Source organism: Mauremys mutica, chromosome 2 (assembly GCF_020497125.1).
Source record: "Mauremys mutica isolate MM-2020 ecotype Southern chromosome 2, ASM2049712v1, whole genome shotgun sequence".
NCBI lineage: Eukaryota > Metazoa > Chordata > Testudines > Geoemydidae > Mauremys > Mauremys mutica.
This window is the reverse complement of record NC_059073.1, coordinates 23,968,666-24,257,023: the sequence shown is the minus strand read 5'-3', so window position 1 is coordinate 24,257,023 and position 288,358 is coordinate 23,968,666. Positions and strand designations below refer to the sequence as shown.

The window sequence follows — 288,358 nt, the reverse complement described above, 5'->3', positions numbered from 1 at the left end:
TCTGCATCATTCCAATGAATAGGGCTCTCTGAGGCATGGTATCTAATTTGAATTTATATATTTCCTTTCCAAAGCATAAAAGGCAGGCATTTTGCAAAATTATTCTCTCTCTAGAATATTAAATGGTGATTCACCTACCACTGAAATGCAGCCAGCTCTGAGGTGAAATGTGGATGGTGAGTAAAAATGCACAGCCAAATTTAGGGTACTTTTTGTCATTAAGAAGTTGATCCTACCATGTAACAATATTTATGAACTGGACATAGAAATCTCAGTCTCTAAGTATTTATTTCATATATATCACTATGGATATAAATCTGAATAGCTATGGAACAATTATTTAGTACTGGAAAATAGCATTCAATATACTAGACTTAACTTTGTATAAATGTTGAAATGCTAAGAGTATCAAATGTTTATATGAAATTAATTTGCTCCAAATTCAAATAAAAGTATTAAACTTAAAAAAGAGAGGGAAAGAATACACACTGGCCATATGCTAAATATAGCACCTAAGAATCTTGTAAAAACAAAAGATAAAATCCTGGCTCCATTGAAGTCACTGGGAATTTTGCCATTACTTGAATGAAGTTAGGGTAAAAATGAGAGATGGAGAAAACTAATAATTATTAGGCCAATCTAGTTTAACCCCTGGAGTCCAGTGCAGGAACATTCTTTACAAATTATTCTCTGGTACTTTCTTCACTCCAGGTATAAAATGACCTATTGCTTCCCTATTCCACCAACTGTTAGAACAGTTAGACTGATCACCATTTGTGTGCATATAACTTTATGGTCAAATAAAATGACCGGTCCATTCCCCAAGGAGTTTGCCATCTAAATTAAAAATAACACAATAAGGAATGGCAATAACCAAAGAGTGTGGGAAAGAGGATAGAATTATGAGGATAACACCAACAACATGATTATTGCTACATATAGGTCTGTTGGTTCCCTTATTTATAAAAGATGTTAGGGTTTGGTACAGTGTCTGGAGTAAGGGCCCAGGTCAGTGATGGAAGGTTAACTGAAATAAGTGATGTTTGATGAGAGCTTGAACAGGTAGATTGGTCAGAAAACTGGAGAGTCATCTTCAAACAATTACATTTCTAGCAACCACAGAAAGACATGAAGGCTCAGAATAACCACAGCTGACGAAATCAGCATACATTAAACAAATATATACATGTATATCTAGCTTAAGTATTTCTAGACTGCTTGTCACTGTCTTATCTAAACTCCATAGAAATAGAAGGCCTGCATTACATGTTAGTCCCAATGAAATCAATGGCAAAACTTCCATGAATGAAGCCTGGGTTTCACCCAAGGTGAAAATACCTAGTAATAGCTTGTATTTGAAATTATTTGAATACTCACTGTTTATCATAGGTCAGACAGCGTGCTCCACATTATTAGCAAAATGGAATTTCAACTCTTTAATGATTCAAGTTACTGTGAATTCTTAGTGCTCTTTGCAAGCTGCAATGCACACTTCTGCAGCAGAAGAAAGCCTATTAAGTAAGGGCTGTTTTCTAAATCTTCCCTTGGTGGTTGAAAATTTTAAGCTAAGAAGAGATTCTGGCAATTTTGAGAATGTTGTGACTTCATTTTGTCACATTGAAACACAAATATTTAAATTTTGTATCAACATTTGCCAAAAGTAGAAAGCCATCCATGTGTCATGACTAAACAGAAAGTATTAGTACAAAATAAATAAAGTCAGATCCTTAGCTAGTGTGTAGTTCTGCTGAAATCAAAAGCATGACAACATTTTATACTAGCTGAGGATCTGGCCCAAAGTAGCTACAATACATTAATCCAGTGCACAGTACCTGATGCAGGAAGAGTTAAGATTTGGTGCATTGTGCTAATTACAGTATTCAAAAACAAAAACAAAAAATGTGACTCCCAGAACTAGAGTTAATTAAATTTAGGCATTCTAGCTTGTCAGTTAGAGGGATGGCCACACTTTAATTATTCCAGAAATATAGTGCAAGGATGAAATACTCTATCTGAAATGGAGATAGTCCTCCTGTACGAAAGGCTTTGGGGATTAGCTATTTTTATTTTGTGTGTTCCAGGAAACTAATCTGTCATTTAGAGTTGCAATATTTTTGACATGCATGCGTGCACAGACACACACAAATCTATGAATCATTTCTTGATTAGTGCATTCATAATTCCTACAGATGTTACTTACTGAGGCAAGAAGAAAATTATTCCATTTGAGATGCTTTCTATTTTTAAACTATGTTTTGCAAAACCAAAGTGCTACAATGATGAAATGCTCTCAGAAAAGCAACAGCAGGTGGATAGAATAAATATGGGATGGGCCAATTAATCATAATAACCATGCAAATTTTTCTAAGGTCAGGTACCCCAAAGAATGTCCATGCCACAGGGTATCCAAACTATAGCCCTGTTTTCTACTACCTATCTTATTCCCACAATCACTACCAGCTTCCCTTTCAGGATTTTTTAAATTATGAGCTCTTTGGGGTAGGGACTGTGATGATTTGACAATATCCCGAACAAACCTCATGGACTTAAGATAATTTTATAAAGTTTAAGTTAAACCTTATTGAATTAGAGGTTATTATTGAAATTAAACCTAATTGAATGGCTTTGGGGTACCGTACTAAAAATGCAATTGTGTATGTGGCATTGTATGTCCCTTCACTAGTAGAGAGGGGTGATGCTAATGCATTTCCTCCTGTATTAACCCTATGAAGTCACTCCCTGGGGATATAGGCATATACTAGATCAAACTGGATTCTCCAGAGATCAACAGACAAAGAAAGGACTTTTGGATAAAAAGCCTGTTTTTAAGCTGGCTCAGGGCCTTCTTCCTGATCCAGCAAATGGGCAGGACCCCTGGTCCACAGAGGGCCCCAATCCTTAGGGGAAGATTGGCAAGACTTGGGTGCTTGTTATGAACTGAAGCTGTGATGAACTTGTAACCACAAGGAATCCCTTTGTGGGGGAGAGGGAGGGGGGTGTTAAAGGACATCTCCTGCCAGAACTCCTGTTAGAGTTGGGATGGGCTCTGGTGAACTTATTAGCATGTGTGTAGGTTCTTTTCTTTTTTTCTATGTTTTCTCTGTAATGCTTTTTACCTAAAGAGTAAAGGAGGCTTGCTTAGAAAGCGCTGTGTGGTACCTGTAGCAATCAGTCTGTGATCAGTATCTGAAGAGAAAGCAAGCAGGTCTGTTTAGGCCGACTGTCTTTGTGGGAGATAACACAGTGAAGGGAGGGATCGGTGCAGCCTGGAAATATCCCAGTCAGTAAGAACAGAGACAGATGCATGTCTCTACCCAAGACAGCCAACAGCTGGGGAGCTAGAAGACTGATGTGGGAGCCTTTGTTAAACCACTGAGAGGAACTAAAGGTGCCGTTGCCCTGAACTGTGACATGGGCCATGTCTTCTTCTGCCTTTGTAAAGTGCGTAACTTTTGATGAATGTTTGGTTGCAAATTCTAATTTCAACCACCACCCCCAAAAAATCTTTTTCCCATTGAAGAGCTCTTCATAGAGAAATTGTCATTTTAAACCAGTTTGATTGCTGAGTTGATACATTTTTTTAAAATCAAATATTGAAAATCCAATCTTTTTTTTTAAGTCAAGAATTTTTTTACTTGTTTTTCATCCGCCTCTGTCACATATTATGAGTGCTACTAGGAAAAAAACCCTATCATGAGGCTTACTGAAGCTATTGCAGCATCAGTTATAGGTTGACATAGATCTTGTAATACTACAGGTGTCTGACAGGCCACATTTAATTAAAAGAAACAGTACCATCTAGTTTTCAGAGGATCAGGGTAGGCATGTGTGTATGGTTTAGGGCCTGATTGAACTGCCACTGAAGTCAATGGGTATCTCGCCATCGGCATCAATGGATTTTGGATCAGGCCCTTAGTGATGAATTCATGTTATGTACCAGCATAATGTAAATTATATTTTCTTCACTTACTACAACATCAAACTAGATAATATGTGAGGAGATATTATGCCCCACCCCCTTCTGTAGAGGGAAGGGCCCTAATGCACCAAAACTGCCATGGTTCTGCTGCCCAAGTTGTGGGCAGCACATAGGGAGACTCCACCAACCACCGCAGTAAAGCAGTGCACCATGGTGACTTTCCTCAGGGCCAATGCAGAGGGGTTCGGGGATGGGTGATTGGAGACGGTCAACAACTATGTAGATCCTCTGGCCAAAATCACTACGGTGGGGGAAATTCTGGGCAGGGGCGGCTCTAGACATTTCGCTGCCTCAAGCACGGCGGCATGCCGTGGGGGGCGCTCTGCCGGTCGCCGGTCCCACGGCTCCGGGGCATGCCTACGAGAGGTCCACCGGAGCTGCAGGACCAGCGGACCCTCCACAGGCATGCCACCGAAGGCTGCCTGCCTGCCACCCTCGCGGCGCCAGCAGAGCGCCCCCCGCGGCACGCCGCCCCAAGCATGCGGGAGCTGCCCCTGATTCTGGGGCCAGAGATGCTGGTGCAGTCCTGAGGCTTCCATGACAACTGTAGAGAGGCTCTGCACAGTGCTCCACAGCTGGCAGCATGGGAAGGAATCCTATTTATTAGGGTTCTGGCCAGGGGTTAAGTATTTGGCCCTTAAAAAGAGAATGGGCAATTTTTTTTCACCGAATGGGAATAATTAATTGAAACTCTTCTGAGAGTACAGGGACAGCAACATTTTTCCATAAACAACATCCTCAGATCCCTTCCTCTCATAATGGCTAATGCAGGATACTTTGAGGATGGCATCAAATCTCTGTAATATACCTAACCATTCAGTTCTGTACCCAAAGGGAAATCTGTCACAGCCTCCAGCTGATCAACTTATGCCCGGATTCATGAAGGCTAAAGATTAATCGCTTCTCTTCATGAGGGAAAGCTTGTAAATAAGAGTACAGAGCACTGAAACATATTGTGTGTGAAGAGTGGAATGAGAGTGTCTGGGCTTGTGGTTTCTCCACCTACGATTGTGAAACAATTACAGAATTAAGATTCAGTTACAGGTTGTCAGACCTGCTGATGTGTACAACATTTCCTCAGATCTGCCTATATTGCAGTGTGTTATAACATAATGCACCATAATGGGGCAACCTGAATGGTAAAGCAGGATACACACCATTAGTTTGGATATAGTATTAATAATGAAATGTAGTCAATACGCTGAAACAGGATCCTGGGATAAGTGGCTGTAGCATCTGCACGCTAATTGATCATCATCCACTCTTCCCAGAAACAGCAATATGCCAAGCTTCCTAAACTGAACACTTCGAATGAAATAAAGCACATTAGCTATACAGCAATTCTGAAGCCTTATGCAACTTTGTGTTTCTATTTCCATGATCACTGTCTTGCCATTTCCCCCCATGTTGTGTTCTTCACTCCTTCTTGCATCTTGTACATGACCTATTTAAGCTAGGGTTGCAACCCTCCAAGATTGTCCCGAAGCTTCCAGGAATTAAAGATTAATCTTTAATTAAAGATTATGTCATGTGATAAAACTTCCAGAAATATGCCCAACCAAAACTGGCAACCCTAATTTAAACCCTGATCTTGCAATGAGATCTGAGCAGGCCCAGGGATCTGCCATTGAGAAGTGAATTGCAGAATCAGGACATCAAACTGTAAGCAAATTGATACATGCAAATTGGTACTGCATATTTGTCCAGTGCCCAGCACAAAAAGGCCTTGATCGTAATTGGAGCCTTTGGGTGCTATACACAATAATAAATAATAATAATAGTGAAAACAGCAATAAAGATGAATAGGACAGTTGTTACATAGAGCATTGTGTGCAAGAAGATGAACAATAACCAAGAGTTAGTCACCTGATTATTAGGGGCTGTTTGTTTTTATTTATTTTTAGGTTAAAGTATCTAGCAGCAATTTCTGCATGTTTAGATTTAAAGTATTGGGCCAGATCCTCACCTTATGTAAACTGACTTGGATCCACAGAAGTAAATGGAGCTATATTGATTTATGCCAGCTGAGAATCTGGTCCACTATTTTTATTTATAGAAATAAAATTTTCAGCATTTTTTGTTTTTTCAGTATTTATGAAAAAATTGTTCATTTTTAGACCTGGATAATTGCTAACCATCAAATGATTTTAACAGAAAACACAGTTTCAGCCAAAACAAATTTTTATTTTGCTGAAATTTGTTTATTTTCTGTCAGGAAAATCTAATGAAATATTTTATTTTCGTGAGGTTTCACCCCAATCAAAACATTTCAGTTTGTTGAATTGCATTTTGTTTCAAGTCAGGTCAACATTAAACTGCATCTGTGAAGGTTGCTGCAGTGCCTCATGGGAGTTGTAGTTTGGGTTCTTTATGTCCCCCCTTCTGTTTCATGGGATGGACTCCTTGGCTAGACTACATCTCATCAAGACTGACTTCAATGGTAAAGTCAGGGGAGGGGAGAGACAATAAGAAATTAGAGCTGAGGTACAGGCCAGAGCATAGTTATTTAGGGCCTTGAGAAGAGAATGACAAGTTTAAATTTAGTATAGTGGGCATGGGGGAGCAAGTGGAGGGAGTGCTGAGAGTATTGAAATATGAACCACTAGCTTTGATTGTGATGATGTGCCACTGACCAATCAGCCTAGATAAGGTGGAAGTTCACTTCTCGGGACGTTTTCTAATGACTGGGTTTTCTTCTTGATTCGAGGCTAATTTAGTCATTTGGATTGCAATCTCTTCTTTTGGAAGTACTTTCAAGACTTTAACTTTCACATACAGCGCTATCCCCCTCAGAGTCCTTTTCAAAGGCTGTACGTATGATTTACCACACATCTGTGTACATCTAAATTTTTCACAATCCTCTGAAGTTGTACCCAGCCTTATTATTTAGGCTTTTTGGACATGTTTAGAGCAACTACATAAAAGTACCATTTGGCCTTTGGATTTAATAATGGAATTTATGGTTAAATTGGTGTTTGGTAATTTCCCATATTAATAATTTCAAACATTATTAATAATTCCGACAGCTTTGCTCTATAGTCATACATTTTGCCAACTCAGAAACAATGTTTATAAACTTTAGAAGTCACATCCAGTCACTACCAGCTGGGAGGATAATCAGGCAGTGCTTCTAAAGTAGTAAAGGGAGTGTCCTGGTGGTTGTTGCAAGGGCATAGGTGCTGGAACTAGGGGTGCTGCAGGTGCTGCCGCACCACCTGGCTTGGAGTAGTTTCCATCACATACAGGGTTTACAGTTTGGTTCAATGGTTCTCAGCACAAGTTGTCCCAGTACCCTGTGCTAGAGGAAGAGTTCACTGCTTCTCTCTCCTCCCTTCCATCCCTGGGTAAATTATAAAAAGGTAAAGAAAATAGAAATAACATGAACCAAAGAATTTGCACTGGGTGATAATTCCTCTGTTTTTTTCTAAGGCAGAAAATTATAATCTCCTTCCAATTGTGAAAGTGGATACAGACTCAAGAAGCTAAGAGGGGCTCAGATTTAGAAGGGAGAATATAGTAACTTTAATATCAGCGGAGTAATTATGGACATCTTTATTCTTCTGAGTTCAGTGGCGTGATTTACAGTCAAAACGTCTTACTTTTGCACAACTTTATTCTTAAAACTAAAACACAAGCCTGCTTGGAAATCTTTCCAAAACTATAAACTGAAAAACTTTGTCGAGGCTATTCTAATTCTTCATACAAAACATGCCTGCCATCTTGTGGTCAAACCAAGGTATACACTGGTTTAATGGCTGGATTACTGGAAATAATCTCACATGAAAGTTTCTATACTGAGAGTTCCTGACACAAGGAAATCGGGGACCAAATTAAGACTGGGTACCCTTGATGTTAACAGAGATTCCCCCAATTACATCAGAGACAAATTTGGACCTAGAGTTATGCAAAACTTCTCTCTTTTGGTTCACAAGCCTTCATGTTAATCTTTTCTTTGGTTTCTCTCTGCAGTGTTTACGTTCCCTGAACATTCCTTTAGGTTTGCATTTACCCAACAGTCTAAGAGTCACGCATAGTTGAAACAACCAAAATTAATCTAGTTTTGCATTAAAACCTCACATCTTAATGGCTTCAGCATCAAACCAAGATTGTCCACAAAAGGGGCCCAAGGTTCACAAACTATTATAGAAAATTTGGATGAACCTTTGTTCAGTTTCGAGGTTGAAGTAGAACTTGTAGTAGCGTTTGTACGGTGCCAGGTTCCACTGAAAATATTTCACACTGTTCTAATAAAAGCCAAAACACAGTAACCTTCTGACTCACTTGAATTTGACCCCACTCAAGAAAACTTTATGAAGTATTTTTAACTGGGGATGAAGAACTTGCTTGCTTGCTCAGAGGTAACACAAGTTCTCCAACATAAATCCTCCATGACTTGAGGTCTTCAAAACATGACTGGATGTCTTGCTAAGAGATATGCTTTACTGCAACCAGAAGTTATTGAATTTGATGCAGGAATTACTTGATTAAATTCTATGGCCCGTGTTATGCAGGCAACATAACTAGATAATGATCTCTTCTGGCTTTAAAATCTATGAATCACCCAACAAGCCAGACAGATCATGCTGGTCATTTTCAGGAATGTCAGTGTCTGTATTTGATCCATCCACCTTAAGTATCTATAAGGGGAAGAGCAGACCACAAAATACAGATAGTCCCTGGGCCAAAAAGCTTATGGTATAAACAAGACAGATATACACAAGATGCACTAGGAAGCCTGCAGGAGGAAATAACTAGTATTTTTAGAAACAAAAATATCATTGTCTTTTTGTGAGCATCACAGAAGAAGTGAGACCAGGTGGGTGAAGTAATATCTTTTCTTGGACCAACTTCTGTTGGTGAGAGAGACAAGATTTCGCGAGGGATATTAATGGACAGGGTAATAGATTGATGGACCAGAATTGTGAAGGTATTCAATACGTAAGGGGGACTCTGGAAAAAAACATAGAAGGGAATGGACAAATGGAGCACTGAGGCTGGCATTGTTGGTGGGCACAGGTGACATACTAAGAGACTAACTGGATGTGTAGGGCAGTGCAGAGTTTTGTATGACCTTGAGCTATCTGAGATCCCCAAAATCTTCAAGTTTACAACTAAATACATATCTGAAAGTTAGTTCCTCCTTCACTTATCTGCATCTGAACTCAGGTCTAGGAAATCTGTTTTATGTATTTCTGAAATCATCAGTTGTTGCAGGGAAACATGAAATTCTGAACTCAGGACTTAGCCAAAGTCAAAACTAATTTTCAGATATCATCTATTAAAATATAAACATATAAAATAGGGCTACATGCTGGTGAATGCAGCAAGGGTGGCATAACCCCATCAAATGACATGTATGTACACTACAAACATTGTTGACATGCAGTTTATTCTGCTCGAGACCCACCACGCATACAGCCCCAGCATTTGTTCAGGAGTAGCAATAATCCAGGATAAAGCTGGTCAGAAACCTTTTAATAGAAGCATTCTTCTTCAGAAACTCATTGCACTGAAACAGAAATGCTTCACATAATTATGTCAATTTTGCCAAAATTTAAATTTGGAGAAAAAATGGAGTGGGGGGGGGGAGTTCCAGAAATGTTGAAACCTCCTGGTTTGCTATTTTCTAAAGGAAACATTTTGATTTCTCATTTTGAAATGACTTGTTTTGATGTCTTTATTTAGGAAATAAAAAAGTCCAAATAGAAATGAAACAATTCAGTTTTGTCAAAACAAAATGTTTCAATCGATCCACAATAAATATTTGGGGGAGGAGTTGCTGAGCCATGTAGGCATCTAAGCTCACTCAGTACCTACATTTTTGCAGTAAAAGCTCCCTAGACGCCTATGTGTCGGTCTCTGCACATGTATGCTGCTGCTCCACTCTTGTGTGCAGACTCTCCAGTGAATACATGAACTGGTGGCATCACCTGACTTGCCTGCAGGGACCAGTCTGGTAAGTGGGCTCAGAGCTCCCTCAGGCTCTGCTGTTGAAGTTGCTCCACTGTAGATAAATAACATAAAAAAGTAATTGGAGCAGGAGGACTGGATCCTGGGTCTCCTACTCCCAGGTGACTGCTCCAACCACAAGTGATGTCTGGCCTGCAATAAAACACCTGCGGCGCTGAGTCTTAGAGCTTGGGTCAATGGACTAAGGCTCAAGGGGCTCAGGGTGCGGTGCTAAAAATAGCAGGATAGACATTCAGGATTGGGGTGAAGCCCTGGCTCTGAAACCCGTCAAGAGGGGAGAGTCTCAAAGACCGGGCTCCAGCCCAATCCAAAACATCTACACTGCTATTTTTAGCCCCGCAGCCCAAGCCTCATGAGCCTGAGTCAATTGACCTGGCCTCTGAAGGTATGTGTACACTGCAACATAAATCCATACTTAAGCTCAGGCTCAAGTCTAGCCCTTGCCCCATTGCATCTACACTGCAATTGTGCTAACCCAGGACTCAAACCTAGGGCCCCAGGACCCTGCAGGGCTGCAGAGTCTGAGCACAAGTCCGGCTGGGACCCAGGGTCCGAGCCCTATTGCTTTGCAGTGGAGACGCAGCGCCTCTTGACTCGTGTCCTGGGAGACCACCAGAAGTATCCCACAATTCCAGGGGCCAATTCTCTTAGTCCTTTCTATCCAAACAATCTCCAATTGACTCTGTTGAAAATGGAAGCCACCCTCATCTTGGCATAGGGCAGCAGCTCAGGTCAGCGCTAACCGGTTCTCTTCTACTCACCGAGTTGCAAGCACACTTTTGCAGAGCCTCCTGAGTTTGCAATGGAAACTGAGCAGAGCATGCCTTTTACAAAACACGCTGCTTCATGGTCACGGGAGCACAGTCAAATTCTGGTGACTCTCTGGTATGAGGTCAGTAAAACTGTGGACTTTAGCAAACGCACCACAAATGATGACGTGTACCACCAGATAGCTAAAAAGCTGGCAGCTTTGCAGATTTTCCAGACAGGTGATCAGTGTACAGGACCGGCTCTAGGCACCAGCAAACCAAGCACGTGCTTGGGGCCGCACTGTTCCAGGGGCAGCACTTTGGGTGGGGTTTTTTTTCCTTTCGTCAGTTGTGCTCTCGGAGGGTTTCTTTTTTTTTAATTTATTTATTTTACTTGCGGTAGCAAAAAGCCTAGAGCCAGCCCTGTCAGTGCAGGGAGCATAGTAAGAGGCTGAAGATTGAGTACCAGAAGATGAGGGACAAGAACCACACAACAGACAACTCACCAATGACATGCCTGTTTTATGAGCAGTTTGACCGGGTGCAGGGCTCTGCACTCAGCACTGAGTCAATTGCACTTCCTGACGACCTGGTGAACTGGGTTGGAGCAACCCTACTCAGAAGAGCTGTTTGATTTCCCCACCACCACCGGGAACAGCCCACTGCTGAGCCTGTAGCAAACTCAGTGGAGACAGAAGCTGCTCCAGAGCTCAGAAAATTTATGACTCCAATTAATAGTTTGTTATTACAGGAATGGGAGGGATTTCTGCTCTAAGCAGCAATGCAAAAGTTATGAGAAGCCCCGGCTAGCAGCGTGTGCCCGCCAATGGCGGTTTTTCCTCAGGTTTTTCTTTTTCCTCTCATCCCCCGCAACGTGAAGTTCAAAATGGTGACTGGGAATTTCAAACAGCTCAAAAGGATATTTTCGCTGTAAAGTCACAGATGTTTGCTAGGGTCACTCATGTTTTCCTTTCAGTAGGAAGGGCTTGAAAGTTGCTGCTCTGTAATCGCCCCTCCTCGGTCCACAAAGCTGCCTGGAAACAGTGAACTCAGTGTGTGTGTTTGGGAAACAGTGTTCTATTTCCAAGTCTAGTCCATTTCATCTAGAGGTAATCCATGGTGTCTGTGGGTCACCAAATCATTTCTCCCAAGTACAAGTGGGGTGTCCATTTTTGCCCCAAACTGTGCCAGGTGCGGGCAGGAGGAAACCTGTAGAGTTCTGCGTGTTTGCATGCAGCAATAGCCCGATAAGCCACGTGTGCGTTAACACAGCAACCTGTTAATTCTGTCATGGATTCTGACCCAATCTGCTGCAAGGTGAGAGGGTCCCAGAGATTGAGTACCAGCCGGAGCCCAGAAGTCTACAAAGCAATGAAACAACCCCGCAGCCTGTTGTGTATTTGGTTGTCATGGTTTTGTTGCTATGGCAACTGAGTTAGATTATTATGGGTTAGCTCAACCGGTTTCAACCGGCTGAGGAGCTCTCTGTATATATGTAAATAAAATGGAGGTTTTGGTTAGCTGCCTGCTCTCTGGCCTCAAGTGATTGCTTCCTACACCGGCTGCCCCAAGGATATAACACTGGCGACGAGGATGGGATTCCGGTGCTGCTCCAGTAACAGAAGGAAGTAGAAGTTAAGGTAAAGAACAAACAAACAAAAAAGCTGCTTGTTTGCACTGACTGTGAAAGTGAAACTAAAAATCATGGCTACTCTGACCAGGCCCCTGGAGCCTTTTGATGAGAATACAGAGCAGTGGCATGTGTATACTGAGTGTTTTGAGCTTTTTTTTATTGCAAATGACATTACAGAAGCGAAGAAGGTGCCAATATTCTTAACTGTTGTAGGGGCTAAAACCTACTCTCTGCTACGCAGCTTACTACACCCTGTTAAGCCTGAGACTAAATCTTACAGTGACATTGTGGAAATCCTGGGGTCTCATTTCTCCCCAAAACCACTGGTAATTGCTGAAAGATATAGGTTCCACAAAAGAGACCAAAAGGAAGATGAAACAGTTGTACAATTTGTAGCCATTTTAAAAAAGCTAGCAGAACACTGTGAATTTAAAGAAATGTTACATGATGCCCTGCGTGACAGGTTAGTGTGTGGCCTGTACAGTGAAGCTATACGGAAGCGCCTACTGACAGAGGCTCAGCTTACCTTACAGAAGGCTGTTGATATTGCTGTCTCCATGGAACTGGCTACAAGGGAGGCACAATACATCGGTGCACCCCCTAGGGTGCAAAAAGTGTCACAAGAACCGACCCACAAAACTGTGCAGAGTCAAGAATGTTACCACTGTGGTAAGCCGGGTCACCAGGCATCAGAATGCTGGTGTAAGGACCTGGTGTGTCGACACTGTGGCAAAAAGGGACACATTGAGTGTGCCTGTAAACAAAAGAAAAAGAGGCCTGTGGTCTGGCCGACAAAAAGAGGAACCCTGCATACCCTAGAGCAGACCCAGGATGATCAAGGTGACACCTCATCGCAAGAGGAAGTGCCACTGCATGTTTTGTCTTTGGCAATGGGCTCACATGAATACTGGGTAACCCCGTTATTGGATGGCAAACGTATACGCATGGAACTGGACACCGGTGCAGCCGTCTCACTGATCTCCGAGACTGTGTTTAAAGAAAAGCTACAGCATCTTCCGCTTAAGGCAACAAAAACTGTTCTGAAGACGTATACGGGAGAAGCTGTGCCTATGCTGGGCACTATTGATGTTAAGGTGGAGCTCAATGGACAGGTGGCTAAATTGCCACTGTTTGTGGTGAGAGGTAACTACCCAGCCTTAATGGGTAGGTCTTGGCTTGGGAAGATTCAACTGAACTGGGCAGAAGTGCACCGGATGACTAAAGAAGAAACCAGTCTAACCCCTATACTAAGGAAACATGCTGCTGTTTTTGGAGATGATTTGGGAAGTATGAAGGGAATCACTGTGACATTGAACATTAAACCTGGCAGTCCACCAAAATATCTGAAAGCCCGAACTGTGCCATATGCCATCAGGCCAAAAGTTGAAGCAGACCTGGAGCGCCTGGTCACCAATGGAGTCCTAATACCAGTTACCCATAGCTCATGGGCCACTCCTATCGTTCCAATCGTGAAGAAAGATGGCTCTCTCCGGATTTGCGGTGATTTTAAAGTCATTGTCAACCCAGTGTTGTGTGCAGAGCAATACCCGCTTCCCCGCATCGATGACCTCTTCGCAGGCCTGGCTGGGGGACAAAAGTTCAGTAAGATTGATCTGAGTCAAGCATATTTACAGATGCACGTCGATGAAAAGTCCCAAGAGCTGTTGACTATTGTGACTCATAAGGGGCTTTATCGATACTGTCGTCTACCCTTCGGAATAACATCTGCTCCCGCCCTGTTCCAGAGGGCTATGGACCAGATCTTGTGTGGCTTGTCAGGAGTTCAGTGCTATCTGGATGATATCCTGGTCACTGGAAGAAATGAAGAGGATCACTTAAAGAATTTAGAGGCTACCCTACAAAGACTGGAAGAGTATGGCCTACGAGTTCGCAAAGACAAGTGTGAATTCTTCAAGCCCTCTGTTGAATATTTGGGACACATCATTGATTCTGCAGGTCTTCATAAGGCCCCTGCAAAAGTTAAAGCTATTGTGGAGGCTCCCCCACCTCGAAATGTAAGCCAGCTGCGCTCGTTTCTAGGACTCCTGAACTATTATGGAAAGTTCATCTCACAGTTAGCCACACTGCTAAAACCACTTCATGAGCTCCTTGGGCAGAACAAGGCCTGGAAGTGGACTGAAGCCTGTGATGTTGCGTTTAACAAAGCTAAGGATGCATTGCTAAATTCTGAAGTTCTAACGCACTTTGATCCATCCTTACCACTGCAATTGGCCTGCGATGCCTCCCCTTATGGAGTGGGAGCAGTCGTGTCACATATTATGCCTTCAGGAGAAGAGAGACCTATTGCTTTTGCTTCACGCACTCTAAGCAAAGCAGAAACTAACTACGCCCAAATCGAACGTGAGGCATTAGGAATTGTTTTTGGAATTCGGAAGTTTCATCAGTACCTGTTTGGGCGAAAATTTACTCTTCTCACAGACCATCGACCTCTGACATCAATTTTTGGACCTTACACAGGCATTCCCCCATTAGCTGCTAGTCGTATGCAACGTTGGGCATTGTTACTTTCAGCACACACATATGAAATCAAATATCGGAAATCCACTCTACACGGCAATGCAGATGGCCTCTCAAGGTTGCCTTTGCCGGTCAAACACCAAGATAGTGCCCAAAAGGAAATCTTCTACTTTGAACAGGTAGAGAATACACCCATCACTGCTACTCAGATAAAGAAGGCAACTCGCGTTGACCCAGTATTGTCCCACGTTATGGACCTGGTGATGCATGGAACATCTCGACAAACCTCTCCGGTCCCATCCGACCTTGTTCCCTACATGTCCAAGCGGACGGAGTTATCGGTCCAATCTGGTTGTTTGTTGTGGGGGAGACGTGTCATTATTCCACCACCACTGAGATCACAGATGTTAGAACAGCTACATTCTGGTCACTGTGGAATAGTGCGCATGAAGGAAATTCCACGAAGCTATTTTTGGTGGCCTGGACTGGACAGCGCTATTGAAGAGAAGGCAAAAGCTTGTATGTCATGTCAGGGTGTGAGGAATGCACCCCAGTTGGCACCCCTACGCCCATGGGACTGGCCTGAAAACCCGTGGCAACGTATTCACGTTGACTTTGCTGGCCCCCTTGAAGGAAGCATGTTCTTGGTGGCAATAGATGCCCATTCTAAATGGCCAGAAGTCTCTATAATGCAGTCCACTTCTGCAGAGAGTACTATCCAAAAACTACGAGGACTCTTTAGTCGTTTTGGTCTGCCAGAACAACTTGTGAGCGATAACGGACCGCAGTTCGTTTCTCAGGAGTTTCAAAATTTTATGAAAGCAAATGGGATACACCACATCACGTCAGCACCATATCATCCGTCCACCAACGGATTAGCTGAAAGATTTGTGCAGACAATGAAAAACGCTTTGAAATCAGCAAGGGGACAACACTCCATTCAAAAGCGTCTGGATACCTTTTTACTTTCCTACAGAAACACACCTCATGCTACGACCCACGCATCTCCGGCCTTTCTAATGATGGGACGACAGCTGCGCACTTGCTTTGATCTGCTGAAACCTTCTGAACCCCGACAAATTGTGCAACATCAGCAGCAATATCAAGTCATCAGACGGGCACCCAGAGCAAAAGACCGAACCTTTAGCCCGGGACAGCCAGTTTTGGCTCGGAATTATACTTCCAGAGCTAAATGGGTTCCGGCCACAGTCATCACTCAAACAGGACCTGTTTCCTACACAGTCCGGACTGCAGAGAATCTTACCTGGCGGCGACATGTAGATCAGCTGTTGCCAGGTCATGCCAGTCCTCAGGACCCATCTGCAGTTGAGGGGTCTGACTTCACCTCTTCTGGTGAGGGATCGAATCACGAGTCACCTGTTTCTGACTGTTCTCCTCCATTACTGCCGGCGGCTGAGATACCCCTTTGCCCAGCACGAGCTGATACCACCTCCTCACCTGTTCGTGCTGCGGACCCTGAGCCCCTAGTGCTTTCGGGTGCAATAACACCAGTAGTTCGCCGTAATCCACCTAGAGACAGAAGGCCTCCTCATCGGCTGGATCTTTAGCTAGGGCGAACCCACGGTTATGGGGCAAAATAATCCCCAGGGTTTAGCCGGGAATGGAGGCAGTCTACCCTCCTTCTCTAGTCTAGTGTGTGTTTTATTTAGGGGATGTTCTTATTAGGGGGGGAGGAATATGTTGTGTATTTGGTTGTCATGGTTTTGTTGCTATGGCAACTGAGTTAGATTATTATGGGTTAGCTCAACCGGTTTCAACCGGCTGAGGAGCTCTCTGTATATATGTAAATAAAATGGAGGTTTTGGTTAGCTGCCTGCTCTCTGGCCTCAAGTGATTGCTTCCTACACCGGCTGCCCCAAGGATATAACACGCCCGAGCCCGTGAGCCCGAGTCAGCTGGCACAGGCCAGCCCTGGGTTTTTCTTTGTGTCTTCACAGCACTTTGAGGTGCCTCTCTCCCCCTATCTATTGTAGAGGGAGTCTAGGCACCTAATTCAGGCTTTGTGAATCACAGGGATTTTCTAAGTGCCTAAATGTTAGGCGGGGTGACACTCAGCATTGCCACACCTAGGCTCCTTTGTGAACCTAGCCCTACGTAACTTTCTGGAGGTTATGGAATCAAGGAGAACAACTTCCACGGAGCTCTTCCCCTGCCACCCGTAATTTTGTGATCCGCATATACATGCTGCCAATCAGAATTTGGCCTATTATTTTAGGTGAAATTCTTCCCTGTACAGAGGGCCATCAAATCTGTGCATCACTTAAATCCCTCCTAAGCCTTAATTCTAGCGTAAGACTTGTGCTGCCCTCTGCACACGAGTGAGCTACACCCTTAATCATGTAGCATCATAATATGTTTTCCACAAACCTCTATTGAAACTGGTGTGATGCTGCAGTCCTGAGATCATTTTATTTGTGGAATTCCCATTGAAGACAGCTGGTATTAATGATCAGTGCAGAACAATTGTTCTAACAGGATCTGCGATGCTACCACCAACCTACAACTATTTACACTCATCCCCTCCACCTCCCCAGCCAAACTCTTATCTTGCCATCTAGATGCAAAATTTCACAGACAAATAATTCCGATGCCAAGTGACAAGCTCCTCTCTTGACACTCAGGAAAGGGCTGAAAACAGATACCTTTAAGGCTAGCTAGACCAGAGATGGGAATCTTCCCAGGAAGCAGATAATTTTTAATTGAAAAATGTCCTGTTTATTAATCAAACAAACTGTTACGTTACAGAGCAGTTGCCAGTTTCAACTGGTTCTATAAATAGAAGCTAGTATTAATGAGCTGATTAATTGCTGGTGTCATCTGGAGCTGGTTAGCTCCCTGACAAAAAAATCTAAAAGCTGATGATATATGCGTGTTCAGAATATAAGTAGCTCTGACCTTCTCAGATCTCATAAATCTGATCCTCATACAGGTTCTGTATCAGGCTCTTCCTACAGCTGAGAAAGATTACAGTTGAAAGGCTTTGACATATGGGGGTTATTTATCAAAATCCACAAGGAAGATACACCCTGGGAAGCTCTATAATATTTGAAGACTTTGTGCCAATTTGTAAATGCTATGTGAACGCAGAGAGACAAGGTGGGGGAGGTAATATCTTTTATTGGACCCAGGCCCGGCTCCAGTTTTTTTGCTGCCCCAAGCGGCGAAGCAGGGGGGGAAGGTGATCGGCAGCACTTCAGCGGCAGCTCAATCGCGCCACTTCATTCTTCTGTGGCAATTCGGCGGTGGGTCCTTCGCTCCCTCTCTTCCTCTTTGGGGGCACTTTGGCGGCAGCTCAAAGAGGAAGAGAGGGACTGAGGTACCCACCGCCAAATTGCCAATGAAGACCCAGACATGTCGCCCCTTTCCATTGGCTGCCCCAAGCACCTGCTTCCTTCGCTGGTGCCTGGAGCCAGCCCTGATTGGACCTACTTCTCTTGGTGAGAGAGACAAGATTTTGAGTCCTTAGTAAGGGTTTTGAGTTCATTTTAAGTTGCCTTATCCTGGGCTTATGAGATTTCAGTGGCCCTTGAGTTATGGAGAAAAGCATAGACTCTGTCTTCCTGAATGTAATCAGGCCTTCTTTATAAATAAATTATCATTAAAATCAGTCATTAAAAATATAAAACATAGGGACATGGGCAACACAATAACAGATCAGACCAGTGGTTTATCTAGTCCACCGTCCTGTCTCTGACAATGACCACTACCTCTCAAAGGAAGCTGCAAGAAATCCTGGAGCAGACAATTTTGGAATAGTCTGCCTGTAAGAGAGGTCTCCTCCAACCCCCCATCAGTTAGTGGCAGGTTTAAGCATGAGTGTTTTAATCCCTTCTTTTAAAAAATGTATCCTACTTAATATAGCTATGGATGTTCTGATTATCTATATGCCTACTTCCTTTCTGAATCCAGCTAAGCTCTTGGCTTCAATAGCATCCTCTGGCAATGAGTTCCAAAGGCTAATTATGCCTTTTGTAAAAGGTATTTAGAATCATAGAATATCGGGGTTGGAAGGGACATCAGGAGGTCATCTAGTCCAACCCCTGCTCAAAGCAGGACCAACCCCCAACTATTTTTTTTTTGCCCCAGATCCCTAAATGGCCCCCTCAAGGATTGAACTAACAACCCGGGTTTAGCAGGCCAAAGTTCAAACCACTATTTCCTTTTATCCACTTTAAATTTATACTTTTCAATTTCCTTAACTATTTGCTTGTTCTTTTATTATGAAAAAGGGTAAACAGGAATTCTTGGTTTACTGTTTCTTCTCCTCTCATCTCTAGATCCTCCCTGCATCCTGTAGATGCTCCATGCAGCCATAAACCAGAGCCTGACAGAAGTCAATGAGATCCCACATGAGTGTAGGGCTCCATCCACATGAAGCAGCTTGCAGAACAGTGGCCTGAACACAATATTTCTGGTATTTCCAATCTCTCCTCAGACAAAAATCTCTTCATGCTTCTAATCATCTTCCTCACCTTGACGTGTCTATCAATGCAACATTTAAGGTGAGAATGAATCACTGACCTATAAGTAGGGCCCTACCAAATTCAGTCCATTTTGGTCAATTTCACAGTCATAAGTTTTTAAAAATAATAAATTTCATGATTTCAAATATTTAAATCTGAAATTTCATAGTGTTGTAACTGTGAGGGTCCTGACCCAAAAGGTTATTGTAGGGGGGTCATGATATTGCCACCCTTACTTCTGCGCTGATGCTGGCAGCGATGCGGTCTTCGGAGCTGGGTGGCCAGAGAGTGGCGGCTATTGACTGGGAACTCATCTCTGAATGCAGTGCCACCGCCAGCAGCAATGCAGAAGTAAGGATGGCCTGGTACGGTATTGCCACCCTTACTTCTGCGCTGCTGCCTTCAGAGGAGGGCCTTTGGCCAGCAGCCACCGCTCTCAGGCTACCCAGCTCTAAAGGCAGTGCAGAAGTAAGGGTTGCAATACTGCGACCCCCCTACAATAACCTTGCAACCCCCCTTACAGCCCTCTTTTGGGTTGGAATCCCCAGTCTGAGAAACTCTGGTCTTCCCCGTGAAACCTGTATAATATATGGTAAAAGTACACAAAAGACCAGATTGCACAGGGGAGACCAGATTGCATGGTCTGTGATGCGTTTTTCATGGCTATGAATTTGGTAGGGTACCTATAAGAACATCACAATTCTTCTCATATTTATTTCTATCCTGTTGTTGGTATTTATTTGTTTGTTTTACTGCTACTACACAATGAACAGAAGTTTCACCTGAGCTGCCTACAAATGACACTTGGCCCTTTTAACCCAAGTGGTTATAGATAAATGAAAACTCAGCTATGTACATGGATAGCTCAAATGATTCTTTCCCATGTGCATTACCTTGGATTTGTCAATAATGAATTTAATTTGGCATTGTGCTGCATATGCATGCAGGCTCAGGTAGGGCCTTGTCATTCCCTCCGTTCAGTATGTGTAAGAGACTACTTGGGGAGATAGTGTGGGCTTTGGTGCATTCAGTAGGCAAGAGACAACCAGCTCTGTGTCAGCAATGTTGATTGGCTTTCTCAGTGTAGTCAGATTGGGACCCACAGGAAAACAGAGCTGGGTCACATTCAGCCAAGGAAAGACAGAGATGATATTAGACTGAGGGAAACCAGTAGAGAGCTTTGGGAATATCTGCCTGCTTTTTGTTAGAGAGACAGACAAGGGGGGGGCATGATCTTGTAATTATATCCCAAATGGCTGCTGAATATCTGACAACAGCAGTTGCCAAGATGGCTTTATTGTGTGTATGCAGGACCGGTGCAACCATTTAGGCGACCTAGGCGGTCGCCTAGGGCACTGGGATTTGGGGGGCGCCATTTTCTTCGGCAGCAACCGTGGTGGCCGGATCTTCGGCCGCCCCAGTCGCCGCCAGCATTTAGGCGGAGGGAGCTGGGGCAGGGGAGTGCGGGGAGGGCCGCCTGCAGCAAGTAAGGAGAGGGTGGCATGCAGGAGAACTCCCCCCCCAGCTCACCCCTGCCCCGCCTCCTCCCCGAGCATGCCGTGGCTGCTTCACTTCTCCTGCCTCCCAGGCTTGCGGCGCCTAAGCTGATTGGTGCCGCAAGCCTGGAAGACGGGAGAAGTGAAGCAGCCACGGCGTGCTTGGGGAGGAGGTGGGGCAGGGGTGAGCTGGGGCGGGGGGGGTGCCTCAGGGCGGAGGGTGGGGAGCTGCCGCAAGGGCGGGGGGGAGGACGCAAGGTGGAAGTTTCGCCTAGGGCGCGAAACATCCTTGCACCGGCCCTGTGTGTGTGCTTAGCTAGAACGTTATGATCTTGTCTTTCAGATGCAGATCTCACCAGTTACCTGTGCTTCCCCCTCCCCCACCCAGATTAGGTTATAAAACAAACCCTACAAGGAGTGATACTTGAAGACCCCTTAGAAACTTCAACTGGTGTAGAATGTTGCCGCTCACTTATTTAGCAGTGTTTCCCACAGGGAGCAAATTAAAGATGTGCTCATAGTCAGCATCAGATTCCAGTTTGTTTCTAAGCACACTTGAAGGTGTTGTTTCAGCCTGTCACTCCAAGTGGCTTGGTAAATTCAAGCTAACAGCCCCTAGCTTGTCAGTTCTAGATCTCTGTGCACCGACACATCATTCTTTCTTGATGCACTTTATCATAACCAAGAGACAAATAAATAATCATTCTTACTGAGCTGCATGTACAAAACTTTTGTAAGATCAAATCCATTCGGTATTTTCCTGCTTCTTCTATGTAAAATGTATTACAAATACACTTGTAAGAAACAATTCTACTTGAGAGCGGGGGTCAGGGTTTTCAGATACAGTTGTTGGAAGCTGCCAATAGATTAATATTTGCATTCCAACATTTTACTGGTTAAAAAGATGATCAATATCAATCATTTGGTAGCACTCACTCATTATGGGCTAAAACATCACGAGAACCAGAACTCCTAATGACCTCTTCCACTGTGGTGTCTCTGTCCAGGTGCCAATGAAAGACAAAGGGGACTTTGGTGTCTTTCCCCACATTTTCTCTCAAAGCAAAACAGGTTCCAGTGTTCAAGATTTATCAGAAACTAAGTAAATGGGGTATGAACCTGCCTCACCAGAGTCACTGGGGAGCAGGATCAGGTCCTTAAGTTCTTTACCTACATAATCAGTGCACTACATGCATCTAGAGTGTAAAATACCTTCATTTTCCTTAGCTATGGAAAACAATATATAAAATAGAATCATCAGGAATGTTACTATTTAGGATTTTTTTTAAATGATGTTACAATGCACTAGCAGGTCTAGTATTTTATTTACTACAAACTTCTAAAGAGCAACAAGAACCATAACAAATCCAGAAACACTGACTGTGTCGGCCCAGGATAAACTAACATTTTTATAGCTACTGCTATACTACTTTGCTATATTTTACTTGACATATACTTTACGATTTTGTATGCTTGCCCCTGGAGATCATTATTACTGGATCCTTAAAGCACTTTGCAGTGTCTTTTTTTGCATTGTATAGTGTTTCCTCTGTACAAGGTAAATTCTCCTGAATCTGTTCCCTTTTTAAGTGAGCATGTTTTCCCAGACAATGGGTAAGAGATCTTCATCTCCCTTTTGAGAGAATTGTTATATAATGGGTACCTAGATGCTCTGGTGATGTCTCTTTGAAATGTGAAATAAAAATAGTTTTTTTACACAGAAATAAATTATTACCATGTGACTTGTCAGTATTTAATAGGAGTAAATTACTTTGCACACACTTTTTACTTGGTTTCAAAAGTGAAAACTAAACTCTTGGCTTGTAGTGCAGAGAAGAAGAAGATCAAAGAGTAAACACAGTTTTCTGAGGTTTGTGTTTGCTAGCTGAATCTTGGATACCTGTTTTTTTCTGGACAGGGGAAAAGGGAAGAGAGACGATTATTAAAATATCAAAAAGATGTCCCTAAGGCATCAGCAAACATTTACCACTACTGTTATAGTCAGTTGCTCTTCTTTTTCAAAGGAGCTTCTAGTTTGCTGTGTTTTCATTATTTTGCTCATAAGTAGCGGATGCAGATATAAACTGTTTGTTCTTGGCAAAGACTTTACCTGTGTCTTTAATTATAATGTGAAAAATAGATACTGTAATTGTAATTTTCTTACATTAAGCCCCAAGCAGCAACTGCTCTGGTCTTTAAGTATCATTCATGCTTCTAGTATAGTGCAAAAGTCCATCTATATCGAATTGCAAAACAACAGGTGCAGGTTCAGGATATTTGAAGTCTTTACGTGCAGTACCCACTAAATGTATTTTATTGACCTTGTAGTCAGTACACGTTACAAACCTATTAACATTTTACACAGCATAACTGAGGACAGAATTTGTCCCTCTATAACAGGCTGGATGTCATCTGCATACTCAGTATATCAAAGCCCATACTAATAAACAGTAATACTTAGATTAATGTTTGTACATTCCTTTTTAATTACTATCTAATGCTAGAAAATCATTCAGTGAGGGGAATAAAAAAAAAACCCTTGCCCTCAACTCCAATTTCCTTTCACAGTTCTCATTCATACCAGTCCAGTGAACAAAAATCCTCACTCTTACTAATGTGAAAAACCCAGTGATAAAATAGTGAGCTATTGCACAGAGCTTTTCAATGAGAAGTGTTAAATCATTTTCAAATCATTGGTTCCAAAAGATTTAAGCCTTTAGAAGGGGGAAAAAAAGCTCTTTTTGAAATACAGTAAGACATCTAGTTATTACATTATTTTCAGGCTGTGTACAAACTTTGATTTTTCAGTACCCATATTTTGAGTTGAGTCTCTTAACAAATAGCAGGTGTTTATAATTCTTACATAACTTTTGTTTTTTGGATCTGGCCACACAGGGAAAAGGGTCCCTAAATACATTTACATGCTTCTCAGGAATTTGTAGCTAGAAACAGGAATACAACCACAAAGTTTCCCCCCCATTTTTCTTTTTCTTTACCTTTAAGAATGTGGATTTGGCAGAATCCTGTCATTTTATAATGTGTAATCTGAGTGCTGACCTTTCGGCAACTCTGTTGCTCTTTGGGTGTAGGGCCCATTATAGCACCTGAGCAATAGAAGTAGTCATCATGAGTCATCTGTTTCCCCCCAACAGCTGATGTAGATGTGGCAGTTTCATAAGGCCCACAAATCTGACTTCAGTAGGTGACAAGGTGTAGAGGGCCTGGTTTGAGAAGTGTGTGGTTGTACCAGGGCATTCTTTAATATGCAAATTTGAGTGTTTTGAGTTCCAGCAAATGTTTCTTGTTTATGTCCAGTTTATTTGTGTTCATTTTGTTAAGCCAGCTGCAGCTCAAGCAAACCGTTGCAGTCCATACTTGATGCTTTTCATTTATACAAGACCTCTCACCGACAAGCTCAAACCCTGCTGGTTGAAAAATGTAGAAAAAGTGTAGTGAACAATTTTTGAAAATGTTCATGTATTCTGACCAATTGATGAGCTGGCTATAAAACAGTAAAAATCATTTGTAAAAAAATTTACAACATTTTTGCACAATTCATTTAGTCAACATTTTAAAAATCCTCAGCTGGCTCTAATCTCAAAGTACTTTTTCAAACACTAATTAATTTTCAGAATGCAATTTGGCAGGTAATTATTATATCCAATTTATATAGCAAGAAACTAAGGCTCAGATTCACAAGGGAATTGAGGTGCTTAAAGTCCAGTCTTCAGCCCTAAATCCCAGGATTAGCCCCACTCCTTCTGAATACAGTAGGCACCTAAACTCAGTTTAGCACCTAAGATTTCAGGGAAAAGTTCCCCAGGTGCCTGTGTTTCTGCCTCTGAGCATGTGCACTGCGGCCTCCCTCAAGGTCTATCTCCCATGTAAGTGCCAGAGCTAGTCATGAATCAGGGGAAGATAGGTATTCAACTGCCAAAGTATTCTGCAGGGTCTGATCCAATAGGTATGCTCAGCTAGTGGATCGGGTCCAGTTCAGAATCTAGCCAAAAATAGAAACCAGCTTATAACTTTAGCCAGATAGCTAGAACATTTGCCTGAGATGTGGGAGACCTAGGTTCAATTCTCCCCCTCCCCTGCCAGAGAGGAAGAAAGGATTTGAAGAGGGATCTCTCCCCTACTAGGTGGGTGTACTGAGCCATGGGATATTCTGATATGGGGGTTCCCTCAACCTCTCCTGTTCAAGCTCTTGAATAAATAATGAAAGAGTGATTGGAACAGAGAGAGTGGTCCCAGGGTCTCCTACTGCCGGGTAGGTGCCTTTATCGCTGAACTACAGTCATTCTCATGTTTCAGAGTGGTAGCTGTGTTCGTCTGTATCAGCAAAAACAATGAGGGGTTCTTGTGGCACCTTAGAGACTAACACATTTATTTGGGCATAAGCTTTTGTGGGCTAAAACCCACTTCATCAGATGCATGGAGTGAAAAATACAGAAAGTGGTGCTCACACTCCTTTTCACCCAATGACTAGTAAGTATTTATCCACAGTGGAACAGTCACTTCATGTATACAACCCCATTGACTTCAGTGAGGTTCCAAACCAGAGTAACTGAGCGGAATTTGGTTCATTATTCCAAATGATCATCACTACATTTGGGAGCACAAAGTGTAAATATACAATAGCTGGTATCTTTACTCATATTATATGCTTGCTAATAATCAAGCTTAGAAAGTTTTTAAAAATAACAGCAGCAATGTTAAACACTGGGCCAGATTTTCAGAAGCGTATGTACAAAAATTTGTATACTCATTTGCTCTGACCCACTTTAGATCTTACACCTGATGGATACACACAAGTTGGAGTTGCTTTACACACAAGACCCAACACACATATACGCACATGCACCTGATGGTACTTGTGTGCCTAAATTAGTTTGTGTAAATGTCTGTAAACATGCATATGTATTTCAAACAAGAATTATTTGGAGTAAGTTCTCTGGCCTCTGTTTCTCAGCAGGTCAGACTAGATGATCACAGTGGTCCCTTCTGGCCTTGAGTCTATGAATCACTGCGAATCTAGTCCACTGTGTTTAACGCTTAACTCAGTGGTCCCCAAACTTTTTATGTCACAGCTCCCCGCTTATTCGTAATGTAATCTGTCTGTCCCCAACCCCCGGGGGACTGACGCTGGAGCTGCGGCTGGGGCCGGGAGCTGCAGCTGAGAGCAGGAGCTGCAGTCAGGAGCGGAGCCAAAGCCGGGGCCTCGGCTGGGGGCAGGGCCTGAGCTGGAGTGGAGCTGGGGGCAGAGAGGGGCTGGGTGGTGCTCCCTTCCCACCCATCCCCTTGGGGGCTGGCCCAGGCCCCACAACCGAGCATTCCTCCGCATGCACCCCCCTAAGGGGGTATGTGCCACAGTTTGGGGACCGTTGGCTTAACTCCTTTAAAGCAACATGAAATAGCAATATAAACTCCTCTCAAGCAAGCTGTTCTGCTAAGGTGTACCTTATATCAGTGAGGAACCCAACTGTAGTTAATGGGGCCCCATGCAGGCCAAAGGGTCCTTCTGCGTGGAAGACTTTGCAGCTGAAAGTTAATTTAAATTATACCCCATACGGATAAACATTTTCAATATATCTAATTCAGAATGATCAGGTATATACACGTTGCTCTCCTCCTCAAAAATGATTAGTGTTGATTTATTTCAAATATTTCATCTCAAGCCTGTATTGCTCTCTATTTTTATTTCAAATTGAACAATATTATCAATATTATTATAGGCATCAGCCATTTTCAAGAATGAGGACATTAAAAAGTACACATTTCTCATTATAAAACAAAACCTACAACTTAATTTGGCATGGAAATAGTTCCAGGGTTGCAGATATGCCTATCAGTATCTAGTGGAAATTAGTTGTGAATTGTCAAAGATAAGTTTTGTCCATTTTATTAATTGTTCTTTCTGAACGTTTATTGGATTTGTAATGCAATCCTTTAGCAATCTGCCAATGTTCTATTGGTTCTGTTAATGTGGACATAGCTTAGGCATAGGCAAGTTTGTATGCAATACTGTAGGGCCTGACCTGTCTCCTAGCCCTGGTCTACTCTATGAGTTTAGGTCGAATTTAGCAGCGTTACATCAATTTAACCCTGCACCCATCCACACGACAAAGCCGTTTTTTTCTACTTAAAGGGCTCTTAAAATCGATTTCTGTACTCCTCCCACGATGAGGGGATTAGTGGTAAAATCGACCTTGCCTGGTTGAATTTGGGGTAGTGTGGTTGCAATTCGACGGTATTGGCCTCTGGGAGATATCCCAGAGTGCTCCATTGTGACTGCTCTGGACAGCGCTCTCAACTCAGATGCACTGGCCAGGTAGACAGGAAAAGGCCCGCGAATTTTTGAACCTCATTTCCTGTTTGGCCAGTGTGGCAATCTGCAGATGAGTGCAGATCTCATCAGCAGAGGTGACCATGATGGAGTTCCAGAATCTCAAAAGAGCTCCAGCATGGACCAAACAGGAGGTATGGGATCTGATTGCTGTATGGGGAGATGAATCCGTGCTATCAGAACTCCGTTCCAAAAGATGAAATGCCCAAACATTTGAAAAAATCTCCAAGGGCATGAAGGACAGAGGCTATAACAGGGACTCGCAGCAGTGCCGTGTGAAACTTAAGGAGCTGAGGCAAGCCTACCAAAAAAACAGAGAGGCAAATGCCCGCTCTGGGTCAGAGCCCCAGACACGCTGCTTCTATGATGAGCTGCATGCCATTCTAGGAGGTGCAGCCACCACTACCCCAACCCTGTACTTTGACTCTGTCAATGGAGTAGCACACAACAGGGATGCGGGTTTTGGAGACGAGGAAGATGAGGAGAAGGAGGTTGAAGATAGCTCACAGCAAGCAAGCAGAGAAACCGTTTTCCCCGACAGCCAGGAACTGTTTCTCACCCTGGACCTGGAGCCATTACCCCCTGAACCCACCCAAAGCTGACTCCTGGACCTGCCAGGTGGAGAAGGGACCTCTGGTGAGTGTACCTGTGTAAATATTATACATGGTTTAAAACCAAGCGTGTTTAATGATTAATTTGCCCTGGCATTGCGAAAAGGCAATGAGCTGCTGCTGTGTAGCAATTGCAGTACCATGTCTGCCAGCATCCAGGAGACATATGGTGACGGTGAGCTGAGCGGGCTCCATGCTTGCTGTGGTATGGCATCTGCATGGCTAACCCAGGAAAAAAGGTGAGAAACGATTGTCTGCTGTTGCTTTTTGGGGGGCGGGGGCTGATGACATGTATCCAGAACCACCCGCGACAATGTTTTTGACCCATCTGGCATTGGGATCTCAAACCAGAATTCCAATGGGCGGCAGAGACTGCGTGAACTGTGGGATAGCTACCCACAGTGCAATGCTCCGGAAGTCGACGCTAGCCTCAGTACTATGGACGCACTCTGCTGAATTAATGGTCTTAATGGTCTTAAGTGGGGACACATATAATCAAGTGTATAAAATCGATTTCTAAAAAATTGACTTCTATAAATTCCACCTAATTTCGTAGTGTAGACATACCTTTAGAAAAGATGTATGGGGAACGGAGACATGGTTCCAAAGGAGTACTGCCTTCTTCCATGTGATATAGAAAGGTGTGCAGAGAATAAGACAAGAGCTTCTGCATTATTGATTACACATAAAAATAGGAAATTCCATGCAACACCTGCCCCACCCCCAACATTAAAAGAACATTGACACTTGAAGGTGAATGACTCACTCATAAGTCAGGAAATGACAACGCTAAATTTGCCTGTATCTAAGCGAGGTTAGACAATATAGGGGTAAAAATGCTGGCACCTATGAGAAATTTTATTAAAAAGGACAGTGCAGAGACAGCCTGAAGTGCAAACTACATACAATTTCTTGTGAGCAAATAAGATAGCTGAGCTAGTAAAAACAGAAAAACATCAACACTGGTGTGCTGGGAGAGATGGCAGTCTTTATAACTGTGTGTTGAAACAAACTGAAACCATCCCTGCCTTAGATTCAGTTTCAGGATTGTTCGAGATCCATTGCTATTAAAATCAAACACACACATTTCGTTTGTTTAAAAATGGATTCCTTACTTTTAAAAAGACGCTTTGTGGGTTGGGGAGTTTTTCTATATGTAACTTCTGAATAATGGCATATGAGTTTCATATACATATATAGTATGTCAAATTTTTGATATGTGCTATCTGTGTGGAGTGTATTATGTGAAATGGGTCATACTGCCATATTAATTTTAGTAATGAATGGGGATTTGTGTAACTTTAGTATATGTGGATGAATTGTGGAATGAGGAGATGTTCTGTTTAACTTCAGTACTAGTGGTTAGTGCTGGGTGTATGTGAGAGAGGGTGGCTACGGGATGTGGTGGATTTTCTGAGGGGGTGTTTGCTGTGTACGTGAGTGAGTATGCAAGGGTGCAATGGGGTTGGTGTGTGTGTAGAGGCACTGTGATCATTGTTAGGGATATATGTGAGTGGGATTGTGGTGGGTTTGGGTTGTGTCAGGGGCCCAGTGGGCATTTGGGGCAAGGGTGTGGGCATGAGAGCATTCTAGGGCCTTGTCTACACTATAGAGTTTTGTTGGCAAAAGGCAGCTTTTGTTGCCAAAACAGTGGATGTGTACACACTACAATGCGACTTTTGGTTGCAAAAATGCCCTGTTTTGGCAACAAAATAAAACCACCCCGACGAGAGACATAAGGCTTTGTGCACAAAAGTTATGTCGACAAAGTGCCAGTGTAGACACCACGCTTGATTTTATTGCTTTAATTCGCCTCCAGGAGGTATCCCACAATGCCCATCCTGACCGCTCTTGTCAGCAATTTAAACTCTGCTGCCCTGCAATCAGGTAAACAACCATCTGCCTCTTGCCCTTTAAAGCCCTGGGAATTTTTGAAATTCCATTTCCTGTTTGCTCGTCATGGAGAGGTCTCATCGCATCTTCCCAGGTGACCATGGTGGCTTCATGCAGCAAACGTTCTCCCGCTTGGACCACTGCGGAGCTGCTGTATCTGCTCAGTATTTGGGGAGAAGAGTCTGTGCAATCCCAGCTGTGCTTCAGCCATAGGAATTTTGATACTTGTGCGAGGCTTGTGCGAAAAGGGCTATGATCAGGACAATCTACAGTGCAAGGGAGGCAAACCTGCACTCTGGTGCTGCACCCAAGACCTGCCAGTTCTACAAGGAGCGGGATGCGATTCTTGGTGGTGTATTTTGCTGAAATGTTTCAATGCTGTGCGTGAACTTAACAATCATGTTTCTGTGCATTGTTTCTTGTGCTTCTGCAGATGTGGTCTTGAGGGACACCCCACACACACCAGCAAAGTGTCTCCGCCAGATAAGAAAGCGCCCAAGACAGAGCAAAGAAGACATGTTCTGGGAGCAAGGCCAGATTAACTCTCCTGTAGGCCCAGGGCTATTAGATTTTGTGGGGTCCCGGTATACAAGTATTTTTCCTGGGAGGGAGTTTGGTGCAGGAAGGGGATGGGGCAGGGGACTGGGGTGCAGGAAGGGGTGCGGGGTCTGGGAGGGAGTTTGGGTGCAGGAGGGCATTCTGATCTGTGACAGGGGGTTGGTGTGGAGGAGGGGGTGCGAGGTGCAGGCTCCGGCTGGGAGGCACTTACCACAAGCAGCTCCTGGCTGGCGGCGCAGCAGGGCTCAGGTTACCTTCCTGTCTGCCATAGCCCCACACCACTCCTGGAAGCAACCGGCTGCTAGCACATCTCTGCGCGCCCCTTGGGAGGAGGGGGGCAGCAGGTCTCCATACACTGCCCGCGCCCGCAAGCGCTGCTCCCAGCCAATGCTGGGGGTGGGAGCAGCGTGCGGCGCCACCTCCCCCCCCACCCCATCACGGGCTGCAGAGATGTGCCAGCAGCGACCTGCTTCCGGGAGCAGCGTGGAGCTATGTCAGGCAGGCAGCCTGCCTGAGAGCCCCTTTTAGCGGCCTGGAGATCACTGCCTGTGATTTATTTTTGCAGAGCCCTGAGCTGCAACCCCTAAAGCCCCTGCCTTAATCCAGCCCTCTCTGGGAGGTAATGCAGTTCTCCAGTGCAGAGAAACGGGAAAGCAGGGAGTGGAGGGAAGCCAAAAGGCAGGACAGAAAAGAAAATCAGGAGTTGGTTAAGAATGCTCCTGTGTGGATGATTAAAATCATGGAGGAGCAAACACAGATGCTGAAGTCCTTAATAATGCTGCGGACTGAGCAGATGTGTGCACGGCCTCCCCTGCAGCTTTCAGAACTCTTTTCCGTGCCCTCCCATCCCCGCCCCAACTCTACCTGCACATTCCTTTCTGCTTTCTGGAAGTTCTCAGTTTCCTGTTCACTCCACCCCCTCGGACAGCTTTCAAAATGATAGCTGGACGTACACACAGCTCTGAAAATCTGCTCTTCCCTGGTACTACATTTCCCACCAACTCTGTGTATGTGTGTGTGTGTGTGTGTGTGTGTGTGTTGTTTTTTCTGAAATAATAGCAACATTTTTGAACAATAACTAATCTTTATTTGTGTCTTACAAATTGAGATAGCAGGCACTACCAAGACATACACAGGCAGTTTAATCAGTTGCTGACTTGACTTAAGGCCCAAAATTTCACAATTTCTTCCTTGAATTACCCTGCTCCGGGCCCCTCTGATAGCCCTGGTATCTGGCTGCTCAAAATCAGCAGCCAGGCGGTCTGCCTCAGCACTCCACCCCTGAGCAAACCTTTCACCCTTAGCTTCACAAATATTATGCAACATACAACATGCGACTATGACCATGGGTATATTATCCTCATTGAAGTCTAACCTGCCATAAAGACATTGCCAGCACACCTTTAATCTGCCAAAGGCACATTCCACAGTCATCCGGCACCTACTCAGCCTGTTATTGAACCACTTCTTACTGCTATCCAATTTTCCTGTGTATTTCAATTTTCATGAGCCATGGTTGTTAGAGGTACGCCGTGTCTCACAGGATCACTGTGGGCATTTCAACATTCCCAACTATAATCTTCTTGTCTGGAAAGAAAGTCCCCGCTTGCAGCTTTCTATACAAGCCTTCATGCACCTTCCTGGACCACCCCAAATTGATGTCAGTGAATTGCCCATGGTGATCCAGAAGCGCCTGCAACACCATGCAGAAGTACCTCATCCTATTGATGTACTCTGTTGCAAGGTCGTCTGGTGCCAAAAGCCATCCACTATTTCATGCACATTTCCCAGAGTCACGGTATTTCATGTCAGGATGCGATTAAGTGCCCCGAACACTTGCATTAACGCAGACTCAATGGTCAACTTCCCAACTCCAAACTGATTTGCGACCGACCGGTAGCAGTGTGGAGTCACAAGCTTCCACACTGCAATTGCCACACGCTTCTCTACCGATAGGACAGCTCTCATTCTAGTGTCCTTGTGCCGCAGTGCTGGGGTGAGCTCCGCACACAGTTCCAGGAAGGTGGCTTTCCACATCCAAAAGCTCTGTAGCCACTGCTTGTCATCCCAGACCTGCATGACAGTACGATTCCACCATTCAGTGCTCATTTCCTAAGCCCAAAAGCGATGGTCCGCTGTGTGCAGCTGTTCTGAGAATGCCAAAAGAAATCTAAAGTTGCTCCTATCCATATCACACACCATGTCAGGCAACTGCGAGTCTTGTTCAGTTAGGAACTTCATGATTAACTGCACTGCCATCCATGATGTGTTAATGACAATTATCAGAGCATAGGAGAGCCTTGCCAGCGTTCCATGGGCTTCTGGCCTTCTTTCACGGCATTTTTCAACGACCCTTGTTTGCTGTGCACCCTGGCATCTTTGTGTGAAGGGATGGATCCATCCGGGATCCATCCCTTCACACAAAGATGCCAGGGTGCACAGCAAACAAGGGTCGTTGAAAAATGCCGTGAAAGAAGGCCAGAAGCCCATGGAACGCTGGCAAGGAACACGATGCATCATGGGACATTGAACCTGATCCCAAGATGCGCGCTGATCTGCTCCGCCTTCCCACTAGACCTAGCGGCAGGTGTCAAGCTGCACTGTGGGATAGGTACTCACAGTGCATTGCTCACACTGTGGATGATAGTGCCCCAACCATGGATGCACTCTGCCAATAGAGGGAGCAAGTGCGAACTTGCAATACCAATTTTTATTATAGCGCTTTTTGAGTGTCAACATAACTTTTGTCAACAAAACTCTACAGTGTAGACAAGGCCTAGATGCACAAGTTTGGCTGCAGTGGGGTTTCAACATGTGTGTTTGTGTATAGGTGAGGTTTGGGGGGCATATGAGGGAGTTGCAAAGGGGGCTTAAAGTGTGTGTGTGAGGGAGACTGTAACTGGGTTTGTGGAGATTTTAGAGGGGCTGCACCGGGATTTTGAGATGTGTGAGAGGGAGGTTGCAATGAGGTTTGTGGGGATTATGGAGGAGGCTGCAGGGGGGATTTGAGGTATGTGATGGGTGCAGTAGGTAGGTGTGACAGGGGGTTGCAGTGAGGTTTGCTGTGGGGATATGGAGCAGCAGTGGCATCTGAGAGGTCTGAGGGGCATTAGGAGGTGCGAGGGGGCAGCAGTGGGGTTTGTGGGTGTTATGAGGGTTGCAGCAGGGTTTGGGGCAATTTAAAGTTTAAAGTGTGTGAGGAGGAGCAGTAGGTAGAGTAGCAGTAGGATATGTTGGTGGCTATAGGACAGCAGTGGGGCTTATTGGGGGCCATGGGGTGGCAATGGGGTTTGCAAGGGACTATGGGGCGACAATGCAGTGTGAGAGGGGTTGCAGTGATGGACTATGGGTGGCAGTAGGGTGTGAGGGGGATTACAGTGACAAGCTATGGGCAGTAGTAGGGTGTGAGGGGGTTACAGTGATGGGCTATGGGTCGGCAATGTGCTGTGGGTTGTGTGTGAAGGGGCAGCAGTAGGGTGTGATGGGGAGTTATGGGGCAGCAGTGCAGTATGTGAGGAGGTGAGGTGGCAGTAGGGTGTGAAGGGGGCTATGGAGCAGCAGTGCAGTGTGAAGGGGGGTGAGGTGGCAGTAGGGTGTGGGGGGCTATGGGGCAGCAGTGTAATGTGGGGGTGGGGACAGCAGTAGTGTGCAAGGAAGGCTATGGGGCAGCAGTGCAGTGTGAAGGGGATGGGGGCAGCAGTATGGTGTGAAGAGGTTCTATGGAGCACAGTGCAGTGAGGGGTGGGGGCGGCAGTGGGGTGTGAGGAGGGCTATAGGGCAGCAGTGTAGTGTGAAGGGGTGGGGGCGGCAGTGAGGGGTGAGGAGGGCTATAGGGCAGCAGTGCAGAGTGAAGGGGTGGGGGCGGCAATGGGGGGTGAGGAGGGCTATAGGGCAGCAGTGCAGAGTGAAGGGATGGGGGTGGCAGTGGGGGGTGAGGAGGGCTATAGGGCAGCAGTGCAGAGTGAAGGGGTGGGAGCGGCAGTGGGGTGGGAGGAGGGCTATAGGGCAGCAGTGCAGAGTGAAGGGGTGGGGGTGGCAGTGGGGGGTGAGGAGGGCTATAGGGCAGCAGTGCAGAGTGAAGGGGTGGGGGCGGCAATGGGGTGTGAGGAGGGCTATAGGGCAGCAGTGCAGAGTGAAGGGGTGTGGGTGGCAGTGGGGGGTGAGGAGGGCTATAGGGCAGCAGTGCAGAGTGAAGGGGTGGGGGCGGCAGAGGTGGGGGAGAAGGGCTATAGGGCAGCAGTGCAGAGTGAAGGGGTGGGGGCGGCAGTGGGGGGTGAGGAGGGCTATAGGGCAGCAGTGCAGAGTGAAGGGGTGGGGGCGGCAGTGGGGGGTGAGGAGGGCTATAGGGCAGCAGTGCAGAGTGAAGGGGTGGGGGCGGCAGTGGGGGGTGAGGAGGGCTATAGGGCAGCAGTGCAGAGTGAAGGGGTGGGGGCGGCAGTGGGGGGTGAGGAGGGCTATAGGGCAGCAGTGCAGTGTCTGAGGGGGAGCTATAGAGGCAGTGCAGTGTGAGGGGTGGGGGCAGCAATGGGGGGACTATGGGGTGGCAGTGTAGTGTGAAAGGGATGGGGGCGGCAGTGAGGGGTGAGGAGGGCTATAGGGCAGCAGTGCAGAGTGAAGGGGTGGGGGCGGCAATGGGGTGTGAGGAGGGCTATAGGGCAGCAGTGCGGAGTGAAGGGGTGGGGGCGGCAGTGGGGGGTGAGGAGGGCTATAGGGCAGCAGTGCAGAGTGAAGGGATGGGGGTGGCAGAGGGCGGGGAGGAGGGCTATAGGGCAGCAGTGCAGAGTGAAGGGGTGGGGGCGGCAGTGGGGTGGGAGGAGGGCTATAGGGCAGCAGTGCAGAGTGAAGGGGTGGGGGCGGCAGTGGGGTGTGAGGAGGGCTATAGGGCAGCAGTGCAGAGTGAAGGGGTGGGGGCGGCAATGGGGTGTGAGGAGGGCTATAGGGCAGCAGTGCAGAGTAAAGGGTGGGGGTGGCAGTGGGGGGTGAGGAGGGCTATAGGGCAGCAGTGCAGAGTGAAGGGGTGGGGGCGGCAGTGGGGGGTGAGGAGGGCTATAGGGCAGCAGTGCAGAGTGAAGGGGTGGGGGCGGCAGTGGGGGGTGAGGAGGGCGATAGGGCAGCAGTGCAGAGTGAAGGGGTGGGGGCGGCAGTGGGGGGTGAGGAGGGCTATAGGGCAGCAGTGCAGAGTGAAGGGGTGGGGGCGGCAGTGGGGGGTGAGGAGGGCTATAGGGCAGCAGTGCAGAATGAAGGGGTGGGGGCGGCAGTGGGGGGTGAGGAGGGCTATAGGGCAGCAGTGCAGTGTCTGAGGGGGAGCTATAGAGGCAGTGCAGTGTGAGGGGTGGGGGCAGCAATGGGGGGGCTATGGGGTGGCAGTGTAGTGTGAAAGGGATGGGCGCAGCACTGGGGGCTGAGGAGGGCAGCAGTGCAGAGTGAAGGGGGTGGGGGCGGCAGTGGGGGGTGAGGAGGGCTATAGGGCAGCAGTGCAGAGTGAAGGGGGTGGGGGCGGCAGTGGGGGGTGAGGAGGGCTATAGGGCAGCAGTGCAGAGTGAAGGGGTGGGGGCGGCAATGGGGGGGCTATGGGGTGGCAGTGTTGTGTGAAAGGGATGGGGGCAGCACTGGGGGCTGAGGAGGGCAGCAGTGCAGAGTGAAGGGGTGGGGGCGGCAGTGGGGTGGGAGGAGGGCTATAGGGCAGCAGTGCAGAGTGAAGGGGGTGGGGGCGGCACTCGGGGGACAGGAGGGCTATAGGGCAGCAGTGCAGAGTGAAGGGGTGGGGGCGGCAGTGGGGTGGGAGGAGGGCTATAGGGCAGCAGTGCAGAGTGAAGGGGTGGGGGCGGCAGTGGGGGGTGAGGAGGGCTATAGGGCAGCAGTGCAGAGTGAGGGGGTGGGGGCGGCAGTGGGGGCTGAGGAGGGCTATAGGGCAGCAGTGCAGAGTGAGGGGGTGGGGGCGGCAGTGGGGGGTGAGGAGGGCTATAGGGCAGCAGTGCAGAGTGAAGGGGGGGGGGCCGCAGTGGGGTGGGAGGAGGGCTATAGGGCAGCAGTGCAGAGTGAAGGGGGTGGGGGCGGCAGTGGGAGGTGAGGAGGGCTATAGGGCAGCAGTGCAGTGTCTGAGGGGGAGCTATAGAGGCAGTGCAGTGTGAGGTGTGGGGGCAGCAATGGGGGGGCTATGGGGTGGCAGTGTTGTGTGAAAGGGATGGGGGCAGCAGTGCAGAGTGAGGGCCGGGTTCATGTTACGGCAGGAAGAGGGGCAGCCGTGCGGCGGCCGGGGGCAGCGGGGCTCCTGGCGGGAACACTCCCGGACCCACCGGCAGCAGCAGCCCGCCCGGTGTGGAAGCCGGGGGCGGGGCCGCGCATTGTGACGGCGCCGTGTCCCCGCCTCCCCCTAGGGTGGTGCGGGCGGCCGCAGGCCGAGGCCCGAGCGCGAAAGGAACATGGAGGCGGCCGCACTGCGGGGGGCCTGGCCCGTCCGGGAGGCGGGAGCCGGACTATAGCGAGGTCCCTGGGCCAGAGACCGGTACGAGGCGGCGGGTCCCGGGGGATGGCGGCCCCTGGCCCCCCGCAGCTGCCGGGGCTGCGGCTGGGCCCGCGGCTCCGAACCGGGCTGGAAGTTGCGCTGCGGGTGCCCAGCCTCTTCCTCATCGACGCCATCTTCAACTCGTACCCCCTGCCGGGGGGCTCCCTGTCCGCCGGGCTCCTGGGCGTGCTGCTGCGGCTGCTGGGTGAGAGACCCCTCCCCCCCCGTGCGCCGGGCTCCTGGGGGTGCTGCTGGGGGAGAGACCCCCCACCCTCGCCGGGCTCCTGGGGGTGCTGCTGGGGGAGAGACCCCCCTCCCCCCCGTGCGCCGGGCTCCTGGGGGTGCTGCTGGGGGAGAGACCCCCCACCCTCCCCGTGCGCCGGGCTCCTGGGGGTGCTGCTGGGGGAGAGACCCCCCACCCTCCCCGTGCGCCGGGCTCCTGGGGGTGCTGCTGGGGGAGAGACCCCCCACCCTCCCCGTGCGCCGGGCTCCTGGGGGTGCTGCTGGGGGAGAGACCCCCCACCCTCCCCGTGCGCCGGGCTCCTGGGGGTGCTGCTGGGGGAGAGACCCCCCACCCTCCCCGTGCGCCGGGCTCCTGGGGGTGCTGCTGGGGGAGAGACCCCCCACCCTCCCCGTGCGCCGGGCTCCTGGGGGTGCTGCTGGGGGAGAGACCCCCCCACCCTCGCCGGGCTCCTGGGGGTGCTGCTGGGGGAGATCTCTTCCTCTCTACATCTTCTTTCCTATCCCACCCCGGCTCCTGGAGGCATTGCCGCGGCGGGCTGGGTATCCCCTGGGCCCCGAGATACCTGCATTTCTCATTCCCTTCCCAGTTATCCGCCACCCTCCTTGCTGGAGGCTGCCTTCCTCCCCACTCCCAGGTCAGCCCAATTACCCTCCTGCCCCTGTCTCCTTGTGGCTGCTGCTCTCCCCATAACTCTTCTCGGTGTCTCATGCCCCTTCCCTGCTGCCTTCTGTCTCCTCCTAACCCCTCTATATCTAGGGCCCCTTCCCCTGAGCGCCTCCTGCCTCCCCATTTCTTCTTTCTATCTCACTACCTGCTGATCTTGAGTTCTCCAGTCTCTAGTTTCTGTTCTGTTTCTCTACCGCTCCTTTTTACCTGCACTGAGCAGAGATGTCTGCACTTCCCTCCTCTCCTGCTGCTGGTCTCACTTCATTGAGCTCATAGTGCTTCACTCTGTTTTTTTATTCTCCACTCACCCTTTTCTTCCTTCTGCTTCAGCATCTCTCCTCCTAACAGCAGCAGGTTGAGAGCTCATCCCTTCTGCTACATATTTCCTAACTGAATTAAACTGAAGGGCTCTCTTCTCCTCTTTCCTCATTCTCTGGCTTTCTGCGCGTGGCTCCTAACCTGCCCTCAAATGAGATATTTTTGCCCCTCAGTAACAATTTGAGAACTCTAGAAAATTTTAAAATTCCATGTAAGTGTTAGGAATTATGATTGTAACTTTATCTGGCTAACAAGGCCTGCTAGTGATGCTGAAGATAATACCTTCAGTGTCTCTAAAATAGATTACACAATGGGAATGGGTCTTCTGCCATGTGACCATTTTGCATTACTATCTATTTCTCTTTCGAGTTTTTCTTTTTCTCCACATTTGACATTGTGTAATGTTCTGTGTAGTCTGGAGATTTTCCACAGTCCTTTGCTTGGTGTCCTTACACCTATACACCTAAAAAAAACAAGAGTCAGAAGTGTGATATGCTTTGTTGAAACATACTGCAAAGTCTTTGAGTGTAATAGAATCATAGAAGTGTGGGACTGGAAGGGACCTCAAGAGGTCATCTAGTGCAGTCCCCTGCACTCAAAGCAGGACTACATAACTAGACCATTCCTGACAGGTGTTCCTAACCTGCTCTTAAAAACCTTCAATGACATTGATTCCACAGCTTCCCTAGGAAATTTGTTGCAGGGCTTAACCACCCTGACAGGAAATTTTTCCTAATGTCAAACCTAAACCTCCCTTGCTGCAATTTAAGCCCATTACTTCTTTTCTTATCTTCAAAAGTTAACTAGAACAATTTTTCACCCTCATCCTTGTAACAACCTTTTATGTACTTGAAAACTGTTATCATGTCTCCCCTCAGTCTTCTCTTCTTCAGACTAAACAGTTTTTTCAATCTTATAGCTTATAAAGTGCATGAAAAAGAATCCCCAGATGGGAGGGTTACCCTCATAAGAGTGAAACTTGATAGGAGTCATGGTTGATATTGGGTAATTTTTCATTGTTTTCCTGGGTGTGACGGTTAGGCACTATAATATATTTATATTACAGTAGTGTCCCTGTGTCCCGTAAACAGGACTAGGGTACTATTGTAGTAAGCATGGTACAAATGCAGTTCCCACCTGTATAGAGTTTGCGATCCCAAAAGACAGGCGAGAGGCAGAAGGTGGGGAAAGGGAACACAAAATACAGTGAGAAGGAGAATGAGGTTGAGTAGCTGAGGAATTGTGGTGTTAAAGGGGTGGAAGAGAGATAAAAGTCAACCAACAGCAATACAGCAGATAAAAGGGGAGAGTGTAAATTTTAGTGATAAAATAGAAATTTTTTTACAACTACAAATCTTTTCAGAGTTGAGTAAATGATGCTGTCCAGAGGCTGCAAAGGCCTCTCCTGGCTGCTGCTGCTCATGTGAAGAATTGGGTAGGCTACGTGGCTCAGTGCCTAGGTGGGTTCTTTGGATTGTAGTATGCAGGCTAGAAAGCCTTCACTTGCCCACTGTACACCACCACTTGCCCACCAGTTGCAGCTGGTGTTGGTGGTTTTGGAGAAGGAGCCCTTCTTGTTCCTGCTTTTCTGTATGTCGGGAGAAAGGGAGGGGGATAAATGGTCCCTGTGCTTTAGAAAGATCTCTCTTATTCTTGCGGGACTGGAAGGCCCTGACTTACTCCCTCTGTTCCCTGAGCTGGTGTGGGTACTACCTCAAACTGATAAATTAATTTGTTTTTTAAAGTGATACTTCTAAATGTCTCATTGAAACACCTTTCAAAGTCCTGCATCATATGAGGCAGATGCTTTAGAAAGTGCTTTGAAATTAATCCCACATAAATGAGACGTGGTGTGTTTGTTATTGGATGATCTCTGTTAAGTGTGTAATGATATGATTAAGGCAGTCTTCAGAATGGTGTGTGTATGATAGATTTTTGGAGAAGGAGAGGGTAATCATTTTTTTTTCTCTCCATGGAAAGTTTTGGAAGTTTCATTGCTTGAGGCACTTAAAAATTAAACTGGTTGCAGCACTTGATATACTGTAGGAACAATCCTGCATTGATATAAACACATTTCCTACCCAAAAGTGATGTTGACCATTTTTAATTGGAGAACCTCCTTAAGATATTGATATCTTTCATATTGATCATTAATGAAGTGACTGTTTCTCCCTATATTTTTTCTCTTCCCTACCCCCAAATAAGAAAAAATAGCTGTTACAGTCTACATTCGCAATCAGAAACAGCTTTATTAAAACATACTTGAGACAGTATTTTGTCAACTAGCTATATTCTGAATACTTGAAGACTGTTCATTTTGCAGCTGACAGATGTGTTACTGAGATCAACATAAACAGAAATATTATTTGACTCTGAAATACCATAGATTATGCCATATTGAAATAATGGAAGAATTTTGTTGGTAAAACTCCAACATGTAGGCAGTGATTGTCTGGACTGATTCTACTTTTAACTAGTTGACTTTTTAAAAAATAGCTAAGTTAGGGTATTTATCCTATGGATCGGAGGAAAGGTTGTCTCTCAATGAAATTTCATTGATACTTTTTGAGAGTGCTGTTGAATAGTTTTGAAACACTATTTCAGATAGTATACCTTGTTTTGAGAAGAATGAATGGAATACTGTACAACAGGGGTAGGCAACCTATGGCATGGGTGCCGAAGGCGGCACGCGAGCTGATTTTCAGTGGTACTCACACTGCCCAGGTCCTGGCCACCAGTCTGGGAGGCTCTGCATTTTAATTTAATTTTAAATGAAGCTTCTTAAACATTTAAAAACCCTTATTTACTTTACATACAACAATAGTTTAGTTATATATTATAGACTTGTAGAAAGAGACCTTCTAAAAACATTAAAATGTATTACTGGCATGCAAAACCTTAAATTAGAGTGAATAAATGAAGACTCGGCATACCACTTCTGAAAGGTTGCCGACCCCTGCTGTACAATTATGGTACATTATGGAATCCTGTTGCTTCCATTTAAATTTTTGTATTCAGTTCTGCCCTGATTTACTTCCTATGTAAGTAACCACATTGGCTTCAACTGGGATTAGGTGAATAGGAAGTCAGGGCAGAATGGAGTCCTAAAACAATTTGCAATCTTTTTCTAACCTTTCTGCTTAACCTCTCACTTTATGTCTCTAGTTACACACTCTCCTTTCACCATCTCCTTTGGCTCCCAGTTTTCTTTAAGCATTAAAATCACTTCTGGGGTCATGTGTGTCTAATGCATTTAATTGTCACTTCAGAAAGCAATATCTCCTCTTTGGGGTGTGCTGATTTGACAGGTTCACTGGTGATGTTGCTTTCTAAGTGCAGATTGAGCTTGAGGTGGATAGAGTTGGGGGTGGAAAGACAGTTCAGTGGCTGATTAAAGAGTTAGAAAATAAATAGTATGTGGAGAAGTAATAGTTCCTTCTAATATAGCTCTTATATTACTGAAGTTTGAATACTCTGTTGAATTCTGGGTACCACATTACCAGAAAGATATTGACAAATTGCAGGGAGTGCAGTTGAGAATAGAAACAAGGGAATTAGAGGTATTGATTACAATATAAGGGAAGATACAAATGACACTATTAGTAATGTCATCCTAATGTTGAGATAATTGTTTGTTTTTTACTATTTGTAAGTCTTTGTTCTCAGAGGATTTAGAGCATTGTGCAACAATCAATTTAAAATATTATTTTCAGAAAGCAACTGGGTTCTGTCCTTATATAAAACACATGAACCAGATATGATATATTTGGATTTTCCAAATGAAGTTGCTAGCAACTCACAATATTAGTCAAAATTTATCCAAACTGGTTAGGATGTGAAGACTGTCGCATGGATAGAAGGGCCATGAACTAGTGAGTTATCACAGAGACTAGTGAGATATCCCATTGTATATAACATTTTCATTAATGACTTGGAGGTGGTGGTTGAGGTGATAAATGGCACACTAATAAAATTCATAGATAATACTAAAGAAGGAGGCATTGGAAGGACAGAGACTACAAATATGTGTTATAGACATTAGAACCATGGCCCAAGAAAAACACGAGATTAAACATGGAAAAATGCAAGTTTTTAAATCTGGGGCAAAAGAAATCACAAATTCTGTATGAGGGGAAAAGGTGGCAAACAGATATGCTGAGACCTGAAACTGACAGACAACCATTTCAGTATGAGTTTGCACTGTGATATGGCAGGCAAAGACCAATACGATTTTGTGATGCATGTACAAAAGCGTCATGTTACAAAACAAGGAGGTAGTAGTTCCTCTCTGTATGACTTTGTTCAGTTCTGGACACTTTATTACAAGAGAGAGAGAGAAATTAGTGGGAGTTCAAAGAAAATCAATAAAAGTAAATCTGTACACTTATTAAAAAAAAGATTAAATGACATAGGATGAGACATAACAATTCAAAAATATCTGAATAGTATAAACATCAAATTATTTAGGGTAGTACAAGGATGTATATGTAGGAGTTACAAGATGAAATTAATAAACATTTTATCTGAAAACTTCCTGACAATCTACTAAGCTGTGGAACCGAATCCTAAAATTCCCTCCGTAATGCAGGAAAACTAAATCTATCTAAACTGAGAAAACAAACTTTAAAATGTGCTATGGGGAATGGCCTACAGTGACTAGTATCCATTCTATTTCCCAATTAGGTCTAATTTCTGAGATTGTCTCCCGGCTTGTAAGGGCAGTCAGTACGTTTTTGGTTTCTCTAGACCAGTGTTGCTCAGCCAGTGGGTTGTAACCCCCAGCAGGGTCATGAAAGGAAATGGGTTGGGGAGGTGGGGGTGTCACAGTCTAAAACAAAGAAAATCTTGCTGCCCTATTCCCTGCAGACCCTTACCCTTCAAATCAAGTATTCCCTACCAATCTCTCAACACACACAAAAATATGTTTATCATTGTTAATACATTTACTATAAGAGTAAAAACGTTAGATTGCAAAATTTGACTTTGAATAAGTGGTCACCAACCTCAAAAGGTTGAAACATGCTGCCTCAAGCAAATTGGAGCAGATTGTTTTGTCATTTGAGTCAAAATTAGCAATTAGAAATATGTAAAAAAAATTTTAGGTTTTACCCTAGGTTTTCAGCAACTTGCTACAGATCTGGATAGGAATATGATATCCTGTATGAAAATGAATGTGCACAGTTGTATTCTTGGTTTTCTCTTAATATCACACTTCTTATATTACAAAAATAATTGGTTTCCTATTGTCAAACTAAAAAGTTAAATGAATTGGACACTAGATTATTTTAGGAGGTTGTAATAGCTTGACTTTTTAGAACGATGATTGAAGTGAACACCTCAAAACAGCAGCAATTTAAGAATGTCTGAAGGTTTCAAAATATATCCTGATAGCAACACTTTACTTATACTCTCTAAGTTTTAAAAATAATTGGAAAAAAAAAAGTTAGTGGAAGGCTCTGGATTAATTGTCCTAGAGACTAAAGTCCTCTATAGATTCACAGTACTTGAAGAGTTCAGGCATTGGCAATTCAGTGCTTTAGTCAAAAATAAGTTATTTGACTCAATATGGGTGTAGCTGACTGGAAATTTAGTGGTGTGTGATATAGAGAAAGTCAGACTACATGAACTAATGTCCCTTCAGGTCTTCAAATCTATGAATCTCCCTGCATTGTGCCTCAACACTGATCTGGAAGGAGCCCACTCTACCGAGATGGGGAAAGTAGTTAAGTCTTCATATTGAAATTGCAAAAAAAGACAGACAGTTGTGGTGGTGTCTTACTGTTTTTGCTTAATTGGTCTGGGATGCTCACGTTTTGTGTGTATTAAAGGCAAGTTAAGTAGACATGTACCCTGGTGCCTCTTGCACAGAAAAAGCTAAAGTTTAACAGCAGCTCTGTTCACAAATGTTTTTTATAGAAAAGTTTAAAGGTAAATAAAAGCGTTGAAGCTAAAAACTCTGAACTGTGTATCATGAGAGTTAATAGGTAAAATGTGTATGTCTAATTTCTGCTGAAAACTAAATGATTTTGTTCTGTTTTTTAGGGGTCTTTGTATCCAGTGTTGTTCTGGTCTTGCAACAGCGAGCACTTTTCAAGTTTTATATGATCAGCTCGGCATTTCTGCTAGCTGCAACCTCAGTGTTGGTGAATTATTATGCTTCTTTGCACATAAACTTCTACAGTGCCTACTACACAGCAGCTTTTGGAATTCAGTTCCTCCCTCATAAAGGACCTTCACTATGGATGGCACTTTCTATCCTTCAGCTTACCTTTGGGATTGGATATGTTACATTGTTAAACGTGCGGTCCATATACTCCCAACTAATCATACTGGATATACTGATTCCTATAATAGGCTTGATCATTGAATTACCTTTAAATGTCAGACAGATTTTAGTTTTTATTTCAGGCCTAATTCTGACATTATATACCACAATCAATTTAGTTATGAAAATTAAATGGTTCTATTATTCCACACGATACGTTTATCTCCTTTTAAGGCATATGTATCGCATTTATGGATTACAGCTATTGATGGAAGATACGTGGAAAAGGATTCGTTTTCCAGCTGTACTGCGTGTGTTCTGGCTAACGAGACTTACAGCACAAGCAGTTGTGTTAACTTATGTTGTCAAGATGGCAGAAACTAATACAGAAGAGAAGTTCTACTTGATTTCTTGGGAAAATTGTTGGGAACTAGTTTGCAGTCTTATAATAAGTGGGTGTGATTCTACTTTAACTGTCTTAGGCATGAGTGCTGTAATTTCTTCAATTGCCCATTATTTGGGACTGGGTATTTTGGCTTTTATTGGATCAACTGATGAAGATGACAAGAGGCTTGGTTTTGTAGCACCTGTTTTATTTTTTATTTTGGCTCTGCAGACTGGCTTAAGTGGTCTAAAGCCAGAAGAGAGACTAGTTCGCCTAAGTCGAAACATGTGCCTTTTGTTGACTGCAGTCCTGCATTTTATCCATGGAATGACAGACCCTGTACTAATGTCTCTCAGTGCCTCCCATGTGTCGTCATTTCGCAGACACTTCCCTGTACTTCTTGTTTCAGCTTGCCTTTTTATTCTTCCAGTTCTGCTCAGTTATATCCTTTGGCACCACTATGCATTAAACACATGGCTTTTTGCAGTTACAGCATTTTGTGTGGAACTTTGCCTAAAAGTAATTGTTTCTATCACTGTTTATGTACTATTCATGATTGATGGCTACTATAATGTCCTATGGGAAAAGCTTGATGATTATGTCTACTATGTTCGTTCAACAGGCAATATTATTGAGTTTATATTTGGTGTAATCATGTTTGGAAATGGAGCTTATACCATGGTATTTGAATCAGGAAGTAAGATTCGGGCTTGCATGATGTGTCTACATGCTTATTTCAACATCTACTTGCAAGCCAAGAATGGCTGGAAAACTTTTATAAATCGCAGGACAGCTGTTAAGAAAATAAACTCACTTCCTGAAGTAAAAGGAAGTCGGTTATATGAAATAGATGATGTATGTGCAATCTGCTACCATGAGTTTACTGCATCTGCTCGTATTACTCCATGCAATCATTACTTTCATGCACTTTGCCTTCGGAAATGGCTCTATATTCAAGACACTTGTCCAATGTGCCATCAAAAAGTATATATTGAAGAAAAGGAAAATGCCAATATCTCTAACAATGGGTTTGTTGCACCTAATGAAAATCCTGTAGAAGTTGCAGAAGAAGCTGCTGAAGCTGCACATGAAATAAATGAAGATAATGACAGTACTGATAGTGATGATGATGACGATGACTGTGTGGCAGATCACCACAATGAGACTCTTAATGTTGATTCTGACTCCCTGGGTGACTAAAATCACTGAGGTATTTGTTTAAAATGGAGTTCAGCAACAGAATAAAAGTTTCACTTCATCATTGTATACTTAAGCACAACAGTGGTATCTAAGTGTTGTCTGTGAATGGTTGTCATTTACTCTGGTGTGCTACTGTAAATATACCACTAATTATTTCTGGTCTCTTTCATGACTACCTTAAACTTGTGTACATTATTGTACATGGAATAAAATGTTTTCACATGTTTTTAAGACAAAGTTGGACAAACACTTAATTGACATAGTGACACGTAATCCATCTGCTGTGCCAAAGACTGCATACTAATAATTCTAGAACAAGGGTTTTGGGGTGAGAGTTAACCTGTTGGAGAAATGAGACCGTCAGTATGCCTAGAAGACACAATTAGAGATGAAGAGTTTTGAACAGGAACTGGTCTACCTATAAATTTAAAAACATTAGCAGAACATTATAGCTATAAAACTTTTGAGCTATTTCAAAATAAAGTTCAGGTTTGTAGAAAGCTTAAATACTTGTGTGGAATATAAGAATGAAATTGCTATGTTTTCTGGAAAACTCTCAGAACCAAGATATTCTAATATTAATGAAGTTCAGCTGTCCACCATACAAGACAGTGCCATGCAAAATAGGAATTTTGCTTTTTATTTTAATCTGATACAAAGTCAGAGTACTCAAAGATGAATCAGTAAACAAGCTGCTACGGACTACCCTTAAAATTGATCCTAGAATGTTATGAGGGAAGTAGAGCTGCAAAACTGACTGTACAAAAAGCAGACCACATTTGTTGAGGCATTAGGTCAGCAGCCACAGCCTCCTGGGCAGTGATGGGGGGCAAAGCACTGGACCCTACCCCCTTGGGCACCACAAACACCAGAGGTGGCAGGCAGCAGCTCCAGGCTTGCAGCAGTGGGTTCTATTCCCTGGAAATGGTGCTTTGGGCTCCAGGCCTAGGTTCCACCAACATCACTCCTGGCCCCCATTATGGCCTCTTACCCCTGTCATATAGCTGCAGGGTTCCGCTCCTTAGGCTTACCCTGACTGCAGCTGCTTTCCTACCCACCTCCCTATCCAGGGCTTAATTTGTCCTCTAGCTTGCCAGAACTGAGTGAGTCTGTTGTGAAAAGTGATATTTGTACGTTAATACACCTCTACCCTGATATAACACAAATTCGGATATAGGAGCAGCTGTGCTCTACAGTGGATCAAAGCAAGTTCAATATAACAGTTTCACCTATAACACGGTAAGATTTTTTGGCTCCCGAGGACAGCATTATATCGGGGTAGAGGTGTATCACTTTTCACTGTCTTCCAGCTAGCTAACAAGCCTGCTGCTGTGAAAAGTGAAAAACATTCAAATATCACTTTTCACAGAAACAGACTTACAAGCTAGCAAATATTTAAAAAAACAAATCCCAAAACAGTGCAAACCCCCCCCTCCCCCCCAAAGCCAACCACCAAACCATGCAAAGTACTTTGTTTCTATTCTGTTTAGGGCCAGTAAAGAATAGAGACAATTGTATTTTTTTTAATTGTTTTTGAAAAAAAACCCCATCAAATAAATTACAGTGATTTGGACATGTATATGTCTATATTTGTTTTTCCTAAAGTTAATTAAATATTAAGAAAAATGATCAGAGCAGCCACCAGAAAGAGTAGGTAGCCACACTCTGAGGCCACCAAAGATTTGTTGCAAGAACCCTTGCTTTAGATGTTCAGTATTTGAGGTTTACAAAGACAGGTTTAATCTTGTCATACCTCAAAATATAATAGTACTTTTGTTATTGCAGGAGGGTTTTTCTTTTTTAAAGTTTTATAGTAAGGTTAACAGACTTTGCATACTTTTATACAAAATAAAGGTAAGAAACATAGCATTACATATCTGAAAAGAAGACTTTAATAGTATTGTTGTAAAGAGTGTTGGCCAGTTCAAGTGGATCTTCCTCTCTTACTGTCGTCATTATCTCCAGCACCTGACTAAAAAGAAAAAAAAAGTTAATTTTACTCAGTTATGTGTAATGGTAAATATACTAATGTCAGTTTAGTTCACGTGTACACTACTTGTGAGGGGACCAAGATGGTTGGGACTTACTGCTGCAAGTATACTTTAGTTTCATTTGCACACAGTAACTAGCTTCTGCCATTTAAAACATCAACCACTGTGGTAGTCTCCTAATCTTTGATCCTTTGACAACTTTCGCATGGCCTACATAGGTAGTTAAACAACCTTACATTCCAGTGAAAGTGATTCTGCTGTAGGGGTGAAATTTCTGCTATTTTGGATAAAGTGCAGAATAAATCTGTCACCTAGGCCATCAGAAGTTCAAAGGGTGACATTCATTAACCATGTAGTCACTTAAGTACCCTATACTCTTGCTTCCTATCCACATTTTTTATTTCTAATGAACAACTTCTTAGGTGTTTAACACTTCAAGAATATGGTATTCTAACAAATCTGGTTGTTAAAAGGGATGGGGAAGAAGCCACAGGATAAGACTAATTTAATAGTTGCACTTTTAAAAAACTGTTACCCTGAAAGCCTTGACAGGTGGAGCAATGCACTGCCACTTATTTGTATTTAGAAAATACAGGTTTTCAATTAGTAGCTGAGAGACAAGAATGGAATAGTTATTCTTTCCACTACTGTGATATCCCTGGTGGCCCGTAGGACTACCTTCTGACTATTAATGCAATATTGCACTTCTTTAGAGGCAGCTGAATTAGTGGATACACTTCTGCTTAACATCTCAGGAAAAAACTCAGCTAAGTTCTTTAAAGATCTTTATTTCCACTAAAGCTTCAGTTTACAAGAAAATTTTCTGCACAGGTTGTTTGTTGTAGGCACAAGACATTAACAGTAAGTGGAAAGTGATAATTAAGGGACAGAGTCTCAGCTGGTTGTAGATACATTAGCTTCAGTAGAGCTACACCAATTTACCCCAGCTGAGGATTGGCCTCAGGAGGTCTCACTAAGAAATCTTAAGCTGAAGTCCATATTTAGGCCAATAAATAAGTGGCCTGTTTTTCCTAAAGTTCTGTGCACCCAGCAGCTCCCCTTAATTTCAGTAGAAGTGCAGCACTTCTGAAAAACCAGCCACCTATTTAGGTTCCTGAATAGAAAATCTCAACCTGAAGTCCATAAAATCAGACATTTAGCTAGTGTAAATTGGCATAGCTCTACAGAAGCTTATGTAGCTACCCCAACTAACACTAGGTGAGAATCTCTGTAGCTCTGACAATGACAACGGAATTTTCTCCTCATGGAGAACAGACCATCACCAGATGGCCTATGACAAAGGCCTGATGTAGTTTTATTTTTATAGTACTTTCCACCTTACCCTCCTCCTTTAATAGCCACATCTTTTTGTTGTTAAAGATGAAGGGCTTGATCCATAAAGGGGATGTAGGGTCAGCCTTGTAATGTCTACATTTAGGTGCTCTGACACCCAGAGGACACCTTAGCCCCAAGTCAGGCTCCCATGCTCTCTGCACTGTGCATGATGGTTAGGTGCCTAAAAAAGGGATTCACAAAAGGCACCATAGGCTGAGCAGGAAGCTGCCTAAACTAACCAGCAGATAATGCCAAAGGGAGGTTTTGCCTAAGCCTCACCCCCTCAAAGGGAATTAGATGCCTGTTTCCACCACTGTGAATCATTTCCTAATTAGACCCCTAAATCAGCTCAGCCCTTTTTCAAGTAAAACTGTGGAGGAGGGTACTGCCCTTAACCTCAGTAGCCAAGTAGTTAGCGTACTCTGCCAGAATGTGGGGGAAAGAGGTTTGGATGTCCACTTTGCCTGATTAAGAACAGGGACTTGAACACAGGTCTTCTACCTCTCAAGTCAGTACCCAAACCGTTAGGCTAACAGGGTATTCTGAGATGAGCGTCTCAATCTCTCCTGCTGAAGCTGTTTTACTTTGTCACATACTTAATCATCAACCTAGAGAGAACAACACTATAGCCTAGGGGTTAGCATACTATCCTGGGAGACTCAGGTCTCTGCTCCAGTGACAAAGTATTCCACCTCACTTTCAGGCGGTGTTTTTCTAGGGTCCATTCCAGTAGACATGCTCTTAAGTGACCCCTGAGAATGCCTACCAAATTGGAACCTGCAGGCAAGATAGATGAAAGTCTAGTTTGTGAATCCCACTGGGGTTTAGGCATGAAATAGGTGCTGAGCATCAGAACATGGTCAGCTTTGCATGTGCCCACCATCAGGAATTTAGGCAGCAGCAGAGCAAGAGTTGAATGTAGGCATATAAAGTGGTAGTTAGGTACCAAAATCTCTGGTGATCTAACTTAAGATGGCCTCCAGTGTCACTTACCACACTTCATTTTAGCTGAGACTAAAGTCGTTTTTTTAAAGTAACCAACTAAAGATTTTGTTTTGTCCAATTTACATTTGACAGTTGATATTCAGGGTTGAAGTTGGCTGCATGCTATTTGTGATCATTTTAAAAAGGGTGACTGACTTTAGTCACATTTTGACCTAAACATTTTATACCTAATGTTACAAGTCGCTGACTGTCACTGAAATTAGAAAATCCTTCCCCCACCCCCCCAGTAAAATAATTACTAAATAAAATTTTATCCATAGTTAGTTGCACTTCATATCTCATGTACTGCTTGGGGGGCGGGACGGGGAACTCCCATGCATGTTTTCCCCCACTCTCTGTAACAAGGTGTTGACTGCTACCAGCTAAATTGAAACAGAAGCAGCTGACAAGCATGTGTGTAGAGAAGGGGATGAATAGACTCAACATAATTTGAGGTTCATCCAGATAACCTATCTAAAACAGCAGCAGTGAGCAGATCAACTTTACAAGTTGGGGACATATACAAGTTTGTCAAAATATTGTTAGAAATTGTTAAATCAAACTACGTCCCTATAAGGTCTGATAATGTATTGAAAAGTATGGAAAGTACACACGTTATTCAAAGGCTCCTACAAATTGTTACGCACAAAGAGCTTCTGAACACTTTTATAATAGATGACATATCAAAGTAAGATCAATCAACTATCTTGTGGATTACTTGCCAAATTTATTTGGACTCTTTAGTAGCTGTATCCAAAGACCTTTTTTTAGACACTAGCTTTTAAAAACTAACTTTTTTTTTTTTTTGCTCAAAATGACAACATTTCTATGATTAGTAAACTAGTTTCAGATTTTGATTACTACAAATGTATTTACAGTCTTGCTGACGGACACTCTTGCAAACTGTTACTGGGCCAAAAGTGAATTAAAGTCACAACTAGGCGTGGGAGAATTCGATTTTTAGGTAAATGTCAATTTCACCATATACAAACTGATGAAATTTTTTTCCATTGATAATTGAAATTTACAGATAGAGAAAAATGCTGCTTGAGAACTTATTAGAGTTTGATTAAAGGATATTTAGATGTGATATTGACCATTTCTGTTTTTACAATTATACAGCTTTAACTTTTTGACTCTCAACATCCACTGTCATTAAATAATTGCCTCACCTCCCCCATAATTTCCCACAACTGTGAAATGTAAATTGATAAAAACAGGAAAAAAATAATTCTCTGACATTATAAAATAATAAAAATCAAACTCTTTTAAGCCTACTTATAATCAGGGCATTTCACTTAATCTTTTGTGGTGGTGGGTAGAAACGGGAGAAAGCAGATCTAACCCCAAAACCTGGCTGAAACAATAAAGGATCAGCATTTGATAAGATTTGAGTATTTCAGCCACCAATCTCATTTAAATTTTATTAACTAGAATCACTAAATCAAAAGCAGTACATTTACCCTCTTCTGTTTGTTTTTTCTAGACATTTAGATTCTAGAGCAACGGGGTCCATAGGCACCTGAAGAGTTTCCCTCTCCAAACTCCCTTTTCGGGCATTCTTGTTTATCTCCAAACCTCAAACTGGTGTTTTTACTGGCTGTACAGCAGAACAAAACTGATGTGATCTTAATCAGTTTCATTTTGCTACTGATCCTCAGGTTACAGCTACACCAACACTAGCTTCCTCATCAGCTGGAAGTACGCTTAAACCAGTGGTAATTTGTCTCTATGTCCTGCTACACCCTCCCACTTTAAAAGATCACACAGTTGGCTCTTCTGGTGTTGCATGTACTCTAACAGCTACATCTGGAGGAGCAACACAGTGACACTAATTAGAATCTGGGTATTTGGACTCTATTTTGGTAGTGCTAAGGGGAGAATTAACCTTTTGTTACACAAGGGAACTACAAAATAGAGGGAAGGAATACATGGGATATCAAATGAAAAGACATCACTAAGGACTTGATTTTAAGATTTGCTGAGCTTCCTGATTTTGCTGAAATCAATGGAGATGCAAGAACCTCTGAAAAGTTAGTCACAAAACATATATGTATTTTGTAAAACATATCTTAGAGTACACTACCTTGCTCCTGATTCAATAACTGTCATTGGTTTAAGCCTAAATTTTGTATGTACTTGTGTATGTTTCCAAACCTTTGTTTAAAATATAAAAATTACATACTTACATTATATGGCAAGGTTCATTTCTATCCTTCAAGCAGTGCTCTACTTCCCATTTCTTTTTTGTGGGAAATGTTGTTTTTATACACTTTGACCCAGCATGAGTATTTTTCACACCACACCAGGGAGCATCTAGCATGATTCAAACAAGAGTTAAATGTATACAACTGTTTAGTAATTTCATATAATTGTTTGCTCTTCTGTCAATTTATGTCCTCCCCACCTTCCACAGACCAAAGCCCATTTTAGAAATCATTCCTCTTAAGCACAGTTTCTCTCCCAAATGATAAAGGAATGATTATGAGATTAGTTAATTTAACATCCATGATGATGAATAAATAACTTCAAATTACTATTCCATTATATTAAATTCTGTAAGATTTTTACATATTATAAAATTAGCCACTTTATTCAGCAATAATGCAGTACAATAAAAGAAGCCAGGAGAGAAATGCTATCATGACAAGGGCTGCTAGCCAGTGAACCACTGTGTAACCCACAGAAAGTTTATATACACCAGTGATCCTCAGACTGAGGCTCGTGAGTCGCAAGTGGCTTTTTAATGCATCTCCTGCGGCTCTTTTCAGCACATATTAAAACACTGATTTAATTATTAACTAATCAGGATGATTTTACTATATTAACCAATTGTAGTTGATAAAACAATAATACTTGGTCAGTCATTTTGCTGTGAGAATAATATATATGAACTAATATTTCCTGGTCATACTGTTTAAATATGAATATATAGTACTATAGTAAATAAAATAATGAATTCACACTACTATGGCTCTTTTGGGTAATGTTGATTGCCAGTTTGGCTCCTGAATCACTGAAGTCTGATATCAGGGGGTAGCCGTGTTAGTCTGTATTCACAAAAACAACAAGGAGTCCAGTGGCACCTTAAAGAATCTGAAGCATCTGAAGAAGTGAGGTTTTTTACCCACGAACGCTTATGCCCAAATAAATCTGTTAGTCTTTAAGGTGCCACCGGACTCCTTGTTTTTACTGAAGTCTGAGTATCACTGATATACACCCTGATGTGCCTCTGTTTAAGACACAAATGAAATGCAGGGATTTAACCAGAGTTTTTAAAAACAGCCTTTTTCAGATATTCCAAATTACATAACTGTTGACTAAATCTCCTAATCTATTTTTAACTGTCCTACTACTGATGTCTGAAATAAATGTGAGTAGAACCGATATCCACTAATGGATCAGTTCAGTCATAACTAATTATTCCAGGAGGTATTTTCAGGCCCTCTTTCATATTGTTTTGCTTCATGAATTGGAATTTCCTGCTATGCACCCAGGTGCCATTACTGCTGATAAGGGAGTGGCCTTTATCATGTTCTTTACCATAATGTTTGGCATATCTACACTCTGCTTAGTGTCTCCCCTTTTATTCATTCATGCCCTCAGTCTCTGTCAAGGTCATCTATGTTCTTTTCTAGCAGAAGAGGGCTGAATATAATTACTGCTGGAGCCTGTGAACTCTGCTCACTGAGTCTGGCAGAGGGTTTTTTACGGTATGTCTACACTGCAGTGTAAGCCCAGGGTTAACAGAACTCAATTTAGCAGACACTGGGTTTATTATAACCTAGGCTTGAGCATCTACACTCATTTGTAATCCCATGTTAGGAATTGTTGAACCCTGGATCCCAACCTGGGGCTCCAGCATCTACACTGGATTATGTGGGGCTGAATCCAACCACCCATATCCCAGATTTCTTAACACCCTCCCAAAATGTGGCCGCTCTCGCCCTTTGATTATGGTGCAGTGTGGAAAAACTTGACTGTCCCTCAAATGTGACTGTCTAGAGGACAAAAAGTTGGCCTGTGGGATTGTGGAATACTTTTGGCAGTCTCCCAGACCACAAGTCCAGTGGGGCTATGTCTATGCTGCAGAGCAACAGGGTTTGAACTGTGGGTCCTGGCTTAACTCAGGCTCAGGCCCTCCACCCCTTTGGGGTCCTGGGTCTGAGACGTGGGTTAGAGAGATCTGTGTGTTAGAAGGAAGGCGGGGCTAGGCTTGAGCCTGAATTCGAACCCTGGGCTTACACTGCAGTGTAGACATACCCATAGAGAACAAGGTAATCCTCTCCCTATTCCTGACCCGTTACTGTGACGGTAAGTTTGTGTCTGTAGACTGCCCTTTATATTCATTGCCATACAAGCATAACTCCACTTCTAATAAAGTTTTCAAAACATTAAAAAAAATTCAGTATGGTCCATCAGAACAACAACTTACCAGTTTCTATCATTAATCTTTCACCAGGAATTGACTTCAGTGTTTCTAAGTTGGCTTCTGTTTTCAGTGAGCTAGAAATCATAAAAATAGGGAGTGAATTTGGACTTAAGTTGATGTTTTGTTAAAGGACTGTGGCTTTGTGTTCAAACCACATTTAAGCCGTGTGTGACTGGAATCATCTTCTCAGAGCCCTATGAAGCTCATAACTTTTAGAAACTAATTACAGTGTTGTCTGGCTGCTATTTAAATTACCTTGCTTACAAAATGGTTTCTTAGCAAAAGTGGTTTCTTAAAGAGTTAATTTCTAAATAATGCTTAAGTATTTACTTCAACTTATATTAAAATAAGTTCCCAGCTGTGATTCCAAGCCACGGCTAAAAATGACAACCTTGGGAGGTGGCCCAGGAAAGAGATCTTGGAGTCGTCATGGATAGTTCTCTGAAGACGTCCAAGCAGTGTGCAGCGGCAGTCAAAAAAGCAAACAGGATGTTAGGAATCATTAAAAAAGGGATAGAGAATAAGACGGAGAATATCTTATTGCCCTTATATAAATCCATGGTACGCCCACATCTTGAATACTGTGTACAGATGTGGTCTTCTCATCTCAAAAAAGATATACTGGCATTAGAAAAAGTTCATAAAAGGAGAACTAAAATGATATGAGGTTTGGAACAGGTCCCATATGAGGAGAGATTAAAGAGTTTTCATCTTGGAAAAGAAGAGACTAGGGGGGATATGATAGAGGTATATAAAATCATGAGTGGTGTGGAGAAAGTAAATAAGGAAGTGTTATTTACTCCTTCTCCTAACACAAGAACTAGGGACCACCAAATGAAATTAATGGGCAGCAGGTTAAAACAAATAAAAGGAAGTTCTTCACACAGCGCACAGTCAACCTGTGGAACTCCTTGCCTGAGGAGGTTGTGAAGGCTAGGACTATAACAGGGTTTAAAAGAGAACTAGATAAATTCATGGAGGTTAAGTCCATTAATGGCTATTAGCCAGGATGGGTAAGGAATGGTGTCCCTAGCCTCTGTTTGTCAGAGGGTGGAGATGGATGGCAGGAGAGAGATCACTCGATCATTACCTGTTCACTCCCTCTGGGGCACCTGGCATTGGCCACTGTCAGTAGACAGGATACTGGGCTGGATGGACCTTTGGTCTGACCCAGTAAGGCCGTTCTTATGTTAGTCCTAGTTCATTCCACAAATTAGTTTCTACAGCCACACTGACCTGGTAAAACCTGTGGAAGCTTCTGCTGGGTCTCTATGTTCACCTGGATAATTTAAAGGCTCCTGCCAAAGGGTGTAGCAGTCTGAGCTCATGTAAATCAAACAGTTACATCTCAGTATAATTAATAGTGTTATTTCAGCCCAGTCCATTGGTAGATCAGGCTGGTCACATTAATTCTTGGTTACTTTTGGACTAGACAATATAGTTTACTTTTTTATAGTCTGTCCAAAAATACAGCTGCCTCTACACTCCACCACCTCATTTATTTACAAACAAGAATTGGCATGGAGAGTCTCAGAAAGGGCCCAAGACTAGATTATCTCAGTGAGTAAAGGGGAATGTATTTGACCTGTGAATTAAGAACTTTTTGCAGTTAACAGATTAATAAGTGCAAATCTAAATCTGTCTACAAATGATCACTTAGTCTAATGAGCTTTGAAGACTTAACCTCATTTTAAAAAGTAATTTCATTTCAAGTTATGAAACTATTTTAAAATATTTGTTGAAAAGAACTTACCAACCATTTATTCCTATATAGAGATCCAAATCTATTATAGCAGCTGCTTCTTCCTTTGTGCCATCAAATGAATGTACCTAGAAAAGATGTTTTTATTACATGATAAAGTATATAACCTGTAACCCAAAATTAATATTTGTGTAAATATTTATAGTTCTTAATTATAAAGTAAAAACCAGAGGTAATACACAAGATATATTTATATAGAATTCAGTGAATTATAGAGTCAGTAAGGCTCATCCGATAGCAATTTTGCTTTTGGGCAAGAGGGTAACAGGCTGAATTCTGCAACCGAATATTGACAAAAGAATGCAGCCCCTTGACAAGTAGTGTTGGCTTTGAAAGCATTTCAGAAGGATGGCCTGCCCTTCTCTCTTAGCCACAGATGATGATTATATCTTAAAGTAACCTGCAAGAGTTCTTTTAAAAATTGTCCTTTGTTTGCAGTTATATTTTTAACATTAAAATATAAAACCTTAATTTCTGCAGATATATACTGGTTGAAAGTTACATCTGGACATGGTTTTGACAAAGTGTTTTGATATAAAAAAGCGAATGTTTGTGGCTACAGTTCATGCTGGAGCATGCAACAGACAAGAAATTAAAAATGCAGTGGTACAAAGTTAGTTGCACCAGAAAAACTGCAGTTTGTCAATCACAGAAAAGGCATCCTAGACATTAGTGGTAGTAGGACCAACGATGGAGAGGGCTTCATCACTAAAACAGACTCATTTGGAGTGATGTAAGCATGACCCTTATGTTAAAAGTATGACCTATTTTTTTACTCTTGGTGATACGGTATCCTACCAATCAATATCTAAACTGAACCTTGCCCATTTCCATGTACAAAGCCCACCATTTGATATTGGGTTTCAATTTCTAGACAGGATTAGTACTCCTTACAACTAACTGCAACTGTAGATGCTTCAGAATTGGGAAGGGGCCAGTTTAAGCAAAAAGTGCTTAAAGCTGCACTTCTGGCAAGCCAATAAAAACTGCTGATGTCAGCTGCAAAGTCTCTCTCTCTCCTTGACCAATCCTCACACCTTGCAAGAAACTCTTGGAAAAGCAACAATGGGAAGGATAAAAGTAGTGAAAGGGATTGTAAAGCTACTATGGATTTGGAGTGGTTTATATGGTTTAACCGAAAATCTACTGAGATTATATTACAAACAGAAGGATAGTACTCAAAACAATGAAATAAGTGCTAGATTGAATATAATTTATTATAACGTGGTTCATACTTACCACTCCTCCCACACATCTATCTCTATTCCTTCTCATTATCTCTGCCAATTAAAAGAAAGAACAATATAAGCAAAACTAACTGTTTGCTAAAGGGCAAAAGCAAACTATTAAAAACTTTTGTCACATTCAGTCTTGAGCAAAACCCACCTAAAAATTCAGTGTGTGCATTTCTACAATGGAGAAACATTGGCAATTTTGTTTGCTCTGACAGGTCAAATTGCTTTTCAAAGTATCTGTAAGAAAAAAAAAATGTTTTTAAGATAGAAATTCAGTGCAAGATTGAATAAAAATGGTGTAAAGGATGCCATGAGGCAAAATTGGCTTTTTAAAAAAACAACAACAACAAAAAAAAACAACTGTGCATTTTTTTCCACAAGATTTAAGACACTAAAGCGGTGATATTCAGACTGAGGCTCAGGAGCCACAAGAGGCTCTTTAATGGGTCTCCTGTGGCTCTTTGCAGTACGTGATATTAAAACACTGTGATTTAATTATTAATCAAGCTAAGTCAATCACGATGCTTTTACAATGTTATTAGCCAATTGTAGAATACCTGCTCAGTCATTTTGGTGTGATCATTTATATATAAATAAAATACATAAATAGTATAGATCAGAGGTTCTCAAACTGTGGTCTGTGGACCACCAGTGGTCCGCGAGCTCCAATCAGGTGGTCTGTGGATAGTTCCCTCTAAGGTGCATGCCTGGGCGGTCACACATGAGAGAATGAAGGGCCACCCACCTAATTAGTGGAGCCTCAGGTGTGGCTCCACTAATTACGAGCCTGGACCCTGGAGAAGACACACATGTAAGGTGAAGTGGTGGCCTTGGAGAGGCAATAGAGGGTGGGTGAGAAGGGCGGAGGGGGGAGGAATTTGGGACGTGCAGGCCTGTGGCGGCCAGAGAAAGAGGTGACTTCCTCCAGCTCCCGGGCTGCAACTGCTGGGGAGAGATGGCAGCTCTGTGGCTGCTGTGGGACGGGAGAGAACCCCCTTCTTCTCAGCCCCAGCTTGGGGGCTGCCACGGCAGGGGAGAGAGGGCACATCAACACATTCGAAAGTGAAGACTATGGATATTAAAATATGAGTTGTGCGCTTTATTTGTAGAACAAAAAAATGTTTATTATTAAGGTTTTTTTTAATATAACTTTTTTATCCAAAGCGCTTTTCAATAGTTAGCTAATGGTACAAACAACATTTGGAAAGGCCATTAAGTGGTCTTCTGAAACCCTCAGCAATTTTCAAGTGGTCTGTGAAAAAAAGTTTGAGAACCACTGGTATGTATAGTAAATGGAACAATGAATTCGCACTACCGTGGCTCTTTTAGATAATGTTGATGGCTAGTTTGGCTCCTGAACCACTGAAGTCTGGGTATCACTGCACTAATGGTTCCACTGAATGGGAGTTTTTGCCTGTGAAATGGCTAAAGGATAGATCTTTAAAGGGAAGTCTTCCCCTGGGCACCTTACTATATTAAGTGATATATTTTGGAAGTCAGTTAATAACAGGGCCACTCAGAGGATTCAGGGGACCTGGGGCAAAGCAATTTTGGGGGCCCCGTCCATAAAAAAAAGTTGCAATATTATAGAATACTATATTCTTGTGGGGGTCTGTCATAAATAAACAGATCAGGGTTAAGGTCTCTTTTCCCTGGAAAGGGTTAACAAGCTCAGTAACCTGAGAAACACCTGACCAGAGGACCAATCAAGGGACAGGGGAATTTCAAATCTCTGTGGAGGGAAGCCTTTGTCTGTGTTTCCTGTTTTGCTCAGAGAGCTCTTTTTGGATCTAAGAGAGGTAAGTCATGTCTCCAAGTTCTCCTGGAGTAGTTTCTACTATTTAATAGTGAGTATTAATTAGAAAGGCGAATTAGTCTTTTGAGTTGCTTTCTATATTTGCAATTGTGTGTTTGCTAAAGGAAATGCTTTATTCCTGTTTGCTGATATTGCTTTTACTGAGAAAGGAAGGAGAGAGGATTCTCTCCAGAACTTAGCAAGGTTACACCCTATGAGTGTCCAGCTTGGACTCATAGAGATTCTGTATTTTCTACAGAAGAGACCTTAACCCTGATCAGTTTATTTATGACAGGGTCCCTGTGGGGCCCAGGGCAAATTGCCCCACTTGTCCTCCTCCCCCCCCCAGGCAGCCCTGGTTAATAAGAGGTCAGGAATGGCAACATTGGGGGAATGCAAAGGGGTTTATGCTGGGCAGACACTGAATCAGAAGTGTGACCTCCCTCTTTCCCCTCCACATTTTTTTTTTTTTTTTAAGAACTGAATTATCTCCAGGAAGCTTTAAAAATTGAGGAACTTTAGGTTTAAATTTCGCACAGTTGCAGCACTTCTCCCAAAAAAATTAGGAAACAGGAGGGGGTTAAGGTCATCTGGATATCAACAGCACAAAGACCAATCAAATTGTGTATCTGTGGGTTGGAGAAAACAGGGGAGCATTCCCCTGGCCTTTATATCCTCAAACTGCTATAATTAGGTAGCAGGCTGCCAGTTATTTTACTTGTATGGTAGGCTACCAAGAAAGACTTTAAATTTTGGTGTGTCATTTCTCAATGGAAGATTGAGGTACCAACATTAGGATCACTACTATTATTTCTGCCCCACTTCTCCTATCTTAACCCTCTTCAGGTCTTCTGTTATCTATCTCCCCTCCTCCTTCCTTTTTTCTGCATTTGGTTTGCCTAATTCTCTCTTATCTGTCTCCCTCTCCCTGCCTTTTCTACCCCTTGCTATTCTCTTCTTTGATGGATGAAGGGTCAGTAGTAGTCATGTAGGAGCTCTATAAAGACATATGGAAAGGTGGGTGGAGGCAAACCATCTAGGTTGCCAGTTTTCCCAACACACTTACCAAAGCAAACCAATTAGTATTTCCACACCATGTCAATTTCCATTTGTAGCTAGTTCTGTCTCTAGATTGCTACATTGATCATTTCTGGTTGGTTGGCTGCCAAGCTGTCACCAGACTGGCAAATTACAACTGATCAGGAAATGTGAGGGGGCACTTATGCATGTCATATGGTCAAGAATGAATAGCAGACTCACTGTGAGTAAACACTTTGGAGGATAACATTAATTGGACAAGGCAAGAGGACACTGCTGCCTGCCCAACAAAATGATACTTACTGCATTTGTCAAGTTTCTTTATATTGTGTTGCTTAAACTAATAAGCACAGAGTATTCCTATCCTTATACCTAAAAAACCCTTTAAAGGGAAGATCCAGGCCACATGCAGGTATGTATGATGCACAGCACGAGTGTGGACTGGACATATATTAATAAATACATAATATGATAACCATACATACAGAACAAGGGGAAAGAAAAACTTGACAAATGCAAAAAAAGAGTGAGTGGTAGCACCAGAGAACTAGCATCAATCAAGGGACAGTCACACAAAGCCTACTCTTCCCAAGGGAGAGGGGAGAAAAAACAACAATAGCTATTTAAAAAAAAAAAAAAAAGCCAGCTGTCAAACCACCTCAATTATTTAACCACAAAAGCTATAATAGCTAGCAACCAAATATTATTTAACCAAAGAATCCAAATTAATATAACCACAGTATCCAGACAACACACTAAAGGAATTCCATCAACTTGAAAGTTATTCATGTTACATTAATACATATCCCTGAATCTCCAATTTTTATGATTTCTACACCGCAACAGGTGAGAAAGAGGAAGGAGGAAAACTTGATATAAACTGCTCTTGGGGCAGCTTTACCAAAGGACTTTGTCACCTGTCTTGCACAGCCATTCATGATGAGATATCCTCTAATCTTCATAGAAAATTGTCCCCAAGGAAACAAAGTTACACTACAACAGAAATAACGTTTAAGCATGAAATGGAACTTAGAAGCCATACTCAGGTATAACTGGGAAACAGTGTCACTTTTCTTCTCTTACAGGATAACATCTGGCTGACTGCTAGCAATCTTAATAACTAGTATAACAGTTTGACTCCCTCTAAGACGACAACTGGAAAATTGGCTACCCTCACTCCACCCTTTTGTTTTTTTCTTTCCGCGTCCTTATGATGTTTTTAAAATTATTAATTGTAAAACTTTCCCTAACACTATGGCATGCAATTTTAAAACTCTCTTAACAGTAATTTTCCCAGACATATGTGGGACAGCTGGCAGCAAAATGCAAAAATATCTAGGAAAATAATAAAATTAAATTTACAAATCTAAAAGTGGCATGTGTCTTTCCCCATTTTACATTTCTTTGTTGCCTGCTCTCATTCCCCTCCCCTCACCCCCCATCTATCTTTTCTCTGTGGTGATTTCCAGCAAGGATGCTAAGTGGAGCCATCAGGAACTGAACTGACAAAACCAATTTATTTCACACAATCCACTGAACAATCCAATGGTAGAGACTTTCTGCCTCTGCAACTCACAGATGATCTCCCTGTTCTATTTTCACTCTTCTACCCTCCCACTCCAATTTAAGTATGGCTGATTAGAGGTTTTCCTCTAGCCTACTAAAACTATAAGTCAAGCACTTGCATCACTGACCATGCTGATTCAGAGAGCTGTCTGTTAGCTTGTATAGTGGAAAGGAACAATTAGACTCTAAAGATTTATTTCAGTAGCTCTGTTTAGGGAAACAGAAGAATCTTCAAAGTGACATCATCTACTCCTGCTCACTATTCCAGTGTTTCATTTCATAGCAATGGTTGAACAATCTTCACCAGGCTGCGCTTCATTGAATTCAGCACATTTTGGTTGCTACTGGAAACTAATAATAAGAACAAGAAAAAATATGCTGGCCACTTGGCTAATCCTCTTACTACAAGAGGCAAGAGCAGTAGCATGGTAATAATGTAGCTTTTAGCCTATTTACAAGCCACTATACCTTCTGTAGCAAAAGCTACACCTTCATACTGCAGGTGCAAAGTGTAAAAAGTCCTAGGTAACCTCTCCACTTCTGTGAATGACATTAGTCCTCTCCCTGCTCGGACAGCAATGTGCAAGCATCATCCACAAGTCCAAAGGTCATTTTGTTGAAATGTATCATCTGCTGTCAAAAATGTATTTCTCAACTGCTTCCCTAGACAGCCTCACTCATTTCTGCAGGGTTTCCTCCCCAACACCACAACCCAACTCTGGGTGCAGTGCCAGCATGCCTCCATCAGAACAACTCAGCCCCTTCCCTGCTCCTTAATGCATGCTTTGTCCTTTGACAAACCAGCCCGCTCCTCACCAGCTTTCCTAGATTGCCCTGCTCCTAAGGCCTCCCTTGCCAATATTTTGCCCCCTTGTCCGCTGCAGGCTTTATCCTCTCTGACAGTTCCACTCCCTTCTACAAGCCTTCCTTCCCCACAGCTCAGCTTCTATGCCACTGCCTACTGTATGGTGTCAAGTATCAGGCGGTAGTTGTGTTAGTCTGTATCCACAAAAACGACGAGTCCAGTGACACCTTAAAGACTAACAGATTTATTTGGGCATAAGCTTTCCTTGGTAAAAAACCTCACTTCTTCAGATGCATGGAGTAAAACCATGCATGCATCTGAAGAAGTGAGGTTTTTTACCAAGGAAAGCTTATGCCCAAATAAATCTGTTAGTCTTTAAGGTGCCACTGGACTCCTTGTTGTTTTTGCCTATTGTAGGCTTCCCTCCAGACTGGAGCTCCTGACAGTTCTTGAATAGCAAAGTCAGTGAATGCCTCTCCTACCCAGAAACTCACAAATTCTCACTGATTTTACAGCAAGGGAAGTATCGATTTAATGTCAGGTATAAGAGTGGTTTTACAATATTAAGAGTGGAATAGAATCATAGGACTGGAAAGGACATCAAGAGGTCATCTAGTCCAGTCCCCTGCACTCATGGCAGGACTAAGTATTATCTAGACCAGGGCGGGCAAACTTTTTGGATCTGAGGGCCGCGTCAGTTTTCCAAAATTGTATGGAGGGCCGGTTAGGGGAGGCTGCGCCTCTCCAAACAGCCAGGCATGGCCCGTCCCCCACCCCCTATCGACCCCCCCGCCCCGCTTCTCACCCCCTGATGGCCCCTCCAGGACCCCTGCCCCATTTCCCCCCCTGCCCCGTTCCCTGTCCCCTGACCTCCCCTGGACCCCCTGCCCCTGACTTCCCCGCGCCACCTCATCCAACCCCTCCTCTCATTCCTGACTGCCCTCCCAGGACCCCTGCCCCATCCAACCACCCCTTCTCCCTGTCCCCTTACTGCCCCCAAACCCCTGCCTCTGACTCCCTCCCGCTGCCCCATCCAACCCACCTCTTCCTTCCTGACTGCCCCCTGGGACCTCCTACCCCCATTCAACCCCCCTGTTCCCCACCCTCTGACCATCCCAACCCCTATCCACACCCCGACTACCACCCCCGAACTCCCCTGCCTTCTACCCACCCCACCGCCTGCTCCCAGACCCCTTAGCCACCGGTGCTCCAGGCAGCGCGGTGGCAGTGCTACAGCCGCGCCGCCTGGCTGGAGTCAGCCACGCCACTGCACATTACAGAGTACCGGGTCAGGATGCGGCTCTGCAGCTGTGCTGCCCGGCAAAATTTCGCCACCCAGAGCATTGTGCCGGTGGCACAGTGAGCTGAGGCTGTGGGGGAGAGGGAACAGCGGGGAAGGGGCTGGGGGCTAGCTCAGGGACTGGGCAGGAGGGTCCTGCGGGCCGTAGTTTGCCCACCTCTGATCTAGACCATCCCTGACAGGTATTTGTCTAACCTGTTCTTAAAAATCTCCAAATGACAGAGTTCCACAAACTCTCTAGGAAATTTACTCCAGTGCTTAACTATCCTGACAGGAAGTTTTTCCTAATGTCCAACCTAACCCGCCCTTGCTGCAATTTAAGCCTATTGCTTCTTGTCCTATCCTCAGAGCTTAAAGAGAACAATTTACCTCCCTTCTCCTTGTAACAACCTTTTATGTATTTGAAAACTTGTCTTCTCTTCTCCAGACTAAACAAAACCAATTTTTTCAATCTTCCCTCATAGGTCGTGATTTCTAGACTTTTAATAATTTTTGTTGCTCTTCTCTGGACTTTCTCCAACTCATCCACATCTTTCCTGAAATGTGGCACCCTGAACTGGACACAACACTCCATAAAGGAACTTAGCATTGCAGCACTGAGCATCACAGTGCCTTTTAGGTGCCTAGAAAAATCACAGGAACAACACTGCAATCTGCAAAAGCCAGCACATTAGGTGGGAGCCAATCCCCTTGCTCCAATCACTCTTTCATTATTTATCCACAGTGGAACAGTTTCAACAGGAGAGACTGAGGGAGCTCCACATCAGAATATCCTATGGATTAGACCACCAGAATATCCCACGGTTAGACCACCCTCCTGAGAGGTGGGAGAGACCCCTGTTCAAATCCTTTCTACAACTCTGGCAGAGAGGGAAAAATTGAATCTGGGTCTCCCACATCCCAGGTGAGTGCGCTAAACACAGGGATAAAAGTTGTAAGATGGGCACCACAACCTCCTCCAGCCGGATTCTGAATGGAACCCAATCTGTTTGGTGTGCTCAGAGGTTGCTTACCACAGAAGGCCCTGCATGCAACTTAGGCGGCCAAATGCCTATCGTCCCCCAGTTCACAGATTGCTCTGGGGTTCTGGTGAGAGACAGGTGTCTGGAAGCCTAGAGGGAGGCATCAGTGCACATGTCCCAGGGTCTACAATTTAAGCAACTATGGAACTTTTACAGCAAAAAGTTAGGTGCTGAGAGAGTTTAGGCATCTAGAGGGTTAGGCGGCAGCCAAGGAGTTTCATGGATTGCAGTGAGGTTATACACATTTAGGTGTCTAACTATGGAATTTAACCACCTAAATTGCTTTGTGAATTGCACCATAAGTACCTGATTTTTCTTGAATGTAGGTCTCTTTCCTATAAAATCATTATTGCTGGTCAAAAACTAATAGCTTATCAGACTTCAAGTTAGAATAAGTGTATTTTACAGATAGAATAAGGTCCGCATGCCAACAAAATGCCAGTTGCTAAAATGCAAAATGAAAAATGTTGTAAATCGCTGTAAAGATTTATACATCAATCTCTGTAGTTATCAAATCTTTCTTACTTGAGTTGGGTGTCTTTAGGGCAAAATTCTAATCTATCAAAATCTACAAAAGAAAAAAAGAACAATCAATTCCTTGTTTTTTTAAGAATATAACAAAATAGAATAATCTTGAGCTATCCTACAATACTTACCCAGGCCACATTCCCCAATTGCTCTGATCTTCCCCTTATTTTTTTCAGCTAGATTTTGCAATTCAGCTAAATATTGGTCAGGGTCATTCTGCTCAAATTCTCCACAGCGGGTGGGATGACAGCCAACCGTACTGTAAAACATGTCTAGTGCATAACAGTATTAGAATTTTATTTCCAGGAATACAATAAGTTTATATCAAATTCACAGCAACTCATACTGAATTTATTTTCTCCTTGGGGCAAACCCTGGGCAGAAACTGGGCTGGTTCAAGCAAACCAGGTGACCTTCAGCTCTGAGGCTCATGATTTAACATGTGACTTTCTTACTCCCACTGGCTCCAATCTCCTATGCAATCCTTGTTGGGGTAGGAGAGATTCAGTCCGGCTAGGTAAGGGGGTAATTTGTCGAGAAGCTTTGACACTTTGATACCACAGGTTACATTAACAGAATTTGTGGGCATGTTTGTGAAAGAAATTAATGCCACAACTCAACAAAACACTTAAGCACATGAATAATCCCAGCCTTATTCAACAGAGCATTTAAGCATATACTGAATTTTAAGCACAGGCTTAACTGCTTTGCTGAACAGGGATGGGATCATTCACATGCTTAAATGATCTGCTAAATAGGGATCTAAGTGAACAGTGGATGGAGGTTGCTTTCAAACAGAAAGAGAAAGGGGAACCTGCAAACACTGCAATAAAAAGAAAGATATCCCCATTCCACATGGTAGTCATATTACTACAAACAGCACAAACTCCACAGTGTGTGGCACTGCAGGCCTGAGCAGTAAATACTATACTAGCATTTCAGCTGGCTCCAGAAGGGCAGAGGCCAGAGAAGTATTATTATTACATCCTTCTCGCACCAGAGTTGTGAGTCTCTTCCATCGCCTTCTGTCATTAGCTGCTGCTTCCATCTGCTCTATGGTGTTCAGACCAACTGTTCTGCCCTCCATACTAAGGCTTCTTAAGATTTTTCTTGGGCACCCTTGTTTCCTCACACCAGTTGGTTTCCACTTGACAGGTTCATGTGAAAGTCTGGGGGTTGGCATCCAGAGTATATGCCCCAAATACATCAAGCACTTCCTTCTGATTCTGGTAGAGACAAGTTGCTGGTTCGTAATTTCTTGGCTCTCTTCACTGGTGATGAAATCTTTCCATCCAAGGCCTAGGATCTTTCAAAGGCACTTATTTTCAAAGGCACGTGGTTTTTTGTTTAATTGTTTGGTAGAGCTCCAGCTCTATTAGCACTGAGATTACGTTTGAGTTGACAATTCTCAGTTTTGTTTGGGCTCTCTATATCTTTGATTTCCATACGTTGTTGAGTTTAGTGAATGCTGTGGATGCCTTTCCTATCCTTGTTGTCATTTCTTTCCTGAGGTCTCCATTGGCTAGTCTGGTGCTAACCATGTAAATGAACTTCTATTCTACTTTCTTGACGGTTTTACCTTCCAGTAGGATGCCACAGCTTAACATTCGGGTTTCAAGGATGTTTGTATTAGCGTAACTGATTTAGAGCCTTGCTTGGCTTCCTGTTTTTGCCAAGGTGTCTGTCTTCGATGGTAGCTTTTGGGGGTGTCGTTCAACAGCACGATATCACCAGAAGTCTAGGCCTTCTAGGCATTTGGCAACTACCCATGCTATGCCAGTGTTTGTGTTGGTAATATGCTTCATTATCAGATACACAATGCAGCCCTGTTTCACACCACTGTCCATGCTGAACCACGCTGTTGTCTGGTAGTTCACTCCTACAGTACACTTTGCATTGCTGTATACAGCATTGACGACGCTGATAACTTTAGCTGGAATTCCGTAAGACTGAAGAATATTCTACAATGTTTGCCTCTGCAGACTGTCAAATGCCTTTTGAAAATCCCTGAAATAGATAATAAGGGGAGCTGGCTATTCTGTACATTCTTCTATGATAGAGAAGTACTCCTCCTCCAAAAAACACTCTTCATTTGTTTTATCTAGAAATACAGAAACAGAAGATAGGAAGGACTGATATCCACCAATACCTCAAGCCCTCTGTAATAACAAGAAATAAATCATGTAGAATATATCCATCTGACCCGGATATATTTTTTCTTTTCTTTATTCTGAATCATGTGGATTCTGCCAATAGCTCCAGGAATAACTAATTTTAAATATTAATTACCATGGGGAAGAGGGAAATCTACAGCTCCGGAGATTAAATATATATCATGTATTTTAAAGTAAGGATACCGTTTGTCTGTGCCAGCTGCAATGCATCTTTACTATCTTGTAGATTTCCGCCTGTAATCATAAACTAAAACGAAGAAAAATATTGTTAGTAAATGTGTGTTCAACTTTGAATTAACAGCAAACAACCAGGAAATGCTTCAAAAGGCACTCAGATACCAGTGACAGAAATCATAGAAGAACCTAGACAGAGAAAAGCCAAGCAGCTATTTGTATTATGAATATATTAGTATTCTGATAAACCATGCATTCATTAAGACTCAGGAGACATACTAGTGAATGTACTATAGGCCAAATTGTGGCTTTTGTTCAGTAGTACATAAATTAGTCTCCCACCTTAATGACGAAGCAGCAAAGAATCCTGTGGCACCTTATAGACTAACAGACGTTTTGCAGCATGAGCTTTCGTGGGTGAATACCCACTTGCATCTGAAGAAGTGGGTATTCACCCATGAAAGCTCATGCTGCAAAACGTCTGTTAGTCTATAAGGTGCCACAGGATTCTTTGCTGCTTCTACAGAACCAGACTAACACGGCTACCCCTCTGATACTTGACACCTTAATGACGGTCACAGTCCATTCAATTACTGCAATACCACTATTAATAACAATATTGACCTTTTTGATTTTCATCTTCAAGGCACTTTACTTGGTACTGCGAGGATTAATTCATTTGTAAAGTATAATCCCCATTTTACGGTTGGGGAAATCAAAGTAGAAGTATTATGTGATTTTTAAAAAGCCATTCAGGGAATCGGTATTAGAACCCCAGGATTATAAATTCAGGAGTTTCTGTCCCTCAGTATCATGCTCTAACCATAGCATCAGAGCTTGTTACATTAACACTGTAGTTTTAAGTGTCTTCTTAACCTTTCATATGTTGGATGTACATCCAGTGTTTTATTGTCTCTGCAATAAAGCCATGTCTCATTCTCCCAAGGGAGAACAAAGGCAATTTAAATGTAAGATTGTTCTGCTCTTATTTGTTTTTCTTCAAACCAGGTAATGCTTTCGCTATAGAACATTTTCTATTGTATGTTTTTGGAAACACAGGACTGGATTTTAAATTACTTGTGCAAAATGAACAGTTGATAGCTCTGACAGCATGTGCAAATAGGTTAATATATGTGCAAATGCCAAGATTTGGCCATTTGACTACATAATTATTTAATCGGGATATGCAATCACATCAATTGCACATACAAGTTAAGGTGTGCAATTATTAGTCCTAAGGGAATTGTGCTCCAAAAAATTTTAAAAAATCTGCACACAATATTTTAAAATTCTGCAAAATTCTGCATATTTTATTTGTCAAAATAACACAACATAATCACACAATTTTCAATTATTTTGGTAATTTATTTCAAAATACCGGTCAGCAAGTATGTCTGTAACAATACAGACTACAAAAAAGATTCAGGAAATGTTTTTTGACAAATAGATTATATACTAGGCATATTAGTACATCTATATGGCTCCACAGTGAGCACGGAGGACAGAGTCTCGCACACCTGCACGCCCAGCCCTGTCCCCCTGACTCAAGTGTGGGGCAAGCAGGCTCAGGATCCAAGTATGGAGGGGCTTAGTGTGGGGGGATCCAGGTCAGTGTTCTGTGTGGGGCAGTCTGGGTGCAGGTGGCTTGGTGGCAGGTCTGGGTGCACGCGGGATCTGGATGCAGAGGGGCTTGTTGGGGGATTCTGGGTGCAGGGATGGAGGTCCAGATACAGAGGGGTTGGGTGGGTGGGGAAGGTTCTGGGTGGGTGGGGGTTGGTCAGACTGGGGGGTAGTGCCTCATACAGTGACCACTTCCCCTACAGCCAAGGAGCAATGTGGGCAGGAAGCGGGGGGGGGGGTGGCGGGGGAAGGGGTGGAGCTTTTTTCAGAATCAGGGCCAACAATGCTCATGACAGCTAAATAATTTAAAATTTTCTCACATACTCTGGACGTAACTTGGGTTTATTGTCTACTTGATATATGTCCATAATTCCCATGAATGTTACTGGTCACTGTGCTCTGTTGAGGAGAACAAGCCCCTTACTGTGAAAGATGTAAGCTTCTCTAGGACTAATCGGGAGAGCAACAAAACAGCAACACAATGATTGTGACACTGCATGTCAATTTAAAATGTATCTACAGATCTCATTCCTATAAATGAGGAAATAGTTTTTGGGAAATACCTAGAAGTAACATACTTATCTGTCCTTTGGGAGTTTATGTGGGGTCATTACTACCACAGTTTAAAAAACTAATCAATAGTCAGTCTTAAATGGGCATCAGAGGAGTGAATTAAACCCAAACCAGCTCATTGCAGCTGAGGTTTAGGGATAAATGTTCACAGCATACATCTTAAGCACACATTAAGGCACAACTAACTCACACAAATAGAAATATTTTCAAAAGAACAATTCAAGTGTCTAAGCCTTAGACTCTAAGGCAACTGGAAACAGAGACAGAAGAGACCTCTAAATCTATGCAAGCTGGAAACAACTGAGCACATGGCTAAGAGTAAGAAATTCCTGAATTCTAATCTGGGCTCTGCTATGTGCTCTTGGGCAAATTACTTAATCTACACTTATCAGTTTCTCTATGCGCAAAATAGGAATATTACTAATTGTTTACATCACAGGAGTGTTGTGAGGATTGAATAATGTTTGTACAGCACTTACATAAGTGCTAAGTATTACTGATTCTACATTAGTTACTTTGAGAACTTTTCCCTTGCTCTCCAAATTTTAACTCCTTTCAGATTAAAATACTTGTTCCTGTGAAAGAGATAGGGGTTTTTCTTTTTAAAACAAACTAAAATGTATGCGTTATTAACAGAGTAAAATACCTTTATAATATCATGAAACTGCCGATTCATATTTTTGTTTGTAATAACAATTTCCTTAATTTTACAGAGGTCCAATAAAAAGGAGTGGGACTAGATATTTGTTTCTTGAATATTCACTGGTCACTGGAGTTGGGAAGGAGCCTTTGGACAATTTATGAAAACAATTATTTTAGTCAAAGAGTTCCAAATTTTCACATAATTATGTAAATTTAAATACATGCAAGTACTCTACTAACAGTACATTTACATCTACTAACAGAGAGTCAGCTAATGGCCTGAACCTGCAAACATCTATGGACATGCTTAACTTTACACAGGTGAAAAGCATATAAAGATGACTGAACTAAAGCCGGCTTCTAATTTTCCTTGGGGGTGCTCAACCTCAACCCTATTCCCACTCCACCCCATCCTCAAGTCCCCACCACTTCCCGTCCCCGCTCCACCCTGACCCCATCTCTTTCCTGCCTCTTTCTGACCCCTCCCCTGAACGTGCCCTGTCCCTGCTCCTCCCCCTCCCAGCACCTCCTGCATGCTGCTGAACAGTTATTCCAAGGCATGCAGGAGCCACTGGGAGGGGGAGGAGTTGATCAGTGGTGCCTGTGGCCCCAGACATGACTCACAGATCCCAGTTTGAGAACCGTTGAACTAAAGTGTTTACAGAATCAAGGCCACATGAATATTTGGTGTAGGCTGATAGAGGTAATCACAAAGTGAGAGAGTTACATAGACAACAGAAGTCAATACTGGCCTCCTGCAATACAACACACCCAGAAAACTTCCCCCTCCCTCCCTGCTTGCATAGCCTTACATTGTAAAACAGGCCATGACGAGTCCTATACACAAGTTTTTTGAAAAAAGGATGCCCTTGCACGTATTTTTGTGACCAGCTAATCATTGTGCACAGGAGGACATAATACCAGGTACAAAGAATTTTGATTTTGCAGAGAACTCTGCAATGCTAAAGAAAGTTTCCGGCATTTTTATTGTTGCTAATTTCAGTAGAAAATTATTTTTGTTACAACTTCAGTATTCCTAAAACCCCTGGCTGTTAAAATCAATTTTTAAAAATTAAGAACATCATAACAAAATCACATATACATGATCTATAAGAGAAGTTACCTTTTTAACACCAGTTTTGACTGCTCTCTCTATTACATCCAAAAAGTCATCTGCAAAAGTAAAAATCTGGTAAATTAAGGTCCAGATCTTAAAACATAATTTAACTTGCACATTCCTTTGCAATAAAGCCATTTATGTATAGTTAATATTATGCTTAACATGGTATGAATAATCTTTGGATACACACAATTATTTAATCTTTAGGAAGGGAAATAGGAAGATGATGCAAATGACTAAGAACCTGATCTAAAACCTATTTAAGTTAACAGGATGTTTTCCATACACTTCAATGGGCTTTGGATCAGGACCTGGTTACATAAACGCCGTCTTGAGCTCTATGTCTGAAAAATGTGTTTGCTGAAAGTAGTAGTTTATAGTGGGCCACTGTGCCCTAGCACACCAACAGTGACAGCTCACTCCGCCCGAATGGACCCCCATCTGCTGAGTTGTCTCTATGGGTAGAGAATGTGTTGCTTAACGTGTCTGTAGGTGACTGTAGGCCAACTAACCCCACCAATTTTCTGTTCCTCCCTCAAGAGCTGAGCTGCCTGCATGGTCACTCAATACTTGTTCTCCAATATTGAAATCAAATCCAAATGAAAGGCTGCAGTTAAACCAAATGCTGTTTATTTAAGGAACTGAGAAGAATGAAAATGAATTACAAGTTCTTTGGTAAGTGGAGAAATTCTCTAATTTCCCTTTACCTTCTCTAAATAACTCTGCTTTAGAGCTGGTTGGAAAAAGGGTCAGCATATTTCATGAACATTTTCAAAAGAAACTAAAGGTTATTTTTCAATTAAAAAAATAGTTTTGTTTCAGTGGGGGAAAAAAAAACCACTCATGTTTTCTTTAAACTTTCTCCCACTGTTTTCCACTAGAAAATGGATAAGAGAGAATAAAAAAAGTGAAAGAAAGTAGAATTTTCGCCACCAAACAAAACTGAAAAAATAGAGAATTTTTTAATTTACAATTTTTTAATGAAAATGGAAATGTTCTCAAAAAAATTTCCATTTAGCCAAAAAGCCATTTATAAAAAAAAATTATCTGGCTCTACTCTATCTTTTACTACAATGTTATTTTATAACTTTGTGTATTTCTTACAGCCATACTCCTTAGCTACTTTATCCTTCCACATCATAAAACAGCAACAGACTGAGGGAAACTATCTTCAGGAATCTAAACAAACTAATACTTATTTGTATTTTGAATATGCTCCTATCATTTGCCCATGTACTGTAAGAACAATTATCAGCTTTACAAAATAGACCAATTAAATATTTAAAATACTGACATAAATGCAACTCCTGCTGATATGACAAAGTTGATTCTGTGAATTTGTAGCATAAAGAAATGCACTCTAAAAACCTGTGTGAATTGCATATGCATTGCTGTTTAACTTTGATGTATTATGATTAATATGGTATGAATAGTCCTTGGACATAAATAATTGGATAGCTATAACAAAGTGAAGCCAACTATCTTGTCTTCAGCAGAAGAGATGGACTGGATTAGGGCTGAAGTTCCCACAAACTAAAAAAAAAAAAGTAGATAGTAGGAAAGCACTGGAGTTAAGATATGCAGGATAATAATATGCTACACTGTAAGTGTCTTCCTTTTAGAAGAAGTGACCAGCTGAAAGATTTATTTTGTATGAATATAAGAAAAAACATCAAAATTATACCATACAATACAATTTACTTTATCTGGTTTCTTTAATTATGCCTGGGGAAAATTTGCACCACTGTGCGCGTGCAGAATTTATGTCCCCCACAGATTTATTTGATTCCCTGCAGAAAAATGACTTTCTGACAGAGAAACGAAGGGAAGGTGCAAAAGCAGTCACACTCTGCTCCCTAGCTGTGCAGGTACATTGTTTAAGGCACTCGGAGTAGCTGGTGGAGAGGTAAATCACTGCAGGGCTGGGGACACCCCAGTCAGTGGCTCCTACCCTGAGCTGGGCTGGAGGCAGGAGAGGATGGGGCTTCCTCTTCCCCTGAAAGATGGACCAATAAAAAGGAGGTGAACAAAAATGTATAGGAAGAAAACCCCAGAGAAAAGAAAAATAGAAGAAAATTTGCTCAGTGTTAGGACTGAAATAATAATAATAATCTAGAATTCATGTCACTACATTGTATAAAACCTCACACCTAAGATTTTTGAATCTCCCTTTTTTTTTTGAAAGAAGAGAGTGGAAAAGAAAAGGAACGTGTAGGAGAGAATTCTCTGACAAATATGAAATTAATGTCCTGTAATACAATGTATCACAAAATAATTCACATGGAAACTAAAGAGAAAAAGAAGCTTGAAGATTTACAGAAAGAAATCTTGACTGTCATTACTAATAAATATTTCCTGAGAGACAGTGGGTACAGCTCTGTACATACACAACAGAAGTCATGGACCTTGTCACATAAAACTTACAATCTAAACCAGACAGACACTACAGTCTAAAAATATAGGACAGGAGCCTCAGCTGGTGCAAATCAGAGTAGCTCCACTGATTACAATGGAGTTACAGCAAAGTATACCAGCTGATGATCTGGCCCACAAAATACTAAGGCTGGAGGTCTAAACTCAGATCTGTCTGCATAACCTTGTAAAACCACTGCGGAAAGACTTTACCAAAATGTTCAGCTACTTAGACTAGTATCTGTATGGAAGTTACATTGCAAAATAAATAAATATATATATATATATACACACACACACACACACTACTTAGAAGGTATAAACATTTATTTTTAAAGCACCAATGTCACCTTGTATGGGTGTAAGTTAGTAAGTGTAAAAAAGTAGAAAATGTCTGAGAACTTGAAAACTGGACATTAACAGACCACAAATTCCAGTGATGATTGAACCTGGTGGTATACTAAACAAAAAGAGCTCTCAACTATGCTTGTAGTTGTTCCCATCATTTCACGCTACCTTAAAACAGACATTCTAAGATTAGAATCATAGGGTTAGAAGGGACTGCAAGGGTCTAGCAGTCTGACCCCATGCCAATAACCCTGTTACTTCCCTCTGAAGCACCTGGCATTGGCCACTGTCAGAAGACAGGACACTGGGCAAGATGGACCATTAGTCTGATCCAGTATGGCTGTTCTTATGCCAAGATGCAGGATTTATTGTGTCTAAGCCATCCAAGACAGATGGCAATCCAGCCTCCTTTTGAAAACCTCCAGTGAAGGAGCTTCCACAACCTCCAGAGACAGGCTGTTCCATTGTCTTACTGTTCTTACAGTTAGGAAGTTTTTCCTGAGATTTAATCTAAGCTTCAGAATGACAACCCTGGAATCTCATAATATAGATAATGTTGCTTAGATACTATACACAACTGCTGAGAAAAAAAGATGACTATTTCATATTTACTGTTCAGGTAAGAAATATGATAAAAAAACTCCTTGAATTTGTCAAAAGTTACAAACATTTACCTTGATGTTTCTGTGTACCTCTGTAAATGCCTCTGAACATAGGATCTGTCAAGTTAATACCGATATCTGCAGTGAGAAAAACAATGCAGGCTGAATTAACTGTTATAGTCTTTCTTTTTCACATGTAGATCAACAGGGTCGGTGCTGGAAGTAAGACATGGAGAAACAGATACGTCTTCGTGTACATGATGGTTCTGAGGGGCACCCGATACCACAGAGCTAGATGAGTAGTTTAAAGCGTAACCATGTCTTTTCTTCAACAAGCCTGAAGTTTAACTAATTCTTCTTAGACTTGCTAGAGTGACAAATTCTGGCTTGTTTTGGAATAAGCATCAGACTCATTCTACCTTATAAAATGTGTAAAACCCGACTCCACCTCCAGCAAAGCTAACGCCTCAGTAATAAGCCCACTATGTAACAGTGTGTGTTGGCACATCGCCAGCTGTGCTCCCTAGTGCCAGTCCCGGGCAGGGCAGCGGCACAGGGAAAGACGCAGCGTCTCCCGCACCTGCTGGGTCAGTGGCAGGCAGCTTCTCAAAACCGACCGGCCTCCCCCCGGGACAACCCACCGGCAGAAAGCCAGGGCGGGGGAGGAAACATCTTTCAGCGGACCAGCTTCTGCCCGTGAACGAGACAAGCTCCTGAGCTTACACAGGCCAGCCCCGGGGGGTGGGGGGGGGGGGAAGCGTCCTTCACCTCTCCCGCGCCCCATGCGGGGGGGGAGGGAGCCACACCAGAGCCCTCTGCCCGGGCTCCGCACGCCCCACAGCCCGCCCCCGCGCCCGCCCCCTCACCGATGAATTTAAAGCGGCTCATGGCTACAGCAGCTCCGCAGTCTCCGTGTTCCGGGCCGCCAGAAGGAAGGAAACATCCAGCCTGGGCGCCGCGGGCTCCTCCCCCTTCCCGTCGGCCCGCGCGCGCCTCCTTGGCGAAGGCGAGGGGTGGGCCGAAGCCCGAGATGGCGGCCTACCTCACGCACCAGCAGAAGGTGATGCGGCTCTACAAGCGGGCGATGCGCCAGCTCGAGTCCTGGTGCATCCACCGGTGAGAGCGGGTCGCGGAGGGATCTCGGCCCCCTACGAGCTACTCCCGCCCTCAGCGCCGCGCACGGTCCCCTCGCCGAAGCGCCCTGTGAGCGCCGGGGTGGGGGCCCCCCCTGAGCCGTCTCCATGGGGGCTGGGCGCCAGGCAGGGCGCCTCAGGCTGCTGCCTTCCCCATTCCCCGCCCCCCCCCCCCCGGGCTCTCATCCCTCCGCAGCGCGAGCTCCGGGCAGCGCAGGCCCCTTGGCCTCAGCGCTGAAACCTCGGGCCCCTTCCCCTGCCCGGGGGCGGGCGGGCGGGAGGTGAGCTCGGGGGATGGGGCTGCTGCGCGCGGAGGTCGCTGTCTGTGGTGTCTGCGCCCACCGGTGATATTCTGATGCCAGTAACGGTCAGTAATCAACGAGCGGGTCGGTGCGATCACGCTGGGGCCTGAAGGGAAAGAAAAGGGCATTGAAAGGAGACTGGTCAGTTTAGGCGTCAGCCCATCTCCTCTGCCTGAAAGATCTCCGGCATTGGTGCTGCTGTACTAAAGTCTCTTATGTTCAGTCTCATTTGAACTTCTCCTTGACTTTAAAGTTTTCAGTTATACAGTATCAGAGGGGTAGCCGTGTTAGTCTGGATCTGTAAAAAGCAATAACAGAGCCCTGTAAAAGCAGCAAAGAGTCCTGTGGCACCGTATAGACCAACACACGTTTTGGAGCATGAGCTTTTGTGTGCGAATACCCTCTTCGTCGGATGCATATACTGGAAATTTCCAGGGGCAGGTATATAAAGAGTCCTGTGGCACCTTATAGACCAACAAATGTATCGGAGCATAAGCTTTCGTGGGTGAATACCCACTTCATCAGACCCATCATGCGTCTGATGAAGTGGGTATTCACCCACGAAAGCTTATGCTCCGATACATTTGTTAGTGTATAAGGTGCCACAGGACTCTTTGTTGCAGTTAAACAGTAGTCCATTGTATTAATACCTAGCTCTAAACTAGCCTTTTCTATCCAGAGTCTTCAAACAGCTTTGTGAAGGCAATTGGTATCATCATCTCCATTTAACAGATGGGGAAACCTGAGGCCCAGAGACTTGACAGGATTTTCCCCAGGTCACCCAACAGAATAGCAACAGAGCCAGGAATAGAACCTAGGCCTCCTGAATTCCACTCCAGTGCTCTATCTGATACATCACAGAATATCCATCAATTGTGGACTTCAAATCAGGACCCAATATTCTTTTCAAAGATATGCTATAGCTCAAACAGAAGTTACAGGCTTGATGCAGCAATTACTGGGTGAGGCTCTATGGCATTGATGGGCAACCTGCGGCCCATCAGGATAATCAACTGGTGGGCTGCGAGACAGTGTTTATGTTGACCTTCCACAGGCACAGCCGCCTGCAGCTCCCGGGGCTGCGGTTTGCCGTTCCCGGACAATGGGTGCTGTGGGAAGCAGTGCGGGCTACAGGGACATGCTGGCCACCACTGCTCTATGGTCTGTGTTATGCAGAAGATCAGATTAGATTAACATAATGGTCCCTTCTGGCCTTAATCTATTTGTATTACAGTAGTGTCCAGTGGCCTTAGTCAGGATAGGATCATCAGGGCTCTGCTGTGCTGGTTGACGTACAAATACTTAGATGTTCTCTGCCCAAAAGGGTTTACCACTTTTTTTGGGTAGGTTGCTTATTACTAACAAATTTTTGCATTCCAGTAGGCCAAAAGGCTCCTGTCAAAATCCTGGCCCCATTGTGCCATCTGCATTACAAACATGGATAAAGAAACAGCCCCTGCCCAGGAAGGCATGAGTCTTAAAAAATACAGGAGTAGACAAAGGATTAGGGATGGGGATAGAACATAAAAATAACTGAAATAGCCACAGTTTTGTTACTTGCTTAAGGGGCAGCATGGGCAAGTGCAGAAAATTTAAGGGAGAAGCTTATCTGTGGGCAGTGTCTCAAGTGCTAGAACAGGGCAAATTGTGAAGGCCTTAAAGATAGTCAAGAAGTACTGTTTGATACAAGAATGAAGAAGGAACCAGTGCAGGGATTAGGTTAGTGCAATGATGTGATAAGTGGTGTGAGCCAGGAAAACTATCATAGCATCAGTATTTCAAATTAACTTGAGAAGGTCGGTTTGCAGTCAAGCCCAGGGAGGTTGCAGTAGTCAGGGTGCAATATTATGGTAGTTCTGGTGATGTGGACCGAGAGGACAAACAGGATTGTGGAGATGTTATGAAGGAATTGTCTAGACAGTGCCTGGATGGGTAGAACTGCAGAAAGGGCTTAACTTCTTTATAACTAGATAAAGAGTTTGACTCATTTCAGACTAGACAGTATACAAGGAGAACCTACTGTAGACATCCAGTGACTAGATGACCCAAGGAGGCTCTTCTATCCCTGATTTCCATGAAGAATGGTGATAATGATGTGAATTCTCTAAAGGTCAAGGGCAAGTCTTTTAGTCTGTGGTGAGGAAACTTCTAATATTCCCATATTAGAAAACAACCCTGATATTTTTACCACTAGAAATGTTGCACATTATTTGTATCTATAGGGACAAGTATCGATTCTTTGCCTGCGTGCTGAGAGAACGGTTCGAAGAACACAAAAATGAGAAGGATATGGTGAAAGCAGTAAAACTGCTGAGAGCTGCTGAGGAAGAACTTTGGGCAATGCAGCATCCTCAACCTTACATCTTCCCTGATTCTCCTGGAGGCACATCTTATGAGAGATATGAATGTTACAAGGTAGGTAGTATCAGTGGAATGTTTGACCTATGTTGTTCTCTCCTGTCTTAATAAGTTGTCTCGTTCTGTTGGGAGTGGAAGATGGGAATTTCAAGCACTGTTTATAGTGTTTTGCTCTTTTGCTGGTCTGTCAGGACTCTAGTTTTAGTTTGGTCTATTGAAAGACCTCTGCTACTTCAATCCCCCATTGCCTTACTCCACTAATATTACAAACTAGGTTTGTAGATGTTCAGAAGGTGCTTTGTGGATCTTAATTATATGTTTGGTACTTGAATACTACAGTATGATGGGCACTAAGAAAAAACAAGAGACTTACTTCAGTGTTCTTAGAATGGTAAAGTTAATAAAAATTTAAAAATAAAGAAACTCCTAGTTAAAGTTCTTATGTGAACTCTAAGTCTGATCTCTTCCTGTTTCTTATATGCATTACATTAAGACTATAGTTCTGTATGGTACAACTAGGGTGACCAGATGTCCAGATTTTATATTTGAGGCTTATATAGAAGCCTATTAAGCCCCACCCCCATCCCGATTTTTCACATGTGCAGTCCGGTCACCTTAGGTACAACCGAGATACATCCTTTCCTACATCTGTAAATAGGATTTGACAGAGAGGATAATGACCTTCCAGATAAATCCAGCAGGATGTTCCATGCATAAAGGGTAGCAAGAAAGAAACAAATGGAAAGCAAGGCTGACAATAGCAGTGGGAATTGAATGGCAACTTGATAAACAAGCAAATACAGAAAGGGAAGAGCTGTGAAAGATCTTGAAAGCAAGAACAAGAAAGAAGCTTGAATTTGCTGTGATGGAAGGATTCAAAGCGGGGTGGACTTACATGATCAGTGCAAAAGACAAGAAAGATCACCTTAGCTGTACTTGAACAGACTTGGGAGGGACATGGGTTGTGGGAGGCTAGAGAGGAGGTTGCAGTAATCAAGGTGAGGGATGAATGAGTCTTAACAATATGCACAGAAGACAGTGAGTTTGGGAAATGATATGGAGGGAGAAGCAACATGATTTATACATGGCCTGGATGTGAGGGAGAAGGAATCAATGATTCCCAGGTCATGGGTCTGAGTGATAGGGAGGATGATAGTGGTGTCAACAGTTACAGAATTAAATCAATGGGAATTGTATATAATGAAAGAAAAATGGACAAGATTCATCTCAACATAATTTTTTTTTTTTAAATATCTCTTCTCCTTTTCTCTTCCTGTTTGGCCAAATCCCAAGTAGAACCATAATTGCTGGGGATGAGGCTAGATGGACAGCACTGGCTGTCCGAAAAGTATACAGCTACTTCAAAAAGTAGTTGCCCTAAGAGCCCAGGAAAGGGGAGACATGCCTATGTCTTCCTCACCTCCCAAGACATGGCAGAGTTTCCTGGGTGGGGCACTGCTGCAGTGATTTTACTAGATCAGTATTGATGCCACAGGGGATTCCTGGGCTGGGAAGGGACTTTATTTATTTATTTATTTATTTATTTATTTATTTATTCCTCATAAAAATGCCAGAACTGGGTGGGAGTGGGAGTTTATAACCCTCTGATTAAGTGCAGGTTTTTTTTGTTTTTCAAAGGGTCAGTAACAGGCTCACTTCATCTTTCATTGTTCTTCGCTTGCTGTACTATCACTTTGCTGCAGGGGTCTGTCTCCTGATTGTGGGTTAAGGGATTTCGCAAGAGCGGAAAATCCAGTGTAAGTTTATGCTCCAGTGTTGTAAGGAAGATAGACCCCAGAGTAGGAATATTAACACGAGAACTTTTTAACAATGTTCACGTGTGGTGCCTGTTCGTTCAGAATTTATAAATAATTGAAGACCCCCCCCAACAAAGTAAAGCTAGGTCTATATTCTACTTTTAATTAAGGATAAATGTGTACAAGGTGTCTGAATTCTTTGTGCCTAGAGACTTAAACAAAAATGCGCACTCCCCATGTTCTCAGTTGTAAGAACTACAACTTAAATAGCTTATCCACTTTTCCTAAAATTCTGATTTGATTTAAGATGAAGCATGCAAGGCTTCAAGCTGAACACTTTTGCTTGCATGTGCAAAAAAAACCTATTGAGTCTAGAATGGGTTCACTAATGACTCCATCATGGTTGAACAGTGTAAATGTAGCTAACTGGCTGGTCTGATGCATTTTACAGATTTTCAAATCCCATTTTCTTAAAGTGTATTTCAGGGAGAAGATTAAATTGTCACTGTTGAGATTAAAGCACTTTGTATAGTAACTGATTTGAAACAAGTAGCAGCAAAAATGCTGTTTAAGGGGACACCATCAATTTAGAAGTGACACTTGTGGCTGAGAGCTTATGTGGGGATAAGTAACACCTAAGATGACAAACTGAAAGGGGTTAGAAATGTTTCTCTTCTCTTTTTTGTTTTTACTTTGTGCACTTGATAGCACTAGTCAGTTTAATTGTTTCCTCTGTATAGTCCCTTTTCTCCTCTTGATGATATGCATCTTTCACCCTACAACAGAGAAGGAAAATATTTACAACAGGAACTTGTACCACATAAAAAAATTCATGAGGTCTTGGACAGGGGTAGTACTTGGAACTACGATTTTATCTTTCTCTACTGGGGGATTGTGTGTCTTACTTGGAGCCCAGAAGATGCATCCACCTTTAATCCAGATATACCACCTTGTCTCGACTAGACATCACTTCAGGGTTCAGATTGTACCATAATCTTCTGGATATGTGACTGCTGAGCTACACCCTTGCAGACAAGGAGAAGTAAACTCTGAAAGTTGGATCACTGTGGTGTTATAATTATATTTTGCCATCATCATTTCATCTGGTTTGCACCACAAATGCTGGCAACTAAACCCCAAATTTAGGAGGACATGAGTTTTTAAATTACCCCTCTTCGGTAACTTAACTAATAGTATAAGCAATTGGCATTCTTTCAAGGGCAAAAATGAAAGTAATTGGCCTAGTGAACAGAACACTGGACTGGAACTCAGGAGGCCTGAGTTCAGTTTCCATCTCTGCCACCTAAGGGTGACCTTAGGCAAGCCACTTCACCTCACTGTGCCTCCATTTCCTTTTTCTGTGAAATGGAGTTTAAAAATACTGACATCCTTTGTAAAACATTTTGAGATCTACTACTGAAGAGTACTATATAAGAGGTAGTATTATGTAATGCTTTGCTTTATGGACCACTTACCTATGTTGTATTAATGTGATTGTCTAAGCTGTGTTGCTGTATATTCTGTAGTTTCTCATATCTAGTGCCTGGATTTTTGACAGGCTCCTGAGTGGGTCTTGGATTTCTGGCATCCTTCTGAGAAGGCAATGTATCCTGATTATTTCGCCAAAAGAGAGCAATGGAAGAAGCTGCAGTTAGAAAGCTGGGAAAAAGAGGTCAGTGCTACTTCAATGCGGAGTGAAGCTTTGGTATATGACTCTGTGCTTTCAAAGAAGTAAACCTAACATATTCCAGACTCCAACTGGGTGACAAGAAACACTTAAATTTCCCTACTGAAGTCTTAATTAGAATACTCCAGTAAAGTTGTTAGCACTGTGATACTGACAGCTTTCTTAATGACACACCTTCATAAGGACTCAAAGATCATTTCAGAGTTAAAGCTGCAATTATATCCTTGTCTCATCCTGTTGTGGTTAAGTATTGCATCAGGTACACTGAAAGTTAAGTGTTACACTAGGACAAATAGGACTAACTCTATTATTCTTCTGCTTATTATTATTACTGTAATATACCTTTTGCAGGTAGCTCTGAAGAAATAGATATATGCTTTTGAAAAGCTCATTTTGTCAACGTGCTTTAAAGAATTCAGAACAATCTTGGCCTATTTTCCATTTAGTTTTCAGGAGAAAAAAAGTTGCTAATTATGTTGGAATCTTGAACTTTTTCCAAACGTTAATATTTAGGTAAATGGAGGGGATTTGTGACTGTGCAATTACATAGTGGTGGTGAAGCTGACCTTAACACTAGTTGTCACATTCTTAACTTCAGAAACAATCAACTCAAAATAACAGCAAATGGGAGCTGAGGCTCTTCGCTTCATATAGAACTTATTTCATGTTTAAAAAGGCTTTATCCTGCAAGAACATTAGAGCAAGTCCATTAAAATCAATGAAAAGGCACTTATTGACTCCAGTGGTGCTGGCTTGCGGTCGAGAGTATCTGATAGGCTTCCAAAGCAGAGGGAGGATACTCGTTAACTGTAATAAATAATGGAATAATCACAAGCTTCTGTTTAAAATATTGCTTTGTCATTAACAAGTTTTAACTTAAACTATTGTAGGGGCAGAAGATCTGTAACTGAAATTGCAAATGAGCACTTGATAGTGCAGTCAACCTAAATGAGGGAATTTTATTGGTATTGGCTCTATCCTGTTCATGAAGTCAGTTCTTCATCTGGTTATAGTTGTGACATAAGGAACTGTTCTGGGCCTATATTTGAAACCAAAGCAAAATACCAAAAGAAACACATCAAGATTCAAGACTTAAGTATGCTAGGTGAAGTTGTTTTCTTGTATGTTTTAGGTTAAGCAACTAGAGGCTGAAACTCCACCTGGTGGTCCTGTGAATGAAGCCTTGCCCCCAGCTCGCAAAGAAGGGCATCTGCCACCTCTGTGGTGGCATTATGTAACCAGACCCCGAGAACGGCCAATGTAAAAGAATCTGTGCATGAACAAGCAAATTACACTTGAGTGGTTTGTTCTCCATAACCAGTAGGAATTCCAGTTAACATTCTCTACTGTACTTAATGCACAACAAAACTAAAATAAACGTGAAATGTTCATCACTCTGAACAAAATGTTATGGTTCTTTCAAAAGTTTACAGCTGAACCTTGACTTAATATAACTTTGAAACTTTACTATGCAGAAGAAATATGCTATTTTCCCTTTATTTTTTAGTAGTTTAACAGTACTATATGATATTTGCTTCCCCCCCCCGTTTCGCCTGATCGTGTACTTCTGGTTCCAAATGAGGTGTGTGGTTGACTGTCAGTTTGTAAGTCTGGTGTTTGTATCTGTGAGGTTCTACTGTAGTGTGTAGGCATCTGTATCTTCACAAATCATTTGGGGCCTGTAGGTCAGATGGCTGGAAAAAAAAAGTACACATCATTTTAGTAGGGTGCTGTGCATCCCTCTGCACTGACCTCTTCCAGTAAAACGTTAATTCTGCTTCTGAAATGTTAATTTCTGGCCTTTCCTAGTTTGATAGGAGGAGGATTGAGGCTTTTATTGAAGTTAAACAGGTGCCAAGTTCTTAACAGTGATGAGAAGTCTCTAATCCTCTTAACTGAACTTTCACTCATGCCTTGTGGTATCATTCACACTAGTTCTTCCATTAGTCTTTCCTCCTAGACAGGATATGAATTTCAAAGGTGAAAGACAAGCAGAAAAAGATGGGCAGGCTGCCTCTATACAGTGAAGCAGAAGAAAAGGTCAAAAGTCCTACTTGCTTCTCTTTGCTGTTTTGCTTTAAGACACTGCACTTCGCAACTACTACATGGCAAGACAGAATAAGCTAAAATGTAAGCACTTGTCCAAAAATGCATTTGGATATCAGACATTTTAAGTAGTACTATAAACTATGGATGCATCTCTAGTAAACTAGTTGCATTATTTTGTTTCACATTAGAGTGCTTGTGAGCCTTCTACTGATTTGGCTAAATGGACTAAAAGTGATTTGATTTAAAAAAACCAACCAACCCGTAAAGAACCATTTTAATGGTATTTGGCTTGATGCAGCAGTCTCCTGCAGCAGTCTCCTGCTGGAAGAAAAAGTCCTAGTTTCAAGCACTGGGAATAAATGACTTGTTTATCTTAAACTGTGTAAATGTGTTAGTCAGCAGGGAAATCTGGATGCTCATGCATTCATTAAGTTAAATGTTCCTTAATGAAACTAAGGTAATGCAAATGCTAGATGCAAGTTTGTTTATGCAGCGGTACCAACATTATTTATGCAAGGCATCACTTTTCCTTCTCTGAAGCTGGCCCATAGTGCTCTTTGAGATAAACTTAAGATGTTTTAAAAAAAGTGACTAGTACAGAGTTTAAGCATAGAAGTTTCTGGTTATCAGGGAATAACCTACCAATTATCAAGGGGTGTGAAGTTCAGTTTAAGATTGGGTGGTGTAAGGAATACATCATCTGCAATACCCTCGATTGAGGGTAAAAGGTTGATGGGTCAAAGTACCACTTTTCCTTCTCTGAAGTTGGCTTATGGTGCTCTTTGATATAGTACAATTGAGCAATTCCTCATCTGCCAAGCACAAAGCCTTTTTTCCCTTAATCCCCTCTAGCATTACCATGTAGTACCAGCAGGTGGACATGTTTAGAAAACTGATTGCCTCATTAACTCTAGAAAACTGCTGAAGTGGAGAAAACAAACTATCAATTTTGATTACTCCTTTCTAAGGATAGCCTCCTCCATGCAGTATACTATCTTAGCTACTCTTTCATTAATACATAACAAATGGAAAAGACTTACAGCAAGGAAGAGTCCCTTGTGAGAATTCTAAGAATCTCCATCTTTCTGCAGGAAGCTTTGTAAGGGAAAAAGGAAAGCGTTCCCTCTAATAGGAATTTAATGCCAATTAGGTGATGTCCTGGGTGGGGTTCTCAGAGCACTAGTTGGGCACTTCAAAGAAAGAAAAATGCTGGGTAGGTAATTTGTACTTGTTTAGTGTAGAATCATAGCCATTCCAATTGTGTATTGGAGTCCTCATGCAATTAAACAGCTGGGAGTGTTGCTTGAATGAAAGCCTCTGCTGGGCTGAATGAAATGGTAGGCAAGTCTGTTGGCACCTATGAAAGAGAAAAGCTTTCACACTTGTGTATTCCAGAAATGTGAGTGATCCCTTGGGCCATGTAGGTTGACATAATGAGCTAGGTTGCTCTGCTGCACTGGTAAGAAAAGATAGGGGTGGGGGGCAGGAGTATGGGTTAGAATGCACTATTCTGCAGTGGGGGAAAGAAAAATCGGGGAGGGATATGAATTCGGCATGTGCACAGTACAGTATTCCCCCAGGAGTAATAATATGGGGTGGGGGACAGCTGTGGTAAAATGACACTGGCCTAGGTCATGTGCGAGGGGTATAGAGGGTTCACCACCAGCAGGCTGGCAGTATGGCAGGAGAGTGGCAGGCAGGGCCATGGTACAGTAATGCAGATATGAAGGAATTGAGAGAACAGGCTTACTGGATAGAACTCTCAGGCTATCCTAATGGGATAGCAACAACTAGTACTATCAAATATGAGGCATCTGAGCTAGGTGAGCGATGTAATGTGGCATTGGTGTTGGAGCCTCTAGGCATCAGGACTGCCCAGCAGAGGGGGAAGAGTGAGGGTTCAAGATACTGACCATACAAAGAACTCACTAAAGCTCTTCCTGAAGCAATTACAGGCTTGTGTAGCAGTCTGAAAGGGACAGGGAATCTTGCTCAGTGGATTTTTCCAGCATCTTGAAGCTGCTCCTATACTATATTTCACATCCTTTAACTTGTTGATTCCAAAATGCCAGGTACTACTGAATTTCCATTCTGAGCTGCTTAAGGCTTGCCTGCCAAGCTGCTGCTGTTGGTGTCGGCCTTTGCTACCATGTTGCACCTTGTCGGGAGTGTTGTCAGAGTTGTACCGGTATGGTGCTCTGCTCTCTCCAATGTTGATATCACTCGTCTGCGTGCGTGAGTTCCCTCTGTGTGCTGCCCCAGCTCTGCGCAGATAGCTGACACAGCAGACCCGACGAGAACCCCCAATAACCACAGAGTCCAGTAAGATGCAAAGCCACGTCGGCTAGGTTTATTGCGACCTCGGACACCCATGCAGGGTCCCCGTAGATTACTTAGTCTACCGGGCGTACTGCGAGAGAGTGCCTCTTGGCAATGGACCCGGCTCAGTCAGTGGCGGGAATTTCCACTGCACCCTAGACCGGACAAAGACACCGCCCCAAGGATGCATTCTTATACACAGATACAAACAAGTTACACATCACACCTGACGTATTGAGGTGCAACCTTTCTACGTAGCACGGTACAACCCCTCTACGTATTAAGGTGCCGCCTCTCACCTTGTACATGTTGGTTCGATCAAAACAACTCTATCCATCATATTACCCTTTTGCCCGTCATTGGGATTGGCCAGCCTGTTCTTTGTTATCTGTGTGGAATGTGCAAGTATGTGAATGTTCTGATATCTAGTGTTCAGTACCTTTTAGGTACGTATCTTCTTGCAACATCAGCCCTTTCCTTGCCAGCTTCTGTGAGCAGGGCCTGCCTCTGGCTCACAGCTTAACTTTGCTTTATGTTAGCAAAGTCTTGACCATTACTTTAGTTTAGGCCTCAGGCCTCATACCGGGCCTCTGATACCAAGGTTTATATCTTAGGGCCTCCTCTTACTACAGGGAGCACCAAGTATGCAAGGCCTACTGGGTTTGGAGACTCTACAAAGCCAGTTCTTGTAGCTGACTTTCTTCCCCAAATAGTTTTAGTTCTACCTTGGTGCCATAATATGCAGCTGGGCTGGGAGCAGAAGCCCTGTTGATCTTATGTGGACTTGCTACTGTGCTTTCTCCTAAATACCAGTTTCACGCAGACTCCTGTCATCAAAAAGCCTCTCTCTACAGCAGGGCACAGAAGATAGAGAGCCAACTCAATGGAAAACATGCCTGCCTGGAGACAGAGCCTTAGGGTACGTCTTCACTACCGGCCGGATCGGCGGGTAGCAATCGATTTCTTGGGGATCGATATCACGTCTAGATGAGACACGATATCGATCCCCGAACACGCTCCTGTCGACTCCGGAACTCCACCAACGCGAACGGCGGTAGCGGAGTCGACATGGGGAGCCGCGGACGTCGATCCCGCGCCGTGAGGACGGTAAATAATTCAGTCTAAGGTACTTCGACTTCAGCTATGCTATTCACGTAGCTGAAGTTGCATATCTTGCTCCTTGGAGCAGAGAGTGGCACTACATTTTCTGAATAGCTCCACCCGCTGGCACTATTTGTGAAACTAGAGAAGAGGTTAAAAGAATGTGTTAGGACTCTGAAGAAAACCCAGTTGCAAGAGATTATGGAGCATCAGGTGCCCAGAAGGCAGAAGTGTCTCTCTCTATAAAACTAGCTCCTGGCAACTTAATGGGAGAAATTTAAAATGTTCATGTGCATGTTGTCTTAGCTTCTAGATAGTGAATGCAATCGAATCCAAAAACTCTCAGCTGGTGTTTTGCAACATGTGATCATGTTAGTGGGTTGTAGCTGGAGCTGGTTGGAGAATTTGGACATGTTTGAAGTAGACATCGCAGAAAGCGGATACTGTTTTAGCCTGCTCAAAAAGCATTGTGTCTTCCAGGGCACAGTCTGTACAGCCACCAGAAACAACAGGCATCACCGTTGCAGCCTGGAACATAATTCCAGTGCTCTGTGGCTGTAAAAGATTGTGGGATGTGGGTGGGTCATAGACCAAAATTGTTGAATCACTACTTACATCCTTTACCACTGTTTGCTGCAATCATGGTAAAGGACAGAAGGTTGGTCCAGCTCTGTATCAGGTACTGAAGGTATTCTAACCAAACTGGTCTAGGAAGATGGAGGTAAGTCAGTATCCAACAGTGCCACCTTTAGAGAACAGCAGCTTCTATTATAGCCACGCTTGTTCTCAGCTAGACTGATGTTGCAGGGGAGAAGTGAGGGGTGTGAGTTCTAACCAGGGTGCACAAGATTGGAGAGTGGAGAATAAAGCTGATTGCTACTTTATTCTCTTTTTACATTGCAGGCTAGTCACCCCATCATAGTTCTATCAAAGCTCACAAAAATGGAGCTTGTAAGAGCAACAAACTCATGTGGGGAAATGAGTTAAATCACTTGGACTATTTAATACTTTACAAATGAACTGAAATGTCATCTCCAGTGTCTTTGCATGCAATATAATTGTATGCCTCAAGATATTACCCTATTTTGTCTTTCTAATCTCCAGAGTCAGACATTCATAGATTTAAGGCCAGACAGGACATTCTTGTCCAACCTCTTCTAAATCACAGGCCACAGAATTTCCTCCAGTTATCCCAGTATTGAGTCCTATACTTGTTTGACTAAAGCATTTTCCAGAAAGGCCTCCAGTCTTGACAATTTCAAGAAGCAGAGGATCCACTACTTGCTTTAGTAGTTTGTTCCAATGGTTAATCACCCTCATTGATTAAAAAGTGGCATTTATAATATAAATGTACATGGCTTTAACTTCCAGCTGTTGACTGGGTTATGCCTTTCTCCAGAAGCTGGGTCTCCTGACTACAGCACCAGGCTTTATCCATTGGGCCACAGTGCCTCCCTTAGACTTAAATACACTGGCACTGCTTAACTAAGATTGACTTATCTGCCTTTTGAAATTCATATACATTTTAGCTTTTCTGTGGCACATCCTCCTGAAGATTATTGAACAGGGCCTTCTCCCTCCAGCAGGTGGTCTGTGCCACATTCGAGCACTCCTCTCCAACATGAGCATGACTCTCTTACATATGACCCCTGATCTTTAGCACAAAACTGTTCTGCACAGACACAGGATGTTCCTCTTCCTCCTTTAGCTCCCTGCTATGTCTTGGGCTGAGGGAGGAGGTGGCTGTCACTGACAGGGCTGTTGTAGAGATGACTTGTTTGTATCAGGAGTCCCATCTAAGCCTCCTTTACGCATGCATTTGTAAACCACTCTCTGCCAGAGCTAGGTTCTTTATAGCACAGCAGCGCTAATAATTGCAGCAACATTTTGGAAGTTAGCCAGTCCAAAATCATACATTCCAGGGTCAGAAGAGACCATTGTGATTATCTAATCTGATTCCTGCATAACACAGGCCATAGGACTTACACAAATTTATTCCTGTTTGAATTAGAACAGATATTTTAGAAAAAATATCCAATCCTTATTTTAAAATGTCCAGTGATGGAGACTCCACCATGACCCTTGGTAAGTTGTTTCAATGATTTATTACCCTAATTATTAAATGTTCTTTGTTACTAGTCTGAATTTGTTTAGATTCAATTACTACCCATTGGATCATGTTACGCCTTTTTCTGATAAACTCAAGAGCCTTCTATTACCAAATTTCTGTTCCCCATGTATTTACATAATTAAGTCACACCTGAATCTGGTAAACTACATAGATTGCACTCCTGGAAGCTATCACCATATGGTATGTTTTCCAGTCCTTTGATTATTCTCATGGCTTTCTCTGAATTCCAGTTTATCAACATCCCTTTTGAATTGTGGACACCACAACTGGGTATAGTATTGCAGTAGCAGTTCCACTAGTGCTAACTACAGAGGTAATATAACCTCCCTCTTCAAGCTACTTGAGATGCCGGGTTTATACATCCAAGGATTGTATTAGCCCTTTTGGCCACCAGGTTTGCACTGGGAACTAATGTTCACCTGATTAGCCACCAGAAGCACAAAGTCCTTTCAAGAGTCCCCCATCCTATAAGAATGGCCTATATTCTTTGATTCTAGACATATACATTTACATTAGGTGGTATTAAACTCATTTGCTTGTGCCTAGCTTATCAAACATTCCAAATCACTTCTTCATCTTAATTATTTACCACCACCAATCTGTGTCATCCACATACTTCATCAGTGATGACTGTTTTCCAGATCATTGATAAAAATGTTGAATAACATAGGTTCAGGAACCAATCCCTGCACGACCCCACTAAAAACATACCTGCTCGATGATTCCCCATTTATAGTTACATTTTAAGACCTGTTTTTAAGCCATTTAATATGTACCATGTTGATTTTGCATTATTTCAACTTCCTAATCAGTGTCATGTGGTACCAAGTCAAATGTCTTACAGAAGTCTTAAATATATTACGTCAGCACTATTGCCTTTATCAAATAAACTTGCAATCTAAAAACGCCACCCAAAAATCAGGATAATTTGAGATGTTTTCCATAAACTAGTTCTAACAGCTCCTTTGTTTTAGCAACTAATTACATAGAACTGTGGGATTCTTTTTCTTTAAAATGGACATAAGCCACTTTTTTTAAACCTCCCGTGATTCTTGTGCTGTTTGTCGACTCAACTCCTACCTCCAGTGTAAACACTAAACAGATCCAAGTTGTTGCCTTATTGTGACCTTTTGGGGACAAATAAATCAAAATACCCTTTTTGTTCCACTTGTCTGAAGTCTCCATGTTTACAACTAACAAAGAAACCAGTGAGAATCTTTCCATTGACTTCAGCGGCCATCAGATCTGATGGCCCTATGTCTGATGTTCTCTAGAATACTGCTTTCAAATGTTTGCACACAGGGTCAAAGCTGACAGACACACTGGAGAACCATTAGGAAAGTGCTTCAAGGTTATATAGGTTTGCCTAGCAGCACTGTGCACGTATGAAATAAATTATGGCAGTAGAAAGTGCAATGGGTATGCAAATATACTGCTTTTAAAGGCATAACATATATTTAGTTCAACCACCTTGAGTTTCCCTTTCATGTCTTAATGAAAATTCATGTCCTAAAGTTTTCACTTGTCTGTTTCAGCAGTAAGTAAATTAGGACACTGCATGGTCATTTTAAAACAATTCTTTCCCGTTCCTACCTTTGTCTTTAGGACAGGCACCAGAACTGAGAGCAGACACCAGTCAGATATATGGAAGATGCACTTAGTTATGCTTGATACTGACTAATATATTTATTAGAACACAAGCAGCATCAACAGCAGAAATCTTTGTCCTAAGGCAAAAGACTATCCAGTCCACCAGGAAAACAGATATACTGAAAGCACAGTGTTGGCCAGGAAACAAAGAACTCTACAAATAATAGTGCGGGCCGGGACAGGGAAATATAATTGTTTGGCATTAAGGACATTTTATCTTTAGAGTGCTGTACAATGTATCTTTCTCCTCTAACCTCAGGCCACCTCTCCAAACACCCCAGGAAAAAACAACTGAATAAAAATATAATCTTCAAGAATGCTTCTCTAAGCTTCTGTTTACTTACATGCATGATTCAGATGCTTGAAGTTGAGGTATGATTTGCATGTTCTGTGTTTTATATATATATTTTTTTAAAGGAATTAGACAAAAGAAATCTACATCCAAAGCTCTGAAAGGACGAAGTCTTTTTTAAGAATGGAAAAACACGCATTTTCCATCAGTTCTTTATTTATAATGTAGGCGGAAGCAATCATTACAACGTAGAAGGGAGACCCACAGTTACAGCAATTATTTATACCAGTTTAGAACAAAAAAACTGCACAAGGAGAGGTCAACTCTCAGTACAAACTAGCAACTAAACCACAATAATTTACCATTAGAAACTTTATTTTTTAGCTGTGACACTGCTTTTACAATATGCAAAAACACAAACAACAGAACTATCCAAAGTGTTTTGTCACATTCTTTCTACATTGAATTTGGCAACATTTTATATTACATTTACCGAGATTATACTTACGTTTAAGAACTAAACAAGTGAAAAGCTGTACTTCGGTACAGTTACATCCATTTATTTCAAAGGTTTAAATAACACTTTTAACTATTGAGATTATTTTCTAACAGTTTTTGTTTAAGCAAAAACCATCTCAAAGCATCATTTGCACAATGCATCAGCTACTTTATCAAGATTGGTGGGCTCCACCACAGGCACTACTGTTTATAATATTCAGTAATAAGGAGCTTGTTTTTCAAAGAAAGGAAAATTTCATATATTCTAAGAATCATGCCTTTTTGCTTTAAAGCCATAATATAAAAATGTTAAGCAACCACAGCAGTGTAAATATTATATAGAACAGAGTGACTATTCAGTTACAAGAAGTCTCACGTCCAATGCAGTTATGTATTAAAGCATAAGAGGTTATGTAGGCAAGACAAAAGCCAACAGAAATCTGCAGTGTTTTGTGGAAACTAGCCCCTTACATTTTTTTTTTGGTGTATTTTAACAGTCTCAAATGTACAAGCCTGGTACCTATCTCACTTTTGGGGTTGATGAAGGTAGGCAGGTTGTGCCCTTTTGGACTGTTTGAACAGAACACTTGCGGCACTCCAAGTTCTGCACATTTCTATTGGCTTCAGGAGATGGGTACTGCAGTCATAACTTAATTTTACTTTGAGGAAAAAATCCATCTCATCTATAATTCTATCAGTAACATTCCAAAAATACATTACCTAGAATACAAAAAAGGGAACAGAGTGGTCGGTCTCGGAGAAGCGATATTAAATACAAATCTTTCACCCATCCCCCTATTTTTCAGTATTTAGTAAAAGCCAATCAACTGCCATTTAAAAGACGGTAAGAAAAACAAGCCCCTGAACTGGAAATGAAATATATTTGCAATTTACTAGATCTTAAGCTGGTGACTGCGGTCAAATCATTAAGTGTTTTCTCAAAATATTTGGGCTTTTCAGGGTGCCCAGCCTGCTGGGCTCAGTCAGTAAAAGGCATTTTGATATATCTAAGAACTCCCTGCTATCATTTTTAAAACGTTTTCACATTTGTAACTGCCTTAAGCCTCTTGAACTTGTTTGAATTCGATGAAAGGGTGAGCGGAATGGAAAGTAATGGAGGACATCGAAGCCTACACAGTTCCGGTGGCATGCATATGACTGAAAGTTGTTGCTGTGCAGTCTAGAAGAAATGGCGGGGGGACCTAAAGTCTTTAAACACGCTACAGAAACAAACACCGCAATCCAATATGGCTTATTCGGATGCACTTACTGTGAAGCTACTAGCACTTAATCCTACTAGGCTACTCTTGTGCAACAGCATCGGCTATTTTGATGGCATTTCCCTCCCCCAATTATCCCCCAATACTCTACCAATTGCAGGTTTCTTTCTTGCATTATATTGCTTTTATCATCAATTGTTATTCCTGCTTTTCAAACAAACAAACAAAATCATTATACTTAAATGAGTATCTATTCCTTACTGGTTCATTTATACACAGACGTATCATTTCTTTTAAACCTCACGATTACAAGGTGCTCTACAAAAACCTGCAAAAAAGCCAAATGCCGTAAATCTCCTTGCCAAAGTTAACTACATAACTTTTTTTTTCCTTATGCGTATTTAAAACTTTACAAAGAGTTATACAAAAGTTAAATGGGATTTGGCACCTTCAGAAAAAATTAAAAGGGGGTCTTAGATCAAAAATGTGCAGAAACAAAATCATTGATATTTACAAATTAAAACAGTAGTGAAAATGTCTGTTACTATGCGCTTTCATCTTGTTTTCCCCTTTATAGTACCTTCAAAACGGTCTATTACTGAGTTTCCTACAAAAGCTTTTGATTATAGATTGGAATGGATAGAGACAAATAAGGTTCCATCACAGTTCATTCTCAGTGACTAGAACTCTGGCAGCACTCTCCTGTCTACAAAATACGAGGCGCCGAGCGATCATTTGTCGTAGTTTTCTTCAGTCTGACACCACGGCGAATGGCGTTCAGCATATCTTCGCCTTGCGGGGCATCTGCAGGGCTCAGGGCTCCTGGGTCACATTTTGGCTGGCATGGGGGTGCAAGGGTGCTTGCGTTATCCCTTTCGCTTTCTTCTCCCTCGCTTTCAGGGAGTGCTTGTCTCTGCTCATCTGGGGTATTCAGCTTCTGGCTTGGTGGTGGAGGGTTGACAGATGCTTGCCCGCTCCACAAGGAAGAGGGCATACTGGTGACTCCTTGCCCGCCGTCGCCTGCTGATTCAGACTCAGGACTCTGCTCAGCACATTCTTCTCCCCCACCCAGGATGCCCGGCAGTCCCCCTAGTACATCTGGTACAGTTGGTGTTTTGACAGGAATTACTGGAGTTTTGATTGGAATAGGGCCCCCTCCTATGGTACCTCGTCTGACTGAAGGTTTGGTGGAAGGGGTCCGTCTGATGGTTGCTACACCGGGTGTAACTATTACAGGTCCAAGCGTCGTTGGCAGGCCTGCAGTAGAAGCAGGACGCTTGGCCTGAAACATTCTGCGGTAGGACTGGGTGATGTCACTGTTTCTTGGAATGGTCGAGGATTTGTCAAATTCTTGTTGCTCTGTCTCCTGATCAGCATTCACAGAGAAATAATCATAATCTGAAACTGATGCCAAAGGATACTGTTAGAAACAAGCTGGATAAAACAGCTGTATCAGGTAAGTGAGTCTAAAGTAAGTGTATAACAGTACTAAGTTTGAAGTCAATATCTATTAATATTTGCAAAAGAGACACTTTAACAGCATGTGCATACACCCAAAAGATGAACAAGCCTAAGATACCACGGCCACAATTTTCAAAGCTAGGTGTCTAAAGTTAAGCGCCTAAGTAGCCTGATTTTAGAGGTGATAAGCACTTACATCTCTCACTGAAGTTAATGAGAATTGTGGGTGCTCAGATCACTTACTCAGGTGTCTAACAAATTTGGGTGCCAGCCGTAAAGAACCCGACTTTTAAAACCACTGACTACTCTGTCCTGTTAGCCACGTCCCAATATTTTGAATTCGTCAATGATGATGGAAGTGCAGCCCTGGTCTAAAAGGCAGTTCTAAAAATTGCATTGGGGAGGTGCACATTTGCTGTGTCTCAGTGATTTCTGCATCAGATATGCTCGACTTACGGGAAAAGTATTTTCTAATGGCCAGTCCTCCAAACTCAGCCTGAGCTCTGAGCGTTACGCCTCCTTCTTACACACTAGAAGTCAGAGGTTATGCCAAATTAGACCTTCAGTTATAACTACCCAACTCTTATTACCTTTAATGGACTTACACAGGTGTAACGGATTCAAAATTAGTAAACAATTTTAGTGGTGCACAAAAAATAGAATCCAGCTCACACCCTCTTAGCTGGGTTGCCTCTTCTGAAGCTGAATTAAAAATAAATCCTGAGTGCAATTTGTCATGTATCCCCATTCAGCAAATCTATTTTTCAGTTAAAGTTACTACAATTCCCACCTATGTTCAAAAAAGCTCACAGAATGAAGAAACCAGAACTAGACAGCTATTGAGCAAAGTTCATGGATTTGCCATTGGACAATACAGGACCACCCAAAAGGCTACACAGTCAGCGAGAAAAATCATGCAGGACATTATTAAATAAAACCCATAAAAGATCAATCAGCTTTACTATAAAACTGGTACGATGCTTAAGGTGAAATTCTCCCCTACACACTTCCTCCAACCTTTGATAAGTCTTTAGTGCAGGCACCACTCCACCGGAGTGAATTTTGCCCTTATTTGCGGTTTAAGGGAGAACAGGCTCAGAAGCTTACAAGATGAAATCTGTTAATATACTGCTCACACTTAAGCCTGAACAAGCCATCAACATGGTAATATTAGCTTCGCTCTTCTCCCATCACTAACCAGAAGAGAGCAACATTCCCTGACTTCAAATCCATTAGCAGTGAGAAGTTAGGAGCTGTGATGGCCTTCGTTTGGAATGGTTAAGAAGTGCAGCAGCTTAGATCTGCATACCTTGTGACGGGATAGTGTCCTCCGAACAGCATGGTGTGGTAGTCTGAGTGCTGTAGCCACTGGAGCACTGCAAGGAATCTCTGCTGCTTCTCTGGGTGTCCAGCTGCAGACCTCTTGTCAGAGCTAGAGCTAGCTCCTCGCATGCTTCTATCTCCTCTCCCTGCTAGTTACACACAGGAAAGCAGCTCATTACATTTATGTCTGATTCCATTGGGACAATACTTCCGAGACCGCACCAAGTTTGGTCCTGTCACTCTTGTATCCTTTCCCACCTCAACCTGAGTCACCCACAACCCAACAGGATTATTTCTAAATATTCACCATTTAAAAAAAAAAATAAAAAAAGAAATAGGTGTTTCTTCTTACATCAAAGTTCCACAAGTGCCATACTGAACAGTGTATCCTCCGTTGAGGCATATTTATGAATTCCAAAGATTATGCCCATGCCTTAACCATTCTGCCTTTATAAAAAGGGTTGTGCCCACAGAAGGCACTTGTATTTGTTAGCTCTTGCAAACATTTTAGTTCATCCCCTCTGCACTGAGCTCCTTAGTAAGAATTAGAGCATCACCCTTGTGGTAGCTGACACGGTCATACTCCGAGGTCTCTGGGCCTCCTCAGCGGGCACAGATGGTCCACTTGGGGCTCCTCCATTAGGGTCTGGTTCACGTTTCTCTTTGCGGCGTTGCAAGGTGTTCACCATAGGCTGATCATATGGACCTGGTTTAGCCCAATCCTAAGGAAACATTTCCATTAGTAAACATACGGTCTGTGGAAATACAACCATTCCTATTATAGAACAATACCAACATAGCAGCAGATTAGGTATCAAATGTGGATGCAATATTGAAAAAAGTGAAATAAAATACTTAATTCTCATGATGTTTATAAAAAAGTTCATGATAGAAACCCATCTCTTCTAATCTTCCTTTAAACAAGGTACCTAAAATACCTTAATTCTCTCCAGGTAAAACTCAGTTGCATTTAAAGCCTAAATTTTCAGAAGTACAGAGGCAAAATTTATGTCATTACCACAAATGAGCAATTGCAATGCATGTGCAAATGGCCAGTTAGCCATCTAAAAATTCACCTGCATGTGCAATAGCAGAAACTGCACATATCACATTATGGCTGCAGTGTTCTGAAAATCTGGTCTTAAACAGATCTAAATATCCCATTAAAAGCGTACATTTATTCTGAGTATTTTCTTTTAAAGCTACTTATTAGCGGAAATCTAGGTTTTAGTTAAGAGCTATATTGAGGAGGGCTAACTTCACTTTGCATACTGATGATGCTGAATCCACTAAAGAGGCAACTTTTCAAGCTATTGGGAATATATGCACTTATGGCTCTATTAAGCAGTGAAAATTCTGTGGATACATAGAAACTATACAGCATGCACTAGGAAAAGTGTTCAGCAGAGAAATTTGGTGGGACTACAAATTCACTGATGATCAGATCCAGAGGTGCTACTTACCAAATGATAATGCTCAATTAATTGTAAAGAGTTCTTCTCTAATTGGTACATGAAATCCTTTCTCTATTCTTTTCCATAAGCGAACTGCCAGAACTTTAAGACTACATGGCCTATTTCTTGTAGCAGCCTGGCTGCTAATCAGCCTCTTCTCTACCCTCTTCATGTCAACGGAGGACTCACAGAAGATACCGAAGCCCAGAGGTGGTCATTACCGTCCTCCATATAGGGCTTTCAGAGGGTGGGGTAGAACTGGAAGCCTGTATGTAGCATTCTACAGCTGCAGTAAGTATCCCAAGTCTCGATTTAATTTATAAAAAGTCCCATTTAAAAAAGCTGCAAGCTTGTAACAAATCCATAGCCACCCAAGAACTTCACAGCTGTCTGCATGATGCACACCATGGCTCCTTGGAGCTTCAAGGGGACAGAACTCAGATTCTCCTTGTCCAAGAACACAGGCCTACTCCTCCCATTGAGCTAAATGAGAATCTCTGAAAGCTCTGGGCAGTATTGGGCCTATGACACAATGGAACAGTTCTGATTCCATCCACTAAAAGACAGGGGTATTCTCTAGTAGTTCATTACAATAGCTAAAGCAACACATGCACATTGTTAATCAATTTAAAAAACATCCACTAAGTGAACTAGATGCCAACCCTACATTTGCCTCTTCGGGCATAAGTTTGGTGGGGTGCTAAGCAACTTGTGGAAGTCCTACTACCTGCTGAACAGAACCCAGAATGCCCACAAAGGAACAACCCCCTCTCTTTTTAAGGCCAACCCTGTCTATTTTTAAAGGTAACTATTTTACAAACGTTAGACTGTTCATGGTCATGCGGAAATACTGATTTAGTTCTTTGTACATTTATAATTGGACTGTGGTAAATATTCGGCATGTAAAGTCCACTTTAGAATGGTACTAAATAGAGCAAATCAACTGGTAATTAAGTGGGATTTGAAAGGCAAGGACTGCAGTGAGTATCGAAAGGCATGGAGAGGAGAGCATTGCTGCAAAAAAAGAAACACAAACCTTCCAGCTAGGGATCTTAGATGATGATGATAACATGCTTGGCCCAATGGTGTAATAATGACCGCGGTCTGGAAGGAGGGTTGAGGAAGCCCGAGTCCATGTGCGGGAGACAGGCGGGAAATGAGGGAAAGGACCTGCACCAACTGAAGCTAGGTAGGGGTCACTTGATAAACTACAGTGATAAAACCCATTAGACAACTGGAAACAAAACAAAACAAAAACAAACAAAAAAATAAATTAATATAAACAAGATGAGTATGGAAATATACGGTGACTGATGTGCTCTGGGAAGAAAGTATCTTAATTTTAAAGCAAAAAAACTGAGAACTGCTACAAATTAACAACTAATTAAAAAACAGATCTAATATTTGCTCCTGAAGTGTGCCTGCTTGAAAATTGTTATTTGAATTAACAAATTTCAGAGGACAATCCAGAAATCATTTTCTTTGGGCTGAGTAGCTTTGCCTGGTCTCTCCTGGAGATCGTATTTTAAAAAAAGAGACTCAACAATTAATTGATGATGCAGCCAGCTCTGGACATGGAAACTAAACATTTCCAAAGCTGAAAATGTTCATGTCAGCTTTATCATATGCAATAAAATGGAGAGAGGAAAGTGTGCAGCCTCTGAAAATGACATGTAACAGCAGCATAATGACCAGGGAAGGAAGAAAAAAATGGCTGGATGAGAATGGATACTGATATCACTGGCTCCCCTAGATTTAGGGTTTATCCAAAATTTATTCTACTGTGGTGTGGTTTTTTTGCATACCTGGGTTTCTCAGAGCTTAATGCATAATACATAATTTGGAGAAAAAACATGGACAGTGAAACCTGAACAAAAGGCCACTCATATTAGGCAACTACTCTCTGTAGACAACTTCCCACAGTGCCCCCAAGCACAGAGTGTACAGATTGGCTGCACCTTTGTTAGAAAACCACCTCTTAAAACACCAATTTGTAGGTCCCCCAACTGGCAGTTCAGACAAGTGTCACTGTAGTTTATTCATGTATTCATTTGTTAAGGGAGTGTGTAACAGTTCCTTTTCTCATCTTCACAGGGAAGGGTCTTAGCTCCATGTCCCATGCATGCTGTTATTCAACGTCTGGGCTTGGCTAATGAGCCAGAAGATTTGTATGTCTGAGATGAAATTTTTCACCTTATCTGTGGAGGCCCAAGCCCCCATGGTGGAGCCTGAGCTGACTGAGGTGGGGGAACTGCACTCGCTCACTGACTGGCAGGTTTCAGAAGCTTCTGAAGAGGCAGAGCTGGACGAATTCTGCAGCGTGAACAGCACCACAACGTAAGGAAAGGAAAAAACAAGCCACCAACAAAGGAAAACAAAAAGCACGCACATACAGACGGACACACACAGGAGAAGGGGAAGGATGAGAAAAGCAGAGGGTTAGGGATTAAATCAATCATTAAATACTGCTCAAATCCACCACTAGTGATCAGTAAAGGTACAGAAGAAACAAAAGAAACTAATTCCTTAATGCAAGGACTAGCTTCACAGACTGATGGACCTCTTGGTTCTCTCACCCCCACTGCTTTCTGTGCCACTGCACCTCAGGGGCCAGATGCCCTCAGGTGCTGAGGGCCCTCCTGTATAGTCAATGGAAGTTGAGGGAACTCAGCTCATCAAATGTCTGGGCCCTATATGAATTTAACTATTTAATATCAAAGGCAGATTATATCATGAGCTCCGTTTCCTAGTGGAAGCTGTCTAGACGCAGCATGTGTCTGCAAAACAGCAAACACCCCTTGTGCACACAAGTTCTGTTTTTTGCAGATGCAAATGTGCGTGTGCAAAGCTTGATTGAGTTTGGACATTAGGGAACAGCGTACAGTCCACCTTTCCCTCTTTGGAACCCTTCCCTGTGACACCAGTTTGACTATGAAATCCCTTCACAATTATGAACATACCTATTGGGTGACCTTAAAGCTCAATTCACCCCTTTAACTATTTCATCACAGTAAGTTTTTTTTTTTTAAAGCCTGGAATGACTGGTTACCCTTCAGAGAGTGCACTCACTACAGATCTAACAATCACCTCTTCTACGAAAGAGATTAAAGCTAACACAACACTAACATAGCAATCTAAACAGTGCTTTGCACAGCAACAAATGCCATTTCTCAGGGTTATATTGTATTCTATGTAGCCTACTACCTTGTCTGTTAGATGTTGACTCTTGGTGTCAGAGATTGTTCTTCAATAACCTTTCAATGCTTATGGGCATTCCATCGAAAATATACAATATTTTGTATTTTGAGCCATTGTACCATGTTTTTAGATTAGATGGAACTTTCCACCTTTCGACCTATACAAGACTATGTCTTCCATATCCATTTCAATCTGCCTGTACCCTTATTTTGCTATATTTTCAATTCATGTACTGTGTTGCTGCTTAAAAACAAATAAAAAACTTTTCTTAGGACACCATACCAAGGAAGACGAAATCCTACTGATGGGCCTGATCCAGAACCTACTGAAACCAATGGGAGTCTTTCCACTGACTTCAATAACTCAATTGGGTCACACTCAGAGTGACTGGAAATCACTCACTTGGATTTTTCCACTGGCAGCAGAAAGTCTATGCAGTGACTTCTGATGGTCTGTTAATAACACAACCCAACTGGATTTTTTAAATTTGAAGAAACTCAGGAGAAGCTAATACTTGATGGTGGTTCACAGAGATTTATAATTCCTGTGGGACCCCTACTAAATCTTACACTTGGTCCGTGGGGTGATTGTGTCAATTTTGAAGTGACAAACTGATATTTTATGAACCATTAAGAAAGGAAGAGCTCCTGGCATGACCAAAATGATGCTTGGTCCAGTCAGTTAATGTCTTCCAAGCCAGTTTCTTATCCAAGGAAAGTTAGTTTATCCACATACCAGAACTTTCTGCTAGTCAATTAGTGTAGTACTTTATTGAATGCTTTTTGAATATCTAGGCATCAAAGTATATCCTGCATTTTAGCTGTATGATCTTTGAGACAGAGGCTGCATCTTTCTCTGTATTTGGAAAGCACTTAACACACTTGGGGTGCTATTAGTCATAATCATTTGTGCAGTCTGCCATATAAACAACAACTGATGAACTCCAACAATTAATTAAGCATAACAGACCTCCAGGCCCTTTACACCCAGATGTTCCTACTAGTTTCTCTAACAGATGTAGTAAAGTTTCCTAATCCATATATTTTAACTTGGTATTAAAAACAAACACACATCGACTGTCAGTTAGTGAAACTGTTACTAATTTCAGTCAGAGTTTTATATATTTTTTTAAAGATTTGTAGAAGTTACCTGCACTTCATAATTTATGTAGAAAAAAAAGATTTTTTTCAAAAATATTTCCACTGTGAACTGTACTAACTTCTTCCCTCCTATCTGATGCAACAGGATCTCCTCATCAGTGGACTCCCATCAGCTTCCTGATTTGTACATGCAGAAGCGAGTTAAAACAAACCTGCCACATATTTCTGACCTAGTTTCCCTTTTTAGAGATTACCCATTTTTCTTTATTGTCTCTGGAAAGATATTTTAAGAATCCTTCATTGTTAGTCAAACTGTCTTTTGCAATTTGAGATCAGAATTTATCTTGCTCTAATTGTCCTTTCAACTTAGTCTATTTACTTTTCTAATACCATTCCCTAGTTTTCATCCTCATCAGGTTGTTTTAAAAGCCTTTTTCATTGTGTCTTGTGCCTTTACAATGGCTTTTGCTGTCCTTTTGTCATGATTAGAGTTAAAACAGAATTTATTCCATGTGCAGTCTCTCCAACTGGGTAATTACTGTCCACTTTCCTGCAGTACATTTCTTACATTATAATAAACAAGGCATTTACATGTTCACTCAAAGTCAAAGGCATCATTTTATTATTATCCTGATAACTCAAATATAATTACTAGGGCTGTCAAGCGATTAAACAAATTAATCATGATTAATCGCGCTGTTAACAACAATAGAATACCATTGATTTTAAATATTTTTGGATGTTTTCTACATTTTCAAATATATTGATTTCAATTATAAACACAGAATACAAAGTGTACAGTGTTCACTCTATATTTATTTTTTATTACAAATATGCAAAAAAATTGTATTTTTCAATTCACCTCATATAAGTACCGTAGTGCAATCTCTTTACCATGAAAGTTGAACTTACAAATGTAGAATTATGTACAAAAAAAACCTTCATTCAAAAATAAAACAATGTAAAACTTTAGCGCCTACAAGTCCACGCAGTCCTACTTCTTGGTCAGCCAATCACTCAGACAAACAAGTTTGTTTACATTTACAGGAGATAATCCTGCCTGCGTCTTGTTTACAATGTCACCTGAAAGTGAGAACAGGGATTTGCATGGCACTGTTGTAGTTGGCATTGCAAGATATTTACTTGCCAGATGCGCTAAAGATTCGTATGTCCTTTCATGTTGCAATCACAGAGGACGTGTCCAGGCTGATGATGGGTTCTGCTTGATAATGATCCAAAGCAATGTAGACTGATGCATTTTCATTTTCATCATTTGAGTCAGATAACCCCAGTAGAAGGCTGATTTTCCTTTTTTGGTGGTTTGGGTTCTGTAGTTTCCGAATCAGAGTGTTGCTCTTTTAAGACTTCTAAAAGCATGCTCCACACCTCATCCCTCTCAGATTTTGGAAAACACTTTAGATTCTTAAACCTCTAGTGCTGTAGCTATTTTAAAAAATCTCACATAGGTACCTTCTTTGCGTTTTGTCAAATCCGCTGTAAAAGTGTTCTTAAAACGAACATGTGCTGGGTCATCATCCGAGACTGCTATACCATGAAATATATGCAGAATGCAGGTAAAACTGAGCAGGAGACATACAATTCTCCCCCAAAGGAGTACAGTCACAAATTTAATTGATGCATTATTTTTTTAATGAGCATCATCAGCATAGAAGCATGTCCTCTGGAATGGTGGCCGAAGCATGAAGGAGCATACAAATGTTTAGCATATCTGGCATGTAAATACCTTGCAACGCTGGCTACAAAAGTGCCATGTGAATGTCTGTTCTCACTTTCAGGTGACACTGTAAATTAGAAACAAGCAGCAGTATCACCTGTCAATGTAAACAAACTTGTTTGTCTTAGTGATTGGCTGAACGAGAAGTAGCGCTGAGTGGACTTGTAGGCTCTAAAGTTTTACACAGTTTTGTTTTTGAGTGCAGTTATGTAACCACAAAAAATCTGCATTTGTAAGTTACACTTCCATGATAAAGAGATTGCACTTCCCTACTTGTATGAGGTGAACAGAAAAATACTATTTCTTTTGTTTATCATTTTTACAGTGCATTTATTTGTAATAAAAATAATAATATAAAGTGAGCATTGTGCACTTTTTATTCTGTGTTGTAACTGAAATCAATATTGAAAATGGAGAAAAACATCCAAAAATATTTAATACATTTCATTTGATATTCTATTGTTATAAGTGCGACTAATCATGATTAATTTTTTTTTGAGTTAACCACGAGTTAACTGTGATTAATTGACAGCCCTAATAATTACCACATCAGTTGATCCTAGATACTCCCAAACCTGGGCCTCTCTATTGTACTAGGCTATGGTTAGCTTCAACAGGACCTCTGTCATGTAAAGTGTGCACCAAAGAGATGGTATGTGCTGTCTCTACCAGCATATTCCCCTCCTTAGTTTTACGGAGTCCCTCAAAACAAGACTAAGGCAATTCCAACCCAACTTGATCTAAGTCTGGCCTTTTAAATAACTATCAACTGCAAAAGACAGACCTGATCTGTGTTCTTCAATTGCTCAGTAATATCCAACTATCACTTCAATATACTGAAAAGCAGTCGTCACTTTGCTAGATGTTCACTGATAGATTAGTAAAGTCTGTATCCTTGTTTAAAACCCTAGGTATCCCTCATTTTCAGCTAACTTAGTAAAAAAAAAACAACAACCCTGATTTATTGTTAAACCACTAGTTATATACTTTTCTAAAACTTTGGTTTACACTTCTACTCTTCTCCTACAGCCCTCGTGGAAGATACATGACCATGGAATTTATGCACGGTCCCTTTCTATACTCTTTTCACCCATCCCCAAAACAAAAAAGATGTTTTGCTGCCTTACACAACATGGTGTTAATACATGGGGCTAACAGAAATCACCAGAGCAGGTCAATCAATGCTGCATGTACAGCTTTTGTCATTCTAAAACTCCCTTTTCTGCTTCCCAAAATGTTACTGTTGGAAATGACATCTGGGTTTCAAAACCAACATTTAGCAAACAGTACCTGTGCTTTCTTCTCATATGAACATGGAAGCACAATACAAGAATGAAAGTCTGGCCATTAGTTGGAGACACACAACATGAAATATCCTGTATGTTAAACAGCCATTTAATAAATTTATTGTCACAAATTTGTCAGCACAACATGCACATTTTAATTAGTGCTGCACATACAAAGCAAGCCACTTAAGCAAAAAATGACGCTGCCAGGCAATGATCTGTTACCTTTCCCTCAAGGTAAAGGTAGACAGAACTTGGGACATGTTGAGGACATACCTATGCATTGTACCAAGATACTACAGTTGGCAAGTCAACTCTTTTGTTCAAGAGCAAGGAAGGGATAGCTCAGTGGTTTGAGCACTGGCCTGCTAAACCCAGGGTTGTGAGTTCAATCCTTGAGGGGGCCATTTGGGGAACTGGGGTAAAAATCTGGGGATTGGTCCTGCTTTGAGCAGGGTGTTGGACTAGATGACCTCCTGAGATCTCTTCCAACCCTAATATTCTATGATTCTAATGTAAAATAGCTGAATTCCCAGTTACTAATTTACTACCGCTATTCAGGAGCTACAGTGGTATTAAGGTTGCTTTGTGATTTCATATGTAGCTTCAGAAATTAACTAAAATAATACTTGGGCCAGATCCTCAACTGGTTTAAATCGGCATAACTCCATTGGCTTCAATGAAGCTACATCGACTTACACAGTGAGGGTCTGTCCCCTGATTTAAGAAGATGCAAAGAGAATTCGTATGAGATGGTGCTGATGCTTCCCGTACTCAAATGACCTTAACAGGAAAAATCTTTGCCTGCAAAAATACTCGCCAGTACCATACTGCAACTCACCACACTTTTACCCAAACGTGCTGGATGTTATGGAAAGGTAAGGGGATACCAACAGGTTAAATCCATATATTTTAAAGTTAACTTTCTTACCTTTTTACTAATCCAGTTTTCATTTTTGATCATTCATGTTGCATTTACTTTTTTGCATTTCACTTGGCTTAGCCTTAGATCATCAAAATAGAGCAGTCAATTAACTTGTCTATATGCAGTTCTAATCAATTTCACTTCCAGGATCTCATCCATATGAAAAATGCTGCAATGTCTGAGCTTCAACACTGCAGAGGATATACTTATTTGAAAACCAAATGTTTTCATTAAAATAAAAATATGGAAATATTTGTGTTTATGGTCCATTTATGAGACTATATTCTGGACCTAAATTAACCTGAGAGCGTTCTATTACATATCCTACAGTTTTATTTCTAATGCTACTTATCAAATACTCAGCAAGAAACAAGGGACCTGATGCACCAGGTGTATTGATGACAGATGTGTCTCCACTGATTGGTTTCAAACTCTCCATTTCCTACTTTAGCTGGAAGTCATAGTTTTAGTGCATACAAACTCACCTAGCTTTACCGTATATACTCGTTCATTAGCCTGTTCATTTATAAGCCGACCCCGCAAGATGGTTGGGTAAAAATAGCAAAAACTTTATGACCCTTTCATAAGCCAACTCTATATTTCAGGGGTTGGCAAACTTTGGCTCCTGGCCGTCAGGGTAAGCCACTGGTGGGTCGGGATGTTTTGTTTACCTGGAGCGTCTGAAGGCATGGAGCCCCTCAGTTCCCTGTGGGTGCGGTTCGCAGTTCCCAGCAAATGGGAGTTGACTAGGAACGGTGACCTGCGGCCACAGGGAACTGAGGGGCTCCATGTCTTCAGACGCTCCACATAAAGAAAATGACAATGTATTAGATATTCAATTCAATGATTCCATACAGTTTAAAATCATCAAATTTTGGTGTAGACCCGTTTATAAGCCGACCCCCGCTCTTTGATGCATCACTTTTTTACCAAAAATATTCGGCTTATGAATGAGTATATACGGTAAGTTTGTATTTATTAAACTAAAAACCTTCATTAAAGAGGCACTAAGGGCATCTCTTCTTCCAGTGACCTGTGGGCTACTAAGCAACAAACACAAATCTTAACAAAAGATGACAAAGGCCTACTCAGTGGGTATGTCTACACTTGAGTTGGGGATATAATTCCCAGCTCGAGGAGACACGCTCATGCCAGAGCTACACCCCCAGCTTGAAGTACAGACATACCCCCAGTGTTGTGATGTTGAGTTTTGGGGAGGGACTGAGTATGTAAAATGGCAAAAAGCCTTAATGAGAGCACAGAAAAAACCCCTGCCCTTAAAGGGTGATTTGAAGAAACTATGCAAAATTCAGCTGCTGAAAACGAGATGCCAGTCAGCCACAGAAACCCCATCTGCATATTTCACCAAGGATGCTTGATTTGACCATAAACAGAACACAACTCAGTTTGACACAGACATGTATAGAATGTGCTGTCTGATTTAAAAAGACCAGGAAAAAGCAAGAGGTGAACTTCTGACCCCACTGATGTCAACAGCAAAACTCCCATTGGCTTAGTGGACTGGGATTTCACCCAACATCTTTAGGTTAATAGGCATGTCTTAGAAGTAGTATATATATTTTTTAAAGTTTATATTATTTTAGTACTTCTGCAGGGTGCTGGATTGGCAGCCCTAGCGAATGAGGTTATCCATGGAGAAGGTTACCACCACAAAAGGTAGAGCAACTAAGTTTCCCATGCTGCCAGCCAATGCTACTTAACACTGCCCTGGAAGTGGGCCATTTCTCAGAGGTCAAAGGGGAATGTAGTCTTATGTGTATTTAGTCCTTGGCCTCTTTGCCTAAACTACCAGCAAGCGCACCAGGGTTAATACGAATTATAAGGTTACTGTGGCATGGATGTCTGATCACTGGGAAACTGAACTGAGATGTCTTAATGCAACAGCCATTAGATGTTAACTTGCAGTCACTGCTGACCTAGATAGGATATGAACAAGTGATCTGGATGAGTGAAGTTCAAGTGGAAATTAATTCCCTCATTTAAAAGTGTTCAACTTGATGCCCATGATACCCAATAACCACGTACTCTTTCCTCTTGACTCCAAAGATTGTGTGTGCATTACCGTACACTACTCACTCAGATTTCTGTTTTTTCACTTGCACATACCTGGTTAGGGGCTTCGGGTGGCATAGGGGATGGCGATTTGGACTGGAAAGCATCCTGGGACATGAATCCAGAATCATGGGATGACACGCTGGACAGTCTCATGGGCGCCTGCTGAGGCAGATTGGAGCTGCGATAGCGATAGTGTGAGCTAGGTGAGTGAGAGTGTGAGCCACTCGACCGGGAATCACTACTGTTAACGCTGTTCAGACTGCTGTGAGAGACAAAAGGAAAAGAGAAAGGAAAGGGGAGAGGGAAAGACAAGAGGGAGGAATGGGAAGAGACCAATACAGTACAATTAACACTCTACAAGTCTAGCAACAGGCAGCATAAACCAGAAAAGAAATGTGGATAAACAATTGGTAAAAATCATAAGAAGCTGCAAATATCCTTAGTGATCAGAGAGGGAAAATGGCATTCTGCATTACTGTGTGTTCTGCGCTCATTAGGGGCCGGAGTCTGACACACTTACACTGCATAGTAAGGGTAGCACAATCTGGCCCTAAGGAATTTATTTTCTCAGTTTGGGGAGACAGTAGAACACTCTCTCTCTCACTCACTTTCTCTCTCTGGGCTTTTACAGGGCACCAGTCACCACAGTCACTAAGCATGAACAGTCCATTACTGTTCCTATCTGATGATCAGCAGAGGGAGTCTAGTTTAATATTACCGGCTCAGATATGTTAAATTCAATGTAATGGGCCACATTGTTAAGGTAGTGTCGAGTAACACGTCTGCAAAGTTTAAACGCACATCCAACAGCCTGCATCTGACTGGACAAAGAGGGTAAGTGGACAGACAAACAGGTGCAGTTTTTGGAAGTGGCTTTGAAAAATGCAAACTTATCTTGAGTTCTCTAGATCTTCTATAGCAGATTTCACTGTATATAAAAAATTTCTGCTGATAAACTGCAAACTGAAAGCACGTCAGTTAAAGCTATACTGAGGGTATTTATCAAATGTTAGTGAGCACAGAGAGGAAAGAGAATTAAAGATCCCGGCTAATAATTGTGAAAAAGGCATAAATATTACTGACTTCTGAATAACCCAAAAGAGACTGTTTTCAAAAAATGCCAATAAATCTATGTTGCATCGATTATTTACCAGCCACACAGGGATATTTTTCAAGAGTTTCCTTTTGCCTCATAAGATAACGTACTAATGGCACTAGTAGCACTCCCCCATGTAAGTACAGGGAATAACTGCTCAGACTGGTAAGCTCTCCCCTAATGGTTATAAAGGAAACAGAAAAGGTACCCATCCAGCTGTATGCTGATTCGACGTGTATAACATCATTTTCTATTTAAAAATTGCATGTTAAAGTGTGTGCTTGAGACAAAGGGGGGAAGGGCCATGTTGCTTGAACCAGACACACAAAAGTCTGCTGCTACACGATCTTATCACTTGAGAAAATAAAAAGCTGGCTAGGAATAGACAATGTATTTTCAGCCATTTTCTTTTACAGTTTCAGGATATTGCATCTTTAAGCCTGTGCTCACTGCTGTAAATATTATATATATTATATATAATTTTATATATACATATATACAATATATATGCATGCAGAGACAGCTAGATACATACATGAAGAAGTGCAATTTTGCTAGATCTGCCATGCTATAGGCTAAATTCAGCTCACACAAAGGAGCTTACGATCCATTTGATTCGTAAGGTAAACCAAAAAGGTAAGAGTATTAAAGGCTACAAAGGTATTAGAACAGAAAACACAATAGTTATTCATCCTTAAAAAAAAAAGGGTTGGGGGGGTAGTTAATTATTTAGACACCAAGGCACAGGGGCAACATGCTGATAAACTGTTTTACTGAAAGAAAACAGTTTTACAGAGAAAGTAAGGACAGGATCCAACTATTCCAAAATACACTTTAGGACAGAATTAGACAGCATTAAACAGTCTTGTATTTCACAGCAAATCATCTCCATTTAACAGACTGAAAAAGTAATTGACTAGTATATTCTTCACTTTCATATAATTTAACCTAGTAGTGAATTACAGCTACTGCATGATCATTTCTTTATCTAAATCATCATAATATGAAGTAAGCATGATCAAAAAGGTCAACTATGAGTGAACAATTCAGAGCTAAATTGGTTAGTAGGGTTTGTTCTTTCATCGGCAATGCACTAAGCGTATCTTCAGCTGTCAGTCTCCTTGCAGTCTGTTATTTAATAGTGACCCTTATTTTTCATGTTCTGTCACATACTTAAGTGGATAGTGACTAGTAGGGATTGATATCTCATTATTAAAACAAAATACAGACACACATTTGCAAAAGAGCATGGGCAGTATTTTCCCAACAATAGATTAAAATGACATTTCACCAATCTGCTTACCTGCAAACGCTAGATTTTCTGGACATGGTGGTACTGGGGGAGGATGGAGGAGTTTGATATGACCAGCTGTAATCAGAACCTTTCAAATCTAGAATCACCTGGTGAAACAGAATTGATCATGTAAAATGATGTTAAAAAAGCCATTTTCCCTCTCAAGAAAATACCCCAAACTTGCAAAAAGTTGTTCATTGTTAGAGGAATTTTCACTACAAATCTAGTGATATTCTTCTATTGATTTACACTTTCTGATCACCAAATTCATGCTTTCTATTTTTTTCATATTTAGCTCTGGATGGATGATGAGCACAGACTAGTCAGCTTCATTTTTGGGTTCTGGCACACTAAAGCAATGTCCCAGTATTTGAGTTACTAACATGAAAGGGAAAGTTTAGATTTATATAAAAATGTTTTTAAAAAAAGATTTCACTTATTTACATGTAGTAATTAAAAAAAATATATCAACCCTCAGGCCATGATCCTGCAAACAGGATATATGAGAACAGACTCATTAAATTAAATGGATCCAATTCTCACTTACACTGCTGGATCAGTGTAAAGGAGTCAGAGTGAATAAGAACTGGACTCAATAAGACTACGCAAGTGTTTGTGGGATAAAGGCCTAAATTCTAGAACTAGGTTAGTTGATAGTATACCTTAAAGGAAAGTCATGAACTCAAATAACAGAATGCCAGGAATTATCTATCCAGAGCAGTGCTGCTGTTGTCCAAGATGTTCAAAGGTACCTTACGGGAGTCAAGCACCCAAATCCATTGAGTTTCCATGGGAGCTGGGCACCTAACTCCCTTAGCCTCTTTTGAAATGTCCAGCCTAAAATGTTACCATAACTACCTTAAGATTTGTTCCTGCATTTGTTTTTACAATTCTATACATGCATTTAACAGATACTTTTAAAGGTTCAAAAGAACATTTATACCAGTTTTTAGTTTGTAATTGCCAAACAAAGGTGGTAAAGGGTGGTGGAAACTTCTCCCTGAGCAGCCTAATTCTAATTGTAGCCAGCAGCAAATTTACAGTGGGGCCCCATGACAGAAAAAAAAGCCATTTCCCTTTGAAAGAGTCCCCTAACTCTGCAGCTGCACTATGTTATTTTCCAGCACCAAATGGTGAAACTGATTTATAAACAGCGTTTTCCACTCAGTCCTTTTGGGAGCACAGTTGGTTGTTTCTTAGCTACATTCAAAATGACATTTTGTGTTGGTCTGCCCAAGATTTCAGGAGACAGTTGATTTACCTGCTTTATCAAGTTGGAAACACTGTATATATTAAAAAGTTATCTTCCTGCACCTAGGCACCTACAAAAATATACTCAAGTATTTTTTACCACTTGGAGTTAGTAAAAATTTCTAATAAGCAGCCCCCCGGCATCCGTGTAACACTGCCTTCTCTAGGGAATAAGAACTAACCTGTTCACTTGATGATGGCAATTTGTGAGGATCCATAGTGAGGTTTTTCAGGTCATCTGATATGGTTTGTAGATGTGTTATTTCTCCTAGCATTGATATTTCTTCTTCCTGAAGAGATTAAAAACGTAACAGTAAGTCTCACCATCCTCTTGGATTTTAAAAATTGCCATATATAGACCATGATGTGTAACCTTTATCATTCCTCCTCCTGGATACAACTATGTCAAACAATCAGTTACGTGCTCATGTCTTTGTCCATGAGATTATTATTTCCCATGGAAAAGGGCTGGAAAGTTCAAGCTATAGTGCTTAAGAACTAGAATCACACTGCAGCAAATCTGTGCCTCAAAACTCATACTCAGTAAGCCATCTGTCTCACCCAGGAGATGCAGAAATCTAAGCAAACTTTTAGAAAGACCTGTGCAAACAGAAGTTCAATCCCTCTATGCATTTGGAATGGGAATCAGAACTCCTAAGTGCACTCAATGTTTGCCCTCAGGGATCTTATCTTTGAAACTCAGACATAGTGGTTGAACTTATAGTTTGCTGGTTTTGTGTGCACTTCATTTAGATAAAGTCATTACATAAATCTGAGATTCAGACTGGAACGTAATTATGCAAAGGGCTGTTTTTGACCCAACAGGGTTTTAGGAACATGGCAAATTACCACAGCAATTGCTTCAGCTACCATGGCAATTTTATCCAGAACTTCAGTGTCTGCTATTCACTTCTTATTGCTTAGGCACCCTCCTACCTAACTTTTAACGGTGGTTCTACTTAGGGACTGATGCCTTTCATAAGAAAGCATCAAGAACATATTGCATATGCAACTATCCACAAATACACAAGTCTTATACAATGACATAAAATTCCATCCCTGGGCTTCAGGCAAATTGAGCTTAAGAAAATATGCTTAAGCCTCTAAAATGGACTGAAAAGGGCCTTGTGTAGGCGGTCGATGCTATCAGAAAACTGTGTCGGAGCAAACTGGAATCTATCAGATAATCATTTCTGTATATGGGGGGTCATGGAATGTACACAAGTCCTAGCATTCCATGGGGATTGAGGGAGGAAGGGTTTTTTTAATATCCCATTTTAAAGAGAGGGAGGCAGAATATGAATTAGTAACATCTAAGAGTTCATTCAAAACTTTTATTACTAATTACACTATCTCAAAGTTACATTTACCTGTCAGGGTTCTGAATTTTAAGAACTTGAAACAAAAGACTTACTATCACAGGCCGCAGCATCGAGATAAAAGTACAGAAGCGACTGCGTTCTTCAATGAGGGCCTTTCTAACAGCCTGCTTCTCAGTTTCTTCAAGCAGCAGGTACTTATCATTGACATCTTGTAATGCACTGTCCAACTGGGGCTGGATGTCTCCTCTCCCTGTACATGGGAAAGAATAAGTAGGTTTTGTCTGAATTATGGGCTTACATCGATGGAACTCCCTATTTTCAGTCAATATCACTGCCTCATTGCCTAATGAAGCTATTCAAAATGGGAGGCTAATCAGCATTTTCTATAATTAAAATATATTTTCTTAATCAAGTATTTATCATCATTTCTTTTTCACCTAGAAGCAGCAATACAACCCTCTCAATTCAAAAGAGGTTCCTTCAAGTTAGAAAAAGCAGATTCTGGTTTGTATTTCACTTGGAAAGTGTAAGATGGCTGTATAAAGCAAATCTTATTAAAAACCCTCAGCCATTCTTATTAATGACTGTTGCCTGCAGAAGTTGTGAAGGTGCCAATCACTGACCACTGACATCTCTCTTCCTCCCCATCTCTTTCCCCCACTCTTTGAGTCTAGTTCCTAGTTACTTTTGGTTTTGGTAGGACCACAAAAGATTCATGCACTAGTGATGTTCCTTAGGATCAAATGAAAACAGGTGCTAATTACTAATGATTAGAACACTGGGTTCTCTTGTATTTCTAGAAGTAACTGGTAATATGCAAAGCACAGTACTCATCATTCTACTAAGGTCAAAACCCTTTTATAAGTTATACATAAGTCCAGTAGCTTTTACATTTTTATTTTTTTTAACCTACAACCAATCTACTAAAAGTAAAAGGAACAGACTTTTGTCAGAGATCTATCTAGATAGTTGCAACAAACTCATTATGCTGAAGCTTGCTGCCACAGTAAGTATACATCAAGTCTCATCCTAAAACAAGTTACACCCTTGCGTACTGTCCACCACTCCAAAAATACGGGTTTGTAATAAAAAGCAGCCTTAGCTAAAGCATTACTGATGCACTGTTATAGGTACAAGACTTTTTAATACAACTTATTAGGTTCTGTAATATTTTAGACTCAGACACATACATTTACCCTAAGCATTAAATAATGTGATGTCTTTTCTGAAAACTTTATGTACTTTGTATATTTCCATTTCCATCAGTGTGGAATACCAATAACTGCTTTTATATTATATTTATGTTTGTTCGTAACAGTGAAGCTCCTCCTCCCAGATTCACTGCAGTGATATTGCCTGTTACTAATGTTTGCATCCCTCTGAAATGGGAAGACCATTTCCAGACAAGACAATGGTTGTTTAGCGTGTTTGGGTACATAGTTGCTATGTAGAGGCTTCCCCGCAACCCAAGCTGAGTTACTGAACTCCAAGAGAGGGGCAGGGCTTAGGACATACCCCTCTTCTCAGCATCTCCCATTGGCTGCTTAGGCATCTCCCTGCCTAGCATGTTGGCTTTTGTGTATCCTACTCTTAGGCACCTCTTTCTCCCCATTCACCATATAGGGCGTAGGCACCTAATTCAGATTTTCTGGATTCCCAATGTTCCAGTATTTTTTAGGCACCTGTCAGGCACTGCAACACCTATGGCCTTTGTGAAGCTGGCCCAGCATTTACATTTCACCCTCTATAGAAAGCTTTTTGTCTCCATCTACACCAGAGCATGCTGCATAACATTTTGTAATGTTTGGCTCAAGGATGGGGTTTATGAAATGGAGGCAGCTGAAGAAACTAACTTGCCTTTTCTGGTGCAGCAAAACTTCAGTGGTCTGAAAGTTGGCAGAACTGCAATTCCTGGAAGCTGAAATCCTATTAGGGAGCAGACCTGACAGAACATAGGATTTTTCCTTACTGTTTTGCAGGCCAACTTCAGAAGCTATACCTACATAGTCCTCTATAAAACAAAGACTACGCAATGTACCAGGTGCAAATGTACAACGCAGCCTAGACAGACCAAAGACCATATGCTCATTTCATCTTGGACTCTGTACCAGGGATCGGCAACCTTTCAGAAGTGCTGTGCTGAGTCTTCATTTATTCACTCTAATTTAAGGTTTCGCATACCAGTAATACATTTTAACGTTTTTAGAAGGTCTCTTTCTATAAGTCTATAATATATAACTAAACTATTGTTGTATGTAAAGTAAATACGTTTTTTAAAATGTTTAAGAAGCTTCATTTAAAATTAAATTAAAATGCAGAGCCCCCCAGACCTCCAGTGGCCAGGACCCAGGCAGTGTGAGTGCCACTGAAAATCAGCTCGTGTGCTGTCTTCGGCATACGTGCCATAGGTTGCCTACCCCTGCTCTATACACTGGATAAGAATAGTTACTGCCAACCTTAAGAGTAGAATTTGATATCTTGGTACAACATTGTTTTAGAGAGAAAGCAAAAGGCGAGGTAAGATTGGGTTAGCCTGATAGTAACACATTACCATGCATATGATGAAAGTACATCATCTAAGATGTATTGTCTCCTTTGGAGGCAGCATATTCCTTTCCTAGGAGGGATATTTGTACAAAGGAGCATTTTGCATCACCTTTTAGTGATTCCTGGGGCCATTTTGGGAGCGTGACTAACTGGACCCTACAGGCACCATGACCAGCTTCACCCCTCAGCAAGGTCATTCACTGAGACCTGAGGGCTTTTAGGGTAAAGGTCAGCAAAGAAAATTCAGGTGAATGTCTTTTCTCTAGTTGGTGCTGAGCAGGGCTTAAATTCAGCCAGAGCTGTCCAGAGCCAGGTTCCAGTAAACGTCTTCATCCCCCCTGGAGATTTTATAGCATGTTGAGGGGAATGGGGCTCCTCTGGGAAATACTCTGTAAGAATTTAACCCATGGTGCTGAGACTTGGGATTTATTAAAGCACAACGTGTGTGCTGAGCTCAGGGCTCCTGTTGCTTAGGGGCTGAAAAACTAGAGTTTAAAATGGGTTGAAAAAATATGTATAATTCAATTTCACTTGTTTTAGACTCAAGCCGAAGAGAAAACATTTAACAGATCTCTAGCTAACTGCACCTTCTATGTTTCAAACAACGAGCACTAAAGTAGTTGACCTAAAAGCACAGCCAGTATAAACTGGTGTAGAGATCTCTTAAGATGCATGTTTGTCAGTAAAGATTTATATAGAGATAAGTACAATATGAGTTAGTTACTTCTGTGGGCTAGCCGAAGCTGGCACTGAATTACCTGCCAGTCTCTAGGTTCTGTGGCTTTAATGATGTAGGGCAGCAGAGAAGCGATGATGCCAGCACATTTAGAGACAGCAGAGTACATATGACATCTTGAATGATCAAGTACGTTGAGGAGCGTGTAAAATTAAACGGAGAGTTTGCAGAATGAATCCTTCGTCTACAATATATATGCTCTGTCAAACTGGTTTGTAACAACGATAAGCTACCAAAAATATAATTACCTGATGCAAAGCCAATCAAAGCGATCGGCGCAGAGCTGGTTTAATATTCATTGGGGCCCTGGGCACAAAGAATATTTGAGTCTCCCCATCCCCCTCACCACCACCCTGGGGCCCTGCCTCCTGCTCTTCCCCTTCCCACCACGGCCCAGCCCCCAGCTCAGGCCAGAAGCAGAGCTGGGCCGTGGTACGAACTTCCCAGGGAGCCTGGGCTGCTGTGGAGGGCCCTGGCACCTGCCCTAGACACTGTGCTCTGAGGAGCAAAGACAAGGCTGCTCTTGGGCCCCCCACCCAGGGCAGGTGGAGGGGCCGAGGCTCCCCACAGTGGCTTGGGCCCTCTGGGCAGCTCTTACCACAGCCTAGGGTGCCTATATGTCCTGTTTTGGCCAGGACAGTCCCCTTTTTAAGCCCTACCCTGGACGTCCCAACTTTTTAGGCAAAACTGGGCCTTTGTCCTGTTGCACTTGCCAGCTGATCATCAGGCTCAAGCCAGCTCCAACGATGTATGTTAAGGCTTAAACTTATTATACGCTATTAAAATAAATTACATTTTAAAAAAAAATTAGGCAACACGTGTCTGCTGCTAAAGTTTTGAAGAAAGTCAAGCCACTGAACTGGTAGAAATCAGTGGATAAGCAGCTGGAACTAGAATTTTCTGAAGTGCTAAACCAGGTTCGACAGCAGTGGCTGCTGCTTCAGGTGCAAAGAGAATATCTTCTTCATTTCAGTTGATTCACTTCAGTGACTAGTTGCTTCAAAGTTCAGAAACCAATGGGAGCTGAAAAAGCAGGGCTGGGGATGGGTTTGGGGAATCACAAGTGCAGGGCCGGCATCAGGGGGTGGCAAGCAGGACAACTGCCCTGGGGCACCATGAAGCTCAGTTACATGCTTCAGCCCCACTGCCTTGGGCTTGGGTTTCAGACAAGTGAAAACAGGCTCAAGTACTGCACTGAAATACAAGTTCAATATTTATACTCCAATCAATTTACTTTATAATTATATGGCAAAAACAAGAAAGTAAGCTTGTGTGCTGTGACACTTTTGTATTTTTATGTCTGATTTTGCAAGCAAGTAGTTTTTAAGTGAGGTAAAACTTCGGGTACGCAAGACAAATCAGACTCCTGAAAGGGGTACAATAGTCTAGAAAGGTTGAGAACAACTGTGTTGGAGGATGAGATCCGCATCCACAGGTTCGGCTGATCGTGGCTCCCACTGGCCACAGTTCGCCGCTCCAGGCCAATGGGAGCAGCGGGAAGGGCGGCCAGCACATCCCTTGGCCCGCGCTGCTTCCCGCAGCCTGCATTGGCCTGGAGCGGCGAACCGCGGCCAGTGGGAGCCGCAATCGGCCGAACCTGAGGACGCGGCAGGTAAATAAACTGGCCTGGCCCACCAGGGGCTTTCGCTGAACAAGCGGCAGACCGGCTTTGAGAACCACTGGCATAAGTGACTTGGCTTATACCAGTGCAACTCCACTGACTTCAACGGAGTAACTTGTGTAAGTCAGGAGTAACCAGAATCAGACTCAGTGTATTTTAGCCCAATTCCCTTCAACATAAAGTTTCTTTAACCTCATACATCTCTGGCACCACCTATGCCTTTACAAAGCTCTTGTATTGCTCCTTTATGTAACCTGACAAACCTATGTGGGCAGGATGCCTCCTAATGACTGCTCCTTGGACAGGAAAACTGTATTGAAGACCCTCTGTACTCCACAATGCAGAACCTAACAAGCCAGCAGATAGGGCTTGTGAGCTATGTATGGCCTACCCTCTCTGCTTCCTGAAGAAAAGGTTACTCACTTTGTGTAAGTGGTAACTTCAAGATGTGGTTCTTCAAGGTAGGTGGTTCTTCAAGATGTGTGTCCCTATGGGTACTCCACTTCAGGGGCACATGTGCCTTTTGAGCCCTTAATCAGAGATTTTTTTCCATTCACAGTTTCTGTTTGGCTCATGAATGCCGTGCTCCAAATGTAAACTAAACAACAACTACAGAAAACATTGAGGCACACCTGAGGCAGACATGCTAAAGCCCCGTCTCAGGCCAAGGCGGTAGAGAAGGAACAGTTCACCCACGTAGCCCTATGCATGCTCAGAGAGTGGAATGAAGTTGTATAGAGCGCACAAGGGGTAAACAAACACTGCTAACAGAAAAGCTCTGATCAAGGGCTCGAGAGGCACATGCGCACCTGAAGTGGAGCACCCATAGGGCCACTACTCGAAAAAGCAGTGGCAGTTGCCAACTGCAGCACTCCCAGGCCTTACCAGTATGGGAATCGGGTCTGAACCCCAGGCGAAATGGCACACAGTGCTACCTCTAGGCTGCACTCCTGATACACTGCGGTACACGTTTTGAAAAACTCTGAGGTTGTAATATTAGACTGCAGATCACCAGGCATGTCCCATCTATTGCCTTCATCAACCTGACTCCACTGTGTTACTCATGAGAAGGAGCTGTCAGCTCCGGCTGCTGTCAGAGATGAGAGGTGACCAACTGTGCACATGCATCTGCACTGGCACTGAATTAACAACTTCAGTCGACTGAGGCTTTCCCCCCTGAATTACCAGGGAAACCTCAATTGCCTCCATGACCATTGAAAGTATTTTTCCTCATGGACACATGGACACCGCAATCAACAGGGAACATTAACAATGGATTAATCTCTTTATCATAGACAAGGCCTTAGGCTAACTATTTATAGAATGTCAAGTATCAGAGGGGTAGCCATGTTAGTCTGGATCTGTAAAAGCAGCAAAGAGTCCTGTGGCACCTTATAGACTAACAGACGTTTTGGAGCATGAGCTTTTGTGGGTGAATACTCACTTCGTTGGATGCATGCCCCTGGAAATTTCCACTACATGCATCCGACGAAGGGGGCATTCACCCACGAAAGCTCATGCTCCAAAACGTCTGTTAGTCTATAAGGTGCCACAGGACTCTTTGCTGCTATTCATAGAATAAAATTATTGAATTATAGAAAAAATGTCCAGAGAAGCTTCATCATTTAATACCGGATTATACACGGCAGTGAAAAACATACTATGGGGGACACTCCTGCCCCAGCTAGGTATTGAATTGCAGGACCTGACAGAATAGAAATTAGAGATAGACAGAAAGGTCTGATTTGGAGTTCTCCCAATCAACAATGAGAGCAAAGATCATCAACATGGTAGTTCTCCAGAACACTAAGGTACGCGCTCAGAAAGGGACCAATCATTTGCTTGATTACCCTGAGGAAAGATTTCTTAAGGCAAAAGGCTTCTTATTGTCCATTCACTCTTCTCTCAATCTTTATTTTTGCTGACAGGGTGCAGAGGTACTGGGTGAATGGTTGTGGCTTGACTCCACTCTGCTGGTAGCGAAAGCAGAAGCTTCAGGCAGTTGTGGGACTAAGAGGTTGACACAGGCAGGTACAAGTCTAATGAACTGTACAGAGAGCTCACCACAGCTACTGGGTTGCTTCTCATCGATATTAACAAGAATCCATGGTTACCCACAGGACAGTCTTAATATGCTACTTTCAGAGCAGCTGCTTCAGTCATGCATGATCAGTAGCATGGCATGCAAGAGCTTTCAAGGGCTAACATGCATTAAAACCACAGGTTTTCACAGTAGTCTGAGAGAGCTGCAGCTGGATGTGCTCGTGAGCCTGAATCCTAAATAATCATCTATTAAAACAAAAGTTTAATAAAAGGAACATACTAAAAACTAATAATTCTAATTTCCAACTTGTTTTCATGACTGAGGTTTGTGCTACAACTTAAATAAAAGGTAGCTTCAACTGCAGAACTGATGATGGATTATTTTATAAGTTACTCCCTGAGGGAATTCTGCACCAAAAAATTAAAAATTCTGTGCACAATATTTTAAAATTCTGCAACATTCTGCAAATTGTATCTGTCAATAAATGAATGTGGAGGCTCCAGCATAGCAGTGGGGAGCACAGGGCACTGGGTGCACGGAGACGGGAGATCACTCTGCAGCTCCAAACCCCCTCGGGACACAGACTCGGCAGTGAGGCGGCATCCAACCCTGACACAGTGCAAGGGCGGGGCCTGCCCCAGGAACACCCCAGGGCCCTGCCCCTTTGCACCAGGTGAGCCAAGTATGGGCAGGCTCAGCCCAGCAGGATCTAAGCATAGAGGGGCTAAGTGTGGGGGATCAGGTGTGGGGTTAGAGGGTTCTGTGTGGGGCAACCTGGGTGTGGGTGGCTCAGTGGGGGCATCTGGATGCACAGTGGCTCACTGCGGGGTTCTGGGTGCAGGGACAATGGGACTCTGCAGTGGGGGCCAGGTGAAGGCGGGTGGGGCTCAGCAGGGATGCTCTGGTTATGGAGGACTTGGTGGGGGGATCTGGGTGCTGCGGGAGTGGGGTTTGATGAGGTGCCGGTCTGGGTGCAGCTGGTTGGGGCTCAGTGGGATGGGGGTCTGGGTGCAGGGGGCTTGTCAGAGTGTCCAGGTGCAAGGGGGTGGGCTCTTTAGGGTGGGGGTTTGATGGGCCTGCTTAACAGAAGAGCCCCAGCTGCTGAGGGGACGCCGCATGCCAGGCACCTGCTTCGCCCCCCGCCCCTGATTCCTCTATTCTCTTCTCTTCCCCCTTCCTGTCCCCACTGTCCTCTGCCCCATCCCCCTCACCTAAACTCCCATATTCCCTTGCCCTATCCCACCCCTGTTCCTTCCCCACTGCCTCTTCCCACCACCCCATCCCCCTTCCCTCATGTCCCTCACCCACTTTACTCTGCCCCACCACAGGCACTCACAGTTGTACACAAGCCAGGCGCTAGGACCCAGGAGGCAGACTGCTTCAGAGTCAGAGAGCAGAGCACCAGCCTCCTTCAGCCAGGCAGCTTTGTGCTCGCAGAAATGGGAGGGGCAGTGGTACATGACCCTGCATGCCCCCCCCACCTCACCTCAGCTTGGGGGGAGGCAATGTCCCCCCCAAACGACACCCATGGGCATACCCAGTCCCTTCCCTCACGCGGCATCCCTTTGCTTCCCCATCATTTTCTGTGGGGATGCAACGAAATTTACAAGGGGGACATGAATTCTGCGCATGTGCAGCGGAGCAGAATTCCCCCAGGAGTATAAAATGCACCCACTATTTAGGTTTGGACACTACAGGTATTGCTAGTGTAGACAAGATAGATACCACCATATATGCTGGTCCAATTAAAACTACTTCTCATTGCACACTTTTTGGCTCACCGATTGCTTCCCTACTCCTTCCAGGTGTCTGCACTGAATTAATAATTTGGACTCTACACAAAATGACAATTTACGCTACACATTTACAAGCTGAGCACATAAACAATAACACCAAAAAAACAATTGCTGCAGCCACTCAACCCTTAGTCTTCTCCTATGGCAATTGTGTGCACTTTGACCTTCCAATATAATTAACTACTGTCAATACTGCACAGTGAATCAACAAACAAACAACTACGGTGTAGTCCAAGAACAAAAGAACCACGGAACTGCTTTCAGACTGGTGGGAAGAAACTATACAATAGTATCTGCAATTTGTCAGAATAGCCTGTTAAAAAATGGTTTCTGTTGGATTAATCTGACTATCTTCAAAAGAGGAAAAAAGCAAATGTGTTATATTGGCCTGCAAATAACCTTCTCCAAAATCTCTAAGGAATGCCTGAGGTACCTTATAGAACAGAATCCTTAGAAGCCCAGTAATTGATCCAGTCCCCAACCCCGTTCCAGCAAACATCAAGAAAAAACGGTTACCTGTCTATAACCGTTGTTTTTTGAGAGGTGATGCAGCTGTGTATTCTACTTATGTGAGTGCGTGCCCAGGTTACCAGAGCTGGAGAACTTTGCCTAGCAGTATCCATAGGAGCAGTGCTCATGTCCTGCAGCCCTACCCCCTCCTCTGGCCATATAAGGGTAGCCAGAGGACTGCAGGATTGCCTTCCCATAGTTTACATCTGATCTGGATGCAGCAGTATGGCATAGTGGCGTATAAAAGTATGCACAGAAGACCCAAGTGGCAGCCCGGCAAATGTCCAATATAGGAATGTCACTTAGAAATGCATTCAATGTTGCGTGGGTGCTTGTGGAATGAGCTCGCAGCACCCTTTGAGAAGGCATAATCTGGGCTAATTTGTAGGCTGTCACGATACAGGAAGTTATTCACCCGGAGATCAGCTGTGAAGAGACTGCCTGACCCTTCATTCAGTCTGCATATGAAACAGACAAATGAGATGAAGAATGCAAGGTTTCATCCTCTAGATAAAAACCTAAAAATTTCTTGACATCCAATATGTGAAGACATTGTTCCTCTGGTGTTGAATGCAGCTTAGGAAAGAATACTGGTAAATATATCGCTTGATTCACGTGAAACTGGGTAATCACTTTGGATAAAAACTTAGGGTGCTGCTGCAGGGTTATTTTGTCTTTAGAAAACTCCTCCTAAGGGGTCTCCACCATCAGAGCCAACAACTCACCCAACCTCCTTGCAGATGTTAATGACATAAAGAAAGCAGTTTTTGACAGACTGGAGAAAAGAAGAAGTGGCCAGAGGCTCGAATGGAGGCCCCACAAGAGCTGCTGAGATAGTCTTAAGGTCTCAAAAAGAAATTGGCTCTTTAAGTGGCAGGTGGGGATGAGCGACTCCTTTCAAGAACCTTGCTGACATGGGGTTTGAAAACACCAATCTTCCATCGATGGGCAGATGAAATGCCAAAATCGTTCCCATGTGCACTCTCAATGAACTAAGCACAAGACCAGAAGACTGAAGGTGTAACAGGTATTCCAAGATATCCTAGATACAAGCCAGCTTCAGATTAACTTCTGGGCTAGCGACCATATTGAGAACCACTTCCACTTGACCAAAGAAGTAGCTCAGTGGAGGGCTTCCTACTATTGAGTAAGACTTGCTGGACCGCCACCGAACACTGTTCCTCCTCCTCTTCATGTAACCGTGCAACATCCATGCTGAGAGATGCAGGAAGTTGAGTGTGGGATGCAAAACCTGACCATGGTGCTGAATAAGGAGGTCAGAATGAAGAACATGAGATGTGGAAAGCCGAACTGATAATGCAAGGAGGCTGGAGAACCAACACTGTCTTGGCTATCCTGGAGCAATGAGAATGAGCTTGACACTGTCCAATTTCAGCTTTAGAATGACCTACAGGATGACTGGAATCGGAGGAAAGGCATACAGGAGTGCTGATTGCAGCTCAGATGAAAATCATTGGTCAAGGAGCCTGGACTGAGACCCCCTCAAGAGCAAAACAGCCGGTGAACAGGCAGATTGTTGGGATGCGCTGAACTGCAAAAGTAGACTGCAGGGCATTGGGGTCCAGAGACCACTCATGATTAAAGGAGAAATTCCTGCTGGAGTGATCCACCAGGTGATTTTGGATCCCAGTAAGTGATCAGCCATGGGGGTAACGTTTTTGCCAGTGCAAAACTGTCAGAGCCTGATCACCACCACGCTGGAGTTTGCTTCCTCCTGTCTGTTCATGTAATACACTGTGGTGGCATTGTTGGTAAGAATGTGCAATGCCGAGTCCCTGATGTGATCTCAAAGGGCCTGACAGTCATTGTAGATGGCACAAAGCTCCAGGACATAGATATGCAGAGAAGCTTCCCGTTTTGACTATAGGTCTTGAACTTTCAGCAACACCCCCTCCCCCGTGTTCCACAACCTATTAAGAATGCAACAACGACAATCGTCCTGGTCGGTTGGGACTGAGTGAAAGGAACGCCATGGAACACATTGCCCTGAACCATCCACCATTGTAAGGAGTCTAGGATTGGTGGAGGAAGTCGGATCAGTCTGCCCAAAGGGATGACGGCTCAGATGATAGACCAACTTCAGCCACATCTGGAAAGACACAGGTGCAGCCTGGCATACTGATCTACCTGCGTGCATGCAGGCATATGGCCTAGCAACCTCAGAGGCACTCAGGCTGTGGTTGAGGGTTGAGTCTGCAGCTCTAGACAGGTGATGAATCACCGAGAATTGCTTGGTTGGCAGAAAAGCTCTCTAATTCATCATCTATCGGGGCCCCATTGAGCATAATTCTTTGAGTTGGAACCAACGTTGACTTCCACTGTTTAGGATGAGACCTAGGAGGCGTAGTATGATGTGTGTGATGTGGACAGGACAGAGGATTTCCGCTCTGGACTTGACCCTCAGTAAACAATTGTCCAAATACAGGAAGACATGGATACCCCTCTTACACCGTCTTCCACTTGTGTTCCCCTTGTTATACACAGCTTATTGCTACTGCTGACTTCAGAAACTAATTCCAAATCCAACTCCCACTGAAATCAATCGGAGTCTTTTTAGTGACTACAAGATGACATTGGATCAGTCCCTAATGCTGCAAAAATTGTTAGTTGTCCCTATAGGGCCAGCTCTAAGTAATGCAAACTTATGGATTTAGATAAGCCCAAGAAAAATGCAAAGTATAATTTCAAAAAGGAGAAAAATACTGAAAGACTCTTAGCAAGACAACCGTTTTCAATTTCCAGTATCATGGTTGAAGATCACCCTCTGATTCAATAGATTTAAGACTTAGTCAAGCAGCAGAAAAGAAGAATCCAATTTCCACCCATTTGAAAGATCAATATAATTTGTTATTAATCAATCATAAAAGTACATGCAATGTGTTTGAAAGGGATTCAGGTAACAGGTTTACAAAAAAACAACACGAAGGATTTTTAGCTCTAGACTTTAAAAATTACACTGGCAATAAGAACAAATAATTATTTGGGCGTCACCCTGACGACAGATTGTGTGTTTAATGTAACTTCTCTCACAAGCATGGCATGATTTAACCAGTGCATATTAATCCCTTTCTAAAATAAACCTACAATTTAGCTACTACAAAAGAGATTTTTTTTTCCTTTTACAGTGTTCCAAGTCGATGCAAAGAAAAGGAAAATTAAAAGAATGATTGTGGAGTTTCAAGATCACTGAGAATAGGTAGTATTTTAATTTTATTATTTTAATTAGAAATTAAAGTCTAGGCAGCTAGTGGAGACTAGACAACCATGAGGAGGCCACAGAAAGGACTACAACCAACCAGCCACCAGGGATACAGCACAGCACAGACTTACCCAGAGCCTCAGCTGGCGGGAAGGTGCGCATGATGAGAAATTGCAGGATACAAAATTGATACAAAAAGGAAAATAAAAAAGAAGTCAAACTGGTATTCCAGCATTCCTAGTGTTTATACATCAATATCAGCTCCAGGACAAGAGAGTGAGTCACTTCAGATTACACTACTTTCACTTCTTCATGTGCTGGTATCAAGGAAAAACTGCTAGCTTTGATTTACAACAGCTCATCAATAAACAAACCTCCCATTACATGCCAAGCAGTTACGTTTTAAAGGGAGTTTAACTTTAAATCCATTTAGTAATTTTTAAAATCAACATTGTTTAACTTACTGCAAGAACATAGTAGCTGATCCTAAAGAAAGCACACGCTATATATAGTTAATTCTCAGACTCATTAAGTTAATAAACAAGAATGAAGTGAATATCCTTTTGTCTAACTTTCCCTGTCCCTCTATTTAAAGCAACAGTGATACATATAACAGTAGTTCAAGTCCTTGCAATGCTGACATTCTGCACTGATTGCTGCAGCACGCTCCAGGATACTTTCTGCTGCTGTTTTATAAGCTAAAGGTTGATGCAGTAAACAATAATGCCAGAAGGCTGCTACTGCGAAGGGGAAACAATCCCTCTGCAAGTTGGGATTTTAAACAAGATAAAAGGAAGGAGTATCAAAACAAGATTTCTGGTCAATGATTTCCCTAACACCTTTATTTTCATTTTGTCCCCAGCAGAGCTTACATGATAGAGGTGTGAGAAATAACATGTTCCTAGGTGTTTTGATTACAATTTTCTCCTAAAGTTTCTAAAAGTTGTTACTTCCAGTTTAGCAATAATCACAGTTCCAAGCCTGGTTGTACTGCAGTCAGCTCTATCTAAATTCCCACTGCTGGAGCCATAGGCACCGACTCTGTGGGTGTTCCGGGGCTGGAGCACCCACGGGGAAAAATTAGCGGGTGCTTAGCACCCACCAGCAGCCAAACTCCCCCCACCTTCTCCTCTTCCTCCTTCTCCTCCGAGCACATCGTGTCCCCGCTCCTCCGCCTACCTCCCAGTGCTTCCTGCCCGGCCACCGCCAGACAGCTGTTTGGCGGCACTTTGGACTTTCCAAGAGGGAGGGGGGAGGAGCGGGGATGCGGCATGCTCAGGGGAGGGGGCAGAGAAGAGGTGGGACAGGGGCTGGGACTTGGGGGAAGGGGTGGAATGAGGGTGGGGCAAGGGCAGTGCAGGGGCGGGAAGAGGCAGGGCAGGGTCGAGCACCCACCGGGCAAAGGGGCAGTTGGTGTCTATGGTTGGAGCTGCATGCAATGCGGTAGCACATGTGCTTACTTTAAAGGGGAAAATCCTAGTATAGATACATTCTAAAACTGGACCTGGTCAGAGGTCCTTTACCTGCACGCAACTCCAGCGAGAGCTGACGAGAGCTTTCCGCACTAAGGACTGCAAAATTGAGCTAAGAGATTTTAAACAAAATGCTAATCTATTTAAGTATTTATATGGCTGCCATCACTATAATATTGGCATGCAATTATTTATTTTCTCCCTCAGAAATGGTGCCAGGTACACAATAATCCTTAATATTCTATAGCTGTGATAAAAATTCAGAAATTAAAATGTCAAAATCAACTGACAAAAGGAATCCTAAAAATGGGAGCATTTTATCTTGTCTAACAAAAAATCCAAAGAATTTAAAGGGCTCCTAAAGCGACTTAATAAAAAGCAAATCTCAAATATATACACTAAAATTCTGAAGAGCAAGTTCTCAAGAACTGCTGAGTAACTCAAAAGTACAGAGAATCAGTATCTAAAGTAAATGCATTAGATTTGCTTTACCATTAGCCCTACATGTCATGAACTTGGACACTGGCTACTGATGGGATGAGAGATGTCCCCATTCAGGTATATTAAGTGTAAGTCGTGCTCTAAAGGGACTTTATTGCGTAGTTTAGATCCAAAATGCAGGTTCTGTATAAGTTTTATAAAATTTATTTGGGGGGAGAGGGATTTTTGACTATTAATTGCTTCCGCTCCCCAAAAAGATTTATCTAACTGAAAACGCTTCAGATGTAATCATTTTCCCTTGCAGTGTTTGCAGCCCTTGGACTAACACAATACAATGCTCCACAAAGACCCTGAAAGCAAAACCGACCAAACACAAATTAAGCAATAGTGAAATCTGAGTAGTCTAGCTAGATGTAATTAGATTTTATATATTTTTTTCAATTATAACCTATGATTTTAGTAAAAAAAAAATTTAAAATATGATTTTTAGTTAAAATGTGCCTAACAATGTTAACTCACCCCAGCCCCCACCCCCTCAAATGTTTACACCTACAAAAATAGCTACGACAATTTACGCCAGCTGGGGACCTGGTCCCAATTCATCACAACACTTAAAGTAGACACCTCGTTTTAAGCACATGCTTATGTGCTTTACTCCATCAGTTCCTATGCACACGGAGTACACAAAAGTGGGAAGGGCTGATTTTTTTGGTGCCAAAGAGATCAATGTGAAAAAGGAGAGCAATTTAAAGATGGAACATATAATTACATCCATTGGAAACAAACGAAAAATGTAGATCAATTAAAACATGCTTTTCCTATAGTCTTAATAAGTTTGTCATAAAGCAGACACAAGAAATGACTGCAATGTACAAAAACAAAAAGATTCCCAAGAAAGTTGTAAAATCTCCATTTCCCTTTCCATAAAAGTCCTACCATTTTGCCAAATACCTTTTTGCAAACTCGGAAAAAGAAATCCTAAAATCATTCGTTTAGTTTGGCATTCTAGTGCTTCCCATTCATCTTAAAAGGAAACACATTTATCCCAATTAACACCACTGATTCCATAGGTATAATTTCTAATTACTGATCTCAAGAAAGTCCAAAAGTAGAGTTTCCACATAGTCACATGGGACTGGAATATAGTCTACACAAAACAAAAAAAAGATGGACCAAATACATTTAACTCTCTTTGAATTCTAAAGGACGGAGATGAAGGATGCATTGTGTTGAGGCGGAAGATTATACTCAAATCTGTGGATCCAATGCTACCCATATAGTTTGTATCCAAAGCCAAGAGGGGTCTACTTTCCAATTCAGTTGTGGCAGAAATCTTGCTATGCAAAGCTTGCAAAATTCTGGCACCAAATCTTACCTTAAATTTAATCTAGATTCAGATCTCAGCACTGCCCCATTGACACATCTTGGACCATAAGGTTTGTTTAAAATATATTTGAGGAGTGGAAGGTGAAAGATTATCTTATTTGTTGTTTTATAGTTCTCAAAAGTGTGCTAGGAACATCACAGAAAACAAAACGGATAAGTTCCTGCTTAGAAAGGACTCAATTTTAATGAGGGATGTAACAGACAAATGAGTTTATGATTAGCAGGAAGTGGGAGGGGGGGAAGAAACAGGTGATGGACACACTGGTATGAGTACATGGATATTCATTTGAAACTTACATGTGTCATGATGTCAAGATTTTTGGATTTTAAAGTTAATACATTTACTTGTTAGTTCCCCAGCCCTCTAGAGATTGTGGTTCAAATCCTGCTTCTATCTAGAATGGAATTAGCTTAGTGTTGTCAATGTAGCGCCTGGTAGAAGGTTTGACACTTAATTACCAAGCCCTACTTCAGTTTGTCACCACTAGAAGTTTCTGCTTATAAGACACTGCAGATTGATAGCAAGAATAATGCAGTCAGGACTGAGGCACAATATTTAGAAGGAAGCATAAAAACAGTTTTGCCTTCATGATGCCTGCTTTTAGCTAGACATGTATTTTAAGGACAACATCTTGATGCTTCAAGTCTGGGGATCAGAAGGCAGGGGATAGGGAGAAAAGAAAGCACATGACACATTTTCTTCTATGCTTCATTGTTTTTTCAAATGTTAGAGGAAGTAGCTACTCTCCTCTCCCTTGTGTGTGTGATCCACTGGGCTGACAGACTCAGGAATTCATTTTTTTCACTTCCACTTAAGCTTTAGTTTATAGCTAGGTAGCTGTGTATCCATACTCAGGGTAGAGAGAGAGAAGGGACAAAGGTTTCCTAAGAAACATGGTGGACCCTGATTTCACTGTGTATTGGGTTGGCTATCTGGCTGGCTTCCTTTGCTCTTCTCATTTCCAACCTCCCTTGCTGCTCCCTTTGCCACTCATTTTGTCCTCAATTCCTACCTTAAAGAAATTTTGGATCCAAGTGATTCTTCAAGACAGAGACAACTCAGGGAACTGAAGTGTCCCAATAATGCAATGCACACCAGCATGGGCGACTCAGTAAGGATTCTGACAGCATATCCCAAGGTGTCAACATTTAGAAAGGGTGACTGGATTTTTAAACCAGTACCAATTCACAGTATTACCACCATGGAATCTGTGTCACGAGAGAGACACTAATGCAAAAGGCCTTTTACTTTTCCCCTTTTAATCCTTTCACAAAATAAAATAAGACACCATATTGAGCTGATGATCTCTTGGCCAGCTCTAGTTCCTTTAAAAAAAATAAAATAAAAATAAAGGCAATACCCTCCACTGCACATCCTCCTGTACCTGGAGACAGAATAAGAGAACACACACATTAGTCACCTTGCTTAATGCATTTCTGGAAGATGCTCAGATACTACGGTGATGAGCCTGGTATAAGAAACTAGATAGAACAGCACTGAACATATCTCCATGCTCCAGCAGAGAAGGCATTAAGTGTTCCTTCTCTCCAGGTAGGGTGACCAGACAGCAAGTGTGAAAAATCAGGACGCGGGAGGGCGGGGGGTAATAGGAGCCTATATAAGAAAAAGACCCCAAAATCAGGACTGTCCATATAAAATCAGGACATCTGGTCACCCTAACTCCAGGGAGTCTCTGCACCACTGAGTGTGCCGGCTGGCCTGGGAGAGAGCAAGGGATAACCCGCTAGGGGATAACCTCTGAGACAAAACTCATGTAAAGACAGTTCCATGGTCCCACACCGGACACGTTCTCTGTAACTCTCCATCTGAAGGATGCCATGCACTGCAGCGTTGCTCATGGTATCCAATGAAGAAGAAAGTGGGACTGCAGGTGGTTGGGAGGGAAATAGCATACACTAGTTCGATAAAATTAAGACTGAAATCAGCCAAATTCTCAAACAAAGAGTAAGCAAAGCTAAGAACCTAAACCGAGATTATGATTTGATATTGGATTCTTCCCCAGAAGAACTCCTGATACCGGCAAAGACTGTTGGCCCCACTGTGCTAATCCCCTATTTTGCAGTCTTTTGCTGTTTTTTTTCCTTCCCCTCCATTCTTCCTTTAAATAGCTAGAGAAGCTTCAAGAGCAATTTATTTACTATGAAATAATTTTGTCATATGATCATCCATTAGAATACTCGTTCATAATCTCTGCTAACTCAGTGGTCAGAAAGGGAAGGTAGGGATGCCTTGGATAAAACATGAATTCATCTGAATCTCCGAGATGTAGAAAGTTAAGGAAACTCCACATCCCACCACTCACTTGGCTTGGCTCTACACTTCCAGGTTTCAGCCAGCATGGGAAGCATAAGTTCCAACAGGGGACCTGTCCAAAGTGTATTTCCGACCCAGCTGATATCAGAGAGCACAGGACCAGGAAGTAAGGAGAGCCTGGTCCTGCAAGGTTTCCAGTCCAGTTTTGCAAGCGTACGGAGGCAGTAGTAAGAATATGAAACTTACGGGCTGGTGAGGTTTGTGCATCACTCAGCAGAGCTCGGGACCTCACGTTGTGTTACCACCACAGCCCTCTGACTTCAAGAAGGTGCGAATTTAAAATAAATCACTGACAAATCACCAATGGGGAACAAACCACTGTGAAACAACGCAGATTCTGCTACTAAACATTGTATCACTGGATTATGAGAGAAAGAGCTTGGGAATTTTGTTGGGGAGGAGGAAACTATTGTACTGCCTTTCTTTACCTCATCTTCTGGCTTTTTACTATTGCTAAGTGCACTCTCTGACAGTGACCAATACCTGCTTCCTACAGCTGTCGTTTTATGAATCTTGTAACAAACAATGGGAAGTTTAGGAGACTATAAATTGTAAAAGATGGGGGTGGAAAAAAGAGAACAGCATAATTTCCTGCTATAACTACTACAGAGTATTTGCATAATGGCTTTTCTATACTATTCCAAAACTTCCAGGAAATTTTGCATGTATAACACAGCACAAGTCATACAACATTATCAGTTCCTTACCATGAAAAAAACCACAAAAATATTCCATTTTAAAAACTCTCTCTGCTGATCAATTTTGTATACAGAGATTTTTCACACTCTTTTAAGGCATTTTAAAACAGACAGCAGCTTTTATGCTTTCTACTAGAACACCATGACAGGAGATGTGACACTATATGGAATGATGGTTTCCACAGAACATCCTATAGCTAGGCAATTTTTGCCAATTAATCCTTCACAAAAGTATCTCAATGATAAAAGTATGGAGAAAGTTACCTTTCTTTGCTTTCTTCTGCAGTTTCAGCGTGTCCGATGACTTCTTTTTTATCTCTTGGCGGGCTTTTTTGTACTCTAAAAAACACAGTCTGTATATCAACACGTTTGATACTTGGTTCAGTCTTTGTTTTACAAAAAAGACTCTGTTTTAAGACACTATAAATGTTCCCTAGACTAGAAATTTTAGCACAGCACACAGGGATATTCACTTTTAATCAGAACAGCTTAAAAATTAGATTGACATTTTGTAGTGTCTGTAGCTTTGGTTTTGGGTGAAATAGTGCTCACAGGGTACACCTACACGCAATAAAACACACATAGCACTGAATCTGAGAGCCTGGGTCAGCTGATTCAGGCTCGTGGAGCTTGTGCGGTGGGGCTAAAATCGCAGTGGAGACGTTTAGGCTTGGGCTGGCTCCCGGGCTTTCAGACACTTCCCCCTGGCAGAGTCTCAGAGCCCAGGCTCTAGCCTGAGCCCAAATGTCTACACTGGAGTTTTATAGCCCAGCAGTCTGCACCCCATCAGCCCGAGTCAGCTAACGCCAGCCAACTGCTCCTGTGCCATGCAGTGTAGACGTATCCTCAATGGCCTTTTTTCCAAATAAACTAGGTCTTTACAGAAATATCAGTGAACACAACACAAAATGAGAGAACTAGCTTGATTCATGACTTATCCACTAATAGCAATGGAACACAGGAGGATTTTGACAGGCCTCTCAGAACATGTGTGTTCAAAAATTAGTATCCACTAACTGTAAAATAGAGAACACTATATTTACCATCTCCTTTGAAAGTCAGGGAAGGGATGTCATATCTAGAGCTAGGCAAAAAAATTTGGCTGAAACTTTTTGCAAAAAAATAAATAAATAAATAAATTTTTTTTAAATGCAGGTTCTGGTTGACCGACACATTTCGTGAATGTGTGTCAATTTCGGCAAATTGTTTTGGTCCCAGGTATGCAATCTCTCATCTGTTTTAACAGCAATACCACCTTGCTCTTATATACTATTTTCCATCAGTAGATCTCAAAGGGGTTTAATAGTGGAGGTCGGTATCATAATCCCAATTTTACAGATGGAAAAACTGAGGCATAGAAAAGGAAGTGACTTGCCCAACATCACCCAGCAGGACAGTGGCAGGGCCAGCAACTGAACCCAAGTCTCCTGTGCCCCATTCCACTGCTCTATTCACTTGGCTGCACTGATCCCCAGCCTCCACTCTTCAGAGAACCCCACATTTAGGAGCCCAACTGATCCCTCCGGCCCACTGCTTCTCTCTGCTTAAATCTCCCCCAGGCATCTCTGTAGTTGCAAGAGTGAAGGACAGGATGGAAATTCCTTCTGAGACTGTTGATGCTTCTATTAGGCCACAACATCAACTGGGTGCTAAGAGGCACTTCCTCCCACAGGGACCACTGTGCAGCCTCCACAGGAGTCTCAACTGCTCTCAGTCCAACAAGCCCGGGTCACTGCACATCCATGATCTGAATGCTCAGAGCATTACTAGATCAGCAAGCATGACTCTGCTTTGTTCACGCAGACCCAAGGACTTGAATTTTAAAGGCTAACAGTATAACAAACAAGTTCAAACGGCTGTGTCAGAGGTCAACTGCACCCAATGCAACGCCTCATATGTCTGAAATTGTTTCCTGGCAACAGCCAGGGCTCCAGCTGTGTGCAACTATCCCTCTCTCCCCACACTGTGCATTCTACGGGAGAGATCACCCCACCACGGAACAGCACTGCCACTCTCGCTCTGCTGAGTGGGAAGATGGCTTCTCCTGCCCTCTAACAGATGGTTTTCCAAGTTCTCTTTGAATATTTATCTCTCATATCCTATTGGATATAAACCAAAAAAGACTGAATGCTTTACAAGACTACATGATATCTGGAGGGCTAAGGCTTTTCTTAACATTACAGGTAGTCTGCAAATCCCCAGGCTGTCGAGTGGTGGGTGCCATATCCCCAGCAGAGTGCATGGCAAGGCATCACGCAGCAAGAGTTTGCTGAGAAAAACACCGTGCCAGACTTAAATTTACAAGAGAAGATTCACCTAGGTTTAGTGATATGCTGAAAACAGCCCATTACAGAGTTCATTTAGACCCTTCAGCACCTAGCTTCAAAATTAAGCCTGTAAAGCTTGAAGAATTAGCTAACTATATTTGCTAAGTAGTTTTTTCAAAAACTAATGAGGAAAATTAGTATTGATCTTAAGCAAGTGTAATATGGTTTCCCCAATACCCAGTAAAAGGGGAAGTGCCGTGTTAGGAAGAAATCTTGTATTACAACCTTGTCCTATAATACTACAGTGTTCTTCCTCTATAACTACCTTTTGCATGGTCTTTATCCAGTTGATTGGCCACTTTCTTCCACTCTTCCATCTGTTCTTGAAGTGGGTTTATCAGACAGTCAATTAAAGCACTAATTTTGTTGAAAAAACACAAAGAGCAATCAAATCCTGCAGATGCCCTTATTTCTATATCCAGAGCCAAGGTCAATATTGGAGTATTTTACTCTGCTGCAACAGTTAATAGTGCCATGCAGTGCAAATATCTAAACTTGAAAGTGTTTAAGTGCCTGCTATACAATCAGGTGGTTAAATAGTTGTGACCCAAATTTCTCTGGTTGGATGAAAGCCAAAGATGAGACACTCAAAAAACCCGCATAACAGGAGAACAAGAATTAGTGTGTAGAAGTTCAGGGGAGGTGTGGAATAGATTATAAACCAGAGGAGTGACCTGAAACAGGGCCAATGTAAACAATTAGATTTTTCATTTGTCACATGCTTGCCGAAGTCAGTGTTTGCAGAATGCTCTAGATTGATGTCCTGAAGACTATTTATCCAAAAAGATTGTACAAAGCCGTAATGCACAGGCAGAGCACAAACAGCAGCAGTGTAAGCGTCTGTATTCTGCCCCATCCATGTGCCCCAATCCTCATCAGTGGGGACCATGGTGCTGGGGTAATTCAGTCTCTATGCCCACTGAATTCCTGGCATCTCTGCTGAGAATGCTAAATAGGAGTTCCAATTGTGGTTGTGGATTCTGTTCACTAGGGACCTGGATTGAGACCAAACTCATTTAAAATAGGCTACTGACCAGCCAATTTTTGGTCACAGCTGACATGAACAGAATTCAAACCAGTAATTGAGAGATGACAGGACTACCCCCTTTTACCAATCTTCAGTCCCTCAAATTTACCCCGTTAAAAAAAATGTATCTAGGTCAAAGAAATGGCAGGTCACGGTTTCCTCTTACAGAGTATGCATTTTACTTCTGTGATAAAAGGTGTTGGAGTAAGCATATTGGCAGCTTTCTTCCTAACACACAACAAGATTGTGTTATCCTCCCCCACCTCACTATTTTTATGTTCTGTAGAAATCTACTGAAATGGGGTGCAGTGGAGGAGTTCAGTTCATGTCAGTTTGCTCCCAAACTTTCTTGGCTGCAAGTTATTCGGATTCCCATGCATTTGAAAAGACGGGGTGAAGTACTTGCTTTTACTTTAACTCGGTGACAACACAGAAATTCTAAGCCCAGTTCCCAACACCATGAATTGACTGAGCACTGCTGAGCTACACTAACTTTGATGATAGGAATTTCCAGCATTTAAAGCAGCTTGAGCTGGCAAGACCAATTCTCAGAATGAGCAGCTAAATCCCTGTTCCTCTCTATTTCTATGAAGTCCAATTTGTTGGGGGAGAGAAAAGAAAGCCTGTTCTTACTGACTTTAAGTCAGAGGTCAGCTGGAAGCCAACACTGGTAAACAGCTTAACGTGCTCCTGAATGAAAGGGGCTGTGTAACAATTATGTTTTGACTGTAGTCCAGTAGCCAGTGAAGAGTGATTCCCAAGCTTTGGGCCAGGCTGCGTAATTGCTCACCTTGAAAACTGCCTGAGTTTGGACTCTATACTTCTGTGTCTCATGCACATTCTCGTCAGGGCGGACCCAATTTCTCTGGTACCACCTGAAAACGAAATACAAAAGAGTTAAGGAACAGGGATCTCTCGGATGTGAAACTCTCACTGTGATGTTGATGGAAGCTGAATTAAATATCACATTGTAAAATTAAGTCCCTAGTGTACTATTAACAGTAGAACTACTAAACAATATTTGACATTTAGGAAAAGAGATTTATTGCTGATCACCAGAAGCCCAGAACTGGATTAACAAAAGGACAAAATAGTTTTCTCTCTAGAGGGCTTAGAGTGCCAAGAATGTGTAGAGGATCAACATACTCTCAACATTTAACTTGGAAGGGATCCAAACGGAGCACGAGAGCTGGGAGATCAGAGCTGGGTGTGTAGGAGGAAGAAGCAGGGTAGAGAGAGAAGAGAGAGAGTTGGGAGCAGTAACATAAACACTGATCAGGTCAGTGTCTAGAGAGACACCGTAATCCAAAGTCTTAAAACAATATACCCAGGACTTTTGACTAATTTCCTTTTGCCAGATTCTTCACAGCCAATATTGCAAAGTTTTTGGTATTTAAAACACCCATTTCAGCACAGATTACGCTCTCTCTTCCCAAACCCAATCCTGGATATAGAACACACATCGGTAGTCGTCATAGACCATGCATCTATCACTTCACAATATTGCCAGAAGATGGCACTGTTTATGTGCGCTACACTCCCCAGTCACTCATTTCAGTGCCTCCAAATGATAACTTCTCTTGACAGCAAATGATTAATTTTTAGGACTTTTTCTCCCCAAAGTACATTTTCTTTTAAAGGAAGCATTTGCCTGCTCTATAATTTAATTAAACAATCATCTTGGCCTTTTCTGTATTCAGTTAGCTCTTGTTTTGATAGCCATATGGTTCTAGCTATATGTAAGCTAAGCGGTAGCATCTCAGCAAACTTCTACACAAAGTCCTAACTAATTTGTTAAAAATATTCACTAGGGTTGTGTGAAACACCCATAACAGGTTTAAAACCTCAAAATGTAAAGTTGTTCATTTTGATTGTGATATTGATCTGATTTTGCAATATACTTTGAAATTTTGCGAATTTTCCTAAAAACTAGACTGTTTAAGCAGAAAGTGTTTATTTTCAAGTGAAAAGCTCAATATTGTCAATATTTCAATTTGAAAATCAATTTTTACATTTAAAAAAATTGCCAAATTACACATTATGATGTTAAAATTATTTTCACAAATAGCAAAATTTTGGGCCCACCAAATGACCCAGAATGAAATTGCAAATATTTTGCACAAAATGCTGTGGGTTATTTTTTTTTGGTCTCTTATTATGGCAGAAGCCTTTTATTTACCCTTTTGAACATGTTCAGAATTAAATTCCTTTAAAGAATTAATTTAATAATGAACATACAGAAGTTTAAAGTTTTACTAACATTTATAAGAATGAAGGTGCTGTAGTATAACTAACAATTGTGCAAAAACAATGACTGAAGAAAGCTTGCAGACTTGAATGGGTCTTTATAGTTGAGGCAGTTCAGTGTTCTCTCGTTAGTACTGCAGTTCATACAAAAGTTGTTACTGCACATATAGCTGGGTACCAAAAAGTGGAAAAGTCAGACCCCTTATCTCCCACAGTGAAAAATTATGTCTGCTACTGACAGCATCTTTCTTGTCCCACATGCTCAGTATGGTCTTATTCTTCATTCCCCCTAACAGAGAACTACCAGGCCATTAAAAAACAAGCAAAGAACAGAACATCTTGTCCTAATGGAGGCAGAGCTCCTACTGGGGATTTCAAGGAAGGTCTCTTAAGAAATGAGTGCTAAAACTTTCTCCACTGTCGTTAGTGGAGTAACTCACCATTCAAGATACAGTGAAATGCTGCATTATGCAAGAACTGGGGAAACTTGAATAGGAACACAAGTATTCTAGGGTTTGTATAGGTTAATATTTATGCTTCCCTAACCCCACACCATGAGAAAAAGGAAGAGCCATTTAAGAACAGAAAATGGGAAATGGGGAACGTGTTTTGTAAAACGGGGAATAAGGGTCAGCTAAAATGAATAAGGGCACTAATAAAAACTGCCAGGAAGTACTATTATAACCCAAGTAGCAGTAACCAACCAACATAAATATGCACATTCAGCACACAAGGATTATATATATATACACACACACACACACGACAAAACTGCATGAAACAAGGTCTACATATTATTTCTGTTTATTAATAACAATAAAGCACATTTGCAGATTTTCAAAGTATTTACTATTAATTGCAACAAGCTCTTTCAGAGGTGTGAAAAAACTGGGTTTTTCCAGAAAACAACACGAGTTTTGGGATGGAGGGAATTTTTTTTTTTTTTTTAAACAATAGCCCCTACTCCCCCATCTTTTGAATTTCCATGTTCTTTGGAAGTATTTCTAGAATCGCAGTATATATTTAAAAGGTTTTTTTTAATACCATAAACATTAGGTGTAAATTTCGATCTATGAATGAAAATTATCGTAAAAAGTTAAAACACAGGGAAGTGATGAGCAGATCCAAGTTTTTGTATGCCTGTTAGGAAACAAAGTCTAGAACTGTTATAGAAGCCTAGAAGGGAAGAAGAATAGGTAGAGTCAAAGGTGACAAGGAGAAGCCGGACCAGCACATGAAATTAAATGTCAGTGAATATTAAAGAGAAGAGACTGGGAGAAGTTGTCAATGGTTAGCATGAGGCTTAGTTTGTTAAAATCTTGCTGTGAGTGGGTAGGGAATCTGATAATATGATTGTGACGGGGTGGACCTGGCTCTTAGGGTCCCTGCAGGAGGCCTCGCAGCCCTGCCACACCCCAGCCCAGAAAAGGGCAGTGGAGAGGGTCCTCCAAGCTGCCTAGAGTGGCTGTACGGGAGACAGTCAATCAGAAAGGGGCTGCAGGGAGCAGCCAGTCAGGACCCAGCAGGCTAGTATAAGAAATGTTGCAGGGCCAGAGTGAGATCAGTTCCTTGCTAGAGCTGGAGGAGAATGGACCATGTGCTTGGTTAGCTGAGGGAGCTACAGGACCTAGGACAGAGCAGTGCTGGGAGAGGCTGGGGGGAACATGAAGGAACCAGGCTGGCTGCTGGGACTCAACCAGGACAAGGCCCTGAGATAAGGGTGAAGAATGTTCTGGGGCCATGGGCAAGTGGCCCAGGGAACTGTAGCACTGACAGCTTACTTAAAAGCGGATGGCTGCTATCTACAGGGTCCCTGGACTGGGACCCAGAATAGAGGGCGGGGCCGGGTCAGCCCCACCAGCCACTGGGAAAGTGGCCTGGACTTTGATACACACCAGGAGAGGAACTGAACTCTTTTAGTGGCCCAGATGAAGAGCTGAGGCCAGAAAGGCCCAGAGGGAGCAAAGACACATTGCCTCCAGGGAGGGAGCTCTGGGGCACTGCTCCATACCGGACAGGGGACAATTTGAGAGAGGCCAGAAGGGGCTGAAAGGCAGTTTGAACCAGGGTACTACAATAGGCCCTGCTGGACTGATTGAGGAGTGAGCCCAGAGATAGGGCTGCAGATAAAGGGACCTGAGATGGGCCCCCTGTTGGACTTCTATCCAGGATGGGGTTTGACTGAACTCACATACAGACTGTGTGTGACTTGGCCGGAGGGCTGGATCGCTGCAGACTCACCACAGAGCAGAGAGAAAGTGCAGGCGCGCACACTGCCAGGAGAGCGCTCGTGAAAGGTGAGTGCACCCCATTACAATGATGCTGTATAATGTCAGTTAGCTTAATCTTATTTTTCTCTGTTCACAGTGTTGAATTCACCAAGCAATTTCTCACTCTAAGTGGTAAATGTGAAATTTGCTGATCAGTACCGCAAAATGAGTGATTAATGTTTAAGTCATTTCCAAACAGCACACAAATGTATCTGACTCAGCTCGTCTAAAACCAAAGGAAGTGTTAGGAAACAAGTGACTGCCAAAAGTTGCTAAGTAACAAAAGAGAAAGGATTCATGCTCATATAATAAAGCACAAAAAATTGGTTTCTTCAGAACCTTCAAGATCAAATGTGCTACTGAATGAAAATGTATGCATAAATGGAAGCACAGAGGGACACCGAGTCTGATGATCCCAGAAACGAGACATTTGCAGTGGCACAGTCAGTATCAAAATATAGCTGCAAAGATTATTTAAGTCGCAGATCCAGACCTTCCAGCAGCTCATCATCTTCATTCCAGGGTAACAATGCTATGGGACCATTAAAAAAACCCCAACAGTTGCATATAGCAACTTGCCATAAACAATTACAGTGCTGTTTGATGCAGACCATGGTGATCTTTGTTGTATTCCTCAAAGCCTTCTCATTTGCAGGCTGCTGCCATCTCAACACAGCAGGCAGCTAATGGATACACAGTCAATCAGTCCATAGAGGGGTGCAGGTGGCAAGCATGCACTGAAAAAGCTGTTCTGTATGAGCAGGCTTCTGCTGCAGCAAAAAACAAAAACAAACCTGGGGTTCATTCAAAGCATACTGCGACAACAAAGTCACTCTGCATTTCAAATTCCCATTTAAAAGCTAATGGTGTTGAAGTATAATTAAGTGTATGAGACTGAACTGCTGGAAGAGACAATTGGATTTTTAATCTTGACACGCTTTTGATCAGAAAAGCCAGAAAACCACCTAAATATGTCTGTAAATACCTATCCAAGTGAGAAGGCACGCTGTGTTTATAGGTTTCAGAGTGGTAGCCGTGTTAGTCTGTATCAGCAAAAAGAACAAGGAGTACTTGTGGCACCTTAGAAACTAACACATTTATTTGGACATAAGCTTTCGTGGGCTAAAATCCACTTCATCAGATGCATGGAGTAGAAAATACAATATATACACAGGGAACATGAAAAGATGGGGGTTGCCATACCAAATCTAACGAAACTAATCAATTAAGGTGGGCTATTATCAGCAGGAGAAAAAAAACTTTTGTAGTGATAATCAGGATGGCCGATTTCAAACAGTTTTCAAGAAGATGTGAGTAACAGCAGGGGGGGAAATTAGCATGGGGAAATAGTTTTTAGTTTGTGTAATGACCCATCCACTTCGTCTTTATTCAAGCCTAATTTAATTCCAGTTCTGCAGTTTCTCATTGGAGTCTGTTTTTGACATTTTTTTGTTGAAGAATTGTGACTTTTAGGTCTGTAATTGAGTGTCCAGGGAGGTTGAAGTGTTCTCCAACTGGTTTTTGAATGTTACAATTCTTGACATCTGATTTGTGTCCATTTATTCTTTTGTGTAGAGACTGTCCAGTTTGGCCAATGTACATGGCAGAGGGGCATTGCTGGCACATGATGGCATATATCACATTGGTAGATGTGCAGGTGAACGAGCCCCTGATGGCGTGGCTGATGTGATTAGGTCCTATGATCATGCCCCTTGAATAAATACGTGGCCAGAGTTGGCAATGGGCTTTGCTGCAAGGATAGGTTCCTGGGTTAGTGTTTTTGTTGTGTGATTGCTGGTGAGTATTTGCTTCAGGTTGGGGGGTTGTCTGTAAGCGAGGACTGGCCTGTCTCCCAAGATCTGTGAGAGTGAGGGATCGTCCTTCAGGATAGGTTGTAGATCCTTGATGATGCGCTGGAGAGGTTTTAGTTGGGGGCTGAAGGTGACGGCTAGTGGCATTGTGTTACTTTCTTTGTTGGGCCTGTCTTGTAGTAGGTGACTTCTGGGTACTCTTCTGGCTCTGTCACTCTGTTTCTTCACTTCACCAGGTGGGTATTGTAGTTTTAAGAACCTCAGCCGTGCAGAACACAATGCCATCCACAGCCTCAGGAACTCTGACATCATAATAAAAAAGGCTGACAAAGGAAGTGCTGTCGTCATCATGAATAGGTCGGAATATGAACAAGCGGCTGCTAGGCAGTTCTCTAACACCACATTCTACAGGCCATTACCCTCTGATCCCACTGAGGGTTACCAAAAGAAACTACACCATCTGCTCAAGATGCTTAAAGATACTGGAATCGGCTGGTGGGACACTGCCCACGTAGACTAGCACCAGGCAGAAGAAGGTCTCTTCAAGTCATAGGATCTTAGTAGAGCTGTTCCAAAATTTTTGAATCTTCAGAATTGCTGAAGCTTGCTGTTGGTTTTGTTTTTAAATTAGCATTAATTTTTAGCTTCCTCCAGAGGGTCATCACAGATGGGAAGGCAGTCCCGTACTTTGGTTCAGCATTACAGTAACTTAGTGATGTTAACGAACCATTTGGTTTGTTACAGAATTATGAAAGTTCACATGGCAGTAAGTACTTCAGCCACTAACTAATCCACCAGGCAAACCCTCAGCATTATACATGGGAGTTTAGCCTCACAACAACATGAATGGAATGTGGGAGAAAGTTTGTGTATTAAATATGCAGTACAATTGGTGCAGTCTAGTGCTTAAGAGCACAAAGCAGGATTTTAAAATCCATAGGGGAAAGTAGTTTCATATTTAAAATAAAGAAGTTTTAATGCAAGTATGCATAAACCCTGAAAAGTGAAGTCTACCTACAGTCAAGCACAGGCAGCTGCAGTGAAAGCTTTCCAGCACTAACCCAACCATGACCCAGAGCAGTGGTCCCCAATGTGGTGCCCGTGGGCATCATGGCGCCCGCCAGGGCATTTGTGTGTGCCCGCCTAGTGCCCAGCAGGGGACCTGCCAGAGACAGAGAACTCAGGCTGCAGACGCGGTGTTCTCTGTCCCCAGCAGGTGCAGGGCCTGCCTAGTTCCCAGCAGGGGAGAGAAGCCGCGGCCCCACGCCTGCCTGGGACAGAGAACTCTGGGGCTGTAGGCGCTGGTGTTCTCGGTCCCTGGCAGGTGCAGGGCCCACCTACTGCCCAGCAGAGAAGAGAATATGGGGCCCCGCGCCTGCTGGGGACAGAGTACTCCAGGGCTGCGGGCACCAGTGTTCTCTGTCCTCGCAGCTTTTCTCTGGCTTCTCTCTGGGTTCATATATTATGTGATATTAAATATGTTTTTTTTGTATTATTTAAATGTACAAATACAAAATAAGCCTTGTAAAATTGTTGGCGCCCGCCACGCTCTTCTGAAAACATGAATGTGCTACTGCTCACAAAAAGGTTGGGGACCCACCTCTAAAAAGTGGGATGATAGTCTAATCTCCGTGCCTGTTCACTTCTTACCCACCAAGACTCTCTAGGAGTGGCCAATTGCAAAGGGAAAACCTGTTCACTGAAGAACAGAATGCTGTCAGTTTGTTTCCCAGAAGCAAACAGAGCACCAGGGTTCAGCTGTTACCAAACCCAACTGGATACAGCCAGACAAAAGGCTTTGCACTGCAATACCATCCACTCCCATGCATTCCTGTAGCTTAGAAATTGTTGAACCAATATAAACTCCATTTTGTTTAAAAGCTGACATTTTGCCTAAAGTCCCAGCACGCTTCTATGACACTTACAATCCCCTGAAGAGAAGAGATTATAACGGCATATTTGGCAGTCTCCTAGTAAAAGAAATGGTAAAGTGTTGGAAGACCTGAGTTCCACTCCCTGCTCTATGACTCCTTGGGCAAGTTCCCCAACTACCATGTCTCAGTTCCTCCACCTATAAAATGTGGGTAAAATGTATGTACCGTACAGGGTGCATTACAATGATTCATTAACATCCCTAAAATTCTCTGACACTGTCTAAAGCAATGTTCTACAAGTGGAGAATGGCATTACTGCTATACAATGGAACCTTTCATCAGTATTTAAAAAAAAAACACAACCTGTCAAATTTTATCAACTTTAAAAAAGGGGTAAAAAAACAAATCAAAGATTCTGTGTTCGCAGAAATAAAATACATTATTCACCACACACACACGTCCCTCAACCAAGCCTAAGAAGACCAAAAACCTCTTCATTATAAACTAATTAAATGAAATGCTGTGTAATACTGCTACAAGGAGGCCACTGTAAAGGCTTAAATGGTTCTATTTCCGTGCTCATTTGTTATTCAACACCACAGAGGAATAAAAAGGAGTAGGGGGGGAGGGAGGAGAGAGAGACTAAATTGCTTTATTAGAATCATTCTGTTCTACTTAATGATCATGTATCAATGAAATGATTATTTGATGAAATGTGCAGCTGTATAACTACAAGGCCTTTTGTATACTCAAAGCAGTTGGCTACAATCAGCCTCTTATCTCTTTTAGCCTTTAACTTCATTGTTGAGCAGGGTACAGAAGGTTAGCATGACAACTGTCTTTCAGGAAGTGACTTTAAGACTCCACTTAAGTGATTCCTTTTTATCTTCAAGGGCGAAGCCCAATTATGTCAGACACCCTTCTCCTTCCAAAAGGGAAGGGAGACCATGAAAAGGGGACATAACATTTTGCAGTTTCAAAGTTATCAAGATGCTTCCATCTCAGAGCATAGATTAAAGAAGCAGCTGACTATAGGCTTGATTATTAAATACATTAAATACCAAGGCTGTGACAAGCTGACAAGCAGTTGGACTTCTCAGTTTATCACTCAACCCTTATTTAAACTCAAGCTGTTAAAATAATAGGTAGTTTCCTTTATGGGTTACAAGCATAGGCCCTGATTCCGCAAGCTGTTCATGGGGGGGGAGGGGACGACACTTGTGCCCACATGCGGTCCCATGAAAGTAAAGGATGGATTGATGGATCAATCAGTGCCTCAGAGACTTCCCCTGTTGGGATTCCTTGGGCTATATGGAGCCTAGCATGGCTGCAACCCTGTTTGCATGCAAACCAAACACTGTTACACTATTACAAACTTGTTTAAAACCATGCTATAAACTACCTTTTGGGGGAGGAAGGAGCTTTTGTTTATAGCATTATTTAGGTTAGCACAGGTCTCCCCCTCCACCCCCCGAAAAGAATTGTTGGCAAAACAACTGAGTGTTGGGAAACTTCTAGCTGAACTGCACTTGGCAAACATTTCTAAATACTGTTTGCTCACGGTGATTAAAAAAAAAGAAGCAATTTTCTGAAGTACTTAATTTGTAAAGTTTTCATTAACTTTTTTAACAATTAGACCACTTTGAAACAAGTGTGATTTTGCAATTGTTACTCGGTCTAAACTCCCTCTTAACTATTTTCATTTAAATCAGAAAAAAACCCACAATTATGACAAGCCACAGTCATGCACTGCATAGCCATGCAATTGTCAACACAGAATAGATGGAGTGTAATATTCAGTACTACAGCCTATTTGAAAAAGTACTGGATAATGTATTTAAATGGGCTTGGATATGCACATGACTGAAAATTTGCCCAGGCTATGGGATTCTGTTCCCAGCTTGGCTGAGAAAGAAGTATGCTAAATAGCTATCTTCTCTGTAACTAAGGATGCCAAAGTCTTTGCAGATACAAATCAGAGGAAAACTGCCTCAGAGATGCAGATTCTTGTTGAAGGAGCAGCTGTATCTATGCTATTTGTGTCAATGGTACTAAGGCTTTGTTTAAAATAGAAAGGGTCTAGCTATACATGTATAGTTATACGAGCAAACCCCCTAGTGGCAATGCAGCTTATATTAGCAAAAGGGTTTCTTTTGACAGTATAGCTTATATCAGTTCCCCTGAATAAAATAATCTATACTGATATAAGTGCTTGCACCATATGGCTTTTGCCAATAAAGTTATGTCAGTCAGGGTTCTGATATTTCATACTCCTTACCAACGTATCTGTGCTGGCAAAACTTTTAAGATGTGGACCAGACCTGGTAATTAATTAACGTAAATGATGGAGCTCAGTAAGATACAGAGGATTATTCCTGAAGAGTAACAAAACTCTGCCCTCTGAGGACCTCCAAACAAGGTTTGGGAATTTAAAAACAAACCCCACAAAAACAAAATAAAACCCCTCAATCTGAGAAAACACGTAAATGGTTTCAGTCCAAATTCATTAGTTAATATCTGTATTCAAAATGTTCCATTTGGAATAGAATGTTTGGTTAAGTCTTCTACGTCCATATACAGTGGGTGCACTTCGTGCAATACTTGGTTGAGTTTAGGAAATGGGAAGAGCATGCAAATACACAAGTGTTCACTGGCCTAGGCCAGAATGCACCAGGATTCTCTGTGACACCCTATATGTATTAAGGGTTAGATGAAACTGATGGCATATGCAGGACATCACTGCTACTGGAATTCTGTTTGATATTCATATGGAAGGGTGAGTTGGAACCAAAGTCTAACAGGTGCAAAAGGCAGAACAAAGAATTTGTCACTAATGGCAGCAGATACAACTGAGAGAACACACAGTGAGCAGTTCTGCAGAGTATGGCAGTCCTATTTTTATACGGTCACTTTTCCGAGCAGAACAACTCTAGAGCATTTTCCATGGCGGGGTACAAGGGAGGATGGTGGGGTAACAAAAGGAGGAAATTCACTAAATGCTATATTAAAGTTAACATAACACACTTTCCATGAAATTTCATAGGTCTTCATTCAACATATAGGAATACAGTACAAATGTTTAAATTAAAATGGCAACACCAACCAAGAAGAACAATTAAATGCACAATTAAGCAGAACAGCCCAACAGGGCCCAATAAAGCATGTAGAGGAATGCTATGCTCCATTTCCAGGTATTCCATAATGTGCTTCATTTCCCACTTGTGACTGTCTTTCCTTTTGCATTAGTGTTAACATTCTTTCACTGGGTTTAGTGTGGTATGACTGTCGGAACAAGTTTTCATTGCACTCCTAAATGCACACACTCCAAAGGCAGCTGCTGTCCATTCTGTGAAGCCAATTTTAAAAATCTGATCTCAACTGTATTTTGAAATACCTGTGAACTCTATCTCCCGGGAATAATTCATTGTTGAAATTAGTTTTAACATGGATTGGTACAAAGAACGGAGCTTTAAAATTAACTGTCTTTTTCCACCACTTCTCTAGACAGCAATTTCTTAGGCAAAATTTGGAGACTTTCTGAACTCCTTCAACCAAAAGACAACTAACACGAGTATTAAGTTTAAGTTGGATAACTGTGCCACTAAAATGGTTACCTAGATTCCATGAAACCTGCTAAGCTATTTTATCCAGTACTATGTTCAAAGACCCATGCTGTGCTGTTCAGCAGGTCAGTATCCAAACATTTGGTCTGGCACTAATATTTTGCATTACTGCAACTACTTTCATCTCTAGCTTTCCTACATTTGTTACATATGGTAGTTATGCTTTTCCACAAATGGAGGGAGACCAGCACCACACAGCCTAACACCAGCTGGCTGTTTAAACCCAGTAGGCACAGGAATTTAGTACACAGCACTTGACACCAATGGAAAAAAGCAATACTCCACCTGTTATGAAAAACAATGTGGACAATAATCTGAACACCCAGAAGTCAAGTGTTTTTACTCTTCTGGCCACATAACTGCACTAAATGCTACAAACTCTGAAATAAACTAAATCTAATTACAAAATTTGTCAATTTTGAATTTTAAAATGGTACTGTAGCATCTTTTCCCCCTCTGCGTATACACACCAGTAGAGGAGTACGCTTTTTACATTAATAAGCTTGCATACCCATTAACAGATTAATTTAGAGGTGGGAAATCTGATGAGGCCAGCCCTTGTTCTCCAAATAAATTCTTTGCAGGCTTGAGTTAACAGCTCAGCTGGCAAATATACTGCTTACCCCAAAATTCTTTACAACAATCTAAACTGGCATGCTGAATTTAAAGCACCCCCGTTCAAAGCATGGAGCATAAAAGTGGGAATAGCTTCCTGAGATTTTCTTACTTTGCAAATCTTACAAAAGACATCCTTCATTTAAAAAAGCTATGCATTGTTGTAGTACAATTCTAGAGCAAAACAAGATATTTAGGGTGTTCATTTACATGCAAATACCAAGCACAGCATATGCTCATGTCCCACTGCAGCAGAGCCATCAGTGAAGGCAGGCAAAAGGGAAGTAAAATGCATGGACAAGACGGGAAATTCCAATGCAGGATTTAGCACCATCCCACAAAATACAGCGAAATGTCTTTTTGATTCCTTCTTTCAGAAGATCCCCACAACTATGATGGAAACTTAAGAGCTCAGATTGTTAGACTGCACACGAATAACTTTGCTGTTCAGTTGCTACTATGATGTACACAAATTAAGCACAAACAAGTTTAAGATTTTGGATAAGAAAGCTTAAAGACACTTTGTGCATTTCCTCACTGAAACTAATTGTAAAAAGCTCCAAGAAACCCCCCTTAGAGGTGACAGTTTTTCCCCTACCCACGGACACCAAGACAAGAAGGAAAGTGCGCTGAGAGAAAAAAAAAAGATGAATAGAGACTTAGCATGCCCTGCAATTCAAGACTTGAAAAGAAAGACAAATTCCTCTGCACCCTATAAAGGACAGTGCCATCACCCCGTCTACTTTACAACTTTTAACAGTTTGTAATCAATCAAGCTCCTCTGGCTCTACACAAGGGTTCTGTCCGCACACAATGCTGCTGCTGCTGCTTTCTTAGTAACGATGGCAGCTAGCAACATTCCTTTCCCTGCCAGCATATGCGGCTGGCACATGGCTGTCTTCTGGCAACTCATTTGGCCCACTTCTTCTGCTGTGCAGATGGAACTACCTCTCCGCTCCCTTCACAAAGAGCGCTTGTGTAACCGGCTTGGCTGGTTGTCCTCACTCCCAGCATGTTGTGCAGTGGAACATCTCAGAGTGCATTGCCCACTGCTGCTGTGTGCATGACTTCTAGTTGCTCGGTTCCCACCTCAGGCATTAGCTGCCTAAATTTATCGAGAATGACCTGAAAGATGACATGGTAAAGCAGCCTGGTAGGTGTGGACAGAAACACAGTGGACACTTGTTTGTATTGGGGAAAATGTTTTTATGTCAACACAACTCAACCACGTGTGTTAAACGGGTCAAATACCAGTGTCACAACCTAGTTACAGAGATTCTCTGGTGTACTTGAGAGGCTAAGCTCTTGGATAACACCAACATATCTGGACACAGATATTTTCTCCGAATTTCCTAAAGCACATCAAAATGCATTTTGCCCTGTTTTTCAAGGTTAAGTTGACTTATGCCTAATGATACCGAGATCGGCATCTGGTCATCTGACTTTTTGGTACTGAGGTAAGTTCATGCAAACCTCACATCTTCTCAACCCTCATTGCCACTCCTTTGTTCAACTTTGTTCCTCAGCCTTTGTTTAGGAAGGCATGGCTGGTTTATAAAATTGTCAGTTAATGATAGGAAATGTCAGAGCAGGCAAAGGGGCTTTTGACCTAGGCTCTAAGTGCTCTGGTGCACATAATGCCAGCACCTAAATTGCAGGTTTCCAGGAAACTACTTGGAAAGATTCGCCTGCTATTTAGAATTTATTAACTATTCCCAGAGGAAGCACTTTGATTTAGTGCCATGTTCCCACATTAGTAGTGATGCTCTTGCATTACAGACTTCCCTTCCCCCTCACCATTCTCTCGCTCTCTCAACCATGAAGCAGGACTCGGTTCATTTCATCCAGCTGTTCCTCTGAAGACGGTCAACATGAGAACCAGGTTACTCTCAGACAAAGAGCATGACCCAATTACAGACCATTTTGTAAGTCTAACATTTGTAATGCTCTAATGGGGTATTAGGGAACAGTAACTCCTCCTGCAATGTCTTTTAGAGTGCATTTGTAATTTCCTGACTTTATGGGAGACATGCCCTCTAATGGATGGACCACAGAGAGGTTAAGAGATCTACTACTATTGTGATCTCAAGTGGTGAAGACCTGTGTTTTGGAAGCTGAAGGATCTGGGTTCTAGTCTCAGATCCCCAGATCAAAGTATGATTCATTTAAAACTGTGTTTGTATGCAGCACATGAATGAGTTACAAATTATGGCCACGGGTGGGACAGAGGAGCCCCAGATGGAAGGTGTGGTCTTGAAGATCAGGAAAACCAGTCCATAGGACAAGAATGCAGCATCTCTGAAAGGGTGTGAGACGGAGGGAGACCAACCATAGCTACTGTGTATGCAGTTACTTTCTCTCTACACTGTACGATTGCTGGTAATGCTTTAAGGCAGGAGTAATCTATTTTTTTGTCAAGGATCAAATTTCTCGGTCAAGGTATAGTCCAGGTCCAGACTTCAGAGAAAATAATAATAATGATAATAAGTAAATAAAAGCATTTTGCAGTCTGTTCATTTTGCGGTCTGTTCAAATACAAACATTTTGCGTCCGGTGATCCAAATTTGGCCTACAGTCCACTTACTGACTACCCTTTCTTTAAGGGGACCATGCGTCCCAATTAACACTATGCCCAAAATACCTGCATATGGACACATCAATAAATGTGTCTTATACTTGACAGTAAATGTCAATGAAAAACAATATAAGAGATCAATTGAAATTTCTCACAAAAAAATCAAAACTATACTAAGATCAGTGATCAAAGTTATTTTGGATCACATAAATTCAACTACAGGGAGCATGTTTGTTTCGTTTCTTTCTGTGTGGTCTGTCTCACAGTTTTCCTACTAGATCTTAGGTTTTGGTTGATTTTTTAAATAGGAAATTATGAATATGAATGGCAAAATATTAGCTTCTTTATACCTCAATTTCTCCAACTGTAAAATGGGAATAATGGAACTTAACCATCTTTGTGAAACGCTTTGCTTTCTAAGCATGAATATTGCCACAAGTGCTAAAATGAATACAGCACGTTTAACATTCAAAAGCTCTTTCCCTTGCTTCAGCAAAATTTGTATCAGTTATCCATTAACTACAGGGCTGTTCTGCTGTAATTGCAGAGTTGTATCAATGATTTTCATCAAGTTTTGATACTTGTGAGCCTTAAGTAGCATCCAGTTATTGAACTAGAATAAATATTTTGTAATATTTAGTACCGGAAATGAGATATTGCGTATTGGAAGGGTCAGAAAGTGTGGTGAACCTTAGAAATGTATGCTATATGCAAAATATTCAAGTTGGTTATGCTCTGGTATGTATTACATCTTATCAGTCTTAAGAGACATCCAATGGAATAGAAGTTTCACTACTTTACTTCCTTCCACCCCACAAACCTCTTCACCACAATCAGTTTCCATCTGAAGCAACAATATCCAACAGCCAATCTCACCATCTGCAGCTTGCAATGCCATTTATGTATGGAAAAATAGATATCACTACTTGTAAAAGAGCAAAATAGTAGACAACAGAACTGTGATCAAATCTGTACTTCCCTCCTGTAAATAAAGGATCACTAGCTACTGCATTAAAGTACTGTAGCTAGGTCCCAGTTCTTCTGGTTAATTCTCTTACGTACTATATGTGTATATTTCCGAATACAGAGAGCGATGAGGCTCAAAATCTCTCACTGCATATGCACTTTCAGCTTTGTACATAGTATTAGAGAGGAGGGGGGCTGAGATCAAGTGAGTATCATGCAGAAAAAGCCTTTAAAACATCAAAAACCTTAGAAAGCCGATACATTGTAAGATCTCTTCCCACTCTACAGAACTAAAGCCACACCTTCCTAGGCTCCTGATGAACACTTCAACAGCCCAAATTTCTGGTTGTGATGTAGGCTCACAGTAACTGCAATGCAGCCCTTGTGTGGTCTTTGATTATCTCAGAATTTGTCTTCTGAAGCAGCAACATTGCCACTCAATCTGAGAAACTCAAGGGCAAATCCTTAACAAAATAATTGGTGCATTCAATCTGTCCAGCTGCAATCCATTCTAGATAAAACTGCCTGCAACAGCATTAGCCTAGATTTCATAACAATACGTTTAAAGTAGGTAAAATAAATTATATAAAGAACTACTTCTTGATATAAGAATAGGGACAGAGTAATTAGATCCTGACCTAAGCAGTCACTCTATGGTTATGACAAACCGTTCCAAGGCACTCCTTTAGTCTCATTAATCTGCCATTTCCAAAAGGATCAGGAAAACCGTGAAAAACTGCTTGCAGGAAAGATTGCGATAAAATGAGAGCAATGTTGGTAATTCAAAGAGAGAACAGGGATGCATGTGGGATAAATTCCATGTAATGCACTATTTTATTATCCAATAGCTATGGCAGAATCCTACACCGACAGAAATGAAAGCATAGAAAATTCTTAGGAGACTGATAAATTTCAGCACACCAATGAACAACAGAACCAGACTCAAGGAACAGTGATCTACCTATTACTCTACTTCATTTGTTTCAAGCAGGCAAGCTAAATGGCACAGACACCACATGAAATTAAAGAGCGTGCCAAGTTCCAAACAGGAGCTGGGAGATAGGAGATTCCCCCACTACCCCCCTTTACAGTGTTGGTGGTTGGGGTGGGTGCGTGCACATTAAACGCCTAAAGAGGTGCCAGATTTGCAGCCATAAAATAAGTACTAAGCAAGAAACAGCAGTCTCAGCTTCTCTTTCAATATAACCCCTCTCGAAGTTTACCTATAACAACAGTAGTGACAGCAATTTAAAGCACTGGGAAGCCCCCTCCAGGACATTCTGTTCATCACAAGCAATGAATGAGAAGAATCTGATTTGAATGTAAAGCGCATGCACGAGGCGGTAGGATGTGGCTTCCTTTGAAGTTTCTCTGCCTTTTGCAAAAGGAAGAGCAAAACAAATCAATTTGCAAAAGCAGCAGAGGGGTCCCATTAGGAGAAATGGCTTCCCCTTTACAAGATTCCATTTGACTTAGTCTAAATATGTCAAAGAACTCTCATTTTTGTAAATGATGTGGGGTAAGATGAAAATATCAAAAAGGGATAAGACCTATCAGGCCATCGAGTTCATCTCGCTGACAACACAGGGCTACTCCAGACTTTTAAGTGTCCCAAACACAGTGCTTTGCACCAACTGCAGACTAATCTACAGCCTAACACATCTCATCCTGATATTCATCCTAAAATTTTCCCCTCTTCATGTTGCACAGTCATCCCCGTGTACCACTAGGTAATTCCTCTCCCTCCTTCGTGTTTACACCCTTCAAAGAGGGTTTCTATATTTGGATCCATGGCTACTATCATTGTTCTACTAAATCCCAGAAACACAATAGGAGAAAATGTAGAGGAAGTTGGCAAAGTTTCCTTCTGAGGGTGGAGGGGGAAGTGTGAGAAATCAAAATGTGCCATCATCCACCAAGTCAGCCGCAAGCTGCTGATCGCTGGTCCGCCTGCATCCTGTGTTAGAGTATAAAGCTTAGCTGTCTGCAAGCTATGGACGTTTTGTTCTAGTTTCATGAGATCACTGTACAACAACAGAGGTCACAGCAGCAAAGGAAGAAACCCATTGTTTACATGCCAAACTGTCTCCAAAGCTTTGATTTCAAATCATAGAAAAAAAATTATTAAGGAAGCCACCAAGCTTGAAACATGCCCCAGTGCTCTCCTAGCCAGCTCAGGGTAGCCAAGATTACTTCAAAAGAAAAGTCATGCCCAGTCACTGACCCAGACTTTAAAATAGCCTAATTTGTGTACCGTGGGAAACATTTCCTGCCACAGAACACCTCTGTATGGAAAACGCACAGTAACTTCCCTCAGAAGTCTTATTTGAATTGGGGCCACACACCAATGCCAACGTTAAAAAATAATGACCTAATAACTGGATTTCTCAGCTGAAGATTTTGATGCTTTGCCACATGCTAAAAGAGTGAATTTTCTGTCCTTTTAGCTTTGGATTTTCCACCATGAGAAGTCTACTCCAGACTATTAGCCAAGTATGACTCCACTAGTTTTGATGGCAGGATCGTTACTGTATTAGCAAACACTCATGAGTCAGACCACTTATCCCAAAGAAAAGAAGCAATTAACAAATGCAGCAACTTGACAGTAAAGTACCACACAGAACGATATTGGGTAGCCTTGATGGATCATCCACAGAGGCGAGTACACAATTCCACTCTACAGAAGATATGCAAGATACGATTTGACTCCCTGAGTTCTTCCCCCTCCAAATCCTTTAGGCAATCGATTAGAGGCATATAGCAATGTAAGTTATATTCCAATCTCCCTCCCTCCCTCTCTCTCTCACACACACACACCTCTGTGAAAAACATCATTAAAAAGCTGTCAAGAAGCTCCTGGTGGAAACAGAAAACCCTGTCCCCTAAGATATTTTTAGCTTGATGAGCATGAAAGCTCTGCTAAATCCATTAGCCCGGACCCAGATCAGCTGCGGGGGCTGGGAATCTGGCTCTGCTTTCACTGAGATCCACAGGAATAAACTCAGAGCTATAACTAAGCATTTTAGCACCCAGGGTGAGCAAGCACATTTGTGCCCACTAGAGGTGATGGCATGGGGGAGCATGAAGGGTCACATTCCTCCTTCCCAGATTTCTGCCTTCCATTTAGTACAGAGGTTTTCAAACTGTGGGGTGCGCCACCCGAGGGAGCCATGCCCCCCAGTTTGAAAACCGTCACCTCCTGCCAGAAGCCAAGGTACCATGTCAAAAACTGCTACTGACAGATTTCTCTACCAGCAGCAGTTACTGACACCTATGGATGTTCTCTTTGTTTGCCCTGTCACAATTTGCTACTCTCACCTTTCCCATCCTCTGGTCCAGGAATAGCAAATTGAGACAGGGTGTCAACCATCCATCACAATTTGCTATCCCTAGACTAGAGAATGACAAATGTGAGTAGTAGCAAATTGTGATGGGTGGTTGATACATACCCCTGGTGCACCCACACTAACTCAGTACAAGCACTCCTGGTGAGTACACTCATCCTGACACAAGGAGCCAAGTAGGCACACGCATAAGTGATGTACTCCCTGCAGCAACTCTATGCTGACATAACTTGAGTGAACCTAAATGTGTAGTGTAGATATGGCCTTACATATATGAACTGTTTGGAAGAGGTAACAGCAAAAGTATGACCAACCACACCGGCTGGGGCAGTCTCGGGCTACCACGCCTCCCTCCCACAGCAGCAGCAGGAGTTCGGGGGGGGGGGGCGGGCAGCTCAGGGCTGGGGGTGAGGACTCTGGGCGGCACTCACTTCAGGGGAGCTCCCCAGAAATGGTGATATCCCTCGGCTCCTAGGTGGAGGCATGGCCAGGGGGCTCTCTGCGCTGCCACTGCCTGTAGGCACCATCCCTGCAGTTCCCATTGGCCACGGTTCCCAGCCAATGGGAGCTGCGGAGTCAGCTCTTGGGGCAGAGACAGCACACACAGCTGCTTGGCTGCACCTCCAAGCCTGCCTAGGAGCTGAGGGATGTTGCCGCTTTTGAGGCGGCGCAGAGCCGGGCAGGGAGCCTGCCAGCCCCCCCGGAAGCACCTCTGGCGCCCCCGGTCAGGGGTATATAGTACAAGTCATGGAGAGGTCATGGGCCGTGAATTTTTGTTTACTGCCCATGACCTGTCCATGACTTTTACTAAAAATACCCATGACTAAAACAGTCTTATTCATGACTTTGGGGTGTATAGCTCATGATTTTTGAATTCTTGTGATTGTCAAACAATCTTGGGATTGTAGATGTGTGTTCATTATGTTGTTAAGGCCAAAACTATAACTGGGTTAAAAAAAAGAATTAGATAAGGTCAGGGATGAAACCCCATACTCTGGGTGTCCATATTCCTAGCCTCTGCCTACCTGAAGCTGCGAGTGGATGAGAGGATCACTTGACTTCATTTCCCCTGAAGCACCTGGCACTGTCCACTGTCGGAAGACAAGATACTGGGCTTGATGGACCATTACTGACTCAGTCTGGCTGTTCTTATGCTCAGTAAAAATTACAACAGATGTTTGAGAGGATTTAATATGAGATAGTATACGGCCGTTAGTGAATGTCTGGGAACCAAGTTCTGCTCACAAGCAGTGACATGCAAAAAAGCATGAAGGGCTGGATTGAGAGGCAAAATAACCGTTGAGAAAGGCAATCCCCACTGGTGGATCAAATGAAAATGAAGTTTTGACACCAGGCTAGGAAATCAGTCAGACTGGAAGTCACATGATCCAACAAAATAAACTTGTGCTATAGTAAAAACATAGGAAGTGCTGTGCTAGAAACACAGATGTCATTGCTAAAACTACTAACAACTATTTACTTACAAACATTTTCAATGATTATTTGCTATTAAAATATAAATTAAAGCGCACAATGACATCCATCTGCTTAGTGTTGACAAAGGCAAATGATGAAGTGCTAAGAGTAATAAAACATTTAAAAAACTAAACAATTAGAAGGAGCAAAACTCTATTTAAAATGGAATACCAGAAAGGGAAAGCAATTCAGGGAATCACAGCAGCAGATGAGACAACTCTGTGAACTGCTATGAGACTTTATGCAGACATAGATACACTAGTAAAGGATTCTTTTAGGTACTCAGAATGTGTGACACACAGTTTTGGGGGGTGTATGTATGTCACTGAATCAAGTCTCCTATACCATCTCAGTACTTTATAGGAGACAGAGAACAGCTGCCTTGTGCTGGCATTGGGATGCCTGTGCCTTTAAGAACAGAGCCCTGGGAAGCGGGTACTGAGCCATACTGTTCTGAGGAAGAGAAATAAAGCTCTTCCCCTTCCCCCCATTTTTGTAAACGCTGCAGATGACTCACCCCATCACAATAACTGGTAGCCCTCTGCACTTTCCTGTGCCAGGGTTTTCCCCTCTGCCACCATCCATCAGCCCCTCACCCCTGGCTCCTACCCCCCTTCCCATCCTTGATTTTGCCCCTCAGCTTCTCTCCTGCCCCTGCCTCCAGCTGTTTGACACCCCCGCACACTCAATTTGCATCCCTGCTCAGACCCAGCCCATCCCACACCACTGATTGGCTCCCTTTAACCCCTCTGAACAGCAGCAGATTTTAATCCCCAGCGAGGGCAGCAGCTTCAGCAAATGTTACTGAGCGTGCTCAGTCCATGAGAGCATGTTTAGCACGAGCCAAGCAGCTCACTCGGCGCCATGCCCACCTGCCGCCCTGGTCCTAGCGCCACAGGGAGAGCCTGCTCCAGCCGGGGTTACTGGGCCCGTGATCCTGCAGGGTGGGGGGCACCGAGCACACTGGGCTCCAGCAGATGCCCCACCCCAGTTACAGCCCTGAATAAAGTATTCCAAGGATTGGAGAGCTGTGTTTTATGTGGACTTAAAGTAAACCTCCACAGAAGAATGTCTCTAAAGTGGTTAGGGGCTGGGGAAATGTGTTAAGATCCTAGGTGTCAGTTTCACATACTCAAACACTGTCCCTTGTATAAACAAGATCACTGGCTCCCAGGGGCGGCTCTAGATATTTCGCTGCCCCAAGCACGGCGGCATGCTGCGGGGGGCGCTCTGCCGGTCGCCGGTCCCGCGGCTCCGGTGGACCTCCCGCAGGCGTGCCTGCGGAGGGTCTGCTGGTCCCGTGGCTCCACCGAAGCCGCAGGATCAGCGGACCCTCCGCAGGCACACCTGCGGGAGGTCCACCGGAGCTCTGCCTGCCGCCCTCCCGGTGACCGGCAGAGCACCCCCCGCAGCATGCCATCCCAAGCACGCGCTTGGTGTGCTGGGGCCTGGAGCCGCCCCTGCTGGCTCCGCAGCATGAGATGGAAGTAGTGATCAACTGGAATCCTTCCTCTTTAAAGTGCTACTTCTCTAAAGCACCTCTCCTCACTTACTGCAGGATGCCTTCAGACACACAGTAGAAAAACAATAAGACTATCCCAATTACCATGACCGTGACCTTTCAGTGTTTAACTACTGATCTATTCTTTGTGGCCAAGAAAAAAACAGCAGGTGATTAGCTTCAATATGAGTCACTGTGTCCCTGTCGTGCAATAATTCAATTAGACACTGAACTTGTGAGGTTGAATGAAACCACAGCCAGGGGGACAGTGAGGCTGCAGTAGACAGATCCCGAACCAGATTGAAGGTTGTTAAGTAGGGTCAGGCCAGGTCAAAACTCAGGTACCATAGGCAACAGTGCAGACGGTTTAGTGAAGTCAGTGGCACTCAATCAGGGATGGCACTTGGAGTCACTGTGAGCAGTGAGGTAATGCTTAGTTTTATAGTGCTGAAGCCCTCTCCCAACCTACCCTTTCCCACCTTACACCTGCCCCTTCCGTCCAATGCCTGCCCCCCACGCTCTGCTCAAGTCGCCTCTCAGCATAGGCGGCTGGTGAAAATATTCTTAGGGGAGTCGGGTGCATCTGTTGGGCTGGGCTCTGCTCTTTGGCGCATGCAAGGGTGGCTGTCTCTAGCCCAGCCTGGTGTGAAAGAGAGGACTGAGGGACTGGAGAGCATGCCCGCCCCAAACTCACCCCACAGTAGCAGCTCCTGTCCCACAGAAATGGGCCCAGCTGCCTGCTCTGGCCTGTTGGCTCTCACCACTCAGAGACCTGCTGTGGCAGAATCCTCTGAATAAGGGTCGGGGGGAGGGAAAGAAGACAGCCATCTGACCACCCCGAGATGAGAGGGAAAAAGGTCACCTGTCCTGCTTCAAACTGAATACGGGATGCAGATGCCAGGGCTAAAGGGCCCTGCAGGGTGTTCATGGGTGAGCCTCAGGGGACTGGAGCACTTGGGAAAGGGAGAGGAGAGCTGGTGCAGCCAGGAGTTGGGGGCAGTTGGGCTGATCTGTCCGGTAGATGGACTTGCAGCAGAAGAGTGCTGCGGGAAGGAAGTGATGGTGGAATAGTGGGGGAGGCGGGGTGAAGAGGGAGGAAGGGGGAAGGAAGTGTTTTAGAGATTGGTGGATGGGTAAGTACAAGGGGTTTAAGAGGTGGGTTTATTGGGGAAGGGGGCTGGAGAATGGTGAGCAGTAGTGGTGGAGGGTTTGGGGGTGGAGATGTGGGGCGGGTTTGGCAGGATGATGTTTATGGGAGTGTTTGGGGGGGGCTGGGTGACGGGGTAGCTTTACTTGAAGAGATGAGAGTTGGTGTGGCTGGGTGAGGAGTTGAGGTTGTGGGACGTTTAGGGGAGGAGGAGTAGGAAGGAGTTGGGGTGTGTTTATTTGGGGGTGGGGCATTAGGGGCCCAGATGGGTTTAAGCAGGGGCTGAGGGGAGGTGGGTGGGAGCAGGGTTATTTGGAAGTCTGTGGCGGGGGTGGCGGGAGGGTTGGGAGATCATTGTGCGGCGGTGCCAATGGCCAGAGCTGGCTGTGGCTGGCTCCCTCTGCAGCCCCTTCCCCACCCCACTCTCTGTCCACTCTATCCCTCACGGGCATCAGCCCCAGCTCCACTCAAAAGCATGGGGGGAGGAGGGGAATGGACTTGCTGCCGCACCTGGGATGGGGTTGGCTCGCTGGCCACACCCATGCCCCTGCAGCCTTGCGCACTCACCTCACTGCCTGCTGCCAGGCTCTGGGAGCTCTCCCGGCTCATTCTGATGCCTGGCAACCAGGCAGCTCAGGGCCAAGCTGGCCCTAGCATTGCTGGAGGCAGGGCTTTGCCTGCCAAGCTGGGATGTGTACACAGGCAGCAGGGGTGCTCAGATCTGGGCAGGCGAGGCTCCCTTTAGCCCTAGCCACCTGCACCCCTTGGCCCTATCCCACAGTAGTGTCTCCTGGGGCAACTGAGCAACACGCATTTCAGAGAGGAGCACAAGCCTCTGAGGGAGTCAGTGGGCGTGGGGCAGAGGGAGGGGTAGATTCTGAAGCATCGGAGCTTTGCTCTAGCCTAGATTTCAGGTGCCGGAGCAATGCACCGGACCACTTTGGCAGCACCACTCCCATGATTTTGCAACTGCAGGTGGTGGGTTTTTCAATGACATAAAATTGAGATGCTGACCTCCTCAGGTCACTGGTCTCATGGTGCTTTCTGCAAGGCCTAAGGCCTTGGTATCCTGGCGAACTCCAACTTGGGCAGTATATTCTGCCAGCCTAAACTGCTAGCCTTCTGCAGTTTCAGTTTGCTACGTTATTCTTCATTTCCTGGCCTAAGCTGCTGCCCTCACCCCCAGAAATGGCTGTAATGCAGTGATGAATGAATCTACACATCCCTTCGCTCCCTTCCACTGAATCTATTTTCCAGTTGGCTTGAGAGTGCACCAGGAAGCAGCTTGGGACTTGTTCCCCGGTATGGCAAGTAAGTGAAACCTTCAGCACAATACGCAATACACGACCTCATTTATGTTCAAACACTCTGAAATTTCAGAAGCTATGAGGGGAGGGAAGGTTCTGTGAGGACGTGGCAATGGACAGTGGCAATGGACCTAAACTCAGGAGACCTGGATTCTATTACAGGTTCTGTCACAGACTTTCTACATGACTTTGTGAAAAATCACTTCACTTCATCTCTGTGCTTCAGTTTCTTATCTGTAAAATGAGGATAATAATGCTACCTCTGCCCCACGCTTTGTCTATTTAGGTTGTAAATTCTTTGGGGCACCGACCATCTCTTACTATGTATTTATTCAGCACAAGGAGACTCAATATTGTAATACAAACTAAACTGCAGAGATGTTCATCCCATTTAAATATGCAGCTGGAGTTCCGATTCCCCCTCCACTCTGACAGTTTAGTTACTGAAGACTTTGAATTGATGGCAAATGGCTAAAATTTCTAGCCAACAGATCTAGTGGTTTTGCAGATCAACACTGAATCCAAATGCCCAGCTTTTCCATCACAAAACCACTGAAGTAGCACGGTGCAGACCACCACGTCTGCCTGAAATCACAGACTTTAATCTAAATCAATAGGAATCACCACTGGCCAGTGTCAAAGTCATGAAAGCACGCCACAATTATACTGATATAGTAAAAAGGATACAACCTTTCCAGAGTAGACAAGCCCTCAGAATTTTGTAACAGAGGTTTTCCAAAGTTCAGAGGGGAAACACAGCTGTAACAGCTGCAAGAGAAAGGCTTGTGTGATGGATATCAAAACATCCAGTGAGAGGAAATGAAGATGGAGGACTCTCCCCCTCCTTTAAAAAAAAACAAAAACAAAAAACAAAACCCTCATGTATACACAAACTGGAAAACTGGGGGGGGGGGGGGGGAATCGATCCATTCCACAAAGCAAGCAGACAGCTGACAGAAGAAAATGGGGTGAACAGTAATCCCAGCACATCACCCATGTGACTAGAAAGCAGAAATCTGAGAGTCTGAAATAGCTCACCTTTGTTTTACGGAAAAGCCTTAAATAGATTCTCTTTTCTACTGAGATAGTCTTACTCTTGAGTGTATACAGCAATACACACTCACTCTCCGAGTACTATAATCATCATCATCATCTCTATCAGTCCTTTTAAGTTTATAAAATCACAATTTTCAAACCTCTCACTGTTCCTACAAATAAATCCTAGCAACTCCAATTACAAGCAGATCTACAGGCCCGGGTCCTTCAAGGTGACCCAGAAAAGGTCAGGGGAAACTTTTTCTTCCTTGTAGGATTCCAGTTCCCACAAACACTTTGGCAAAGTTTGAGACAACAATTATAGCTGCTTCAGAGCCTAAAGAATCTGAGTGACAGACTTTTAGAGTCTTGTGCCAGAATAAGGCACCCCACAGCCACCATAGATGGAGGTTTGGAAAAGAATCCAAAGAAAATATGTGCTAAGCAGCTGGTTTAGCAGAGGGAGGAAGAGACTGAACTGCTTTGCAGAGGGAAAGTTCACAATCTTCAACCACAACCCACTTCACAGAAGCATGGGAGAAGGGAACATCCCTCGCACCAGAATCTGGACTGATTACCTTTGAATTTAGGGAACACAACATTCTCAGTGGATAGTCTTCAGCTGCGGCAGTCAATTCTCCCAATGGTCTATCAGAGGCAAAAGTGCTAACCTGGAAGGCATAGTATATGGCCCCCCTTTTAGCCATAAAGTTTTGCAAAGCAGAGGGTAGTCAAGTTTATTCTAAGGAGTTGAGCCTGACCGACATTTAGCAGTGCTTCTCGAAGTTGGGCTGCTGCTCATTCAAGGAAAGCCCCTGGCACTCCAGGCCAGTTTGTTTACCTGCTGTGTCCGCAGGTTTGGCTGATCGCGGCTCCCACTGGCCACGGTTCGCTGCTCCAGGCCAATGGGGGCTGCGGGAAGCGACGCGGGCCGAGGGATGTGCTGGCCGCCCTTCCCGCAGCCCCCATTGGCCTGGAGTGGCAAACCGCGGCCAGTGGGAGCCACGATCAGCCAAACCTGCAGACGCGGCAGGTAAACAAACTGGCCTGGAGTGCCAGGGGCTTTCCCTGAACGAGCGGCGGCCCGACTTTAAGAAGCACTGATTTAGTCAATTAGTTCTGCATCGACTTTAACATGAAACCTGGTAGTGAGTACGTTTTATCAAACCAGAAATAACCCCCGCCCCCAAATCCACAGTGACTCTTGTTTTAACTCAACAACTCGGAGGGACTGGCAAAACCAGCTGCTTAACAGACATAGTCTTCTAATAAATGTTTAATTCTGCTATGAGAACTTTAGAGCTCCTTTACTACTGACTAGCCGTATCACGCTTACATAGCATTCCCTCATAGCTGCCCAATCTCCTGGCTGCATTTGGAAATTAGACCAGAGAGCTGATTTCCCAACCAAGAATTAGCACAGGAGGTGGCAGGGGAGCACTGAATAGGGCATATCAGCATACTGACAAGACCAGGGGTAGACTAATAAAATAACTAAGTTCTTCCTCTCTAGCTGGGACATCTGGGTTATGTCTACACCACAATAAAAATCCCATGGCTGGCCTGTGCCAGCTTACTCAGGTTCACAGGGCTAAAACAATAGCAGTGTAGATGTTCAGGCTCTGGGCTGGAGCCCAAACATCTACACTGCAATTTTGTACCCCCCACAGCCGGAGCCCAAGTCATAGAATCAAAGAATATTAGGTTTGGAAGAGACCTCAGGAGGTCACCTAGTCCAACCCCCTGCTCAAAGCAGGACCCACACCAACTAACTCAGCTGACATGGGCCAGCCGCGGGTGTTTTATTGCAGTGTAGACACGATCGCTTCATGGAGGCTGGAAAGAAGAAGAAATCATAGAATTAAGAGGGATACGCGTTTTGAAATCCCAACTACTCCAGAGACGGGCTTGGGCATGTTCATTAGTTTTGATATTTTTCTTCCTCTCCATTTCAGGACTTTATGTTGCCAAAAGGGTAGGTGGCGGACAGACCATGACAGGATGTTCCAACGTGTTGCTATGGTTACTGTATCAGTACATGACATACTGGCAGACAAAGTACTCCCCCCATCGGTACCTTTTTGCCTCCCCACTGCTCATGAGTCAAGAAATATGTTCCTGTCTTCAATAACGCACGACAACACATTCAGCCACAAAAGTCATCACCATGCAACTCTCTCTCATTTCAGGACAGATGGAATGACACCTGTAGCAGCACTAGCTAAATTCAAAACCAACTGTCTTCACTGCACCTTTCATCCCAGCATCTCAGAATAGCATTAAACATTACACCTCATAACAGCCCTGTGAAGTAGGGAAATCTTCCCATTTTACAGATGGAGGGACAGACTCGGAGGTTAAGTCTGTGCTGCAATCACAGGGTGTGACCGCAGCTCGAGCAGACACACCTGAGTCAGCTTTGCTCTATCTAGATTGGGTCCTGGAACAGCGTAGCAGCTGCATGGGCAGGCCACATGAGTAATTCCCCCTGGGTTCGGAGCTGGGCTGTACAGCCGCGCAGCTGCAGCTAGGAGGGATAGCTCAGTGGTTTGAGCATTGGCCTGCTAAACCCAGGGTTGCGAGTTCAATCCTTGAGGGGGCCATTTAGGGATTTGGGGATTGGTCCTGCTTTGAGCAGGGGGTTGGACTAGATGATCTACTGAGGTCCCTTCCAACCCTGATAATCTATGATTCTATGCTCTGTTACCCGTGTTAGCTAGGGAACGTGTCCTCAGATTGCAGTCACACCCAGAGACTGAAGTACAGACATACCCCAAAGAGGCTGATTTGTTCATATCAATGCGACAGCCCAGAGATCCTTACTCCTAGTCTGGGCTCCAACCCTGCACCACCTCTTTAGGAACTGCCTGCAAAATGACAAAGGTCAGTGGTGTTCCCTTTGATATGACCATGATTAAAATGGACTGTTTGATCATTTAAAAACTGAAGTTTATTTGATAAGCAGCCTATAATCTGTGCCGCAGATGGACAAGACACTAGCATATATCTGGTTCAATTAAGTGTAGTACTTAAGCGCCACATTTATTTAACCCCAGACTGTAGTTATTTGCATAGTATTTATTATTTGTAGGACCTGTCCACCCTCACACCTACAGAACTCCCTTTTCTTCCTCGTGCTACATTATGCAACAGGTACCAGAACTGGCAGGCAATATGATTCTCTCTTGATTTTCCCAAGGCAAATGGAGCTGCAGCACCACATGCAAGTGAGAATTTCCTGATTAAAAACAACCTGATAATGTATTAAACAAATCACGGGTGGGGTTTTTAAATAACCAAGTTGCTTCTTGTTCTTCAGCAGCCAATAAAAATACACTGTTACCACTTCAGTAATAAACAACAGAAAGAGGTCCCAGCAGTGCCATTTCTGCTCATCCCCTCAACCGCATGTCTACGTCCATTAGTGCGGATGGGAGTTACGTACATATATCCAAAGGAGACCAAACTTCAAAGTATGCTACACATGCACATCAAAGCAGTACCTGCCTTTCAAAAGCCTTATATTATAACTGCCATAACTACGCCATCAAGAGCCATAGACTCATCTCGGGCCTAGACGTATAGCCATCAGTCACACAAGTAGTCCATATGGGACTCCTCTTCTAAGTAACTGCTCACCAACATGAATAAGTGTTGCACAATGGGGTCAAATAGTGAGGCCGATGTTGTAGTACTGTGCATGACAAGGGGCTAGCTGCATTGCTGTATGCTGGTCGTGCAGGAGGTGCATGCACCGATAGTCCTTTACAGAACGTTTACTGGTATTCTGGTGGAAGGTGTATTCAGAAAGCTAGCAGCAGTTTTAGAAGAGCTGTGAGACATAATCAGAACTGGTCTCCTCCTGAAAGTTAATCAGGAAGGCCTGACCCATCCCCACTTTCATCCAGAACTAGGACAGGTTCTGTAGTATTCCTAACTGCCCCAATTTTGTTACCACAGATCTGACTTGGGTGGGGCACATCTGGCAGAGACTCTCCTGGGTGAGCCATGGTGGTTTTGGAAACAACCAAAGCCAAGAGTAAACCCAAGTGGCTTTAAAATACATATAAGCTAGTCATAAGTAGCACCTGCACTGTGAAGATATCCTGTGTCACAATCACACTATCAGATATACACTTCCAAACTGAAATGCTCAGCTCTGAACATTCACTTTTGGCTGGAGTACAGCATGCAAGTGCTTGGCTATGGAGTCTTATTTCTGGCCTTTCCCTACAGTTGCTTTCACCCAGAGCAGCCAATTTTAAGTAAATGGTGAGTAACAGCAAATGAGAAGTCCTGAATGCCAAGTTAATGGGCATGTGCAAAGGCCAGGTTGACAAGATGACAACAGGCTGGAACCACTCCACAGTGTCAGTCCACTAGGCCTTAACGCCCATGAGTCATGTCAGTGATCCAAGGATTATGGTAGTGATGAGTGGGTAATCTTACTGCCTAGCGCTCTTTTTAATTAGAAACAAAGGGTCCTAACTCACACGGTCAAGGCAAGCAAGGTAGGAGCTGGTGCTAATGCTACTGTTTATCCTTTGGTGTTATAATATGACACTGGACTGCAAACATCACAGGATCTTGTGTACTTAAACCGACACCATACACCGAAATAAATCACCTTTACGTGTTTATTAGAACTAAAAGGGCAGAGAAAGAAAATGTATTCTCCCTCCTCCACAACTCCATTTACTTTGTCCAGCTGACGCCATTTGACCAGTCTTGATGGACAAAAAGGGTATGTTTTTTGGATCATGTGAGCGCATTCATATTAACTTAACTGAGGTAACACAATTGACGCACACACTCTCTCTCTTTATAAAGACATGACCTTTGTATGGTCGGTTTCACCACTTGGTCTGTGTAGTCAAAGTCCTCCTCATTCCAGAAAACACTAGTGTTAATTATAAACAACACAGAGAAAGATTAGGGTTACAAAGAGAACATATATAAAAATAAAGGAGGGGTTTAAAATACTTAAAAAAATTAGGCAAGTATTTAGGAGAATGCTTACAAGAGGCTGGTACTAACATGATGTGCACCTATCACCAACTTGATTTCTCTATGTTATATCCTATCCCACCCGCCACCCCCATTCTCCCTCCTCCCTTTGTCTCTTTAGACTGTAAGCTCTGAGGCAAGAAGATATCCTATGTCCTCATATGGCACCTCGCATGAGGCCTCTGACTGGGACCTTTGGGCACCATCGCGATAAAGATTTGAAGGGTGGATACATTTGGAGGCTACTTTTTGAAATACTGGTGATTGAAGTGCTCCCGAAAGGTGCCAGATTGGCACCTCTGCAGAATTAAATCCTTTATTTAGCCACAAATAACAGTGGCAGTGCACGCTTTCCCAAATCGCTTTACAATATGCCTTATTCTTCATAAAGGTGGACTCAGAGCGTCATTTTATCTGCCTAACCAAATCTCTAGCCTGGGAATATATTAGCACACATTGGGTGTTGTCCTTTGCGCGTCACCAATGGTAACTCATTTCACAGTTGGCACTCCTGTTTGTGGAACTAAGATAGGGTGACCAGACAGCAAGTGTGAAAAATCGGGACGGGGATGGAGCGTAATAGACACCTATACAAGACAAAGCCCCAAATATCAGGACTGTCTCTATAAAATCAGGACATCTGGTCACCCTAAACTAAGATACAATGCATGTTTGCAAAGAACAAAGATGGCACAATTGCTCCCAACAAACTACAGAGTAACTTTGCCTTGATTTTTCCAGACAAACCGAAGCACATCTTGTAAGAGAGGCCCAGAGCGGAAGGACTGCAGTCAGCACAGCCACTCTGCATTAGGTGGCAAGGGGAAAAGAGTCATGTGGTACATTATCCTCATCACCTCCATTATGACAAAGGTTGAGAGAGTAGCCCAGCAGTTTCTGAGGCGATTATCATCTCTCAAAATCTCCACGTCAGCAGCAACAAACAGTTCAGGACTTTGGATGGAGTATGGGTAAAAAACAATAACCGGAATGAAAAAGCAAACAAACCCCACTAACAAAGCTCTGCATGCTCCCATTTCTAATATACAATGTGAGCAAGGAGAATGAAGAATCCTATGGCCGAGGTGCCCAGGGGAAAAATATATATATATATGTATGTAAAGTCATTAATCGCAATGCAAATCTGAGCGCGTCAGTCTCTTCTTTGTTTTCAGGGGCACTCAGACAGCTGCATATTGAAAATGAAAGTTCCAACAAAACAAAAATGCAAATTTCAATAAATCATTAAGCTAAAGCTCTAAATGTTTATCTACAAAAACACGTGCTTTTTTATCAACTGTTAAAATGTCTTGTAGATATTATGAAGATTAAAACTGATCACTGCAGAGAGAGGTTTCTTTTTACTTCATATAAGAGGAGTAATTTGTTCTTCTGTATCAAACAGAATTTTTTTGGGGGGGGAATATATGGAAAGTCATAAAGAAGAGACTGTAAACATAACCCTTAGCTACTGCCATTGTGTTGACAGCCAAATAGGCCCAGAACAAGTGAAGCTTTAAGTAGTGTTCATTAATAAGGCAGCTATGGGGAACCAATCTTATTGGCTTCGCTCCACTTCCTCCATTGATTCCTCCTACCCCCATGTTTGCAACTGTAACATAGTGGCAATTCTTATGTACAGGTTTATTGAAAGTCCAATGTCTGCATAACCCTGGTTAGAGTCTGCCAAATACATGTAGTACCTTGTACAAGGAAATAAGTCGGCTAATACATGCAGCCAGGACATTGCTCATAATGAAAATTCTTGACTTTGTCAGAGTAGCTTGGAAAGAATACGTCTGCATTGCTGAAGGTCTACACTTCAGTCTACAGGTGGCAAAGAAAGGAAAAAAAGCCATGTTTATTCTATTCACAACATTCATGGTGCAGTGCTGCTACACAATACCTCCTTGAAAGCCCATTGACTGGGTGAAAGCACCAGGACTCATTCCTGAGAGTGACCCCAGAAACTGCTGACATTTTCCCACAGTGCTATACAATACAGACACAGACCTTTACCTCACTTCTCAGCACCTCAGCCCCATTCATAAGGATACAGGGGACCCCTGCAGCAACATGCATCACAGGTATTCTACCCATTTTTTTTCCCTAAATCGCATTAAATACTCTGCTTTAGAACCACATTTCAGTGTATAAATATTGAGTGTGGCAGAAAATTATCTCCCCACAGTGTCTGATAACCAAACAGCACTTATTTTATGGCAGAGGAATATCTCTATCCCGTTCAGACTCAATACACTTATCTAAAAAGAAAGTAAATATTAAAATAAAGGGTGGAGGGGGAATGGTAGGACAAGTTGCACCTGATTGCAATATTTATACACTGAAATCTATCAGAGTCCTGTACTAATACAATTGCTGCATTTCCAGATGGTATGGATGAGGAGGATTCAAGAATCACCTGGGACTTTCCAGTAGCTTGCTTTGTCTACAGAGTATGAGGCAGAATGTAAATGGATGTTGAATACAGCCTGGGAGGCTGGCTCTTTAAGACATAATTCGAAGCACACTCTTCTCTACTGAAGACTTTTGAATATATTAAACTACAAACAAATCTCTCTGCTTCTTTGTGCAGGTAACTCAAACATCTCTGAAATGTCGAAGTCCTTGAAGTACTGTACTGTTTACCCATTAAGGTCTGAAATTAGGCTGCAGCACATGACTAAGATTCACTGAAGTTCAACCCTAGCTTATGTAAGAAGAGATGGAACTGGTGATTTAAAAAAAAATTAGACAAAGACTTGGGTCAGCAAACATGCGGCCTGATATTTAACGACAGTAAACTGGAACGTTAACAGGGTATGCAGCCTTAAAACTGCTCCTTAAGGCAACATATGTGACATGATCCTTCTGACAGCTGTGACAAATTCAGTTTCATCTGCTTGAGAGCCAGCCATGTTCATTTAACTACAATTACTGGCGCACCATGATCCCCACCCCTAGAGAATCCATCCAGTCATCCATCCAGGCAGTGAAATAAAGCATCTTGTACAGATCAACATGTTTAAATCATTCCTCTGTAACCACAGCAAAATACTCAAATCTTCAAGACAACCAAGTGGGTATGCACGTCTGCAGATTCCAGAGTTGTTTAGCAGATCCTCTATTTTTCAGCAAATAGGGAACAGTAAGACCCATTTGTAATGCTTTGAAATATTCACTCGTCCACTATGCATCTGGCTACTGAACACTGCATAAAAACCCAACAGTCCATACTCTCCTGTAGGATATAGTCTGGTTTCTGACCTTGTATAATAACTAGAGTTCTTTGAGATGTTCGGTCCCTATGTGTATTCCACTAGAGGTGCTCCATGAGACTAAAACCAGAAAATTTGTAATGAGCAGTGTCCGTTGTTCTGCACCTGCCCTCCTCTCCTCCTCATGCTCTGAGCTGAGGATGTTAGGAGCAGTGCAGACCAACCACCTCTCCAGTTCCTTCTGAACCCTGAATAACCACAGGATAAGGATCCACTGCAGAAGGGAAGGAGGGCAGGTGGTGGAGTGTACATGGGAGACCACACATCTTGAAGAACTCCAGTTACTGTACAAGCTAAGTAACCAGTCGTTGTTCTTCACGTAATGGTCCTTAGGTTTATTCCACTCGAGTTGACTCTCAATTAGTATTCATTGAAGAGGAAGGTGTGAGGAATCTCGCTGTACCACACATTGGAGGACTGCTATGCCAAAGGAGACATCTGTAGAAGGTTGCACCAGGGCATAATGTCTTGCAAATTTATGCACAGAGCCTCACTTTGCTGCATTACAGAAGAGGAGCATCTCAAAGGGAAGTGTCCAATGCAGCCTGAGCTCTAGTCAAGTAGGCTCTTGTACTGTGTGCAGGAGGGGCCACTACCAACTCACAGCAAAGCAGGCTGCATCCTGAAATCCATTTAGAAAGTCTCTATGGTGACTGCCACCAGGAAGGCAACCTTCATAGATAGATGAATGAAGGAACACGAGGCTAAAGGCTCAAATGGGAAATCTGTACAGATAGGACTAGATTAAGGTCCCATATCAGGGCAGATTTCCGCACTGGAAGAAAGATTTACAAGACCCTTCAGAAACCTTACACTGTAGTCAGGCAGGCGAAGACAAAATGGTTGTCCACCAGAAGGTGAAATGCGCTAATGGCTGCCATGTGCAAGGAGCTGAGACACAACCCCGACATTTTCACAGAAAGGAGATAGTCCAGAATGGCAGAGATCTTGGGACCCTCTGGAGGTATCTGATGCCATATAGAGAATCTCTTCCATTTTTCTGAATAGCATTTTCTCATTGAGTTTTTACTGCTATTGCGAAGGATGGAATATACAGGCACTGAGCACAATCGCTCTAAGTTCGTCAGCCATCCAAATACCAAGCTGCCAGACGGACAGAGATTGGATCTTGCCTCTGTCCTGGGTCAATAGATCTGGAAAGAGCTGAATATGGACGAATGGATGCAAGCCCACCTGGAAGATACAAGTGAGCCAGGACTGCCTTAGGCTAGGTCTACACTGAGGGTGGTGTCGACCTAAGATCGCAACTGCAGCAACACGAATAGCGTTGCTGAAGTTGGCGTATCTTAGGCCGATGTACCTGGCCATGAGGACGGCGGCGAGTCGACTGCTGCTGCTCCCCTGTCGACTCCACTTCCGCCTCTCGCCGTGGTGGAGTTCCGGAGTTGATGGCAGAGTGATCGGGGATCGATTTTATTGCGTCAATCGATCCCCAATAGATCGATCACTACCCGCCGATCCGGCGGGTAGCGTAGACGTACCTTCAGACACCTGGGAGCCATGAGGGTTACCATCATTTTGTCTGGTCTGATCCTCCTCGGGACTGGTGGTAAGAGAGGGATAGGCAGAAATCCGTACATTAGGGGTTATGACCATTGTATTCAAAGTGTGTCCCCTCTGAAGTTGTGGCCCTGGAGCAGTAGGCTGGGCATTTTTTGTTTTCTTGAGACGTGAAGAGATCCCCTGATGGGAATCCCCACTGCTAAAAGATGCTCTGCACCACTGAGTCATGGTCTCTGGAGAAGCATTTGCTGGGGCTGCCTGCTGGCGTGTTCTGCACTCATGGAAAATGCTCTGCCAAGAGGTAATCTGGTGGCAGATGCATCAGTTCCAGACACTGACAGCCTCTATGCAAAGGATGGACCTTGCCCCTCAGTTTGTTGATATAACAAACTACTGTCATGTTGTCCAATGTGACTTGAAATTGCTGGGTCCAGATCAGCAGCAGAAACCATCTGCAGGCTTCATGGACTGCACCCAGTTCCTAGTAGGTTTATGTGTAAACTGGAATCCTGTTATGTTGAAGTACCTTGTGCTAGATGTACATTCAACCTAGCAGAGAGGCATCTGTGATCAGTCTTTTTGTCGGAAGATGGAGTGGAAACAAAGGGAACTCCTATACACACTACCTTCATGTTTTCCCATCAGGTGAGTGACGTTAGAACTCTGTGGGAGACCTTGTCCAAACTGTGCTCATTTGTGCATAGAGTATCCACAACTAAGCCTGTGCACATTGAGATGAAGTCTTGCAAAAGGTGCAACATGTACATGATCCCATGTGGCCCAGTAGCACAAAACAGGATCTTACTGTTGTCCAAGGACTCACACAGAGCTGAATAATGAGATCCTTCATAGCTTGGAACCTGTTTCTGAAATAGGTAGGCTTTGGCCCTGACCAAATTCAGGCTCACTCCAATAAAGTCTATGGTCTGTGTGGGAGCTAAAGTGGACTTTTCTGCATTTACTCAGAGTCCTAATGATTATAGGAGTTGGAGCAGGGTCCAGCTCCCACTTGCACTTCTTGGTATGACTTTCCTGTGTGTGGCTGTCAAGGTAGGGGAATGCTCACATACCCTGACAATGCAGACGTGCTGCCACCGCTGAAAAACATCTTCGCGGACACTCGTGGCACGGCTGAGAGGCCAAAGGGGAGCAAGCTGTACTGGGAATGGTCTAGGCCTACAGCAAACTGCAGGAATCTCCTGTGTGCAGGGTGGATATTTACGTTAAAATAGTGCCCTTCAAGTCAAGAACTGCAAACCAATCACCTTCGTTTAGCAGTGGGGCTATAGCTGCCAGGGTGATCATTCTGAAGTCACGTGGCAGATGAAAGGGTTTTTTGGGGGGGGGAGGGAAGATGGACAAGAACTTTATCATACAGTAATGATTCCCAGAACCCATGTCTGATGTTATATGGCGCCACACAGAGGAAAGGCCATCAAAAGTTCCACGTGTATTCGGTCTGGGTAGGTCCATCTCAGACTGTGGGCAGTAGAAAGGAAGCAGTCAGTCCACACCACCTCTAATATCCACAAGTTCAGAGCACAAGGAGGAGAAGGGTGCATGAGTGGAATACACAGAGGGACAATCACTCAAAGAAGAATCTTACTCTCTGATCAAACCCAAACCAGAGTACTCAATTTGGATGCTAAATAACTTCCATATATACCGTTATGGAATGGAAAAGTCTGCTGGAATTTAATCTATAGGATTTTAGAGTAATTTCTATCTTGTTTCATCCCTACTAAATTCGCTAAAACATATCCATAACGTCATTCTGAGATCTTTAAGGCCAACTTCTGCCCTTGAACGTATGCCAACAGCTCCCACTGACTTCAGTGGGCACTGAGCATAGTTGATGAACGAGAGTTAAACTTCACCTCAAAGAGGGAATGACCTTATTTTCCAGATTCACGGAAGGATTAGGTGCTTTAGTGTCCTCATCATTATCCTCCCTAAACTACAGCCTCAAAACAGAAGAAAGTTTCATTCAATTGTAAATACAGCAGTGAAACAATTTTTCTTGAGAGAGAGTCTGAAAAAAATAAAAATGCACTCACTGCTGATTGGCTTTAACGCTCCCAGATGCACCTGTCTTGGTTTTAAATAATCAATTTAGAAACGTCACAAAATGTTTCCAAATATCAACATTATCTGTGTTCAAAAACAAATTTATATAAATTCCAAAGCGTGACATGTAACAAACACATGCAATTCGTAGGCAAGAATTTGTCCTCTTAAATGCTGTTGTTCAGGCACCAGCTGTTCTTTCAAGCTACGGCCTGTAGTAACAGGTGGCTTATGTTTTTCTTTTCAGAAGAACATCCTAGTCCACCACTTCAATGGAACGCAAGAAACACACTGGCATTTGTGTATTCCAAGGCAGAATTTGCTCTTTAGTAGGAGTCAGTCTCCCATCAACACATGGGGAGACTTACTGTTCAATACATATATAACGCCAGCTAGCACATGGGATGCCATAAGTATGCCAAAAGAAGGCAGGAATCCTTACATGGCATTAGCTAATGGCTCAAACTTCCTGTTCATTCAGGACCACGAGAAAGATACTTTACTGGGCAGATATGTTCCTGAAAATAGTTGCCCTGATGAATAATGCACTGAAACAACTTAAAACTTTGAGAACAGCAAGATGTTAAAAGAAAATGAAACCAGAAAGATAAGGAAAGCAAGTGACAGGGAAGGGAAAAACACACAGATGAACTTTTGATAAAGATTATAAGCTAAACAGCAATCAAAGGGCAAAAGACCCTGAGCTAGTCAACTAAAACACTTTAGCTAATAATCAAAAATGGGTAAAAAGTAGGCAATGGCAAGGAATTCAACACATTTAAAAAATTAAATATTTTACAAGTGGAACTAAGTAGGTCCCTGGCCTTACAGACTTACACACATGCTTAACTGTATGAGCGGAGAGTAGTCCCATCGACATTAACAGGGATACTGACAGTGCATGAAGATAAACCATGTGCTTAAATCATTGTAGGGTTCCAGGTTAGACCTGAGCCAGTCACAACCCTTTATGCCCATTTCCCAGGTTCTTTGTATGCCTCCTAGCTTAGACTGCAAGCTCCTCCAGAGGCCGTTTCTGTTCACCTTCACAGTGCCTAGTACACTCTGGATGCGAGTGCAATACAAACAAATGAAGTTACTACCCCAAACCAATTCATACTGTCCATGTTCATTCCAAAACCAACAGCTTTTGAAAAGGTTATTCCCCTGCCCTTCTGCAGACGGAAAGGTTAAACTCAACATCCATTGCATACATGTTTGCAACAACCGTACAAAAGACGGAGCTATAAAGTCCACAGCACTAAATACCTCTAGACTAAAGACAGCTTGTCACTGAGAATGCCACATTGAGAACGAACATACAGCAAAACTTCCTGAACCCAACCCAGCTAACGCCCTACCACAGCTTGCTTACTCATCTGAATAAAGGCTCCACCAAAAACAATCCTCCAAAATGTGTTTACAAACAAAGCCTTGAACAGTAAATGTAAATTAAAAAGTAATTTCTTCCTGTATTTTTATTGCGGGCATTAAAAAAAAAAAGGACTACAGACATCACCAATGGGTAAGCAGAGGCACAAATGTTAACTGACTTGCTCAAAGGCATAGTTAATTATTGAGATGGGAACAGAACCCAGGAGCCTTAATTCCAGCTCCCTATTTTGACAAAAAGATCTTTCAACGTCCTAAGAAAATAGCTCTTTCCACACTAGTGGGATGGACATGATCTGATTTGTTTTATTTACAATTATTTGTGAAGCAGTTGAGTTTTACTGGAAAATAACCTGGAGACTATAAAGCACAAATAAACTCAACAGCTCTGCAAGCATTTGTTGGCCTGATTTTCTGCCTGCTCCTCCCTCCTACCTTTAAATCATGATGTCTCTCTTGCTGGAGTCTATTTGCAGACATTACTTTTCATGGCCAATACCTTTTCTCAGCAGCCAGCCAGCCATGCAACACATCTTAGTGCAGGGCTGCACAGACAGCATTTTCTAAATCCATTAATTAATGGGACGTTATTGTAAAGTTTAAGGTATTCAGCCTATTTACTTGTCAACTAAGTCTACCTTGTTCTTAAACAGAAGAGGAAAATTTGTTATTAGGTTTTCCAAATTAAAATAAATAGAATTCTGTTTATTTTTCAATGGAGACCGAGAGAGAGAGAAAAAATCTACTTCCTACACCAAAAGCACTCTAACTCTTTGGGCATTTTTGAAGAAGATATTCAGAGGGCGAAACAAATGCATCTTCTGTCCTTGGTATTTCTAATGAGGCTCCATCATCCCCAAGAGCCACGGCAGAAGGAAAATGGGTCACATATCTAATTACCACTGTTGAAGCGTGAAACCAAAACATCCCTGAAATGTAATAGATTTTTAATAACTCCAGCTTCATTAGAATAGCCCAGTCACCTATGTATTGCCAGCAGCTTAAACTGAGTACTATAAAGCAAGAACATATCAGACACCATGCTGTTTCACCATCGAGACAGGCAACACACTTGACAACGTCTAACCTGCTATTAATTGAGTAGTAAAATGAGTATGAAAATCAACCTCATACAGACTGTTCTTTAATTTAATCAAAAACATCCTCCCCCACAAAAACAACCAACCTAGACATATCCAGGCACTAACCAAATCCAAAGAATTCTGTTTCTAAGCAAACAGCTGGACCGAACCCACTACGGACTCCAACTTGTTTCACAGAATTTTTTTTTTAAACTTGCATTTCTCATCAAGTTTATTACTTCCCTGTAACACAGTAAGGATTCCACAGCAAGTTCTTTGCCCAGCTGTTCGTTTAATTCTGCCCTCATTCCCTCCCACACACAGATACCGCACCCTCATACACAAACTATTAGAGACAGCCACGCATTTAGGCTTTGTCATAGGCAGATTATGTTTTTAAATGACAGGTGCATACACTGGCTGTACTGAACAGTAAACCTGTGATCAAGCTTATTAGGTAGAAGACAAAATCAGGAAGTCACATGGGGAAAAAAAATCTCACTATCAGGCATGTTCATAGGACGCTGAGCTCGTAACAGGATGCAAGACCAGCAGCATGTCAGTTGGCCACACTTTCCACACCAATTTAATAGTCTGTTGTTTGTTCTTGCCTCCTAAACCTTGTTTTCATTTGGACCAGTGTGACCCCACCACACACACACTCCCAAGTCAAACTCAATTTCACGGATAGGTTCACATTACCTCTTGATGTGTAGCAGCAGCATACCATTTGCTTTGGATGATATCAGGGACAGTGAAGCCCTGGTGGGGTGTTTAAGAAAGCACCAACAAGGAGGTCAGTCTCTCCAGCCAAAGAGCATGGGACTATAACAGATTTCCACCACTCACCAAGTGACTGGATAACAGTTAGAACTCTGCACATTAATTCAGTGCATCACAGCTACAGACAAGATGCAATACAAGCAAGTCACCACAATGTTTTAGAAATCAAACATCTTGCAGAGGAGACCTCCTATTTGATAGATCTGCAGATTTCTTTCTGTACATGTCAAACAGCACAGTTCTCATGCTACTGCACCAGCTTTTATATGAGAGAAGAGCAACGATGCTAGGCACGGGGAGCACAAAACCAGAGTGAGATATTCATTCTGAATGGTACATCCGTGACTACATTCCTGCCCTGCAGGCTAGCATGCCTTTTTGTGGGTTTCGCACGCCAGCACAGCTGCATTCACTGCACTGATTTCACATTTCTGTTATTAAATAGTGAGCTCTCCTTTTACAAAGTCCTCATGCGCTACAGTGAGGACAAAGACACAAATCACATTTGAGTAAAACCCACAAAATTCCATTTACAGATAAGTCCCTTGATTAATCTAAGTAAAACATTAACATTAATACTTCATATAAAAAGATATATATATATATAATGTCTTTTCTCCACTTAATATAGGAAAAGACAAAAACACAGTGGCAACAGGGTCTAATGCAGTGGTTCTCAAACTTTTGTACTGGTGACCCTTTCACATAGCAAACTTCTGAGAGCGACTCACATTATAAATTAAAAACACTTTTTAATATATTTAACACCATTAATAATGCTGGAGGCAAAGCGGGATTTGGGGTAGCAGCTGACAACTCATGACCCCCCATGTAATAACTTTGCGACCCCCTAAGGGGTCCCAACCCCCAGTTTGAGAACCCCCGGTCTAATGGGTTAAGCACAGTTTTGGCACCCAGGAATATATGGATCTAAGGACTGGTCTACACGCAAAAGTTTTACTGGCACAACTATTTTAGTTAGGGGTGCGGGGTTTTTTGTTTGTTTTACCGAAATAGTTATACTACTACTGTATCCCCTACTGTGGATGCAGTAATATAGGTACCCTTATATGGGCATAGCTTATAGATTCCTACACAAGAAGGGACAACTGTGATCATCTAGTCTGACCTCCTGTATAACACAGGCCATAGAACTTCCCCAAAATAATTTCGTTTGAACTAGAACATATCTTTCAAAAAAATGTCTTGATTTTGAAATTCCAAGAGATGGAGAATCCACCACAACCGCTGGTAAATGTTCCAAGGATTAACTACCCCCACCTTTAAAAACGTACACCTTATTTCCAGTCTGAATTTGTTTAGCTTCAACTTCTAGCCATTGATTGTGTCACATCTTTTTTTGCTAGACTGAAGAGCCTATTATCAAATATTTGTTACCCATGTAGGCACTTGTAGACTGTAATCAAGTCACCCCTTAACCATTTGTTAAACTAAACAGATTGAGCTGCTTGAGACTATCACTACAAGGCATGTTTTTTAAACACTGAATCATTCTCATGGCTCTTCTCTGAACCCTCTCCAACATCCTTCTTGAACTGTGGACACCAGAACTGGACACAATATTTCAGTAGTTGTCACACCAGTGCCAAATACAGAGGTAATATAACCTCACTTCTCCTATTCAATATTCCCCTATTTATGAATTCAAAGATTGCATTAGCCCTTTTGGCCAAAGCATCACACTGTGAACTCATGTTCAGCTGATTATAAAAGATTTGGAGGTCATGGCTTATAGAATATCTGCTTCCCAGGACTGAGTCCCCCATTGTGTAAGGATGGCCTACATTCTTTGTTCTTTAGCAATATTAAAAACACATTGTTTGTGTCCAGCTTACCGAGCAATCCAGAATGCTCTGCATCAGTGACCTGTCCTCTTCATTATTTACCATTCTCCCAATCTTAGTCTCAGCTGCAAACCTCATCAGCGATGATTTTATATTCTCATTTCAGGTCAAAGTGTTAAATAGTGTAAGGCCAAGAACCGACCCTTGTGAAACACACCCACACAATGATGATTCCCCATTTACAATTACATTTTGGGACTTATCAGCCAGTTTTTAATCCACTGAATGTGCGCCATGTTTATTTTGTATCATTCTAGTTTCTAGCTTATTCCCTTTCCTATACAGGAATAGCTATACAGATAAAACTGCATTCACACTAGGGTTTTTACCACTTTAAGTATGCTGGTATAGTTAAAACAATACAACTTTCTGCTGTAGACAAGGCAAAAGCATAAGCAGCAGCAAAGTAGTTAGCTAACTTGCTTTAGCGGACCTGTGGCCAGATTTTCTGAAGAGCTCTGCTCCCAGACACCAAAATATAGCTGAGATTTTCATAAATACTCAGCATGTTGTGTAGTAAGCACTTATGAAAATCTGGACACTTATCTAAGTACCTAAATGGGAGCAGAGTTCTTCTGAAAATCAGATTCCTACAAAGCATCCGACAAAGTGGGTATTCACCCACGAAAGCTCATGCTCCAATACGTCTGTTAGTCTATAAGGTGCCACAGGACTCTTTGCTGCTTTTACAGATTCCTACAGCGCACTTCCACAGCACTTTCTATGCAAGGATCTACAAGTGTTAACCCTCTGAGCAGGGTATTACCCCATATTATAGCTGGGAGCTGTGGCACACATTTTAAGGGTCGAACCCCATTCTTATCGATATCGTCAGAAATATTCCCACTGACTTCAGTGGGCTCTGAATCAGGCCCTAAATGCCTTGCCCATGATCATACAGCAGTCGTGGCTGAACCAGAAACCAGATCTATCTCCTAGTCCAGTGCCTTAACCACATCATCATCTCATTTACTGTGAAACAAAACTAGGGTAAAGGAGGCTTTCAATGGAAAATGCAATGTGAATGGAAAGCAAGAGTAAAAACCCCGTCAGCACATTTCATAGACTTTGTCTCTGTTTAATGAGGAGATAAACAGATAAAGCTTTCAACCTACATATGGAGTATTTTTATTTAAAAAGAAACTACCCAAGCGTACGGAACTCAATGACAAACAAAGGCAGAACAGAATGCATTTTCTGACATCGGCCTACATGTTAAGTGAAAAACGTCACAATTTTCATACAACAGGAAGAGGAAGTAGAGGGTTTACCCATCTTCTCTACCTGGCCAGATTTGTGTGTCTCTGTCTGCCATGCTGTCTCCCCTCCCTCCATTTGTGCTGCCTTGTAGAACGTGAGGCTACATTAAAAACAATATGTTAACCTTTGAGGGCTCAGCCGAGTGCTAGTTCATCATTTAGCACTAAGGAATTCCCTGGGAAATATCCCACCCTCTGACTCCACTACCTCAACCAAGTTTCACAATCATCATTGCTGTGTACAGTATTAAATTGTTTAAAACTTATACATATATATATATATATATATATAGTCTTTTGTCTGGTGAAAGAATTTCCCTGGAACCTAACCCCTCCCCCCCCCCCCATTTACATTAATTCTTATGGGGAAATTGGATTTGCTTAACATTGTTTCACTTAAAATCGCATTTTTCAGGAACATAACGACAACATTAAGTGAGGCGTTACTGTACTAACTTCTGTGCACTAGGAACCTGACTGACATCAAACTCATTCTCACACAGCTCAAAGAGCCACCAGATAAGTAACCTTCTGTCTCTACTGACCAGGGAGAGATTAAGGAGCAGACAGTGCTTAAGAACCTGCAGCCTCCAATGAAAGGCTTATATCCTCTGCTATCCAGCCCTCCTGGATTTCTTTTTAAAATCTAAAGACACACTTTTAGGACAAGACCAAGCATGAAAAACTTCAAAGAGACTTTTTTTGGAGGATTTTCTAAACCCTAAAAAGTCAGGGTTTAGCTGGAAGTACCATCTCAACCTTAAATGTATAGCATTGTTACCACAATACCATAAGAGGCTGTTCACTTAACTATGCAAGTCTCAGATGCTGATTTACATGCATGTGAAATACAAGGATGGGTTCTTGTAACCATAATTACAGGAACCTTTACAAATATGGAAGATCTTGTTATTGAACGGGAAACGCTGAATAACAGCTGTTATGTTAAAAAAACAACAACACAAAAACAAAAGACATAGAGCCAGCCACAGGATGCACCAGGCTTGTTGTCCTAAGTAGAGATTCCCAAGCACTTCAAACAAAATACACTGGTTTAACTAAAACAATAAAACAAGTTTATTAACTAGAGAAAGATAGATTTAAATGATTACAAGTATAGATGCATATAAGACAGGATTGGTTACAAAAGAAAGATGGTTTCTTATCATCAGAGGAGTGATGTTCTGAAACAGGCTTCCAAGCAGAACAGTCCGGGCGAAAAACCTAACTGGCTTCAACACTGAGTTCATGAAGGAGATGGTATGATGGGACTGCCTGTGATGGCATGTGGCCCATCGGCAACTGCCAATCGCAAAAAGTCCCCAACTGCTGGAGACCGGACACAAGATGGGGAGGGTTATAGAGAGTTACTATAGAGAATTCTTTCCCAGGTATCTGACTGGTCGGTCTTGCCCACATGCTCAGGGTTTAACTGATCACCTTGCAGGTTTAAACTAGTGTAAATGGTGAATTCTCTGTAACGAAGTACTGAAAGCATAATTTGAGGACTTCAGTAACTCAGCCAGCAGTTAGGGGGCTATTTCAGGAGTGGGTGAAGTTCTGTGGCCTGCAACGTGCAGGAGGTCAGACTAGATGATCACAATAGTCCCTTCTGACCTTAAATTCTAAGTCTAAATAAAAGGAAAAACACACAAGCTAATTCCTAAACTTTACCAAGGCTAATAGACTTAAACGCAAAAGGTTTATCTCACCACAAGCTGCAATACATTTACAGGCTGTGCCCCTTTCCAGTCTGGGATCACTATTCCCCTTTATTCAGTTCTTTGAGAGTCGTTCTTATGAGCAGACAGAACAGGAGTACTTGTGGCACCTTAGAGACTAACAAATTTATTTCAGCATAAGCTTTCGTGGGCTACAGCTCATTTCTTCGGATGCACAGAATTGAACACACAGACAGAAGATATTTATACATACAGAGAACATGAAAAGGTGGAAGTACGCATAGAGAAATGGAAATAGGAGAGAGGTGAGGTGAAGGTCGCTGTCTCTTATTTTTATACCCTCCTCCTCTTTAAGGATTACCACCACCACCTCCCGCCATGGTGTAGAAAAACAGTTCCTTGTGTACATGAGATTTGAAACATTCCTGCGATGCAATGAAAATTTCTTGTTTATACCTTCAAGGCCGCTAGGAATAGCCAGTTAAGTCAGTAAGGGCCCTTTAGCACTTGGCTGGTATGCCAACATCTCTTTGTCTCTGAAAAGTTGGTCTGTAGGCATTTCCCAGAACTACAATGTATTTCACTAACAATCCTACAATAAAATCTTATAGCTTTACACACAGTGTTGTTATGCAATCATAACAGGACAATGATGTTCAGCAGTTTATGAGTTTTCAAATGACACCTCACAAGACATACTTTGTACAAAATGTATCATGACCTTATAAAACTGGTGAACATTGGGTACAGGTTGCCACAGTAACTGTCATTTTGAAAGAAGCATATTTCTGGAATGCATTACTCAGGTTGCATCCAGTGTATAACTCAAAACATGTAGGTTTTTATTTTAGTGGAAACAGTATGGTGGCACTAGAAACTGCCTCCCCTATTTGGTTATAATGCAAAAAAAAAAATAGAACTTAACTGCTGCATATTGAAGCTACAATCAACTTGGAATACTTATTAATGCAATTTATGGATAAAAGCCAGCCCAAAGTAAAAGAGGTTGTCATACAGAAAACTCTCTTATCTCATCAAGGTTTATTTTATTGTTAGCCCCTCTCTTTTGTCACACTTTAATTTCTTAATACGTATTACCACTCAGAGATTTTATATTTTTCATATTTTTTTTCAGCCTCTACTCTACAGTTTGGTTAGATTAACAAGAAAGAGTTTGCCAAGGGAAGTGGTAAATTCATCCTCACGCAAAGTCATTCTAAAATATTCGATCTAATTTAAGCAGTTATCTAGTTGTTGGGCCCAACAGTATTCATTTACAGAGAAATTCTGGGTCTGCATTATGCGGAAGATCAGACTACATTACAGTAATCCTTTATGGCCTTAAAAATCTATGCAACTGAGGTCTCTATCAGTGCATCAGCCAAACTGATGCAAGAGTCCATTGCAACCAGGTGCTCAATTTATATTGTTGATCATTCCTGAGTTCATGGCATAATCCCAATTAAACAGAAAACTATTAGTGTAATTCCCGGAATATGACGAAATCTCAGTAAACACCAGGAAGTAGAGGTAATGGTATTAGGCCTACCTTTTCCAAAGATCAGAGACTATTGCTCAATCATTTTAATCAATTCTCATCAACCAAGCCTCATCGGGCTAGGTTCCCAGCTGTAAATTCCATTTATCGTTAAGCAACAAGGTAAGTGCTTTATGGTAAGCAATCCCCAGATAATCATAATAAAATACTAGGTTCTTTTTTAAAAAGTAAGCTCATCTCTATAGTTACACTTCCATGTGAACAGCAGTTTCAGACACAGTAACTCCTCACTTAATGTTGTAGTTATGTTCCTGAAAAATGTGACTTTAAGCGAAACGATGTTAAGTGAATCCAATTTCCCCCATAAGAATTAATGTAAATGAGGGGGTTAGGATCCAGGGAAAAAATTTTCACCAGACAAAAAACTTTATATATTACAGATACACATACACAGTATAAGTTTTAAACAAACAATTTAATATTGTATACAGCAATGATGATTGTGAAGCTTGGTTGAGGTGGTGAAATTATAGGGTGGAAGAGGGTGGGTGAAATTATAGGGTGGAAGAAAATGGGATATGTCCCAGGGAATGCCTTAGTGCTAAATGATGAACTAGCACTCGGCTGAGCCCTCAAGGGTTAACATATTGTTGTTAATGTAGCCTCACTCTACAGGGCAGTATGAATGGAGGGAGGGGAGACAGCATGGCAGACAGAGACACAGTGTGTGTGTGTGTGTGTGTGTGTGTGTGTGTGTGTGTGTGTGTGTGTGTGTGTGTGTGTGTGTGTGTGTGTGTGTGTGTGTGTGTGTGTGTGTGTGTGTGTGTGTGTGTGTGTGTGTGTGTGAGAGAGAGAGATGCGCATTGCCCCTTTAACTATGCTGACACCATTCTAAGTACATTGCCTTTAAAAAGATCAGGAAGCTGCGGCCAGCAAGCTCTCGTCCTGAGCCCTGTCCTGTCCCCACCCTGCTCTATATGGAGAAGGGGTAAGCGGGGGGCAGGAGTAGGGGGGAGGGGAACCCCCTGACATTAGCTCCCTTCTTCCCCCCTCCCCTGCACAGCAAGCAGGAGGCTCCTGGGAGCAGCTCCAAGGCGGAGGGCAGGAGCCGCATATAGCAGTGGGGGGAGGGACACCTGAGCTGTCAGCAACTGATAGCCTGCTGGGCGGCTGCTGCACAGGGAACTTAGGGTAGCGGGGAGCTGATAAGGGAGTTGATGGGGGGCTGCTGGTCCACCCTGGTTCCAAGCCCCCACCAGCTAGCTGCAACGGGCTGCTCTTCCTGCAAGCAGTGGACAAAGCAGGAGGCTGCCAAACAACATTATAAGGGAGCATTGCACAACTTTAAACGAGCATGTTCCTTAATTGATCAGCAACGAAACAACGTTAAGCAGGACGACTTTAGCTGAGGAGTTACTGTACATTCATTTAGTTCACATTTTTGGTAGTGTTTACCAGGTTATTGTTTCAGTCATCATAGAAACTGAGAAAGGCAGACAGACTAGTAAGCCCTCTGTCCATTCCTGACCAACTCGGAAGGTCCCTATAGTGTATTCAAATATTTTGTCCAGGGTAGTCATGAATGATTCAAGTGACAAGATTGCTACCATTTCCTTTGACAGACTATTACACCAAAGAGAAGGGTAAAGGAATTCCCCTAAACTCTATTTCATGCAATTCCTCTCCCTCCCTTTATATTTTGAATAGATTAATATCCCAGTTTACTGAAACCGTTGACTGATCAAACTCTGATCTAGAGCTTGTCTACTCAGGGAGCTAATGAGCTGTACAGGGGGGTGTTTTCCAGTGTGCACCAAAGGTTCCTTAGCGTGCTTTAGATATCACACCCCCCCAGTGTGCATTACCCTACTGTGTAGGCAAGCCCCTAGATCAGTGATGAGCAACCTGCAGCCCGTCAGGGTAATCTGCTGATGGGCCATGAGACAGTTTGTTTACATTGACCGTCCGCAGGCAAAGCCGCCCGCAGCTCCCAGTGGCCGCATTTCACCGTTCCCAGCCACTTCCCACAGCTCCCATTGGCCTGGAACGGCGAACCGCAGCCACTGAAGTTGCGGATGGCCATGCCTGCAGACGATCAATGTAAACAAACTGTCTCGTGGCCCACCAGCGGATTACTCTGATGGGCCACGTGCTGCCTACCACCTCCCTAGATTGCTTACTTTTCTTGTTAAATCTTTTAAGAAAAATTCAATACTTTAACTATTTTAGAATAATTTTTATCTTCTTAACAGGCTATTTCCTCTCTAGTCCATAATATTCACTCTACACTCCCCAATAAAGGGATTTGTAAATGTTCTAAAAGTGGGATTGGAGCAAAGAAGAATCCATGAGACATATCCTACAACGCAAAATATCTACACGGATGGATGGTAAATTGCCAGCATTTGTTTCCAAGCAGATTGTTTTCTTAGCCTATTGCTTTGACCATGTCACCCCTCTCTTTTCATCCCTCCACTGCTTCCCCCTTCTCTATCAAATCAAACATAAGCTACGAGTCTTCACTTTCAAGGCCCTTCACTGCCCATTCTGTGCTACTTATCTCATACACTACAGCAGTGTTTCTCAACCTTTTTGATACCAAATACCAGAGACCAGCTTGCTGCCTTCCCATGCTGTGTCAGGGAGATCTCAAAGCGAGCGGTGCCGGTCCACGGACTAGCAGCTGAGAAACACTGCACTACAGACATGTCGACTCCCGCCTTCGATCAGCCCATGATGCCAGCCTCCATCAGCCACTTATTAAACCTCCGTGCTTTCTCCCATGCTGTCCCTTCACTTCATTATCCTCCTTCAAACTCTTTGCCAGGATGCCTACAAAAAACATTAACAGGAAACTGGTGTACTGAGACCACTGCCTATCAGGCTGACCAGCACTGTCTCATTGTTTCCTTGTGCTTTCCTGTCTGTCTCCATCTGTCATAAGCTCTTTGGGATGGGGGCAGTGTTTTTGTTCTGTGTTTGTACAGCACCTAGCACGAGGGCCTGGCTCATAACCAGGGCTCCTAGGTGCTATCACAATACAAATAATAAATAAAATCAGAGTAAGCTCACATTTCCTTACACACAAGTCGTTATCATCAAGTATCTTAAAAACATTCCTAAAAATTACACTACCAAAAACATTCAAAGCCATCTTACTGTCCTGAAACTCTGATTTCTGTCTTTTTTAAAAAAATTAGTGTGTCCTACTGATTGTAGCCTTCTACAATGGTACGTAAATGGCCCTCATCACCATAGTATCTGAGCACCTCACCATCTTTTGTGTATCTATCCTCACAACACTGCTGCAAGGTAGGGCACTGCCATTACCCTCACCAAACAGGTGGGGAATTGAGGCACAGAAAGTGAACTGATCTGAACCCAAGTCTCCTAGGCGAGTCCTTTAACCACTGAAGGATGCTCTCTTTATCAGTACTGTACCGCAGGGTGGACTGCAACATTTTAAAAGTGCAACCAATTTTAAATAAGCAAACAACTTCAGAATGAAGGATTAAAGGAAAAGGTCTTCCCATATATGTCAACCCTGGCCCTGGATACAAAATACGAAAGAATTAAGCCAACACAAACATTATACGAGACAAAACAGATCTAGGCAAGACCACCATTGTTTCTATTTGGCATAACTTTCGGGACACTAAGCAGTGATTTCAGTTCTGAAGTTAGGATTCACTCACTGCATATCTGGCAGTACACAAAGCTGGGACAGTGAAGCACCTTTACATGAATGTAAAGGAATTTTCTTCTCCTTGTCTAGTGACTCTCCAGTTAGAAACTTTCCACAGCACTGTTTGAAACAATTAATGTCTTCATTTCCCCCCTACAATTTCCTATGATACCCCTTCTGGAAATATGACAGACTAAATTACAGATTCTACCAGTGGAAAACTCCTCAAGGAAAAAAAAATACAATGTGCAACTTCAGTGATATGGACTGGTTTTGACATGACCTATAGGATTATCTATAATCCTGGTGTGACTAAACATGGTATTTCCAATGTTTGCTGTCTGGGAAGGAGAATTTAATGACACCCCCACTTTACACATTCCCAAGGGGTGGGGAGAAGATTGGGGAAGGGATGATGTGTAAATATATTCAGTACCTATAACCTCCAGTGAGCTGGTTACATGTTTTTCTAGTTTACTTCAGAGGTAGCATAAAAAGTTTTCATTAATAAGAAAAGAACAGGAGAATAATCCGGGAATCCTTGCCAATGTTTCCTCTCAATAAAACAAGTTTCAGCATTCACAATTTCACAGGGGCTATTTCCAAGCACTTAAAAATAGCTGGTCTATTTGTCCCCCCGCCTCTACCCACTCCATCCCACCCCACACAGAGTCAGGATTCAACTCTTTACTTCATAAAGCACTAAAATATCTCAAGTTAAAATGGTGCCATATCAAATCAAAATTATGTTCTAAACAGAGTCTTGCAAAGTTGCCATGAAAATTTAATGACCCAGACAAAAATCTATTCACCTGTCCTATATTATGATTGACAATCAAAAAAACCGAACTATATTCGACATGCTAAAAAAATTACCCATCCTGGGCAAGTAGCATTTTGCAAGGCTGTTCTACTGTTATGTAGGGCTGAAAGTCAAACACTAAACTCAGCCCCTACAAAAGAAAGGGGGGGGGAGAGTAATAAATAAGGCTGTGAATAGCCAAATCTTACAACTTTTTCAGAGGCCAAATGAGAATTTCCATTTTCAATGGTGGAACCTCAGAGTAACCAAGATTGCTCCATGTGACGGCTCACATCCTTCCTACACAGTCCAGTCTAATAATACATCAGCAAGTTAAATGAGGACAACTTTTTCGAAAAATACCACCTCTAGGACTGCCTAAGGGATGAGACGGGTAGACCAGTTTCCTAGGACTTGATACACTTACTTTTCTGGCTGAAAGGGACTGTCACGTTTGAATTTAAACATCTGTTGTGTCTATCAAGCCCTAAATGACTTGGAACCAAGTTATCTAAGAGACATACACTTGCTTCCTTAGCATCCTCCTAAGCCACCACCTGAACTCAAGGACTAGAATCTGGACGTTCTCAGTGAGGGAGACCTGGCTGGAGGGCTCCACATCTGTTGGCAGAGCAAAGACATAGGTGCTAGAACTAGGAGTGCTGGGGCTGCTGCGGCACACCCTGGATTGAAGTGATTTCCATCATATAAAGGGTTACAGATCGGTTCAATGGCTCTCAGTACCTCCACTATGCAAATTGTTCTAGCTCCTCTGACCAGAGACAGAGTTTGCTGACCACCATCACACAGTGAAAGGCCCCTCTGTAAACCCTAGCATTTCCCTGATTTGGGGGTTAGAAGTGGTGAAGTTTAAGCCATAGGTAGGCAACTACAGGGGTAGGTGGCTGTGATGGCTGCCCACCCAAGACAGGATCATTCACTGTATTGTTTAACATTCTATAAACGTGAAACGTGACTGGAGGACACTGCAAGAGGTGGATATGGAACTGACACACAAACAAACAGCCTTTAATCCAGGAATCCTTGAGAACGTGCAAGATCCAGAACGTGAACAAGACATTTTTGGACATAACTGTTTTCCAGGTTCTGCAAATGGTTCCGAAGCCATCTGTGCTGGACTGCCCATCCTTAGCTGCCTCCCTGTCAGTTCCACACTATCTTCTTACGTGGCTGTTCTTGGTCACCGCTCTGGTTTCCTAAGATCTACTGAGACTCATTCTAATTTAGTCTGTAGAGAGGCAAGAAATACAATGGCCCATGCTGGAGCTCATTCGTTTTACCATTTCTTGACTTTGTATTCACAGTTGAAAGCAAAACGAGTCAGACATCTTCAGAAGTCACAAGACAGCTTGGCCTCAGGAGCAGAAGCACGTGGTTAGGCCAGTTGAGGCAACCACTCTGCATCGGAAGTTCCGATAGACTCATAGCGTTTGCAGCCTCAAGGTCTCAGCCTTATAGTTCAGTGTAGTTGTTAGACTAATATAAACCTTAATGCCAGCTGTCCATCTATAAAAGAGTAAGATGCAAAAGGACGATAAAATCCATGTCTTGTGGGTAAAATCAGTGATACCCCAGAAGTAACTATTACAAGGGAATTGATGCTTCAAGTATGAACAATTAAAAACCAAATAACTTCTGAAAAGTTTAGCTATGTTGCTGTTGGAGGTTATAATATTTCCTAAATACACATTAAGCTGTATCATTAATATGCAACTTAGTGCTGATCTTATGGGACTCAAGCATGTTGCATAGCAGGGGGCTTTCTAATGTTTCCAGCAGACCAAAAAAAATTATAGAATACAAGCTCCTACCTATTTCATCTCTGATGAGATACCCAAGATACTAGAAAACCTCAGCATTCAAATCTTTGTACTTCCGCTGCACGACTTGAAGTAGTGTATACATGCATACGAACATACTTGAGATGTGCACAAAGAATTACTGGCAATATAAGCAGAAACAATTTTGAAGTCGCCCCAGATTGGTGTTTCCACCACCAAATTCCTGAATATTTTAAAACCCCATTGGAATGGAGCCAAGTTTCAGTTTTCACTCATCTCGCTGCTGCTGAACATGACACGTCTCACCCACCACCAGATACAGAAGCTTTACCTCCTGTAGCAAACGCCTTGCACCTTTGTTCCATTTCAGAAGTACTCCATTGGCAGATAAGCTACACAAGGAGTGCCAAAGTGTGAAGGAAGGAAAACGTTGGTATCTGTCACAAAACAGATCAATACATCAGGCAGCTTCCCAGGACTGATTTTCTCAGTAGTGTTTGGGATTTAATCCCCTGTGCCTACTCACCATTGCCCATTTTTTATTCCATTGCAGCCTATTATTCCTACTGTCTTTCTTTATCCTAAGGTCATGCACAGTTTTTCATCATGTCCTGCTGTGAGCAGGGGGTTGGACTAGATGACCTCCTAAGGTCCCTTCCAACCCTGATATTCTATGATTCTATGACTTCCTAATGGGAAGTCTCAATTTCTGATAATCTGAGGAAACTTTTCTTCTTTGTCATATTGACTGCACCGTTGTTTCTTTGGATTTCTGCTTTGCATTGTCTCCTCCTGTTTCCACCTCTATTTCTAGTTACCAGTTCTGTTTTTTTTTAACCCCATAGTATTGTGCAAACAATGTTTTAACCAATCCAGTTAAAGGGTCAACAAAACAGTTTTTTTCCCCTGGAGATAGCACCCTACTTGCTCCTGCAAACAACTGTCACACCAACTACCTAACCCATTAATACTAACTAAACAAGGAGATCGATTCCCATAAATTAAGACTTACTGGTGTTTCAGTGCCTGGTGGAAGCTTTATTGCCCCAGTTTACTGCCCTTTGACCACCAAAGTTTGAACAGATTGTTAATTGCACCTTTGCTGGAGTGCTGCGGTTCCTGTGGTTTAGCATCTGTCTTCTCTCTGCGTGTAAATATTGCCCTTTACTGATCTGCCCATAGAATGCAACTCAGAATTTTACCATCTCAAGAAACAAGCTGCCCTGAACACTGAGGTCCCATTTCAAATTAAAAGGCAGGTACTAGGGTAGCACTAAGTGAACATACAAATACACAATATATATTCATGATTGTAACAAATTACAGGTAAGTGCACTACTAGTAAAATGCATTAAATACAAGAAATAAATGAAACAAATAATAATCCAAACAATAATTATGTCACAGATTTGACTTATTTAAAAAGGAACACAACATAACTTTAAAAAAATCCATAACTTTTTGTTACCAGTAACTTAGATCGGGGTTCTCTCTTAGATCAGGGGTTTTCTTTCTGAGGCCCCCACAACATGCTATGAAAGCTTGACAGCATGCCTGTGCCACAACTGTTGTTCTGCATATAAAAGCATAGGTGCTGGAACTAGGAGAGCTGGGAGTACAGCTGCACCCCCTGGCTTGAAGTGGTTTCCATCATACACAGGGTTTACAGTTTGGTTCAATGGCTCTCAGCACCCCCCACTATACAAATTGTTCCAGCTCCCCTGCATAAAAATCAGGGACGGCATTGGGGGTAGCAAGCAGGGCAATTGCCCAGGGCCTCAAGCTACAGGGGTTGCCACGAACTTAAGTTGCTCAGGATTCGGTTTCAGCCCCAGGTGGCAGAGCTCGGGGCAGTGGGGCTTCAGCTTTCTGCCCTAGGCTCTAGTGAGTCTAATGCCAGCTCTGACTGGCGGCCCCCCTGAAACCTGCTCGGGGCCCCCGTGGGGGCCTCAGACCTCTGATTGAGAACTGCTTACTTAGATGACCACAATTAAAAATGTTTTAAAGCCCTAACTGAACTTTTACCTTTTATGTTTTGAATTATTCTCAGCTTAGACAATGAAAGAATAAATGATTTTATGAAAACTGACTATAATTTCATCTTCTGGTTCAAATGCACTATAACAGTGGTTCTCAAACTATTGTACTGGTGACCTTTTTCACACAGCAAGCCTCTGAGTGCGACCCCCCCTTATAAATTAAAAACACTTGTTTATATCTTTAACACCATTATAAACGTTGGCGGCAAAGAGCTTGTGACCCCCCCCAATGTAGTAACCTCATGATCCCCCAAGGGGCCCTGACCCCCCGACTGACAACCCCTGCACTATAATCTTTGGTTTAAAACGTGTAGAGAAATGTTTAGGTTAAAAACCCTTCATTGAAAATTAAGAAGCATCATTAAATATTTGCAATACCAGATTTTAGAAAATAAATGCTCTTTAAAAAAAAAATCCAAACTTTGTGCTTAAAAGTTGTGTACAATATACCTTTCAGTAACGTTCTTTTGAACACAATGGAAACAAGCAACTACAGAGCTCCCCTATGCACAGCATAGCTACTGCATTACAAATGTTTTGTAAATGTGTATTCTCTTTATGTAATTTCACTTTAAAATGGGGGCCAAATCTGACCCTACATTTTAAATAATCGGCAACTTTTTAATTTATGGGGAGGCAAATATTAATCTCTCAGCATCCTGCTAGTAAGGTGTTAGATGGTAGCTGGCTACCATTTGAAGAAAATATCTGGTCCTGACTGATAACGTACAGTGAAAAAACTGATTTACAGATTAAATGTTTGGAAGCTTCATAGGAGAACCTGATCATTGCAAAGCCAACTGTTAAATCTCCTCTTTAAAAAAACCACACAAAGCCAGGATTAGGTAGCATTGCTCTGCTAGAAGCTACTGAATGTAGTATTCATGCAGCTTCTGTGAGCAAAGTGGTCTACACAGCATAGCAAGGTCTTTCACAGAGGGCCGAACACTTTGCTGCTCAGGTAGGCCGAGTGCTGTGTGTGAGCCAACTTTAAGTTCAAATGGCATTTTGGGTTTAAGGACCACCTGAGAAGGTAATCAGCAGGCAGAATCTCAGCTTGGCTGCTGCCAGAAACTGAGAAGTAGCTGTGGAAGCTAAGGCTGGACACAACTGCCACAATGAAATCAGGCAGGGAGAGAAAAACTCTCAGAGATTTGTATGAGTGAAAGATTGATGCAAAAGAGTGATGCAAAAGTGTCCTGACAGAAAATCGCACACACTTCACAGATTCTGTAAGCCATACTCACTCCACACAAGGAACACCTTGCATGCCTCCATTCCCACCCTCCCCCAGCTCCCTGTGAGACACCTTCTCCTGCCGCTCTCCACCCCCACCCCGGGCCAGCTTTAGGAAGTGCGGGACCCAATTCGAACATTTTCGGCGGGGCCCCAGCAGGGATGACTAACAAAAAAACATGTAAAAAAAAAAAAAAGCCTTTCGTTTCTTCCATGTACTATTTACGTTCCATAACTATGTAAATAATAAAATGATATATTATGTACATGGCATCATATATGCTGTTGATTGGTTATTAATGAGCTTTGTTTCACATGTGTGGGTCCCCACCACTCCCTGGGGGTGTGCTAGGGTGACCAGATGTCTTGATTTTATAGGGACAGTCCCGATTTTTGGGTCTTTTTCTTATATAGGATCCTATTACCCCCCACCCCCAATCCCGATTTTTCACACTTGCTGTCTGGTCACCCTACAGTGTGCACATGTGTCGGTCCCAGCTGCTCCCTGCCCCCCTCATTGAAGCAGGTGGGCAGGGTTACTGCCCTGGGAACTGCAGGGCACCAGTGGACATAGGGCTGGCTGGAGGCAGAGCAGGGGCTGACTGGAGGTAGGGTCTGGCTGCAGGCAGGGCAAGGGGTGCGGGGCTGGCTGGAGACAGGGGTGTGTGGGGTGGGCTGGCTGGCTTCAGGCAGGGCTGCAGGGGTGTGTGGCAGAGGTTGGCAGGCTGGAGACAGGAGTGCGGGACTGGCTGGCTTCAGGCAGGGGGATTCGGCAGGGGTTGGCTGCAGGCAGGGCAGGGGGTGTGGGGCTGGCTGCAGGCAGGGCCGCAGCGGGGTGCGGCAGGGGTTGGCTGGAGACAGGGCAGAAAGTGCGGCAGGGTTGGCTGTGGGCATGTGGTCCGGCAGGGGCTGGCTGCAGGCAGAGCCGGGGTTGATGCGGGGCTGATGCAGGCAGGACAGGGGGTGCAGGGCTCGTGCGGGCAAGGGGTGCAGCAGGGGCTGGCTGCGGGCAGGGGGTGCAGGGCTGGCTGGAGACAGGGGCTGGCTGCGGGCAGGGCAGGAGGTGCAGGCAGGGGGTGCAGCAGAGGCAGCTGGAGCCCCGGCCCTTTAAACAGCCGAGGGAGCCCTGGGGAAGCAGTGGGGCTCTGGTGGCAATTTAAAGGGCCTGGGGCTCCAGCCCCTGCTGGGAGCCCCAGGCCCTTTAAATTGCCCCCTGGGGAAGCCGGGCCACCCCGGTACGGCGCACCAGCTCTTGCCGGTACGCTGTACCGGGGCTTGGGCGTGGGGCCCAATTCAGGGGAATTGGTTGAATTGGCCTAAAGCCGGCCCTGCCCGCACCCTGCCCATTTCAGGGACTTGCTTCAACAACTCTCATTGCAGAGGCTCTGTGTCTCCCCTATTCCTCATGTCAGGGACTCTGCGTGCCCATGTCTCCCTCCCCCTCATATCATTGCCCCTATTCTCCCCACCTATTCCAGGGACTCTCTGTGCCCCCCTTTACCCTTTTCGCCCATACCAGGCTCCCCCATTCTCCCACCATGCCAGGTGCCCCCGTGTCTCCCACCAGTCTCATCTGCCTTTCTTTCTATGCGGGAGGGAATTCATTCAGGGGGTCACACTGAATTGGGATGATGGACAGAGCTGAGATGGGGTGTATTATTATGCAGGAAGGTGTTAATAGTGGCCATCAACCTTTTTTTTGACCTATAGATAATTATAGAGACTAATGAAGCTGCCAGTTCTGCTAACGGGACGACAGCGGCTCCGTCTAGCCCCAAGAGCCCCAAAAATCCATAGATTTCCACCCACAGCTGCTTAGAACACTCCCTGAATTTTGGAATGGAGGGTATGTGGCATTCAAATATTATGGTGTTGCATCCAAACAGATATGAAGAAATGCCATCAAGTTGAATGTAAATCCACATCATACGTGGAGCGCCATACTGGTGTAGGGATATCGGTATACTGTACTAGCAAAGCCCTCCTCGTTACATAGCACTCCTAGTCATATCCTGGCAAAGCTGTGCTGAGTGCCAGTACAGAAAAACCATCCCCCAGGAGCGAAAGAAGTTACCTGGTTAAAAGCACAGCTTTGCTGCTTTAACTGCATCTACACTAGGGACTTCTGCCAGCACAGCTATGTTGGTCAGGGAGTACATACACCTCTTCTCTTCACAGGCCTGACCGACACAGACTCTACCGTCAGAATCTATACTGTAGACTTGGCCTAAAACCTCGCTTCACTCAGCCAGGTACACAGAGGTGATCTAGGCCTTGTCTACACTACACACTTTTGTCGACAAAAGTCAGCTTTTGGCCTCAAAACAACAAAGGTGTATGCACACTGAAATGCTGCTCCCACCGATGTCCCACCTTGCTAGGCTGACTTAATAAAACCCCCTCAACAAGAAGCGTAGGGCCTATGTCGAGATACTTAGGGTGACGCAGTATCTGTGTAGACACTAGGTTCCTTACATGGGCTGTTGGCTGTCATTCTTGTCAATTTCATGGCTCCTAAGCTGCCCAGCTCCCAGCAGATGGGGCCAAGAAGCCGGGGCAGCTGGACCCTGCTCCCTGGGGGCAAGAAGCCCTGAGCGGCATCCCCATTGCTCCTGGCAAGGGACGGGAGGTAAAAAGCCCCAGGCAGCTTACCCCCACTGCCAGCAGGGAACAGGGAGCCGAGGAGGGGGCCCACTGCGAGTCTGTGGGGCAGCTGCCAAGGAGCTGAGACCAGGCTCTCAGCTCCCCACACTGCCCCTCCCAGGTCGGTGGGAAGCACTCCCGGAGACAACGCGCACCACTGACCCCAGGAGACATGCACCACCACAGTAATGAATTAACAACTTTATCTTTGTAGTGTAGACATAGCCTTAGTATGGATTGAAGTGGAGCAAGATGCTCATATCTGCACTGTCAACCCTAAGTATTCAAAAATCATGTAATTTCTGAAATATAATAAATTGAGGGTATTTTTATTTTCCTTCAAATCTGATTTATTATGGTGGCACTAGGAACACATTTTCAAGCTTTTATCTGCAACTATGAGGGCTCGAATAATATTTTTTTATTAAAATAAAAGCAGAGATACTCTCTTGTAATCACATGAATCCAGCAGTTGAGGATTTAAGGTCACCATCATATATGACAAGGCATGTGATAAATTTGTTAAAGTTGGCAACAATGTATCTGGATACTCACACTAATAAATGGTGCACTATCTCTGCAGCTTGCTAGAGAGCAGCCCTGAAAAACTATTCCTACAATAATAAACAGACATTTCTTTTTTCAAAGTTAGGTTTATTTTTGGGTTCAGATGTTTGGACTAACTGAGCCAGTTTGCAGAACTTTAGCTGCTGTGCTCTGCAGGCTGGATTGCCCTAGAGGAACATAATTAATGTGGAGTTAAAACCCTGTGCCTCCAGCACCCAGGAAATAATTGAAATCCTTGCAGTCCCAAGACTTCCCTGAAATTGGGGAGCTGCTAAACCAAAATGTAGAGTTGTGGCAAGATGTTTCTATGAACACACACACACACACACACACAAATTATATCAATCATCAAGGGGCTCCTATTTGAGGGCACTTTTCATGTTTAAATTATTAGCGTAAAATGCGTCATAACCAAATAATGCAACAAAGCTGTTCCAGCTAAGGGTGTGTGGTGACTTCTCAACTCCCAGGGAACTAGTCACTCAACCATTAGCTTGTAACGATCCCTACATGATTTAGTTTCCATGAAAATACATCCCATAGTGGCTTGGAAGCATCAATCCCTGATAAGAGTTAGTTTAACAAGTGAACCTGAGTTTCATATAATTTACTCTAATTAAACAAAGTGTGCATATTGTTGTATGTATGACATATTTAACAACAACTGTTTGTTTAGCGTTTGTATTTTACAACACTAATTTCTGGGGTGTCTTCAGACTTTTCCCTTGAGATCTCTATCGACAAAATCTTGAGACCAATTTGGATAAAGTCTAAGTAAAGATGAAATCCAATGCTAAAAATAAATAAGCATCCCATACATGAGAAAATTAGGTTGTCTACCTCGTCCACTAATCAATTTGATTAACAGATGACCTATTAAAAAAAAGAAAGAGGGCAAAAGAATCTGTGGCATTTTCAAGACAGCATGCAACATCATCTAACCATAATAAGAATCCAGGCAGTTTAGTCAACTCAGCAGACTGAAGACTAAAGGCATGCAAGGTGATGACTGAAATGCAGCCTCCCCAGAACGAGTGGGTCAAAGGCTTCCATTTTATGCGGAAGAAGTTATGTCACTTCAGTGGTCTTGTAAAGCCAGGTTTTTTATGATACAAAAGTGTGTGCAGAATGATTCCCATAGTGCAGTGTAATCAGAGTAGGTAATAGCTCTATGCACATGCCGCTTCTCCAGCCTGGAGAAATCGGTCCATCAGAACTTCTCCATCTGAAGTTTAAAGTTTGATTGTTTTGTTTGTCCACTTAGAAGCACAAATACCCCCGTCACGGATCCACAGATCAGGCACTCTTGAACAGCTCTGGATCAGTCCTTAGGAGGACTCCTTCAGTGATGTCAGCCCCCTTAGGGTCACACTCTTTCATTAGGGGAAGCCTCCTGGGACCACCCCTCACAGCACCTTTTTCTGTTTGCCCTCAAACTTGCTCTGAAAAATGGATCGAGTGCACAAGTATGCATATTTTACACAGTTTCATCTGTATTCTTGGAATATTTAACAGTAGACTAGGGCAGAAAACATTAAAAGGAGCTTATCAACTGCCGTCAGCAGTAACCTAAGCACATAGTACTTACTGCACAGAGTTTTGGCTTTTGTCTAGGAATCAATGTATTGGACATTTAATTTTCTAACCTACTTCTCTCTCTCCAGCCAACAGTGATGTGATGCCATACTGTAAATGTTAAGAATCGACTCACTGTCACTCTAAAGTAATTTTTGGTTTGTTATTTTGGAAAAAACAAACAAACCTGAATTGGTAGAAAACTTGCCTACGTAAGGTCCTGGGTTCGGGTGTCACACCAGGACTAGGGACAATACTCAGCATTCTTCTTGGTGCCTCACCTTCCCCACTCTATAAGAAGTGCAAAGCACTATTTCCAAAGCCACCTGCTCTTTTGTGGTTAGTGGGATCCAGAGCTAAAACAATCCTAAGGAGTAATGTCCTTTCACATATTCAGCATACATCTGACAGATTCAACACAGGTGCATTTACTGAGGGCAGCATGCCTTCTCACCCGTAAAGCACCTCTTTTGGTGGGGTCAATCTATGACCGACATTAGCTCTGGTCCATATCAAAGCAGGTGTACAGTCATTGATGACTAACGTGTGAACAACAGTAGCAGGTACAGGGGAATTCTACTTACAAGACAACAGAGCAAATGAGGTCAGATTTTATAAAAATAAAACTTATGCCAGAGGCAATGTATCAAACAGCTAAGATATATTAAATCTTCCCAAAAAGAAAGGCTCCCTGGCTCCCTCCTAATTCACTGATTTGATATTTTAGGACTGTCAGTGCTGAAAAATCTGTGATATGATTAGCTAACCAGTTGTCCTGGCTTTAGGGGAAACACCATTACTGTAATGGAAAGAGATTTAAGTCTTATTTGCAGTCAGTCTGGGCCTGTACGGAACAGCTGTTTAAAATTCTATGTAACCACTAAAGACTTGTGCTGCCAAAGTAATTTCTCAGGAAGCCACAAATTGAATTGTAACTTGAAGGCTGGTAAGTTTCTAAAAATGAAAAACATTTCTCTTCTTTCAGCAAAGGAATGTGGCTAAACTGATAGGCAGGGAATTGGGAGGAATAAGTAGAGTTAATAATGTAAACAAAAACTATTGAAGGGAGCTGCTAAAGAAAGTATATACTAAGACACATCACACACTTACAAAAGGGGATTTGTGTTGCTTTATGGATCCATGTAAATCATGACAGTTAGCACATGGTTCCTCCAAAGATTTAGGCTGAAGCCACTCCAGCATGTCGTATCCAATATTTGGTACATATGGTACAAAATTAAAAACACACTTCACATTTTTATCCCTATCCATTTGCTTCCTTTAATCTCCCCATCCCCACACTTCTACAGAAGGGAAAGCAAAAGCCAATGACTCATGTTGGCTGCAACGTATTTTATTCTTTTTCCAAGTTTCTCCCATTCTGGGGGAGCTCACTGAGAGGATCTCTAAAATCTGGGTTAGGTGGTCGAGAGGCAGCACCGCCAAAATGCAGCAGAAATTCGGTGGCATTTCGGCGGATTTTCCACCATCGCCACGGTCCTTCGTCTGGTACCTGCCAGACGAAAAGGTTGGGGACCACTGCTTTAGAAGAAATAGATTAAAGGGGACCCCAAATATTAATATGAATAAAATCTTCAATTAGTGCATCCCATTTATATACATATGTTAGTGTGACTGTCTTCCCACCATATGCAAGCACTGTGCGCCACCCTCTACTGGATGGGAGGTGTCACAGCAAGACCCAGACACCCTCTAGCACAGAGGTGGGCAAACTACAGCCCGCGGGACTGTCCTGCTCAGCCCCCGAGCTCCTGGCCCGGGAGGCGAGCTCCCAGCCCCTCCCCTGCTGTTCCCCCTCCCCCGCAGCCTCAGCTCACTCGCTCCACCTCCAGCGCAATGCTCTGGGCGGCAGGGCTGTGAGCTCCTGGGGCAGGGCAGCTGCAGAGCCCAGCCTGACCCAGTGCTCTGTGCTGGGCAGTGGTGGCAGCGAGGTGGCCTGGCTCCAGCCGGGTGGCGCAGCTGTAGCACCACTAGCACTCCAGGCAACGTGGTAAGGGGGCACCGAGCAGGGGGGGTTGGATAAAGGGCAGGAGAGTTCCGGGGGAGGGGGGGCAGTCAGGAAGGAGGGAGGGTTGGAGGGGGTGGCAGGGGGTAGTCAGGGGCAGGGGTTCCGGGGGCAGTCATGGGACAGGGAGAAGGGGTGGTTGGATGGGGCAGGGGTCGGGGAGGGGGCATCAGGAATGAGAGGAGGGGTTGGATGGCATGGCGCGGGTCCGGGGCAGTCAGAGGACAGGGAGTGTGGGGGGGGGGGATGGGGCAGTGGTCCTGGGGTGCAGATAGGAGATGTGGGCCGGGCCACGACCCCCTCCCAAACCTGCCCTCCATACAATTTATGAAACCCCGATGCAGCCCTCAGGCCAAAAAGTTTGCCCGTCCCTGCTCTAGTGATTGTAGTTCAAAGAATATGCACTACAGAGTCATAGATTCCAAGGCCAAAAGGGACCACTGTGATCATGTAGTCTGACCTCATGCCATAAAAACTTAATTACTCTCACAGTTAAAAATTTATGCCTTATTTCCAGTCTGAATTTGGCTAGTTTAACTTCTAGCCACTGGATCGTGTTCTACCATGCTCTTCTAAATTGAAGAGCCCCTTATTATATATTTGTTCCCCATGTAGATACTTACAGATGGTGATCAAGTCACCCTTTAACCTTCTTTTTGTTAAGCTAAATAGATTGAGCTCCTCGAGTCATCACTTAAAGGGATGTTTTCTAATCCTTTAATCATTCTTGTAGCTCTTCTCTGAACCCTCTCTAATTTATCAATGTCCTTCTTGAAATGTGGACACCAGAAGTGGACACAGTATTCCAGCAGTGGTCACACCACTGACAAATACAGAGGTAAAATATCCTCTCTACTCCTACTTGAAATTCCCCTGTTTATACATCCAAGGATCACATTAGCCCTTTTGGCCACTGAGTTTGCAATGGGAACTAACTTGACTATTCATCCTGACCACGAAGTGCTTTTCAGCATCACTGATTTCCAGGATGAAGTCCCCATCCCGCCCAAAAAAAAAAAAAAGTCACATAAGTATGGCCTAAATTCTTTGTCCCTAGATGTAGTCATTTTACATTTAGCCATTTAAAAACCCATACTGTTTATGTGTGCCCAATTTATCTAGCTAGCACTACTCAATCTGACAATTCATGGGTTTGGTAGTGTTCTTGAAATTTGCATGTGTGATGCCACTACCCCCACCTCATGAATACCTGCTCCTAGTTCATCGGCATGGGAAGAGTCACTCCACCATAATTACTATGATAATTTTCAGAGTGGTAGCCGTGTTAGTCTGTATCAGCAAAAAGAACAAGGAGTACTTGTGGCACCTTAGAGACTAACAAATGTATATGGGCATAAGCTTTCGTGGGCTAAAACCCACTTCATTGGCTGCATGCAGTGGAAAATACTGTAGGAAGATGTATACAGAGAGAACATGAAAAAATGGCTGTTGCCATACCAATAATTGATTAGTCTCATTATAGTTGGGATGGCAACACCCATTTTTTCATGTCCTCTGTGTATATATATCTTCTTACTGCATTTTCCACTGAACGCATTCGATTAAGTGGGTTTTAGCCCACAAAAGCTTATGATAATTTTGAGTAGTAAGAGTGCTATACGTCCATATTCCTCTTCTGATCCTTTCCCTCGCCTTCCAGATCACAGAAGCAGCAGCATAGCTGGTTGAATGCCATCCTAACCAGCTGGCTCTCTCAGCAGCCCATACAACTGACCAATAATGACCTTCAAAATGCTAACCAAGGATAATATCCAAGAGAAGGCAAAATATAAAATCCAGGAGAGGACATTAATCTGAGTTTGGAATAGGTTTAGTCACAGGACTACGTCCCCCTTAAACACGAACACAGATATGTATGTATTCTGCGTTCTTCAACAGTGCGTTTGACAGTTTGAGTTAGGAAAAGATATTACCATATTGAACAGCATGAGAAATGTATTTTGGTCTCCAATATGGTTGGGCAGGCTCCAGAGACCTACTCCTGTCCTAGGTCACATGACTAAACGACAACATTACTTCGATACATACTCACTGATCCAATCGGAGATGGCATCCTGACAATGATCCTGACACCTGCATCATGCCAATGGAATGCTACAGCAAAGCTCGATCACAGAAAGTATCTCATGCTGTGGTTTACTTAACACAGGTTTCTTTGAAGCCCTAACCCAGCATAGCACTTGCTCAAACTTATAACACACCCACACAGTCTCCCACCCAACCACCCTATTAGGCAGAGACAAAGACCCTAAAATTTCAACACAGAAGGTTTGGAATGTTTATGAGCAATTGGAAACAGGGTTAGAATGGAAGCAATTGTATAACCATAGCAACAGCTGTCTCACTCCTATCATCTTGAGATCAGTTAATGGCATTTGGGGGTGGGATAGAAGATGAATGGGATTTCAGATAAGGGAATACATGAAGGACAGGATGAGAAATGACACTGGAACCCCCACCTTTCAGCAGCTTTTCTATGGTAAAGTGGGGAAGAAAAAAATGCAAAATAGAGAAGAGCAGGCAGACAGACGTCACGCACAGAGCATACAAGCAAGCTCGCTCGTTAATATGGACATTCTATTTAAACACACTTCATAGTAGACAAGATGCTCTATATAAAGAGGCCCCACTTTACACAGAAAAGCTAGTAACAAAAAGCAATTCCTATTTCTTTCAGCTTTACAATAGCATTCAGAGAAGGGCCTGCACATTGCTAAATAGACTGGGCACTTAGCTTTGGTATGCCTACAACAGCCTGAGAAGAGGACTTCAAATCAGTCCAGTAAATTAAAAGATACGTGAGCAGCCAGGCAGTTGAGAGAGAGACAGGGTCCACTTGGGTGCCTGGGCATCACTGCTGATGAAGTACCCATCTTTTCTTAGCACTCTCTGGACAGTTGGTGCTGTACAGTAGAACACTGAGGCTAGAGGCCTGCCAGCCCTTGTGGCTAGCTACAGCCGCAGTTTCACCTAACTATGCAACAACTGTCTGGCCACATCAACAGGCTCTAAACAGATAAATTCAGATTCCACGTCTATTATCACTATAAACCTCTGGCACCAGGGGGCTGCCTCGCCCGAACACAACATTCACACTTCCATTTACGTTATCATTCTCAACGTTTAAAGCTTTTTTATTTAAAAAAGGTCAGCGAAAGCAGGGAAAGCCTCGGATGCAAGTTGATGCCCCATTCAAACAAGAAGTATTTAATTTCAGTCCAAATCACAACCATTTCTTTGTATTCCTGTGCCGTAAGTGCAGTAATGAAACATTTTACAAGCATATGTCATTTACTAACCTTGTCAATCAGAACACATTTCTATACTCAAAGAATTTAACAGTACTGTTACTTAAACGAGATTTCCTCATCACTGTTACTACAAACCAGTGCGTGGTTTCAAACCCCATACCCATACCCTTTAGGGAAACAGGGTACTGAAGTCTCTCAAACCTAGTAAAGGTACCTTTGATTTGGCTACGGTACTTCACCTTTCAACAGCCACCTAAAAATGATTATGAATGTACATACAGTATTATCATCATAAACACCAGTAGGTACCTGGAAGCAAAACTGAGAACCGTGGAAAAAAGCTTCGATTGGTGGATCATCTGTTTCCCATTTAATACAAAATCGGGTTCAAGTTTTTGGTCCTCACCTTTCAGAGCCCTCCAGAGGGCTGGCCAGGCTCCCCTTCCTCCCTCTGCAGGATCACAGCCCTCCCATGACAAGCATATTCCTCTGGAAACCATCAAAAACATTACACATGTGGCACATGGGCTTTCCTGACAACTGGCCCCTGATGGTGAAACACTCTTCAGGGACCAACCTCAGCAGTTTCAGAATGAGATGTAAAACCCAGTTTCAATCTCGCCTTCCCACCAACTCTAATAAATAAACTGAGCATTGGGGGGAGGTGGGGGGATCCTTTCAGCCAGAAGAGTTAGATGAGACAGGCCAATCGACCTATATGGACAAACCAATACATCGGTAAGGCACTCAGATACTACAGTTCTGAGTGCAGGCATTAATAACTCCCCAATGAAGAGTTAAACAAGCTTAGATATTTTAAACACTACAGGGGAGATTTTCAAAGAAGCAAAGAGCAGTCAAAACACCTTACTCGCACTGACTTTCAGTGAGAGTTTGGTGCTTAAAAGCCATTGGTGCCAATGATGATCATCTTCTAAATCCAATCACATTCAAGATAATCCACCTCATTCACACCAGTGTGACTGTACATAATTGTTTATCCAAAGAGTATATTTTTTGGGCTAACATGACACTCAAAACACACATTACGCCTTAAGGTGGGGTCATATATAGTAAACATAGTATTTGTAGGAACCAAAACATAGTATTATAGAAAGTAGCTAGTTATACAACCAGTAACTCATTTTGACACAAATATTTATACACTGCTCGCTAGGTTAGCAAAGAAGCTACAAGCGCAAGTCACCGTTACAATAGCAGTCACCGTTGCTATTTATAGAGGTTTGCTTTCTATTTGAAAATGCTCAGGAAGAAATGCATCCCTCTCATCCATTCAATATTTAACCCTAAAATATGTAAGTGGTTTTAAACCCACCTTTTCTGAGTTTATTTTCCATTTGCCAATTAAACCATTAATAAAAAGACGTGCATGAGACATTATCTAGATGTTACTAACTGTTTCCATACTACAGCTGAGACCATGGCTAATTATGTTAGTGATTATCAAGGTAACAGCATTATCTCCAATATTTTTCCAATGAGCCTGTGAAGGCAACACCATCCCTTCAAAATCAATGTAATGTTTTTGACCATCAGTACATTTCAAGAACTTGAACTAGAGAATACAAGCATTCCAAGTGAAACTACGCTTAAAATTTGAACAAACACATATTTATTAAAAAGCTGCTTTGATTTAACATCATCTCTTTCACTCCTTTGAAACCCCCATATCCCCTTTCAGTGGGAAAGACACAGTACGCTCTAAGCCCTTGGTAGAAAATTTTCTGACCATGAGCCATATCTTCAACTTCAAGATGCAGTATTTCAAACCAGGGGTGGGGAGGGGGTCTAATAATTGAAGCAGCAGAAGCCAATTTACTTTTTGGCGGAATAAGTCATAAGGCATTATCTTAACTGGATAAACGGGAGGTTTTTTTAGCCACCTCTTAAAACATAAGCAAAAGGGAAAATTGAACCATGGCATAACCACCTACTCTTGCACTGTTAACTCAGCACCAGTATATAGATTCATCAGCATTTCAGCACTTCAAATAAAATCACTAGGATAGATTGAACAGTTCTGCTATTCTTAGTGCAAACGATACACAGAAGTCCATCACTCACATCCCAAAATGGTTTTCCCTTTTAATTTTCAGAAGGATTGCAGGCACATAAGAAAAATGCCAAAAACAGAGTTACAATTCCATGAAAACTTGGAAGTTTACCAAATTTCTATCCAATTTAAGCACTAGGTCCCGTTTCCACATTCCCCAGATGAAAGGGTCCTGCCACTTTGGCTCCTAGATTCATACTAAACACGATTTGTCCAACATAGGAGAGCATGAGCTGTTCATTTCAGCTAAGGTTTTCAAAAGTGACTAGTGATTTTAGATCTCATTTTCCTGAAGACCAAACTGAGACATCTTAAAGGACTGGTTTTAAGGAAGGGCTGAGCTCTCCCCACTGACAATCAGGCTCCTGTGCAAATAAGGCCTCCGACTTGCTTATTCGTGCATGCAAATATAATAAATGCACACTTTTGGTGTGGACCTGCCTCCTTTGGAAATTTAGCCTAAAAATGCCTATTCTTGGCTACACCATTAAACAATCTGAAATGCCACATGTGCCGCTGTAATTAACTTCCTTCTGCAATGATTTGTTAATTTCACATAACCTAGCTAACCAAATCATTAAATAACCCTACCATTAAATGCATACATCTCTTTGGTCAACATCTATTTTTCCTCACATACAATAGGTTACGTGGAATTTCTTATCCTCCATTTCTGTTTCTATGGTTACATCCTTATTTTAAAAAAGTGAACACCGATTACTTAAACCATGTTGTGTGGACAGTTATTATTGGATGGATGTAGAGGATCAGAAGAAGCCAAAACAATGTGTATTCTCAATCATACAGTAACAGATTTATATTTTGTTTCCAAAATGACTAAATTATAGCATTTCCCCCAATGCTAAAGATACTAGGCTGCAGTTTCAGCACTACTGCTCTTCTGTGAACTTTCAATTATCTCTAAAAATGGCACCAGCGACTTAGGGTGTGGTAAGCACAACAGCAACACAACATGCTTTCAAAAGGCTACTCATCAAAGCCACCTTTCGGGGCAGAACGGTACAAATTCCATAATTAAGGTGATGCTCAACCCAGGAAAATTATTATTCCTGCACTCGGTAACTTCTTTTCACCAATTAATCATCATCATGCACAGGTCTTTTTTTGCATTTTGTTCTTTTTAAAAGTACGTGAGGAGTAATTAAAAGAGATCTGCTTTCAAAACCATATTAAATTCTACTTTAACCAGTCCTGATGCAATTTGTGAATTTGCTGTTGAACTAATTTGTTTCCCGTTAAGAATAGTTGACTGCATGAAGAAAAACATTTCACATATAGTCTGAGTCAATATATCTCTTCTTCCTCGTCTGCCTTCCAAATATTATATTGTATATTAGAATAATATTCTAATTAAAACTGTTTGAAAAACAAACCATGGGCAAGTTCTTCCCTGGTGTAATGCAACGGAGTGACACCAGAGATAAATTTGGCTGCAAGTCTAGTTGCTCCACATTTCATGTGCAAGTTTGTTTTGAACAGATTAGGAATCAGTTTCATTATGACAAATTTTAAGTTCCTGTTTACCTCCCCTGACTCTCAATTTACTGTGCACAGACTGCAGTTGTATTAGCTTTAATTCAGAGGCGTTAAAGCCATTTCTTGGAGCAAACGCCAGGTCAACTCTGCGCTGCGTGCACTGCAGCTTCCTCTTAAAAGAATGAGGAAACTGCACCAGGCTACTTTTTCTCCTCCTTTTTTTTTTTTAAAGTTATTCTTGGTTCACCGTTTAACACAACCCTGTGGAAGTTAAAGTAATGCAGTGTCACTCAAAGTAATTACTAACAGTTAGATGTACTCTACAAAGAGTTAAGAAAAAGGATAGATATAGGCTTTACCAGGCATTAAGAAATGCTGAGAAGTAACTCTTACACTGAAAAATTACCCCATTTGCCCAGAGATCAAAAGCCAAAGAGTGAGCCATCACCACTAAAACATCCTAATGGTTTGTTATAGGACAGGGAAGAGAATCACTCTTCTATATAAAACAAAATATTGTAATAACTGATTCTCTAGCTAATAGTTTTTAAATAGTTAAGACTTGAAAAAAATGGCAACATGGCAGTGTAGATTATCTGAGAGAGCATGCAGATACAGTGGAGCAGAAGGAAAGTTCTAATTTAACACCTGAAAAGATGCAGAAGTAGGCAATGAAAGTGCCAGTTTACCTTTTGCAGACTAGAAAAACAGACAAAGCTCGGTGGACTCTGACAGCTGGCAGCATTTTAAGGTTACTTAGATCCTATCTGCTCTCGTTTTTTGTTTGTTTGGAAATCTGGGCTGGTTTGGAGACCACACACATTTCTTATATTAAGTGTATTTCTTTACAAAAATTATTAGAGAGACTGATCTAAAGCAGATCTGTTCCCAACTAGAGCCCAGATGTTGATAGTGGGATCATTCTTCATGCAGAGTCAAAGCCAAGATTCCAGACTCCTGTACATGAGGATCGACAGGAGATTAAATAAAAGCTGTCTTCAGCATTTTCATCCTATGTGCTATTTCGAGAAATATGACTTCATACTTGTTTGTTCTCGAGTTGCACAGATGTACTGTATCAATTCGCATTACTGGAAGAAGATAAGTAGAACCAGTTTTAAAACCACTCTTGACTCCATAGTTTGAGAAGCACGAATTTGGACCGTCAGCATGTTTTGCTGCATAAGCATGGGGGTTAAAATACTGATAAAATTAAGTTTAATCAAACCATGATCAGATCTGAAAAGAGATGTTTTGAATTCAAAAACAACCACCACCAAAAAGCTATGACGAGCTACTGAAAAAGCAGTTGCACTTATTTCCATGTTCTCTAGCTACCTTTTAAGTCGCCGGGCATTCCAAACTCTTGCAAACAATACATCTTGCTTTCAAAACCATAACAGAGAATCACAGAACAGTTGAAATGAATGCCAGCTAGACTACTTTTCACCACTTCCAATGTAGGTGATCCCAGGATGTCTAAAGGGTTGATTCGCTATGCTGAAGTCCTGCTTTGTCTCTAATGAAGAATGAGCTTTTAAAAGGGAGAGCGCTCCTTGCTTTAAAACGTATTTTCCCCTACTGCTGTCTCTTAAAAACTATTGGGGACTGTCCCTGGTTCCCACAATGTATCCTTATAGCTTCCCTCACTTACACTCACCTTGCACATACACAAATTCCATTTACCACTAACTCGAACACAGCCAAATGATCAGAACTTATGCCAAATTCAGTAATTACTTTTGGAACTCCATGAACATCTTTTACAGTAAAACCTCATTAATCAACGCTTCAACAATCTGCATGCAAAAATAGCAGCCTCTCTCACCTTCTCTAAATTTTAAAAGCCCAAAATGGTAGTGATACATTTCTAAGACTTTACTAAATATGTCATAACGTATCATGAACTATTAAGGAATTAAAACTAGAACTGTCAAAATAAATTGGGTAGATTCTGATACACTGTCCTTGCGTCATTTGTTTTCATTATACCTTACAGATTGCAAAAATGCAGTAAATTACTGAAAGTCTCCAGTCATTAGTACAAATGAGTGAGGTTCTTTGTTATGAAATGCCAAATTCACCTAAGACTGAAACTTATTATGCATTTGTCTTTTAAAGTCATGTTTTGTTCTTATTCCACTAGCTGCTTAAGCTGACATTGTAGAAGGACAACTATGTTATTTGCCATGAACTACATGCCATAACATCTCACTTATAAAAAACATTTGGATTCACAAGTGCTCACAAGCGCAAACAATCCCTCCCTCACACCACCCTCCCCCCCCCCCAAATAAAAATGTAGTGCTAGGCTACCTAGGACTTTCAGAATTAGACACTAAACAAAAACTTTTGCAATCAGCCAGAAGCTTCAGTTATAGTGCCTTTCCTGTAAGTCTGTGCTGGAGGTCTAGAAACAGGCCCACTATATTTTATAATCAGGATGGAGCTTGTCTGAACTACTAATCAAAGATGCATGTTTCATTAAAGGCTTACAAGAGAACTGCAAAGAGTTGTGTTTCACATTAGCTTACTCCAAATAAAATTATTGTTAAATTTAAAAAATCTTCAGACCTGCAAATGCAAAGCAAGCAGGTCTCTGTACACAAATGTACACCACAGTGTACAATGCAGAAATAATTGCCCCAAGATTTAGATGACCTTTAATTTCCATGGGTATAATCCCTTTCAGCCAAGCATCTCGCTCCTGTGAGATGAGGAAGCTGAGGTAACGTTAAATCAGTTTTTCAAATGATGCTGAGCGTGCAGAGATAAACTGGGCATCAAAAGGTTTTGCAATCAGAAAAGCAGGAGTTCTTACAAAAAATATACAAATATACTAGAATAACTATTAGCCCCCACTATCACAACTGCAGTTCAAGAAGCATAAACATTTTCTGTCCTCCTCATCCTGCTACAAGAACACTTTTTGATGTAACCTAGGTTTTCATTACTACATCTTTTATGTAACTTTACACACACCAAATGTAGATAAGACTGCAGTAAAACAAGCAGCAACATTTTTATATGTACTCTAATCCTCTCTAATATATACAAAATATTGTTTTATAAATCTGTTGCTGCTTGTTTTACAGTTATATTAAGGTAAGTAATATTTGTGGAGTCAGAGCGGAACTGAGCCTGCATGTATGATTACGTAGAGGTAGGGCTCCACCAACTGAAATCATCCTCTCACAGGTCTTTTGATACCTCTGCCATTGTGGGTTTACTGCAATTCTGATGGGACAATCACAGAAGACTTGATCAGGTATTCCTCAAGTTCTCATTCTCTGGAGAAAGAGCATTCTCTAACTGTGCTTGGCCTCACTGCCATATTGTTCCTACACACGTGACAGTCCAGATATTATTTTCGCTGAGGCCAACCGTCTGTCCCTCAACAAGGGAAGAACTTTGGAATGGCTACAGCCAGATTTTGTTGGGTGCTTCTCCCTAGTTGACTGCCCCCTTTCATCTATCCTCTACTGCCCCTGAATTGACTGGCAAACTACCAGAAAGACCCATGTGACCAAAAAAAGCAGTAATGCACAAGCTCAGTATTAATCATCCGTTCTTAACCACCCTCAAAGCACTTCAAAAAGATAACCCTCACAATTCTAGAAGACAGACCGCCAACCTTATTTGTCAGCTCCTCTCTCCAACCAGCCACGGTGTAGGAGGTACCCGACTGTAGTTAGGGTAACTGCTATTTACTGGCAAAGAAAGGAGGATTCAGCATGCACGGTGGGAGAGAAAAGACTCATTCGCAAACTTTCTGACTTCTTATTTAGCTCCCCAACCTTGTCCATGGAGAAAAAAAAAAAAGTGTTCCAAATTCTTCCATGCAGATCAGTTTTTCCTCCAAATAGACCACCCTCCTATAGAACAAGGATCCAGAAGCTTTGCGTACCTTGTTTGGCCAGGGATTTTCTACTGGATTAAGAACAAGTAATGCAAAGCAAGATCTACTAAGCTGCCTTGCCAATACCTTCCATCTTGTAAAGTGCAAGACTTGATTGAAGGAGTCCAGCATAGCTAATTTATCCCCTTTTTAAACCAAGACCTAGACAAAACCATAGGGGGAGGGCGCAATATGTATGTGTGCTACAATAGTGCAAGGTTCATGGTCCTCAGTGCGATTAGACAAACATACAAACCATACTGCCAGAGAACATAAACCAGGCACCTAGCCATTAAAGGTATTACTGTTTAGAAAACCAAGGGCATAGTTACTCTAGAGCTGGAGTTCTCAAACTGGAGGTCGGGACCCCTCAGGGGTTCCCAAAGTTATTACATGGGGCGGGGGGGGGGGGTCGCGAGCTGTCAACCACCCTAAACCTCACTTTGCCTCCCTCATTTATAATGGTGTTAAAATTAAAACACTTTTTTATACATTTATAAAGGGGGTTTCACTCAGAGGTTTGCTATGTGAAAGGGGTCACAAAAAGTTTGAGAACCACTGCTCTAGAGGATGGGGCTCGAATTTGGAGAAATGGCCCAGCTGCTTAAATATGTGCCAGAAGAAAATCATCTTTAAAGGTATTATTTCAAAGGTATTTTTATATATATTGCCATCTCAATCTGTCAGTCTGCATAGAAGTGCTGGAGAAATTGTGAAGTGAGAGGCAATTTTATCCACATATGGTGGACATATCCAATTAAAGATTTCTGGGATGATTCAAAACCACATATTACAAGCTGTTGGACAATTTGTTTTCAGCTAGAGCAAAAATGTGGCAGTTAGTTGGCAATTTTCCAGGGTAATTCCAAGTTGCAGGACACTACACTCCGCACAACCTATACCTAAAGGAGCTAATAAAAAATTAAGGTAATTCGTTCTTCACCCAAATTATCAAATTAAAATAAATCTGCCAGGCTTACTGTTTAAAATACATCACAGAATACACCTTGACTTATTTTTAATTATTCCAGCTTTAAAGCGGCAACGTACAGGTTTTGAAAATGGGACTGTTACTCAGATATAGCTGTGCTTGCTTAGAAGGAAACAAGCCTCCCTATAGTCCAGTCCCTTCCTGCAGTGTCAATGGTGGGAAGAGGGGTAGAAGAGCATATTGAGGTTCAAAGGTAGCCCTGTTACAGTATTTCAAAAAGCTGCTTGGGTGACAATCCTACCAAGTAATATACCTCAAGGCACTCTAAACTGTCATAATTATCATCGTTACAGGCAACCTTGTCTCAAATCGAAATGCAGCATCTCTACATGTGTTCAAGCCTCTTAATGGGCTCCATTGATGCTACAGGAAAACTCTTATCCAGGGCACTGGCCAAAGTACAACAGACCTCTGAGGTCTCTGATAAGAAGTAGGAGAATCAGTTTGTTTCAGTGCATCTTATTGTACGAAAGTAAACCAGTGAGGAATCCGCAGATGCATCTACACGTTGGGCAGACGTGGCCTCATGTTTTCACCACAGTCTGCTTTCTTCACTCACACTTCTCTTTGGCATTTTCTGTTCTGCTATTCTCGATGGCTTTAACCACAGACCAACAGGCCTGACGCCATCCTGATCTATTGGCAGCAGCAGCTTCCCATGTGTTCGGGTCAACTTTGTCAGCTTTTAGGTGATCTTTGAGAGTGTCCTTATATTGTTTTCATTGGCTTCCCAGGGTATGTGCTCCCATTTTCAACTGCCCATAAAATATGGCTTTGAGAGTCACATATCAGTTTTCTTGCGGCTGACAGAGTCCAAATCACTTTGCCGATCCAGAAAAGAAGTCGATTTGATGCTGCACGTCTTCAATGGTATGCGCTACAAGTGCACACTCATCAGCAAAGAGGAACTCTCCACAAAACAAGCCCCGGCCAAAGTACAGCAGTGCTATCTGTGTCGTTACAAACCACTTCGCAAAATAGGCACTGTTCTTAGGCATTTTACAAGCCATTAGAGGTCTGAAGCACACCAGCCAGAGAAACTGCCAGCACCTTTCTAGGAAGGAGAGTTTAAAAGAATATAAAAAATGTTTTATTGTTATTTGTAACACAACCTGCTAATGCAGGGCCTCAGGCACTGGCATACCTTGATCCCTCCTTTGGGCAGACGTGGCATATAATAGTCTAGTCTGCTGTGAGCTGTAATACTTTGGTCTAATTTCAGTTGTGGGGCTTAGTGTGTGGGTGCTGGTGGTCTCTGACATACAGGAGGTCAGACTCGGTGATCTGGTGGTCCCTTCTAGCCTTAAACTCTATGACTGAAGATTACTGTACTATTTAGTGCTTTTTGTTTGGTTTCAATTTTATGTCAAAGATGCTTAGAGGCTGAGATAGGCACCCTTTTGTATGTAAATCAAAATAAATACAGCTGAAAGATGATTCAGCTGAAAGATGCATTCAACAGTTTGTCTAGTCTGTTGATCTGTAATCTCTTTCCTCTGATTCTATGGGTTTTTCACACAACAACAGAGGATAGAAACATAGGAATGTGTAGCTGTAAAGCCATAAACTCTGGCAGGGGACTTGAGGCAAACACAGTACCCTAAAATAATTGCATTTTTTTTATTATTGAAAATGACTAGATTTCTATTTCTACATGTCCTTTTTAAAAAGTCTTTTGGTTAACAGTGATTAAAAGTTGGCCTGTTGTGTAGAAACAAAATAAAACTATCTCCAGAATAACAGGTACACAATATTATTCTGTACTATCTTGCTCATTTCTGCGTAAGACTGACGTCACCAGTAGGGAAGCTATTTTGTGTTTCCAAACCAATCCATGTCCACTACATGGCATTGTTCGTAGATCTCCAGCAACTGCACTGCCACCAGTTACAACAAGAAAGAAAGTGTGAATATAGAAAAGCCACTACCTACTTCACCACCATGGTGTCAGCTAACCCCGCTCACAGCAGCTCTAGACAATATAATTGCATGAACGCTGACTGCCAGCACCATTACTACCAGCAATGAAGCTGCAGCAATACTAGAGCAACAGTGAGAGACTAAGAGAAATGCCAGTAAGTCCCATGTGCTGCTGGAGTTTCTAAAATCCCAAAATACACTACAATTTGGCGAAGGAAGAAATGAAATTAGAAAGTAAGACGGGTGGCCATGTCAGCACTGCTAATGCTAAAGCAAGTGAGCTCAAACTACTGCCCACTGCTAAACAGAACCTGTTGGTGCCTGTTGAATAAAAACCTACAGATCACCTTTTATCCTAAGTTTATACTAGTGATTAAAGCAGGGGAACAAGATTCATGGGTTCCGTTCCCACCTCCGTCAAGGTGCTGTTTGTTCCTGTGCAAGCCATTTAATCTGTGCGCCTCAGTGCGACACCACTCTTTATGTGCCATGTCTGTATGAGGTTCAAGTATAAAGGGGGGGATGTGCGCCTCATAGGTGTATGTGAGAATCAGTCCCTTAGTTCCAATAACTGCTGAAAGGTCCTCACATGGAAGGAGTCATACACAGCATTTTTTTTTTCCATTTTAAAAGTCTCTTTCTGTTATCAACAAGGACAAGTCTCAACAAATCCGCTTGTACTTGTTTGGTCAAATCACGTCAATTTTATTCAAAGGAGAGGCAGCTCAGGGACTAGCACATTTCCCATCAGGGTCTTCAGTCTCATGAAGTCTGCACACTCCTGTGCCTAGCTCTGCTGTAGGACAGCAATAGTTTGCTTGATTCTGTGGAAAGCCATCAGTGTCCTCGGCATTTAAAAATCTATGAATCACCGCTGTGCTTCAGAGCCCTTGCACAGTTCCTCCCACAGGCTCTCACCAGCAACTGCAAACTGCAACTTGCTTAAATCATGGCCCAGTTTTATTTGAGGTGCAGAATGAGATGAAACAGGTAATTAGCCAGGGGAGAGGAGCACAGCTAGAAGGGCTACTCTGGGCCTGTTAGGAATGTAGGCCATATTTACAGGATGGGGAACTCTTATCCTAGGAGCTGGTGACTCTGAAAAAGATTTGGAGGGGTGCGGTGGAGAATCTGCTGAGCACGAACTCCCAGTGCAAAGCTGTGGCCAAAAGGGCTGATGCAATCCTTGGATGTATAAACAGGGAATCTCAAGAAGTAGTAGAGAGGTTATTTTACCTCTGTATTTGGCAGTGGTGCAACTGCTGCTGGAATATTGTGTCCACATTTCAATGGTGTCCATAATTCAGGAAAGATGCTGGTAAATTGGAGAGGGTTCAGAGAAGAGCCATGAGAGTGATTAAAGGATTAGAAAACATGCCTTATAGTGATAGACTCAAGGAGCTCAATCTATTTAGCTTAACAAAGAGAAGGTTAAGGGGTGAGTTGATTACAGCCCATCAGTTTCTACACAGGGAACAAATATTTAATAATGGGCTCTTCAGTGTAGCAGAGAAAATTATAACATGATCCAATGGCTGGAAGCTGAAGCTAGACAAATTCAAACTGGAAATAAGGCGTACCTTTTTAACAGTGAGAGTAATTAACCATTGGATCAATTTACCAAGGACATAGTGACTTCCCCATCTGTGGCTATTTTTAAATCAAGATAGAAAAAACATCCAACCTAAAAGATCTGCTCTAAGAATTATTTTGGGGGAGTTCTATGGCCTGTGTTATTCAGGAGGTCCGACTAGATCAGGAGTAGGCAACCTATGGCACGCGTGCCGAAGGCGGCACACGAGCTGATTTTCAGTGGCACTCGCACTGCCCGGGTCCTGGCCACCATTCCAGGGGGCTCTGCATTTTAATTTAATTTTAAAGGAAGCTTCTTAAACATTTTTAAAACCTTATTTACTTTACATACAACAATAGTTTAGTTATATATTATAGACTTATAGAAAGAGACCTTCTAAAAACATTAAAATGTATTACTGGCACGTGAAACCTTAAATTAGAGTGAATAAATGAAGACTCGGCACCCCACTTCTGAAAGGTTGCTGACCCCTGGACTAGATGATCGTAGTGGTCCCCTCTGGCCTTTTAATCTATCAATCTAGGAAAGATACAACGGGTATTACATTTTCAAACAAGCAAGAGGAGTTAAAAAAAGATGATTATTTCAACAGTATGGAGCAGGAAGGTTCAGGAGAAAGGGGAAATAATATTTTGTATATTGAAGGTTCTAACATGGCAGTCACCTGTCCTTCCTAGTCAACATGGAATTCCCTATCCCACCCAGGCATCTCAATCCTTCTCGAGTAAAGCAAGACCTATCCTCCTCACTCTGGGCCGATCACTGGGAAATGTACAAGCACGTTTCCCACTTAGCACCGCAAAGAGTTCATCCACATGTTACTACAGATGGATATACAATGCAATGCCCCAAAAGGCATTCTACATTCCATGAAGTCGAAAGACAGCAGTCCTTTTGATCCCAGATCCACCCATCTGAGTCACACAGGAATTAACTGACAATCATTAATATTTGTGTCATACTGGGCCTTCTTTATGTCATCACTGTTTAGCACTCTCACTGAAGCCTGCCAAAGTAGAGGCCTAATTAATTGATAAGCCACGTCTAGAAAGCTCTCATTCAAACTAGAGATGCAGTCCCTTATGTTCCTGCCAAAACAATTCTACTCCCACTCTCCTGTCAGCATGATCAGGTCTAAAACTTATAAATAAAAAACAACATTAAAAGGTTTTCATCTGAGTTAAAAGTAATTTGAGATTTCTCAAAAAAAAAATCCCAAGAAACCAGACTCCCTGTAGACTGGTTTTTTTTTAAATGTCATTAATTAGAGATAACATCTTTAGTTGCTGAAATGAAATCTAAAAGAGTAAACGGAAGTACTAAACAGGAGGTAAGTTAGAGAACTGAAGTGTTCTCTACATTTATTGCATGGAAGTTTCAGTGTCTAAACATATTGTTTTCATTAGTATCTTGTAATAAAAACCTGGAGTGAAGGGAACTAAGATAGGGCAGTGGAACATTGACAAGCCTTTCAAAGTTGTCTAGTTTTACACCTGCTTTACACAGCCAAATCTAGTATGAAATCTATCAGAAAGGTCTGCCTCCACTAGGCAAAACACCTGGGCTTGTTAGCGCTCACGACTGTGGTGCACTTATTTGTGGCTAGCCCTAACCCCATTACCCAGAGCTAGAACAATCAGGGTCCAAAACACCTTGCTTTTCGCAAACGTGACCAGTAACAACCAGATTATTTTTCAGGTTGTATATTTATGGGTCATCTAGTTTAATGCAAATATATGGACGATGTTGCTTCTCACCACAGGGCGTTTGTGCTTCCAAAACAAGGAAGATACCCACAGATGCAGGTAAAGGACAGAAAAGCAGCACATAAAGCCTTGCTGAATAAAATGTGAGCTCTACCATTTGCTCAGTAGAGCTACATGAACCAGGCATTAGAAATCTGGCCAGAAATGGGGAACAATTACCAGTGTTTACCACCCACCCCACCCTCAAAAAATCATATGTTCTCGTTGTGTTCTCAGGAGTGGTGAAATTTACAAATAATTTAAAAGAAGCAAAAGAAAGTGGGGAGAGCTTTAAAGATAAAGCAGAGCATGGTTGCCAGCCTTGTGGGGCATTGATGGAAAAACTCCCAGTCCGACATACATCAACCACTGCATCCTACAGGTGACTATGGGGAAGACACTGAGCGTTTATTTAAAAAAAAAATACTCTTATCCATTTCATGAATTAATCCACAACACTAAGTAAGAAAATACTCACCCTTTTAACAGATGGAGGAAAATAAACTAAGTGACTTGCCCAGAGTTAATAGATTTTTAAGGCCAGGAGGACCCACTCTAATCAGCTAGGTCACAGAGAGAAAGAAAAATGTCAAAGATGGGATTAGAATTTAGAATTTCCTGGCACCCAGCCTTTTGTTTAAACCAATCCGTTCACTCCTCTATCCAAGAGGAACCAGAGACAGTTTTAGCTTGCCGAGCGTTGAGTCATTTGGTTAGGCTGTTTCCCCTTTTGAGAGAGACCTGAAATACCCTTAACTAGAAATTACTGTGATTATATAAACGGATGTTCCACTGTCAGATACTGTTGGCATGCAATTTAAAAATAAAAATTTACACACAACCTAAACTCAACATATCTCCTTAGCTAGGTTGCTGTCTGGCACACAGCACGCCATTATGTGAAACAGCTAAAGAAAAGGTTCGTATATTCCTCGTGTCCTTTCAACCTTTTCTCTTTGCAGCTCCTGGAAGCAATGAATCAAAGGTAAACTGAACTGACTTGCCCCATTTCATTTCCATGCAACTTAAAACCACAGCGTTAATATTTAATGTTTACTCCCATTGGTCATGGGAAAGCTTTTTACATGGGGAATGCACTTCATTTAAAAAGGGAAACATTTACATATTAGAGGAAATAATTGTAAAGAATGATGCTAATAGCACCTCCTTGCCTTATTTTCCACAACAGATTTCTTAAAGTTTGATGACATTCTTTAAACAATAAAGCTGCACTACCTAGGATACCGGGAGAACCCACTTTGCAAGCCAGGCTTCCTATTTTTGCAAGTGCAATTTATCTGCCAAGACTTTAACTCCTGGTGAATTACTAGAGAAAGTATGAATTAGACATGAACAAAAACAATTCTGGGTATCATTTATTGTATGTGCAAAACGGTGTACATAAAAATGGAAGTCGATTTTGAAAGTCGGGCTTGAATATTTCCCATACAAAAGGTGGCATTAAAATTTAGGTTTTGAAGCACTGGGTTTTTTTTGGTAGTACACTCTGATCTGAATGCAGTAATGTATCAAACAGTCCACGTATTGAAGTGAAAGGAGCAGTGAGGTCTTCCTACTTTAGTCTTAATGAATCAGTCCTTCCACAAGCAAGGGGAATGCTAGATCTTCCTGCCAGCTCTGTCCAATATCCACCAGCAGCACTCAAGACAGGCAGATAAATATTCTTAAAACACACACCCATTCAAGTTCTACTGCAAGGAAGTTTATGTACTCTAGTACCATGCTTCAACAGGCAGGCTTTGTTCTGACCAAGCAACAATTGCTTCGAAACATAACTCTTCTCTCAATTTCCAGAGCAGGTTACTGTTCACTTATACGGTGCATGAAATTTCAAGTCATATTACAGTACCATCAACATTTTTCTTCTCCACTTTAATCATTTATTCACAAAAACCACCCTGCTTATTTAAAAAACCCTTCCCTCGCCTCCCCACTCCCATTTTGAAAACTACGTTGCACTCACAAGCCGGCTGCCTCCCAGGTGCCCACTTGTGGCTCTGGGTTGCTTTGCAGGCAGCCTGCCTCAGTTTCCCCCATTCGAGAAGCTTCTTGAACTCCACACAGACCTTTCTTGTCCATTCACCACCCCTTTTCAGGAATGCGAGTTGATTCACATAAACAAAGCTCCAAAACACAATCCATCGGTTTTACACTCTTGACAGGTCAATCCCAGGCTTTTCCTGTCTGTAGTCTCAGGAGGGAAACCCCATGCTCCAGGTGTTTCTGCTGGAGCCAATTCACCCTACTTCTGAGCCTTCCTACCTGAGGTCTTCCCTGCTTTGGCAGGTCATTTCCAGACCCTAACTGGCTCTAGCTTCCAAACCCCCTGGGTATGAGGGTCTTTCCTGCAGAAGTCTCTCTTACTTCCTGCAGTTTCCTAAGCTTCTGCCTTAACTGTAGCCAGCTGGTGCCCTTTATAGGGAAGTACCTAAACTAACCCAGATGTGCCTCTTTAGTAACCAGGGTTGGCTAGACCCAGGCCCTCCAGCCATTAGGGGCAAGCCACCCTGTTACAGGCTTTATCAATTAACCACCACAAATCTGTACGGTGCCCTTCTATCAAGTGGTCTGGAATGGGCAGAGTATTACGCTGTCCCTTCAAAGATAGCTTTCATTTCCCCAACTGCAGGCTAAACGTCCGTTTGCTTAATCACGCACGCCATTCCCGATTACACTTCTCACTTGGGCTCCTCGTTGCACAGCCATGAAGTACAACATGTGAACGCTTTACCTCCGAACCAGCATGTCTGAAGCCCCCCCCACACACACACACACCACACATCACACACACAGAGTACATATACCGCCACCCAGCTCTGACAGCAGTGCTGCACCAGCAGCAGCACAGAAGTAAGGGTGGTAATGTGAAAAGTGTTATTCATCAATATCACTTTTCCCAGCAGACTTAGCACCCCACTGCCACCCATTCTTCTGCTCTGCTGCTGCTACCCTGGACCTGACAGCTGGAGCCCTGCGCCTCCGGGTGAAGGATTGGGGAGGAGGGAAGGAGAGCCCAAATCTATGCTGCCTCCCAGTGAGGGAATGGAGGGGGAAGAAAGGAGATCCCAAGCGGCGGGACTCCCGCTGTCCCCAATATCCCCGCCTCCCAGGTGTGCATGGCCCTTCTGCACAAGTCCCAGCCACCCGAGGCTGACAGCCAGAGCTCTTACCAAAAAAATAAAAAGCACACATCTCACACACATCTCACACACACACACACACCCTTCACACATTCCTGTGCCTCCTCTGGGCATCACAGTTAGAGAACCGCTGGTTCTCAACAGTGATAATCCACCATAACATGCTTTATTCGCCTGTTTATCAAGTGATCTTTAGCTTTAACACATGAATTATTATAAATAATCTACTAGACTTGTAGGGAGTGTGTTATGTAAAAATAATGAAGTCTTACAGCACTCGGCTTAGCACCCATTTGCTGGGAAGCAGAGAAGAGACTATCTCTGCACTACTATAAGGCATGCAGATTCATAGAATCATAGAAGATTAGGGTTGGAAGAGACCTCAGGAGGTCATCTAGTCTAACCCCAACTAAATCATCCCAGTCAGGGCTTTATCAACCCAGGCCTTAAAAGCCTCTAAGGATGGAAATTCCGCCACCTCTCTAGGTAGCCCATTCCACCACCCTGCTTCACCACCTTCCTAGTGAAATAGTGTTTCCTAATATCCAACCTAAACCTCCCCCACTGCAACTTGAGACCATTGCTCCTTGTTCTGTCATCTGCCACCACTGAGAACAGCCGAGCTCCATCCTCTTTGGAACCCCCCTTCAGGTAGTTGAAGGCTGCTATCAAATCCCGCCTCGCTCGTCTCTTCTGCAGACTAAAGAAACCCAGTTCCCTCAGCTTCTCCTCCTAAATCACGTGCTCCAGCCCCCTAATCATTTTCATTGCCCTCCACTGGAGACTCTACAATTTGTCCACATCCTTTCTGTAGTGGGGGGACCCAAACTGGACGCAATACTCCAGATGTGGCCTGACCAGTGCCGAACAGAGGAGAATGATCACTTCTCTCGATCTGCTGGCAATGGTTCCACTAATGCAGCCCAATATGTCGTTAGCCTTCTTGGCAACAAGGGCACACTGTTGACTCATATCCAGCTTCTCGTCCACTATAATCCCCAGGTCATTTTCTGTAGAACTGCCGCTTAGTCAGTCAGTCAGTCCCCAGCCTGTAACGGTGCATGGGATTCTTCCGTCTTAAGTGCAGGACTCTGCACTTGTCCTTCTAGAACGTCATCAGATTTCTTTTGGCCCAATCCTCCAATTTGTCTAGGTCACTCTGGACACTATCCCTACTCTCCACTGTATCTACCTCTTCCCCGAGCTTAGTGTCATCTGCAAACTTGCTGAGGGTGCAATTCATCTCATCACCCAGATCATTAATGAAGATGTTGAACAAAACCAGCCCCAGGACTGACCCCTTGATTAACAAGCTCTCTCAGCAATATCAACCAACACATGCTGTTCAGTTCTGACACTACCCCCTTCTGAGAGATGGCATTAACAAGTTACCTGGAAACATTTTATTGTTGTCCAAAAATACTCAAAATCATGACTGCACTAAACTAATGGCATCACGTGAACAGGCAAGTTAATATTTTGTATTATGGATAACATAAGGTCAATTAAACAAAAAAAAACAATAGGAGTATTTTTTCACACAATGCAGTCACTGTGGAACTCCTGGACAGAGGATGTTGTGAAGGCCAAGACTATAACAGGGTTCAAAAAAGAATTAGATAAGTTCATGGAGGATAGGTCCATCAATGGCTATTAGCCAGGAAGGACAGGGATGGTGTCCCTAGCCTCTGTTTGCCAGAAGCTGGGAATGGGAGACAGGGAATGGATCACTGATGATTACCTGTTCTGTTCATTCCCTCTGGGGCACCTGCCATTGGCCACTGTCGGAAGACAGGATACTGGGCTAGATGGATCTTTGGTCTTACCCAGTAGTGCCATTATTATGTACTTTAAATAAAGGGCAAGCAACCTCAATTCTAACTTTGGCTAGATGGCCGTTCTTATGAAATCTTATTCTAAAAAGCGTGATTATCCATATTTTTATACTCAAATATGTTCAACTAGCTTTCAATTATAGATTAGAATACATGTTCACACCTCAGACTATGTTGCTGATGCTACAAACTTGGCTGGCAATAAGACTGCCCTTGACTTTAATTCACAATATCTGGGGAACTGTTCACATCCAGGTACCATTCTGCATTGGGTATGCCCACTTCTTTGAGCCATTCTTCTGACTGTATGAAATATTCTCTGCTCAGGGATTGTTACTCTACTGCAGGAGACTATTTCTATGTTGTATTCCTCTTCTCACAAAAATGGAGTTCTACTCTATTAAGATAGAGTACCTCTATTAAGGTACTCTTAAAAGATACAAACATATTATGGGATTCCATCTTCATCCCTCAGACCACAACATAATAATTGTTCAAGAAGAACCAGGATATTTTCCAGACTGCCAGCACCACAAACCCTGGATTGTGAAAGTCACCTCTGTTCTTGTCTCTTTTCATTCTGCTATGCAACCCCATTACAACTTAAAACTGCACATTTGGAAATGAGAGCAGAATCTGGCCCTGCAAACGTAACTTTGTTAACAATGCTGTTCACTATACACGGCAAAATAGACTCCAGCTCAGTATCAGTATGTGACAGCTGTTATCCTGTGGAGAAACAGCACCCATTCCTAGCCTTACATTTCACTTTGAGATGGGTTGAAGTGATGCCCAGAATATAAGAATATTCTGCCATCAATTCTCACTGTATTCTTCAATCCTTCAAATCTATGGCTCTTTTGGCAACATCAGAAACATACACGCTGTCAACCTCTGATGCAGGCATTCTTCAGAATGCCCATTTTCAGATTGCAGTACCCATCTGAGGTGCATGCACTTCAGTTGTAGCAAGGAGAGCCCATTCCCTATCTTCTTGGCTGTAATCAAACATTTGCACAGGATTGCATGGAACTGTGAAATACGCTCTTATACAACTCAGAAGAAAAGCACCAGCCAGCTCCTTGATATTAGTTTCTATAGTAACCAGTCCCTAGGCCCAGGCGCTCACAGCGGGGGATAATGCAGATTTCAATTTTACATAGCAGTAAATGCTTCAAAAAGACAGAGTTGCATAGTAATTGTAAGCACTGGCATAGCAAACAGAACCACCCCATACAATTATCCCATGATTCTGCTACACTGCAATCCAACAGAACGTTCCCCCACTCCCTATTATTTTTCACATGGTTATCTACAACCTTTGCTAGGGCCGCTGCTGCAAAATGGCAGCATTTCTCACCAAGGTCTTTATGAGAATAAGAAACGTGCTCCCTCTCGTGTATCAAACAGTGCCAAATGCAATGAGATTTAACTGAGTGTAACCCAATCATTCACGGAGATTGGGTCATTTTTGAACCAGAACTCGCCTGCTAAAGGCCAAATGAAACAATCGGAATGGGGGGCAGGGGGAAATCATTCACTACAGAAGTTTGCCCTTTTACACCCGCTCTTCCTAGAAAAGAAGATAAGAGAGGTTCTAACACTGAATTGAAACAGCAGGACGATCACATTATTTTAACTTTCATGCGGTTTTACAGGTTGGACTTCATTAAGTAAGGGAGTGGAGCGGGAGGGAAGGGCACAGAACAATAAGTCACTTGTCCTAGGCTGATACTAGTTTTCTAGTACAATTTGACAACCGAAAGGGCTCCCCTCTCGAGGGGCTCAGAATTCTGCATCCAAAAGGTATTTCTACCCCAGTATTGGCCAAACAAGACCAGAAAACCGCGTAGGCTCTAGCTCCAGGAGACGCCTCATTTTAAAACAAACTGACACTTGCACATAGCAACAGGGGCAAATAATTGAGCTAGCAACACCCAACAGCTCACAGCAAACAGAAGGACAAGAAAATACAGGAAGTTGATCTATTTTAAGCAAGACCTCAGTATTACCATACAAATGTATAACCTTCCTCCGAGCAGCAGGCATACAAATGTGGGACGAATCATATCAGTAAGCAAACTGCCTGGCGATGAGAACGAACACGAACACCCACCCACACCTCCCCACACACACACAAAATTGCAACACCTCTGCAGGAAGGGTGCATAAAAAGAATTGACATGGCAGAGTTTAGCCTCTAGGGAATAATTAAAACAACATCAGAAACAGTAGCTCAAGCATCCTTCTGAGAGACAGACAGTATATCACAGAGGGGGAAAGCCTGTTAGACCATGCAAATGCCACGGGGTCTTTTGTTCAAGGATTAAACAGAGCCCCATTGTTCTGGATGTGCAATTCTCAATTCTAGACTTCCAAGGCTTGTAATCTCACATTTGTTTGTGTCCTTTATGTTGTCAGAAACAGAATTCTGTCTGAGGGGAAAACCTAAGAACAAACCTGTATTCCAGTCCAAAGGGTGTATCTTTATAATGTGCCACAAATACGCTGCCTTGCATCACTCAGGACTGATGTAAAGGAATGAAGAGAGGGACAAATGGCTTGAAGACGTGATAAAAGGACATACTCCTATGTCAGTGGTCTGAATCTTGCCTGGGTTGATACAACAGCTAAATGAAGTTGCCAGCACAAAGCTGTGCTGTGACTTGCAGGAAGCAAGTTGACTTTGCTAATCCGACTTCCGGTGGGCACATTCTACTGTTCACTAAAGCTACCATCACAACTGTCACCCTCAATCTCAGCAGAGGGTATGTCTACACTGCAATTAGACAGCCGCGGCTCGCCGGTGCCAGCTGACTCGAGCTCGCAGGGCTCGGGCTAAGGAGCTGTTTAATTGCAGTGTAGGGGTTCAGGCTAGGGCCACAGCCTGGGCTTTCAGATCCTCCCACCTCTCAAGGTCCTAGAGCCTGGGCTGTGGCCCAAGCCCAAACCTCTACACTGCAATTAAACAGCCCCTTTAGCCCGAGCCCTGAGAGCCCAAGTCACCTGGCACGGGCCAGCCACAGGTGTTTAACTGCCGTGTAGACATACCCAGAGAGGCCAAGGAGTGAACTGCCATGTAGAGACTCAGCTGCCTTTCGTCTCGAGAGGTGGCCTAAGCAGGCTTTGGGTGGGACATGGAAAGGCAGTTTGGGCAAGCATCGCCAGCTGCCTATACAGTACTTTTATTTGGGCAACATCTCCTGGGCCACCAGTATAAGTCTACCTAGATAAATTCATGGAGGATAGGTCCATCAATGGCTTTTAGCCAGGATGGGCAGGGATGGTGTCCCTACACTCTGTTTGCCAGAAGCTGGGAATGGGAGACAGGGGATGGATCACTGATGATTACCTGTTCTGTTCGTTCCCTCTGGGGCACCTGGCATTGGCCACTGTCGGAAGACAGGATACTGGGCTAGATGGATCTTTGGTCTTACCCAGTAGTGCCATTATTATGTACTTTAAATAAAGGGCAAGCAACCTCAATTCTAACTTAATGGCCTTAAACTTATTTTTCCTATAGATGCCTTATGACAAATAGATTAAAATAAAACAAATACTGGTAAACTACAATGGAAACATCTCTTTAGCAACTGTTGCTAACCAACAGATTCACAGAGGGGAAAAAAGCTCTTTTGTTGTGGTTACTACAGAAGTAGGGTTATGCACCAATTACAGTATCAGTTTAGCACATCATGACTGAATTAGACTGAAAGGGGATCTCCAACCATAGGAAGATGGGCTGTATTGACAAGTAACCACCAACCAACACCTCAGCCACCACTGTTTTAAAAGTCATTCTCTCTCCCTCCCTCCAGTAAATTAGTGAAATGAGTGTAAACCACAAGCTGTTTAAAGATTATTTCATCTTCACAGTTCCCCAAGAAATTGGATTTTTAAAGGTTTTAAAATTCCAATCCCATCCCTTTAACACTTGTAACTCAAGAACAATTCCAAAAACCAGGCATTTCATTCCCAGTCCTGCAAGGAACAACATGTGGGCAGATACCTACACCTACAGGGAGTCCAATAAAGGGCACCGCATGGACACAGGGGTCGGTCCATAGGGCCTTAGATACTACAGTGCTAAGAAATACGAAAGTCAGAAAAAAAGCTGCTGTTATTGATTAAATAGCAATGCATATCTAATGCTCACTCTTCCCTTATCCCCCACTACCTCCCCCAACAAGGTTTCTGACTCAATATTTCTGAATACATTTGCATTTTTAATCAGGAAAGGGGTGTCAACCTCTTCCTTACTGTACACCTGCCATTTCTTACTTGCACTCCCTCCCAAACATTGGTGTGGTGGTTGCGGGTGGGTTTTTTCTTGTGTTTGTTGTTTGTTTTTTAAAGAAACCTTTGCAATTAAATTTGTTAATTTCTGCTGCCTGAATACCAATAGTTGCAGCAGCCTAATCCATCTCCTAACTGCATTTCAATCTCTTTACAAAAGACAGACGGCTTCATAAAAAAACGCTTTGATTTAGGGAAAGAGACATCATCGTCTATTTATACACCATATTGCGCAAAGCACTGTGGACTAGGTGGCCATGTAGGTTGCCATAGTGACTATTTTATCTATCAAACTGGAAATTTCCCCTCAGTGTGAAGTAGCAAGGCAGCACTAATTTTGATTACGTGAATCCTGAGCTAGCTTTAGACTTGACCTTAAGAGGGGGGGGGGGTCAGGGGAGCGCACAAAAATCTATCTAGAAACAACAACAAAAAATTCTTAGAACATAGCTTTAAATCTCTTGCATTTAAGATTAAACTACATCTAAAAAAGACAAGACTCAGGTCTCATTCCATTCTGACCCCATTCTACTGAGTACCACAGAACTCTCAAGGTATGTATGCAGCTCAGTGATTTTAACACTGTGCTCTATCTATGCACAAGAAGATAGAGATGAGAAGACATGGATAATACTACCTGCCTTCAACTACATACTGTCGCAATCCGATTCATAGTTATGGCTATGTATGGCCACTTGTCGGTCCATGGCCATCTTGTCCTGTTAAAAGGACAAGGCAGCCTCCATTTTGGACCAGGTTCCTGTTGTATAAGAGAGGGCAGAGACTCAATCCTGCCCAGCAACACTAGCTGTGTATGTTTTTGTTTTTTTTCTCTCCTGCTGGGCCATCTAAAGGTCAGGCTAGTTCTGTGTGTGGAGGCCTGATTCTGCCCAGCAACCTGTTTTTTTTGGGTCGGTCGTCTGGAGGTCAGGTTAATTCTGCCCAGAGACTCATTTTCCTGCTCTTTTTTGGACCCAGTCATCTAAGGGTCAGGTTTGTTTACTCGTCAACTCCAGTGTGCCGTGTGCAAAGCCTTCCGACGTGGGGTGGCAACAGCTCGAAACCTGAAGGGAGGAGGGACCAGGGAGCCAATCAGATGCTGACACGAGGGAGTGAGACCCTTCTATAAAACTAGGTTTCCCCCCAAAATTTGTGTGAAGCATCCGCGTGTTAGCTGAAGGACCTGATCACTCTTTCGGCCAGGGTCTCCTCCCGGTAAAGTGCACTCGTGTCGTATCGTTTGGATTCGTTGTCGTTTGGACCCGATCCCTGTCTGCTCGTCATGCTTCTGGTGTCTGTTCTGCTGGTCAGCTGCGCCTGGAGTGCGGTATTTGCTTTTTGATATCTGACAGTTAGCTTATCTAGCCTTTTATTTGTTCCCCTCCCTAACTTGGTACCAAATATCTACTCAGGATATCAGGATTGTATTAGTGAGCTCAGAATTGCACAATTGCTTAGCTAGCTTGTATAATAGTTCTAGCTGTTATTAAATTGTTAATTGCCAACTGCTTTATGTGTTTGAATCACTGCTCTGTCTGTGTCCAGTGTGTGTGTGTGTTTAACTTGGGAGCTGCCTCTACTTAGAGGGTAGCTGACCAAGGGGGTCCAGTCCCCGCGGTCTGAGTGAGTGGAATCTGCCCAGCTGCAGCCGCACCACACTCTGGGTTTACCCTCTGTGTGAAAGCAAGGGTGGCCGAGGCAGTGGCCCGTGGGTCTCTTTTCTGTGTTTGCACCGGGCATCGCCCTGACGAACCCGATTCCTATCTGTGTGATTGGTGTGTCTGCCTATTTGGTGTGGTGTGGTGAGCAGTATAAAGTGTATTATTACTGTGTTTTGGGGTGTGTTTGTACTTTTGATACCATCCCAGCCAAAGTTGCCTACTCCCCCAGCCCAAGTTGTAATTATCCCCTAAATAAACGCAGCCACTTGGCTTTTTAGTGTTACCCTGGTCCTGCCTGTCTTTTCCTCACTCAATACCAAGCTTGACGAACCCCCAGCTAATTCAGACATGGCGTCACGAACAGGATTGAGTGAGGAAAATCCTTCCCGGTTGTCTGTACAGTTTGCTTGTCCGTGGCGAACCAGGGTCACCGACAAAACCCCAGAGGACGAACTTAATCATTTTCAACACCATGTTTTACTTGATCGGGGGGAGGCAGAGGCCATTGGCTGGAATTGTATTATTGGGGAGGGCCACCTGAGCCGAACCTATGCTGCTAGCTTGACTGTTGGTGCTGCAGGCTGTCTCCTGACATGCCACATTGGTCTGCGGTTAACCCCCACGGAGGCCAGTGACCGGCCAACGTGCATTAAGGCAGGGGAAGCCGGCGCTGGGACTGATCCAGTCCAGCTGTGGAAAGGTGCCCGAAGGATTTTAAAAGCAGCCGGGGGCACTTGTCCATCAACTGTTACTCCCCCGAGACTCCCAAGTGGGGGCCCTGCACATGAATTGGTAGTCCAGCTAGTGCAGGAGTTAGAGGAAGGGAAAAAGTCCAGAAAGCTCCTCCCTGACCAGTACAAATCTAAGATCGTTGCCAGTACCTATCACAAGATTTTAGGTCTGGCTCTGGACAAATTGACCGTTGTTATGGGGGCTCTGGCGTCCACTGCTCGGGAGATGGCTGATACCCCTGAGGATCCCGGTACAACCCAATCCCTACCTGCTACCCCATCTCCTCCCTCTCTGCCAACTCCTAAAACCCCCGAACCCTTCCCTCCACCATATCCAACAGCGCCTAGTTTGTACCCGACCCTGCCATCATTGACCCCCGAAAAGGTAGCTCTTAATCCTGCCGAAGCTATGCCAGTACAAATCACTCGGACTAAGGTGGACCCCACAGGGGCACAGAATGTCGTTTTTGAGTGGCGTACACGCAGCAAGGCTGAGATGAAGGAGTTTATCAAGGACACAGGGCGGGGACCAAACGAACCTGTATTCACCTGGTTAGGACGGCTTATTTTAGAATATAGTCAGGAACTTATTGATCAGGAGGAGGCAACCCTTATTTCCCGGAGTGCTGCCTGGTCAAGGGGAACGGGCCGAGGGGTACTGTTAGCTGCTCCTGTCTGGCCAATCTCCGTGCCAGCAGCTGCTTTCCTTCAGATTCAAAATAGTGCTGTAGCTTTTCAGCTACCTCCCAGCGGGATCACTACCCCACGCGATCTCATTTTTACCATCGCAGGGGCATCTCTTATTTGGTGGGAGCCTGCACAAAACCCCCTAGGCTTAACACTGGCACAGCAACAGCTTCGGTCATTTGAAGCTTATTGCTATGTTACTGATCCAGCTGCTATTCCCATCCAAGAGCAGGGGATAGACGTGGCCCTTGATAGCAGCCCTCTGGGGGACACTAGCACGCTGCTGTGGATGCGGGGGTTCCAGGGGCGGCCGGTAACGGCGTTGTTTCAGGCTATGGATCGCCTGAAGTGGCCTGGGCCCCAACCGCCTGCGGTGGCTGCGGGCACTGCACCCCACGGGGGCAAGCCCCGGGCTCCTAAGACCAATAGCGGGGAGCCTAGCAAAAACACTGTTTGCAGGGTAAGCTCTATATCGCAAAAGCTTCTGGCTGTAGCGTTGGGGTGGCATAAATATATTGCTCCAGAGCCACCTCCACTTTGAGAGCCAGTTGTTCCTTTTCCCCCTTTTGTTTTTCCAGGATGCGGGTATGGGTATCTGCCCTAATAACATCTAGGGCAGGCGACCCGTCTTGCGTCCCAACCCCTTGTATGCCACGAAGCCCCACGACCCTGACTCTTCAAACCTGGGCATCGCTGGCCAGTCAGAAAGTCGGCCGGCCCACATCATAACAGGACCTGCCCTAGGGCTCGTCCTATTCTCCCCCTTTTTCATTCCAGGTTTGTTCACAGCGGCGCCATCCCCATCCAAACCCTCTACTTAACCAAACTGTGGCCTACGCTCATCAGACACTTTTGGCCACCAAGTCAAGTGATGTACCCTCCATGTCTCCAGACCGTCCTGGCTGGAACAATGTTTCTGCCATCACCCAGCAGCTGTCGTCCCTGGCGGTCCGCATCCGTGAGGAGCGTCAATCCTGGGACTGGTGGCAAACAACCTTGTCAGGCTGGGGACTTGGACAATGGGCACAATCCTTAAAATATTGGTTAATTGCAGCAGCAGTAGTTATTGTTATTTTCTGCTTAAGCCTTGCATGTACCAAAGCACTAATTAACAGAGCTGTGTCAGCACTCCCTATCCAGACTGTGCACTACGGCAGCCGACGACCAGTCAGGCTCTGAGCTTTCCGCTTGAATTCGGTTTTCCCTTATGTTCCCTAGGTTCGTTCCCTCCTAGGTGTAAGCTGACCCTCCCGTGATGGACCGCCAATCGGCCACGGGGGCATGTCGCAATCCGATTCATAGTTATGGCTATGTATGGCCACTTGTCGGTCCATGGCCATCTTGTCCTGTTAAAAGGACAAGGCAGCCTCCATTTTGGACCAGGTTCCTGTTGTATAAGAGAGGGCAGAGACTCAATCCTGCCCAGCAACACTAGCTGTGTATGCTCTCCTGTGTTTTTGTTTTTTTTCTCTCCTGCTGGGCCATCTAAAGGTCAGGCTAGTTCTGTGTGTGGAGGCCTGATTCTGCCCAGCAACCTGTTTTTTTTGGGTCGGTCGTCTGGAGGTCAGGTTAATTCTGCCCAGAGACTCATTTTCCTGCTCTTTTTTGGACCCAGTCATCTAAGGGTCAGGTTTGTTTACTCGTCAACTCCAGTGTGCCGTGTGCAAAGCCTTCCGACGTGGGGTGGCAACAGCTCGAAACCTGAAGGGAGGAGGGACCAGGGAGCCAATCAGATGCTGACACGAGGGAGTGAGACCCTTCTATAAAACTAGGTTTCCCCCCAAAATTTGTGTGAAGCATCCGCGTGTTAGCTGAAGGACCTGATCACTCTTTCGGCCAGGGTCTCCTCCCGGTAAAGTGCACTCGTGTCGTATCGTTTGGATTCGTTGTCGTTTGGACCCGATCCCTGTCTGCTCGTCATGCTTCTGGTGTCTGTTCTGCTGGTCAGCTGCGCCTGGAGTGCGGTATTTGCTTTTTGATATCTGACAGTTAGCTTATCTAGCCTTTTATTTGTTCCCCTCCCTAACTTGGTACCAAATATCTACTCAGGATATCAGGATTGTATTAGTGAGCTCAGAATTGCACAATTGCTTAGCTAGCTTGTATAATAGTTCTAGCTGTTATTAAATTGTTAATTGCCAACTGCTTTATGTGTTTGAATCACTGCTCTGTCTGTGTCCAGTGTGTGTGTGTGTTTAACTTGGGAGCTGCCTCTACTTAGAGGGTAGCTGACCAAGGGGGTCCAGTCCCCGCGGTCTGAGTGAGTGGAATCTGCCCAGCTGCAGCCGCACCACACTCTGGGTTTACCCTCTGTGTGAAAGCAAGGGTGGCCGAGGCAGTGGCCCGTGGGTCTCTTTTCTGTGTTTGCACCGGGCATCGTCCTGACGAACCCGATTCCTATCTGTGTGATTGGTGTGTCTGCCTATTTGGTGTGGTGTGGTGAGCAGTATAAAGTGTATTATTACTGTGTTTTGGGGTGTGTTTGTACTTTTGATACCATCCCAGCCAAAGTTGCCTACTCCCCCAGCCCAAGTTGTAATTATCCCCTAAATAAACGCAGCCACTTGGCTTTTTAGTGTTACCCTGGTCCTGCCTGTCTTTTCCTCACTCAATACCAAGCTTGACGAACCCCCAGCTAATTCAGACACATACTTCCTTGATTCTGCAGATTTAATATTAAAAAGATAATAGTTTAAAAACTATTATCTGTTGTGCATGAATTGATATTGCAGACCACAGATTGTATGTAAATATGTATTCAAGCAATTTAAAAACTACTTGCAAAGGATTTTAAATTGACCCCTTTATTGCACATACTGGTAGCATGAAAGGTTTATTTAAATATTGCTTTTTCTCCTGCTTGATTTACACCTTACAAGTACCATGTGTGTAAAGTCTGATCATCCCTGGGTTTCATTTATTTGGGAGGACCGGGGGAAGGACAGAGAAATTTATTGCAAGTTCCTATGCCCTTAACTGAACAAAGGTTTCCTTTATTCTAATATCACTTAAACAGCTGTTAATGAAAAAAATAGTTTCATACTAACTAAATTCCCTTCCCCTCATCAGCTCCACTTTTACTCCCATGCTTCTTGTGATGTCATCATTTACAGTAGGACTCCAGTCATTGGAGACTGCCCTAGAGCCAGGCAAAAACAGGGACAAGTTTTTGGGGGAAATTACATTTCTTTCCTGCACCCATCTCTACAACTGGTTCAAAGTTTAACTTTGAAGTTTTTTGACAGCGAAGGGACACTTCTTTCAATATTTCCCATGCTATTACGCTGTACTGTCATGAATTTTGTCCTGCGAACACAATTTATGGCAATTTTTATTAAGTCAAACACCAGTTTAGGAGAATTAAAATATTACTCAGGAGACCTGGACTCTATTCCCAGCTCTGCTAGTGATTTGCTGTGTGGCCTTGGGCAAATCACTTCCCCTCGGTTTTCCCCCACATATCACTTATCTTGTTTAGTTAGACCGCAAAATCTTTGGGGCAAGGACCATCTTACTTCATGTTTACACAGTGCCTGGCACAGTGGGGCCTCCAGGCACTACTGAAATACAAATAATTCATTTTCACAAGACCAGATGGAAGAGACTCATCTTCTGCCCATAGCCCTCAGTTGCCTTTCCCCAGCCTGGGAACACCAGGGGTACTTCTACGCTGCAAAGCAAAGGTGTGATTGGAGCACAGGTAGGCATACCTATATTAACTTTAATCTAGTTATCACGGTTAATAATAGCAGCTGAATCACAAAATTCAGCACTGGCTAGCAACTAGAATATGCACCCTGGGTCCCTGGGAATATGTCTACTTTGCCGCTAGAAGCATGTCTCCCAGTCCAGTCAGACTTGAACTAGGGCACTAAAAAACAGCATTGTGGACATAGCAGCACAGGCAAAGGCACAGGTAGTCACCTGAACTAGGGAGTAGGTGGGCTTGTACTCCGGCATCTAACCCATGCTGTCATCCACGCCACAACATCCACACTGCTATTTTTAGCACGCTAGCTTGAGCAGAGCTAATATGTCTCTGTCTACCTGGGCTGGGAGGCACACTCTCAGCTGCAGCATAGACATAAGCATCAGTTTTGGCTGCTCTCCAATGTGCTATCTTGGCTATTCCTCACAGGCCTTGACACCCTCTAACCCCAAGTCATATCCTACCGTCAGGAAACCATTTCCGAGACACATCTCACTAGCACTCTAATGTGCAGATCATCTTTCACTCCTCATGGACTGCTGCAGAATGAAGGGGATTGAGAGCATAAATAGCACTGACATCTTAAAGTATGTTGCACTGTACATGGGAAGGGAAGGTGTATCCCTTGCAGGACATGTCAAGTTGAAGCAAGGCCCATGATTGCATCATCACACACTGAGTCAGACTGTCAGCAGAAAAGCTCTCTGAGTTACTGTATAATTAAACCATTCTGAGGTACACTTATCTGCCAATAGCAAATACTCCTGTTATGTGTATTAAAAACCACTTCAATATAGTTCAAGAAAAAAAAAAAGCTAAGTGCGAAGTGGATACTGAAGGACTCATTAACAATCATACTTTGAAGATCAATTGTTAGCTCCCACGTAATCACAAAGCTTTCAATTTCTCTTCCCATAAGTCTTCTAAATTTACACCATGAAATGAAGAAGAAGGTGGGGAAACATTGCCATTTAATATATTCAGGCTCCCCTATGAATATTCAATAAAGCAGATTTAAAGGATAACATCAGTATTAACTCTGAAGCTATAAAACATTAGGCTAATGTCACTACTCCTCTCCAACCTACATTTTCAAGTTTTTAAATCCAGTGCCAGTCCGGAAGGACATCAAAATATAGTGAAGGCAAAGAGAAAATTAGTGTAGGTACAAAGCAAAGAAACCAACTTACCCACACACTAAAACTGCACAAAAAAACAAATTTATATTTACAAACTACAGTGTTTTGAACATATTGGGATTCTCTTGTTATAAGAAAACATAACAGGATCATGTCAACTTAATTTAAGGCCAACATTTATAGAAGGCTGGGTTAGAAGAGAGGCTCTAGGATTTTAAGTCTCTAAAAATGACCATTTCCCCCTTCAATGGTTTGAACTAAGATGCAGTAATATTGCACTAACTTATGAAAATGAGAAAATGACTAGACCAATCTAGTTTTTCTTCTTTCTCCATCCTCAGCAAAATGCAAACTAAGCCAATAATAATAATTAAAATAATAATGCCTAAAAATGCACTTATGTAGTACTTTGCATGAGTAGATCTCAAAGCACTTCGCCATCTTTTAATGCATTTATACTCGTAACGCCCATCGCAAAGTAAGGCAGTGCTATTATCTTTAGTTTAAAGATGGGGAACTGTGGCACAGAGGGGCTAAATGACTTGTCCAAGGTCACACAGGAACTTTGTGGCAGAGTAGACTATTGAACCCAGTGAAAGATATTGTTCTTTATAAATCAAAAAATTCTGAATGGGTCTGAGGTAATTTTTCCGCCAAAAAATTTTTAAATGGGGGTTTAAAAAAAAATAAAAATACTTAAAGCATTATACAGACCTTGGTTCAGCAAGGTAGTGAAATGTATGCCTAACTGGCAAAAGCCATCTATTGGAGAGGGTTGATGGGGCAGAATGAGAGTATTTTGGGGGAAGTGGGAGAAAAAATGGCTTCTCAGGGTGGGTAGTTGTTTTGTTTTATTAATCTATTGCTGGCCAAGGTAAACTTATCTCCATATGCAGCCACTGCAGCCAATAGGATCTCTACCATGGACTTCAACGGGAGCAGTTACGCCAACGTTGAGCACTTCTGAAAATCCTATCCTTAATGCCAGTGGCTAACAAAATGTAATGTATTAGTATTTACTGTAATTTTGTTGTACATTTAATAATTCTAAGGGCAATTAGTACTTGTTCTTTTTTTGTTTTTTAAATTGGGACATAAAATAACTCTCAGCCAATGAATAACTTCACTGTAGTCAGTGGGACAACTCACATGCTTTATATTAGGCATGAGCTCAGGCACCTGGCTGAACTGCGGCCATAGATTTTACACATGAACTAATCCTCCCATGAACTCTGGATAAGAATTATCTTCTGGTATGGATGGGGAGGAGAGAAGGAGAGAAGTCTAAGGCCCGATCCTGGGAGTTTCTGAAGACAGGCCACTTCCACTGAAGTCAGTAGGAGTTGGGGGCACTCAGCACATATCCCAAGATGGCCCCACAGCAGGTGTATCTAGACTAGAATAAAAGGTGGATATTTAAAAATGCATAGTTGAACCAATTTAGCCAGCACTCTTTGAATATATCTTTTATCCTAGTCTTTGCAAGCCCCATGACCCGAGGAAGGTCAGCTCTGAAACTGATACAGAGCAGAACTCAGACTCACATGTACTTGGCTCCCTGCCCGCGGTCAATCCACCAGACCACACTGTCTCCTTAAAGTGAGATAAATCCTCCAATACAACACAGTGTTATACTACTTGAGTTCACATGCTCTAATATAAATATAACTAATATATGGCAACGCACCATTTTTACTGCATGTGTTAGATGGACAATGTTCTTTCATTCGTTGACTCATATAACAGCTTTTCTTATTTAGGGGTCAGACTGGAAAAAAGAAGTGGTAAGACTTATCCTCCACTCACCATCCTGGAACAGCTGAATATTTCTGCTCACACACATCAGGAGTAAGCACCATCAGTATTGAAATCCTTCAGAGTTAGCCCCCCACCTTGAAATGAACAGAGCAGCTCATACCACTCTGAGCTATTGTTTCTATAGACCAGCTCAGTTACAACAATGCACTGCGTCACACGGAGTGGATCTTTGCTACCCTCAAAGGTAGCCCGTGCATACTGGCACACGCCACCCTGTGAGTCCATTGTTTTACATTCTCCCCTTAGAACCTTCCACCGCAAAGACTCCAATCCCAACTGGAATATAAAAACTGCACAACAAGCAAAACCTGCAAAGTTAAAGTCAAGAGGAAGCAAATGACCAAGGGAGACGAGCGGGTCTCAAATTGTGGGTCATGACCCCAAACTGGGTCGCAACCCCATTTTAATGGGGTCGCCAGGGCTGGCATCATTTGCTGGGGCCTGGGGCCAAAGCCAGAGTCCCATTGCCCAGGGCTGAAGCCAAAGCCCGAGGGCTTCACCCCTGGGAGGCAGGGCTCAGGTTACAGGCCCCCCGCTCGGGGCTGAAACCCTTGGGTTTCAGCTTTGCCCCCCCACCCAAGGTTGGGCAGGCTCAGGCTTCAGTCTCCCTTCCTGGGGTCGTGTAGTCATTTTTATCATCAGAAGGGGGGTCACAATGAAATGACATTTGCGAACCGGTGAGATAGGTAGATAGGAAGGGAATAGCCAGCACTTCGGGGTGGCAGACCTCAAGTACCATGCAGAGGTTAGTGCCAGCTAGAAAAGCCTGGCTTCAGTGTTGTACTTCATGGAAATGAAACGAGAAGCTACGTACAGCCCATCATCCTCAGGTATCTGCAAAGGTATTAGGGTTTCCTCTGTATACGTGGGTATGTATAGTTGTAAATATTTATATATTATATACATAGACATAGACAGTATTTTCTCCCTCTGAAGCAAATGCTGATGCAAGCAGATTGACAAGTAGCCAGAGAGGGCTACTGCTGACTGACTGTGATAAAATGCTTTCATCAGCGAGAACGCTGGGCCTTAAAATAACACGCCACTTCCAATAAAACAGTAAGCAATTACAAATAAAAAACAGCACACAGCTTTACAACAATTTAATCACATTACTTCCCATTAGGGAATAGCACTGTCTCTCTGAAACAGGCAGGTGGATCAGCATTTTTACTTAAAGTTACCAAATAAGTACTTGTTCATACAATGACAATGTATACCTATAATTCACAACACGCCAAGTTGCTAAACCTTCTGTCAAGTGGTACACAGGATGCATGTGTATTTCCTTCTTGTAGTTTGCCCTCAAACATTTGCATACATATTAAAAACAAACATTTTATATACTCTCTGCACAGACAGTTAAAACACAAAAGCAAACTTGGCTAATTTCAGTTAATGTAAACAAACATGGGACAAAACTTTTTTTAAAAACTACCTTTGGTTTTGCGGTATTAAGTTGTATAATCTATACCAACAGCAACCACCATAGCTCAAAGAAAAACACAATTAATAAAGGATAAAATACACAGAAAAAAAATAGCAACATTTAGTACAGTATTGTCTTAAGTCCGACATATCTAATTAACAACTCCTCAAGGGGCAAAACCACAGGCAGGAAAAGAATCCCCACATCACAAAAGGGAGGGGAGGATCAGTATTTTTAAGCCAGATTTCACTTAAGCTATTACTTTTATGAAGTTGGATGAAATCCTGACCCCAGAGAAGTCATAGGCGTTTTACTATTGACTTCAATGGGACCGGGATTTCATCCAGTCTACAGCAAGAGAGATAAGGAGTCGTATTAGTTGAAGAACCTCAAGGAGGTTTCTCTTGGCTACAATGCAAGATGCTAATTCTTAGTAATACATATTCAGAGGGAAATGGAAGAGCCACTAGCCTGAAATTTCAATTATTTGGTCAGAATATCAGTTTCTAAAAATATGTCAAAATGCCCTTCTATCATTTCAATTGGAGGAAGTGAGGGAGGAAGAACAGTGAGTGTTATATAAATTTAACAGGACTGAATTTACAGAGCTTCTTTTCTGAAGGCCGCAGTCTTCAGAGATGCAATGCACATTGGATATATTCCAAATACATGGAACAGAAGTATAAAATATCCTGCACTAATTTACATAGATCCACATTACTTAGGTTTTTTTGTCATTCAAGAATTCAAAACATTTGTAAAAAAAAAAAATTTTTTTAAATTATCTTTAAGCACTTTTAGTGACCCAGCACTGAAGCAGAGCTCAGCCAAGCCCGAACTTTGTGGGTGGAAAAAAAGGGGTGTTTCAGAATCCGAACCCCAAATTTTTCACCTTGGGTCCCTGTGACAGTCTCATCTCTAGTTTTGGCCCTTTCCTGCCATGTCCAGCAGAAGCCAAGTCTGTCAATCATGGTCTGATGTCCAACATATACGAGCTGGCATTTAACAACGTATGTATTAATATCACCAACAGTAGATTAAAAAAAAATCCTTCAGATAAGCTTAGCAGAACGCAAATATTAGCTTTCAAAAACAAATACCTGGTTCCTCAAAGTTGTCACAGTGCCCTTATTTAACTCTTGTTCCAGCTGCTACTACTGCTCTCAAGTGTGGCTTAGATAGTTAGCACATTGCTAATTAAACCTCACACTTTTCAACATTAGGGATGCAGTATTACTCAGAGCTAGAAACCAGCAAGGATTTATTAGGACCAAAATAAATAAATAAAAAAAGATAGAAGCTACTGAAAACAACTTAATGAACAGTTGTACATTTACTTTGGAATATCTCTTCAATAATAGAGCCCTGCTGGACCGGGCATCCCAGCCTCTGCAGAGACAGAACTCTTGTTGCCTGGGTCAGTGTTCATTCAGCACACCACAGAAAATCAGCCTTTTGCTCCGCACTCACCGAGGGATCTGGCAGGATTGTCAGCTGCACTGTTTCTACTTGTCTATTCACTGACAAACTTGCACAGTCACCCCATATGAACCTGGACATCCCTCACTTCCTGCTAGAGGCAAGGAGAACTAGTTTGGCCACTAATTAGCAGGTTAAGGAAAAATTATAGGGTAAGGGAGGGTGGGGAGAATAGAGGAAGATTCCTCTAAAATGAAGGTACAGGCAACTGTCTCAGCTATCCCGGGACTGTGGCTTTAAACAAACAAAAATCTACAGACCAGATCCTCAGTTGGTACAAGTCAGCACAGCTCTATTGTCTTCAGTGAATCTACACCGATAGACACCAGCTGAGGATCTGACTTTACATCTCTTTTAAACTTTTTTAAAGATAAAGCGTCAGAGTGTGAACAGATACAGATTTCAATAAATCTACAGTTAGACTATTCTTTCCAAGCATGTAATTCAGAGGGCAATTAAAAATATTCAAAATGATTTATGTCAAACAAATCAAGATTATGGGTCTCCATTTTTCAAAAAATCTTTCCAAACCTTCTCATATTCTGCATATTGAAAGTAAGAGCTCATCAAACAGAGGTCCACCAGATCTGCCTGCAAGTGGTAACAAGTTAGGCTTCCCCTCCACACACACACACCACAAATGGTATAAACTGGACACAGTGTTCTGTTAAACTAAATATTGACACATCTGCTTACCACGTGTGTTAGTAGCCATGTCAGCCACTTTCTGAAAGGCATCCAGAAAGGCAGCAGCTGCTACTACGGTAGTCCTGAAATGCATACAGAAAACAAAACATTAGCTAGGTCTCATTACTGCCTGTTTAATTATTGTCAAAAATGTTTAGGCTTATTAAGAAACTAGTGGAAACTTGCAGGGGCAACAATATAACAAATCCCCCTCTATTTTGCATTTGAATTTAGCCCTCTTCTGCCTTCAATTCTTAATCTCTTCCTTGCTTTGTGCTGGTACTATGGACCGTGTTGCAGCCATGCTAATGCTGTGCTGTGAATTGCACAGGACAGATGTTATTTCAAAGGGATGCAGCCAGACCCTTCAAGTGGATTTCATCTGATGAATCAATATTAAAGCAATCAAACATGAAAAAGAATCTAAACAAATGAAAGCCGCTACTATTTTGGGGGGCACCTGTACGTTGCAGGATACATCCCCAGATAAGGGAGAAATAAGTTCTCTGCAGTCCTAGTCAAATCCTATCCTAAGCACATCATTTGAGTTCTCGTCTGAAGCGTACCTGCCTCCCCGATAATTGTGAGAGCATAAGAGGGTATGTTCCAAGAGATCTGTTGATCCTGTTTGGGAGTTTTGGGACCAGTGGGAAAAGGAGACTATTCATCACCCAGAGATTTCTCTCTGTCCTACAGTTACACCAGGGCAGGACAAATGGTTATATCATTCACCTCTTGACAGGTAGGTCAGCACCTTCAGTCTTAGTTGCCGAGCCAGCTAGACCACCCCACCTTTGCCTCTAGAAGAGCTAAACCAAATGTCTTAGTGCTATATATAAACATGTACAACAACAAAATTGCACATGCTGACTAACCGTGGGTGCCCGTGCAAGTAGAACCAGGGCAAAGAAAGGAGTTACAAGTAAGAAATCTCTTCTGTCCCGGAGGCAGTCTCACCTTGAAGAGGAGACAAACACGCCCCCAAGAGACAGAAGAGAAAAGATGGCAAAGGCAGAAGAGCCAACTGAAGAAAATTCCATCAAAACTAATGCACAAGATACAGAATACCTTCCCCCTTCCCCCACATCCTTGACAGAAGGAAGGCCCACCAAGCTATGAGGAATGCCCAAAGGGCACATTGTCCATAGGCAGCATCTGAGGATGAAAGCATAGAGGCAGTATGTTGAGAACACTTGTGCAAATCTCCCACTTGGTGGTCCCTGCAGTTCTTCAACTACAGCTGCTCACCTGTTCTGCCTAGGAAGTGAACTGGATTGGCCTTTCAGGTTCAAAGGGCAAGGACGGCCTGCTAATTGCATACTACAGATAAACAGTTTTATCTATTTAGACAGCAAATCTAGCCGCTGGCGTAGCTTGATACTTATCCTCAGAGAGGACATACGTGGATTCCAATTTTCTATATAAGTAGGTCTTGAGGGCCCTACGCATCATAGCTTTGTGCCAAAGCTTTTCTTTTTCTGTCTTTCAGTCTGGGTATCCTGATTTAAATGAAATTAGGACAAGACTTTAGGGATTAAATGAGAACAGTGGCACAGCAATATTTAGTCCTCATGGACAAGGAGGTATGGAGAAACATAGGCGAATATAGTGAATTCCCTCCTCCCCACAACAGTTGAAGAGATCACTCCAAATGAGTCCCAAACAATCAAGATCCCCTTAAAGAGATCCATCAATTTTACTTTGCCTCAGAAGTCTTCTCATTAGGTAAAGGTAATAATTGGAGATATACCAATCTCCTAGAACTGGAAGGGACCTTGAAAGGTCATCAAGTCCAGCCCCCTGCCTTCACTAGCAGGACCAATTTTTGCCCCAGATCCCTAAGTAGCCCCCTCAAGGATTGAACTCACAACCCTGGGTTTAGCAGGCCAACGCTCAAACCACTGAGCTATCCCTCCATTATGGCCCAAAGGCAGAAGTCCATCCTTGCCACACTCACCGAACCAAAAATGTGAGCAGAAAGCTGCAGGGAAGCTTGTCCGCAGTCAGTAAAGACCATAGTTGTAGATAAAGAATTGTTTTCCTGGGAGAGCTGGAACTGGACTACTTGGATGTTATCCAACCCTCACTTCAAGCACACCCTCAAAATACAGGAGACATAAATGGTAGTGCACAGTTGGGCTACGGTCGATGCAGAATTCCTCTTAAGAGCCTTCTCAATCTTCTGATCCAAGATATGGGTTTGAAAGAGAGGATAACCTCAAATGGAGGGGAGGAGGAATCTCTACATACTGTCATTTGTAGGTCAGCCCCTGGGCTAAGGGGAGGAGCAGAGCTTCTCTAGCTAATTGTTAATACTTATTCATGGACCTGGCTATTTCCACATCTTGATTTTTCCAGCATTGTTTTCCTATTGTTAGACTCTTCCAAAATCATGGGCTACATTATCTTATCCAGATTGCTACTAAGGAGGCTCCACTTCTCTGATAAGAAAACACTAGAGGGTCCAATTCCAGCTTAGATTACATATACTCCCCTTTGTCAGAGGAAGCAGCAGAGGCAAAAGATTAACATTTGCTGGAAGTAAGTGAGTGAATCCTCAAACTGTGCACAGAGCTACTAAAGCACCTGGGAGGGAAGTTTTCTTTGTGGTGCGTGGGTGGTAGAGAAAAAAAAGACTTTGAATAAGACCTATAAAATAACTGGCTGAGCAATCGAACTTCAGCACCTGAAGGCAAACACTTCCCCCCTTCTAAAAGAAGCTGCTGGAGGAAAGAGGGTGCTGGAAATTGTCCTCTACCCTTCCAGCTGCAGTAGTTGAGGACAAGGCCTGGATTTGAAAGCTCCTATTCTTGGAAAGCTCTGTCACGGACTGCTGGCATCAGAGACTGTCCAGGCCAGGAGCAGTGGAGAGGTAGTCTGGAACTTTGAGATGATGCCAGATGCCATTGCTCTTTCTGAAGGGCAGCTTGACAGCAAGAATCTATGACACAGGTCCATGTTGTACTGATGCAGCCAGAGTATGCAGAACCTCTTTTTTGGGGCAAGAGAGGAATGTCCCTTGTCACTGCTGCCCATAAGGAAAATTAGAAAAATGAGGAAGAACTTTGAAAAACTGCACTGAAAAGCCAGCAAATGGCAGAGACCTGAGATGTACCGGGGAGACAAAGCAGGGGTCAAGACCTGGCTGGCTAGTGTGCGCCAGAATCTGGAGATTCTCTTGGATTCTGGTCTCCCTGTTGAAAGACGAGGAGTTGCCCAATTGTCCTGAACTGGTGGCATCCAGGATGTAAGTGGAACTGGAGCAGTTTCTGAAGCAATCCCAACTGGGCAGACAAACTGTATTTCCAAAATAAATGATTAAAAACTTCCAGGTTGCTCTAATTTGTTTAACGCACCTTAGCTTAAGGACATACTACACTGTAACCTTTCAAACCCTTAACCCCCTCCAGGACTCCACTCATCTTTCTCCTCTCCCAGCAGTAGCTCCACCCGCCCTCTATACAGATTACTCCTCACTTCTCACTGTCATTTCCTCCCCACACTTGGCCACAGCTGCATTTGTATGCCACCTACCCCTACTGCTTCCCAAGCTGCGAAAGGTGGCAGAAGCAGGAAGCCAGATAAGACTTGGGGTGTTGGGTGTATAGAGGAGCTCCTGGAGATAAGGAAGTGGGCCTAGCTCCTTTCAAGAGTACCAACATGGCTCCGCTTTCCAGTCCATCCCATTCAGGACAAGACTTCAGGGAACACCTGGAAACTGGCCAGACAACGTTTGAACAGCTAAGAACCTAAGCAGATTCTTTCCAGTTGTGCCTTCCAAAATCCAAAGTGGATTTAATAATGATCTGCAACTTGGAGTGATGCTGTGGCACAGTCCTGTAAAACCTTCCTGGCACTTAAGTACTCCCAATCCGTGGCAATTACTTTACTGGTATCACATATCAAAAAAGGGCAGGTGGGGGCTGGATAGGGTGGGGACAAGCAAGCTCACATTGGCCAAAGCAATGCCTTCCTAGCCCCAGGGGCACGCTTCAAATCCCATAGTGCTGGTGGAGGAGAGAAGGATATGGAGAAAAAAAAAGAACTGAAAAAAAATCTTTAAAAATAGATATAATAATAATAAATATACGGTAATAATTGGAGATATACCAATCTCCTAGAACTGGAAGGGACCTTGAAAGGTCATCAAGTCCAGCCCCCTGCCTTCACTAGCAGGACCCCAGATCCCAAAGTGGCCCCCTCAAGGACTGAACTCACAACCCTGGGCTTAGCAGGCCAATGCTCAAACCACTGAGCTATCCCTCACACAACTACACAACCTAATAGGAGTCAGAGAAAGCATGGTTCCGCTTTTCCCTCCTTTTACTTCTTCCAGTGGGATAGGACTGCATGGAAAGGGAAGGACACATGCAGGCAACCAACCCCATACAGGATTTTGTGGGGTTTTTGACAGGACACACGAGACATGTACATCCCATTAGTTTAGGAAACAAGGTTCAGTTCATAGTAGCATGCAATTTAATTTCTCCTCTCTCTCTATGTGAATAGAAAGGCATTTTATGAGTCTGTTGTTTCTGTTACTGATACCAAGTCGTGACATGATATAGAAGCTGCTTGAATAATGTTTTATTAATGGAAGGCTATGAAAAGTTATCCAGAATGCACTTGGTATACTGAGACCCAATCAGTTACATGTTATTAACTGCTGCCGAATGACCCAGAACTGGGATTCCCTTGGCAGCCAGACCCTCTGTCCTAGTTTTTGGTTACCAGACACTTTACGCAATATTTAGAGTACTCCTGTAACTTAATAAGCCTTCTTTATCTTACATTTATAAAAATAATGTAAGGACTTTCGACCCCAAAGCTATGGGTTAATTAAATCAAAATAAATCAACCATCTTTCAATAATATTCCAGATGGGGCCACATCATGAAAGAATAAAAATGTGAAAAGAACTTACCGTCCTGTGTGGACAATTAGCTATTTTTCTAAAATATACTAAAACTGTAAAAGGTGGCACACAGAAATTACATTGATGAGTTCTGAATATGAAATATTTAAAAGAAAAGCTAAACTAAAAACATGCTAAACAGACTATCAAGGATGAAGCACCATTTGAACTACACAGGATGCCTAGCATGTTCACACATGCCAAGGGGATGGGCTGCGTGATAAGAAACTTACCTTAGCTGAGACTGCAGTTTCCCAGCTTTGTTTATAAAATCTTCCCAAACTGGATAACTTCCCTGAAAGGAAAAAAAAAACAAAAAACTAATAATGAGAATTTTAGTGGCCATTCTATTTTGACATTCTGTTTGAGATAATACGAATGATCAAAATAAAGCAATAAAGTCTACTTTTTGTTTAATAAATGTCCATCCCTTGAGCCGTGTAACATTTTTCTAGCAATTTATCTGCTGTTCCTTTAAAACTACATTGTCATTAAACAAAAAAAAACTCACACTGGTTCTGAATTCAGGCTGCCTGTTTGTTGAACATAAGCAGCAGAGAGAACACTATATCCCAGGACTTGAGACCTAAGTTCAAATCCCTACTCTGCCACAGACTTCCTGTGTGACCTTGGGCAAGCCACTTAGGGCTTGTCTACAATTACCGAGGGATCGACACATGGCGATCGATGCATTAGCGGTCGATTTAGCGGGTCCAGTGAAGACCCACTAAATCAACCGCAGATTGTTCTGCCATCGACTCCTGTACCCTGCCTGAATGAGAAGCGCAAGGGGACATTGCGTAGTGTGGACCCCGCGATAAGTAGATCTAAGTACGTCGACTTCAGCTACGTAACTTAGATCTCAGAGTAGCAGCCATGTTAGTCTGTATCCGCAAAAAGAACAGGAGTTTGATCTTAGAACTTAGATCGATCTCCCCCCAAATTGTTTAACATTAAACTGTGTCAAATAAGATTTGGCACACAGAGCCCTTAGCCCTGCTTAGTACCATGGCAAACACAATTAAAAAGGTTAAAAAGATGTTATTACAGATAAAGAAAAAAAGGGGAAACAGTTAATATTTAAAGCATTTGAAATGTAGAATAAGGCTTTCATTTGAACAACATCCCTCGTTCCTTTTTCCACTCTATCTGGGGAGAATTTATATGAGTAAAACATCTTGTTTGACAGTCTTTCAGATGGTATCAAAGATAACAACTGTCCTTTTTGGAGGGAAACTTAGTTGAGATGGGCTGGAGCTGTTACAAATGCAGTTGAAGTTTGACCCTGTTTAGATAAAACAAGACATACACAAGAAGAGAGAAGAAAGAACAGCAAAGACAAAGTGCAGCTTTTGTCTCTGGTGTTGACTTTCACTTGCAATCTCTCTGCTGGAAAATCACAGGCACAGCACGTGGTTTTATCGGCCACTCTGAGACCTGGCAAACTTATACCAGCAATGGGTTGTTTAGGGCATTGCTTTTAACAGCCTCTTTCTGATCACAGGCTCACAGCAGTGTAGCAAAATACACACTTTTGGCTGGCTAAGACAGACTCTAATTAGACAAAAGGCAAACGGAGAAGGATAGCAAAGATAAGAAATGAGGTGTGGACGGAAAATGACATACTGTGTGGAGAGGGAGGAGGGGACAAAGTCTCACATCCCAGGTGGTATTCAGGGTTTAGCCAGAGCCAGTGGAGGTGACAATGTCATCTAACTTCCTCTCTGGCCCAGTCTGCTCAGCACCTCTCAGGATTAGGACGAAGAAGATCCAGGTCCCAGTAGACAGTGGGGATGGCAGCCATGACAGTGAGGCTCGCTCCTCCCCCTTCATTTAATCAGCCATCATTGTCGTCATCCCCTAAAATTTCCTTCTGAGGACTCTTGGTCCTCATTATTTTGTCACCAATTAGGCCTAGTTTCCAATACCCTAATTTTGGTTCATTGTTTTCCTGTCCCCAGGCTTTTCTTGGTTACCAAGCATCATCTTAACACTGTTCTTGAATTATATCAGTAGGCCTTTTTGTTAGGACTAATTCAGTCAGTCTCCCTTTTGCACCTTTTCCCATCACCATGTATAGGTATAGGTATAGGTTACTGTGACATCTTACGGACTTTCATTCACTCTTCTCAGCTGAGCTCACAATTAGGATAAATTGGTAGCCCCCGTTACCACAACCGCTCTATTCAGAATAAGTGTTGAGTCCCCCTTTCACCTAGCTTCTCCCCGCCCCCTCACCACAGTACAATCAGCTGTACGTCTCCCCTCCCCCAAATAATTCCAACTGACTAGGGGTTAGAGGGAAAAAGAGACCGTGTTCACTTTAATAAATTTGCAAGATACTCAGTTACTGCAGCAATCGGCATGGTACAAGCCTAGATCAAACAGATGCCCATAGCTGAGAATATGCATTCCAAATGGGAAGTTATTGTATGCAAATATAATTGTTTGTAGTAAGGGATATCTGCCCCAACAGGTGTCATCTCTGCTTCTATCAAATGAGACAGAAGATTGGTAATATAAATAATTAATAGGCATAGTGCCTAAAAGCCCTAGGCATGGACCAGGGCCCTATTGTGCTAGGTGCTGTACAAACAGAACAAAAAGACAGTATCTGCCCCAAAGAGCTTATGATCTAAATAGAAGTCAAGAGAAAAAACAGATGGATACAGTCATACTGACTGGGGAATACAAGGAAACAAGACAACAGTGGTCAGCATGATGGGCACTGATATCAGGGCACTAGCCATTGTCAAGTTTTTTGTAGACATTATCTACTCTTCAGATTTTGTAAATATCATGCAATACTGTATCTGTTAACACCCCAATCTTACAGGAATTCTGCACCAGGATTGGCTTCTTTTGCTTACTACTCTATTTGGCAGCAAATCAGAATGTCAGATCACAATGTGTTTACCAACTATAATCCAGTGGATTATAAAAATAAGAACCTGACCCTGCAAGCCTACTCGTAACTCCCACTGAAATCAGTGACTCAGGTTCACACCCTAAAATTGCTAGTGATGGTAGCGTATCCAGAGTATCACTGTCAATAAGTAGGACAAGATATTAAATGCCCCCCAAAATCTTTTTGCCTAATGGAAGAGGCTAACTCTATTTTACCAATCTTGTATTGATTTGCTAAACCAAAACAAAATTTATCTGAAAAGAAGAGCATTGTACTTTGCAGGTTTAAATCAAAGGGATACCTTCAGAGCAAAAGAGACAGCAGCAGGTACAAAAGGATGCACCAGTTTCCCCCAAAAAAGTTTCATACAACATATTCAATTTCATGTCAATTTGGTACTTACTGTTCTCAGATTCCCCGTTTCCTAATATTATTTCAACTCAGCTCGCTGATGAGTCTTAGACGCCTCATTTTTACAGTGCTTTTCCTTAATCAAGTTCAGAGCTAATTGATTGGCATGCATCCCTCCCCCCCCCCACTTTGAGAAATGTCAGCAGAGACAAACCCCAGCACGAAGCTTACCACATATAATTAAAGTCAGCTTCAGAACACGCAGACACTGAAGTATAAGGCTGAAATCTTGACTCTACTGAAATCAATGAAAATGTTGCTATCGACTTCAATATGGCCATGATTTTACCCTGAGTTTTTTTTCCAGGTGACATCTCTACATCAACAAGGCCCACCCTTAATGAACACCAGGGGAAGTGAGGAGGCATCTTTGTAATTCCCACATTCACAATTCCTTTAGAAACCACTTTTACAGCCAGTGGCTCTGCACTTGCAGAATTGGATTGTTCTTGTTGTTACTGTAACACTGATCACAGAAGTACCTTGCTGAATCAGGGCCTAAGTACATATTGAAATTTCAGCCCATGAATACTCCCACATTAGTCAGGTATGTCCTTAAGTACCTTGCTACATCAGTGCCTTATGAAACGCACTGGCTGGCAGTATACAAAGAGATGATTTTTACATTTGACCTCCATACCATCATCTGGAACTGTGAAGGAAACTCAAATCTGGACTACTGGAGCATTTACATTTAGGCTATACGCTGCCTTCCGAACACCAGCAACCTCACAATGTAATTAATTTAATACACTACCTATTAGACATGAGAAATGAAGACTCCTTAGCTCAAGAAATGCCAGAACACTACACTGACCTTTCCATCATTAACAGCAAATACCCAGAGAGGAACAGAATGAATCAGAGGACTGATAATGAATTACACAGCCTCACCCATCTAAGGGCTTGTCTTCACTGCAGCAGTTAGCGCCAGGTCCTTGTTGAGCCAGCCTCGCTTGAGTGAGAGCAGCCACATGGTAAAAGACTTGAGCTATACAGTGTTTGGATTAGGAGATTAGGAGCTGTGCTAATTCAAAAGGTAATCTGTAGCTGCATCCTCACTGCATTACTAGCTCAAGCATCAACAGCAACTGGGCTTCCAGCCACACCCCTAGCAGGCCAGCTAGCTTGAGTTTAAAACATCATTTACCTCAGGCTAGAGATGGGGAGGGAATTGGGCTGGGGGCAAAGCTTGATTTACACCCTGCAGTGAAAACAAGCCCTAAATTCCTGATTCAAGTCTAGCCAAGGTCAGTAGCCAATTTGCTATCCATAGAGAGCCATGAATGAATGGCCCGTGTGTGTAATGGGAAATTCTTGTCCAGTGACCACATCTCTCACAAACAAGAAGTCACTCCACAGCTGGCAACCTCTAAAAGAAAGGCCCAGGGGTGAATACGTATGAAGAAGGCCCTTCCCTCTCATACCTAGAAGTCCTTGTCCAGAATTAAAACACTACACCGAGGTAGGAGAAGCATGCCCTGCTATTGTCCTAGCTGTGACTGTCCTGTGGGTGGAGAAAATTGCAGTCTCTAGAGATATCAATATGACACCTCTCACACACATTTATTTTAATGAACTGAGTATATGAACCTGAAGTATGTCTACACCTCATGGGATGTTAAAATCTTATTTAGGATTATAAGACCCTGAATAAAGTGTTATGTTAAGACAGAATTGTCAGCCATGTAAATGCAAGACACCCACTGATGAGTTAATCATTGCCATTTCCTTAAACTTATCAGTAATACTGATATCTACTACTTTGAACCCTTTCCTCTCAACAGTAAACTGGCTAGTCCGTCTATATGCAACGTATGCATTATGTATGTATATGCCAGGAACCTTCGAAGCTCTGACAATTAACAGCAGGGCCTAAGGCTTTACTGGATTCTCAAGCAAAATACAAGTTGACAACTAAGCTTACCAAAGCAGTCTATTTATGCTGCCATTTCAGTGGCAGCATTACACTGCTATCTGTGCCTAATGGTACAGAGAATACTGACACCAGTCATTAATTTAATTGTGTCACAGGGAGACTTGAGAGACAGTATAGACAAAATATAACTTGGGAAGGGAAGATTTTGTGGTACCACCTTGCCACACAGAAATCAAATTCAAATCATCATCTACCACTTCCACAAACCTTGGTTCACTTTGTTTTTAAGCCTACCCACAGAAACTGTATCAATGTAATTAAATTGGTTTCAAAATTGATTTAGTTAAATCAGTACAAATCCTTTCATGTGGACATTCTTAAACTGATCTAAGAGTGGCTGATCGCGATTTAGCTTAATTTGATACCAAAATAGCAATTTATTAATTCAACCCTAATTGAATCCTTGAATGTTTGTTCACCTGCAATCTAGCAATAATCCCACCTTATAGCAGCATGTGTGTGTTGTGGTTTTTATCTGTACTGCATTTATAGCATTAATTAATATAATATAACCCCCTTGGCTAGCAATAACTCACTCTACTTTTCCACAGCTCTGATCTCTCACCCACAAATCTTCTATACAAACTTATATTTTGTAGATTTCCAATTATTCCTATTCCAGTAGAAACTTCTTTGCTTTTAACCCTCAGGATCAGCCCCTTCTGAAGCCAAATTAGCAGTTTGTTTCCTCACCCCTCTCTCTCTCTTTTCTGGAATTTAATTCATGTGTATTAATTATGGTGTCCCTTTGAACCCTTCAACCAAATACTTCTTGTCAACCTAATCTTGTGAGGTACCGAATGCCCTGAACTCCCAGTCAAAGCAGGAGGAGTTGAGGATACTCATTGGGTCTCAAGATCTGATGGTAGGTATTTATCCTGTCTCCTCCAGCTGAGGAAACAATTTATGCAGGACCACCTGGGTGAGGTTTATGGAAAGCAAATGGGAAGAAGAGATGGTCCACTAATTAAAACACTAGCCTAGGACGTGGGAGACCTGGGGTCAAACCCCTTCTCTGCCACAGACTGTGTGTGTGACCTTTGACACGTCACTTGGTTTCTTTGTGTTCCCCATCTGTAAAGTGGGGATAATTGTACTTCCCTACCTCAAAGGGGTGTTGTGAGGATAAAAGATTGAAAGGTGCTCAGATACTATACAACAACAGGGGGCCATGGAAGTACTTTATAGACAGAACGTCCATTAAATTTGTAAGATTTCATCCTAAGAAATATTTAATGCAACATTACTTTTTTAATTAATTGGAAAGGCAACTCTATACTTGCTTTGACTAAAAATCCTAGTGTGATTTAAGACTACTTTGGAAGAACAACAACAAAGTGTTTTTAAGTGCAATGTTTCACACAGCTACCTCTGTTCAGTCTGAAATTTCTGATTTCAAAACAGCTGATAAAGGAAATCAATTTTTTTCTTTAAATGTCAGAGTCATTTGAGCTCAAGTATTATCTGTAAAAGGGGCAGGCTTCCTTTATCTTTCAAACCCTGTTCACAGTGTGAAGGGCGTGTTGGGCAGAAGATCAGCTTTAGGACATAAGTCCTGGGGCCATCTATTGAGCAACTTCACGGTTTACAGGACAAGTCAGTAATTTGTAGGTTGGGTTTTTGGGAGGTTTCTTAATGTTAATGATTTATCATTAGGGATCTATTTTCCCAGAACTAACCTTATGCCTATTGAAGAAGTTAGTTCTTTAAATGTCAACTACTGTGTTTTTCTTTGGAATGTATATTTTGCCACAGTAAGACACTCCAAAGTATCTACAGTGACACACCTTGATGTTAAGCAGCGCTCTGTTTTTGGCTGCTTGCCTACCAACCACCAAGGCGTGTCATTATTAGGCCATAATAGTATACCCTCGTTATATCTCATTGCTTAATTAGTTAGTTGATGGGTGATTAATTGTAGCGTGGATGAGTCCTCTCCTCAGATCAGGTGACTCATGTACTGCAAAGGTGGGCAGGGCACTGTCTTTCTGCTTTTACCTCTCCTCCCTGACTGACTAGCCTGCGGGCTGACAAAGGAAACAGTGAGTCCTACCCTGTCAGTATTTAGCCAGTTCACAATTAAAACGCCAAACCGTGTCCCCTCAAGGGCACATACAGTAGCTGGTTCCCCTAAAGCAGTGTTTCCCAAACTTGGGACGCCGCTTGTGTAGGGAAAGCCCCTGGTGGGGCTGGCTTGTTTACCTGCCCCATCCGCAGGTCCGGCCAATCGCGGCTACCAACGGCCGCGGTTTGCTGCTCCAGGCCAATGGGAGCTGCTGGAAGCAGCGGCCAGTACGTCCCTCAGCCCGCGCTGCTTCCCGCAGCTCCCATTGGCCTGGAGCAGTGAACCGCAGCCAGTGGGACCCGCGATCAGCCGGACCTGCGGACAGGACAGGTAAACAAACCAGTCCGGCCCGCCAGGGGCTTTCCCTGCACAAGCGGCCTCCCAAGGTTGGGGAACACTGCCCTAAAGGTATTAGGCTTGAGCCGTTGGAGCCCAGGATGCTCTTTTAAGCCTCAGAGGTGCATTACCCAGGCCTACTAGCATCTGGACAAATCCTGTCACATACTAACCATGCCCCAGTCACAAACTTAGTGGTAGGGTCATGGCTTTTTCTGGGCAGAGGGGAGTATTTTGGATCTTGTGCACGTGTGGGGATGGGCTGGCGGTGTTCGGAGTCTGGGAGGAGGATCAGGGCTGGGGCAGAGGGTTGGGTTGGGGCTGAGCTGTTTGGGGGTGCAGGAGGGTCTCCGGGGCTACAGGGGGGAGAGAGAGGACTCCCCCCAGCTCTCTTTCCCCGCAGCAGCACCTGGGCTGAGGGGAGAGGCGCCTCTCCCTGCCATGGCGCCGGGGCTGCGGCCGCAGAACAGGTGCCTCTCCCTGGCCCCTGCAAGTCTGGGCCAGGGCTGGGTTCAGTTCCCCCTATGACATTCACCAATGACAATTACTGCAAAAGAGGCAGCAAAAAAGTTTGATTCTTTGCTTGTCCATCACATACACAACCTTTAACAGAACCATCTGAACGTCACAGGATGACCTGGATGTACCACCTATTTTAGGGGAAAAAAATGAGAAGATGGTTTGACAGTCCCTCTGGGGTGCGAGGAGCAAAAGAAGAATAAAATGGGAAGGAAGCAGGGTGATTGCAGCGGGCAGAGCAGTAGTGTTACTCATCAAAGCCAGAAATCTCCACTTCCTCACCTCAAGCCTCAGCGTCCCTCCCTGCAACCCACATTTATCACATTAACAGCTCACTGTTTAGAGACATTAATACAAAAATCATGGGCGTTAGCACAGGGTTCTCAAAATGGGGATCGTTACCCCTCAGGGGGTTGCAAGGTGATTACATGGGGGTCACGAGCTGTCAGCTCCGGGGGCTCTGGGTTGTCAGCCCCACATTAAATTACCACACACACCCCCAGCTTTTAATTTATAAGTGGGGTCATGCTCAGAGACTTGCTGTGTGAAAGGGATCACCAATACAAAAAGTTTGAAAACCACTGTGTTAACACTTCTCAAAGTTAACTGGTGATTTCCTTCTTGGTTTTTTTTAGCATAATTGTACAACTAAACTTAAGTTTGCAATTCTGTCACCAAATTTCACACACTAGTAACAGATCCACAGACTGCACATCTGTCCTGTGACAACAAAACAATATTAACTCTACTCCTGAACACATGCCATGAAAATATAAAATACAGGACTGGCTCTAGGCACCCGCAAAACAAGCACATGCTTGGGGCAGCACAATTCCAGAGGCAGCATTCCAGGAGGTTATCTTTTTTCTTTTTTTTTGCTTCGGGAGTTGTGCTCTCGGAGGTGTGTGTTTTTCTTTTTTTTTTTTTTTTTGCTTGGGGCAGCAAAAAACCTAGAGCCGGCCCTGATAAAATAAAAGGCACAACTCTAAAATCTTATCCACCCACAACAAAACTTCCCTCTCATTGGTTACCACAACCACTAGAATGATTAGTAATATGAGCACAACACCATGTCCCCAAACAGAGAGCCTATTGTGCTAGGTGCTGTACAAACATACAAAGGTTACACACAAAGCACTACTTCACTAGACTGGACATAAAGGACACCAAGTCTGCCGAAGAAACTTCAATGGACAACAGAGCAAGAAATACCCAGGGGAAGCAATACAACAATGGCCTTAAAATGGACCTTTACCACTGACAAATGTCAACATGTGGGGGGAGATATAGTGACTGAAAAATCAGTTTGCTAAACCAGAACATCTGCTGCAAACAGTTTGTGTTGTTTTTTTTAAATCAGTCAACAAGGGAAAAGGGCACTTGGCAAGAGCCATGAGAGCAGAAGTTACAAAACACTAGCAAACAGTATTGCTAGTTTCTCTGCTCAATCCATGGATGGTTTACATAACTCAAAAGTTAGACTGTCTAGCCATTCACAAGACCATAAAAGCTCTTGGGGGAAAAAAAAACCCAGATCATCTTTGACACACAACAGACAATCCAATTTGAAGTTTAGGATCCCTTTTCCAAGTTTCCCTACTATCTTAACAGTAATAATTTTCTTTCCCATTGGTAGCATTCCCTCTAAGCTGGCTGGTTCCTCCACTCTTCAGGTCAGAAAGTTGACGTTAAAAATAATTAAAGAACCTACTTGATGAAGTATCTTCAGCTCAATGTGTTTCCCAACAAAATGTCAGGTTAACTACCATCTTACAGTGAGCTGAAACGTAAACTCAGGCAGGGTCCAGAAATAGTTCATTCTATTTCATTCCTCACGCAGATCTAGAATAATAGCACATGTATTCTAGGATGTTATTTTATTTGCCTCTTAACAAACAGCACTTCATTACTGCTGCCTTCATTATCAATTTGTATCTTGCTTTGGTGCAAGTGATTTTGACATATTCATTTCCCACACACTTCCCTTTCCTATCTCTCAATATTAATATTCCAGTTAAGTGAATCAACCCGTGAAGTTTTTGCAACACCAAATGCACCATACGCTCCATCATACAAGATCTTGAGCATTTCCAGTTTGTTTTGCAATGTCAAAATGAACTAATTTAAAACCAAGCATTTAAAATAGCGTTTCAATTTCATAAGATTAAAATACTGCATTTCAAACTTTTCTTAAAAGAAAAGTTACTCCATTGGTTGATATTCCAGCCAAAACATATCTTGTTAATCGTATAGCATAAACATGAGAAATATCAATGTAATTTAAGCCAAGTTTTCAAAATCTGTGTACTGTTAGAATTTCCAACGCCAGACCAGACCAGATCGGAGGTCCATCTAGACCAGTATCTTGTCTCTGACAGTGGCCAATACCAGATGCATCAGAGGAAGGGATGAGAAAACCAGCTAAAGGTAATTAATGAGATAGCCTGCCACCATGAAAAAGTTTCCTCCTAACCCCCAAACTTAAAGGCTGTCTTATGCCATGAAGCATGACAATTTATATCCCTTCCAAAACTCGTTTAATAGTCACCATTATGGATTTTCTTGATAACTATATAAGTATCTCATTCTTTTTTTGAAATCCTGGACATCTCTTCCCTTCAATGGTATCTAATGTACAATCTAACTGTGCACTGCACTGAAAAAAAATATTTCTTTTTAGCAGCTTTTAAATTTGCCACCTTTCAATTTCATTGAGAATCCTTTTGTTCTTATATTATGAGAAAGGACAAATAGACGTTTCAATCTACCTTCTCTATATCATTCATAACCAGTATCTTAGAATATTTTTGTATTAGACGAAAATACATCTATCCTTAATTTGTTGATAGATAATTAGAATAAAGCAGATGCAAGGCCTCTTCATGTTTATATAAACATCATTTCACTCTGACGGATTCTTTACAAACTATATGCATGGCCTGATTTACAAAGGTGGTGAGCACATGTATCTTCTTGACTACAGGTGCTCAGTTCCTTTGAGAGTGAAGCCATCCCCATTCACCCATCACTGATATACATGCACCCGTGGGATCAAAGAGGACAGCACTCCCCTATTAAGCAACTCTGCACTGTTTTGTTTTATTTTATTTTTGAAAGGCAAGTGAAAAATAACTTCCCCACTTAGTTTCATTTAGAGAACAGTGGGTACCCAGAATGCAACTTTGTTCAAAAGAGAAGCAAGTGTGCACAGAACCTCTCACAAGTGGTAAGGGCAAGCCCGTAATCTCATGAAGAGTTCCAAAACTGAAGAAAAAGATAATGCTATACATAGAGCAAGGATTTAGGATGCAATGGTTTTGCAGCCAAAGAAACTCTTTATTCACCCAGAACCCCTGCAGGGCCAGGAATGATATGTTGTAGTTAACAGTTAAAGAAGAGAATGACATTAATTTCATCTCCTTTCAAAACTAAGGCATCTCAAATCCAACTTCATGGAATGGAAAAGCATCACGTTTAAGAGGCTGTACTGTGAACAACTAAAAGCAGTGACAAATCATAGGAAATCAAGTTAAAAATGTGGTTTAGCCTGTGTTGCGTTTCAAGATCAAAAGACTGTAGATCAGTGGTTTTCAACCTTTTTTCATTTGCGGATCACTAAAAAATTTCAAATGGAAGTGCGGACCCCTTTGGGCATCTTAGCCAGTCTACAGACTCCCAGGCATCCACGGACCATAGGTTGAAAACCATTGCAGTAGATGATTAAAAAGAAAATAAGTCTAACCTATTTTTCCACTACTTATGCTACTGTTTTCTTTTCTATTTCTCTCAGCCTAGACCAGGGTTTCTCAAACAGGGGTCACCGCTTGTGTAGGGAAAGCCCCTGGCGGGCCGGGCCGGTGTGTTTACCTGCCCCGTCCGCAGGTCCGGCCGATCATGGCTCCCACTGGCTGCGGATCGCTACTCCGGGCCACTGGGAGCTGCTGGAAGCGGCGGCCAGTAAGTCCCTTGGCCCATGCTGCTTACAGCAGCTCCCATTGGCCTGGAGCAGTGAACTGCGGACAGCGGGAGCCGCGAACGGCCGGACCTGCGGACAGGGCAGGTGGACAGGGCAGGTAAACACACCGGCCCGGCCCGCCAGGGGCTTTCCCTACACAAGCGGTGACCCCTGTTTGAGAAACCCTGGCCTAGACAACCTAAAGAGACTAGCCACTTTTACTTTCAGGATCTTGTGCAATCGCACAATGCTGCAATGTACACAATCTAACGACTTCCATGGAAAGCCTGTGCAGGTTAAGTTTGTTATAAATGTTATGGAACCACCTCTACTGGTCTAGGAGTTTTGTAACAGCTTGATCAACTCAAGAAACTGATCCAGTCAGGGTGGAAGTCTATGGAAAACTCTAGAAGAGAACCACCGCACCATAGGAAAAAGTATCTCTACTATGTAAATCAGTGGTGGGCATCCAACAGGCTGCATGCAGCCCGCAGGTTGCCCACCACTGATTTAGATACGCCCAAAGCACTTTCTGAACACAAACAAGAACTAATTCTGGAGCACTGATGTGCAGCCACCTCTTGGAATATGGCAATTTAATGAGCATAGTAACTATAAAAAATTCAAGGGAAGGAGGTGAGGAATATGAATTAGGTGTAATTTGTTATTAGAGAGCCATTTTCTTCGCTTTGTTCTTATTGGAATAAAGTCCACATCCCAATAGCCCACAACTAAATGGATCCAGCAGTGAAGTACACACACTGTATTGTCATAATCACATCAGTCTGTGAGATGTCAAGGGTGGAATGGCCCAAGATATTTAGGCTCTAAAAGCATCCTCTCCTTTCTTTGCCCATAACATCCTGGCTTGAGACCAAGTCAGGCCACTCACCAGCTGCCAACAAGTGTGATGTCACAACCAGGGACGGCTCTAGCCATTTCGCAGCCCCAAGCACGGCGACACGCCGCGAGGGGCGCTCTGCTGGTCGCCAATCCCGCGGCTCCGGTGGACCTCCCGCAGACGTGCCTGTGGAGGGTCCGCTGGTCCCGCGGCTCTGATGGTCCACCGGAGCCGCAGGACCAGCGGACCCTCCACAGGCACATCTGTGGGAGGTCCACTGGAGCCGCCTGCCACCCTCCCGGCGACCAGGAGAGCGCCCCCTGCGGCTTGCCGCCCCAAGCACGCGCTTGGCGTGCTGGGGCCTGGAGCCGCCCCTGGTCACAACTACATTATTCACTACAGGTTAAGACCTAGCAAACTTAGCTTTGAGACAGTAAGTTTAAATACAAACGGATTGGAAAATTAGCAAATATGTTGAGAAAAATGTATTAATACAATGTGAGAGGATACACACCCACTGAATACCTTTCATTTTTTTTCACTCTGAAAGTCCCTCTCAAATATAAGCAGACCTGCATTAAGATGAGAAGTCTAACTGGACTCTCTCTCTACATAGAGAAAGTTGTCTGAAGGGGGGGAAAAAGCTACCCTGCTGCAGGTATGGGAGAACCTGACCTAGTATCCGATGGCGCATTCTGCAAAAAGAGTTATATACACAAGAAGATGATTCTAAAGAAGTATGCACGGGGAAATGTTTAGTTACATGTTCTTCAATTCAGATTAGAATGACAAATTCGTGAGAAACTCTGAAGGGAGGATTTCTCCACAGAGACTCATCAATAGAAGCCTTTCATCCACTCTAACATTATGAATCAGCTCCTGTGTATGCACAGCAGACACTTAAACCCACAATATTTCAGTTGGATCAAAACTAAGATTATTAAAATTTCAAGAGGCATTCACTCTGGTTAAGGCATACGGGGTAAATTCTCAAAGCAATGCCAGGGCCTACGCATGGCCGGGTAACTCCATTAACAGCACTGGGATTTGATCGGCTAAAATTTCACACAGCCCTTTTAGTGAAAAAAAGTATAACAGTGCCCCTCACCACACGGTCTCTGTGCACTGTACAATATTTTTATGCATCTTATGTGCTAACCAGTGTCTCCTTTACAAGAGTCACACCATGCAAAGTATGCACCACCAAGTCCACACGATTTCTTCGGCAAAACCCACATAGAAGAGATGCCCGTGGTTTCAATGCCCAGGGTTAAGTCTAACACAAGCTCCCTCAGGCCAGCAGATGAAACGATTACCAGAACCAAAGATCTTTTCCCCAGCTGTTGAGAAATGCCTCAGCTGATCACAGCTGTCAAGGCAGCACACAGGGAGAAAGGGAGTTCTCTTGGGGGTTTTACCCTTTGGGTAGCTTCAAAATTCACTGGTATGCATCGGTTTATTACAAGTTTATTACTAACTCAGAAGAGAAAAATAAAATCATTTCCTAGCCCCAAGCTAAGCACCTATGCCAAGTTTCAGCAAAGAAGAATTGGAAAAGGTTGGGGCTACAGTTATTACCAACTCAAAATTGACGGGCTAACTCACCCTCAACTACAGAGCTACTACGCAAAAGTCAAGTATAAGAGGGGCAGCTGTATTAATCTGGATCTGTAAAAGCAGCAAAGAGTTCTGTTGTGGCACCTTACAAACTAACAGACATATTGGAGCATGAGCTTTCGTGGGTGAATACCCACTTCGTCGGATGCATGTCAACAAAAGCTATTTCACAACAACATTCAGGGTCCAACACACAAACATGGTGGCATTGCTAGTTTACAGAGAAAGAGGACTCAGACTGATGGTGATATCACGCCGCCACCACCAACCCCTTTCTCTTTGGTAGCATAAATTGAATTTCTCAGGTAGAATAATCATTACTAGCACCGAACACAACAACAAGTTAACTCGCTTAATTTTACTTATAATAGACACGGGGCTATGTCTACACCATAGACCTTACATCAGCACGGCTAGACCTGTGCAACTGCGCAACTGTAAGGTCTCCCGTGTAGCTGCTCTATGCCGACGGGAGAGCTCTCTTCCATCGGCATATTTAAACCACCCCCAACAAGCAGCGGTAGCTATGTCAGCAGGAGAGCATCTCCCCCCATCACAGCACTGTCCACACTGGAGCGTCTGTTGGTGAAACTTATGTCGGTCAGGGATGTGGTTTTTTCACACCCCTGACCGACAAGAGTTTTACTGACAAAAGTCCTAGTGCAGACATAGCCTAGATCAGCGTTTCTCAAACTGGGGTCTGCCAGCCCCGCTGATCAACTCCTCTCCCTCCCTCCCAGTACCTCCTGAATGCCGAGGGAACAGCTGTTCCCCAGCATGCAGGAGGCACTGGGGGGGGAGGGCACACCAGGGAGGGGGTAGAAAGAGGCAGGGAAGAAGAGGGGAAGGGGTGGAGCAGGGCGGGAAGAGGTGGGTCAGGGGTAGGATGACCAGATGTCCTGATTTTATAGGGACGGTCACGATATTTTTTTTCTTATATAGGCTCCTATTACCCTCCATCCCCTGTCCTGATTTTTCACACTTGCTATCTGGTCAGCCTAGTCAGGGGTGGGGCCTTGCGGGGAAGGGGTGTAGTGGGGGCAGGGCGTGGGGTGAGCAGGGGGCTTAGGGGTCCACGAAAAAAATTAAATCAAAATGAGGGTCCTCAGGTTGCTGAAGTTTGAGAACCGCTGGCCTCGATTGTTATGCACTAGCTGGTATCTCAACCTGCATCCTAAGATTAACACAAATAGCACAGCACTGCTCTGCTTTCACCTCTTCAACAGCTTGTAGTTGGCTAATGAGGGGGCGACAGACAGAGATAAAACAGCTACTCACAGAATAGCCAGCTATGGATCCTTCATGCACTATAATCCTACACATTGAAGTGTTCCAATCAGCCCCTTCCTTTAAAAACCAACACAGTTGTGCCCAGTGTTTTTGGCCTCATGTACATCGGGGGTGGGGGTGCATCATGATCAGCCTCAGAGAGCACAGTAGTGAAAGCCAGAAACTCCTGAACTCAAATCCTTCTTCTAAGGCCTGTACCATTTACAGCCTGGGGGAAACGTCACCAAAGCTCCAAGCCTGACTTTGCCCTTCTGTTAAAGAGGAGATAAATATTCCTAAGGTTCCTGTGAAGCTGGGTACTAGCGTTTGTGGAGCACTTTGAAGATGAAATGCACTATGGGCTCAACCCTAGTGCCAAGCATTCCTTCAATCATTGCTTCAATCCAGCAAAGCACTTCAGCACACGAGCAGCCCCACTGACTCAATGACTCAACGGGGAATTTTTATGTGCTTAACATTCGACACAACAATATATAATACTAAACTGATGAATCTAAACACAAAGAAAACAAATCCACCCTGCTGAGAGGCCCTTTGGGGGGATTCCTCCTTACTAATTCAGAGCCCCCCTGGTTTTGTGGGTTCAAAGTAGACTGATGCACCTTTTAAGTACAGCTGTCATTTTATTATTCCGCTCTGCGTCATGGGAGTCTTCCCCCCCATCGAATATCCTGTATGGAGATTTCCATGGACAGATCGCTACTTCCCTCCTGATTAAAACTGGGGATTTGTAACTGAAAAGCTGAAAACAAAGACAATGATAGTGGTGCTTCTGGAAAATATTCTATACAGATACACAAAAGTGCTCCATCACTTAGAGCAACAAATATGTGACCAAGAGACATCCATACACAGTACAGCACTGGCTATTGTATACTGCTGGTTTTAATGCATCTTTTCCAGGTTCAGAACCGAGGAAGCGGTGAACTCTGTATTAACCAGTTCTGAGTGTGTAATTACACAGTCTCGTTATTCTCAAACATTTGCTCCGTCAGTTGTATTTTTTAGGGAAAGCTGCACAATCTCTTCTAGGCTACGACACTGGAAACCTTACTATGTAGCCTATGGGATTCTGCCTGATCTGAAAGGATTTTTAAGTATTTTTTCCCCTCCACACTATAGCAGGAAACAAAATTGTCCTCTAAAGACTTGAGGGGCAGATCCTCAGCTGTAAATTGTCATCACTCCACTGAAGATGATTTACACCAGCTGAGGATTTGCTGCTAAAAAGAGGCTGTAGTTATGCATTCTCACAGCTCTGCCACAATTGTATGGAACACACAGGTAGGCCCAATACATTGATAAGAATTCAGTATTTCTTCTCCTAGACCATCCCTCAAGCTTCGTGATAAATTCATGAGAATTTTTCCTTCTGAAGTCCTTAAGACACTTGCAGAAAGATTCTGCAGCTGTTTATAAAGAGCAAAGAATTTCAGAGAAAGCAAACTAGCTGCTTGCACAAATTGCAAACAATCAGCTGTATTTGCTATCCACAGAAGTGTTGACAGCAAAACACCTATTCTAAAAAAAAAGCTGCATGGAGAAAAAAAGAAGCACACTGTATAGTATAAATACCAGAGTCCCTATGCTTGAAATAAAGCTTGTCTTCAGGAATCATGAGAGCAACATGTACATTCTAATGTAGTATGCATTGGGGTAACGGAAGAAGTCCCTCTCTCATCTCCCCCCTCCTCCCCCAAAGTCTACACCTGTGCTTTGCATTTAAGTTAACCATTAAAAGAAAATAAGGCTAGCCATATTAGAAACTGGATGGCAGCCAGACTCTAAATTCAGCTGTAATATCTATATTTTACTTCAATTTTGTTACTACCGGCTTACTCCAAAGTATTTAGAGACCGCTTGTTTGAGAGATGCTATACAAAATAAAGTCAGGGTCCTGGAAGCAGATACATGCGGGCAGCCTCGTGTTTGTACAGATCTGATCACAGGACCAGGACCGTTTAACGCCATATTTGTGCGGTAACTGGCTCAGCACTTTGCTCATCCCAACAATGGCTTAGCATTGCTTGAGTCACATCACAAATATTTTCATCTGTTTTTCAAACGTGCATTTCCTTGTGTTCATATCAAATACACACACACAAAAATGCCACCAGCTTTCCCTAACCTCTGAATCAGTGTAAGGACCTAACTACCAAATTGCTTCAAGAATTATAGCCATTTCCCTTGTGCATCTCGTGCCAAGTTTTGCCATGTACACGGTTTAACTACTCTTCAACCTGCCCATACTGAAAATACATTGAGAATCGGAAAAATCCTCAGTACTTAATATTTCTCATCTCTCAGCCACACAAATACATTCTCTTTTCTATTCTTCTTTTGGGCCCACTCAGATTTCTATCCTTTCTCTATCTCTACCAGCAACAGCCTTGAACATTTGACAGCAATGATGCCACATTCCCATCCAAAAGAGCATTACTAGCCACAACAGGACAGAATGAAGTTAGTGGTACCTCTCCAACTTTGCATTAAAATAAAAGTCACATCAATGCTTTGCTCTCAATTACTTCATGGAGACTTCAATTAAAAGACTATACAAATTTATATTCTCTTATCATTAGGCCTCTGGATTTCCATCCCTTATTAGGGAGGTGGGCACTGATCCTTCCTTAGAAATGTGTTTTTACTCTCCAAGGAGAAAATTTATATCCCCTTCTTGTATCTTTAAGCCCAAGCAAACTCATGGATATGATCAATGTAGGACTGTTATCATTTATTTGTATGCTAGGAATGCCTGGAGACCACAATCAGGATCAGGGCCCCATTCAACCAGGTGCTGCTCAGAGCAACAGCTCCAACAAGCTTACAGCCTAAACAGACAAAACAGATGAAGGGTGTGTTAGGGGAAAAGGATACAACATACAAGAGTGATGAGTGGCACACAGTATCTTAGCTCCTTTTTGGGGTGGGGGAGGAGAGAGTAATGATCACGTGGAATAGTGAGAGTAAAGGGGAGCCGGAGGGAATAAATTAAGAAAAGCACAGAATTAGGAATAAGAAGGAAAGGAAGAGCAACACTGAAAAGGGGGAGCATGCTCTGCATCAAAAGATAGGACTGTTTGAAACATGCTCTTTAAAAGCTCACCCCAAAATGATCTCCATATATTTGCTGTATGCTACGAGAAATTAACAGCATACTACTGTACAGAGCTTCTCAGTATTTTGTTTCCAGAAAGGAGTTACAATCCATTCAGATCAAATGCTATCTTCCCACAGGGAGCTACAGAAAGTACATTACATTCACAGGGAAACCTGAACAATGTTAGCACACCATATAAATCTACTCCTCAGAGGGCACAAAGCAAGTGTTTATTTTTTAATTTGGACCACTTTGAAAAAAATCTTACATATAACATCTGTACGTTATCACCTCAAGAATAGACTGTAGGGAACAATAGTTCATTAAGAATGGACTATACGTACAGCTAAATTTCTATGATTCTCTTGAATTCTGAAGTTGCCAAATCCTGATTCTGGAGCAAAAATACCAAGCATGGCACCAGACGCGAACACGTCAAACATGAGTCTGTCATAGTGAAGACCCTGTGTACTCCGTGATAAATCTGACCTAAACTTTGCAGCAGAGTGCCTGGATTTTGCCTACACAGCAAACTGTAAATTCCACAGCAGAATAAGATAAAATAAAAAATGAAAGGGGGAGGGGTTACTGAATTATATATTAAAATGAACAATACAATATTCCTTGCATTATTTAATTTGATATTCAATTTAATTGAGAAAGTAAACAAGGAAGTGTTATTTACTTCTTCTCATAACACAAGAACTGGGGGTCACCAAATGAAATTAACAGGCAGCAGATTTAAAACAAACAAAAGGAAGTATTTTTTCCACACAACGCACAGTCAACCTGTGGAGCTCTTTGCCAGAGGATGTTGTGAAGGCCAAGACTATAACAGGGTTCAAAAAATAACTCAATAAGTTCATGGAGGCTAGGTCCATCAATAGCTATTAGCCAGGATGGACAGGGACAGTGTCCCTAGCTTCTGTTTGCCAGAAGCTGGGAATGGGTGACAGGATGGATCACTTGATGATTACCTGTTCTGTTCATTCCCCCTGGGGCACCTGGCCTTGGCCACTGTCGGAAGATGGCCTAGATGGACCTTTGGTCAGACACAGTATGACAGTTATGTTCTTAATTATACAATGCTGCAATTTTTTTAATTTACGCATAGCTGCCAAACTTTGCACTGAAACCAACCTGCATTGTAGAAGATTTGGGACTTTTGGCACTTCGGAAATTGAGAGAAGCAGTTTATGATTGTGGACTAGAAGCAAACGAGTTCAATGTTTCTGCTAAGACGACCAGCACTAGTTACATGGTTAAGCATGCTAACACAGTCACCATTAGGTTTCAGTGTTAACACACCATTGAGTCTATTGGGGGAGGAAATCTCACTTTGGAGCTATTGTTTACAGGCTCAGAAGCCTTGTCCACTCTAAGGAAAGGTGGGCATCAACAACAGGACAGCTGGACTGGTGCTGAACACAGTTTAAACCAGGAGTCTCAAACTTACGGCTCACGGGGCTTCAGCAGTGGCCCACGGGGCTTCAGCAGTTTTGGGGCAGGTCTCTCCCTTGGCCCCACCTGCCGCATCCCCCTCAGGGGCCCCGGCAGTACGGCTGTTCCTCTGCACCCCTGTGGCCAATGGGATGCTGAGGGGGTGGTGCCTGGGGACAGAAGCGCACGGAAGCCCCCCGGCCTGCACCACCTTGGAGCCCCAGGTAAGCGCCGCACACCTGACCCCCTCTCAGAGCCTCTGTTCACACTGTTCATATTTGGGGGGTTTTCATCAAAATCACAATGGCTAAGAATAAAAATTAATAAAATGAAAGGGCTGGATTCCGTTGCAAATTCCACACCATTGCAGAGTACACAGGGCTCTGGCTATAGCCTTCCCATTATGGGAATTACGGACAGATCCTGCAACAGGATAGGTGGGCAGATCCCTGCTCAGATCCCAACAGCTTTGCAAGGAGTCCACCCCCACAGTTCCACTTGTACCTCTGCAGTAAAATGGAACTTAGCTTTCTAAGGACCATTTCGTACAGCTAGCTGGAAGCACCCATTAATCTCTGAAAAAAGTAATTATTTTTGTAAACTGTCGTTATCCTTGCACATAATTAGTAAAAACAGCTAATGTTTCATTAATTGCATTGATGTAATTTAATTGCTTTGTTTAGACTAAACAATAAGGAACATTGTGCTTGTTTATCTAAACAGTGATCAACCGGGGTAAGAATTGGTGCAGTGTTCGTTTTCTTTAAATCTAATACACCCCTTCTAGAGTTCAGTCTAAAAAACAGGTTCCACTACTATTAAAGATTTTTTTTAAATCCACACCTGTTCCCATTTCTGTAAAGCAGCTGTGTTAAAATCTTTCCAGTGAGCAGGGTTTCCGTACATGTAACAGTGAATAAACACACACAACAGCAGCAGCAAAACAAGATGCATCATTTTTATAGGAAAGAAGTAATGACATGTTCTGCTCTTCTCTATTTAAATAAAAAATAACAGATTTAATCTGGCAGAACAAAACATCTGCTAAATGTTCTTTTTGAAGTATATTTAATGAAAATTATTACGGGGTGGAGGTTGGTTTTTGTTTTGTCTTTTTAATTAAACCTACACTTAATGTAAAAAAAAAAGGCAAAATTTGGAAAATCACACTTGAAGAACATGACAGCAATAATTGCAACATTCTTCTGATACACACAAATCTCTCTCCCAAACCTGCCTACTCTTTACAAACCATGCTTTTAATTATCTCCCTAGATCTGTTTAGATGAAAAGGCATGTGAATCCATGCTAAAAAATAATTCCTGGACAAGACACCTCCCCCCTCCCCGCCCCCACTCCATACACACACAAAAAACATTCATTTATATGTGCCTCACTGTAAATTATATTTTAGCTAGTAAAACTGAGCTCCCATCCAGAGCACATCCACACCCACCAGTGAATCCCTCACCTCTGAGAACTACCTCCACCTGGCACCCTCACTTCCCAGCCCTTCTGGGAAGAGTCCTGTACAAATTAAAAATACACTGTTTGGAATCATTGCTTTAGAATACTGTGATGTAACACTTCACTATTGGCTGTATTTAGATTATAGCTGGATTCCCTCAAACCTAGTCCCGCATCTATACCCCATCTGAGCAAGGCATCTTGCCCTTGTTAAGGAGAACATTACAGTATTCCGCAAGAAGAGCTGCAAACACCATAGTAACGTTATTTTAAGCTGTAGTGGTTTAGGACCATTATTACGGAGATACTGTAGTTTGGTTTTTTTTGTAAACAAGACTAGGCTAGAAGATCCTCACCATCCTTTTATATTTATAAATATATCCTGCAGAGAGGCCCTTTGCAGTCAAGGATGCAGTCAACACCCCTTAATTGATGGCTCCCTCACAAGAACGATCTTTGTAGATTGTGATTTCAGTTTGCAAGGGGGCAAAGCTATGAGAACTGATGCACTTTGCATTTAAACAGACTCAGGAAAGGGCAGTTACCATCCATATGAACATACCATATACAAAAAAATTAATCACAGATTAAGATACAGTTTCATCCCAGAAAAACAAATATACTTTTTAGTATCTGTAGGTCCAGATTTTCATACGGCACTCATCATGGTGGTATACCGATGCCTATATTGCCCCTTTCAGCCCCACCCCAGGGCTTTCCAACACACTATAATAGGTGTCCTACACAATCACTTCTGGCCTTGTTGCATTATTGTCAGGAATTGCACAACCTAAAACGGTTTTTAAAAATGGTATAGGAAATGTTGGCCCTAAGGTAAAGAGATCCAAACTTAAATGTTCACGGATGGGCACTGCAGGAGAAGGAGGTGGTGTCCTGCAAGCAACTCAGGAGTCAAAACCATCAACAATTAACTAACATACTGCAAAGAGCATTTATAACTGATGCCAACACACATCCAGAAGATTAAACACAGGGTCTCTGCCTCATCTACAAACTAGTGTAAGGGGGCTTTGGGTGGGGTAGGGAGCTAATGCAATGACCCTTCAATGCAGCTGGAATTTATGGTGCAATCATGTGCTGCTTGTAAAGTTTACCCAGCAAAGGTTACTAGATGGCTTCCCAGCACCTGGTCCCCCACTTCCCTCTCAATCACTTACCTTCATGTCGCTTATGATGGTCTGGAAGAGCCCTCCAAGCGCACTACATTCCTTCTCTATCACAGCCTCCATTTTCCCAGCTCGATCACACAGGAGGACAGACACTGCTGCAATTTCACAACCCTAAAAAAAAAAAATCGCCCCAACCTCCCACCTCAACAAAACCTGAGCAGCTCTTAAAAAAAAAAAAAAAAAGCGAACCTAAAGGCAGCAGGGAAAATAAGTGAAATCCTTATCTATTTTGAAAAAAAAATCGCAATGTTATTGGTGTCTATTTTCTACATACAGTCCCCAACAATCCCCAAAAATATCCTGAGATTTAAAATCAAGCTGCTACTATCCCCCCACACAAGGGCAACAACAAAATCCATCCTTGTGCATAATGGGTCATGCCCACAAGTAGGATCAAACCTGGTATTTCAATCTAAAACAGCATCAGCTGTTTAAAAATAAATGTAATGCACCAGATCTGCTGCCTACCAAAAAAAAGCAAAATAACTATTCATTTAAGGCAACAAATCTGATCGCAAAGAAAAGCATTTAATACACCCACGCTACTGCTTGCACTTAAAAAAAAAGAAAGTAAAGCGCGTTTAACAAAACAAATCAACAGCTTGCCAAAAAAAACAAAAAGCCTAATGCATTTAGAGCCACAAATTAATATTTCAATTTTAAAAGCCCCACCGCATTTATTAATGCACTCGGCCGGCTGGCTGCCACGGCCGGAGAGGAGCCAACTACCAATCTAGTGTTTCCAGAAAGCCCCAATGCACGGGATGCATCGGCGCTTTATTTGCAACCCCCGCGAGCCCCCGAGCCGGCAGAGCTGCCCCGTCTCGTGCCCCTGTGCTGGGCTATGGCTGGGCTCTCCCTCAGCTCCTCTAGCTTCCTCGCGAGCGCGCGCCAGTGCTCGGGCCCGCCTATCTCACCTCCCCGGGAGCGGCGGCGCGGGCGCGTCACGAGCACAGCCCCGCCCCGCCGCTGCTGATTGGTTAAAGGGAGACGGGGCGGGTGGGCAGAAGGTAGCTGCCGGCTCTAGAGCGCGCACGGGTGTGGGAGCGGGATGCTGGCGGGGGAACGGCAGGGTGCTGGGTTCGAGTCTCTGCTCTGGGTGTCACTGGTGGGGCTGCGGGGCCGGGCTCCGGGAGAGGCGGCTGGGTCTTCCAGCATGAGGCGGTGCCCGGGTTCTGTTCCCAACTTGGGAGGGGGTGGGGTGCTACTGATTCTCAATGGCTTTGCCCCTCCATTCCCCCAGCCCCAAGAGGTGGCCTGTGAGAAGATCCTGATATGCAAAGGGCCTATGCCCAGAGGGGTTAATGGCCTAACCAAAGCAAGGGTGTGTGGTGTTGCAATCAACAGCCTTTTCTACCCTCTGTCAGGCTGTGTTTGTACTCCCCACAGCCTGCCCCTTTAGTTACCAAATTGTCATGTAATTTTAAATATAGTGCACACAACAAAAACCATGTTAGAAGAATATTATTAAGGTTGTAAAGTCAAGCACGCTAGGGAATGCCAGAATTAAGGCTGTCTGTGCAAGGGTCCTAGGAAAAAACAGTTACAAGATTATTTAATTAAACATTATCACAATGCACTCAAGCAAGCTAGCTAAATTAATGCTGCACAGGCACCTGTAATTCTGGCCTTTGCTATCTTTACAGTGCTTGACTTTCTAACCTTAATAATGTTGTTTGAGAAAGAGTGTCTAATGTCCTTGGGTTTTTAAAACAACAAACTGAAAAAATAAAAAATAAATTCCATCATGGGGGATCATGCTGATATTCACATGGTTCATCATTAGGTCTACGGCACAGACTTTTACCAGGTAAGCTAATGGAGTGACTGATGGCGCGGCCTCTTCTGCCCACTACTCCCTAACTTGACCCCCTTCTACCCTGTTCTCTCCTTGTCTACTTCTCTCTCTCCCTGGTTACATCCCAGTCCCATTCTCCTCACCTACCTAGTCTCAGTCTCCACTCCTTAGGCTTCTCATCCTAGTCATCGTCTCCTTGCCCAGCAAGTCCTGATCTCACCCCTCTGGGCTCCCACCCCGCATCTCCTTGTCCTGCTGGTCCCAGTCTCATTCTCCTTCCCCAGCCAGTCCCAGCTTCCCAGAAGCCTCTAGTCCAAATCTCCTTCCCCGATGCTCCTTGTCCCAATCAAATCCCTATCCCCCACACTTCAGGTGTGGCTCCTGTCCCCTCTGCATTTGAATCAGGCAGCCATCTGCTCCACACTGCCTGGGCCAAGTGGTGGTGGGAGGAGAGGGTATTGAGAACACAGGAGACACTGCATCCCTGCTTTCCATAACAGGTCAAACAGCTGAACCATTTTGGTTGAAATTCCCACCCTCCTCCCCGCAAGACAAATCAGCCTGCAGCAGATGCCTGGCATAGAAAATTTCAGCCCAAACAGTTAAAAGTTATAAGCAACTGAAAACAACATCTTATAATTGAAAGTGTAGAGCAATCTTAATAATAGGTGGTGCGTGTGCATATTATCCCATAAATAGGGCTCTACCAAATTCGCATTCCATTTTTGTCAATTTCATAGCCATAGGCTTTTAAAAATCTTAAATTTCACAGTTTCAGATATTTAAATCTGAAATTTCATGGTGGTGAAATCATAGGGGTCCCAACCCAAAAGGGGACCATGGAAGGTCGCAAGGCTATTTTAGTAGGGGTTGCAGTATTGCCACCCTTACTTCAATTCTGAACCACTTAAAGGAGGGGAAAGTGATCAGGAACAGTCAGCATGGATTCACCAAGGGCAAGTCATGCCTGACTAACCTAATTGCCTTCTATGATGAGATAACCGGCTCTGTGGATGAGGGGAAAGCAGTGGATGTGCTATTTCTGGACTTTAGCAAAGCTTTTGATACAGTCTCCCACAGTATTCTTGCCAGCAAGTTAAAGAAGTATGGGCTGGATGAATGGACGGTAAGGTGGATAGAAAACTGGCTAGATGGTCGGGCTCAACGGGTAGTGATCAATGGTTCCATGTCTAGTTGGCAGCCGGTATCAAGTGGAGTGCCCCAAGGATCGGTGCTGGGGCCGGTTTTGTTCAATATCTTCATTAACAATCTGGAGGATGGTGTGGACTGCACCCTTAGCAAGTTTGCAGATGACACTAAACTGGGAGGAGTGGTTGATATGCTGGAGGATAGGGATAGGATACAGAGGGACCTAGACAAATTAGAGGATTGGGCCAAAAGAAATCTGATGAGGTTCAACAAGGACAAGTGCAGAGTCCTGCACTTAGGACGGAAGAATCCCATGCACTGCTACAGACTAGGGACCGAATGGCTGGGCAGCAGTTCTGCAGAAAAGGACCTAGGGGTTACGGTGGACTGAAAATATGAGTCAACAGTGTGCCCTTGCTGCCAAGAAGGCTAATGGCATTTTGGGTTGTATAAGTAGGGGCATTTCCAGCAGATCGAGGGATGTGATCATTCCCCTCTATTCAGCACTGGTGAGGCCTCATTTGGAGTACTGTGTCCAGTTTTGGGCCCCACACTACACGAAGGATGTGGATAAATTGGAGAGAGTCCAGCGGAGGGCAACAAAAATGATTAGGGGGCTGGAGCACATGACTTATGAGGAGAGGCTAAGGGAACTGGGATTGTTTAGTCTGCAGAAGAGAAGAATGAGGGGGGATTTGATAGCTGCTTTCAACTACCTGAAAGGGGGTTCCAAAGAGGATGGATCTAGACTGTTCTCAGTGGTAGAAGATGACAGAACAAGGAGTAATGGTCTCAAGTTGCAGAGGGGGAGTTTAGGTTGGACATTAGGAAAAACTTTTTCACTAGTAGGGTGGTGAAGAACTGGAATGGGTTACCTAGGGAGATGGTGGAATCTCCTTCCTTAGAGGTTTTTAAGGTCAGGCTTGACAAAGCCCTGGCTGGGATGATTTAGTTGGGTTTGGTCCTGCTTTGAGCAGGGGGTTGGACTAGATGACCTCCTGAGGTCCCTTCCAACCCTGAGATTCTATGATTCTATGATACTGCTGCTGGCAGCGGTGCTGCCTTCAGAGCTGGGCTCCCTGCATTCGTGGGAGGTTCCTGGAGATGGGTCTGACCAAGCCCCAGGAGTGGCCTCTGCAGGGGAAGAGGAAGTCCCCTTCCTCCCCAGCCCGGCTGGGACTAGCATCTGGAGATCCACACACAGTAAGAGGCCCCAGTCCTGCCCCTCCCCTGTTCTAGCCAGATTTCACAGGGGAGATCAGATTTCACAGTCCATGATGCATTTTTCATGGCTGTGAATTTGGTAGGGCCCTACCCATAAATCCAGAAATGTAGTAATCTTTATTGTTAAGGTTAGAGGCAATTGGGCTTTGACTTTGGACACCCCCCCCCCCCAGTGTGGTGGGGCTCAGGCTTTGGCTCATCCACCTGGGATGGTGGGACTCGGGCAAGCTCAGGCTTTGGTCCTCACCCCTCCTGGGGTTGTGTCGCAATATTTGTTGTCAGAAGGGGGGGTCGCAGTTCAATGAAGTTTGAGACGCCCTGCTCTAGTTCAAACCAGCAAGTGACCTGTGCCCCACGCTGCAGAGGGAAGCAAGAAAAAAAAACCCCAGGGTCTCTGCCAATCTGACCTGGGGGAAAATTATTTCCTCACCTCCCAAATATGGCCATCAGTTAAACCCATAGCATATGGGCAACACCCATCAGCCAGACCCCTGGGAAAGAATTCTCTGGAGTAGCTCAGAGCCCTCCCAGCTAGTGTCCCATCTCAGGTCATTGGAGATGTATGCTAATAACAGTCATAGATGGCCCGCCCATATGACATCATAGGCAACTTCATCATACCATCTCCTCCATAAAGTTAACAAACTCAGTCTTGAAAGAAGTTACAGTAGAACCTCAGAGTTACAAGCACCTCAAAAATGGAGGGTGTTCATAACTCTGAAATGTTTGTAATTCTGAACAAAATGTTATGGCTGTTCTTTCAAAAGTTTACAACTGAACATTGACTTTACTATGCAGAAGAAAAATGCTGCTTTTAATCATCTTAATTAAAATGAAACAAGCTTTGCACAAATGGGTTTCCCTAACTGTGGAGGGGCGATAGATGGGACACATATTCCAATTCTGGCACCAGCCCACCTAGCCTCCGAGTACGTTAATCGGAAGGGGTATTTCTCTATGGTTCTCCATGGATCACCGTGGGTGTTTCATTGACATTAACGCAGGCTGGACCAGAAAGGTGCATGACGCACACATCTTTTGGAACACTGGCCTGTTCAGGAAGCTGCAAGCCGGGACTTTTTTCCCAGACCAGAAGATCACGGGAGGTGAAGTCGAAATGCTCATTGTGGTCCTTGGAGACCCCGCTTACCCTTTAATGCCGTGGCTCATGAAACCCTACACAGGGAGCCTCGACAGCAGCAAGGAGCGGATCAACAACAGGCTGAGCCGGTGCAGAATGACTGTGGATTGTGCTTTTGGCCGTTTAAAGGGCCACTGGCACTCTCTGTATGGGAAGCTGGACCTGGCTGATGACAGCATCCCCACGGTTATATCCACGTGCTGTACCTGTTATTGAAAAGAAACGCAACTGCTTGGGAAACAGAAAGGGCAAGGGGGTGGAGCGGGGAATGGTACAATCACAGATTTGCGTATGTCCTGTTATCATACTCAGCCTTCTTGTCTGGAGTGCTGCACTTCAGGCTGGCTATACTGCATGGTGATGGGGGTTGAGTGCAGTGGTTAAGGGTTGTAGTTTTCAGGGCTGCGTGGTGAAGCTACAGGTGTTGGAGGATGTTGGGGAAAGTGGGTTGGAGGTGATATAGGGGCACAAGGGAAAGAGTTTTGGGACAAGGGCTGCAGGGGGGATGGGCATGGTAGTGCTCTACCTGCATGTCTACGAGCGCCTGGGTCGAATCCGCTTGGCGCTCCATGATGCTTATCAGCCGATCCGTGTTTTACTGCCAGAGCTCCGTGCTTTTGTGCTGGAGGTCTGCATTCTGCTGGCTGATCCTCCTTTCACTCTCCCTCCACTCCTGCTCTTTTAGATTCTAGTTAAGTGACTGCTGCATTACTTCATGCAGCATGTCTTCCTTGCTTCTACGTGGCCTCTTCCTGAGTCTTTGCAGTCTGTTGGCCGGTGATAACACAGACAGCTGAGATATCAAGGTTGCATCTGTAAAGGCAAAATGCAACACTTAATAGAGGCAGCATTGTTCACACCAGAAAGAGCAATGATTCCCCTGTACTTAAGGAGGGCAAGCGCAGTCTACACAATAGCATAATTTGCCCATCCCAAAGTGATTGCCCATAACCCATGGGAGCCCCAAAATGGTGAGTAAGCACAGGGTCTAGGGGGAATGATTGTTTCATGGCTGTACTGTCCTCTGGGTTTCTGAGCCTTGGGGAGAGCCAACAGCTTCAGGGGGCCCCTATACTGAACAATATCCCAAGATTTTCCACAGGAGTTCGTCCTGGAAGATATCTCGCTGTTCAGGGTGACCTTGGAAGCAAGGGAGGGTCTTCTACTACAATGCAGCTTCCGCCCTGGCCCATATGCAGCTTGCCTGTGTGCAGCAATGGTCCCCCCGCCCCTCATGGCACAGTGGCGCAGACATGTTAGCCTGACTGGGACAAGGACCACAGTGGCTCTCCCAAGAAATCTGCGCAAGCGCATTGCCCAAGTTCTGGCTGAGACCTTTGAAGAGATCACTGAGGCCGATTACTGCGATGTGAGAGAGCACATCAACGCCCTATTCCGCATCTAGGCGTGCAGGCAACCCTAACCCTCCTCGCACCAAATAACTTCCTTCCCAAAATAAAAGCCGCTTACAGGGAACCTCCTCTGGTGTTTGTCCTTCCCCAAGCACCGGCTGCCACTACTGGCTACCTTCCTCCTGGCTTGAGAACAGCTCCTGGTTGCATGCATCTAGGGATTCCAGGGTGTCTTCCTCCGCCTCAGCACACTTGCTCCCGCTTTGCTCCTCCTCCTGCTTCGTTGAACTGGGCTCTGAAGTGTCCATGGTGGTACTTGAAGTGGAGGTGGGGTCGCCCCCAAGTATCACATCCAGCTCTTTGTAGAAATGGCAGGTCGCAGGGGCAGCACCGGAGTGGCGGTTTGCCTCTCGGGCTTTGTGGTAGGCATTTCGCAGCTCCTTCACTTTAACCCTGCAGTGCAGTGCGTTCCAGTCATGGCCCCTTTCCATCACGTCCCTTGATATCTGCCTGAAGGTATCGTAATTCCTATGGCTGGAGCGCAGCTGGGACTGGACAGCTTCCTCCCCCCAAACACTGATGAGGTCCAGCACCTTGCCATTACTCCATACTGGGGATCGCCTGGCACGTCGAGGCATGGTCACCTGGAAAGATTCACTGAGAGCACTCCACACTTGGCTGAGCAAACAGGAAGGGGATTTTCAAAATTCCCAGAGAATTTAAAGGGCGGGTCTGATGGTTGGTCACCTGAGGGCAGGGCAGTAGAGTTCAAACTGATGACCAGAGTGGCTAGACCAGGCATTGTGGGACACTTCTGGAGGCCGATCAGAGCGCATTACGAGACCAAGGCATCCACACTGGTGCTGCGGCACTCCAGCAGGGGCACATCAAACTTTATTCCACTTGCCGAGGTGGAGTACTAGGAGTGCTTTAGCCATGGAGTCAAAGCACTCTACATGCCTTGCCAGTGTGAATGCATCGTGTGTTAGAGCACACTGGGCTGCTTTATGTGCTGTAACTCGCAAGTGTAGCCATGCCCTGAGTGAATGACCTAGCACTTTGCACTATAAAATTTCATCCCATTTCTAACACTCCAATTTTCAAGGTCATCCAAATCTTCTGGTTTGATATTCTGGTCCTCCTCCATATTGGCAATACCTCCTAACTTTGTGTCATCTGCAAATTTTATTAGCATACTCCCACTTATTGTGCCAAGGTCATTAAAGAAAATGTTAAATAAAATTGGTCCCAAGACGGATCCTTGAGGTACTCCACTAGTAACCTACCTCCAGCCTGACAGTTCACCTTTCAGTATGTCTTGTTGTAGTCTCTGCTTTAACCAGTTCCCTACCCACCTCTAGATTCTCATTTTAATCCCCATTTTGCCCAAATTAATAATTTCCTATGTGGAACTATACTGAATGTTTTACTAAAACATTTAATGTGTAGATTAGATCTACTGCATTTCATTTGTCTAGAAAATCAGTTATCTTCTGAAAGAAAGATCAGGTTGGTCTAGCATGACCTACTTTTTCTAAAACCATGTTTTATTTTATCCCAAATACCATTTGCCTCTACCTTTAATAATTTTCTTTCAAAATTTGTTCTAAGACCTTGCCCACAAGTGAGGTCAAACTAAAGGGCCTATAGTTAGCTAGATCACATTTTTTTCTTTCTTAAATATAGGTACTATATTTGCAGCTCTCCAGTCACAGGGCATAACCTCAAGTTTATGGATTCATTAAAAATCTTTCCTATTGGGCTAACAATTTAATATTCCAGTTCCTTTAATATTCTGGGATTAAGATTATCTAGCCCTCCTGATTTGGTCCTGTTTAAGTTTGGCTTCCACCTCAGATGTGGTAATTTCTACTTCCATATCCTTGGTCCCATGATCCACCCTGTCACTGCCCCCAAGCTCTTTATTAAGAACTGAGGCAAAGTATTCATTTAGGTGTTGGGCCATACCTGGATTATCTTTAATCCCCATCCTCTTTGCTTAGCAGACCCACTTCTGTTTTTTCCTTGTTTTCTTTTTACTAATATGGCTAAAGAACCTTTTACTATTGGTTTTAATATCCTTTACAAGGTCCAACTCTGCCTGGCTTTTGCCAGTTCTCACTTTATCCCTACACTTTCTGACCTCCAACAAGTAGCTTTCCTTGTTGATCCATCCCTTCTTCCATTCCTGGTAGGCTTTCTGCTTTCTCTTAATACCTGTATGAGATATCAGTTCATCCAGTTTGGTCTGCAACCCTTCCCTATGAGTTTTCCCCTTTGCTTGGGATGCAGGCTTCAGATCACTTCTGCAATTTTGACTTAAAGTAATTCCAAGCCTCGTCCACATTCAGATTCTTGAGTTCATCAGTCCAGTCCACCTCCCTAATTAATTTCCTTAAGTATCTAAAGTTTGCGCTTTTGAAATCAAGCACCTTAGTTGCAGACCTATTTTTGTTTATACTTTAATTGAATTTAAACTGGATTAACTCATGATCACTCGAACCAAGGTTCTTCTCTACACTCAGTTCTACTATGAACTCACTACTTACCAAAACTAAATCTAAAATGGCATCACCTCCTGTTGGTTCAGTGACTATTTGGTGAAGAAATCTGTTAGCTCTTACACCCAGGAATATCTAGGCCCTACCATTATTAATAGGGCTATATATACACTACAGCTTAAGTTGGTATAAATTATGTCGCTCAGGGGTGAGAATAAGCCACCCTAATGAGCAACATAAGTTACACCGACCTAAGTGTGCCAGTGTGGACAGCACTATGTTGTCGGAAGAGCTTCTTTCACTGACATAGCTACCGCCACTTGCGGGAGCTGGAGTAATTAAGTCAACAGGAGAGCTCTCTTCAGTCGGCTTGGAGCATCTGCACTAGCAGACCCCAAGCACTGTCACTGTGCAGCCTCTGTTGTCATTCTTCCTCAAAGTGATTTTGACCCAAACAGCTTCTGTTTTACCCATTCCATCTATTCCATTCTAAATTTCTTTACAGTCTACTTCATTGTTAATATACCGTGCTGCTCTACCACCTTTACTTTTATTTCTCTCATTTCCAAACAGCACATAACCTTCAGTACCTGTATTCTGATCATGACAATATTCCACTATCCCTATAATATCTGGTTTTACTTCCTGCCTCAGTAGTTCTGCCTTCAGTTAAGTAGACCTGCCTACGCCTGCTGTTGGTCCAATTCTCAGGCCTTTCCCCATTTGTTCTTTCTGGGTGCAAGTCTTCTTGTCTTTTGTTCTCACCGGCAGTCTTCTGAGAGTCATCCTCTGTCCTCCTGGGATTCTGAACTACGGCTATCTCCATTGTCTCTTCCCCTCTTCTTATAGGTCTAGCTGCTCTTCTCTTCTTCCTTGCCCTTCTTCATTTTCCAACACAGCAAACCTGTTCCTCAGCAGTATTTCTCCTTTGCTAGCCTTCTGCCTTGCTCTTGTAATCACATGCAGCCACAGGCCACTTTCTTCATCCAGCAGTCTACCCTCACATTTCTCTTGTTCAGCATGCATCTGCAAGTCTTCAGTTTTCCCTTCAGCTTCTTCTCTCCTTCCCTCCATCATCTGCTCAAATCCCCCTCTAAAACCCATAATTTCTAGCTGCATTTCCAAACCTTGGATCTTCTCTTCCATTAGTTCTATCAGGTGACACGTCATAGAAATTAAGCACCTTTCAGGTACTCTCTCCAGAATAATGTACATCCTGCATCTTCCACTTGAAGTCACCTGCATTGTCTCTTCCATTCTTTGGGTCACTAACACTGTTACCCCGTATCTGTGATAGCCTTCCTTCCTAAGCGCATGTCAAGGAACAAACAAACAAAAAACTTACCATATGCATATACTCCCTCAAACTCCTACTCCTGTTTTCAGCGCTGTTTGCTGGCTCCTGTGCCACTGCTCCTGTGGTACAGTGACAGGTTTTTTTCTTCTGCTGTAGTAAATCATAGAATTATAGAATCATAGGTTTAGAAGGGACCGCAAGGGTCAATCCACTCCCTTGAGAAGTGGTATCTCAGATTCTTCCATCAACCTAGCCGTGTCTATATTTGGGGTTATGTAGGATTAACTACATCTCTCAGGGGTGTGAATTTTTCACATCCTTGAGGGATGTAGCTAGCTTGACCTAAGTTTTATGTGTAGCCCAGGCCATATATAAATCAATGACATCAACCCTGCACTAACTAATTCATCACAACTGAAATGTTCCACAGGCATGTGTGAATTTTGATGTAATTTTGTTTTGAAAAAAACAAAGCAATGTTTCAAAACAACTTTTCATTTCAAGTTTTTTTCATTTTTATATTTTTGATTTTATATTTAATTTTTATTGTTTCTAATTTTATTTTTATATTTTTATTCTAGTTTATATTATACTTTTAAAATTATTAAAGTAATTTTAAAACAATTTAAACATTAATAAAATATTCTATATAAATGTAAAAATCAAAATTCAACATTTTTATTTTATCAAAATTAAGTGTTTTGATTCCCCTGAAACAAATATTTTTCATAAATTTTGTTTCACAGGAAGTTTGGAAATTTCACCTTTTTATTCCACTCTGGAATTAATTTTATGTATTGATTTATTTTTTCAAAATGATGGAGTTTCCTGTGGAATAGATATTCTGAATTTTTGTCAGTACTAGTGTTTTCCCTTGGTGTGCTGAATCCAAATGGTGGTTTAAAGCATAACTAAAAGTGAGTTTGGTGGTGTCATCATAATCTAGGGGTAACCACTTCTCATAGTATTTCTGGAATCATCCTGATTTAGTTATGGGAAACCACTTCTGCAAGCATTGATTGCAACACATTATTACATCCAAAGGCTATGTCAGAACTTATGAAACATCACTACATTGCAGCATTGGATCACCAAGTGCTAATATTACCATGAAACACGCTGGATAGCAACATGCCACCATGACATCACAATATCATAATGGCTGAGTGTGTCTATTAGACAACTCTCAAAAAGGCGAGAACTCTAAAATTTGTCTTCATCACAATACAGCCACACATTCTGGCACGCTTCAACACTTTTGGCAGTCCACTGATAAGAGGCCTATTCTGCTAAAACTGCAGGGCAGCTCCTGGTCAAGAATGAAGTTACATTGACAGAAATATGTAAGGAACTCTGGACAATGTCTGTTGTCACTATACTTGCTTTGAGCCAGTGCTACTAGTCCTCTTGAATTCCATTATTAGCTCTGCCTCTGACTTGCCACATGACCATGGGAAAATCTCTTCACTTCCTTGTGCCTCAGATTCTCCATCTGTAAAATAGGGATATGATCTTTGCTGAGGATTGCAAACACTGAGATCTACTAGTGACAAGTATTATAAATGAAAAACATTGTTGCAATTAAAACTATTTTTTTCATCAGTAGCCCCTAAAAGTGTTTAACTGCAGCAGTGATTTTGACCCTGACCCTAAAAACATTTAGCCATGTATATAACTGTACTCATGTGAGTAGTTCCATTGAAGTCTAGACTCTAGATTATACGTGTTTGAGTGTTTTCATGATCAGGGTTAGAGTCCGACCAATAGTTACAAAAAAATGGTTATTCACCTTTAAATTACGGTGTTACTAATTCCATGTAATGTTGTTCCCCAGGAAAAAATTGCTCCATCCATGATACAAAGCAGGAGGAACCTGCACCTCCAGGTGGCTGATGGTTCAAAAAGTAGATGTGGTTAAATATGATAGCCAAAGCATGTAATGATTACCTGAGATGTTTTGTTAAGAAATTGATGCCATTAATATTATAACACTCTATTACTTTTCATCCTCAAGCTTTCCTAAAACACTTATGTAAGCTTAACAAACAAGCACACACATTTCTCCTTATATGCACGGTATTCTTAGGAGTGGAGCATAATAGCTATTGTTTTCCCAATCTGTCTCTCCCTAAAGCTGTCTGATAGACCTTTGCATTTCAATGAAGTTAAAAGGAAGGTATGTATTTTTCTCCGCATTGACTCAGTACTGACTTGGGAGAAAGTGGCACCTACTAAATCCCCAACACCACTTCCTACATCCTCAAGCTGTTCCTTGGAGATCTTGTATCCCAGTGCCTACCTGGTACAACTCTGCTTGGCTTTTCAGAGCTGGTGGGATCATAGTATAAGGGCTAATTGGATGAGAATGTATGACCTGATCTACACCGTGTGTGTGTGTGTGTGTGTGTGTGTGTGTGTGTGTGAAATGATCTAAGTTACGCAACTTCAGCTATGTGAATCACGTAGCTTAAGTCGATGTACTTAGATCTACTTACTGTGGTGTCTTCACTGTGGTAAGTTGACAGCTGACACTCTCCCATTGACTCCGCCTGCACCTCTCGCCCTGGTGGAGTACCGGAGTCAACGGGAGAGCGCTCGGCGGTCAATTTGTCATGTCTAGACTAGACACGATAAATCTACCCCCACTGGATCGATCGCTGTCCATTGATCCAGCGGGTAATTGGATGGCTGGCAGCATTGCTGAAAAGGGGACAAAAGGAATGGGAGAAAAACATGGGGTTAAAGATCAGTAGTAGACTTTTGAAAGCTGGGATCCAGACTGCAATATAAATATTAAATAATAATTGCTCCTTAGCACCAGTGAAGGATTTAGGTTATTTATAAGGTACATAAATTATTCATTGTCATATATGCAGCTGGGAAGCAGGTGAGGTGGAAATTTCACATTTTCCTGAAACAGGTGTTTTCAATCTGGTCCCTAAACCACCAGTGTCAACCCAGAAATGGGGCATTTGTGGTTTACCACAATTATTTTTGTGCTTTGTATTGTGTTCTCCCCCACCCCCTCAACCATATTCCCAAGTGCCCTTTCAGTTCAAATATCTCTGCAGTAGTTTGAATTTAGTGCTTGTGGGCAAAGTAACTGAGCTGCTGTTCCTTCATAGAAGGGTTGATATCTGTGCAGCAACTCTGTTTAAAGACTACCCACAGGCAACAACTCCACAGTAAAATACCTATGCGCTGCATCACCTCCGTTTTTAGTTATACACTTTTAAATACGTTATATTGGTGAAAAGTACAGTCTCAGCAAAATCAAACACAGTATGTCATTCAACCAGAGCACATCAAGGATGATCCTCTCATTTCTAAATGGTATAAATTAATCGGGATTCTACTTTTAACCTTTCTCCCTACTAAAAAGACAGCAAAAATACTGCTGTTTGTGAGTAATAAAAGATCAGACTTTGGGTTTTTTGTGATATCAGGAACTATATTACATAAGAACAAGGCCGTCCCCAGCTATTCTGGGGCCCTATGCAGCCCACCGATGGGGGGGGCAGGCCTCCTCAAGGGGGGGCGGGGGGGCTTGGGGAACAGGGGGAACTGCCCCCAGCATGCACTGTCGCCCCGGCTGGGGCCAGGTTGCTGCAGTTCCCGCTGCCGGTGAGTACGGGCTTGGCCCTGCTGCAGTTCTCAGGGGAGTGGGGGTGGGGCTGGAGTGGAGCATGGGTGGGAAGGGGCAGGGCGGGGCTTTGGGGAAGGAGCAGAGTGGGGGCGGAGTAGGGGCGGGGCCATGTGGAAGAGGCAGGGCAGGGGCTGGAGCAGCACACAGCTGCACAAGGCACCAGAAAATGTGGTGCCCCAAATTTCCTGGTGCCCTATGCAGCTGCGTACTTTGCGTATGGGTAGGGATGGTCCTGCATAAGATCAGCCATACTGGGTCAGACCAATAGTCCATCTAGCCCAGTATCCTGTCTTCCGACAGTGGCTAATGCCAGGTGCTTCAGAGAGAATGAAGAAAACAGGTATCAAGTGATCCTAATCAGCTATTGGCTGTTTTTATTTTACATCAGTGGAAATTAAATTGTTGCTTGCCAAGATTCTTCTTAGGCTGACAGATTTAGAAAATGGTCCCAGGCCTGCAGCACACTTTCAAGCAAAACTCCCATTATTCTCAATGGGAGTTTTGCCTGAGTAAGGATTGCAAGTTGGGCCTGTAGAAACAGCTGTTATGTATTCCCAGACCTATACAAGCATGACGTATTTGTTTCCCATTAAACAATTCACTGTATCTCAGCTATCAAAATGCAAAACAGGTTAAAAAAGACTTGTGTGTGTTATTTATTAAAAATAAAGGGGAAATGCTGCAAATCCTACCTTGATGCCTCAATGTGGCGCAGTGGTGACCCTGGCTGTTCGACAGGGATGGTAGCGGAGTGTATTCTCTGGCAGGTCTAACCATGCTATCAAGGTGTCGGACTGTCAGCCCAGCAAGAGGGTTGCTTCCTCTGCGGAGGGGCATATAATCCCTCTTTCTGAGGCTGTAAACTAGCTAAGTTGAGGAGGTAAACGCGCCACTGACAGCTCAGCCAGCGGGTGGCTGAAAATAATGGCTAAAATAACACAAAAAAACAAGTCTCAGTTCTCTGCACGTCCCTCGATCCCCACTCCGGAGGCAGTGAGGCATTCAATCGACAAGAGGCTGAAAAGAATCTCAGGTGCCAGGTTGCCAAAAGGAAACTGGACAACTCTCTCAGTGTGCACTTATAACTGCAGAACACTGATAAGGGAGGAATCAATAAACCATCTCATGGAGGAAAAGGCAAAAACAGCCTGCGATGTGCTGGGTATTTGCGAAACACGACGAAAGAAGGAGATGGAGGTCAGCTGGAGGGATGGAAGCATGGTCATTCTAGAAAAAGGAAAAGGCATGAGGACAGTTGGAGGAGCAGGATTCATCATAAACAAGGAATGGTCTTTGAAAATTGTCTCATGCCATTTGAAGTTGTTGCGTATCAGGGTGCTTTACCTCTGATTGAACCGAAACAGCACCCTCAAAGTCATCCAGATCTATGCTCCCACAAATGCATGAGAAGATGATGATGTGAAAGGATTTCATCAGGAGCTGGAGGAAACCCTCACTCAGAGTTCCACATATACGATTGCGATGGGAGATTTTAATGACAAGGTGGGAAGAGGGAGAGAGGGTGAAAAGTTCATAGGAAGGTATGGTATCGGAGAACGAAACGCGCTAGGAGAACGACTAGCTATATTGGCAGAGATGAGGAGATTGTTCATTGGTAACATCTGGTTCTGAAAGAAGGCCAACAGGAGATGGACTTGGATCGCACCGAACATGAAGACAAAGAATGAAATTGATTACTTTAAAAGCAGCAAAGACTCCTGTGGCACCTTATAGACTAACAGACGTATTGGAGCATGAGCTTTCGTGGATGAATACCCACTTCGTCAGATGCTGATCAAAAGATGACGCACTATGCAGGATATTTCAGTAGTACCATCATTTAATATTGGTAGTGACCATCGCCTACTGAGAGCTAGACTCACATTCACTGTGAAGATGGAGAAAAAGGCGCCGTGTATGGCAAACAGAAGGCACCAACAGGTAGCTTTCGACAAGGCAATCCTGAAGGAAAACATTTCCAGGGAAGACTGGAGCCTCCTGGATGACTGTGATGATGATTATGAGAACTTCAGCAAGAGACTGAAATGGTGTGTGAAATCAGCTGAGCGTGAAAGACCAAAAAGAGCTAGTGGAAGAATCTTGGATAATACAAAGACCTTATTGGAGAAGAGGAGGAAAATGAAAAGAAATGGCAGTGACAGGCTTGAGTACTCCCTTCTCTGCAAGCTCATACGAATGAAGCTGAAGGAAGACTTTGAGAAATTTCGAACTGAAAAGCTCCTAAAGGCTGCTGAAGATTGTAAAAGTCTCAAAAAATGCAAACGGGAACTGGCGTTGTATAGGTCATCATTATCGGCTTTGAAGAACAAGGATGGAGAATCAGTAACCGATTGAACAGAGATGAAGGCAATCTGCAGGGATTTCTATACCTAGCTGTTTGCATCCTGTATAGACATCCCAATGCCATCACTTCAACAAACCGATGAACACATATTCCCGGTTCTCATCAGCGAAGTCCGTCACGCAATCCATCAAATGAAAGAGGGGAAGGCTGCAGGCAAGGATGGTCTGACAGCAGAAGCGCTTAAGGGGGGAGATCAGGAACTCTGGAAAGCTCTTGCCCAAAGGTTCAGCTGTTACCTGGAAATCCAAAAGATACCGTCCAGTTGGAAAGAATCCAATAGCATCTTGCTGCATAAGAAAGACGATCGAGAAAATCTAAAGAACTATCACCTGATCTGCCTGCTTTCGCATGTCTATAAGTTGTTCACCAAAATAATAACAAATCAACTGTCACGAAACCTGGATGAACAGAAACTTAGAGAGCAGGCCGGTTTTCGAAGAAATTGCAGCACAATATACCACATCTTCACTGTAAACCAACTACTAGAGGGTTCAAGGGAATACAAAGTTCCCTTTGTGCATTGCCTTCGTGGACTACGAGAAGGCGTTGGATTACGAGAAGGCGTTTGATAGCGTGGAGACTAATGCTGTTCTTGAAGCTCTTTCAGAACAGGGCATCAGCGCAAAATATATCACATTATTAAAGGAAGTGAACTCTGGCTGCAGCACAGATATATCGCTGATCGATACTCCCCTCCAAATCCCCATCGAGAATGGTGTGAAACAAGGAGATACAGTTTCATCAAAATTATTCACAGCCTGTCTTGAATTGGTCTTTCAACAAGCAGACCTGAAAGGCAGGATTAATATCAACGGCGAGCGGCTAAACCATCTTAGATTCGCAGATGATATAGTGCTGATAGCCGAAAATACACTCCAGTTTAAGAGAATGCTTAAAGAACTGAACGCAAAAAGTAGCCAAGTCAGATTAAAAATTAACCAGTCGAAAACAAAATATATGAGATCAGATGTTCTGCCAAGAACCCAAATAATTCTTGGAGGGGAGCAGATCCAAGAGGTCGACGAATACATTTATTTGGGCCAGGAAGTCAACATGTGCCATGATCAAAAAGGCGAACTGTCACGCAGAAAAAAAGCTGGATGGTGTGCATTCAATGACATCAGGGACATCCTCCAAGGAAAGATCAGCAAAACAACTTGTGCAAATCTTTTTAACTCGACCATGCTTCCAGCGATGCTATATGGCAGTGAAACATGGTCGCTGACGAAGACTGAAGAACATTAACTGTCTGTCACACAGACGGTGATGGAACGAACATTTTTGGGCATTTCGCTCCATGATCACATCCCCAATGAAATAATTAGGCAGCAGTCTAGAGTGCGAGATGTTGTTGTTGAAAGCAGGCTCAGCAAAATGCGGTGGGCGGGATACGTGGCCCAAATCAGTGACAACAGATGGACTGCAGCTATATCAGAGTGGTATCCGCAAAAACTGAAACGGCCACGAGGTCGGCCTCCAAAGAGGTGGGATGATTTCCTAACAAGGAGATATGGACAAGCATGGTGAAGGATGGGCAGAGTGAGAGAAGATTGGAAGACGTGTTGTGATTGGCTCAGTCTTAACTGATGAAGGACCGACAGTCTACGCAGCCTACGCATGGGGGAAAAAACAAACTCTGGTCATGGGAAATTTGCAAAGTGAGAAAAAAGGCTAAATTCATTGACTATATTTTTTGCTATTAAAAGTTTGTCCATCTCTTAGCCAACAAAAGCAGAGGGAAGATTGTCAAGACCCCAATTCAGCAAGGTACTTAGCAGGTGCCTGACATTAAACCAGGGGTGGGCAACCTGTGGCCCATCGTGGCCCATCAGGGTAAGCTGATTGCGGGCCATGAGACATTTTGCTGATGTTGACCATCTGCAGGCACAACCCTTTGCAGCTCCCAGTGGCAGCGGTTCACCATTCCTGGCCAAAGGGAGCTGCGGAAAGCAGCGGCCAGCATGTCCCTGCGGCTCGCAGCTCCGTTGACCAGGAACAGTGAACCGCAGCCACTCGGAGCTGTGGGGGGGCTGTGCCTGCAGACAGTCAACATCAGCAAAACGTCTCGCGGCCTGCAATCAGATTACCCTGATGGGCCGCATGTGGCCAGCGGGCTGCAGGTTGCCCACCATCGCATTAAACACTTAAGTAGTTCCAGACTGCTCACGTGCTTAAAATTAGGCACCCTGCAGAAGGAGTGCCTGTAATGGGTGTCACTTTCCCAAGCAGTCAGTGTGTTCTTTTTTCAAGCAATATTAATATTTTCTTTTTAAATGATGACTTTACCTCTCCAATACATCTATCGGTCGAGCACTTTTCATATAACCTCTTCTTCCTCTTCAACCTCTGGATGCCATTTCCTACAAACACTAATTATTTGGGATGATATCAGCTTGAACTGAATTTCTTCTGTTGTTCTCAGCAGGCAACAATTTTTAGAAGGTCATATTTCCTTTACAACTGCATTCATTGTTTCTAGAGCTCTCTTTTGTGACCCATATTTATTGGTATGCATTGAAATTAACATGTTCATCCACTACTGTACCTGGTGATGTGAAGCATTATAGAATGCTTCCTCCTATAAAGAGAGGGCTTTATTCGCCAGGCCTGTAAATCCAGCACCTTTCATGAGCATTACATTCATATGGAAACATTTTAGAAAAAAAAAGGTAAATGTATTTCTGTGGGCAGAAATCCAACTATACTACACATGTAATACAAATAATAATAGTTAATATGCATAATTTTGGAATAAACAGGGTTATACTTTTTTTTAGACTGATTAAAACACGTGGATCTTGAACCCTTTTCTACAAAGCTGTACACTTAAGATGTCAGCAGGGTAGATTGTTATCCATAAGTTACACGTGACAATTCAAGTAGACATTCTACTGCAAATTCTATGAGAGAAAACATTTGTAAGTAAATAAGATCAAGCCATGAGTCTGCCAGTACATAGTTTCTACAACAAAAGCGACAGTAGAAAAAAATTGGAATTAAATAACAGGAGCCTTTCCAATGAGACATGGAAGATGGACAAAAGAAAAATCTATTCTAGTTAGGCAAATAACACGGGCAGTCCAGCACGTAGTGGAATTTGGGACCCAAATAAAGAGAACTGACATGGGGACATTCTGCAGGGAAAGAGAAGTACAGCAATGAATGATGCTATTGTGTGACTGCTTTAATTAATTTTTGTAATGAAGCCAAAGTACTAATTTACCACATCCCAAAAGTAAATACAAAAGGTTATTCCCATAAATTTCAGAGGTGGAGAAGAAAATCTAGTTGTTAAGCAGCCAGTTGTCACTTGTTATTGCAACTGGGCTGATAAGTCTGTTGTATTACTTTGAATGGTACCGAATGCTAAAATAATTAATAATGTAAGTTTAATGTTCTCTCTCTCCTCTCCAATTATAGTTTCGTAGAAATCATAGAAATGTAGAGCTAGAAAGGTCTTCAAGAAGTCTTCAATTCCAGCCCCCTGCACTGAGGCAGGACCAAATAAACTTAGGCCATCCCTGACAGGTATTTGTCCAACCTGTTCTTAGAAACCTCCAGTGATGATTAGCTAAGGTTTGTATTAGTTGATGTCTGTATACCATGAAGACAAAAAATGACTAGCCCATGAGATTCCAAACCAAGCACACCTGGGCCTGTGATTATTCTTTTGGAGGAACAAACTGTAGACATCGACCGTTTCTTTTGAACTCTCCCCTGTCAGTCTCGATCACATATGATTTGGGTGCTGAATTCTTTTTCTCCATCCCATTTGATATGAACAAAATTGAACAGTAGTTCTGAGTTGTCTTCCCATCAGGAGTAGTGCTGGATTATATCCAATAGCTGCTATTGGTGTCGATCTGTAACTCAGAAGAGCAAGGAATGGATCTTCCTACTGTAGGATTTTCTTGGCTGGCTGTACAGCTCTCTCAGCCTCTACATTAGCTTGTGGGTAATGTGGGCTGATAGTAATATGATCAAGATAATTCAGAATGACTTAAATTCTGCTGCAGTGAATTGTGGTCTGTTGTCCATCACTAGTTGTTCTAGAATACTAAAGAGAGCAAAACTGCATGTCAGTTCTCAGTAACACTGTGACCTGTTATGTCTCTCAAGTACATTTTTTCTGTATACCTGGAAAAATAGTCCATTATGACCAGGTAATGATGTCCTCAGAATTGGCATAAATCTGCAGCCAGTCTCTTCCAAGGTCTGTCTGGTAGAGGTTTTGTTATTAAAGGTTTGTGTTGTGTTGGTCTGTTAGTTCTGCCGTGTTCCCATGCAGATACTTCATTCTTTAAGGCCTTGCTGATGCCTGGCCACCACACTGATCAGTCGGCCTGTTCACAGCATTTAGTTAACCCTTGATGTCCTTCATGGATGAGGCTTAGGATTTCTTCTCTCAATTTATATGGAAATATGATACAATTGCCTTTAATCATTAGTCCATTTGACTTGCTTAATTGTCCACAAACCACAAAGTAGTCTCTTGTCCAGTGATGGGCAAGCTTTTTGGCCCAAGGGCTACATTTGGGTATAGAAATTGTATGGCGGGTCATGAATGCTCACAAAATTGGGGTTGAGGTGCAGGAGGGAGTGATGGCTGTGGCTGGGGGTGCAGGCTCTGGGGTGGGGCCAGAAATGAGGAGTTCAGGGTGCAGGAGGGGGCTCCAGGCTGGGGCAGGGGGTTGGGATGGGGGTGAGGGTTCCGGCTGGAGGTGCGGGCTCTGGGGTGGGGCTGGAGATGAGGGATTTGGAATGTAGGAGGGTGCTCCAGGCTGGGACCGAGGGGTTTGGAGGGCGGGACAGGGATCAGAGCTGGGGAAGGGGGTTGGGCAATGCGGGGCGAGGCTCAGAGATGCAGCTCTCAGAAACAGCAGCATGTCCCCCCTCTGGGTCCTACATGCAGGTGTGACCAGGCAGCTCTGTGTGCTGCCCCGACCCCAGGTGCCGTTCCTGCAGCTCCTATTGGCCACAGTTCCTGGCCAATGGTAGCTGCGGAGGCAGTGCTTGCAGCAGGGGGAGTGTGTGGAGCCCCCTGGCTAGCCCTAAATGTAGGAGCCGGAGAGGGGACATGCTGCAGCTTCTGGGAGCTGTGCGGAACTGCGGCAGGCATGTGTGGAGCAGCTGCCGACCCCACTTTCTGTCTGGAGCGCGGGAGCAGGGCAAGCGCCAGACCCTGCTCCCCAGTGGGACCTCGAGGGCCGGATTAAATCAGCTGGTGGGCCAGATGAGGCCTGTGGGCCG

At 43.1% G+C, this 288,358-nt stretch overlaps 4 protein-coding genes across 26 annotated transcripts; 2 read left to right on the top strand and 2 right to left on the bottom strand.

Annotated features, from left to right (window-relative positions):
• Positions 1–36,579: 36,579 nt before the first annotated feature.
• On the top strand, positions 36,580–46,287 carry RNF139 (ring finger protein 139). Its single transcript, XM_045003071.1, has 2 exons — positions 36,580–36,907; positions 43,973–46,287. Exons 1-2 carry the CDS (start codon positions 36,727–36,729, stop codon positions 45,778–45,780), a joined length of 1,989 nt encoding a protein of 662 aa, XP_044859006.1. The 5' UTR covers positions 36,580–36,726; the 3' UTR covers positions 45,781–46,287.
• A 1,280-nt stretch (positions 46,288–47,567) lies between these two features.
• TATDN1 (TatD DNase domain containing 1) lies at positions 47,568–77,443 on the bottom strand. 3 transcript variants are annotated; one of them, XM_045003074.1, is made up of 12 exons: positions 77,340–77,443; positions 75,311–75,376; positions 71,880–71,929; positions 67,931–67,994; positions 65,702–65,845; positions 65,571–65,613; positions 57,671–57,756; positions 57,524–57,564; positions 56,276–56,352; positions 54,526–54,596; positions 52,280–52,406; positions 47,568–47,752 (listed from the first exon to the last, which is right to left on the bottom strand). In XM_045003074.1, the coding sequence occupies exons 2-12, from the start codon at positions 75,348–75,350 to the stop codon at positions 47,650–47,652; spliced, it is 846 nt and encodes a 281-aa protein (XP_044859009.1). In that variant the 5' UTR covers positions 75,351–75,376; positions 77,340–77,443; the 3' UTR covers positions 47,568–47,649. The 3 variants fall into 3 exon arrangements, with proteins under 3 accessions (XP_044859009.1, XP_044859008.1, XP_044859007.1); XM_045003073.1 differs by lacking the exon at positions 77,340–77,443 and adding an exon at positions 76,105–76,250; XM_045003072.1 differs by lacking the exon at positions 77,340–77,443 and adding an exon at positions 75,880–75,967.
• NDUFB9 (NADH:ubiquinone oxidoreductase subunit B9) lies at positions 76,223–83,876 on the top strand. Of its 3 annotated transcripts, none has more exons than XM_045003075.1 (4): positions 76,223–76,354; positions 78,896–79,088; positions 82,347–82,460; positions 83,608–83,876. In XM_045003075.1, the coding sequence occupies exons 1-4, from the start codon at positions 76,269–76,271 to the stop codon at positions 83,737–83,739; spliced, it is 525 nt and encodes a 174-aa protein (XP_044859010.1). In that variant the 5' UTR covers positions 76,223–76,268; the 3' UTR covers positions 83,740–83,876. The 3 variants fall into 3 exon arrangements, with proteins under 3 accessions (XP_044859010.1, XP_044859012.1, XP_044859011.1); XM_045003077.1 differs by lacking the exon at positions 76,223–76,354 and adding an exon at positions 76,621–76,738; XM_045003076.1 differs by lacking the exon at positions 76,223–76,354 and adding an exon at positions 78,653–78,809.
• Positions 83,877–92,215: 8,339 nt separating this feature from the next.
• Positions 92,216–267,471, bottom strand: MTSS1 (MTSS I-BAR domain containing 1). 19 transcript variants are annotated; one of them, XM_045004246.1, is made up of 17 exons: positions 267,308–267,470; positions 266,624–266,746; positions 243,791–243,852; positions 238,652–238,725; positions 136,207–136,291; positions 134,655–134,746; positions 132,327–132,401; positions 125,862–125,873; positions 113,349–113,506; positions 112,117–112,224; positions 110,693–110,790; positions 108,345–108,555; positions 100,167–100,286; positions 99,010–99,207; positions 97,077–97,241; positions 96,506–96,668; positions 92,216–95,139 (listed from the first exon to the last, which is right to left on the bottom strand). In XM_045004246.1, exons 2-17 carry the CDS (start codon positions 266,693–266,695, stop codon positions 94,442–94,444), a joined length of 2,391 nt encoding a protein of 796 aa, XP_044860181.1. In that variant the 5' UTR covers positions 266,696–266,746; positions 267,308–267,470; the 3' UTR covers positions 92,216–94,441. The 19 variants fall into 19 exon arrangements, with proteins under 19 accessions (XP_044860181.1, XP_044860182.1, XP_044860184.1 ...); XM_045004247.1 differs by having other exon boundaries at positions 96,506–96,665; positions 266,624–267,471; XM_045004249.1 differs by having other exon boundaries at positions 108,345–108,552; positions 266,624–267,471.
• Between the last annotated feature and the right edge of the window lie 20,887 nt (positions 267,472–288,358).

Bases quoted from the DNA above. Each gene is read 5' to 3' on its own strand.
- RNF139 (XM_045003071.1), top strand. From the start codon at position 36,727: ATGGCGGCCCCTGGCCCCCCGCAGCTGCCGGGGCTGCGGCTGGGCCCG. The intron at 36,908-43,972 runs GTGAGAGACCCC...TCTGTTTTTTAG, and splicing joins CGTGCTGCTGCGGCTGCTGG to GGGTCTTTGTATCCAGTGTT.
- TATDN1 (XM_045003072.1), bottom strand. From the start codon at position 75,910: ATGTTTCCTCCCCCGCCCTGGCTTTCTGCCG. The intron at 57,565-57,670 runs GTGGGTTTTGCT...TTTAATTGGCAG, and splicing joins TGCACACACTGAATTTTTAG to AGATAATGAGAAGGAATAGA. The intron at 56,353-57,523 runs GTAAGTATGAAC...CATCTTTTCTAG, and splicing joins ATAGATGTGTGGGAGGAGTG to GTACATTCATTTGATGGCAC.
- NDUFB9 (XM_045003075.1), top strand. From the start codon at position 76,269: ATGGCGGCCTACCTCACGCACCAGCAGAAGGTGATGCGGCTCTACAAG. The intron at 76,355-78,895 runs GTGAGAGCGGGT...TTGTATCTATAG, and splicing joins GAGTCCTGGTGCATCCACCG to GGACAAGTATCGATTCTTTG. The intron at 82,461-83,607 runs GTCAGTGCTACT...TGTATGTTTTAG, and splicing joins TAGAAAGCTGGGAAAAAGAG to GTTAAGCAACTAGAGGCTGA.
- MTSS1 (XM_045004246.1), bottom strand. From the start codon at position 266,695: ATGGAGGCTGTGATAGAGAAGGAATGTAGTGCGCTTGGAGGGCTCTTC. The intron at 136,292-238,651 runs GTAAGCAGATGT...TTTCGTTTTCAG, and splicing joins CATGGCTACTAACACACGTG to GTGGTACCAGAGAAATTGGG. The intron at 108,556-110,692 runs GTAAGCAGATTG...TGTCTCTCACAG, and splicing joins AGAAAATCTAGCGTTTGCAG to CAGTCTGAACAGCGTTAACA.